Source organism: Hippoglossus stenolepis, chromosome 15, assembly GCF_022539355.2.
Source record: "Hippoglossus stenolepis isolate QCI-W04-F060 chromosome 15, HSTE1.2, whole genome shotgun sequence".
In the NCBI taxonomy this organism is placed as follows: Eukaryota; Metazoa; Chordata; class Actinopteri; order Pleuronectiformes; family Pleuronectidae; genus Hippoglossus; species Hippoglossus stenolepis.
The window spans coordinates 23,593,928-23,803,927 of NC_061497.1; the positions used below are offsets into that span (position 1 = coordinate 23,593,928).

General features: G+C 44.4%; 2 protein-coding genes across 4 annotated transcripts; one reads left to right on the plus strand and one right to left on the minus strand.

Moving 5' to 3' along the window:
- Window positions 1-41,121: 41,121 nt before the first annotated feature.
- On the plus strand, window positions 41,122-158,853 carry sgcd (sarcoglycan, delta (dystrophin-associated glycoprotein)). Of its 3 annotated transcripts, XM_035178681.2 has the most exons (9): window positions 65,878-66,232; window positions 84,727-84,912; window positions 114,360-114,461; window positions 118,892-118,979; window positions 120,739-120,858; window positions 146,679-146,751; window positions 152,932-153,055; window positions 154,743-154,961; window positions 156,078-158,853. In XM_035178681.2, exons 1-8 carry the CDS (start codon window positions 66,230-66,232, stop codon window positions 154,926-154,928), a joined length of 882 nt encoding a protein of 293 aa, XP_035034572.1. In that variant the 5' UTR covers window positions 65,878-66,229; the 3' UTR covers window positions 154,929-154,961; window positions 156,078-158,853. The 3 variants fall into 3 exon arrangements, with proteins under 3 accessions (XP_047199601.1, XP_035034572.1, XP_035034571.1); XM_047343645.1 differs by lacking the exon at window positions 65,878-66,232 and adding an exon at window positions 41,122-41,144 and having other exon boundaries at window positions 154,743-158,853; XM_035178680.2 differs by having other exon boundaries at window positions 154,743-158,853.
- Window positions 158,854-166,529: 7,676 nt separating this feature from the next.
- On the minus strand, window positions 166,530-167,912 carry LOC118122258 (nuclear factor 7, ovary-like). Its single transcript, XM_035178865.2, has one exon. The coding sequence runs from the start codon at window positions 167,910-167,912 to the stop codon at window positions 166,530-166,532; it is 1,383 nt and encodes a 460-aa protein (XP_035034756.2).
- Window positions 167,913-210,000: the final 42,088 nt, after the last annotated feature.

Below are 210,000 nucleotides of genomic sequence, written 5' to 3' on the forward strand. Positions count from 1 at the left end.
TATCTTGATCAACGGCTCATAAACAAACTGCAGTCACGTAGACGGCCCTTTAGTTGCTCTGCACTTTCTCCTCCATGGTGTCGTCACGCAGGATGTGAGAGGAACAACAGCGAGGAGCTGCTCATGATCAGAAAACCTCTGCATTTTTAAATACATGTGATTGATGCAGGAGAAGTCAAGAGGCTTGTGTGAGTCACAGAGTTAAATGGAACAGGAAGTGGCGGCTGCTCGTTCGCAGTGAACAGAGCTGGAGATTTGAAGAGTTTCCTGTCGCGGCAGCTGATGAGTTCATGAAGCAGCAGGAGCTCCGGCTCTGTGCAGTTTTCACACCGTGAGCATCGTGATTCGGTCCTTTCAGGTCATGTGACGCTCCCACAATCTGTTTCTGTCCGATACAACAGCTGCAACGTGATGAAAACGTCTTTCTGAGGATGAAAAGTACTGAAAATCTAAGACGAGATAATAATTAGTTTTTAAACTAAACTGTTTCCTCCTCCTCTGCAGCTTTGAAGTGAAAAATAATCTGACTTTGTGTTTTTTCGCTCTGAAGCAAACATTGGCTGACATGACAGTAGTGGGGGGGGGCGCCGCTCGTTCTCTGCACCGTGTTCATAACTTTACAGAAACATATTATATTTTCCTCCTCCTCTTCATCATCCATCTTTTGTACCTCTGTTTTATTTCAGCATGTTTCTCACTCCTCCTCCTCAGCTACACCTCTTTCTACATCTTCTTCCAGTTTCCATTTCCTCCTCTTCTTATCTACCCCCGCCCCCCCCCTCTCTCTCTCCCCCGCCGGTGTAGCTCTCCCTGCTCGCCCGTGTCCCTTCAGTATGCACGAACCGACTCTCTGAGGGCGACGGCTGAGAGGAGGGAAGTCGACAGTCGCGCTGTGTTCGTTTATTAGAAACTTTCAAAGAGTTTCAATTTCCCAGAGCAGACTGAATTATTCCCTTCACTGTATTCAGCCGCCACACCGAAGGGAATCAAGCCTTTTGCATTCGGATTTTAAAGTAATTTTGGCTGCGATGGGCAGAAAGAACTGAGAAAGACGAGGATATCTTCTTCTCGACAGTATATTCAGTCATTTGCAGATCGACCCCCCATCTGTCCTTTCATTTCTCTGTTTGTTCAAACTGTCTCTTCACTTTCTTCTCTCTCCTTCGCCACATTTCTTAATTTCTCTCAGCGTCTCCTCTGCTAGCTGCTTCTCCATTCCGCACACGCCCCCTCGTACCTCCCGCGCAAGTGAACAAGCCAGCCGGCAAACAAACAAACAGACAAATAAATAGAAGTGGAATTACATAACAAGATATAATTCATCAGAGCACAATCAAAAGGGAGCAAAGTCAAACACAAAGTCAATCTGCGGAAACAAGAAAACTGAGACAGCGAAAGCCGCGGCGAAAGGAAAGAATTTGACAAAGGGGACGTTCCCAGGACACATCTGCATGAATAATGGGTCTAAAATTGAGCGAGCGATGATTGTTAGTCTCTATTAGACGCTCCGTCTCTCGCTCTCATCAGCGCCGAGCGGCACGCTGAATAATCACTCACTTCAAGGACAGGACGGCATCTTTCAGGGAGCTCGCAGCCGCCCTGGCAACGCGGCGAGAGCCTCACCCACCGAGGGCGAGCTCCCCCGAGGGAGCCAGGCGTTACTCTCAGGTTCACTTCTCGCGGTGCACTCTGGGTGATCTGGTCTGCCGCCTCCACCCGGCTCTGCAGCGTCGTGCACACTGTGGTGAGGAGACCGGGGGGGGGGGTCGGTTGTGGTGAAGAATTTAATCTCGTTATCTCGCCCTCTTAACTTTTCCACTTAGTCTCGAACTCGTGACTTTCAGACTCTTGGAGCCGCTGCAGGAACAGACTCCGTGGTGGAGGGTGTTGACGGAGCAGAAGGACGAAGCGTTGGCGTCGCTTGTGTTTCATTAGGCGGCCGTCACACGAGTCATGTGATTGGACAAGAGAGACGTGTTGATGTCAGAGCGTCAGGCGTCTTTCTGTGTTGAAGACGGATTCTCCCTCCATGTTCTGTCCTGTTCTGTGTCCACTAATCTGAGTTCGGCCTTTTTAGATTTTGGTTTTTCATCGTGACTTTATTTAATCATTAATGTTTTCCAGGTGCTGGAACCAAGTTTGGTCACACATGAACGACGACAGGTGACGAGTCAGAAACTACATGTGCAACAAAACCTCAATACAAAGTTTAGAAATCTCATTTCACCGCTGTGACATTTAAGTCACTTTTTAAACCAACATCGTTTGAACTCTCCGCTCACTTTCTCTTTGACAAATAATCCAGTTTTAAAAAACCTAAACTTGAATTTCTTCATTTTAGTTGCTAATATTAAATCAGTATTATACGACACTAAAACGATTAAAAAAAGATTTAAAAAAGTCAGAATTTCTGAGAACATGGAGAATAAATTTGTAATATTATTAAAAGAAAGTCATAATATAACCAGAATAAAAGTTGAAATATTACAAGAATAATTTTTGAACATCAGCAAGACTTTGAAAGTATTTGGCCAGAAATTGTCTATTTCAAAAGAAAGAAAGAAAGAAAGAAAGAATCACATCATTAATTAAATCTCTACATTTGATTTTAACTAAATTATAACTTTCGTCTCAATTACAAAAAAAAAGAAAGTTGCATTATGTTTATCAGTGAATCAGTTTCCTGTCAGCCATCTTGGAAGCTACAACACACATGTTTTGATCCGAACTATATTTACAGGAAACGTTGAGCCTCTCTTTCCTCTGAAGCTTTGATTCCTCGTGACTCTGAGATAACGCCGGTTTGATAAAGAGGCCGAAGCAGGAAACATGTCAGATGTGATGTTATTGACTGAGCGGCTGCCGACCTCATTATCGCACAAATCTGAGCATCCATCACGTCTCGGCTGTAATCGCGTTAATAGATCACGGACGTTTCCACCGGTGGAGCGCAGGTGTAACTAATAACACTAATGGCTGGATTCCACCCGGTTGCTGCAGCTCCGGCTCCCGGTGTCGTGTTCGCTGGCTCTCTGTCAGGGAGCAGAGCCATTATCGATGTCAGCGGCTGCAACACAGTCGTTCTCATTGCACGATTAAAAGGAGCACATCTGGAATCAGCTGGAGACAGAACTTCTCTTTTTTACTTCTTTCTTTGCGAGCATCTCGTGTTTCGGTCGCCGGGTCGTGAATACCCGAAGCAGAGAAGTTTGATGTTTTTCTCCTTTCGACGTGTGCAGATCTTTACGGAATCGTGACAAAAAGAAATAGCTTTTCCGTGGTAAACATGCTGGGATGAGACGGGGGAGTCGCTCGGAGTCGGGGGGGAGACAGAGGCTCCAGTGTGACGGGGGGAGAGGCCCTCTCTGTGCCGAGACTCCGATGAACACAGCGGTTGTTGGGGAAAAGGTCAGGGGAGTCTGTTGGTATTCTGCAGCCGTGGAGCTCTTTTGGCAGGACACTTGACGGCGCAGCGGGCACTCGAGCTTGAAATGATGTTGCTTCTTTGGGCCGGGAGGCGATGGCTCCCATGCCACACAGCATACGCAGGACGCCATAAATCCTACAGTGTAAATAAAGACCTGCTCCGCTCCGCCACGTCTCGCTCCCTCTGTTTCCTCTCCTCCTTTAAACACTTTCTTTCCACTTCCACTCATCGTCCCCCTCGTTTTTTCTGCCTTTTGTTTCTCTGCTCCTGGTTTTTCTCGAGATGTCGGATGTTCGACCTCCCCACGCTGAGATCCAGCTGTGCGGCCACATTACAGAACAACACTGATTTAATTCTATTTTCATCGTAATTCACTTTCCTGTGCCTCTGCTGGATCATCTCTTCTTCATTTTTGTCCTTCGTCTCTGAGGTCTCGTCTTTCTCACTTATTTACATAAAGACCTTTGTCCTCGTTTCCTTCTGACTTTGCTGATTCGAACTAAAAAGCCTTTTGTGGCAGGTTGTTACGAGAAAGAAAAGCGAAGGTAAAGCTCATTTAGTCACAGTTTGACTTTATTAACTGCACAGCAGGCACTGACAGAGGTTTATCCTTTGACAGATGTTCTGGATGCTGCTTGCAGCGCTCGACCACTACCCCCCGTCCTCCACACGCACACACACACACACACACACACACACACACACACACACACACACAAACGTGCAGTCCCTAATTACAGCCTCTGCCGAGCCTCGGGCCCAGCAGGTACCAGCTCGCTGCCATTTTAGAAAAGACTCACTGCAGAAAATACAAACACACGTCTCAACCAAATGAACATTTGCTTTGATGTCTCACACACAGAGGGCGACGCACTTTGACGTGTCAGAGACAGAGACAGAGACAGACGCGTCTCTCCCTGAGAGGTTAGACGCTGAAACGCTGCATCTCTCATTCGTGATCAGTGAACGCTGCGTAACGCTCATATGCTGAGTTTTTCCCGTTTGCCGCCATTCGATCGTCATCATCAGTGACGGAGCTGAAACAGGGAATAAAGTAAAAGTGTAATAAGTCTCATATTTACTGTGAATACATGTTCTGTCCATTGGCTGAAAATAAAGATGGACAAACATGCAGCGATCCTGAGTTGGACCCAACTGTCAAACATGAAACCTTGAACTAACCAGTAAGATGAGAATGACCTCAATTTTACAGAAACCATTATTCATCTTCTTAGAGTTTTTGCAGCCAGCCACCAGGGGGCGATCCAGGTGGTTTGGCTTCACATTTGTGAGCTGTCATGTCGTCCATCTTTATTTACAGACTTGAGCTGTGACTCAATTCAGGGGCCGCCCACTCCGTAGTTTACATATTTTCATATAATACACTGTTTTTTTATCATCATGAGCTGTTTGGTTGAGATGAAGCCTCAAAATCAGTCCATCACTGAAGTGCAATGCATTGTGGGATAGGTCGGCCTGTGAGTGGTCCACATGTTGAAGGATGAATGTGTCTTCTGCATCTGAAGGAGACTTTGAAATGAGTCTATTTGCTGTGACTCCATCTTTCTCCAGAGTCACCTCCTGAATAAGCAGAACAGAAACCGGAGAACATTTTATGAATCGTGATTTGGGAGGAAAAGTCGATGGGAACAGAAAATGATGAGTTAGGAGGGCGAGTCCTTGTGTTTCCTTCTCCCAGTCAGCTGCTCCAGCTCGGACCATATGTTGGAGATAAGTTATGCTCAGTTCTCTGGACTGTGTCTCTGCCCTTGGCGTCTTTGCGGTGCAGTGGGGGAGTGGCCTGGCAGAGCGATCGCTCTTTTTCCAAAGGGAGGGTCATTTGCATTTTAGTCAAAGATTATTCATCAAGGCTTTTGTTCCAAGTTCCTGTCCCTTTAATATCATTTCCATATCTTAACATTTAAGTAACCTTGGGACTGGCAGAGGAGGAACCTGGTGTCGTGCAGATCCACGAGAAGGTTCATTACCTGGAGTTCGTCTCAAAACGACTCAGACGCCAGTTTGTCTTTTGGCACTCGAGGAAATATTGTGTATTTATTTATCGAAGGACTTTCTCAAATGAACATCAGCTGTTTGAAGAAGACTTGAAACTAGAGACTGAGACAGAAACTCCTGAATGTTTACTGACGTTATAAAGTGAGAAGTAGAGTCACTGTCTATAGACGTCTATAGAAACTACCAGTGGAGTCGCCCCCTGCTGGTCACTACACAGAAGACAGGTTTCAGACACTTCCACTTTCCACTTTCCGGACCCGGAGACTCCATTTCTTCTAACAGTCTATGGGAACAACATGTTCAAGAAGTGTAATGACTTCACCTCTTAGCTGCATGAAGCACATTTCATCATATTATCATGTGGTCAGAATAATCTTTAGTTTCCGCTGCAGCTCCGAGTGAAGCTCATTCATAATAATATCCAGAGTGAAGCCAGCACGCACAGAATAATATTTGTTTCTGTCTCAGGCTTCACAGTTGCAGCCTAATTTATTATTTGCCGACTGGAAAACGCACCAACAAGAGCAGTGATAAATTACAGAAATAAATTACACTGAACAGACGGGAAAGAAAAAAAATGAAACATTTATTAGAATCCTCCCCTGTTGAGACTCGTATGATGTGAAGTAAAATCCTTGTTGTTCACAAAGCACAGAAACACACTCACATCAGCTCTGTGTTGTTTTTAAAGTCGTTTGCTTGTGTTTAAAAAATCTCATTAGGTTGAGCGCAGCTGAGATCCTGTTGAAGAGGTTATTATGCTCCTGTGTGGTGAAGGAAGAAGAAGATCTTTGAGGAATGACTCTATTTAGTATGTTAGGAACAAACCACATCTTTTGATTTCAAAATTCTTTTGAAGACCTTTGGCTACGCACACACTCGACCAATCAGGAGTCAGTCTGAGCTGTCAGTCATCACGTTCAGCTTGAACAAACATCAGTGAGATAAGAACGACCTGAAATGAAAGAAACATCTTTGACAAACATTTATTTAACGTCTACTTTGATTTTTTTTGTTTGGTCGATGTCGTAACGTTAATGGTCGACTTTCTACTTTTCACGTTTGTCCGATAACACAAGTTGTCAAATCGCTTGTTGAGCGTCGGTGACGTCAGACGAGGAATCGTTATATTTCACTCTCCTGCAGCCGAGTTGTGTGATTTCTCCTCTTCAGATTATTTCAGATCTGAACAGAGATTAAAGGTTTGAATTCAACCAGATTACGAAACAAGAAGAGTCTGCGTTTTGAGATTATCCAGCTGTGGATGAATCATGTGTTTTAGTCTCTGTAACTCCGACGTCTCTGTTAAAACACTTCAGCATCCTGACATCTTTATCCTTTAAAGCACCTGGAAGAAAAACCCAGACATTAAAACTCAGCGACAGGAAGAATTCCCTTCTTCTATAATTTGTCTGTTTCTGTGGATGAAGTTCAGAAGAAGCTGTTGACAGTTTTCAGGCTGTGTAAGAGAGAAGCCGTGTGCAGGCTCAGATACCAGCCAGCGTGAGAGGGCTGAGCGCAAAAACCTTTCAATATACAAACACTTTTAATAAGTTTGGGTGAACTCAGCAGTTTCAAGTCAGCTCATGTTCTGCTGTTAAATCAACACGGTTCTGCTCAGTTCAGCTTTTTAAATCTTTACGAGACCAAACTTTCCTCCACAGACGTTTGTTTTCTCACATTTCGGCTCCTTCATCCGTCAAAGATCCAACTTAACGTTAATAATCTGGACGCAAACCTGCGATAAACATGGAAACAAGTCGTGTTCTTATCTCACAGACTCACACCTAACATGTGTTTTTGTTTTCCTACAGTTCACGTTTACTTTGTGCTGCAGCTTCAGCACTTTGGTTTCCTCCTGACACACGATTCAGTCGACCTGCGACGTTCTCTTGTCTCCTCCTCCGAGGAAAACGTCTCTGATGTCGAGCGACAGTTCGTCAGAGCGACGCAGGAGGATGATCCGCTGAATATCTGCTTCTATAAAGCAGGAGGGAAAGCAGGGAGTCGTGTCTTTGGCGTGAGCGGGATGTGACTTGACGTGCGTTGATTGAGACGTAATATTTCCCTGGTTCTGAGGTGAGGAGCCAGGAGTCTCTGGTTGCAGAGGCAATTACCAACACTGAGAGAACGACGAGATCGGCAGAACGTGAAAAGAGGAGAAACGGATGTGACAAGACTGAATAAATCTCAGCTCTTAGGAGACGGTTTAACTTTGTGATGAGTTTCTGATGATTCGATGGCTCCGGTTTGACGCCTCCGCTTCCAGGCGCAGGTTTCCAGGTGTGGTGAAGCAAAGTGTTTATTTAATAATTCAAAGAGCGAGAGGAGGTGAAGTTCTGCTGCTTCAATCAGACGGAAGTCACACGGCTCAGAGACAGATCCCGGTTTTATTCTGGTGTTTCCTGTTCTTCTGCAGCCGCACTCGGGCTGGAAGCTGCCTTTTAGTTCCATGTTATCATCAGGCTCCAATGAATCCCCTTCTTCACTGGTGCTGTTGTTCCAGGGCAGGGACCAGGAACCAATGGTTCCACTACAGGGTCCAGGGTCTAAATTAAGTTCCAGGGAAATTTCTTAAGCCCCAGAAGTTCCTGCTTTGTGGGCAGAACAGTGAGAAACTTCCAGAGCCTCGTGATAGTTCATAAATCAGTTTTCTTACTTACTAACAACAGCATGATATGAATCTCTCTCATCTTTAATTTCTTTAGTATTTCTGTTGGTTGTTCATGTTTAATCTGAGAACATGACGAGGCTGAGGTGAAGGGAAACGTCGGCGTATTAGTGAGCTAGTGAATAAAAGATCTTATATCTATACCATGAGTTAAGAAGCTGATAATGTCCTTAAGATGAAAGTATTTGGACACTAACAGGAGTCGAGCAAGTTCCGTCTCGTCACTGTTTCCAAGATTCACCTTTTTGTTTCTTTATAAAACATCTGGATTCATCACTGAGGATCTATGTTGTGCGTTTGCTCTCTGACCCGAGTGCAGCTGCAGCCACTTTACAACAACCTGCCCTGGTGCATTAATCCTGCCTCAGACGCTGCTCAGCAAAACTTCCAACAGCAAATAAAAGTCCTCTTTTCTAATTGAGTTCCCGTGTTATTGCATAGTAACTCAAAATAATGGGAAACTTCTTTAATTTTTAGGGATGCACAATAAAACGTTCTCTCCCAATACCGATCCCAGTTCATAACTTCAGGGTTTCCAGGGATTTCTGCGGCGCCACTAACTTTATTTTTTAATCTGTGTTTGATTTGTGTTCTCGGTTTGCCGCTGCAGAAACCTAATTTCCCCCGAGAATCATTAACCACGGTAACCAAGTCGCTCGTGTGACACCGGAGAATTATACAGAGTCAGATCAGTACTTTAGCAATAAACTCTGTATAATTAAATTAGGATGAATGCAAGATGAATGCATGTTGGACGATTAAGAAATGAGACTGGAGATAAAGTAGCTTGTTAGCGGGCTAACGTCGGTGGAAGCAAAGAAGAGAAGTTTACATTCTACTGATGGGAGACAGAAATTCATGAGAAAACTAAACTTGTTTCTGATTGTGATAATCATGAAAAGTATGGATAGTGTGATTGACAGCTGGTAGCGTCCAATGGGTGCAGGTGGCAGGTGTGAGTGGGTGTGTCCTCCAGACACAATACAGGTAGTTGAGTGAACTCCCTTTAAATCTGGATTCAGTTATTCTGCTTTTTACGACGATGATCAAAATATAAGTTTAACTTGTGCAGAATCTGCTAATAGGCTCATGAAAGGTAAATGTCACGTTGTCAAAGCTGAAGTAAATTAGATTTAACTTCTCTGATGAGAAGCTGCAGCCTTGTGGCAGTGGTGGTTTCACACGGTGCGGTGATCAGAACGTCTTCAGGAAATAAGTGAATCCAACACTTTTCTCCTCAGGTGAGTTTGAACGGACTGAAGAGCAAAGAGGAAACTGAATCTGCTGCTTCTCGTTCTTCTGGTTCAACAACATCTCCGTCTGGGTTCAGCGGGACGTGAGGTCACGCTCGCCCTCGGCCCCACGTTCACTTCCTCTAACTCACTAATTACCTTTGCTTTTAAGTAGCATCATTAATTCCGTGGTAACGACGCGGCGCTGACCACAATACCTGACAGTAATTCATAATTAACACGTTGCACTTCCACGGTAACGGGCGAGCGCCGCAGAGTTAATCATGCGGGGCGGTGGGAGCGTGCACGAGCTCGCGGTGGCACCGTTTGAACAAAATGCTGCTCTGTGCTTTTCTGGAACAATCCTCTGTGAAAGGAAGCGGCGGCAGACCCAGTTTCTGCCAAACACGTCACATCAGCAGATATTCAGAGCTTCGTCAAGTCACTCGTTCTGACTCGATTCACGGAAACTCAACTTCTTTCTGTGTCGCTGCAAAAACCACAAGTCACAAAAGGTCACATGCATTCCTCTCTCTTTCTCTGCCTTCTTTTTTTACTCTTAAAAAACTTTTTTATTCTTTCTTGGATGAAGAGAAATTTCTCAACAGCAATATGATATGAAAATATTTACTTTTTAAGAAACGTCTGTTTTGATCCAGTTGTTTTTATGCAGCTTTTTAATTTGCACATGGAAAAAAAGAAACGTAGAAGTCGGACAATCTTGAAAAGAAACAGAAATAATGATACGCTCGGCGGAAAGTGGGAAAGTTGGTCCATCTCAAAAGGACGATGTGAAAACATCCGGTGTTAAATGGTCTCCACCACGTTGGGACAAGGACCAAACTAAAATATGTTTTTATAGATGGTTTCTGTCATTTGAGGTCGTTCTTAAAGTGTTTGTGTTTCTGATAAGTTTGGTTTATTAGTTATTTGAGGATATAGAAACAGACGGAGACGTTGGACCTGATACCACGACGGCAGCGTTTGGTTTCTGAGATATTTAGTTGTCATTTGTGTAAAGTGGGAGGAGCTGAGTCGAGAAGGAGGCGGAGTTCCTGACGCCTCTCTCTCTCTCTCTCCTCTCTCGCCTCTTCTCCCTCCCTCTCCCTCTCTCTCTCGCCCCTCTCTCTCTCTCCCTTCTCTCTCCTCTCTCTCTCTCCCTCTCTCTCTCTCTCCCTCTCTGTCTCTCTCTCTCTCCCTCTCTCTCTCCTCCTCTCTCTCTCTCTCCCTCCCTCCCTCTCTCTCTCTCTCTCTCTCTCTCTCTCTCTCCCTCTCTCTCTCCCTCCCTCTCTCTCTCTCTCTCTCTCTCCCTCCCCTCTCTCTGTCTCTCTCTGTCTCTCCTCCCTCTCTCCCTCCCTCTCTCTCTCCCTCTCTCTCTGTCTCTCTCTCTCTCTCGCTCTCTCTCTCTCTCTCTCTGTCTCTCTCTCTCTTCTCTCTCTGCTCTCTCTCCTCTAGTCTCTCTCTCTCCCTCTCTCTCTCTCTCTCTCTCTCTCTCTCTCTCTCTCTCTCTCTCTCCCTCTCTCTCTCTCTCTCTCTCTCTCTCTCTCCCTCCCTCCCTCTCTGTCTGTCTCTCTCTCTCTCTCTCTCTCCCTCCCTCCCTCCCTCTCTCTCTCTCTCTCTCTGTCTCTCTCTCTCTCTCTCTCTCTCCCTCCCTCCCTCCCTCCCTCTCCCTCCCTCCCTCCTCTCCCTCTCTCTCTCTCTCTCTCTCTCTCTCTCTCTCTCTCTCTCTCTCTCTCTCTCTCTCTCTCTCTCTCTCTCTCTCAGTCAAATGATCACTGGTTGAGTTATGGGCCCTTTTCTGTTTGAACAGTGACTCTTTGAGCGGAGTCCTGACAGAGATGGAGCACAGGAATAATTGTTTCATTGCTGCGTTTGAAGCGGGCCCATCCATCAGGCTGCTCCACAGTCAATGTGCTTAATGTGTAGATGAGGACGCGTCCCGGCGTCGACGGGGGGAAGTGGCTGAGCGAGTGGACGGTTCGCAGCCCCCCCGATGATTCAGGGAATCCGTCTTCATTGTACACAGAGACGTTGACAGGGAGATTCAAAAGGAGATTTTATTTCTGACAGGACGAGTATGAGCTTCACTCGCGTGGAGGCTGGTTCACACTCGTTTCACTGAAATGTTCCTTTCACACTTTGTGAGCAGTGTTTGACAAATTTGTCTCTGAAACAATCACAGACCCAGAATCAGTTGAACTGAAGAAGTCAAGAGAATAAACCTGGAAACATCAGGTGATCTCTCAAACTACAGACAGAGACAGTGTCATAGTCGACCATCAGATCCTCATTGGTCCTGTTTGTAGTTTTATTACAGTGTTTTAACATCTGGATGGTTGACAAAGAACTACAACACAAAGAGACAAAGACACAAACTACACATGGAAACATTTCTCCTTAGAAAACAACGGGCTCAGCAGGAGGGAATATTAATAACATTTAATTATTCTGAAGCTGTTTATATGATCGTTTGTCAAATCGACATCTTGTAAAATGTGATGCAACAGTATCAGGATTGTAAGCTGCCAAAAACTGCAAATAAAGTTGTGGAGAAGTTTCCTGAAGCACAGGATTAAAGCGCTGAAGTGTGCAGTGTGTGTGTGTGTGTGTGTGTGTGTGTGCGTGCGTGTGTGCGTAGGTGTTTGTGTGTGCGTGTGTGTGTGTGCAGGTCCATTAGCATTCAGGACGAGCAGCGCTGCCTTTGTATGACTGCAGGGACTTAATGACCTGAAGCTTTTCATACAGTACAAAGCCGCTGACAACAGATATTGTCAGATTCAATCATATTTCTTTATAAATCAATGCAGATTACTCTGCTGCTTTAACCCCATTAAGCACTTTACATGTTCTCTGCCGTCTTAAAAGCATCAGGAGTGTTTTTCATTAAATACACTGACTTATAGTTTAATTATTTTTCTGTTCAGTTTGCTCCTGTTGAGAAAAACCACTTCAGTGACGTTACGTCGGTGCTTCACTTCAGCTTCATGTTAACAACCAGCAGGTGAAGTACGTCACAAAGAAGCTCCACAGGAGAAAACCTCGTCTGGTCGGACGACACTTTGGTCCGAGGCTCCTTAACACCGGATATCACCGAACCCAGTGATGAGTGAACCAGGAGAACACGGAGAGTCCTTGTAAATCAGAGGCGTCAGATCTCAGGAGTAAGAACTCACCTCAGATACTCAGACCAGGGTCAGCAGCAGAAGATTAGACTTCACAAAGACTCGAGGAGCAGAAACATGGATTCATTCAGTGGAACAGATGATTACACCGGTGTCAACATTCACACTCCACTTGGGTCCAGTGCTGCTACACTGAAAACACTCCGTCCACCTCAGACTGCTGGCCGACCCACTCCTGGCTTTGAACATATCAAACGCGCTCCTCAGCAGAGATGAGCTTCCCATCGCGGCTGATTAACATGCGTCAAATTCTCCATGTTCACCGAACTGAGGTTCTGGTGTCAGAGGACGAGTGCATCAAATGTCAAGAAGCCAAAACCGAAGTGAATGAGTTTGAATCACAGACAGATCCTCTCTTGGTTTTTATAAACATCACAGACGAGCCAGGTCGGGTTTGATGAGTGTGAGCGGCCGACTGCAGCAGATTCACAAAGTTTGTGGTGCTTGAGCTTCTCTGAGTTCAGGGTCGTGACAACATAGATGTTCAGGTCAAGGTCCGGTCTCTTGTTTAATACTTCAGTCTCTCAGTCAGGGTCAGAACATCAGTTCATACTGTGATATGTCCTCGAAGATACTATACAAGTTATAAACTATCGGTTTCAGGCCAAGGCAAAGTGTCACGTTAGTCTTCTGTGGCCTTTGGGGGAAATACTGCAGTACTACTTTTATAATACTGCTTTTACCAAGATTTCTTGTGTCTTTGTGTTTAATTTTCATGTTTCTATGTTTGCAAAACACTTAGTAAACTTGTTTTAGAAAATTAATAAAGTTGAATTATTATTATTTTAACATACAGAGTTCAGTACCACACTCACATTCACCCAAATATAGACACTCAAATCTAGAGAAAAGTTTCAAAGTTCAAAAAGAGAAGTTGTCCATCTGCTGGACGTGGGAACAAACAAACCCAGATCCCAGGAATCAGCAGGCGGATCGCTCTTTGGCAGGAAGCGATCACGAGAGACGAGATGGTTCAGAGACGGAGACGTTCAAACAGAGAGAGGAGATCAGACGGAGCATTAGATCAACATGGTTCAGACTCAGACTTACAGAGACTCAGGCCAGCGCTCATCAGATCCAGTGCCCAGGGGCTGGTGAGGAGACTGGGGCTCAGACGGGGTCGGCTGAAGGACAGATGGAGATTCACAGATATTCAGAAGAGACGCAGTACTTCCAGTGGCAGTTAACAATATTTACAGTAGTACTTCCAGAAAACAGCAGAACCCATTTTGTGTGCTCAAAATAACCAAATTGCATTATTTATCATCACTTTCAAATTCCAATAAATGTTTCTTCAAGTGTCAGTTTGAAGTGTCGGGCTGTGAGACTTGAGAGGAGCCTGAGCAGCGCGTTCGGAAAGAGGCTGACAGCGATTAGGCTGCTCACTATTTGCATAATGACAGAATCCAGTCACTTCTCATCTGCAGCCACAGAAACTGCAGGTTCACTGTGATTTCACAGCTTCCTCATCACAGCCAGGGAAACTTCACTTCATCGCTTTTAACTGTTTTCTATAAAGACGATAAATACCAGGCACAGTGTTTCCCAGGATATACTTAGCTACCTGATTGTAGATAAAACTGACGGCCTGAAAGAGACAGAAAATGTTCCTGGAACCTGTCTTCTGTGTAGTGACCAGCAGGGGGCGACTCCTCTGGTAGTTTCTATAGAAGTCTATAGAAAGTGACTCTACTTCTCACTTTATAACGTCAGTAAACATTCAGGAGTTTCTGTCTCAGTCTCTAGTTTCAAGTCTTCTTCAAACAGCTGATGTTCATTTAGTGAATTATGATCATTTAGAGTCAAACAGACCATAAAGCATGGGGGGGTACCAGTGTGATTGACAGCTAGTACCGTCCAATGGGTGCAGGTGCAGGTGGGCGTGCAGTTAGGCTCCACCCCCTGCTCCTCCATACATGGTTACTTCTGGTTTCAAAAAACCAAGATGGTGACGTCATGGCACGCCGTCACATGCTCAGCTCCATGATGACAGGTCACCGTGAGGTTCATATTTCAAAGTGGTTCATGTTGAATCCACAGAATCTCTGTTGTTGTGTTTCTGATGCTTCCACCTTCACTCTCCGCGTGAACGAGTTAAATTTCGTGATTCACCTGCTCGGCTCATTCTCATTCCGTCTCGCTCTCCGTCTCGTGGTGCGTGGCGTTCGTTGACAAGCCGAGCAGAACGCCAAAGGTCGGCGTCGCTCTCTCTGCCTCCGAGTGGGAGAAGCTCTCCCTCCCTGAACTAGATTACACCATAAATCAGCAGCTTGCGTTATAAGCCAGCCAGTAATCCAGCCAGGAGGGAGGCTGTTTGTGTGGCTGTTCTGAGCGTGGAACAGCGACTGCTTGTCTGTGACCACGGAGATTCTCTTGTGTGTGTGTTTCTATCAGACTTATTATTGAAGTATATTTTATTATAACACTATGAGGTATGAACATCGGTGGGTGAAAAGTAAACTGGGGAGGTCTGGTGCAAACTAGAGGATTTTCAACTCTTTAACAATTTTAAAGACACAGACATAATGAAAGATTGAACCCATTTTTAACTTTATAATCATGAGAACACACAAACTGGAGGATTTGGTCAGAACGCGGGACCACACAGAAACTCCTTTGATCAGACATCACTTAAGAGGAACAGCAAACATGGATGAGGATCAAAGTCGTCATTTAGCTCCGTTTTGCAGCGAAAACTAAGAAAGAGAAAAAACTACGGACGAAGTAATGGCGGAGAAAGAAGCCTTATTGGTCAATTATTGTAAATATCAAATATGTTTGAGATCGGGGAGGCTCGTCACAATTAAGATTATTTTATCATTTTGTACAACTCAGGATTATTTGGGAAGATAATTGGAACGCCCCCTCCCCGATAGTCGCAGGGGTCAAAAATCTATTTCTATATCTATTTCTATATCTATATTCATATTATCCTCAAGTCTGCACCAGTCCTAAGATCTGATGTAGAACTCCACCTCCTTTAGTCTTTTAAAAAGATTAAGATCCACATTTTAACGTGTAAAATCTGCATTTAAACATCTTCATTTAATTTGTGGACATGCTTCGATGCATTATTACAAACTCCCCCTCGGCCTCGACACGTTTCTCACATGCCTTGTGACCAGCACATTTCAGCTGCAGAATTTTGACTACATGTTTTAATGATGCATATTTGTTAATCTTTGATTCTGATCGTGATCATCAACCTCCTCCATCCCCTGTTTCTTTAATGTTTGAAATAATCAGAAATCTAGTTACAGAGCTTGTGGTCTCATGGATTTAGATTTTAATACATTTCATTAAAGCCAGTTTGAATAATAAAGAGAATCTAAGTCGAACTGATCATGTTTTACTCGGCTCTGTACAAAGGAAGACAAACTACAGAAATGGACCCGGAGTTGGGGATGAAAAACAAATCATTCATAACAGAGACTTGTTTTCCCAAGGTGCAGCCATGAGGAAAATTCAGGAAACTGAAGAAACGAGTGAAAATCCAAGCTGAAGTGAGAAGGTTTTCAAAGTTATCAGATATCCTCGTCCTGCTCGTGAAGCTGCACCTCTCATCCACCGGCGCGTCGCACTTTGAAACGACGGATCTGTGGCGTCCGACTGTCGTAATTCTGCGAGCGCTGGAAAGACATCACAGTAAATTAAAGAAATCTGCTGCGCCGCACTTTTCCGTGTGGTCGTAATGTAATTATAATAAAATACTGCTTGATGTGTTCCGATGGCAGAATTTTAATCAAGCAATTAGAGTTTGATTTCTGCAGATGAAATGACCGCGTCTCTAACAAGTTGGATTAATAACAGTCGCACTTATCAACCGTCTCGGCGCAGAGAGTTAAAACAGTCGGAGAGTTTCTGACGCTGCGATGCACCAGGAGAGGAAACGGAGACGAGAACAAACAACAGTGATAAAGGATCGTGATTCATTTATGACACAAAAGAGGTAATATTTAATAGTTAAGGCAAACAGATACCACTGCGGCTTAATGAGGAGCCGGCAGCTCCGGCCTCATAGGAAATGAATATTCATTAATACGATTATCACAGAATATGAAAGGATGGAACAGACATTTCTTGTTGAACTCATTATGTCTGAACAGAGGGACAGAGGAGCGGCCGGGCCACGTGGTCGTGGACGGCGGTTAGAGAGCTGGTGAGGAGGCTGTCAGCGAACAGTCGAGCAGCTCCAGTGGTCGAATGCTTCGGTTTCTGGCGATTGTTGTTGAGATTATTGTGTTTTCAGGATTTTGAGTGATTCCAGCGCAGATCACACTGAGGCTGGACTCAGATCAGATCACAGCTTCATTCGGTTTCGAAATTCAAACTGCGAGATCTAAAGAAATTAGATTTCAGTGATTGTAAGAAGAAATTCAAATTATTACTTGAGCTCGACTGATATGTGATATTAGGGAGAAACACATTTCTGCTTCATCGACCGTGATGTTTGAAACCTGTGAATGATTCCTAAGATGTCGTAATGATTAAGAATTTGAGTTTTGATATTTTACAGTTTAACAACGAACTTCATTTAAATAACTATAAATAAAATACAACCAAATCTAAAGAGGTACGTCACATAAACTATAAAATATAAACATAATGCTCATCGTCACTCGTAGTTTAACATCAGTCTTTTCAATGTGAGTAAATCTGGGATCAGACGACAGGAAGTTCAACGTTCAGACGTCAGCTGGTTTCTACTGTCCACGGAGTTAAAACCTCACCTGAGGAAATCATGACCCGTGTTGTCCACGTCTCTGTCTCCACTTTCCGATGCAACTGATTTGTGTCACACACACGGAAGTGAATGCTCCTCGAGCTTTTCTACAACTGACTGGAAACAAAGGTTTAAACGAGTGAAGACGAGGAAAGTTTCCTCAACCTTTGAGTTGTGCTCGTACAAGTTTCCAGAGGTTCTGAGGCTTCATACGAACTCAGTAGAAACAGATGAAAACAACATAATGAGGTGAAGCTCAATGAGCTGGAAAATCAATCCAGGGATCAAATTACAAAATTAATGTGAGGTAAAGAAAACATAATGTTCAATTAATCTGCAGCTTAACAAAGATCAGAGTGTTCAAGCCGACAAGCTCCACATCGTGACGTGTTGAAACTTCTTCTTCGTGTTCTATGGTCGTTTTGAACTATTGGCCGCACTGCTATCCCCCCCCCACTACTTCCTATGACATAACTCCCTTACGTCTGTATTGTGCCTATCCGTATGTTTTCAGAAGATGTAATATGATAAATGCAGCGAACTAACAGATGGTGCCGTCCATTTCCGTCTCCAAAGTTGAGCACATATGAGCCTCAAGTCTTTTATTTTCTTACTTTGCATTCTTTGGTGTCAGTTCTTTCTCGTCGTCCTCTCGTACACAAAAGAAAAAGCACCTGCAAAGTATAATTACTTGCAGTCCCTCGTCCCCTCCTCGCTGCCGCTCATCACAGCAGAGCGCTAACGTCTAATCACGACCTCCAAACGTTTCATCCCGGTGCCGCTTTAATTGTTTTGCCTTCACCTGCCAACGGGGAAACTTTCTTTGAAAGTTCTCAAAGACTTTGTGGGTAAAAAGTTGAGAAGAGCACAGACGCATCATTTTTACCATCACTTCAATGACCTTTCTGTCTCATCAGGCGGCGTGCGGGAGGACATCGTCAGGAGGTTCACGGGAGACAGGATGACATTCAACAGCAGGCCGGTGGTGGATTTCCTGTGATATTGCTACAGCGTTGGTGAGTGTCTGTCAATCCAGTCACACATTGTGGATATAGAACGAAATAACAAAGAAAGGAAGCTCGGAATCTGTGGTTTTCATCGACTCGCCCTAAGGTTTCAGTTCGGGTGGTGATTAGATATGAAGCAAAGAGCTGCTATAACAATTAGCTCTGCACAAGAACTAACTGTTCATATGTAGATGACACAGCTTGACGTTTCTTTCCCGGTTTGCAGAGAACAAACTTAACTTTGTAGTAAATCACAAATTAAACCTTTGAGCTCCTTTTAAACAGCTTCACGTGTGTTTCCGGCCGAGATGCAGATTCCTGTGGTTTAAACATGGTACCTGGGCTCATTCATCTACGCCCACTTAACCTCTGCAGGGGGACGAGGGGCCGGAGCCCGAGTGCTGCTGTTGGTGTTTATTGAGGGACACTGGCCAACATGGCCGTTAATGTGCCATTACAACGCCGGCTAATGATAATACGAGTGGGTGACTGTTCTCGGGTTAGTTATTTATTGTCTGTGCACAGTATTTATAGCACATGGGTCCGTTATATAAAAGAGATAATGCTCTTCATCGTAGCTGTGTGTTGGTGCAGCTGCAGGAAGAAGCAGAGGTGCATTGTGGGTGTAAAGTGGAGGATTCAAGTTATTTTAGCTTCTGTTTTTTAACTTTGGTTCGAGAAGAATCTCTAGAGGCAGAGATGTGCCCGTTCAGTTTGAAAATGCAAAGTGCAGAAGCAGCAAGTGCCACTTTCCTCTCGGTCTTATTTTAAACTCGAGCACCATCGAGTGAGGTGCTTCACCTGCAGCTGCTCCGCAGGACGAACCCAGACGTTGTGGCTGAGCTGAAGAAGGAACACAAGGAAAAGCTCTGGATTAAACAGGGGAGAGGAGGAGAGGTGGAGGATGAGGAGTTTCTCTCCAGGCCTCTTTCTGCTCCTCCCTCACATCTGCTGCAGAGAATCACCTCGTATCAAACATCTATGAGTAAATGAGCACAGCCAGCGTCACATTAACAGCTGGAATCAAGTTTAAAAGGGGCATTAAAGAAGATTTGATCTCAACCGAATATGTATTTATCATTTACTATTTGCTTCACAGATTTAGTAACTCGGTATGGAGGACGCTCTGGACCTAGACCCCGTGGAGCGAGTGTAGATGAACTGGGAGGTGGGAATTAAGAAACCTGGGAGTTCAGTTCACTGAGTTGTGTCTCAGTTCAGGGGCTGAATCTAAAGTCTGTTCAACCCCCAGCACATATCCTCCAATGGGTGGATCCGCTCAGGCCAGGGCTCTGTTGCTAGGCGACAGTGGCAATAACAATAATAATAACTTGTATTTTATATAGCACCTTTCAACACAACCTTCACAAAGTGCTTCACAACAGGACAAATAAAAACAAAGGCGACAAGTAAATTAATACAATGCAATTTTATAATGATGAGTTTAATAGTCAAACATATTATCTTCAGACATTAACTGCTCATTTATTTATATTATCTCTTTTGCTCGGTAGACTTTCAGCTGTTCGTTATGACCCCAAATCAAAGTGAACTTCCTCTTTTCAACTCGTCGTTCGTCTCTGAGTTCTGAAGAACTTGTCATTTGTGAACTGAAGAATCTTCCTCCCGCTTCTTATTGACTGAAACAATCCACCGGAGTGAGACGGTTTCCAGCAGCCGTCGTATTTCACTGCATCTCGTCAGCCTGTGACTCGCTGTCGCCCTGTTTTAGGGTTGTTGTACTTCACTTTGTCTTTTTCTATTTTGGTTTGGAAAGCGTCGCTGCAGTAAAGTGGGAGGGCGCCAGCGCAGGTCACTCGTATACACACACACACACACACACACAACTGCATATAAATCAAGCCGACACAACCTCATGGGATCACACATATGCCTTTATACACACTCAGACTCACACTGATGGCTTTCTGTGAGATTCACTGCGGCTGTAAAATGATCTGGTGAAAGAGTGGAGGGGGCTTCAGCTCTGGAGGGTTCATTAACCGACGCACAACCACACACACACACACACACACACACACAGGGCATAAAGTGACCCCTGGAAGGAATTCATTCATTTTTATTCCCCCTCTCACCTCACGACTGTTTATTTGTTTTCCGGCCCATTAGCTGAGCAGCTTCTCGGGCCTCTGTCCTTTCCCAGGGTCCGTCTCGTCTCTACACTCTGGAGCGTGCGGCGTCTCTTCATGAGCGGCGTCTCTTCACGGGACGGTCCACTAGACCCGGCTGTAAAAATAAGACGGTGAAAAAAGCGCCTGAAGTCAGTTCTCAGCGTTACTTAGGTCAGAAGTAATGTGAGACGAGCGTCGTCAAATCTTTTACTGTTGATTAATCTTCACTTCAACCTGAGGTTTGAACAAAGGATGGAGAAACGACACCAGAGGGAAAAGCTGCTGGACGATGACTTTACGAACAAACACGGTCGCTAAGAGAAGTCTTATTGTTGTTTTTAGCTGTAAAAGTGACGCTTCCCGGTCGGCTCGCTCTCATTGGCTCTCGTGGATTTGTGCTCAGTTTCCCGTCAGAGTCGACCATGTGTCATTTCTGCCTCAGCTCATGTTCAGCCGTGTGTGTTCAACAAGAGCCAAACACAATAATCACACTAACCATTCATCTTTCTCTCCCTCCTGTCGGCTCATTTCTAATTCCTCCCTGTCACCAATCCACACTCCCACATTCATCCCTCCCTTCTTCGCGCGGAGCGACGTGCAACACGGCGATTTCTATCATTTTAATGATGCTTTATTGTGCTGGAGGCGGGAGGAAGAGAAAAGCGGCGGATTAGGAAGCGAACGGAGAGAAAACGTTCTGTGGAGCTGCTGCGTTAACGTGACAGAGGCTGATAGCAGAGCACAAAGGGTCTAATGTGGATTCACAATGGGTGCGTTAATAAAAAGAAAAACACGAACAAGAAAGAAAAATAAAATAAAATAATGTGTTTAATTAATTATTAGCGACGGTAAACAGAAGTTGAATCATGAATCTTAATGTTCCAGATTCAGGCAAAATGCTAATTAGCATCTGGAGTCACATAAATCTTAAAAAACGCATATGACTAATACAGCTTAAAAAAAAATAGCTGAAATAACAGATCTTCTTATAATAGCTCCCAAAAGAGACGCCAAATTATCTAGATCGCCCCCTGGTGGCAGGCTGTCGTTAATCCATGCTTCCGTTATGTTCGCAGAAGGGACATCGATCAAACTGGAATTTTATTTTTTGAAGTACATATTCTATGATGATGATGTTTGTTCAAGCGTTCATGTTTATTTGATGATATGAAAACGTGCTGAGACATCATGATTGACAGCTGAGTCTGGTGTTGACTGCTTCTCTGGATCGCTACAGCGCAGACTCAAGAACAAGATGGCGGCACCGTCTCCCAGATACTTGAGCTTTGTTTTTGTACGATGGGAGGAAATGGAGACTTTTAATTAGTTCCCGTTATATCGTCTCAAATTGTCTTTTAATGAACATATCTGGCAAGTTGCTAAATTATACTGTAGGTGTCATTGTAGGTGGTAATATTTAAGATCCTTCGCCAAATTTGGAGATCAGGGCTTGAACACTCGTCTTCACCGCCCCCCTGAACTTGTCCCTGGACCAGTTTTCTGCGCCTTGTGTGGAATAAAAACTACGGCATTTTATTCCCGGGAAGAAATGTTTTAGAATTCCACTAAACACACATTCAGCAAAGAAAGTGTGATTTCTGGATGACCGGGACCCGATGGGGCCCAGGTTAGGATTTTGTCTGTGAGTTTCCTCCTGCTGCAGTGACGCAGTCCAGATGGTCTCACTGTGACTAAGGGATGAAGTACAGTTTGTGGGTGGTGCTCCTGATTATACTCTGTGCAGCAGTTTCCTGTCAATGAAGCTGGTTGTCAGCTCCATGTTGAGACTGTTGTGAATCTGTGTTTTTAAGACTCAAAAAAGGGGGAAAGAGTCTCTGCAGTTGTACGACGAGATGTTTGAGATCAATAATAATCTCGTCGACTTTATAGATATTTAAATGATTGTACTTTTCCTCCGGTTGTCGCAGCAGGTGCTCGGTGTGTCGACCTTGTTCCGCTGGGTTTACGGTCTCGTCCTGTATTTTCATGTCAGCATATTCATAGCTTGCAGTGAACCATCTGTGAACCCGCTCTGTGCCAGGACAACTTTCTGCCCCCGGTGACGTGAGCCAAGTTTGACCAACGCTGCGTCCTTTTGCAAATATATGTGCATATATAGAGGAGTTTGGGGGTGGGGTGAAACCAGGCACATTGCAGAGAGGAAGAGAAAATGGATTTTACCTGCATCTCTGCCGCAGGAATGAAAAGTAAAAGCTCATATAGAGTAAAAAGAGCATTTATGATTAGTCGAGCTTCATTGAGGGTTAAAAGAAAAGTCCCTGACCGCGGCCAGCGAACAATGCAGGGATTCAATAGACTGGGATTCAGCAATTTGTTCCCATCAGCGAGAAATAAAAGCAAAGCAGAACTGACAGTCAAGCTGTGACAGCTTTGAGGAAATGTGTTCGAGGCCGAGAGGACTCGTGGGTGAAGTGCGAGTCAAACCTGCTTGCACTCAATTTAACCAGGTTTAATTATTCAAATGGATGAAATCTTTCCGTGTCAGCTCGGACGTTTTCTTTCGCTTTTCGCTACGTGATTCTGTCTGAAAGAGAATCGTGAGGGTTCCTATGACTCGAGACAGAATTCTGCTGCAGGATCTTGTTTTTGAGTGACGACGACTAACGTTGACTTTAAGGTGCTGATAGTGTTGACACGGCTTAAGAAGGTGTGTAATGGCTTCTCTTTAAACGTATGTAACCCACTAGAGGAAAGAAACGTACAATAAATATATGTCTCCTTCAAATATTTACTGTCACTTCTCCTCTGTAAAACCGGAACAAAGCAGATTTGAGAATTGCTCCAGTTTAAACAGATTTTCAACGAGCTGGCGTCAGTTCAGCCTCGCCTCCGTATCTCAGACTCACAAACAGTGTTTATCTGTAAAGCCTCATCGTTCCCTCTCGGATGTTTCCACGGAAACTTAGTGAAAAAGAGGGATGTTGCTGTAAAATATCAGTTTGTTCATGTTCAAGAGAATATTTCTGATGTAGATGTAGATTTAAGGCTAAAATGTTGCCCATAGTTTTGGGTTTTCTTTGATTTTAACTATTCACAAGTCACTTTTCTGTGTTTTTCTTCTTGCGGAATCCAAAAACCAGAAGAATCCATTTTAGTCGAATCAGACTGAGTTCACTGACGGGCTGAATATGACATTTTATGATGCACTAAATCTTTTCTGCAAGAAAATGTAATTAGATTATTGTTGGATTCATGTGTTAGACGAGGAAAGAGGGTTTCTGATCCACAGTGTTCCGGGCAGAGATGAGGATTCAGGCCAGGTAGGAGCGAAGGCCCCTTGTTGCTCTCGGCCCAGTTCAGGGGAAGAAGACAAGAAGAAGAGAAACAAGAAAAGAGGAGGTGTTGAAACTCGGAGGCCAAATGCTGCTGTCGGTTCTTTTCAGGAGGTGGAGATCAGGGCAGAGGAAAGAACGAGGATTAAAAAGAGATGATGGAGGAACAACAGTTTTTCTTGGAGGATGAGAAGCGAAGAACAGCAGAGCAGAAAGAGGACATGCAGGCGGGGGGGGGGGATTCCCAGACCACCGTCATGGCCTTCTGTCCCACAATCCATCAGGGCGTCTGAGGCTGCATGGCCACACGCCACGATGACAAATGTGCTGTCGGCCGAACACAGTCCAGCGTGACAACTTGGCAACTGAGCTGCTCAGATTAACTTTCAGACTTCGACACATGACGTGGAGACTTGTGGACGGATCCCAGAGCATCAGAGGGATCTGATCACAGCGCTGCGACTTCAGCAAACGTGTTTTTGTCATCGCCATTTGTTAGTCTGCAGGATTACGATGGTCGGATTTCAGGACCTAAGGAAGAACCCATGAATTTTTGCAGTGGATCCAAGTTAACGGGCAGATCCAGGAATGTTCTTTTCACTTTATTTAACATACTGAGATATGGCGTTAACCTTCGACCAGCAGGGGGCGACTCCACTGGTAGTTTCTATAGAAGTCTCTAGAAAGTGACTTCATGTCTCAGTCTCTAGTTTCAAGTCTTCTTCAAACAGCTGATGTTCATTTAGTGAATTATGATCATTTAGAGTCAAACAGACCATAAAGCACCGGATGTACTGGGGGGTACCACAGAGTGATTGACAGCTGGTACCATCCAATGGGTGCAGGTGTCAGGTGTAGGTGGGCGTGTCCTCCGTCTCTCAGTCAGGCTCCTCCCCCTGCTTCTCCAAATATGGTTATTTCTGGTTTCAAAATACCAAGATGGCGCTGAGCACAATGTGAAACTGAGGCTTCACGTGAGTCGATGTCGACTCATGAGTGCGAAGAGGCTCGATTCTAAAACGATCTATAAGTAAGAAACAATAAACCCCAAACATGCAAATGGTTTATCTTGAATAAAATACAAATGCAACTAATCCTTGTGGGCTTCTCTCCAGTTGGGGATGGAAAAGCTTTTGAGGAGTGAATGAGGTCACGTTGGCCTCAGTGCACTGATCACAGCCTGGTGTCTTCATACCAGCAGCCTGAGCATCGTTTACACTGGAGTTCCTGCAGATGCACAAAGTCAACACATGCAAACGAGCTAAAATTAAGTTTAAATCTTCTCTGACTTTATCATTATTCGAAGGAGAAGGATCCAAAGATACAAAACAAAAAACCCACTTGAAATCCTCTGACATCTGCATCTTAGTGTAAAATCTGAACAAAGAGAATACGAGTGAACCAGCAGCGTTACTGTGTCATTGACGTCTCTTCATAGAAACGAGGGATCGTTATCGTGATGTGAAAAGAGAACAAAGCTTCGGCCTCGTTCGGTTTCTCTCTTATTATTTCTTTGTCTTTGTCTGTCGCCACGTTTCTCTCCTTTCTTTCTCCTCCGTCTCTTCACTTTTAGCAACGTACATTCAATCACACAGAATGTTTCATTGTCATCAGTGATGAATGGACTTTAAGTTTAACTCTGTATCATCCCCCAGTTTCTGAATCCTCGGAAACAGCACAAAACTCCTGAGCTCCAACTTGAGCTGCAGCTATTCAAGATACTTTCAGACTGAAACTGAAGACAGAAGTTTTCTAGAGCAAATGTCCAAAAGGTTTTAAGCTGGTTTGAGACATAAACTCCGGAAATTATCCAGAAATTTGGGTCCTCATCACCAAAAGCTCTGGAATCTCCTCGTCTTTCCAAGTTGACGTCTTCGTCTTCTACTTGTACGGCTCATCTTCTTCATCCTGAGATGTTTGTGTTCTTCCAGTTTCACATCCATCACATTTTAGAAATAATGACGCAGACAATTGGACAAATGTCCTCAGATCCATCAATGTTCCATCATCATCGTAACGTTCAGACAGATGTGATATCGGTGACATCTGATACTAAACTGATGATAGCTGCAAGTAAATTTATGCACAAAAACAACAACAGAAAACTCATTATTGAACCTGGATGAAAAGTATCAGCATCGTTTTCTTTTGTCTCTATCGTCTTAATTTAGATTTCTGGAGTCCGAGGTTCAGTGATTGAATTCGTCCCTGGATGAAGAATGTGCTGCTCTCGTTTTGTTTTGTGCTCGATCATCTTTCACACTACGGAGCAAAGGTCACTCTTTCATTTCATTTCATGTTAAATATCCTGTTGGTTTTATTATGAAAGGGGTTTGTTTAACCTTCACTTATTTACTCTGATGAATTCATCTCAGGTCTTTTCATTTCATCAAGAATGTTTTTCATTAAAACCATAAAACAGATTAATCACCAAGAACCATGATGATCTCGTTCACATCGTCATCAGTCAACGTAAGTGAAGCAAACAAAGGTTTCACGTTGTTCAAGAGACGACCTGAGTCGAAGCTTCGCTCTCATTAATGTTGGAAATGTGCCTTTTTACATTTATTAGAGATATAGATATCAATATTTATGGTTTTACAGTATTGTTCTCTGCGTCGTCATATCTGGAAAAAGACAGAGGGATGGAACTTTTACTCTGGATCATAAAAATATACTAAATAATAATTGGTAGAGACTGGAAGCATTTTGTTTTCAGAATGGTGCAAATATCTCGCAACAAATTCAAAATATGGTTAATAAAAATGAGAGCGCCACAGCTGATAAACAAAAAATAACCCAATAGGTAAAAGACATTCCCTGCTGTGGTTTTATTTCGTGCATCGCTGTTAGAGATGTGAACCCTGCTTCAGATGATGCTGCGTTTTTTCCTGAGCAGCATTTTGGTTCACGGACAAAATCCGTGTTGATGCTGCCTCTAGGTGCCTCTGGGAAATTATTCATTAGTCTAAAAATTGCACACTGAGTGAATCGGCTTCCACAAACTGCAGAGTCACAGACGGAGACATGACCCAGAATCACAGAGAACACTGTCCAACCGAGGGAGAGACGTCAACTCAGAAGTTTTATGCGACCTGAACTGTTTTAACAATTAGAAAACTTGAATTGATTCAAAAATAAACCTCCCTTCTATAATTATTTCCCGGCGTCACCCCCTGAACACCAGCCCCGCGCGGCCGGGCACCAGATGCCTGCTGGGTACTCGGAAGGGCCTGGCTCGTTATTCTTGTTTTTCATTAGTCATGCAGGTTGTGGTGCGATGCGGGCGCTTGAGGTCACGCCGCTCCCAGGAGAGTCCCTTTCTGCTCCTGTGACCTCGCACAGCACATCAGCATCGTGATGACGACTCTGAACAAACCCCGTGCATCTGTTACAGCCTGTTTAACTCTCAGCTCAGGCGCCGCGAGGCCGCCGCTCTGCATCCAGCACACGTGTCTGCACACTGGGCTCGGGCTCATCGCCGAGGAGGAAACGACACAGTTCAGTGTGAGATCTGCGGTTGGTTTGCATGTTTGTACACAGCGATCGCTCAGGAGTTTGTGACTTTGACGAGCTCGACCTCTTCATCACGACGCGCTCAGCCCCCCCGGCGTCTCGCTGTCATGTGTCCAGAAACACACTCGTGTACAAAAGCTGAAAAAACGCTGAACATTTCCTAATCACTGCGTTTTCCTCGACTCTCTAATCTGACAGCCACAACAAAGCAATACAATAAAATATTAATACACATTAAATATACACTAGCAGTTGCTTTTTATTACTCACAAAGCTGTGCTCTAGTTTGGGACTAATCATTATTAATCTACAGTATCTCTCAATGTAAATACCAGTTGTATAGTGATCCGTCCTATTGGCCCCGTTCACAGGAGTGTTTGAAGGGACTTTGGGGGCCTGAGGCAAAACGGACCTTGGGGCCCGATCGTAAAGAAGTTTCCCACTTACATGTTGTAGTCTTTAAGTATATGGAGGTTGGTGGTACGGGTCCTAAAGTACATCGTTTCTGTGTGTTGAGGCCAAATGATGTTGTTTCAGTCTCATACAGATGTGTCTGTTCTCAGGTCAGATGTTAGTATCAGGTCTGAACGGGGTCTCAGTTCAGTGTTGTCCCCTTTTTGTACGAGGACATAACACGTCCATCATGTGGTTAATCCTCACAGCTCGTACTGGACCTTGTCATTTTACTGCTGGTGTTTATGATTCGTTGGCCACTGGAGGAAAACTGCCTGATGAGACACACGAATGCACTTGAATGCAGCACCAGTTGAGGGGTGAGGGGCAGGTGTGATGGAGCGCTGACTCGTCTGAAGGACCCTCCTTCATCCTTCTCCTGGAGGATCCAGCCCTTGAACCGAGACGCAGCTCGAGTTAAACATACCCAGGATGTGTGCTCTTTTCTGAGGTTGTTTTACTTTGACAAAAACGCTCCTCTCTGCTTTACTCCACTCGATTTTCTGCCTCCTTCCTCTGGATCACCTTCAGCAGTGAGAGAGAAGTAACGAGAGAAGGGAGCTGGCCTGGATTCACTGATCCGTGCATGAAGGTCAAATAGTGAGTAGAACTCACTGGGTTGGGTAATAACAGGCGAAAACAGGCCTTCAGTGGCTGCTGCTGCTGCTGCTGCTGCTGCTGCTGCTGCTGCTGCTGCTGCTGCTGCTGCTGCTGCTGCTGCTCTGCCGCTGCCCGCTGCTGCTGCTGCTGCTGCTGCTGCTGCTCGCTGCTGCTGCTGCTGCTGCTGCCTGCTGCTGCTGCTGCTGCTGCTGCTGCTCCTCGCTGCTGCTGCTGCTGCTGCTGCTGCTGCTGCTGCTGCTGCTGCTGCTGCTGCTGCTGCTGCTGCCTCCTCCTCGTGTCTGTGTGTTTAAAATTTAATATTGTTTGCAGGTACGTATGACTGCTGGGGCTTTTTCAAATTTGACTTAAAATCTGGGGATTACTATTTTTATTGAAGTTTAATCAATGTACGATACTTTGAGTCCTCACTATGCTGGACGGTAGTTTATTCCTGATATGAAAGAAGACAAGCTTTGCCTCTGCCAAGGAGGTTTGGTTTCTCCCCAGAGTTCGGTGTGGATCTGGATAAAACGGCAGATCCTTGGCAGGAACGTGCTCTACTGAGTCGTTTTCGTTGTTGAATGGCGTCATGCCGCCTTGTCGTCATCTCCTCGTGTTGCTTGTCCACAAACACTCACAGAAGGAGTCACGTATCTGGGAATTAACACGACAACCCACTCTTGAGAAGTTGTCCAGAGTCTCCTGGATTCTTACGTAGCTACTTTCAGAGTTCAGGGTTAAACTTTTGTCCCGGTGAGGTTGAGTCAACTTGCTGCGTCACCACTAGAACCTCAAATGTTACAAACCAACTTATAGAACAGATCAACACATCTATCAAACTGTTCACAGTTGTTTGTTCCGTATTGTGCGAGTTGAGTTTGTCTATGTACAACCTTGTGTGTGTGTGAGTGTGTTTATGTTGGCCCATAGATCGACGTGTCTCCTGTCAGAAGGGGCGAGTGTTTAACAAATGACTGCCAGCTCGTGGACACAGGGGCCAGGGACCTCTGCTAGGGAGTCGGCCAACAATAAATCTCAAAAATCAATATGACAGGGCCCGGGGTAATCAGTATCAATGATTTTAAACTGGAATAAGTCCCTCGGGGAGAAGAATGATAAAATCCTCCGAGCTCGCAGTCAGAAAAACATCCCGAGGATGAGGGATGGAGAGGAGGAAGAAAGAGAGGTGGAGGGGGAGAAGAGAAAGAGAATATTGATGCGTCTCTTTTCCCAGAAACCCCTGCAGCTGGGTTGGGTTCTTTGTTGTGCTTTTCGCTATCATTTGTGATCTTCTCTGCTTTCTTCCTCTAAACTTCATCACTCATTCTTCTGCTGTCTCTTCAAGTCTCTCTCACTCCATCCAGTGTTTGCTCTCTTTCACACTTTCACTCGGCTGCTTTGTTACTTTTCGCTCTTTTTCATTTTTCAGTCGGCAGCAAATGACTCTTTGACCACTTTCAACATCGATCATGTTTTTACTCAATGTCTCACTAGATATTTAAGTATAATGGTACCCAGTACTTCCAGTGTAATATGTGAAGTATAATCATATATTGATCATATCGAGGCCTTTTAAATCCAAGAAGATTCAGACAATGTTAGAGACTATTTGGTGAGAAAGAATTTAGTGTTTAGCTGCAAAAGACTCAGATATTTCCCTCAGAAACTGGTTGAAGCTAATGTTGCTATTGTAGCTCTGCAAGCAGCTGTTCCATGTCATCAAATATGTCCACGTTTACCGGAGTTACGAAAAGGATCGTGGTAGTTTCAACCTCGTTGCTCTGGATTTTCTGCCACGTTCACAAGTTGTGATGTACTTTGCCAACATAGGAAACCATGGAAGTTTATTTTGTTGTTTTTAATCACAATTTTATGACATTTCTAATTAAATGATTTCATCTTTTACCTGTTTGCCTCTGTGGCTCTTAGACACCGATGGTAACGTTGATATAAGTGTCCATGTTGCTGTTGCCTAGCAGCGGTGCTCTTACAACTTAACTCTAAATCACGACTTTGCAGATCATAACCACAAGCCATTAACAAATCCATTAGTAATTTATAATAAAAGCTCCTCTGGGTGTAACGATTCTGAAACCAAGACAGAAATACAACAATACAATCTCAAACAAAATGCTTGTAAATCACAAAATAATTATTTTATTGAAAATTAGGGAGAGATTTCATAAATAAAACATATTAAATATAATGATCTGCCTTCGAAACATCATGTGTCCATTTTGGTCCAATTACTAAAGAGTTATTACACCTGCAGTGAAAAGCATAAAAGTTTAATTATCTCATGATGGAAAATAAACCCTGAGATTGTTCGTTTTAAACACATCGGGAGGGTCGTTACCTCGTGGCTTCCGTCAGTGGTCCCAGTAATAAAGCCCACAGACGGACCACTGACCACATCTGAAAACAATTTCCAAAGCACAGATGTGTCGCTGCAGATGTGATCCAAACAGAAATTGTGACACAGAATAATTAAGTGCGAACGGGCTGTTGTTCTCTGTGAGGGCTCTCTCGCTGGGCCGGGCGTTTCTTCTTGGATATGCTTGCATTCCTTTTGTTCTGTATATTCCATTCTTCATGTGAGACTGGCTGTTGGCAGGAATAATTGGTTTGGTTTCGCGTGCACTCGCTGCAGGTCTCTAGAACATTGGCCTGTGCCCTTTGCTGAAGACAGTATTTTAATCACTTTTTCCTCTCTCTTTGGCACCAGTCAGAAATCTGTTGAACGCGATCCTGTCATGTGTGAAACATCTGGGGCGTCTGTGGGTAAATGTCAACAAATAACATTTTGTCAGCATTTTAAACATTTATCTGCCCCGCAGTTTCTCCCCCGCTCTGCTGCAGCTGCCCTGGGTTCCCCCCTGGATGTATTTTAAACCCAGATAACGCTCTAATACCCGAACACTCGCTGCAGCCGGAGCTCCACAAGCATTCATTTCAAATGTGTTTTTTTTTCCAAGAGATAAATGTTGGCATCCAAAATAACTTGCATTCACAGGAATGCAAACCCCTGAACGCAGAGCAGGCAGGCATCATTTTGGCTGCAGTGATAGCAGAAGGGAAAGCGAGCTTGCCAAGCCACGGAGTACCAGCTGCACAGCATGTCTTTTTTCAGGGAATGCAAATGTCCTTTAGTGCGTCTTTGGACCCTACATTGACGTCTTTACCACTCCAGCTGATTTAAAACAAGTAATCAATACGGGTGATCTTCAAGCCTCCTTGCAGCTTCATTTCGGGTTGTGGATTCACATGCAGTTTGTGACCTTTACTGAATGTCACCCTCTTTCCTTGACTTTGTTTGCTATTCTTGAATATTAAGTCTGAAAGCAACATTAAAACCCTCCTTAAAAGTACAATGAATAATGACACGCATAACGTGACTTGTCCTCTTGGCCAGAGTGTTCAGCCAATGAAATGAAATCAATGTTAAAACCCCCTGCAGAAGAATGCGAGGCCGGACGAGACTCTCCCAGGCAACCTCCTCTGTGTTACTGGGCCTCTGAGCCTCGGACTGTGGATGCCTGAGCTACTCGGCCCGGTGATTCAACAGTTGAGGGATCCAGAGACCAGAGTCCTGTCCTGTTCTGCACTGCAGCACATTTATGTTCGCAGCGAGGGCTGTGCTTTTCAGCTTGTAATAAAGCAGTGGCCCCTGGCAAGAATTAATGATTGGCTGCAACAACGGCAATTAGCGGCATCAAACACATCAGCAGTGGGTGACAGCAGCGTGTGCCAACGGGCAATAAAAAAATATAGTTAATTGGCATCAAATATAGTTGTTAGCAGCAGTAAACCATTACAGTAGTTAGCATCTGTAAATTCAGTTAGTCAGACCGGACATTAACGCAGCGGTTGTGGTTAGCTTTAGCAACAGCACTGTAGTAAATGGCAAGTAGTTAGCATCAGTGAAAGTAGCTAGCAGCGTCAGTAGTGAGGTGCAGCAGTAGTGTTTAGCTATAGCTGTAGCCGTTAGCGGGAGAAAGATGACTTCATGGCAACAACAGCAGTTAGCTGGAGCCGCTAGCACCAGCTAAAGCAGTTATCGAACAGCAATAGTGGTATAAATGCTATAGCTAAATTTAGCTATAGCATTAGATGTTAGCAGTAGCAGCGTAGTTAATGGCCACAGTTATACGTAGCAATAGCAGTTGGCACCCGGTAAAGCAATTAGTAGTGATAGCTGTAGATCGTAACAAAAGACGTCAGTATGGCAGAAGAAGTATTTAACTGTAGAAACAGCAGTTAGCAGGAGCAAGAGTACTTTAGCAAAAGCACTTAGCAATAGCATCAAGGCAGCAGTTAGCGATAGCAGTTAGCACCAGCTAAAGCAGTTAGTAGAAGTACTAGGAGTTAGCAGTAATATTTAGCTATAGCGATAGCGGTTAGCACCAGCTAGAGCAGTTGCATGAATCAAAAAGGTTAACAACAGCAACAGTAAATAAAAGTAGCAGTAATAGTTTGCAGCAGCAGCAGCATTAGCATTAGCATTAGCTCCAGCCGTTACCGTACTGAAGTACTTAGCACTACTTGTAGCACTAAGGAGCAGCAGCGTGGGCAGTGATCCGAAGTTGCACGGATTGAAGAGTTGTTTACATCTCGTCTTCTCACCTGCGGACAGGAAGGATGTAGCTCAAGCTCCGGTCGACCTTCTGTCCGTCAGCGCCGCTGAACCTGCGAGCTGCAGAATATTCTCTCAGTTACACGGTGAACAGATGCTGTCAGACAGGAAAATGCCACGATAGATCAGAACAGCACATTTTAAAGGTCACTGTGGGAGGGGGAGCGTTGTCTCATCCACCTACACACTGTAACTTTCCCACAATGCCATGCAGGGATTAGCACAGGCTTGGGACGGATGAATTGTGAGGGAGCTGCAGCTTTTTTTTTTACGTAAATCTCCTCGGTGGAGGAAACTGAGAAGCTTCTCCATTTCCTTCTCGCTCCACTTACGTCTCTTTCCTTCCCACTGCTCATCGTTTGATTTCCCGGCCTCCTCCCGTTGTCTTTCAGCTCCTCATTCTCTTCTCGCCCTCCATCATTTCTCAGATCTTTACATTCCTCTCTCGCTCGGTCTGCTCATCTCTTCCAGGGGATCACCGGCCATCATTCTGCCGGCGGATGCTGACTCATGAGCCGATGAGTGTGTTTGTGGGTGAGAAGCTTGAGGAAGTCTGAGGTTAATCTTTTGTCAAATCTTTGTTTAACCTTTGCTGCCACACACGAGTCTTTTCTATGCTTCTGTTGATACATTCACCTTCGCTGTGGCCACATTATTCAGAGGCTGGATTTGAAGACAGATTGTGTCACTGTGGCACGACCGGGTTGAAAGCTCCTTTAAATGCAGACGACAAATGAGTCCCTCCCTTCTGAGGACTGAAGGATCTAGTTGGTTGATCTCAGTCAAGTCAACCTATCCCAGGATTCATCGTGCACCGGTGACAAAGCCGACAAGTTGGCTCGCAGTTGTGCAGAGGCTCAAAAGTACGATGCAACGTTAAGGACACAAATAGGAAATCCTCCGTAGATCTATAGATTTCGGTTTGGGCTCTGCGGTCTACCTGGACCTGGTCCTCAGAAAGCAGTCCATGAATTAGACCTAGCAGGAAAAGCTAATCTCTGGAGAAGTCTGCAAGTATTTGGCGGCACACTGTCGATATGATATCAGTGTTTTTCTCTGGGAACATTTCCTGCCACAGCAAGGACAACAAATAAATATCCACTCTAACGCGTTGGTGATTCACCAGGTGATCGAGTGCTATTCTAATAATCTAACGGAGAAACTGCCGCATGTCATTAGCGTGTTCGTGTTCAAATACTGATAAATATACATAAATACTGTAGTTTTAGTCTCATTAACTCAAACGAAGATTAGCGATATGCAGCTTTAATTTAGTATGGACAACTGTGTTTCTTTATTGTGGTACTGCAGGTCAGTGTGTGTGGACAGATTCCTTTAACTCCAGCAGTGGAATAGACTCACGACCTTTTGCAGGGTAAATAAGTAAGATGCACCCCCGCCCTCGCACATGCACACAAACACACATGCAACAGAGCAAACAGACAATCAGTAAGATGTTGACATGTCCTCCTTCTTTAACAAGTATTTCCATTTTCAGCTAAAGGTCAAGGGAAAACTGAATTTATGGATTTTCTTTTGCGTGTCCACTGCACAGTAATGCCCTCTATCCACGCTACATTGTGTGTGTGTGTGTGTGTGTGTCTGTGTGTGTGTGGGTGGGTGGGTGTGTGGAATCAATGATGAGGCAGTTAAGAGCCAGGAAGCTGCAGAAGATGGAGAGAGATGGATGAAATTGCTTTTATGTGAATCCTGTATTTCGACGTACTGCAGGTACGAGGCTCACACACATGGCGCGTGGTGATAAACCCGTCGAGCCTCGTCTCTGCGGAGCTGGAGCGCAGAGTTCAGGTATGATACAGCCGCTAATAAGTCATCAGAGCTGTGAGAGCTGAGCCCGGATGGTCCATTATTCCTGTCTTCACACACAGGAGGCTCGCAGATGTCTCAGGATTTACAAGATCACACTTGTGTATCGTATTTTCCCCCCAGTGGCTGAACAGGGGACGTCATCAGGGGGAAGGGTTCGATTCTGTCCAGAGGCAGTAATGAAATTCCTTCAGGTTCCACACTCTGGTGTTTGTAGGTCAGTTTATATACATGGGTTAACTTTAATTGAGCAATCAGATGTTTTACTCACCTAATGAAGAGCTTCATCATGTTCATCAGGGCGACTGTGGCTCAGGTTTAAATATATAAAGATGGACGACATGTCTCCACTTCCTCCCGTTTTTTGCAAAAGTCAAGCTGAATTATCTTGGATACAGGTGATGACATGTTGGTTTATTTAACGTCTACTATGATTTAGTTTGGTCCATGTCCCATCTACTAACATGTAGGAGGCGGGCTGATTACCTATAGTGCAGCCAGTCACCAGGAGCAATGGAGATGATTATGTTTCCCTTTGTATACGGCTGAGTCACATGGGGAGAGTCGTTGTGCATAACTGGCTTATTGTTGTTTTAAAGTCCAGGTTCCTTTATTGAGAAATGAGTTTTGGATGCTGCTAAAGATTAGAACATAAATGGAGGAACCTCTGTCCAGTGACGTTTAAAGTCGACCTGATGGATGTGAAGACAATCTAGTTGGATGAATATAGAGATTTCATAATGTGTAGTGTGTGTGCGTGTGTGTGCGTGTGTGTCCAGTTCATTGCCAGAGGTTGGCCTCTGGACTAATTAAGCAGGTAGGCGGTGCAGATGGTGAAACTGCCGGCACGGGATGAGCTGATGGTCATTAACACACAACTTCTGCCTCCACTTTAATCTTTCTTAGCTAGAGAGAGAGAGAGAGAGAGAGAGAGAGAGAGAGAGAGAGAGAGAGAGAGCTGAAACAGAGAAAGGGAGAGTGACCTAGAAATGGAGGTTTAGATGGAAATCTGAGGGAGGACGAGGAGAAAAGCAGTGAGAAGAATCAGGTCAGACGTGAAAACACAGGAAGTGTCAGAGAACAAGGCGTCACTGCTTATTCATGTTTATCAGATAAGACAACAACAAACAATAAGTTTTCATTTCCCTTCCTCCTCTTTCTTCTCCACACACAGATTTAATTCAAACTCTTAGTGAAACTTAGTCTGGAAATGAAACAAAGTCCTGCAGCGTCGGTTTCCATCAACGTTATCGACCTCATCTCCTCAGAGGAGGGAGAACTTCAAACGACTGAATATGAAAAGAGAAAAGATGATGACCAGCTTTTTGCTCGGTGAATTCTTTGGTCTCTGATATCAGGCGTCCCTTCAGGTGAGCGCATCACCTCTCCGCTTCAGCTCGATTGGTTTCCAGCTCATTTCTCAGCCGCGTTCCCGCAGAATATTTCTAGAGTTTGGAGTTTTTCCCCGAGTCCTTCTGGGGCCCCCCCGCAGCTTCCGAGGAAATTGAAACCTTCATCCTCCCCAAAGAGTCGCAGTTTTGCTTCTTCTTCTTCTTTAGGTTGAACAATCATGTGTCAGTTAGAATCACATCCTCTCGACAGACGCCGTCTCTCACTGGAGACGTTTGCTCTGTTTTGCTTGTTTGCTTTGTTTCTGTTGTGCGGTTGTTCTGTGCTCTTGTCATGCGAGTGTGAGGATTTGCGGATGTTCCTCCCGACTTGTTTTTCCCTGACCCTGATTTGACATGCAGCGAACAACACGCTCGTACTAACAGCTACAAACAAGCACCTCAGCTTTTTCTAAAGGTTACTTTGATCACTACAAACCTGAGTCTGGATGTAGAGACGTAGAAGATCAAAAGACAAACAGCGTGTCTGGCAAAATCTCAAAACTCGCTGAGCCTGAGAGCAAGAAAGTAGCTGCCATGCATCGATATTTAAATTTAAAAGAAGCTTTAGCAAAGAGGGTCTCCTCTTCCTCTCGTACAAACATGGAGCCAAAACATTTCAGATGCAGGTGCAGCCATCTTGTGCTTTTGACGTGACGTATAACATCCACACCGGCGTCGGCCCTCATCACCAAAAGCTCTGGAACCTCCTCGTGTTTCCAAGTTGACGTCTTCGTCTTCTACGTGTCTGCTCCTCTTCTTCATCCTGGGATATTTGTGCTCTTCCAGTTTGAAACATCATTAAAGTTCTCACTTACTCGCTGTGAATCCTCCGGAGAATTATCTCCAGATTTTATAGGAGGTGGCAGCAGAAACTCCAAAAGAATCTCCACAGTTACTAATTCATACATTTACATATTTTAGTCTGGATGATTTCAGGATATCCTCCGGAGAACCTTGTGAAAAAATGTTTTAAGTTAAGATCATTCTTCTTGTTCTCAGAAGAATCGAGGGAGTAAACAAGGAAGATTAAATCAAAACTTCAATATCAAGAAAAAAGAAACGAGTATATTAGAAATCTGATTTTCTTTTCTTTTCTCTGTGTATTTAAAACCTGATGTATATTACTCTTATTATTCCTCTGTGTCTCTCTACTGTTTATTTCAAGTCAAACCACAGCTGCTGTTAACAAGCAGATATTCATTCACTGCAGGAAACAGTCCCAAACAAATGCACTGTTAAAACTACTGATCCCAGTTGTTTTTCAGGTCTTTACTCAGTTTAATTTCTCCTAATCAGACCTCATGAACCTTTAATAAATCTGCATCTGAGCGTAGAAACAAACGTTCCAGTCGCAGAGTAGAGATGTGAGAAGGCACTGAGAGATACAGCAGATGGTTTTTAGTCTTTTAAGAAGTCGTATCCAGATGTTTTTATATGTGTGTCTTCTGTGTGTTTCCTCTGTGTCCTAGACGTGTTTGCAGAGACTTTTATTACAAGGTAAATTTCCCCCTGGGTTGAAACTGACAATCGATAAATAAGCGAATAAATAAAGTGTACGAGGAAACACCACAGGCAGTTTTCTGCAGTTGTATGATAGTAAAATGAGGTGTTTTGTATTCACACACAGGACAGTGAAAAACTGTGTGTTTTCAGAATAATAAATCATCTCAAGGCGGTGACACTTTTAAACTGATAAACAACCATTGGATCACTTGTAAAAGCCGTAAAACTCTCCAATAAACACGTCCGTCGGTAATTATTCTGAGGATCTCTGGCTCGTTCCTGCCTCTTCGCCTCCTCCTGCTGTAACTGGGTTATTTCATCTTCTCTGCATGAAACGGTGGAAACAAAGTCGTGTGCAGGAGGAGGCTGCGGCAGCCGCGGGCGGACGGCGGCCTATAAAACACCACACGTCGCTCTCACAGCAGCCGCTCGGCGCTGCGTGATAATTTGTGATGGCACAAACACAAAACAGCACTAACAGGAAAAAAGCAACTCGGGGGGGGGGAGAGGGCGGCGTCCAAAGACCCTTCCCCGAGACGGAGGATGGAGTTTTTTAATTTCAGCCCTCAGCAGATAGGTGTCACCCTTCATTAACCTGCTCCGACCCGCTCGTTAACTCACAGCCCCGCTCTAATTGGGCGGCGGCCTGTGTAATGGACGCCGTATTCTTGTGTAAAAGAAACGATGAACAATGGTGACATTGATCCTCAGCGTTCGGTCACGAGACACAGGCAGAGAACGAAGGCTGTTTTCTGAAAAGAGCCGAATGAAAGAAGTCGGGGGCGAGACGACGACGAGCTGGAGCCGCGACTGAAAGTGTCAAACGTGGCAGGTCCTGACACTGTTGTGGCAGCAGCTGCTGTTGTTGCTCTAATGACTGAGAGAAAGTTCCTGTTTAACGAGCAGCGACATTACCGCTTCTGGTTCCTGCTTCTTTTTACTCCCGGAGTCCAAGTGAGGAGGAAACCTTCCTCTGAACGAACGGGAAGTCAGTGAGTCACTGTGCAGATACTGTGTGTTTGACACAGAGGTAAAACCCACTTGTGGATTCTCGTCATGACTATTTGAGCGTAGAGCTGCAGTGACTTCTCCAGGGAAGTCGGATCCTTTGCAGGAAGTGTGTGTGTTTCCACCTCAGGGACCAGGTTTTAAATGAACAGTTATTAACAACTATTAACATCAATTAATACAGCAACGGTAGTTATAAATTACTGTATTTTCTCATATTAATACTGTTCAAACTGTTTCAAGTTGCATAGAACATCCAGAAGCATTGAATTACTAAATTATAGTAGACTTAAAAGTGGGAAGTGTTAATAATCATATTAGAACAATAATGTAAAAGGGCTGAACTGGTGGTTTTTGTTCTGTGATGTTGGTTCTAAACCTTTATTAACTGTACGACAGAGAAGTGGACACCACGAGCAGAACAATGTGTTTTACATCATCTCATCATTTTTTCATGAGCACAGTTTAAAGTTTCTGAATCCACACACTCGCCTCCTTTCACACCCACTAAGACTCAAAGTGTTTTTCACGAGTTGCCGTTAAGTAAAAGCTGCTGATTCGCCCACTTTTTTTAAACCTCCATATGCTGCGTGGCTCCTCTCCGCTGAGCCGCTAACTCCTCACACAGTATTTTTATTCCCCGACCTTAAGGCGGATCATTAAAGACTCAATCAAGGTGTGTCACCGTGTCAATAACGGCTCTGCACTCGCTGACACTGGATTTACTGAAGGTAAATGTTTTGGCAGCTTTAGTGTCATCGTACCACAGAACTGCCGCTTGTACTCTATTTGTCACTTCAACACACGATGATGGAAAAAACACAAACCCACCCAGTGGTTGTGATTCAGGCCCAAATGAACATGAAGCTTCACGTGCGTGTTTGTCACGTCACGTTTATTCATACGACACGTAAAAAACTACCTGAGTTAAGTCAAAGAGCTTCACAGGCATTGATATAAAAGGATTAGACAGAAGAAGACACAGAGGACGAGGAGAAGCACGATTAATAAGATGGGACTCTAATTTATATTTAAATCCTCAATAGTGGGACAAGAACTGATGTGGAGCAGGAGACTGTTCTAGAGTTTGGAGGCAGAGACAGAGACAAGCTTTTAGATTTAGTGAGGAGTCGATGTGAGGATGACTGAAGGGACTGGGGCAGAACGTGGAACCAGGAGAACGTGGAACCAGGAGAACGTGGAACCAGGAGAACATGGAACCAGGAGATTGCAGTGGATGTGAACACACCCAGTAGTTGAGATCAGAGCTGGAACCCAGATCCAGGAGATTCTGTTTAAGGCCTTAAGACCAAATTTTTAATGAGTTTTTTCTTGACCCATTTCTCATCCTTCCTCCAAGTTTCATGGAAATACCTTCAGAAGTTTGTACGTAATCCTGCAAACAAACAAACACATGGACGGGGGATGTAATTAATGTGGATTAAATAAGACAACTTGTCAGAAAGACTCATTATATCTGCTCCGTGAATCTGCATCAGCTCTACAGGTTAATTCTCAGCTGTAACATTATACGTCTGCATGAGTTTCGACAGGACATCGATCCCATCGATCGTCTTCTGGCACCTGTCGAGGCTCCGGTGCCTCGTCTGCCAGCTCCCACCGGGCGTCATTACACTCTGCTTTATGGCAGCGGATGTTTTTATGTTTACATCTAGTTCGAGCACTGAGGACAGAAAAAAATGAAGTAAATGTGATTCTGGTTTTTAATTTGGGGCAAAACAAAGTTGAGTGAAGTTGTGTGAAGTCAGGAAAGTGCTGCGCTCGGCGCTCGGTGCTTCGTTTCTTGTCTAATGACATAAGAAGCTGTGGACGCCGGATATTAGAGCTGGAGCTGTTTTCACAGAATTAAGATCGAAGCTTCGTCCGAGTTATTAAGTCACTTATTCTCTTTTCTCTTATGTTGACAGAACTGAACTCACCAGAGAACCTGACGTTCTGTTACTTCTGCTCCTCACACTTCCTGTTTCCCTCCATCCTGTCGGTTAGAACCAGTGAAACCACAACAGGAGTTTACCTCATAAAGTCTTTATTAGTAAATGAAGCTATGTGATGTCACTTTTTTAATATTTAGCCGCCGGCTGCGAACGCTGCTAAACGTCGTTCGGTGATTTAACATGAAAACAAAGGAAAAGTCCACACAGCAGCAGAAGTTTGGGTCGAAACGAGCGCTCGGAGACTGGAAACCGTCTCCAGAGCTCCGACAAACTTCACGTGTGAGGGATTTTTTTGTGAAGGAATTCTGCTGATCCGGTCCCTCGGTCCTTCGCGGTTCTGCCTTTTCTCTCCGTAATGAAAGCGATGACTGTAGGAGATGTGTGATCCCACATCAGCACTCCCTAATTGGAGAAACCTGGGGAAATAATGATGTGGGCCTGGGAGGAGATGATCAGCTTAGAGACGAGTCGTCCCTCACATGCTGACCCTGTCTTTCCTCCTGCTCCTCTCAGGTGGTCAGAGAAATCCCCCGGACCCTGTCAGAAACTCTGCATCAGCACACTCATACACTGAGGTAAGTGTGTGTCTCTCTGTGTGTGTGTGTGATACTCTTATGTGCATGCATGAAGCTTGATGTGCATGTTCGGTTGTGTTGTGTGTGTGTGTCATTGTACAGCGTCTGAGGGAGTTCACTTCTTTTACTGAACTGTACAGGAACTTTTTCTTCTGTTTGTCAGAGACACACATTTGTATCTGATGTCTCTGTCGTCAGGAAGGAAGAAGTTAGGATTAGTTGGATTTTCACTGGTGAACTAATTTGGTTTTGGTGGTTTGGTAAATGTTTCTGGCAGCAGGACAGAGAGAGAGTGTGTGTGTTTGCATGTGTGTGTTTGTGTGTGTGCAAAAGTGTCTTTAAAGTGTAACTTCACCTTTCAGTTTTTCTGCTCCAGCTATGAGCGATTCACACAGATTCACACCAGGTTAACGTTCCAGGATTGAAACTTTTTTTAATCAGGATTTTCTGAAACAAAAATGAATAAAATAGACGAGGAATTAACTTCCTGAACCGGAGCAATCTTTTATTATTTTTTAAAGATATTGTTTGGGGCGTTTTAAGCCGTTTTTTGATGGGAAAGACCAAGTGAGACAGGAGGAGACAGAGAGGGACACACAGACAGAATGAAACTGGACTGTCCAGCCTCATGGTGGCAGCTCTGCCAGGTGAAGTGTCCGGCGCCCTGAGCGGAGACGTCCTGTAAGTGGACGCTCACTGTTACGCTATCGAGGACGTGACTGGTGGACACACTGAAGGACTTGAGCTCTGATTGGTTGTTTTCTTTAAACCTGGAAGTTGTTCTTCTATCTGAGATACTCAATTTAAAAAAATACTGCGATTATATCTCTCATACAAAAGCAAATCTGGGTCATTTTGACAAACAACTCGATTCAAACTTCCATTTACATTCATATCCAGAATTATTAATGTTTTTCCGCTGCACACACGCGGCGACAGACCTGAAAATACTTTCACGTCTCTTTAGATGTTTATTTTCCCCAAGAGCTGTAAAATGATTCTCCCCCGGGATGACAACACTTCTTCAACTGGTGCATTTCATATTCAGCCGACATGTGTGGATGCATGTTGAAGTTTGTGTCAAAGTTTTCACATGCAAACGCTCTTTATTTAATTTAAGCTTTATTCTCACAGGAAGTTGACTCTGTGTTTTTTCAGCAAGAAGCTTCTTCGTATTTCATCAGTTTCCAGACTTTTCTTAAAAGCAGTGAATATGTATTTTTTAACACTGAGGGATGAGCAGTCACCTCCTGAGAACCTGTCGCTGACAGTTAAGCTCATGTGACTGTCTGGCATCAGCACGATAATGATCCTGAAGCAAGAGAAAGTCAAAAGAGAACAAAGAACATCGGTGGCGTTTGTGTGAAGAAGGTGTGGGAGCGAGGGAGAGAAAGGGAAACAGCTGGGAGGAAGCCAGACCTTTTTACAGACGAGACTCTGACTGACAGGTTGCACGTCGGCCTGAGGTCACTGATTACCAGACAAACACACGATCCGGCACCGACCACACCGCAGAACACGAGCTGCCGAGAATCTGCTGCACGGGCTGCAGGTTGATGCATGAAACTGAGGGGTTTTATCCCCCAGGTGCCTGAAGTAAACAGGTTTCTGTGACATTTCTTCTGCCTGGAAACGTCTGAGAATGTGAAGCACGAAGAGGCAAACACACGGCAGCTTCTCTCAGAATCTCTAACAACTCAAAAGAGCAAAAATAACATGAAACAAACTCAGAAACTCGTTTTGCAGTGAAATCACAGATTAATTTACATATTAGTTTTACTCAGGCAGTGACACACGTGACAGAATGTGTTAATTTTCATTTGGATAATTTATTATTTTCCCTGTTTTAAAAACACAAAAGCTAAACATAAACCTGCAGGGAGGCAAATTACAAAGTGAAACCAAAACTGACCAGATCAAATGAAAATAACAGAACAAACACATGAAGCTCGGTTCAGACTTTCAGCTGACAACACATCCTTTCCTCCAAAAAACCATATCTGCAAATATTTCAAAGTCCACACCATCATTTTATTATACAGGCTAAATCGCTCTGACTTGACAAATCTCCGGATTTGAGATGTGGTTGTTTTTCACACTTACCGTCAGGGAGGTTGTGTATGAACCTTTCGATTTCATTCACATATTGAGGAGGAACATTTGTCTCCACGAGTACAGAAGCTGGGACCTGATCCAGAACCTGCTTGAAACTGATGTTCATGATTTCTTTTTAAAAATCCTATCTGACAGAAACTGGTCCGACCCAGATAGACTCACGAAGGGCGAGAAACACACGGAGAGAAAAACAGGCGGATGAATGGATGAGTAGAAGAAGCCAAAAAAGTGCCCGATTAAAAAAAGTAAACGACAAAATAAAGACCCAGTTTTTTAATGTCGGACAACAGTGGCATTTTGTTTTCCTCCCCAGGGAGAAACACGTGGATAAAAGCAGGTCAGGGAGAAGTAACAGGAAGGAGCAGCGAGGAGAGAGGTACCACAGTTTATCTTCATGAAATCCCAGTTTAGTTTCTGATAGTGTGATGGTCAGGAAAGATTGAAGAGTGGTTTTCCAGCCTGATGGATTGTGGAGAAAAGGAGCAGCGAGCGGCGACAGGACGGGAGCTGGATGAGAGGATGCAGAGATGCAGAAGAGTGAAGTGGGGAGATAAGTGAAGAAGTGGGCCGAGTGAAGGAGGGAGGAGAAGAAACCGAGATTAAAATGTGTAGGGGAGGAGAAGCAGAGGTGGGAGGAGGAGGAGGAGGAGGAGGAGGAGAGGGGCAGATGACGACCTGGCACGTCTCCGGAGGATCCCGGCGGCGATCCAGCTGCTTCTGAAGGCCACTTTGGAAAAAGCCAGTTAACGGTGCCAGCAATACAGGAAGAGAGGGAGAGAGACAGGCTGAGGACGAGAGGGGGAACAGGAGCGAGGGAAGAATGGAAGAGTAAAAGAGAGAGGAGAATGAAATATGAAGGAAGAGAGACAGGACACGGGGGACGCAGGGAGGAAGGACAAAGACACACATATGTGAGTCACAGACAATGATAAACCATTTAAATCTAAAAGTGAAATAATTCAGTTGTTTCATTTGTAAACGATTGTTACCTGAATTTTAATTAAGTGAAAATAAAAACAAGCATCTAGAAGAAAAACGTGATTCACCACTGGAGGAGTTTTAATCTGAGCTGAGTTCTTCCAGCTGACGTGTTCTCAGGAGGATTAAACAGATGATATTTATTGTGGTGAGACGAAGTTGTGAATGTTCCAGAGTCTGACGCTCTGATAGAAAGATTTAAAAGTTCTCAGATCAACACTTTTCAATTTTCATATTTTCCAGAGCAGCAGAGACACAGGACGTGATATTTCTCAGGATGACACTTGATTCAGACTTTTCAGAATCGTGCTGTAGATGCAGCAGGAAGGAATAAGATGTTGGAGAAGAGATCGTCTGAGACTGACGATGCTTTGAGAATAAAGGACACTTGTCTTCGTCGTTCTCGTCCCTCCTCTTCTCCTCCTCCTCTTCTTCTTCTCCTCCTCTTCTTCTCCTCCTCTTCTTCTGCTCCTCTTCTGCCGTCGCTGAGAAACACAAATGCTGTTAAAAATAACGAACAAACCTCACCAGCTGATCTCCGGCCTGAGTGAGCAGCCACAGAAACATCCTGTTGGCGTTTTAAAACGTTCCCTGTCACTTCCCACAGAATAATGGTGGCAGGAGGTATCCTCCCATGAGGCCTTATGATAATAGGCCCATATGTGCCGCGCCGCCGCGATGCCAATTAATTTCTACACAAAACTTGTGAGGCCGCGCTGCGGAGTACGGTGACCTCCAGACACGGGTGCAATGACAAGGCGTGTTTTTACAGAGCGCCGAGCAGCGGCGAGGGACGACCGGGGGGTGCAGGGTGGTTAGTTAGCAGATTGACCTTTCCCATAAGGCACCAGCTCATCGCCTTGTTCCTTTTGTGACTAGATTAGAGAATTTAAATGCAGTGGGAGGTCAGCGGGGGATTTACTGTCGACCGGAGTCTGTCACCATCTCTAACTCTTCCCCGCGGCCGTGTCGCAGCCTGAAATACACAAAGGGATTGAGGAGAAGGTGTGGGAGACGAGAGGGGAGACACAGGAGATTAAAAGGGGGAGGGTGGCGAAGGACGGAGAGAAACAAAGAGAGACAGAAAGGGAGGCGAAGCAAATTAGAGAGGGAGAAGACGGGAAGCAAATCAGCGAGACAACGTGAGGGAAAGGAAGAGATGGAGGAAGAGACAGGCAGTGAGGAAGACGAGGAGAAATAATCTGATGAAAACAGAAAGAGAAAGATAAGGAGGGACGACAGGTGCGATGGGAAAGAGACGAGAGAGGAACAAATGGAGTCAGGATGAATCCAGACAAACGGAGGAAAGAGGAGAAGAGGGCGAGTTCTGATGAATGAAAGCGAAGGAGCGAGGGAGGAAGTGAAGACAGAATCAGTGAGGAGAGGCCGGCAGGGCCGCGGTGAGTCGACAGAAGAGCAAAGTAATGAACCTGCCTGGAGCCTAAAAGAGAAATGGATGTAAAATTGATCGCACTGCATGAAGGATTTCAGCGTCTTTTAATCTCCACACTTCCTGTTCGGTGGCTGTTGATAATCCTGAAGCGTCATCGGACAGGACGCTGCTGTCACCAAGCGCCGGGGCGGCGGCGGCGGCGCTGTGGTCTGTGTCGGCGCCGTCACGTGACACCGACGTGGTCACGGAGGTTTGAGGATCGAGGTCATAATTAAAAACATTTGCCTCGTTTATAGGAACTGAAAGTTATTGGCACAGCCGAGAAAGTGACCAGTGATGTCATAGTGATGTCATCGGGGTTACCTCGGCGTACAAACCGCACGTTGCATTATGGGAAGTCGTATCTCGTGTTTTTGGAGCTTGACTCGTGCAGTGAAAGTATTCACTTACGTAACCACAACAAGTGTGGACGAAGGTCAAAGGTCAACTTCACTATGACCTCACACGACAGCTTCTTGGTGTAATTTATTAACGTGATATCTCCGGAACTCCTCGAGGGAACTTCTCCAAACGTGGTCCAGATGTTCACTTGGACTAACAGTGATTAGACTTTGGTCATAGGTCACTGTAACCCCCTTGTGTCGGTGCTGAGCCGAACAACAGTCACGTGACGAGGAGCTGAGGAGGTGAAGCACGAGCCGAGCTTCATATTCAATTGATGCTGCGCTGCTGCCGTCCCTGCTGGTCCCTGACAGAGGTCGAGGAGGATTATGAATTATTCACATGTGCTTCTAAACTCGGCAAAAAGAAACAAAATACTGTACAACTTTAAATTCACACAGACACACACACACACACACACACACAAACACACTAAACGCTAAAGTGCAGATGCTAAAATTAACTAACCACCTTTGGCAGGATCTTGAGTCTCTTCATCTTTTTCTGTCTTACCCTTTTCTTCCCTCCTCCTCCTCCTCCTCCTCCTCATCCTCCTCCTCCTCTTCTTCAGCTGATTCCTTCCCTGCACACACAGAAACACACTTTGCGGAACATCGGGGGTCCCACCACACTAACTCAGACATTCAAACATACGTGAATGCAGAGCGAGTGTCACAGGTCAAAGTTCAGCAAAGTTGAGGATTCACGCTGCAGATTTGCTTCGCTCTCGATTTCTCCAGAATCATTTTGTAGTTTGATGTTCGATAGGACCTGTGTTTGTGATAACGAGATTTGATTGGCTAGCACGGGTAAGAAAGTATTTAAAAAGTTGAGCTTTTCTCAACTTAGCTTCATTAATATTGTATTATCACAATCAATTTTTGTCTAATTGTGGCAAAACTACACAAGGTTGTTTTCCAGGTGCTTTTTAGCCTGTGGATCTTTTGGTGTAAAGTTTCTTTATTGGGCTTCCTCTTTTATTTTGGTGATGTCATTTCACTTCCTGCTTCCTGGTCACCTGATTAAGACTCACCTGTACCTGACCAGCTCTGTCCCTGCACTTCCCCCTCAGAAACCCCACATATATCACAGTTTTCCGACTGTCTTTGTCGTGTTTTCTCCTCGTGTACGAAGTTACTTTGTGTTTTTAGTATTTATGATTCGGACGAATATTTGAGTTTTTAACGTTGGATTATTCTCTGGACTCTGATCTGCTGCCTGCTCTTGGATTAGTTTGACCTGACTTCCCTTCTCCTCTTATTGACATTTAACTGAATCATCTCTGATCTTTGATTTAAGTTTTAATTTCTACATTCGGGTCTTTTCTCCGTGTTTTCTCCTCACACAGTTGGTGGAGACCAAACCAGAGCAAAACGAGCTAAGTTATGGTGAATATTTGATCGATAAAGATGAGATGTGCTCAACTTTAAAAGGTGATGATGCGTCAGGTTTGCTTTTTGCGCTGCTCTCCTTCCCACAGCGACTCAGAAACTGGTGAATGTTTCTTAAAGTTCGATTTGGAGAATTTACAAACTGAACCAGAGGCGATCGAGCTTTTTAAATTACTGCCCCTTGTTTCTGGAACAACTCTCCACTCACTGTCTGATAAACAAAATCTACTGCGGCTTAAAACTCAATGGTCATCACTATGCTTCTTCTCTATTATTATTATTATAATTCGTTTTATATTTCCCACATAACTTATAAACACAACTTAACAATATAAACCTAAATCGAGCTTTTTGTTTATCATTTCTGCATTATTTATTCTGAATTTTGATTTACATTTTACGTGAGCGCAGTTTATTCTCGCTTCATGTGAGATAATATTTGATGAATGCATCGTATGTTGTTATTTCCTTTATCTAAATGTCACCTGCCTTCATGGAGCCTTTACTTTCTGTTCAGCCTTATGTATTTATAACTGAGAACTCCTCCCCCTCCTCGTAGTTGCACATCTGTTTGTGTATTTGTGTATTCGGTGCTGTTGAATATATACGTCTTAACGTTCCTCAATAATGTATCTGCTGTTTGGGTGTTTACATCTGTTTCTGCAAGTAGTTAAAAAGCTCTGTGTAAATAACATGTATTATCACGATTGTGTTTCTGAGGCTCGTCACAGTTTGTCAGTGAAGAACTTTGACTTTATAAATCCAGGTCCTTTTTAAAAATCAGAGTAATCAAGGGAGTTTTCATCAGCGTTGGATTTAGTCCAGCGGCAAATCCTGATGTATTCATCTGATTGCCCAACTCTATCACACACACACACACACACACACACACACACACACACACACACACACACACACACACACACACACACACAGAGGATTTGTGTTCACCGCTCTGTACTAACACCTTCCTCCAGACTTGCCTTAGGCGGTGCAGCAGAAGCTGAATTATTTAACAAATCAAGGTCCCAGGCTATGTATTTATATGATATCGGTAATGAGGCCGCTGGAGATTGTGCAGTGAGTTACTGAGAGGAGTGTGTGTCTGTGTGTGTGTGTGTGTGTCTGACCCTGAGTACACATGATGCTTCACTGAGTGCACAATAGTCTCCTTCTATTCTTCCCACAGGAGCTGCTGTTTCATCACTACCTCCATTGTCTGTATTATCTCTGGATGCTAAGTGTGTGTGTCTGTGTGTGTGTGTGTTGGTCTGAGGGGACAGAGTTGTGTAATATGGGGCTGAGAGCAGCCAGTGATGTTCAGGAGTTCCAGAGCGCTGCCTGTGCTTTGTGTGTTCTTGTGCGACTTGTGTAGATTCATGTTGTAGAAGAACAAAGCCTAAATATCCCCAGTCCGAGTTCCACTGTTCGTACCGATGACGTCATTGGTGTCATCGCCCTGTGAAGGTCTCGCCGTTATAATGGAGACGGTCAGAAACCAGATTCTCCTTCAATACGACACCTGGACTCTGCAGCATCTGAAACCAGGAGAATGTCGTGATGTTGGGATCTTCGGTGGCAGATGTCACTCAAGGTTTAATGGTAACGTTTGTCTTCAGGATCAATTTGTGGCTTCGGGCAGCGACTGTGCAAATTGTACACAAAAGACAAACCTCTGAAAAGATTGAATCCTACAACTGAAGGAATCAATCCAGCGGGCGATCAATCCACAGTGTCAGTTAGTTCTGTGTCTGTCGTCTTTTACGCTGTGGACACAGATGTTTGTTTGTGTCTTCGGCTGAAACGTCTTCCTGCTGCAGCACATTTAAAAAAGTTGTTTTCTCAAAAATCGCCTGAGGAGAAAGAAGTCAATTGTAATTGCAAAGCAAAAATATGATAATGGTAGAAAATGGCTGTAGGTGTAATTTTCTCAGGTGGTGAAGTTGAAACAGTCGTTACCTGTGTTTTCTGTCTGTGAAGCTCGTCTCTCCGTCTGTGATCTATTAAAACTCAGAACGACTCCTCAACGTTACGCTTGGAGACACATTAAAGACATTTCCTTTTTCCAATTTACTGTCACAACTCCACTTTCTTTATTCATACTTTTTTTTAATAGTTTTGTTCACTTAAATCAGTTTATTATTGACATTATAGTTACGTTGTTGTGTTGATTTTCAATCACAACCAGCTACTTTAAATCTCGTGTGTGTTTTTATGATTCATCACTTTATGCAGAATGTGTTGCTTTGTAAGTTCTATAAGATCTTTGTACATGTTTGTATTTATTCCTTAATTGAATCACATCCACGATTCCTCCTCTGTTTGTTTCTTCCTGAAAGTCCGTGATCTACACTTTAGTAATTAACCTCCCGGCTCCTCTTCACCACCTCGACACGTCTTTGTTTCACTTCACAGCTTCTCCCTTAATGAGCGGCTGCTCTGATTGGCAGCTGTACTGGTGGAGAGCGCCGGCTCGTTGTCATGGTGGACTTTTCTTAATTAGAGCAGATTCTTCACCCAGCCTCCGTAATGACTCCAGGCGGGGTTGCTAGGAGATTTGTGACACGACTCCAAAGCTTTTATTAGGATGAATGGAGAGGCGTGACTGTGTCGCACAAACACACACAGCTGTTCCTGTGAGGACACTGCATTGACTTCCTTTCTCTGTGGAACTAAACATATCTCTAACTCTGACTTGACCTGAACCAGGAGATCAGAAATGATGTTTTTACTCATTAGAACCAGACTTCGGTCCCCATGAGGTTCCCTGGTCCTGACAAGGTCAGTGTTTATGATGGATAACATCCTAAAGACAGAAACACACACACACACTCACCCTTAAATATTCAGACATATTAGAACATTATAAATAATCCATGATGAGCAGCATAAGGACAAAAGCATGTGGACACCACTGTTGTATATTGGGGCTTCGTTCCATCGAAGATAAATCGTAATAAGACAGAATCGGAAGCCTTCATTGATGCAGTGGTCCGAAAACTTTGTGACAGTGGTTTGAAGAAGAACTGTCAGGGTGAGAGCATCAGTATGTAAAGAGCCAGGTGCAGGACATGACTTTACAAATGTTCCAATGTGGGGAATTTCTTGTTGCCTCAGTTTTATAAAACTTTAAATTAAATATCTTTGTGTTGGATCAAACATTTTGTGTTGGACCTTGAGAACCTGAGGCATCATTGAGCCTGTGAGGTTGTTTGTGTACTGGACTGTTGGTTTGTTGGTTTGTCAACAGGATAACACAAGAACTACTAAACAGGCTTCCACCTAAACCGTCTCCTTTTAGCTCACGTTTATTCTCCACTGCTTGATGCACTACTTCTTTTAACCATCTTATCCATGTGACTACATGCAACCTATTGTCAAACCAATACTATGAGCTAAGAGAAGATAAAAAGCATCTGAGAACAACATCTATGTGTTTATGAGCAAGATTACACAAAAACTCCTGAAGGTATTTCTATTAAACTCGATGGAAAGATCGGTCAAAGGCCCAGAAAGAACTTGGATTCTGAACAATGATTTGATCATGTTTTTTAATCTTTCACCGATTTCCCAGAGAGTAAGTTATGGATCTTAATGAAGAAGAATCCAGCACAGAGGCTTATAATCGCTTCTATACAGATAAACCTGAGTCTACTCCACATGTTTATCTTTAGACTCCTCATTTAGCTGCTGTATATTTACCTGAAGTGAGCACATGAACCTCTTTATGCTGTCGTACTTGAGGAGTTCCCTGTTTGATAGAGTTCACACTGCTCACTGAGTGTGAAAGTATTGTGTTCGCACTCGACACTCGGAGGTGCAGACCTCGTCGTTCCCTCGTTTCTCTCTCTCTCCCTGTGATAGATGCTCGCTCGCTCACACTCGCACACGTTGACTCTCGCGGCTCCGATGGTCGCCTGCCAGCCGCTGACACGTCGTCGCTCAGTCGGCATCTGCCAAACGGTGCCGCGTGGAAGTGTCTGACATTCAGCGGCAACAACCCCCGACAACACTGATCAAACAGCAGATATAAAGCTTACACACGGAGCGAGCGGCTTATCAGCAGCCAGCAGCACAGGTCTGAACTCTCTCCATGTTGCGTTCATCTCAATAGACGGGAAACTCAATGGCACTTGAGTTCACTCCAACCCGAGTCGCTCCTGTTTGATTCCATTTGACTCCGTGCACGTCTAGCCCAATGCAATGCATTCAGTGCATCTCTCAGCTCCGTGAGGAACGAGTCCTGAAGTTATGTTTCTGTGATTGTGGAGCAGCAGAGAAACGAGCTGAGCTCAAGAGGAGACGAGTTTGAGTCTGTGCAGGAAACTGATCCGAGCAGATGAAGCGTCTAAAGTCCGTCTGACATGAAAAGGAAGCAACCGTTAAAAATGGTTTTACATTTGCATATGAATGAACGTTCATTGTGTCACTTTATGTAAAATGTAAAAGTGATTCAACCTAATGGCTTAAAGAGAGTTTTAAATCGTTTAAAGTCGAGTTGCCTTCATTCAGTCACAGGTGAAGCTGTGATGTTTAAAGTCGGAGTCCTCGTTAGACGTGAAAAAATATTTTCTACGTGTGCGTTGCCTCTTTCTTCGGCTCTGGAGATTGCGAACATGCAGTAAATGGACGATTCTGCAGCTCGTATTCATTCAGGGGCAATGAGGCTTGATGAAGTGAACCAGTCATGGGTCTCCAGTGACATGAAGGACTCTAGATCCAAACTCAGGATGTGGGTTTCACCTCATTTTCATCTTGTTCACATCAACAACACAAAGACCGTTGATAACAATGGACGAAGACTCCAGATCCAGAAAGTGAAGCCAAAGTAGAAAGTGAACTGAAATCTGAGACAAACACAAGATGGCGACACTCGATATTTTAGCTTCACATTTGCACGACAAGAGGAAGTAGAGACATCTTTATTTTAAATGCACATAACGGCAGCTTTCAAACATTGATGAATAATCATGAGACACATGTTCTGGATTAAAAACATCAGACGACATGACAGAGTATCAGTAACGCTCCATGTTGAAGTGCTCACTCGTATATATTATGGATCTGGACCAGGAACTAATCACTCGTCCGTTGGCCCGTGTCCCGGCCTTCCTCCAGATTTAATTAACATCTGCTAACAGGTTTTTGGAATATCCTGCTGACAAATGAACGCCACCGAAAACATCAAGTCTTTGGCCGAAGCGTTAAGCACTCTGCTTTATGGAGGCTGTAAAAGCGGAGGGAAGAATTATCTGAGCGACGTCAGCTGCTGCGATCTAAGGTAGAACATGGCTGCCGGGCGCCATGTTTGTAGGAGATATGACGTCTGTAGTTCAGCTCGTGAGGAGGTGACGCTGTATTCTGTTGTTCTCTGTGAGTGTAGAAGACGACGTGTTGTTTTAAACTGCAGATCTATAACGATTCCTCTCCGCGCTTCAGTATCGGCTGAGAAATTAGCGTCCGGGGGTCGTGTGAGGACTCGCCGGCGATGGATGGAGTCCTCGCTCAGCTGTCTTTGTGCAGGAAATGGATGAGAAGCAGCGGCCTCCTCTCTAAGCCGCTCAATAAGCCGTTGCAGAACAAGGATTTCCATTTGCATTCGGAAGCAAAAAAAAGAAGGAGAAGATCCTCAGATTGTGGATTAGTCGACTGAATTCGCTGCTGAACGAAAGAATTAGGAGTTTGGGCAGAATTAATGGGCAAATGGGGAAAAGGGTCTATTTGTCCCACTTTGAGGGTGTGTGTGTGGGGGACACTGGCTGTGGGGTCATCTCGGGTCATTTCTTTTTGGATTGTTGGAAATGGAAAATGATTTTCAGACGTCCACATGACACATACCAGTCTTATATCTATAGAACTATTTCTATCCTGTGGAGCCGAGGAGAAAAAAGGTTTATTTTAATATAAATATATTGTTGCTTTTTCTAACTTTGTCGTCTGAAACGTTTGTGAATCACCAGCAAACTCCATATGTATATGGAAATGAGAGAACACCCTTAAATGAATAAATATGAATCAGCCCTTTCTTATCCAACACATCAAACTTCACCTCTTAAAGAGCAGGATGCTGAAGTGACTCTGGTGAAGACTCTACATTATCATCCTGGAGGTTTTTTGACAACCACATGTTTCACCTTTTCAGATGTTACCGCGCAACTGAAAAGTATATTTCTGGTCTGAACTGTAAAGAATCTGCCTGCACCAGATTTATTTCAGCTGAATAAAGTGAACTTTGCTTTGACAGCCTGATCCTCACTTGATGCTCAATGAGAGCTGAGGTGTTATTTTGAAGGAGACGTGTTTATAAAGGATTTTTGTGAATTTAAAAATTCTGCGAAGTTAAAAAAAGCTGAAAGTCTGAGGTAAATTCAGATCCTCTCCTGAAACCTCTCGTCTCCAAATGTGAGGAATTACAAACTGTGCCGTTTAACAGCCTTTAACTGCCGGTGCTCGTCTGCCGGTGCTCATCTGCTTCTGTTGTGGAACACTGTGTTTTTGTAAGAGGTGGAAAATCTAGCCAAGGGCAAAGCGCTCAGAACGACTCGACTCAGTAGAGAAACAGCAGATTTTTCTCTGTTTATACAGAAAGTTATTGTCCTTGTTGTCGTGTCTGATTCAGTGTCTCCTTGCAATCGCTGCGCAAAAACACAGAAACGTTACTTTTGCTCTCGCAGCTTTCTGCTCCTTCGTCCTCGGAGCTCGTTTCCACGGTGAAGACTCTGCTGCACGTTTCCCGTTGAGCTGTGACAAAAGGTTGCTCTGATTTCGTGCCTTTTTCCTCTCCTGTCCTTCCACCTCCTTTATTTCATGATCCAGACAAACTGTGACAATTGCCAGTGTCACTCTGCCTCATGTGAAGGTTCCTCTGACTCGTGGTTCGGCGACTGCTTCGTCCGCCGGGAGCTTTCACACTGACGACTTCCTTCTTCTTGAAAGTGCTCTCTGTCTCGCTTGCCCTTGATGGAACATAATTGATATGCGGCGGCTGCAGATCCATAAAAGCTTCTTCTCCTGCTTTTGCACTTAAGTAAAACTTGGATTGCTAATGGATTATAAACTTTATTTACCCAGTCGTGAAATAGAAAAGACACATAAGCTAATGCTTTAAATTATAAATGTTGTGTTTTCAGGCTTTTAGTGTTTAACATTGTTTGGTATTTTTCTTCTGTCTAAAGGTTTCTTTTATATAATTTAAAGAGCTGTATGAATAAGATAATTATAATTATTATATTTACACTGGCTCATGCACTAATGTGTCTCATGTATGAGTTGCTCCATGTGTAGATTTTAAACTTGATATCAAACGACGACGACTCAAAGCAGTTGTTCCTGAGAAGCTGCAGCGCTGACGTGAGAACCAGGAGAAACATGTGATGTCTCACTGGACAGATGACGACATGTTTCACACTAACTACTTTACACATAAAGTGATAACTGATTTTTAATATTGACCACGTGCACAATCAGAAATCCACCCACAGAGGATCTTCACCAGCTCAGCAGGTTTTCTGAACTTCCTGTCGAAGCTGTCGATGGTTAAACACGACAGCGATGAATAAAACAGATCCTGGATTATTCAGAATTGACTTTCCACTGATTTGCTGAACACATTTCTCAGGTGACGTTCTGGACCAGTTCAGGTTTTAGACATGTTCTGCTGTGAAACACGTTGTTGCCTAGACGATGGATCATCGTGGCGTTCAGGGGGTTTGGTGCCAACACCTGCTTCTGTGATTCACGACTTTGAATTCCGTTGATTTGAACGAACCGTCCGGATCAACGGACAAATCCCCTCTGATGATCGAGCAGCGAGACGAGGGACTGAGCGGCGCTCGTGCGATGTCCCGGTCTGAGGGAGTGGACGCCGTTTGTCCTTCTTATTGACGTCTTCAGGCCAAGTTGTCAGCTTGTTTCCTGAAGTGCAGAGCTGTGACGTTTCGAGCCAAAACAGACGCCATTTGCTGACGGATCAATACGACGTTTCAGAGACAAAACCTCTCAGGGACAAAGCAGCCGGAGACGTGAGGGTGAAACCGAGCAGTTTGCTTAAAGGCGACTGTTCTGCCGAGAGTTTTTGTTGTGTTGCAGAATATTTCACTTTAAACGGGTCGTTTGCGTCGCCCGCTCTGTCTGTTGGGGAGACTTTTATTTCATGATCATTATCTCATCCTCGTGCTGTTCCCTCAGAGGACCAGGAATGCAATCCGTCATCCAGCGGTGACAGTCACACCCCACAAAGACAGCCTCTTCGTTTCTGACTCAATGAACCCGCGGTGCCGCTGCCAAGCGACGCTAAACGCTGAATCATTTTTCATGCCTTTCTCCCCGTCCCATTCTCCTCCAGCCGAGTGTTAGCTCATCAGAGCAGGGGCTGTCTGCCGCCTGCCAGAGCCATCATCTACATCACCGCGCTCCAGCGGAAACACAATCGCTGGGTTCTATGGAAAAACCAAACGCCAGAGAATAACAGGAGCAATATGTTTCTCTCCTGTCTCTGTTCCAGCAGCGTGGACGGGACGGCCACGGGAGAGAGAATGAAACAAAACCACACGGACTGACGGAGAGAGAGGAGCAGCTGCTCCTCCTGCTCCGGAGTTTAACATCGACTGTAGAACAAAAACAGAGTTTAATGAAATCATTAGTTTGAGGAATTTGTCTTGTTATGAGAAAAATGTTCACATCTGAAAAGACGACATAATTCAACAAAAACCTTGAAGTCGACCTGCTCCTCTGATTCCTGACTTTCTACCTTAAACACATTCAAAAAATGTATAAACAGAATATTTCTAACATGCAGTGCTGTGTGGGAGATGCACAGTTTGAGTTTATTTATAACATGTTCACTGTCTGATTCATATTTACGTTTAGTGAACAATGCAGAAGATATATGAGCATTTATCTGAATTTTAAATCCAAAACTTTCTTTCCTCAGCTTCAGTTTCAGGAGACATTCAGAAAAACAGTTGGTGGAAGTTAACACGTTTAGATACAGATAGAGTTCCTGACACTCGATGGTCCCTCGGCTGACGCTGTGGTTCTGTCCCACCTCAGTGTCTCAGTAACCATTAGACCTGCTGTCTGTCAGGCTGGTAGCCGGAGCTCAGTAAGAGGAGTAAACATGCCATCGTCCTTGTTAGCATCACTGTCACCTGTAGCTCGGATCTTAATTATCTGGGAACCAGCGCCGCACTGTACCGAGCACACACACACTCACAGCTAATCAGCCTCCTCCACCAGATTCCTACCTCTCGGCCACTGTGCCGTCAAATTACCTCCAACCTCCTCTGCAGCTTCATCTGCGAGGAGCAGCAGCAGCTTCCATTACAAGCTCAGCAGATGGTTGGAGCCGGGCGGAGGCGCAGCGATCGTTAACCTGCTGGGCTCGTTGCTATGTGCACCTCGTCTCTTCTCATTCAGATCTCCGCTCCCACACGTCAAAACTTCCCCACGCGCTCCGACTCTGGAGAACTCAACCTGCCTGTTAGAGTCCATGGGAACAGCCATGCACTGAACAGGTCTGTCCTTCAGGTTGAGAATAATGTGGCTGAACTATGGAAGTTCACCAGTGACATTTCCCCTGTTAACAGATTTGTTTGGTAGTTTCACTCTTGTTGATGGTGAAGAACAGAGGAAGTCGCTCCTTGTTAAGATCTATGAGACAAATTGTGATTCGTGAATATGAGCTTTACTAAAAATTAGATTGATTGATTGACCAGACATCTCGTCCTCTGAAGAAATCCACATCTGGTCTGAAATTAGTTTGAAAGATGTTTTTTAGACACAAACTCTAATAAATTGTGTCTGGACATTTTTCCAGGAGTTTGTTAGACATCTGAAGACGCAGCAGGAGATTGATGAATCTCCTCGTCTGTCCAAGCTGACGTCTTCCTCGTCTACGTGTACGGCTCCTCTTCTTCATCCTCCACGTCCGTCACGTGTTAGAAACCTGACGTGTTCAGTGATGTGATGATGTGGATCTAGTCCATGGCAAAGCAAACGGTTTAAACCACCTTGATTTAAAAAAAAGGGGTGAAATTCATCCATTTGTTCCAGACATTGGCGCCGTGAGGAAACTTCCTGATGACGGTTTCTTTATTTCTCGGAGGTGTTTCCTCTCCAGCCTCATCCGGCAGCAGTGAAATGTCTCTGAGCTCATCACAGATCTGCAGCTAATGAGAATTTAATGGCATCCGGTCCCATATTTAAGCTAAATGCACATTTGTTGCAGCTGAGTTGAGCCTAAACTCTTTTGGTTTCCGAGTGTTTTCAGAGATCCTCCCCACGATGGGGGTTCATTTCGAAGCTGGACTCGGCGTCGCTCCTTGTCCTTGTGGGTGAGCGTAGCGCCGGCTGCTCTCTGGACCTTAATAAACCTTATTATGATGACTTACTCACTATTTCAGCTCAAACTGCACATCCAGACAAAAGGCCATTGGTCCTCGTTAAAAATGCATGTGCAGAGACTTTACTGACGCAATTCACTAAGATGGGACTGAGCCGGTGTTTAGTTGCACACAGCGAAGGTTTTGTGAGAACGGATGAGAATAGTTTTTATTGAGCTGCGATAAAGATAAAAGCTATTCCCTCCAATTTAAAATATATTTATAAATCACAGTGATGGAGGAAGCTGAAGGTGAATGACTCAGAGGGAGGGAATAAAACAAGGAAGGACATAACGAGGGAAGGAAATAAAAAGTAAACAAGGAAGGATATAAGGGCATAATGAAGGAAGGAAATAAATGTAAATGAGGAAGAAACTGCACAGGGAAATAAGGAAGAAAGGAAGGAAATGAAGAATTAAGGAAGGAGGGTAATGAGGGATGAAGAAAGAAAATGAGGAGTGAAGTTAGGAATGAAACAAGGGATGAACTATAGATGGAAATAAGGAAGGAAGTAAACAACTACATAAAGAGGGTAGGAAGCAAATTTGGCAGGATGGGGACGTGGAAGGAAATGCAGAAGGAAGTTATATAACAAGGAAGAGAAGAAACATGGAAATAATTGGAAGCAAGGAAGGAAGCAATTAAGGAAATGTGTCACGAAGGAAGGACAGAAGGAAGGAGGAAAGGGAGCAAGGAAAAAAGGAAGGAAGAAGATGAGGAAATATGACAGGAAGAAAATAAGGAGGAGGGAAATTATGAAAGTAGGAAGAAAGGAAATAAAGAAATATGGCAGGGAGGAAAAAGGGACGCAGGAAATAAGAAAGGAAATGTAGATGGAAGGGATGGAAATAAGTAAAAAGATGAAGAAATGACGCTAACAAGGATGGAAGGAGGAAATAGTAAGGAAGGGAGGAAATAAAGAAATAAGGAAGGAAGCATGGAGGTGTAGGAACATGCTCAGCTGGAGGTGAGTGACAGTTTGATTGGTGGATAGTGATTTCAGATGGCTGTGATTTGACTGAGCTCACTTCCTCAGATACAGAGCGACGTGCCTCCTGGCGAAGAGGAAGAAGGAAACACAGCAGAGCAACCAAGAAACCTGAGGGAGGAAAACTGTATTTTTGATATATCCACTGTTAATAATACAGGAAGATTAATAAATAGATATGATATAAAAGTTTCTAAAGGAGGGAAACTGGTGAGAAAGTCTCGGTACTGGTTTGTTTTCCTTCAGGAGAATCGTGGACGCTTGTTTTGTGTTGATTTTCTAAATGACTCATTAACAGAGAAACGATCTGGAGGAGAAAACACAGAGTGACCGACTCCTTCAGGTGTTTAACAGCTGAGTCAGCAGAACGCTGGAGAGTCACTGGAGTGAGAAGGTAGAAAACTGATCAATTCACTCTGCATCGGTGGCAGACGCGGAATTTGTCACTAGGTGCTTTTTAAAAAACAATTAAAATCAGTAACGTGCGTCGGAGGAGTCTTTATAACGTCGTCATATTTAAAACAAAGGCAACTTGTATGATTCTAGTTTTAATTTGAATGTCAAAAAACTGTTACATGGTGATTTAGTTACGTGGTGATTTAGTTGCTTGGTGATTTAGTTACTTGGTGATTTAGTTACTTGGTGATTTAGTTACTTGGTGATTTAGTTACTTGGTGATTTAGTTACGTGGTGATTTAGTTGCTTGGTGATTTAGTTACTTGGTGATTTAGTTACGTGGTGATTTAGTATTCTTGGTGATTTAGTTGCTTGGTGATTTAGTTACTTGGTGATTTAGTTACGTGGTGATTTAGTTACTTGGTGATTTAGTTACGTGGTGATTTAGTTACTTGGTGATTTAGTTGCTTGGTGATTTTACTGTGATTTAGTTACGTGGTGATTTAGTTACTTGGTGATTTAGTTACTTGGTGATTTAGTTACGTGGTGATTTAGTTACTTGGTGATTTAGTTGCTTGGTGATTTAGTTACGTGGTGATTTAGTTGCTTGGTGATTTAGTTACTTGGTGATTTAGTTACTTGGTGATTTAGTTACGTGGTGATTTGATGATTTAGTTACTTTATTAGTTACTGGTGATTTAGTTCTTGATTTAGTTGCTTGGTGATTTAGTTACGTGGTGATTTAGTTGTGATTTATTGTGTCTATTAGTTACTTGGTGATTTAGTTACATGGTGATTTAGTTGCTTGGTGATTTAGTTAGTGGTGATTTAGTTACAGGTGATTGGCTTGGTGATTTAGTTTTGGTGATTTAGTTGCTTGGTGATTTAGTTGCTTGGTGATTCAGTTACTTGATTTAGTTGGTGATCTTGATTTAGTTACGTGGTGATTTAGTTACGTGGTGATTTAGTTACTTGGTGATTTAGTTACATGGTGATTAGTCTTGTGATTTAGTTGCTTGGTGATTTAGTTACTTGGTGATTTAGTTGCTTGGACGTGGTGATTTAGTTACGTGGTGATTTATTTCGTGGTGATTTAGTTACGTGGTGATTTAGTTATGATTTGGTGATTTAGTTACTTGGTGATTTAGTTACGTGGTGATTTAGTTAGTGGTGATTTAAGGAAATACGTGGTGATTTAGTTACTTGGTGATTTAAAGAGTGATTTAGTTACTTGGTGATTTAGTTACTTGGTGATTTAGTTACTCGTGGTGATTTAGTTTGATTTAGTTACTGGTGATTTAGTTACGTATGTGGTGATTTAGTTACGTGGTGATTTAGTTACTTGGTGATTTAGTTACGTGGTGATTTAGTTGCTTGGTGATTTAGTTGCTTGGTGATTTAGTTACGTGGTGATTTAGTTACGTGGTGATTTAGTTACTGGTGATTTAGTTGCGTGGTGATTTAGTTGCTTGGTGATTTAGTTACTTGGTGATTTAGTTGCTTGGTGATTTAGTTATGTGTGATTTAGTTACTTGGTGATTTAGTTGCTTGGTGATTTAGTTGCTTGGTGATTTAGTTACTTGGTGATTTAGTTGCTTGGTGATTTAGTTGCTTGGTGATTTAGTTGCTTGGTGATTTAGTTGATGGGATTTGAACCGTGTTTGCTTCAGGTGAAAGTGGCCGTCACGGTACATTAACAGGTTCCACCCGTTCTAACGAGGTAAAGCATGTTCATTTTGACGAACCTTTATTTCGTGATACATATTCAACCACGTCTTCCTGCGCCCGGCTCTGAATCGCCAACGCAGGGCCGTAATTGGCTGTTTTCCTCCCCAGAGTGAAGCATGCTGGGAGTGATGCAGACACATGGATGAGAGGCCAAACAACAATAACATTCATTATGTATCAGACTGGGACGCACCTGAAGGGACGGACAGACAGACGGAGCAGGAAACTGACAGACGCTTGAATGATGGACAAACAGAGAGTGGAGTGTAATGTCCAACGTCCAATCAGACACACACAGACACACACACACACACAGACACACACACACACAGTGAGAGACATGGATTTACACGCTGACAGAAAGAACAGACAGATTGGTTATTTGTTATTCAAGCGTTTCTCCGCAGCAGAAATGATCTAATTTGATGAATTAAACATGAAAAAGGTGGAAGCGGATAAATGATCTCACAACAAGAGTCAGAGTATGAAGTATTCAGATACTTTACTGAAGTAGAAGTACTGATACCAGGCAGTGAAACAACCCCAGAGCTGGAATGAAGTAGTGCTGTCGTCTATATTCCAAACTGTTTGTCTTTTGGATGACAGGGGCCTGGTGTTCGTTGTTGTACGGATGGTTTTTTTAAAATAAGTACAAATATTTTATAGTGTAAATATTCAAATTTGAACTAAGTATATTCAAAAACTAGTTTAAAAATAAAAGTAAAATCCTCATTTTGCAGTAAAACGATCTCAGTCCGTGTTTTACTACTTTACAGGATGTTTTTGGATTCGTGTTGCTGCTGCATTAACGTATATGATGCATTTTACTGCTGTAGACATTTTCAGCTTGAGCGAGTTTTAACTACTTTCTATAGACGACTGTAGTAAGTTGGGGAAGTTTTATCTACAGCATCATGTCTCCATAAAATCATCTGTAGCTTCACACTCGCACAACCACAGATCTACAACTTAAAAAAAAAAAAACAGGCCTGGTTTTGTGACGATGCATTTTCCAGATCATCAGAACGAGCTTTTAAAAACTTTATCTTGCATAAGAAGTTTATATTATTATCTTGACTCGTAAAAAGATTGAGATTTTCACTGGACATGGTTGTACGTGAAAATTACAATATTTCCCTCTGAGATGTAGAAATATAAAGTTCAATCAAATGAAGAATACCAGAATTTGTAATTGTAATACTTCAGTACTTATTATTATTATGTTATTACACATCCTGCAGCTGTCGACCTGAGTTTGAGGGAAATAGTTTGAGATCTGATAGAAAACTTGACCAGGACGTTCCTGTAAACTAACACATATTATGGGCTGAACCACAAATGTCAACCTGCTGATGGCGCCAGAGAGATTATCACCAAAATCATTATGGAATCAACATGAATGTGTTTCGGTTATTTCACGACACTCCGTCCAATTCTCGATTCCATGTCCCATACACTAACATTGGGGAGGTGGGGTTTACGACCCATACTGCAGCCAGCCACCAGGGGGTGATCAAGATGATTTGGCTCCATTTGTACGGAGCTGTCATGTCGTCCTTCTTTATTTAAAGTCGACAAACTGGAACAAAGCAGAAGATTAAACTTCACAAAGATGTCGACGACACAAAAATCTGATTTTTGTGTATAATTCGAGTAAAATATAAAAACTTAAAGAAAACCATCGTGCTCCTATACGACATCGGATCAGATCAGCGAACAGTCCGATGCAGAACTGGGAGGTCGGACTTGTACATGATCTCTAAATACTGAATATTAACCTTTTGACTCCTCAGGGCTTTGGACTCTGCACCTTTCTACTCCACAGTCCTGAGAGTTGTGCACTGATACTGAAGTAAAGCAATTTATTCTTCCTTATCTATCCAGAATACACTAAGTTACCAGTGTCTCGTGTAATAAATCCTGCCTGTCCAGTTATTATCTGTTGAGGTGTTTTAGCGCGGAGTCTGTTCAGCTTCTTGTTGTTGTTGTGCTGCTGCAGCCTCCGAAGAGACCTAGCTAACATTTCTAATCTCAAGTTGTTCTTCATATGCATCGTGCATTCAGGAAGTATCCAGACCCTCCAGTTTGTTATATTACAGCCTTTGCTCCACTTTGAAATGTAACTCCGGCGTCTACGTTGATGAAATAACATTTTAACTACTGTAGTTTTTATTTTTGATTGATTTAAACAGGATCGTGCAAACATCTCCTGCAGGACGTCAGTTTTCAGAGAGTTAATTCTAGTACAAAGCGAAAATGTTTTATAATTATTATCCAAACCCTTTATTCTGACTCTTGAAAACAAGCTCAGGCACGTCTCATTTCTCTTGATCCTTTCTGAGATGTTCCTACACCTTGTTTGGAGTCGACCAACGTTCTCCAGCTGCAGCCAAAGCTCATTGGATTGGACATTTGTAAAAGCTAACATCTGTACGAGGTCTCAGAAAACTCCTGAGCAGATCTATGAAAGTTGGTGAAACGTGGGTGAAACGTGGGTAAACAAGCAATCCATTGAATTTTGGTGTGGATGCAGACAAAGGGGGGGATCAAGGAACTTTTCATCACTTACTTTAACATTGTGTTTTGACATTTCTCTCAATTTACCTCAAAAGTAATTGATCTTAATGAAGAAGTCCGGGCTCTTATGTCCGTGAGTGTGTGTTTGATGCAGCTTGATTGGATTTAAGGGGCCGTTGGGCCTTTGGCCTGCGAGCTCTGCTGTGCTTTAGTCCTCGAGGAGTTTGGAATAACCAGGACTGGAACTGGTTGAGCAGCCAAACTGATCCAATGAGGGAGAAGAGCCTGGGAAGAGTCTCCGGACTGAAGCTTCTTCTCCGTGAAGGAAGCACGTAACAGAACTGAACTGTTTCCATCCCAAACGCGATTCTAAGATGTGGTCGTCCTGCTGGAAATCATTTATCTTAGCATAAGGCTGCAACATGAGAAAATATGGGAAAAAAAGTGAAGGGTCTGAATAATTTCTGAGCGCACGTCGACTGCTTGTTGTGTTTATTTATTTACATTTTCGCTCTGTTTGCTTTCGAGCGACGCGTCTCGGATGGAGGAGAATCAGTCAATCAGCTGAAGCATGTGAGCGTGAGCGAGCTGTGGGTGAACGTGTGAGAGACGGGGAGCAATTTAGAGAATGCAAATTCCTCTCCTCCACGGCGAGGGAGGAAAGAAGCCTCTGAAAGCTCCTCACACAAAGCTCCACTTTCTTCCTCGTCCTCCGTCTCTTCACTGCCACACTGATCCCATTCTCTCTGCCTGCTTGTTTGTGGTGAGGCTGATGTTTGTAGGTTAGGGGGGGGGGGTGCTCCGTGCTTTGATGCTACATCCAGCAGTTTCCCAGCGCCGTGCGTTTGATGAGAAGAAAGCGACGTGCAGGGTACTTTCTTTATTTTTATACTTAAAGAGGTTAAAAATCCTTTTATATGCTCAGAAACAGGTTAAGCTGCAGATGTCTCCGCACTTCAAATTAAAACATTCATTTGATTCTGAGTCTTTGTTTTTTCAATCCCACATGAGACACAGGGAAAACGCAGCTGCTCCTTCACCAGCAACGCTAGAGCAAAACATAAAAAGAGACTAATATGGCTCCTTAATGGACGAGGCAGGTCCTGAATCTTAAGTAAACCGGCGGGACGAAGGCCGCAGACACCAGGGTAAAGGCTCTGTTGTTCCTCGGGCTGCGGCTGGAGCTCCACTGGATGATGTGTTAATCAATAAATAAAAGGGGAAATCCCTAATAGGCTGGTGGTGAAGACAAGAGGAGGCTACGGCTCCTAATGGATGTGGTGGAGGAAGATGCGCAGGGGGCGGCCAGACAGAGGAGTTCATAACTGACAGATCTTTAAACAAGCGTCTGAGGGAGGAGACGGTGGAGAGACGGACGGAGGTGGAGCGAGTCACAGCCGAGTGGAGGCAGAGAGGGAACAGGCCTGTTTGGGTTGAATGTCGGTGAGAGGAGGTGAAGTGCTTCAGACGGTTTTGGTGGAAAAGACATAAATACAAACGTCAGAAAGAGAAGAAAGGTCATTTATGAACTTAAAGGAGCTTTATGTGATGAAATTATTATTGTTTGCCATCACATTAGTTATGTAGCGATAACAAAAACGTACATATCGCCCCTTACAAGAAAAATAGTAAGGTTTTCTCATAAATCAACACTGACTTATATTTATGGTATTTGACATGACGTTATCGTTGGCTCATCTTTATAATCATGTTATAAGAGAAAGTACTTTACTAGTACTTTTATTTTTTTATCCTTGTCCAATCAGCTAACATGGAGGAGGCCGGGTTTATGACTCATGCTCTACTGCAGCCGGCCACCAGGGGGCGATCAAGATGTGTTGGCTTCATGTCATCCATCTTATAAACAGTCTGTGTTTGAGAGTTAAAGTGTTTTTCGATCTGACTTGTGAGAAAGAAAGTAATTCAAATTAAACTTATTGACGCACTCAACAAGTTCTCAATTTAATAAAATACAGCAGCTTGTTTGTGAGTTCCTTCAAAAGAAACTCATAAAAACAAACCTGCCAAACCCTCCTGAAGTTTAATTAAATCATAATAATATAATACTAATAATACTTTTTCTGTTTGTTTTTTTTATCATTTGACTCAAGAAAACAAGAAAACACAAACATACAATATTAAAAAATCCCTCCCTTTGAGAAACTGTTGAATAAAACTCAGACACGTAACAGACCCAGTCGACTGAACATATGGAAAAAGTTAATATATCCAAACACGCCCCCACATGCTAATAAAACTCCAGAGTCCGGCCCCGACTCAAACATCTGGAATTTTAAAAAAAGGAAAAAGGAGGTGTCGTCATGGCAACACTACACTCTCAGGCAAGTCCCGCCTCTTTAGACTTCAAACCAGAGGCCCACATGTGTCTGTGGTTCTAAATGTGGCAGGAAGGCAGGGCTGCGAGTCAGAGGGCCGGGGCAGCAGCAGAGAGAGAGAGCAGGACGGGAGGGAAGACAGCAGCCGGGTCACAGGAGTCCACCAGGCGTCCAGGAAACAGCCAGCGACTCAGGGCCTCCACCAAAAGAGGCGGGAGCACTTTGTTATTGGAAAAGCTGACGAGGGAGCGAGGCAGCAGGGAGGGGAGAGGCAGAGAGTGACTTTGAGCTGGTCAGTGAAGGCCTCACGCAGCTTCTCAGAAACAACCCAGTCCCTGTTCCATCCGCCTGACACCACTTCACTCTGTGCAGCTCACCGGGAGGCAGCGGGAGAAGGAAGGAGGAAACAAGAAAGCAAACATGGTGAGTTTGGATTCGCTGCCTGGTTTGGGCTCATTAACGCTGCTGGTGGGCTGAGCTGCGTTAGTGGACCACATTAAAGCTTCCGCTCTTTTAGTTTCTTTTGGAATAAGATTTAGTTTTTTCTGTTGGTTCCCTCTGAGGAAGGCGAGCAGAGAAAAACCATTAAAGCCACTTTACACGTACGCAGCCCCGGAGACTGAAGCAGTTAAATTCATTTATTTCCTTGGAACTGAGAAAGTTGAAGCTCAGGAACTTTTCTTTTTTCATTTTACCTCCAGTAATGAAATTGTTGTGAAATTGCAGGAACAGTGAATTACTGAGCGTCTCCCGCTGCCTCACACACATTGTGTGGTTTGTGTACACAGAAGAAGAAGAAGAAGAAGGTTGGGTCGACCGCCCCTCTTACCCCAGATCAGTCCCGGCAACACATTTGGTTTCAATTACTTTGTCCCTGAGGGAGACAAGCTGCTATAAATAAGTAACAAGAAGCCGAGTGTGGACAGACGAGCTTCCAGTGTAGAGGAGGAGTGTGATACTGCCCCCGGTGGGAGGGGTCAGCGGCTGCACACTACGTGTGATGTGGGCGGGGGGTCTCGTTCTGCTTCTGTTTCTGAGGAGCTGAATAAGTCATTTCTGATTGAACAGCTACATGGACGCGTCTCCAGTGAAGGTTTGTTAGGTCCAATCAGAGCTGGATATTGTTTGAATGTCTTTAGATGTAGTGACGGTTTAGTACGATACACTTTCTGTACGAATAACTTATATAAAACGTGATAAATGGTGAATTACGTGTATTTTATAGTTCTTCACAGTGACATCAACCCGTTCTCTATGTTTTCATACAGAGTTTCTGTGTTCCATGGGATTTGGTTCAGATATTCACGTTCCCCTCAGTGTGACTTCTGATAACATTGGAGATTATTGCTCGTTCGGGCAAATTTTAGATTTGACTAAATATATTCAAATAGAAACCAGTCCTGCACATATTCATAGAGTTTTTCTTTGCAGTGAATTTTCAATCACACCATTCATGCTCTGTCGGCACGGCCATTGGCCAACAACACTTCAGAAAGCAGCCTGGAGACCCGGGGATCAAACCCCCAACTTCCTAGTTAGCGGACAACCCTCTTCGCTTCCTGAGCCGCAGCCGCCCCAACTTTTTATCATGCAACGGAAAATGCAAGAATCTTATTTCTGACGTGTCAGTAACTTTGGTCGCCTTCAGGCTCTCTCACACTTTGCAGCATATTCGCGAGTTGATTCTTCAAACTCATGAAGCAGTGAACATGGTGACATGAAGCGTCATAGGGTCAGAGAACATGGAGGCCGGACTGGTCGAGCTGCCAGTTTGATGTTTCCTCCTCCTCCTCCCGTCACCAGCGACATGACGGAGAGAAATGCCAGCGCCAGTTTTATGATGTTTTGACTCGATGGAAAGCAGCAAACAAACTATCAGACTTTACACATAAATCCTGAGCTTTGATTTTCCATCTCAGACGATTTACTCAAACGACGTGAGTTGGAATTCAGCATCGTTTCTCTGTTGGTGTGTCGGAGGTCTGGTGACGTGGAGAAGCAGCGCAGGAGGATGGGAGCTGTTTTCTTGCAGTTAGGATTCATTCAGTGTTCGTGGGTCAGGAGGCTTCAAGCAGATTAATTATAACAATTAAATATTATGATAACACAAAGCTGCAAATCTCATATTTAAACCTTTAGTTTTTATAACAAATATGGTGTTGAGGCAGTGAGTTCATGTTTCTCCATAAAAACACTCAGCTTTGTTTTTCCCTTCTCTAATTAGTAACAGGAGGAGACGGAGGAAATCCACAGATGCTTTTGTTTCCTGTGAGCGTCCAGCAGATATTTTTAGCCTCTCACATGTTTACACATTCACTACATTTGTCTGAAGTTGTCTCGGCCGTCAGGAAAGCTCCTCGGTCCATTTCCCTCCACTGTGACTGACGTGCAGCGCAGACCACCTGCTGCCGGACACACGGCAGCTGTCGCTCCACACGGTTATTTTAGGAGCTGAGATATTCCCCCGACCCCCCGACTCACTGTCTCTTCTGTGAGCCCGAGTGTCTGTTACCTCAGCACAGTCGAACCTGCGAATACAACTGCAACACATTCACAGGCACTGACTTCAAATACACAGGAAAAGAAAATATACAGGAGTGAACGTGAATCCTACGTCTCAATGTTCCTGTTTCCACTGAGAACTGTTCCCGTCGAGGGTCAGGGTGCTGAGCTGCGTTTAGACGAGATGTGGACGATTCCATCAGCGTGTTAACTCGGACCTGCAGGAGCATCGAACAGCTGATATCATGATCGGGGTTTTAAAGAAGACAGATGAATATTTATTTTGCTGAAGTTTTAAAAAATGCTTTTAAAACTTGTTTCAGTCCAAAACCTGCAGGCGTCTGTTTTCATGTTGGTTTTATTAAACACTGGTTCAGTTCAGACATGTTGACTCTGTGACTCTCTCACTCTCTCACTCTGACTCTCTGACTCTCTGACTCTGAGACTCTCTCACTCTGTGACTCTGTGACTCTCTCACTCGAGACTCTGACTCTGCGACTCTCTGACTCTGAGACTCTCTCACTCTGAGACTCTCTGACTCTGCGACTCTCTGACTCTGCGACTCTCTGACTCTCTCACACTGCGACTCTCTGACTCTGAGACTCTCTCACTCTGAGACTCTCTGACTCTGCGACTCTCTGACTCTGCGACTCTCTCACTCTCTCACTCTGCGACTCTCTGACTCTCTGACTCTGAGACTCTCTCACTCTGTGACTCTGAGACTCTCTCACTCTCTGACTCTGAGACTCTCTCACTCTCTGACTCTGAGACTCTCTCACTCTCTGACTCTGAGACTCTCTCACTCTCTGACTTTCTCACTCTGCGACTCTGACGCAGCCACAGCAGAGACGAGCAGAGTCTGTTTCTCATCAGATCAACTCAAACCACCAGTTGTTTTTTGTGCTGCTGAACAGATGGCAGACAGAGCAGCAGCGGGATGTGGTTAAAGCAGAAGAGCGTTTTCCTCCAGATGATGATTATTATTTTAAAACTGTTTTAAATGTTTCATGACGAACAACGTGGTAGTTTTTAGGAGAGCAAGGGTGTTACCTAAAGGGGGGAGTGGAAGATGATAGAAGACAAGACAAAGTTGTTAAAGAGAAGACGTGTAGGAGGGTTATGTACCGGGACTACTTCCTGGTGAGGACTGGCTACTTCCTGTATCTGCACTGGTTGCCTGTTAACTTCCTGTGGAATGGTTAATTGTTGTTTTTTCAGGTTGTGGTTTGTTGGGTCTAAAACTACTGATGTAAATTGTTATTAGTGAGTTTTTAATAGTTTGTGTATCGGTGGGATCTCGATGCTTTGGCTCCACCTCCGTGATCTGAGCCGACTGAGACTCTGAATCAGCTCTTTGGCACAAGACGGCAGAGTTTTGACTTTATTTATTTCTTTATTTCTGGAACGTAGGAAGAAGTGAAGAGGAAACACATTTTATTTTTCATTATTCCACAAACTGTTGCAGCTCACATTCCCCCCCGACCTCTGTGATCCCTCCCCTTCAGCACTTTCTCCTTCATCCTAGTTTCCTCACATCTTCCTCTACCCCTTCGGAAAAGTTTGTGTTGTTCTATTCTTCATTTGAGACGGGCACTTTAAATCCTGAGTCATAATGACATTCAATGAAACAGCTGTGATCTTTGCAGGGGATTTATTTTACAGATCAAATCTTCCTCCATGCCGTGTTTCTATTATTCATTTTATCTCCGCCCTCCCGCAGACAGACGGGGGGGCAAAGCTTCGGGAGGGGGGGGAGCCGAGAGGGCGAAGGAGAGGCAGAGGAGTCTGAGACGAGGAGGTGAAAAGAGGGAGGAAAGTGATGCAGGAGAGGAAAAGGGGGGGATTTGCTGAGCGAGTGATAATTTGGGGATTAGACGTCGGAGCGGGAATCGGGCGAAGCCGAGCCGAGCTCTTCTCACTTCCGCTCGGCAAAGTCATTTCCATGTTTGTGGCCATTTTGCTGGAGGGTAAACGCCGCCTGAGTGCTGGGAACCACGGGGATTTGTTAAAGACACCGTAAGGTGGAGAGATGCTGAAATTGTATCCACGGCGACGCACCGACGTGTGTGTTTGCTCAATTCTGTCTGCATCTGTTTTCCTTTCCAAGTAATGAGCTGCATCTGAAAAGCGGAGCGGACACCCGCGGGTCCATCCATCACCGTCCGCTCAGTATTTGTTTTCTGTTGACGAGCGATCCAGACATCACGCAGGTCAATTAAGGGGGAAAGTTCTTCTCGCTGTCATTTCACATCATTACAGCTCCTCTGCCTCAGACCTCCACTAAACTGAGACAAATATAATTAGAGCCGGGGGTCAATCACTGCTTCTGCTGAGATGTGCTCTCACGCCTCAGAATGAATCCAATAAGAACTGAATCTATAAAGAAAGTTGGGATCTGCACTTTGATTTCTTTTCCACCTTTTTCTTCAGGTGTTGATTGTTGATTTGTCGGTTCGTGTTCTATTACCTCGCTGATTGTGCGACGCCGGATTCTATGATTGCAACAACAAATGGGAAATGTTCAAATCATGTTTCTGTATTTAAGAAAACAGAAGAGTTCACTTCCCTCTCAGTTCTGAGGCGTCAAGTTAAAACTCTCAGTAATCAAACCAAGAATTGTTAATGACACAAATCTATTTCCAGATGAATGTGTTTCATGGACAGAGTGAGTGGTCGCTCTGCTGGGTTCGATCTGCTGATGGTGTCGCTCTTTGTGCAGTTTGATTTATTTATCAATGAGTTTATTCTGATTATTACTGTAGCTGTTAAAGTTTTACTCAGATTATATCAGCTCCAATTTTATGGATTGAAGGAAGTCGTGACGGTTGTTTCTGTGATTTGCTGAATTAAGATTCACTTTACTTTAAATGATTTTAAACATGACTACGGTGGCTCTGAGGGGAAAAACAAAAAATAGTTTCAGAGAATTGATTGACATTCTCTAGAAATCAGTGTTTTCAGATTTGTTATTGAGAAACATTTGCTGTATCTAAAACAATTAAAAGCATCTACATGTGATTATTAATGGACGAGTTTACAGCAATATCATCTCACAATGTACAAAGAGAAGTTAAATATTAAATGTTAGGATAAATCTGAACCTTTTTTATCTGAAGGGCAGGACCTCCTTGTTCCTCCTCCTTCCTCTGGAACACACAGATTTCTCTTCGTCCTCCATCACTTCCTCTCCTGTGTGTCTCTCTCCTCTCCACTCTCTCACTCTTTCCTTCCTGATATCTGCAGTCTCTCTGTCTCTTCCACTTCTGTCCCTCATTTCTCAGTTTCTTCCTTTTGTGTATTTACCCTGTTATTCTTTTCTTTTTTTTTAAACTCCATCCCGTCCCTGAGAGACTCCGGCATGACCGATTGGCACTTACCATAAAAATTGTTGTTCTAAATAGTCCCAGACTCCCAAACAACCCAGCGGCGTGCATACAAATGAATGTGGAATGTGCTTGAGAGAAGACGGACAGTTGCAGCTGAGCACCTATAACGGCGCGGTGGATGAGCGTGTTGAGCAGTAAATACCACAGATGTTTACAGGAAACCGTCTTTCAAGTGCAGACGGAAGTCAAAGCCGCCATCAGTCAGTCGGCTCGTGACCCGGCGGTCGGGGAGATTATTGCAAACCGGGTTTTATCCCAAATGAAATTACACTTTACATGAAAAATACTAAAACGCAGACAAGAGAATCGGGCCGTTACGAGGCTGAGTTATTCTGAGCTCCACAGAAACGTGCAGTTACACAACATGTCATCCCAGTGTGACCTTGCTCAGACGATGTGCTGCTGACCGTGTGCTGCTGGCACGACTCTGGGATCCAGAGCAACGGGAGAAACCTTCATCATTAGGACGACATTCTCTCTCAACGCCTTGAATATTATTACAAATCACTGAACCCACATTAACGTGTTTAAACTCTGGCTAATGTGGAGTTTTATTATTAATACACAGTGTTTTTATACTACGCTGTTGGCTTGGCAACGTGGATTTCTATGAATAAGCAACTCCTCAATACGATAATAACGTTTGACACATTTAAATTTACAAACAGATTAAATTTGAGGATTATCACAGAGACCAAGGGTTCGAACACGACAGGAAGTTGAACATTTCACGTCGGTTAAATCTTCTCTCGCTCCAGAATCCTCCGTGCAGGTGCTTTTTTTTTTTTTTAATCAAAGCACATTTCAACTCCAGATCTTCAAAGTTATCGGACAAATCCTCACACTTGGTTTCCAATCCCACGTCGAGAAGCGTCCAAACCTTTGACCCGGCGTCGTCTAATGGTTCAAACTAAGAAGACGCTCACCCTGGGTGGTCAAATCTAGGACTCCAGTATCTCACCTTCCTCTAAAGACGTCTCAGGATCCTGAAGGACACTCGTCACAAAGCACTCAAACTGTGTACAAATGATAAGATATGAAAGGATTATCTTTCTTTCTTCCATTGTTCTTTTCCAGCTTTACTTTTGGTTCCTCTCTTTTGACGAGTGTCATGTTCCGTCAGGTTCTGAGTTCCTCCTCTCGGCTGCTGCAGCGCCACAGGTTCAGCCGGTTTCTTTATCTGTTGCCACTTGTGCCACAAACCGAAGGGCCCTTGTCTCTGTGAAGCACTTTGGGTAAAAGTGCTCTTGAAAAATAAATGAAATGAGCTTCCGTGCAGCCGGCGCAGGGAAGGTGGATGCTGGTCGATAGTTGGTGAGTTTCAGCTCAGACTCATTCTTCTGTTTATGAATCGAGGACCATGAGGTCTGTAATTATTAAAGTCTTTTCATATCGTGACTGGTGACGGCAGGAGGCTGGAGGAGGAGCTTCCACATTCCAGCAGTGGAGCTCAGTGTCAACGCAAAAACCTGAAATCAATGAATTATTTACAGTTCACGACTTCACATGAGCTGTTCCCAGATGTTCTGTGTGTGAGAACAAATGTGTGAGTCAGTGTCTCTGGACGTTTTCTGGATCTTCTCCTGCAGCCTCCTAGTAAAACGTCTGTAAAATGTCAGAGTTGTTGTGAATGAGTCGGACCCGAATTGTCTGAATTGTGGATATGATAAGGTATTCTCAGATAATGAGCGGTTACCAAGGAGAGCACAGGGCAGCTGCGTCCGTCATCAACAGGTCGAGCTGTTAGCCGCCTCGGCTGTCGATGGTTTTACTGGTATCTACAATTTCTTCACCAGTAGTGAACAAATAAGTTAATGAAGAGTATTTAATTGTGATTATCTGGATACAGGGACCTGCAGAGTTTGGTTTCAGGCTGTGGCCAGAAGAAGTGACTGTGAAATGATCCTCTGCTGGCGCCCAGCACCAGTTTCAGTGGATGAGTTGTTTTCTGAAAGTTCAGATCAGTAGTTGTTCAGATCAGTAGTTGTTCAGATCAGTAGTTGTTCAGGTCAGTAGTTGTTCAGATCAGTAGTTGTTCAGGTCAGTAGTTGTTCAGGTCAGTAGTTGTTCAGGTCAGTAGTTGTTCAGGTCAGTAGTTGTTCAGGTCAGTAGTTGTATGAAGATGCACGTGAACGTCTCAGTGAAATACAGATGATTGACTCATTGATGAAACAAGAAGAGAAAAACTTTGTTCAAGTTTTAAACGTCTTTAAGATCATGGTTACATTTACCCGACATATGGCGACACATCCACAAACCAACCAGGATCCTTATGCTAAAACGACCTTCCCTTTTGCTGTTGCAGTTAATTAAATTAAACACATTAAATATTTAGAAATATGCGCCATGTGAGCACAAGATGCACTTAAGTAATTAAGGTCGTAAAACAAGATGTTTTTGTACAGGAGAGATGCAGAGCTACAGTAAATAATGCAGAACACGTCTTAGTAAAATTTAGTGACGTAAATCAAATTAGTGGATGTTAATCAAATCACCAAGAAACATGAGGTAAACTTTTAAAACACGGGGGGGGGGGCTGTTACCTTTTTCATGAGGTTGGTAAAGAACAGTCAGAAGAGGAAACTGACCCGTGATGTTCTGCAGATGCTTGTTATGAACCTTACTTTCCAATAAGTTAATAACAATAAATTATATCAAGGAAGAAACAATATCTACATCTGATGACTTTCAATGCACTTCACGTCACTTTTCATATTTACTTAGGTCTTACAAACTTTCCTTATTAGGTTTAAATAAATGTCTGTGTTTGAGTTGCAGCAGCTTCCAGTCTTCACTTGTTACTTGATGAATTCAGTCTCTTTGTTCTGAGCACATAAGCTGTGTTCCTGGACTCCGGCGTGAAGCAGCCCTGTGTCATGTAAACGCTCCCGTGTCCCACTTCAACACGACTGAAGCTACATCCCGGGAAGGAGCTGCTGGCTCACAGAAAGAAGAAGTGGCTGCTCCGCTGCCTCGCTGCCCGTCACTTCAGTGTTTCCTTGGTATTACACAGGGATTGACGGTGATCCAGAAAATATCAGAACCCTGCTACTGGCTTAGCTGCGCGTCCGTTGGCTGGATCTCTGCCTATTGGACGAGTCCGCGGGGGATTTTTCAGAGGAAGCTTGTGGATTTTCAGGGGCTCAACAAGATGGCACACAACTTCTCCTTCCAAAAGCAGAGTAAATAAATATTAATCTCACAGCCTAAGGCAGCGTTCTGGAGACGGATCCTTGGAAGCACGACTGTGGTGCTTGCTGTGGGCTTCTCTACTTCTTCTGAGCTCCGCAGGGGGTTCTACCAACCGAAAACAAACTGTCAGCCTCTAAATCCCGGGTTCTGTTTATCCATAAAGCCACATTGAAGAATAAAGAGTATTTGCAAATTAGGTTTTCTGTCAATAATGCAGGAAAAAGAAGAAAGAAGCAAAAAAAGGCAGTTCTAGAAATCATCATTTCAAAGTGTTCAGGCTGCACTTCTTCAAAACACTTTGACCTCAGCTGTGTAAACTCTAAACTCGCTGTTGTGGAAAAGTCGTGGTTTGGTTTGGGCCCAAAACTATTTGGTGCGTCCTTGAGTTTGGAGAATTGGAGACATTTGTTTTTATTGTTGTGTTGAGTAACTTAAGAAGAAGAAACCGCGACTTGTGGGTTCGAATTAAGTTATTGCAGCAAAAAGATCAGAATCATTGCAAAGAAGCTTCATATACATATACATAAACATATGGAGTCAGGCTGCACATTCAACTTCTCACACACGGTCAAACCAGCAACGCTAACGAGGGCGAACAGCCGAGCATCAGTTAGCATCAGATAGCATCAGTTAGCATCAGTTAGCATCAGTTAGCATCAGTTAGCATCAGATGAGTTGGAACATTTGTGTAACGTGTATTGAAAACAGTTTCTTTCCATCGCTGGAAACAGGAAGTAAAAGAAAGAAGAAAAAAGTGATACTAAACTTTCTAAGCTGCTGATGCTAACATGTACTTTAATATCAGGGCTTGTTAATGTTCCTGTTTTAAATTTAGTTCAATTCACTGAGTTATGTATTTTTTTTAGCTTTTGCCTCTAAGAAATCTGTATTTTGTATTTATCTATAAACTTAATTGCATGTGAACATTAATTATCTGTGAAAAAGTTCTCAACAGAAACGCTCTGCAAATAAAGTTCTGGTTGTTATTATTCAGCACCATTAGTTCCCCCGGGCTCCGTCCACCGCCGAGCGTATGAGTGTTTATGGTTCATGACACAATTATGATTAAGCTGTTAGCCTCTCGTAGCGGAGGAGGAGGGGGATAAAGAGAGACGGAGAGAGGAGAGAATAGAAAACGGAGAGAGGGAGAAAGAGAGAGAGAGAGCAAGGGAAGGAGACAGGCAATTTAGCATCAGTGTCTCTCTCCCGGGACGGAGGCGAGCGGCGCGGCGCTGACCTGTCACCGTGTCGGGTCTGATCTAAGAGGACGCTCGACATCTCTCACACAAACATTCACTCTTCTTCTGTTTCCTCCTCCCACACAAGTCTCCTTCCCTCTCGCCAGCTTCCATTACAGCAGCACTTGAGGTTTAACTTTTCTTTTTAATTTCCTCTCGAGCGATGACAGATAACTGTGTCACTTAATGAGGCCGATGGGTGGACTGATTGATTTAAGTGTGCTTTCTCACACGGTGCCCCGGCCGAGTGTTTTCTACCAGACACTAAACGGAAAGAGTCGAGTGACGGAACGTGATGAACGGCTCCAGAGATTCACAGAGAAAAACCCATTTACATAAGAGGAATGAGCTGTGACGCTGGATTCGGGGGTTCTCGTGCTTTTACTCTGTATTTTACAGAAACTAAAGTCTATTAAAAAGCCATTAAGCACTTCACTAACTCAACGTAAGTAACTTCCGGAGTGACGGCCCGGGATGGTTCAGCGGTTTGGACCACGGTCCTCTGGGATAAAGCACGGGACTCGTACTCGTCTGTCAAATATCGTGGACGTCCCGCTATCGCTGTTTTCCGGTTAGGAATTAATTTGCCGTTCTGACCACAGCGGTGAACAAGGCCACATAGTGATTTAATTACACAGGCCAGAGATATAGTGTTTACTTTAATTAAATACTTCCGCCTGGACGGTTGTGTTCACCTCCGTCTGTTAGTTTGTCGGCAGGATGACGCAAAAACTAGATTCTACAGTTCACCGTCACATCACCTGACTGACACGAAGTATTGGTGGATAATCTGTTGTAGGTAATTGGGAAGAGTTTATAGAGTTTATAGAAAAAGCTAATTGGTAATTAACCATCGGACAATTCGAAGGAGGAGACGCCCCCTAGAGGTCGTCGTCAACAAGTCCATCCTTGAAACTTGATGGAACATGGGCCTGAAATGAACTTGACATTGATTCGTGAAGTGTTTTGACATTTTCTCTGATTTCTCAGGGAATAATTCAAGGATCATAATGAAGAAAATCTGGCATATTTAGAAATCTGATGTCTATGAGTGTGTGTACTTTGATTAATAATTGAAGTGACAGTTGGGCCTTCGGGCCGTATGAGAAGGTTTGCCTTGAGTAGCCTTTAGCTGCTGCTGTGGAATGTTAATCGCAGTAAATTCTTTAGCTGTGGAGAAGAAGTTGAAGACTGGAAAAATGCAACTTCCAGCAGAATATTGCCCAATGGCACAAAGGAAGAGTCGTCACCCGAACTTCAGAAACATCAGAAACCTGCTGGAACTTTTACATCCAAAGAGAAACTGTGTGAATTTACATTTCTGTAAATGTGACAGAACATATTTAGGAAACGTGGAAGCCTCTTTACGCTGGGAAAGAGTGATTGCTTCCATATCTTCCTGCGTCCGTGTCCAGATTCTGCCGTCGCTTCCTGTTTCCACCCCCTCATTCCTCAGCTCCCTTCATACGACACCCCCCACCATCCTTGTCCTTAATGCTTAAACCCTCCTCATCTCTCCTGCCTCTCCGAGTAAGCTCCGGAGGGTTTTGTCCTCTGCCTGGTTGAAGTCCGACGCATCTTAATCACCGCAGGGTGCCGATCCAGGCTCGCAGCTCGGCGCTGTCACTCCCCCGTCGTCTCTCCGGCTGAGAGTGATGTGTTCAGGTGTGTTTCTCTCTGCGCCGCTGCGATGACGTCCTCTCCGGTCCCGCTCTCCCTTTAAATCCAGTCATGATTGAACCTTTTTAACTCGATAATAAAGTCGTGCAAACAGAGGAGCCAGTTCGCTCCGGTGACATTAAAGATTAAGTAAATTATGCTCGCTAAGCATCGCCTCAGGGTTTACAGGCTTAGCACGGAAAGGTAGATGTGTGATGAGGATCCAGACGCTGGTGCCACCTTGTTCTGATAATATTTATTTAATGTTTATACAGTTTTAATTTGAGTTGGGGGAGGTAGTGATTAAGTATTTATCTTGTGCGCCTGTATGTGTATTCATACATTTCTTAACACGGAGCCCGGGAAGAGAAGCTGTTGCATCATAACCGCTGATGGGAATCTGAAATATTAAAGGCGTGTGGCAATAAAACAGTAACCGAGAAAGGAACTACAAGACCTGAGTGTATATATGCATTAATAAAAATAAATGAGAAAGTAGAATGTCACTCAGTAGAGCTCATGTCTGCGCTGAGGCCCAGTTGTCCCCTTAAATTCAATCAGGCTGCACCACATCACAAACACTCGTAGAAATCACTTCTCTCAATGTGTCTTCTCATCTCGATCCAAGAACTCTTCTCTGAGAAATTGGCCTCAGAAAGTTTGAGATTGTGAAAATACACTCAAACGTAATTAGTTTATTCCACCAAGTTCAGTGTAAATACGTTGAGTAGCTCTCGTGTAATAAAACCAGGTCCTTGTACGTCTCAGAGCTCTCGTGTGTGATTGGATCTCGAACGCAGCCTCAGTGCGTTCACACCTGAACTCGGAGCTGAACAGAAACTAAACAAGAAATCAATCCAGACATGAGAGAAACAAACAAAGTGACACTTGAGTTGCACTAACCCAGAATTCTTCTTTATGATAAAACATCTGAGATATCAGAAGCTCCCACTGTCTCCGGTTCCCCCTTCGACTAAACTGTGAAGTGACAAAGCTGCTTTCCATCGCTGCCCTGACCTGATGCCGCTCGTCTCTGTGGATCTAGAGCTGGGATCACGTCTGTCACACAGGCTCCGACAGATCATGATCCGACCCTCATCATGAGCTCCACAATATGCTGCTGACGAGCACGTTGAACTATTTACATAAACGGAGAGAAAACCACAGAAATTCCTCCTTTTCTTTCCTCCTTTTCAGTTTAAATCTCTGAAAAGCAGCGCCGTCGGATCCGGAGCAGATTCATTAGCGTGTTTGCTGTGATTCTTTGACCTTTCCAGTGTCTGTGAGTGTGAACTGCGCACGTCTCGTCTGTAATGGGCCAGAAAGCAGCTGCCGAGTGTGTGTGGCCCCGGTGTTAATGAGGAGAAGAGCCACCGCGGCTCGGAATAACACTCGAATAACTCTTTATTTACAGAGAACGATAAACACACCAGTGTTTATCTCAGTGACTCCGGTGCAGGAACAATAAAGTTTCATTTAATCTGTGTCCATCAAACAGGAGATTCACGGTTCCACAGTATAATAAGAGTAAACTCTCGGATATGGATCAGACACTAATGGGCAGAGGTGAGACGTTACCTCCAGTGTTTAGTATCATTTTAATGAGCTTTTACAGCTTGTTATATTTTCAAAGTAATCTATGTGCCTCTGAGAGGAGTTATTTTGTAAACTAAACTATACTTTTTTAGGAAAATGCTAATTAAGCGTACAACAAGAGTTTTTAACTTCTTCTTAGTTCGGTTTATTGGCAGGTGGCAACCGACGTCGAGGTTCATTACCATCATCTACTGTGTCTCCTAGTACCCTGTGTGATAAGTGCGATACACTTCCTCTTCCTCCTCTTCCTCTACTCGGGGGTGCACCAGCATTATTATTAATTGTGAGGTTGCATGTTGTAGTCATGGTTCTGGGGCCGGATCAGCAAAGCAGGAAAGAAGAGAAAGGACTGAAGAACAGAGAAAAGCTCAAAGGGCAACTGATAAACGATAAAGCACAAGTTAACCTATCGAGTGAATCACGTGATTTGAAAGGATTCAAAACCGAAAGCACCAAAATCAACAAAAACGAGAAGTTCCTTGCTTTAACTAAAGATTAAAAGGTCGACGTAGTTACAGAAGCTTCAAAACAAAACGTGAGTTGAATATTTCCATGTGCATCTTTGAGGAGATGTTGCCGACTCATGGTGTTGAGACAAAAGTGTTGGGTTTCGTGAGGAGACTGTGTTTTCATCAGCGTTTCGTCAGATTCCTGCGGCCGGCGCTGCATCGCTGATCCTCTCTGTTGTTCCTGCTGCTCAGAGTTATGAAGAGGACACAATAAAAGCGGGCTTCAGCCGCACAGTGAGAACCGGGAGAACTGCTGCGAGGGCTCTCCAGACGAGGGAGCGGGACACTTAACAGCGACAGAAGAGCGCTGGGGAGCAATTCAGGACAGTGGCCACTGGATTTCTTCAGTGCTGCTTAATGGCCGTGGTGGGAGCTCGGTGCATTAGAGAGAAAACCAATACACACGAAGACGGGACAGGGAAGCACAAACAGGGGCCCGTGAATGGAGGATGTTCACATTACAACCATTTAGAGAAGCGCTAATGGCCGAACGCATGCAGCAGCTAATGGAGATTATGTTCAATCAGCCCCAACCAGAAGAAGTCAGGGAGATGTTCGCTCACATTTCTCCACATGCCTGTTTACCCACAAACTGCACCGGCCATTAAAGGGCCCCTGGCTGTCGGCCATCTTGTGTACTCATACATTTGGAAGTCGTAGGACTCGCGGTAATGGCGTATCCATTGGCAGTAGCCGCCGGGCCCTGGTACCGATCCACATGTTGTCTATAAACGTGCTAATGGGGAGCTGCCTGGCTATTTGGCAGCGGGAATAACCAATAACATTTTGTAAAAGCTCATTTCTCTCTCTAATCAGAGACAGACTTTGTTTTTGGACCGGCTGCTTTTCTTCGGGCTCTCGGTGAATAGTTGGCTGAACAAAAGCAGCAGTGGAGGGAAAAAGACTCAAAGGCCAATGATTTGATTTGCCTCCAATTTGCCACTTTTCCTCATCCCTTCTTCTCAATTTAGCTTTCTACACACACAGACACACAGACACACACAGACACACACACACACACACACACACACACCACACACACACCTCTTATGAGAGTGGCCATTATTTAGCCGGTAATCGAGCACCGTCTCTCCGTCAGTCGCTTGTGTGCACGAGCGGTGGCTGAGGAAGAGGAGTTTCACTACTACACAACATTTATCTGATTTGTGAGGCACTTTGCGAAGGGGGGGGGGGTGGATCCATAATGTAAAACACTATGTGTAGGACAAAAACACACAAATCGAACAATGACTACACTTATAATAGGTTTCATTTTTACATTCCTCTCCCCTTGTTTACAGGGGACAATCGAAAAGGTGACGACTCAAACAGAAATATTTTCTCACAGTGTATTTTTTACACTGACAGATCATAAATAAAGATTTTCCATAAAGTGACAATAGCAGATAATTTCAATGTAATTAAATAAGTATGATTGTATTTAGAGTTTAAACCTCGAGTCACGTTGTTCTGTGCTTTTCTCCCCAAACCTCCATCTCACGACTTTAATGTTGCGTGACTTCTTCACATTTTCTCGCCACCACCGGCTTAGCGAATTTTCCCGACAGGATCTGTTTCATTTTGAAGTTGCAGTTTCATATTGGTTTCGGGGGTCAGTTATCTGAGGCTGTCACAGCACGCGAAAGAAGAAGGAAAAACAAATCTACAGAGAGGAAATGGAAAACCTGCCTGTCAGAGTCTGGATCTTTTTTTTTATAATCAAGCTTCTTGGTGTAAACAAATGTCAGAGCAGCTCTGTCAGCTGAACCGGATCCTGTGATTGGACGAGGCTGGGGTTGGAACGCGGCGTGTCGGCCGTGACTCACGACCACATTCAGGACGCTCTGCTCGGGCCGGTGGTTGTGAGACGGCGAGCGTGATGCCGGATCAGGAGCGTTACTCATCCTCGCTGCAGCTCCGGATGAGGACTTGAGCAGAGAACTGATCCAACAGCTGTTTGAAGTGTTTGTATCTGAGAGAACTGAGCTGGTTCTGCTGTGAGCGTCCGTCCCACACACCACTGATTATAAAAACAACCGTAAATAACAAGGGCGACGTGACGGCTCCACAAAGTGAAGCCACAGTGGGGGACTGTAAACCCCGCCTCCTCCATCAGAGTAGATGTTAAATCTGTCAAAGATGGTTTCTGTCATTTCACTGATGTTTGTTCAGTTTGGTTTTAATTTGTTATTTGATGATATAAAAACAGGCTGAGACATCATGATTGACAGCTGAGACTGACTCCTGATTGGTCGAGAACATATGATGACAGGACCTGTGACTCTCAGCTGTCAATCACGATGTCTCAGCCCGATTTAATATCGTCAAATAACTAATTAAAACCAAACGTAATAGATTAATGTCTTTAAAAACCTCCTAAAATGAAACACACCTTAACTCAGATGTTTTTAGTTTGGATGTGGAGGAGGCGGGGCTTATGAGCTCGACGCCAGCAAGCCACCAGGGGGCGATCAAGATGATTCTATCATGTCGTCCATCTCTATACACGATCAAGACACAACTGATAAAGAGATAATCTCTCGCAACATGTGATCCGAATGGAAAATGGATGGTTTTCTTAATGTGCAGTGTGTTGCGCTCTCAGGGCCGCCGTACACCTGTCAGCTGATTGGTCGATTGGCTGATTGAGCCAGCACTCGTCACGGTGACATCACAGGTTTACAGGTTGTAGGTGACAGCAGCGATGTTCAGCCTCTCTCTTTGAGTTCTGGCTGTTTCACTGTATATTCAGTCCGTCGGTGCTGATCTGAGATCCATGATGCCGCTGCAGAGCCTCCGTACAGAGAGGGAGGATCAGACACGTGACACATGTGAGCTTTGGAACAAATAACACGCCATAAACATTCCTCACACATCCTCCACCACAACACGGTTGCACCCCCGACTAGCCACTCAGCTGCGGCACAATGAAACACAGCTTAGTTAGCAATCACATTGATTGATTGCCCCATAAGTGGTCTATAACTCTATTACACCCCCTCTGCCCCATTGATCTGCTGATAGTGCCGATTAATGATGATTCTAATTGTCTGGCCGTGAAGACGAGGAGGCTTTGTTCGCTTCCCGCCATAATAACGGCCTAATAACTCTGTGGAAAAAATACAATTTACTGTCCCGTGCACGTCGGACCACCAGAGCCAATCGCTGTTGACAAGCGCGCGCACGCACACACACAGACACACACAGATTACACATTAACTGAAACAAATGGTGCGACAGAGGGTGAGGAGCTGCAGGGGAGACTCAGTCAGCAGAAACATGGAGACGTCCTCGTCTGTGTGTGGATTTTCATTTGTGTTTGACGGGAGATGAAGAGGAAACATCTCCGTGAGGTTTCGGGCTGATGGGGGAGAGGGAAGTCGGAGCAGTGAGCGTAAACAAAGCCGCCGTCGACCGGGGCTGTGATTGTTTTTCTCCTGAGACACTTTTAAACGATGTTTTCCTAAAAGTCTGAGACAGATCGAGAAATGAACGGCGTCTTTCCCAGAGTTTGTGTTGGAAGTTTAAAGTTGTTAAGGCATTTTCTTGTGTTTCCAGTATTCTGGCTGTGACGAGCTCCTCTAAACTCTTAATCGTGTCTGAATTCATCCTGAGATATTTGTTTTCTTCCAGTTTCACGACTTGGCGGCTTCTAAGAAAAGTATCCCTTACATATTCTCTCCTTTATTTGTTATTAATTAATCAATAAATGTAAAAGTTTCCCGTCATCTGTCGTTTGAATCTGTGCGAACACCTCAAACATGAGATGCTAAAACTTTCCGTCGTGTTCATTCTGTTTTCCTAGACTCTGTGATTTCCTCCGCTCTCAGCCTCTCCGCCCTTCTTTGATTGTTTCCCGTCTCTAACCCCCTGTTCGTTCATGCAGCGACAGCGAGATAAGGAGATGTGTATGCTGCAGGTCGTCATTTTAAATGGAAACCTGCTATACAAGGGCACAGTAGCATTAAAGGTGCAAAGACCCAAAGCTGCGATAAGCAGGGCGACAACTGTGGAAAGTCCTGAAGCCCTGAAAACCTAATCGTCTAATTTAAATAAGAATGTGTTTGTCACAAAGAAACAGGATTTTGTTTCTTTGTGACAAAGCTCAACAACAACAAATGATGCATATTTACACACACACACACACACACACGCAGCAGGACTGAAACCAGGTCACAGCACATTGCTCATCTGCTCAGGATTGATTTATTTTGCATCTCCGTCAAAACGCGTCATGTTAAAACCATCTAGATGTAAATCTGCGTCGCCAGAACTTCCTGACGAAGCAAAACCGAGCATGTTGGTGAACGTGGTCGATCCTCATGAGTGTGGAAAGCTGCTGAGTCTGATAACGTGGAGTCCGGACGTGTGACAGGGTGAAGCCAGGTGAAGGAGGTCGGCTGCTTCTCCTGCTTGTGATTCAAGTCCGTCTTCTGGAGCTCAACCCCCCGCCCTCCAACTTCACCTCCGACCACCGACTGTTTAAAACACGCTTCAACTCATTGTTAGAAACGCACCTCTTCTCTTTAGCCCTCTTTTCAAGTTGAGAACTATTTTTACCCAAGCAGATTATTTATCATGTGAATCTGCTCCTCTGCTTTAAATAACTGTTTGGAAAAATAAAGAAATCTAATAGAAGTAAAGCAGCGTTGGCTTCATGCCCTGCAGCTGAAGCAGCCGTCTGAAGGGGACAAATGCCCGGTCGCACAGTCAGAACTGTACAATCACAAAACGTAGTCGGTGCAAACGTGTCCGAAAGATCGAGCCAGTGACCTCCAGACGTTTCCCTGGAGCCACAATCATAACGCTGCTCTTCTTCTCTCTGTGTCCCCCAGATGACCCAGGAACAGTGCACTCATAGGAACAATGTCCAGAGTTCAGAGAAACCACAAGTGTACAAAGTGGGAATATACGGCTGGAGGAAACGCTGCCTTTACTTCTTCGTCCTGCTGCTGATGATCCTGATCCTCATCAACTTGGCGCTGACTATCTGGATCCTCAAGGTCATGAACTTCACCATAGTAAGTCTGCTGCTTCCACTGATGGAGTCATGGTGTCAAAGTGTCATCGTGTGTTGTTGTGTTGCAGGAATACGTGTGTGTGGCTGATGTTTTTCCTCTGGTTCACACTGACGTCATGTTTGTTTCCTGCTGATGTTTGGATCCATTTGTGGAAGTTTGGTTCTTAATCTATGCTGGATTTTCATACTTTCTTTATAATGTGTTCCAGTTTTACTCCAGTGGGTCCGAAACTTTTCAGTGTTTGTTGTGTTTGTGCTTTAAATTAACCTGCTGTTGCTAAAGACTTCAAGCTTAACGATTTACAGCCTGATTTGCAAACCGGGCCTCTGTTCGGTGCTCGATCAGAAGTCACTGTGTCTCCAAACACAAGATTAGATAAATAGATAGATAGATAGATAGATAGATAGATAGATAGATAGATAGATAGATAGATAGATAGATAGATAGATAGATAGATAGATAGATAGATAGATAGATAGACAGATAGACAGATGGATAGAGAGATAGATGTACTTCATTGATCAGGAAATGATTGTGTTACAGCAGCGTTGAGGCATTGCACAAAGAGCGAAGTAGCAATCGGAGAAAGCAATAATCCTTGAGGGAAACACAAAGTGCATCGTGCTCGGTTCCTTTTCTATTTGGCCCGGACGGGTTCAGACAGTAAAATGCTACCTGAGCCGCTCTCTGTTCTTTACAACGTCCACTGAAGCGTTTCACCTCCTCCAGCCCGATGTGTCACAGAGGAGCAGGAGGAGCAGGAGGAGCAGGAGGAGCAGGAGGAGCAGTCAGATTCACTGTGTCTCTCCTCGTGTCGGCTTCGTGATCAAACGTGGACCAGACACACGTTTCTTCTGCTCACAGATCGAATGAACGAAACTAAAAACAAGATGTAGCCTGAGCTGCAGTTATAAGATGAATTTGACAAGTCGTGTTGTGTTATAATCTCCTCAGGGTCAAAGAATCTGAAAATCTGGACAATGATGACGTGTCTTTAATTCCTTATTTTAAATTGTTTATCTTTTGCAACAATAAGAGCAGAAATATGCTTTTTCTAATTGTTCTTAAATGTTGTTTGATGACGGGAAATCCTCACGAGTTTGTAGAGAAGTAACATGTTGAGAAGGTTCCTTATGATCAATGCATTTAGTTTTATTAAAGAGCATTTGCACCGTGTATCTTCTGGAGGTTCGTGGTGATGCAGTCGTTCATCATCGTGTTTCACATCTCGTCTTTCATGCATCTGGCCCCAGGGTGTGTGAGACTTTACGAACTGGTGGATTCAGTCGGTTTAATCAGACAATTAATGAGCAATAAACCAACAAAACAGACATTTACCTTCATAAAGTTAACATGAACATGTCAATGATCAGTTCTGCCTCCAACATGAATCTTTGCTCTCACTCGTCCTTCTGCACCGGTCTGCCTCACGTCTGCCGCTGCTCAGTAATCCACTGTGTCTGTGATGAGTCAGATGCAACACACACACACGCACATAAAAACAGGAGCACGTGGCGCCTGCTGTGAATAATACATGAGGTCTGCTTCACAGCGAGGCTTTAATATGAGATCTACATAAATCAGAGAGCGGTTTCTCAGATGCTGAGCCGTATGTTCTGACAGAGCGCAGCGCTCGCAGCGTTCTAATGTTTCTAATGTGTCTGCCTGCAGACTGTGGGAGAGGAAGAGGGTTCGGTGGATGTGTTTGAAAAGGAAGGAAGAGAAATCAGAGCCGACGAGGAGAGGACGCACCTCCGTCCTCCTCCGGCTCCGCCCACGACTTTTCCTCCTCCTGTCAGTTTGTCAAACATGTTGGTTCATGAGCTGAAAGTCATTCTCCGTCAAAACATTAATTACAAACACTTCTCACATCTATTTCACAGAACAGATGTGTAGGACGAGCAGATCAGAACTTATTATGTGATGTTTTGGTCCTAGACCTTCATCAAGAAAACAGTTTGTGGGTTTTAATTCGCAAGAACGAGGGACATTTTCCTTGTAGGGGTCTGACTCCACCTCCGAATGCACGATTGTTGGATTGTTGGATTTTTCTGTCTTGATCTGAACATCAGCCACATGTTGATCTCGAGTTTTACCATCTTAACGTTTATCGTACGCAAATCTACAAGTGGCAAAGATTAATAAGCGCTTTAAGCTCTTTACCATCTTTAGTCTGAGTTCTGTGGTGCCACCTCCACTGGAATCATCCAGTACCCAGCCGGTTGCCCATGACTACACATGGCTGGACAGCAAGTATACTAATAGTTTGTGTATGTGGTCGATGACCCCCCTCATCTACAACTACACGTCCAGATAACGCTGCAGTTTGCACTACAGGTCCAAAGTTAATAGAATTCCCATTAAATTAAGACAACGTGTTGAAATGCTTCTGCTTAGGATCAAGCTTGATTCAGAACCACCACCCACTGGAGGGATCCTCCCACTGTGGCGTTCGCGCTGCATCGTCCATGAGTCTGAGCCCGAGGAGTCGAACCGTCTCCGAGCGGCAGCAGCTTCGTCTGAAACGTCTTCAGAGAGTTTCCTGCGGCGGTGAAGTGAACAGTCTGTGGATTTAACGTGTGAGAGATCTGCAGCGTCAGTCAGCTGAGTGTGTGAGACTGTTAATGTCAGGAGTGTGTGTGTGTGTGTGTGTGTGTGTGTGTGTGTGTGTGTGTGTGTGTGTGCAGCTCATACACATGCCCACCCCCCCGTCATGTTAAATAGACTTGTCCCTGCAGAGTTGGCAGTGGGGTGGTTTCCTCAGATTGATGCAGATTAAAGCGGCTGCACCTCGTGTACATGTCGCTCCACAGTCGCCGCGGTAATGAGTAAAACGGGAGAGTGATGCATTAACCACCGCCCCCCCCCACACACTCCCTCCGTGACCGTGTCCTTCCACTCCAGTGAACCAGGCCTATTTGCCAGTTTGAAAAGAGGCTCCCTGCCGGGAGGAAGGAGCTGAGAGAGAGAGTTGAATATTGTTAACGTGTGAATGTCGGCGTTCCTCCTGATTAGCTGAACTTCTGCTGCCCTGAACCTGAACCTGCAGCTGAACAGGAGAAGGAGTCAGACTCATGTGTTCCCTTAAAAACTTAATTACATTTATTGATTCAGTCAGTGGGGGTCACTGCGTCCACACATAGAACAGGTGTAGTTCTGTTTGAATCAATAAGGAGGCGTCAACGCTCCCCAATAAACACGGCCCCAGGCATATCTTTACACGTCAGATCTATCTTTGTGTGTTTTTAACTTGTCTTAACTTGTGTTTTCGCTTTGGGAGTTTTTCAAAAACGTGGGCGACTGACAGCTCAGCACCCGAACACATCGTGTGTGTGCAGCTGCTGACAGGAGAGGTTTCATGAGAGTGAAACGACCAAGTGGCTTTATTTTGGACGAGTTCATTTCCCTTCCTCAGATAAATATCAGCCCACTTCCCTGAGCTTTTCTACAGGAATCATTCAGGACTTTCTCCACAGTCAACTGGACGATAACACACACGACTCGTTCCTGCTGTGGATGAAGTGGAGTCAACATCTGCTTCACAACAGGACTGATCTATCGTACCTCAAGTCAAATATCAAATATCAAGTCAAATTTAAATACAACTTCTTTCACACACGGACGTCAGATCAGTCTCTTGCCCAAGGACACTTGTGCAGATTACTGGAGCCCAGCATCAAACTACCAACCTTCTGCAGAGGGTGGATGGACGTTCAGGAGACGGGAGGAGAAATGATGTGAAGATACAAATGGAGAAAGACTCACTTCACTTTCAGTTAAATTAAAACACTCCAACTGCCTCCAAGCAATTCAAACTTTAAAAGTCTACATTTGAGTAGAAGATCAGATTCATCTCCAGAGGATATTTAAACATGTAGGAGACTTTAATCTGGACATTAATCACAGAGGATTCACAGTGAAGGGACTGAGCATCATTATGTGAAGTGATGGGAGTTAACTTTGTTACTGCAGAGCACTTGAACAGGACACACAACAACAGCAGGGACAGTGCGTCCTCTCCCTGCTGCCGGGAGGAGATTAATGACGGGGAGACAAACACAGCAAACACCTTCCATTTCCTCCACCTGCGGTCCCACCGGAGCTTCTGCTGAAAGCGAGGTGAACTGTCGTGACTGCGTGAAACGGATCCCTGCTCCTGGGAGACGGAGCCTGGACCACGGGGTCGAGGCTGGGAGACGAGTGAGAGGATCCCCGGAGGGAAGCAGCTAAACGGGGCCTGAAGGGCCAGCAGCTCTGCCTCTCGGGGGCCCGGGGGGGGGGTTTGACCTTCCCCTCTTCAGCCAAACACTCCAGCCCGCACCAGTTCGCCAACAGCATCCAGACGAGTGTGTTCTGGTTGGTTGACGACAGATTCCAGCGTTGAAATTTGGCGAGGTCACGCCGAGGTCTGATTCTTAAACACTGAAGATCTGAGGCTGTATTTTGGAGCCTGGGAAGTTACATCACAGAATTTAATATTCAAAACTCCTTTTCCTTGCTTCCCTCTGCAGAAATCTATCCATCCATGTAGTTTTCATTTTATTTGGTTGTGAGATTTCCTCAGCTTCTCTTTCCAACCCCTCATAGAAACTACACTGAAAACGAACCAGGACTAAATATAGAGATGTTAAATATATCCGCAGCAATGAGTCACGTCCGAAGAACTAAAACCAGGATCAAATAGACGTCACTGGGGATTTTGGGCCATAATTCCCAGCTCTGAGCCAGTTGAGGAATCTGTTCTGTTGCGTCATCGGACATTTCATGAAAGCTGAAAGAAAAGAGAGACGAGTCACTCAAGTCTCATTTAACGTTAGATACAGAAATGGATGGAGCCTTCTGCCTTTATCAGGACTCAGGGTTCGGCGTCTCTCAGAAAACTAAACCGTGAGGCCGAGACGCACGAGTCCACGGGCGTATCGGACGTACTCGCGAACTCAAAATAGCGAATTTGAGAACGGAGCCGGACAAAAAGTTAACATCCCCGAAGTCTTGAAGGGCAAATCTTACACGAGTCCGAACGTGAAGCATCTCGGATCCTTTATGTGACGAGACGCGGTTTGATATAAGAGCTGAGGTCTGTTCTATAAACAGTGAGTTAGGTTCCTCCTGTAATCTGAGCGAGCAGCACCACCCGTATTTATAGCTCACACGCAACGCCGCCAGCGTGTGGTCCTCGCTCGCCGGTCGGGCTGAGCTAAATGTGGCCTGTCATATAAAGAGCTGTGGAGCTTGTTGTTGTGCTGCTTTATGGGATGGAGTGATTTGGGCCGTTGCGGAGCGGTGGCAGCCGGAGAGTCTTCACTCAGCCTTAAAATGGTGTCATTTTCTATTAACCTCAGGGTGAGACGCTTTAAAGAGTCCGGGAAGCAAATTGTTAGCATTGTTTCTCTTTCTCTTTCTCGCCTCCTGCAGCCTCTGTCCCACAAATTGTGATTCTATATAATAATAATAAAATATACAATCACTGAAGTGCAGCAGCAGATGTTCAGAGGCAACATATTTTTTGAATGACTGAAGCGTTAAATTTATTAGCAGCTGCCGGGAACCGGGAGGTGGTCGGTGTGTGGGGGGGGGTGAGACGGACGGAGCACAGAACCGTCCCCTCAGAGACCAGCGCTCACGTCCACGGGTTCAGCTCTACAAGGATCCTGTGTGTGGAGGAACTGTTTTAACGTTTCCCGGCCGTCTCATCAGAATATTAAAGAGGTTTATTAATGCTGTCGTCACGAGTCATGAATATGAGATGGAGCTGGAGAGTAAATATAGAAACACTCAACATGTCTCAAACACTTCAGGTGGAAATTAACTCAGTTCAGTGACTTTATTGTCCAGTGTGCAACGAAATGAAGGGTCCCAGTGTTACAGACAAGTAGACATGTTATAGTTTAATACGTAAATAGGGTATTAAAGCTGATGAGTATATGTCAAACTGCATATTGCAAATGAATCAGTTAAAGGCATCACTTTGCTTATTTCACCCGTGTGGGGTCTTTCCTTTAAAGGATTTATATTCTGTTCATCTTCAGGTTCAGAGATTTAATAAGTTTTATTCCTTTGAAAGTGTTTTCACGCTCTAATGTTCAGAAAACATCACGTTCCTGTCCGTCGCTGCAGCTCCTCTCTTCAGCCTCTGTCTCAAACACTTGGTTTGAGCTCCTGTCTCTTTAAGACAGTGGCTCTGTGATGTCACGTTACCTCATGATGACATCACGATGATGCGGAGCGATGACGAGGTGTTTGAGGAGCTGTGGTGTTCCTGTTTGTGGAGATGAACTTTTACCTTCACAATAAAACACTGAAAAACACCACATGTCTCTCTGAGTGATGGAAACTGGGCTTTGAACCCGAAGCTGGAAACGGTTCATGAGAATAAGTTGTTTGTGCTGAAAGTCGTCAGGTTGTTTCAGGTGTTTTTTCCAGATTATGAAACATGAATTTCAAGAGGCAGCAGTTTCCCAAAAAGTAGAAGTTCTGATTTTAAAACTACTTCAGTCTGATGAGTTTTCTTATTTATTTATTTTGTTTAGGTAAACCGGGGGTTCAGTTTGAGTCTCAGTGCATTTGAAGAAGAACATCCTCCGCTCTGCTGTAGATTGTTGGTGATAGTGACGAGAGGAAAAAGCAGTAATTTCCCCTCTGATTGCCGCTTGTCGTCCTTCGAGCGGAGTTGATAAGCTGCTGAAAAACATCCTTGGTTTCCACTGGTGGAAAGGGGGGGGGTTAAGAGGAGTGATGAAGGAGACACGATGAAGGAGGCGAAGGAAGCAGCTGATGATGATGATGATGATGATGATGATGATGATGATGATGATGATGATGACTGGTTCTGCTCACTAGAAATACAGCTTCAGTCTTATTGTCATGACGTAATTGGTCGACAGAGAATTCACTACTTGTGTTTGCTGCCCTTCCTTGTTAACTTAGTCACCAGCACGCAATGCATCCTGGGATACGTTGGCCTCAGATGTGCAGGTTGCATCCTTTGTTGCTTCGGAACGAAAGGACGCACATGAACGGGAACAGCCTGTGATGCAGTCGGTCTTCAGATGCAGCCTCCGCACGACGTGGCTCCTGAATTCAGACGCACACTGAGAGTTTGTAGAATCTGCTGCAGGGGCCGGTTCCATCAAGTGTCCAGTTCATCAACTCCTCATCTTCCTCACGTTAGTTTGAGGGACGATCACAAGCAGGAGGACGACATGATGGACGGAGCAGAACCAGCAGAGAGACGAGTCGTGAATGATTGAAAAGGAAAAGGACTTGAGAACCTGACTGTGGATGAACAGGGACATGGAGTCCAAACTGAAATCAACAGGAAATGTGGAAATTAATGAGTAAACATTTGCTTTTTTAATTAGTTACGGTCGAGGTTTGTTTTTTACTCCTCCAAATATGTGTGTTTTAACACTATCAATATTATTTTGTTCCATTAATTAACATCAACCACTTCTTAAACTGGCTTCTTGGTTTTATCTGATTGTAAATTAAATGTGGACTAATGAATTCACCCTGATGAAGCCGTGTAAACCTGCAGCAGCACATGTTCACTGCTTTCAGTTTAATATCCAAACAATTAAATAAAAAAGTAGAGCTTAGTTAATTAGGCTTTAATGAGGTCAGCAGAACACTGAGACATCCATCACAGGGAGACATGTGGACGGACTCGTGGTGAGTGATGTGTTCGTGCTCTTCGAGGTAGGAAGAGAAAACGCAGCACATTTATTTTTCAGCATCTTGGGCGTCCGTAAAATAATCGTGATTCCGAGACGGGGTCATCGTCATGTTTGAGATCAGCAACTCGTTTCTTCACCTTTTGATTTAATTAGCTCTGTTTCAATTACCTGAAACGCAAATATCACAAAAGGTCATTAATTTGACTTTTCTGCATAAATCCTCACAGTTGCCTCACGTGCACGTGTAACGAGAGTTAAAGGAACAGAAATCCTTTGCCAACGTATTCAAATTTGTTTGCATCAATGAAGTTTCCTCTCTGATGCAACAACTTGTCTTTCACTCTCTAGTCCGTGAAGAATCTGTCGCGGGTGAGAACGACGTTTGACGTTTGAGCAGGTGCACCCCCGCTGCCGCCATAGATTGAACAAGATAATACATCCGTCAACCAAGTTTTGTTCAAATGTGTTCAGCAGTTTTTGTGTAATCCTGCCAACGATCAGAGGAACTAAATGAAAACATAACTTCCTTGGTGGAGATAAACAGAGCGGCTCTCAGTAGAGTGCAGCTCGCAAATGTTAAAGAAAAGGATTAATAATTATTGGATCCTCCCCAAAATAAAATGAGGTCTTTCTTGACCCAGGTTCCGTCCCTCCGCCGAGTTTTGTGGAAATATGTTCTGTAGTTTTTGCGTAATCCTGCTGACAAACAAACAAACAAACAAACAAACAAACAAACAAACTGGTAGAAAACACAACTTCTTTGGCCGAGGTGAGAAAGAGAAAGACGGATCCTCAGCTAAGGTCAAAGCTCGGACAGTTTTTCTCATTCAGGTCCATCTTCGTCCCCCATGAATTAGTCCGAAGCGTCCAAACAACACAATCTCGCCACCAGCCGACAGAATGCAGGATTGGCTGCTGGCGACATTAAACCCTCGCTGTTGATGAGATGGGAGTTACTGGCTCTCATTGGGGACAATTAAAGCTCGGTACCTCCAACAGCCTTTACTGAAAGGTCAACAGAGAGAGGGATGGAAGAAAGAGCCGGGGGACGGAGGGAGAGAGAAACCATCAGCAGTCTGTTTCCACAGCTCACATTGCAATTCATTTCAGCAGAATGAAAGGAATAATGAGCGCGGGACAATCGGCGCTCGGTGCATTCCGGAGCTGTGGAATGGAGTTACAGCCGAAGACACTAATTACATTTGAGGCAGAGTCTGTTAACTTCACGAATCCAGCGCTCAGGGGACGACTTATAAAGCTCAACTTCAACACTTTATGGTCCCTAATGGGAGAATTAGTTTGCTGCGAGGCGTCCAACAAGACGCATAATTACAAAACATGATGAGATTCGAACGCGGGGACATACGGAGTCACACTCCATGATCTCGCTGTCAGGGGCGTTTTCCAATGTAGCTGTGAAAATATTAGATTTTTGTCCCGCTGTTAAATGCCCAACAAATTAACAATCAGGGGAGGGGGGTTAATGAAACAAACAAAACGGAGAGTTGTACTTTTTACTGGTGTATATCACAGTAATTGGGCTGATGGGCCACTGCAGCAGAACAAACTTCCACGAGTTCAGCTAAAGGATTAAATGTGAAGTTGCAGCAAGAAACAAGTTTTCAAACTCTCACCACAGTCGAGTTGTAAATCACATTTCACACATTCAATCAAGGGAAGGCTCAGTGGACAATCTGGTACCTGGAGGAACCGGGTGAGAATATAAACTGATGAGTAAAGTATTACAAACAGGTTGGCTGGTGGGGGGGGGGGATTCTGTGTTTTTACAGTTTTCAAAAGTCGAGTCCGTGAAGTCTTGTGGTGCTCGTGACCTCCGACCTTGCAATTCTCTGAAAGCCCAAAGTGAAGTTCTCAGAACTTGTCTCCACACTTCGACTTCACCGCTGCAGCTCATCAAGTTCCTCATTGATCAAACTCTCGAGTGTCATCAGCAGAAATCAGCGTCGTCTTGTGTCCTGATGACGTCGCTCGACAATCAAGCGCACTCGTCTGCTCCGGTTCTGGCTTCACCTCCGACAGATGATTAACACACATTCACACTGACGACCGGAGACTCGTCAGCGAAATCACCGGCTGAACGTGATTGGTCGAGGTGCTTGCGGATCTCCGTCCCTCCGTGCAACACGATAACTCCTCCCTGCCTAACACGGCGTAAAGAGATTAAACATTACACCTTCTGCAACAGCGCATATAAATGTGAACTTTCCTGGAAGTATAATTACCGACCTGCCATAAAAGAAATCATGTCCGGACAGATTAGATTGAAACGCAGCGGGAACAAGCCACCGAGGTTTCAAACCGTCGTATAATCTGTCCAGCAGCAGCACATTATGATCAGCATAATGTTCTGAGACCAGTAATATGTTAAACAATCAGCCCACTGTTTAAATTAGAATAGGAGAGTGTGGGTAATGTTAACATGCAGCCTGCGTGGTGTGAGGATTCGGGATGTGTGCTGGGAGGGAATCGTTAATGTGAGGCCTCACGCAGCGGAAATACAAAATAAGTCAAAGTAATTCACGGCCACCAAGTCGCAGGAAGTAACGTCCCCTGATGTGCACGAGGCTCCGTGCAGAACATTTGTGAACAAAGTGAAACAGACGGAGGAGAAATCTAGAAGGTTCGAGTCTGAACTGCGTCACAGTGACTCACACGTCAGCGTCTGTTCTCGCTGCTTCGACCATCGACTGAATAAAGACACGTTTCCACTGCTGTTGTACGAAAAGGAAACTAAATGATCTCCGATACGCAGCCGTCTCGCTTTTCACGTCAGTCGGAGTCAGAGTCTGTGATGAAGGAGTGGAGCCACGGTGTCAAGGTCCCACCCATACACGCCCCCAACCAATCACAAGGATACAACAGTGTGAGTGACAGCTAGTACTGTCCAATGGGTGCAGCTGGCAGGTGTAGGTGGGCGACTCTCAGTCAGGCTCCACCCCCCATGCCTCCAAATATGGTTACTACTGGTTTCCAAAAACAAGATGGTGCTGAACACAATGTCCAACTCAAGGCTCACAGACCAAAGGGCTCGTCAGACTTTTACATTCCAAGGATTTGTGATATTTTCATGATCGTTTCTCCTTGTGAACCAAATCCTTTTGTTTTTTAACAGCTCTACAGACATGATGAATAATCGGACAACAGCACTTAGGTCCCTGAGAAGCTGTGTGTTGTTGTTTGTCTCTAAATGTCCAGGATTAAGCCCCGATGTCCACTGGCTCCAGTCCCCTGTCCTCCTCATAGGATAATGTAAATAACCTTTATCTATCGTGATCAGGAGCGTAACATCTTCATCTTCGCTGACGTCTCCTGAAAACTTTGTTCTCCACTTTCCATGGCTCGTCAGTGTTTATGACAGAGTGCGAGTTCGAGTTGTGTCCAAGTGGGTTACATCTTCCTCCAGGTCCGAGTCCGGCAGCTGACTGCAGACATTCTTCAAGAGAAGCTGGGTTCAGCCCGAGTTCAACATCTGAGAAGGCATCAAACCTCGTTGGGCGTTTTAAAGCTTTTCAAACACAGAAATGATTCATCCGTCGCACTGATGGGCTCTAAAACTTTATTGGGCCTGATATCGACAGAGTTGTGATGAAAAAAGATTCTTCCATCGTCAAGACCCCGAAAGAAAAGAACAAGTTCTGCTTCAAAGGTTAACAGACAAATACTGTGTTGTACTTTGGTGTTTACGAGTTTGTTTGAGTGTCGTAACACTCACAAAGACACACACACACACACACACACACACACACACACACACACACACACACACACACACACACACACACACACTGGGCTAATGAGGCATCAGGCAGCTGATGTGAGAGATGAAATTATTGTGACCTGAAAATCATTAGTGCGACTCTGACAGACTGAAACACATAATTACTGCTGCTGCCGTGACCTTGACCAAGGTCGTCCAGCGCCGCTCCTGACCAGATGACACGTGAACACGACGACACGTGAACGACCACATGTGGGATCACGTCAGTCTCCATTAGTCAACCTGTGTCAACAGCTTCCTGCAGCAGCTTGAAACCACAACTGGCTGAGGGTTTACAAACCTGCAGCCTGGTCTTCATTTACAATCTTCTGAGCTTCCTCAATACAAGAGAACAGTGGGAACGGTTTCTTACTGCTAGAATTTAAAAAGGTCACAAAAAAAAGCTGCAACATTTAGTGTAAAAAGTTCGTTAAAAAGTTTGTGTGTTGCTGAACTGCGATTCCATCTCGTTGCTGTTTGTGGTAGAAGTTGAGAAAAGCTCTTGTGCTCACAGACGCTGTTTGAACGTGTGTTTGTGAATTTACTGTAAAGTTCTGTGAGTCGTCGTCAAGACAGAAAAGCTCTGGATTCAGAGCTTTTATCATTTTGAACTGAAGTCATGGACACGGACTCCAAGGACACGACTGTCTGACGCCGTCTCCTCTCGGACGCCGTCTCCTCTCGGAGGCCGTCTCCTCTCTGGCGCCGTCTCCTCTCTGACGCCGTCTCCTCTGGACGCCGCTCTCTCTGGCCGTCTCCTCTCACGCCGCTCTCTCGGACGCCGTCTCTCTCTGAGCGCTCTCTGACTCTCCTCCCTGACGCCGTCTCCTCCCGACGCTCCTTCTCTCTGCGCCGTCTCCTCTCTGACGCCGTCTCCTCCTGACGCCGTCTCCTCCACGCCGTCTCCTCCCTGACGCCGCTCTCCCCGCCGTCTCTCCCGGACGCCGTCTCCTCCCGACGCCGTCTCTCCCGACGCCGTCTCCTCTCGACGCCGTCTCTCTCACGCCGTCTCCTCTCTGACGCCGTCTCCTCTCTGACGCCGTCTCCTCTCTGACGCCGTCTCCTCTCTGACGCTCTCTCTCGGGCCCGTCTCTCTCTGACGCCGTCTCCTCTCTGACCCGTCTCCTCCCTGACGCCGTCTCCTCTCGGACGCCGTTCCTCTCCTGCGCCGCTCTCCTGCGCCGTCTCCTCTGCGCCGTCTCTCCTGACGCCGCTCTCCCTGACGCCGTCTCCTCTCGGACGCCGTCTCCTCTCTGACGCCGTCTCCTCTCGGACGCCGTCTCCTCTCTGACGCCGTCTCCTCCTGACGCCGTCTCCTCTCGGACGCCGTCTCCTCTCTGACGCCGTCTCCTCTCGGACGCCGTCTCCTCTCGGACGCCGTCTCCCCTCCGTTATTCCACTTCAAAAGGTTCCTCTGTTTCACTGGGTTGCAGCTGTTTGGCGTTTTGCTTCCCAGGCGATGATGTGAGTTACATCAGCTTGTGAGGTTGTGTTTCAAAGAATAAGCTTTGTGCGAATCATTTTTTAGTTTGTTGATGTGAAAAAGGTTCAGTTGTGTTCGTCAACAGAAGTTAGGGAGAATTTTAGGATTCAAGCCGCTCGAGCTGCGAGGGAACAGACGAGCTCTCTGATCTCTGGAAACCTCACTGATTCTCTTTCTGCAGAACGGAAATCCATCTTCTTATTGATTAATGTTTTTGACATGAAGATGAATGGAAGTGGAGAAGGAGAAGAAGAAGAGGAGAAAATGGGAGAATTAGAAGTAGAGGGCAAAAGGAAGGAAGGGAAAGGGCGAAGAGTGAAGGAGAGAGGGAGCTTAGAAAAGAGAAGAAGTGGGAAAGCAAGAGATTAAGAGTCATTAAGTGAGTCTGAGGAGATTTAAAGATGAATAAAGAGCAGAGGAAAGAAGAAGGTCAGGTTCTTTGAAGCCGTGTTGTGTTCCCAGATGACTCCAGCGCTCTTTGCTCTTAATGGGAGGTTTGTTCTTCATCTGTTTCACTTAGTTTTAGTTGTTGCATGATTTTTAAAACAGAACAACAAGAGTGTGCAGGGAACTTAAAACACAGAAAACAGTTATTGATAAAATAACAATGTAGAACAGAATCAGAAAGAAAGACTCTAAGTCCCAGTTCTGACATTCTGTCAAATACAGACTTTTGTTTTGAGACACTTTAATCAATAGTTTGTAAGATTGAAGCTTAAATGTTTTAATGTTCACAGGAATGAAAACTTCTTTACTTCATAACTTAACGATATTTTACCCTAAATAACGGCTTTAACTGTCTGGAAACCTGCTGCTCTAAAAGTTGTGGTGGTGGTAGAAGCATTGGAGGAACTGTTCCGTCCTCAGTGAGGAACTGTTCTGTCCTCAGTGAGGAACTGTTCCGTCCTCAGCGAGGAACTGTTCCGTCCTCAGCGAGGAACTGTTCCGTCCTCAGCGAGGAACTGTTCCGTCCTCAGCGAGGAACTGTTCCGTCCTCAGCGAGGAACTGTTCTGTCCTCAGTGGAACTCCTGAACGAGGAATCTTCTCTCTTGATGTCCTCGTGTCTCGATCTTGTTTCACCATCTTTCTGTGGAGATCAATACCCAGTTGGACGGACGGCTGTGAAGTCCGGACCAGCAGGGGACGACTGCGCCGGTTTTGTGCTCCACTCAACAGGGGGCGCCGTCAGAGGAACTGGAGTCTGAGTCAATGACAAAATGTCTGAGTGGTCGGGTTCAGTTGGGAAATATATAGTTTAGAGGAAATCAGTGTCTTTCAGGGCGTCCTGCTGTGAGTGTGTCTGTCCTCTGCAGGGTCCTCTGCAGTTTGGTTTTACACAAAGTGGTTCTGAATGAGAGACGTTTGACAGTTATGTAGTGATGGATTCTTTCACTTCCTGTGCCCCCCCCTTCCCTTCCCCTTACATGTTTACATCCACAACTGAATAGAAGGATGATACCTTTATCCTGGATGGATGGTATGTTGGATGGGTAGGGGGTAGGTAGGTGAAGGATGGATGGATGGAGGATATACAGTATTTATTATCCTGGAGGTCTGTGTTTGCATTTCTAGGTATTATCAGAAAAACTATGCATGTATGGATGAAACATTTAGACTGGATGGATGGATGGATGGATGGGTGGGTGGGTGGATGGAGGATATATTTATTAGACTGGAGGTCTGTTGTCGGTTGCATTTCTTGGTATTCTCAGAAACATGATGGATGGATGAACAGATGGTTGATACCTTTATCCTGGATGGATGGATGGAGGATGGATGGGTGGGTGTAAAGGTGAAGGATGGATGGAGGATATATGTATACTGGAGATCTGAAGGATGGATGAGCTGTGTGCGTCCCTGGATATGTGTGTGTTGATTACATTGTGAGTGCATGTTTGCTCGTGCTCCCTGTATGAATGTGTGTGTGTGTGTGTGTGTGTGTGTGTGTGTGTGTGTGTGTGTGTGTGTGTGTGTGTGTGTGTGTGAGAGAGAGAGAGAAGACAGAGTGTGTGTCTGTGTGTGTTTTCTCCCTCGGCCATGCACCGTTGTGTTTATTCATCACTTCCCTTCACTCGGTAAAGCCCCATAAGGTAGAGATCAAAAAGCAGAGGTGGCAGATAAATCCGACAACTTCCAGCCACACTGACGCACTTTTCCCAGATAACACTGGGGGAGCGTGCACACAATTCACCGCTTAACCCGGCGCACACAACTGAGGGGGAAGTAGCTGCCAGAATGTTTTTCATGCATAACCTACACATTTCAGACTCGTGGAAAATGAAAAATATTAAAATGAGGCGAGGGAGGAAAGTGGACTTAACTCGTTGTCACTTCAAAAGAAAAATAGAAGAAATCTGGCCCATGTGTGTATTTTCCATTCAGGAGTAAATGTGTTGCTGCAGAGCCACATGGTAAAGCAGTCCATAGGGATGAGGGGGATAAATACATGAATCCATAAGCAGCTGGACACACTGAATATTTCTCCACTTTCCCTCCGTCTGCTGCGACTTGTGAAGAAAGCAGCGTTTCCTCTGCACAAAGACGTCGGGATGAAGCATCAACAAATCGTTTCTATCTGCATTTTAACCTTCACTCATCCACAAAAGCACCGAACACGAAAAGCACTGAACGGATTTTCATAAAACTTGGTAGAAGATCACGACACAGACCAAAGAAAAGGACAGTGTGAGAGGAAAGACGTTTTTTTTTACCTTTTTACCAATCGCCCAGAAAAATGGATCTTATTGAAAGAAATCTGGCATATTTTGAGGACCAATATCCATGAGTGTGCACAAAATGGTGTGAAAAATCCACATCTATCAGATTTAAATGTGGTTTCTTGTGGAGTCGGCTTTTTTCCACCTCCTATGTGAGGCTGAGAAAATGTGACGTGTCTTTAACTGTGAGGTTTGAACCCGTGGGCGCTGACGGGCCTCAGTGGATCTATGAGCTCGTCTCAGTTACTGTCAGGTCACTGATGCTAAATTAGTTCTGACTCGGAAGTTGTGATGTTTTAAATTCAACTAAATTAGTTTCACATGTTTTTATGCTTCCTTGTATCGTCTTATTGTGATTACATTTAGATTGTATGACTTTAAACCCTTTTATGTTTTATGAATGATGTTCATTTAGTGAATTATGATCATTTAGAGCCAAACAGACCATAAAGCACTGGATGTACTGGGGGGTGGATACCACAGTGTGATTGACAGCTGGTACCGTCCAATGGGAGCAGGTGGGCGTGCAGTGTCAGTCAGGCTCCACCCCCTGCTCCTCCAAATATGGTTACTTCTGGTTTAAAAAACAAGATGGCGCTGAACACAATGTGAAACTGAGGCTTCATCTCACAAACCAACAGGTGACGTCACGGTGGGTTGATACCCGAATGTAAAAAACTAAAACGTCACTCAGCTCGTCCCGTCTCTGACTTTCTGGACGTCCCCGTCCCGCCCAGGACTCGTGTCCTGAGGCCCGCCGGGCATCTGTGCTCGTGCCTTGAAGACGAGGCCGCTCAATCTGAGCGACCCTGAGATCCGGTGAAAGTTTGTGCGCAGTAAATTTCGACCCGGTGAAGAGGAGGGCGGCGTTTTTTTATCGCAGACCACTTGGAAGTCGTCTGAAGCTCTGAGCGCTGCACAAAGACCTCATTTAAAAAGTCTCCTCTAAAGAAGAAAGGAGGCGAGGAGGCGTAGATCAAAGACAGAGCTGTGTTTTGTTCCTCCGCTCAGGGAGGTGTCGAGGTGAAGTTCGGTGTCGATACCTGCACAGTTTTGTCAAAGAGATTAAGGAGAAGGACTTAAACTTTACTGAATTAGATGCTTTGAACTCGAGGGCCACTTTCTGTCTTTGCTCCAGACCTTTCAGTCACTTCTCATGGTCTTCAGGTGCTTCTCTGGACGGACTCAGATACACTTTGTCTCCACACCTGAATCCAGGGACATGTTCCCAGTGAACTGAAGCTGCTGTGATAAAGCTGAACCTCATTTACTGATAATATTCTTACCTTTTATATTTAGTGCAGCATCTTCTAATATAAACAATGAAATATGGAACAATTCCTCGTTAAAATTGGAAAAACAACTCGACCTGTGTTGTATGTTTCGTTGTTTTCTGTATTAACGTTAATCCAAAATGTTGTTAGACAATAATCAACTCAGAGAAATCCACATTTTATTCAAGGGAACAAGACATTTTGTTTTGATCGTCTTTTATTTGCGTCTCCTCCTCGACACGATTATTCTTTACGATTTGCTGCGTAACGTGAATAAAACTCCACGTTTCCTCATCCGTGAACATGACGCTGTCGATTTTCATCTGCAATGTTTGTGACGACGACAACTCCCACGATCCCACGCTGCGTCGTGATGTCATCAAACTAAGTCATTTGAGTGACAGCCCCCTGGTGGCCAACTTTACTTTTCATTTGTGGTTTTTCTTTTGTCCCAGAACCCGATGTGAGCACGTTCCTAACCTCACGCTCCAGTGACTGTGAAGCTGCTCCAACACCCATAAAAAACAATTAGCTCATCTAATGAGTCCTCAGTAATGACTTTATAATCAGGACATGATTGCACCAATCTGACCACTGTCACAGTGTGTGTGTGTGTGTGTGTGTGTGTGTGTGTGTGTGTGTGTGTGTGTGTGTGCCTCGCTTCGTTATTTAATTTCTTCTTCGTTGGTTTTAGAACCCAGCTCAGGCCAACAACGTGTTTTGTTGAGCTAAATAATAAAATGTTAAAACACAAAGTGACCTTCAGAGTAAAACCCACCCGGAGAGCAACAAAGTGACGACTGAACAAACACTTCACAGAAACCTGCACGCAGCTCGTGTCGTGGTTTCCTGTGCACAAGCTGATCTTTCTTTTTTATTTTGTCCTGAAAAGCCTCAAAGAGTTTTTCTACAAGAACAACGTGACGAACACAAGATTTAGTAAATATGTTTACGTTACATTTCATTTAGCTGAACTACAATTTGATTCAAAAAGCCAAACTAAAATCGATATATTCAGAATTCGCTCCGTATCGTTCACACAACCTCAGGAGATCAGATCCTGTTGTCGCTCTGTCACTTGTCGTCTCCTGCAGACATTTACAGACCAACAACATTTAAACCCTCACACACGACCTGACACTCCTGTGTGTCTCTTCTCCAGCGCACTGAGGCTGCAGGCTGCTGTTTTCACATGTCAATCACTGCCGGCGTGAAGACCTTGATGCCGCGCTGCCGCCGGCCTCCGAGGGCGGCGGCGTCTGTCCCCGATGAAGATGGAATTTAATAGGAAATCTATCGACCTGTGACACTGACATTAAGCAGCCGCAGGCTCGGGAGGAGGAGATGGATCCTCTGAACAGACTCACAACACTGAGACCTGCTCCTGTTCCTGTTCCTCATCTTTTAATGAGAGGAAATCAAACGCTCAAACTGACTCTTCATCTGCTGAACGAGGCGGCACGGAGATGCAGTTTAGGGGTTCTTACACTTGTCAACAGGACAAAGTCGATTTCTTTGTTTATAATTTAAAGGTTTATGTTCGTATGCTTTGTGAGAAGATGATTCTCGGCTGGTTAATGGGAGGAAATGGGAGGAAATCTCAGATCATTAAGTTGCTTTTGCTGCCAAATGAAGCTGCAGTTCTGTACGTTCACTGCACAAGAGTCTCACATTCATCATTAGGTTCATGTTGTGTTTGTGTTTGTGTTGTTAACGCAAACCGTCATTTCACAGTTTCCTTCACTGTTTGATTTAAAGAACTGTGAGAACACGAGGAAACAAGATGAACTTCCTCCTGATCCAGTCTGATCCAGTCTGATCCAGTCTGATCGAGGTCAACAGGACAAATGAGAATAAACAAAACCTCGAGAGACTTTTACAAAGTCCTGAAATAAAACTCTGAACACAGATTTATGATGATAAATTGTTTCCCAAAATACTAAATCCATCTATTTAAAAACAATTAAAACGTAATAAAATAGCTTCGAGCGATGAACAGATGTCTTTGTAGAACAAAAGTACGTCTGTGTATTTTAATTAGTGGAGTTTTTCAAACCTTCCACACTTTAATGTGACATCAGTCTTTACCCACAAAGTGTTGTAGAACAGCTCTGGGTTCTTAAAGTGAAATCTTTTTAAATGATCCTCATCAGTTTGGACCTGAACTTTCTCACTAATCGAGGCTTCGAGACATTTTCTCCTGAATCTCCTCCCTCTCGTCTTTTCTCTTCTTCTCTCTTGACTCTTTCAGTCGACGTCTCTTTCGTCTCATTTGCTTTTCAGCGTCTCATCTTCGCTCTTATCGTCTCTCTGTGCGTACATCTGTTTGCTCTCCTCGACTCCATCGACACCTCCTCCTCCTCCTCCTCCTCCTTCTCTCCTTTGTTTCATCTTTCATCCTCACGTTCTCCCTCCTCCGAACCACCTTCTCCCTCCACATCTGCTCTCCCATCCCCTTGATGGATGATGCGGCGCTGCGTCGAGGGCCTCAATCAGAGGAGCGGGGGGGTTCGCTGTGAAGAGCAATCTCAGAGCCAATTCCGCTGATAGCCATCACAGGGTTCTGCTCCATGACGCTGCAGCTTTCACCTGTGGAACGGGAGCGGGCTCACAGCCGCTGCTCTGGGACGACGGGGGAAAAGTTTTTTCTTCTTGTTGTTGTTGCTGTTATCAAACAGATCAATTGAAAAATGTATTAGTTTGGAGTTCGGCCAGTTCTTTGGGCGTCTGGCAGCCGCTCAGGAACGACAGAGGCTGATTGTAGGAGCGCTCAGTGTTGCATGATGGGAGAGGGAATAGATTGCGGGACTCGATGGTGCTTCACGTTACTCTCCGAGTGCTCTTTGCTAAACGCAGGTGGTCAGAGCTGTTTCCTGAAGTCATTTGCATTCGAAACGCTGATAAACGACAGAGCGAGAGCGGCGCCGCTCCCCGGCCGCTGCGTGTTTACCTGTGGAAAACACGCCGCTTGCTTTTACCTCCGAGCCGCTCGTCATTATTTGCTGACATGTGCTGGAAGGAGCTGGAATGTGTAAGCTGCCTGGAGGCTGAGATTTACACAGGCTGTAATTTAATGTGGTAATCCGCAGTTCTGTGTTATTTACAATTCATATTCCCTGATTATAGCGTGGTCATGGCATCTGACTCTGCCAAATTGAATCCCCCAACAAAGACGGTGACTGGATGTTTGCACAGAGACGACGGTGATGACACGTTGAGCATCTTGTGGTGGAGACTCACTTCTACAGAAAACACAGAGTGAAACCAGTCTTTTCCGTGACTGGTCCTGGTTCCCAGTCCAGAGCTGTGATTATCTGGAGTCCTTTAGATGCAGCGGAGGACTGCAGCTCTTGATTGGCCTGAATAGTTTCACACTCAGTGTCCCACAATCAGTCCTGGGTCAGTTGAGCCTCTGTGGGAGGAATTTTAAAGTCTAATGAGAGAGTCCTGGTTCGAAACAGGTGGAGTCTCCAACTTTAAGAACTCACTTCCTCAAGTATTTGCACAAGAACAGTTTGGTTATTGTTTGAGAAAGATTATGATGAGATGGTTTTGACGAGTGTTTCACGATGTGGTCAGTTTTTCTGAAGACAAACGATAAAGGAGACATATTCTGTTATGACTGTGAAATGTTTTCATGCTCTAACGTTCAGAAAACACTTCAGACTCCTCTTTGCTTCCTTTACCACTTTAGACTTTCTCCCTTTCCAGAACTTTAACGAGCACAAAACAACGGACAGAACAAACTAGAAGAAAGAAACATCGTGTGTCTCCTCGTACGAGACTTTAAATCTTTAAACAGCGTAAACTCAGAGCTTTCAAAACAAAGCTGAATATCGTTCATAAAACAGCAGTTTGGTTTTATAGACGGTGAAAGTCGTCAGTCAAAGAGTCGTCTCATGTCCTTTTTTTTCCACATTATGAAGTTTGACTTTCAGGAGGCAGCTTTTTAAACAGAGGTTTGACTTTGCAGAACTTTATTATTCACTAAAAAACTTTATAACACACTAGAGGAAAGAAACTGTGAAGAAACATCCCGTGTTTGTGCATCAAACTCTGAGCGTCGTTATAATACAGATTAAAACTCACATTAACGACGGTTCTCGGTCTGTGTGTCGACTCTGTTGGTTCTGCAGCGCGGACGTGATGAAAACACACTATCAACCATCAACCTGGTGCATTTTCACCAGTTTTACACCATATTTAGAAATTAAACGTCACAACTCGGCTCATAAAATGAAACTTACACCTGATCATCACTGACGCTGTTTGTTGTTGTGTTGAGATGATCTCGATTGTTGCTGTTTTGTGATGTTCAGGGTTTGCTTGTTTGTTTCACAGGACGTGGTTTGTAGGGATTTATCTAAACTACCTTTTTTGCGGGGGCAGTGTTTGGTTTATTGAGTTGAGCACATCGTGTGTGAGATGCAGGTTCGGACTCTGAAGGATTCAAACCACGACGCTGGGTCGTTCAGATGTTCGTAGGCCACTGAGCTTTATGTCAACTCCTGCGTGTCTGTAGGTTGTGAAAGTGTCAAGCTGCAGCTTTATGGAGTTCGGTGGAGTTTTATGTCCGTTGCAGAGCATTATGGGATGTTTGGTTCCTTGTGGTCGTGTCACTGCTGCAGCTCGGTGCTCCGTCACTTTGTCTTCATCAGGAAACATGCAGGACACTTTGTTTATTGTTCGTTGGTCTTTTCTTGAGAAACAAATGAGACAAATATGAAAATCAGAAAACAAACAAACATGGATTTAACATTAAAGCCGGATTTATCAATTAGCCAATTAAAATCTGAGAACATCTGCAAAGACGTTTAATGTTCTGCGAAGGGAAAACTATTATTTTACAGAATAAAAACAATATGAACTTGTTTGTCCACGAGTTCTCTTTCTATTTAAAGTTATTAACCATGAAGTTTGTGTTGCGAGTGTGAAACTTCAGTGACGTGCGTTGACACCTGATCCCAGGATCACTTGCTCCGTGTGGGAGGACACAAGCACAGATTCCACCTTTTCACCCGAGCAGACGATGATGAGATGTCTCATATGCAACCGTCTGACTCTGATATTTTCCACCGAGCATCAAGACGTCTATATTTGCTTTAGCCTCGGGTGGCGGCTTGATGCATATCGATGCAGACGCTCGATAAAGGGCCGAGAGCTCCACGTTATTGACAGCGGCGACTCGCGGCTCTGTGAAGACGAAGACTTCAGAGGAGAAGAAGGAGGCGGACCAGGAGGGGGGTGGGGGTAGATAAAGAAATGGATATGGATAAGATGACTGGTACGAAGGAGGTGATTCAAAGATCCACGTCAGTACTGATATGTGCCACTGCTCCTCACACACACACACACACACACACACACACACACACACACACACATACTCACACTCACACACACTACACACTGACACACACATACTGACACACACAAACACACAAACTGCCAGGTAAACAGAGCAGCCAGTCGCACACACATATACTCACACACACAAACACACACACACACACAAACACACACAAACACACACACACAAACACACAAACACACACACACACACACACACACACACACACACACACACACAAACACACACACACAAACACACAAACACACACACACACACACACACACACACACACACACACCTCTGCTGTAGCACAGCTGAGCCAAATAAATCTGCAGAATAACAGAGGGAACCAAAGGCACAAATGTTATTTACAAGACAGACGTTTTCTCCTTAGCCCACACACACACACACACACACACACACACACACACACACACACACACACACAAACTGCCAGGTAAACAGAGCAGCCAGTCGCACACACACACACACACACACAAACACACACTCACGAAGTCCAAAGTACACACAAACACAATAAATTCTCAATAACTATCAAGCTAACACAGCAGTGACAGTGGAGGCAACGCTGGCGTCGAGTGTAGATCAATTTAGGCCTTGTTGGAGTGAACACTAAGGGGGGAGAGAGAGAGAGAGAGAGAGAGAGAGAGAAAAAGAAATGGATTAAAGAGTGAGGGGGGGGGGGTGAGGAGGAATGTATGTGTGATGAATTACGTCCAAATCTCTCAGAGCTTCAGAGGAGAAAACAGGATTCAGGACCGAGCTGAACTTTCATTTATTCTGAAGTGAGCCGGACAATATTTCCAACACAGGAAGTTAAACAAGGGATTTATGAGGCGTTCAAGTGCTTTAAGGCCGAAGTTATAATTCCACCAGAGGGCACTTCACAGAGCTCAGGCCTTTTCTACAGAACTGCAGAGGTTTTTCTGAACTGATATTTTCCACCCAGAGAAAATATCTCTGTCCACACAAACAAAGGCTCAAACCAGCATGCCGGCCCAGTAGGGGGCGATAAAGTCCACATTAATGCTCCGTTAAATACCAGAGAGGAAGACCGACGTCCGTGAACATCAGTAATGTGGAAGAGTGACGCTAAATATAGCTGCTAACTTGTTGTGATTAGACCAATCAGTGCTAGCCACGCGTAGAGAAACGGGTTTATAGTAAGTAACTAGCTGCTGCTGCTGTTGTTGTTGTTGTTGTTGTTGTTGTTGTTGTTTCTGTCACATGATCATTAAACAAAGAGTGATCACGTGTGAAGTGAACTGTGACGTCGTCGTTTCCCAAACGCTCAGTTTAACATTTTCCGAAACATTTATTCCACCTGCACTTTGATTCTTCTTATTAAAGTTTGGTCCATGTCCCATCTGCTAACATGGAGGAGCTGTACTGCAGCCAGCCACCAGGGGGGCGGTCATGATGCTTTGGCTTCACTTTCAGGGAGGCATCATGTCGTCCATCTTTATTTACCGGCCGTGTCTCTCTCCGTGGTGCTGAAACAAAACCACGTCTTCGTTTTCCTTTAACGGGGGAAAAAAATAAAAAATATGTAAACGAGAGAAAATGAAGGTAGAGCGGGAAAAGCAAAAGATAATGAGATAAGAGGAATCTAAGAGGTTGATCAGCGAGGGAGGACGAAAACAAGCGAGAGGTCTTTAAAGACATGGAAAACAGAGGGAGGGAGGAGGAAGAGGAGAAGAGAGGCCGGGGCGGAGGTGAAGAGAAACACACCTGAGTGTTCAGAGGCCTCCGTCCTGCAGAGTCGTCCTGAATTATTCATGGACGCTCGCCTCGCTTCGCTGTGCCGCTGCAGCTCGACGCTCATTGCAGAGAATGAAAAGAAGAGAATTTGGACTAGAAAAGAATCTGCACACACACACACACACACAGACACACACAGACACACACACACACACACACACACACACACACGTGTTCCGTGCTCTTTCAGTTTCTGCAGTGAGATTGTTATTTTATTGACGGCTGCAGCTGAATGACGTTGAAGAGATTATTATATATTCTCTCTCTCTCTCTCTCTCCTTCCAACTCTTCCCTTCATCTTTCATCTGGTGTAAACATGAGGAATCTCAACACAATGAGGGAGCGCTCGTTTCCGTCACCTCTGCGCCGCTGCTCCTGTCGCTGCGGCATGTGGCAGCCGGACGGTGACAAACCGGTGCTGACTCATTCAGACTCGACTCCCTCACTCACTCAGCTCCGAGACGCCGGTTCACTGTGGAGCTGCAGTGAATGGACGGAATTTATAGAGAAATCAGCTGCGTTTATAAAGTGCTTTGTTTTGGTCGTATCGATCGTGAGTCTGCACACACACACACACACACACACACACACACACACACACACACACACACACACACACACACACACACACACACACACACACACACACACACACACACACACCAACAGCGTTTATGAAAACACAACTGGGGGAAGTTTGTATCTAAATAGAATCTGAACACAGACGTCTCAATAGAATATGAGGCTGTGTCTCTAAACCAGTTCAAATCAGTTTCTCACTGGTTTTAACTCAATTTGAAGCTGTTTTTTTAATTTAATATATGTTGATCCAATTGATGTATTATTCAAAAACAGTTTAAACCAATTTATTTTGATTAAAAAAAAGCTTTTTTAATGGAAGTAAACATTTAGTTTCAGGCAGTCTATGTTTTGTTAAACCAGTTTCAAACTGGATCATGTAAATTGAGACTCTTTGATCATCAGTGTTTTGCAAATAAGTAATTTTCAAATGACTTTTTTTCCGCTGGGGAACAATTGAAGATTCATATTATTAATATATAATGTGTATATATCATGTGCTGCATTTTCATTTTCCCCCAAATCCCCTCTCCCTGCTTCTTGCACCTTATTAACCGTGCTGCTCTGGGATCAGCTCTGTGTTCAGTATTTATTCAGCTTCTCAACCTGAGGATGTTTCTGTAACGTTCACTTTCATTTCACACTCGTTTATTAATTAATTTCCTTCGTCTCCGAAGCTTTTCTCAGGTTTTTCTTCGCAGCTATTATCTCTGTTGTCACTTGCGTCGGCTCCCGAGTTAGAAAACTTAAATCTGACTCTTAATGGATTCACATTATTCCATTATAACACTTTCTCCTCCGTCTGTACATTTTTTTTTTTTTTTATGGGATGGAACCAAATTAGGTCTGAATTTCAAGAGCAGACATGAGCTGAATATCTGAGACTTTGCTCCTTTGTAAGTGACTTATCTCCTCGGGGAGAAGAAGTGAAGCAGAGGGGATATGGACTGAGGCGCACAACATAACTTTTCAGCCATTACGCATCCTCAGCAATAATCCAGACGGAGATATGAAGCAGCCGGCGGGAGGATCCGCTCGGTGTGTACAGTACATCCCAGAGAAGATGGACTGCGTGTATCAGCCGGCTCCTCGGAGAGAAATCAATCTGTCTGCGACGACCTGAGAGTGGAGCAGAAATACGAGTCTGGTTTCTTACAGTCGCGTTTCGTCATCAGAAAGTCGGGAAATTGACTCAGAATAAGGTCTGAAGTCGCTGACGGGCCCGACTTCCACCTGAGGATGATTCACAGGCGCAGCACGTCGGCGACTCAACCCCCCCCCCCGCTGCCTCAACACTCCTAGAATTTTAATATGTTCTACACAGTGGGGGGAAGGATTACATGGAGGAGGCTTGAAACCCGTCCTCGGGCACTTTGGGATTTCGAGGGGTCTTGATCTCCATTTGCTCGTCGGAGCCCGAGGGATCAAACGACGGCGGGAAAACAAAAACGTCTTTGCAGGAGGAGATCATATAGACAGATAAACGTCCTGATTCCCCCCCCGCTCTCTGTCTCTGACTCTTATCTGTGGAAACATCCAGCGGGTGATCTCCTGTAATGTAGAGAACGACTGAGCTCGTCGTGGTGGAGTCTCCTCTGGTCGGTTTATCCTCTCACACAGACACAGGATCATCTGTAACTCTGCTGCAGCTCCTCTGACGCAGCGGCCGCTTGTTTTTACAAGATAAAAAAACCCAATAAAATAACGTGCACGCGAAATACAAGAGAAGCATCTTTACTGCTGATGGAGAATTTCCGTCACAAATCCCCCGTTAAAGCCTCTGAGCTCATTTATTTACCTCTTTACAGAATATTCTGTTCCTGCTGTCGGCTCAAAATAACTTCATTTAGCAAACACAGCGTTTGTGTTTAAAACGAGTTGAAGATGAGTTCGGCTTCCGCAGAGAAAAGTCATCCTTGGGGTTCAATGGTTGAAAACCAGATTCCTGATGAAGGTGAAATGAAAATGTTTCCACCTCAAAGACTCTGGGTGAATCCAGGTTGTGTTTGGGTTTTCTTCTTCCCTGCAGCGATGGACAGTGAGAGGAAAGTGGAGCGTATTTATGTCTCCTCTCTGGCGACACCTAGTGGCTGGAGGCTTCAGTTTTCTGGTTGTTCCTCCGTCTGTCTCGTGTGTTGTTGTGAACACGATATCTCCAGAACGCCACGAGGGATTTTCTTCATATGTGGTAGAAACATTCACTAGAAGTCAAAGACGAACTGATTAGATTGTGGGGCCTGAGGGTCAAAGGTTTCAGTCACTGTTACTTCAAAAAACCTATTTGGCTTCGTAAAGGCATTTTCTGAAGGACACCTCAAGGTCAAGGGTCAAACTGCTCCGGTGATTCTAGTCTGAACATTTTTATGAATTATTTTATAGTCTCATATTCTTTTGTCATTATAATCATCAGTTGTTGTATTTGGTGTTTTTCAGAGTAAATGTTTCTGTTCTGTTTATTATGAGAAGCTCTGTTCACTTCACGATTCACAGCTCAAAACGTTACGTCTCATTTTAATAAATGAAACCTGACACATTACAGCATGTACACGTCTTCAGTGATGACACAGATTAAACCGATCAACCCGAGTGTGAGCAGAATCCGTCTCGTTTACACTCAACAGTTTAGGCACAAAACTCACAGAGATATGAGTCACATGTTTATGGAACAATAAAATATCTCCGTGCTGCAGTTTGACGACTGAGATTTACTGAACACAGTTTTTATATCATCTACAACATGTTCTCTTGTATTTCAGGATAGAAAACTGTTTCTATTTATATATATATATATATATATATATATATATATATATACTACCGTTCAAAAGTTTGGGGTCACTTAGAAATTTCCTTATTTTTCAAAGAAAAGCACTGTTTTTTCAATGAAGATAACATTAAATTAATCAGAAATACACTCTATACATTGTTAATGTGGTAAATGACTATTCTAGGTGGAAACGTCCGGTTTTAATGAAATATCTACATAGGTGTATAGAGGCCCATTTCCAGCAACTATCACTCCAGTGTTCTAATGGTACATTGTGTTTGCTAATCGCCTGAGAAGACTAATGGATGATTAGAAAACCCTTGAAAACCCTTGTGCAATGATGTTAGCACAGCTGAAAACTGTTTTGCTGGTGAGAGAAGCTATAAAACTGGCCTTCCTTTGAGCTAGTTGAGTATCTGGAGCATCACATTTGTGGGTTCGATTATACTCTCAAAATGGCCAGAAAAGAGAACTTTCATGTGAAACTCGCCAGTCTATTCTTGTTCTTAGAAATGAAGGCTATTCCATGCAGAAATTGCGAAGAAACTGAAAATTTCCTACAGGGGTGTGTACTACTCCCTTCAGAGAACAGCACAAACGGGCTCTAACCAGAGTAGAAAGAGAAGTGGAGGCCCGGTGCACAACTCAGCAAGAAGACAAGTATATTAGAGTCTCTAGTTTGAGAAATAGACGCCTCACAGGTCCTCAACTGGCAGCTTCTTTAAATGGTACCCGCAAAACGCCAGTGTCAACGTCTACAGTGAAGAGGCGACTCCGGGATGCTGGCCTTCTAGGCAGAGTGGCAAAGAAAAGCCATATCTGAGACTGGCCAATAAAAAGAAAAGATTGATATGGGCAAAAGAACACAGACATTGGACAGAGGAAGATTGGAAAAAGTGTTATGGACAGACGAATCAAAGTTTGAGGTGTTTGGATCACACAGAAGAACATTTGTGAGACGCAGAACAGGTGAAAAGATGCTGGAAGAGTGCCTGACGCCATCTGTCAAGCATGGTGGAGGTAATGTGATGGTCTGGGGCTGCTTTGGTGCTGGTAAAGGGGAGATTTGTACAAGGTAAAAGGGATTTTAAATAAGGAAGGCTATCACTCCATTTTGCAACGCCATGCCATACCCTGTGGACAGCGCTTGATTGGAAATTTCCTCCTACAACAGGACAATGACCCAAAGCACACCTCCAACTTATGCAAGAACTATTTAGGGAAGAAGCAGGCAGCTGGTATGCTGGCTGTAACGGAGTGGCCTGCGCAGTCACCAGATCTCAACCCCATTGAGCTGTTGTGGGAGCAGCTTGACCGTATGATACACAAGAAGTGCCCATCAAGCCAATCCAACGTGGGAGGGGCTTCAGGAAGCGGGGTGACATTTCTACAGATTACCTCAACAAATTAACAGCTAGAATGCCAAAGGTCTGCAATGCTGCTGAATTGCTGCAAATGGAGCATTCCTTGGCGAAAGCAAAGTTTGAAGAATTAAATTAATATTTCAAATAAAAATCATTATTTCTAACCTTGTCAATGTCTTGACTATATTTTCTATTCATTTTGCAACTCATGTGATAAATAAAAGTGTGAGTTTTCATGGAAAACACAAAATTGTCTGGGTGACCCCAAACTTTTGAACGGTAGTGTATATATATATATATATGATGTGTGTGACATGTTTGCCAATGAATCAGTTTGTAAAACTGAAGCTGGAGTCATGAACCTCAGTCACTGCATTAAACAGCAGATTAAGAGATTAGAGCATCTGATTAACTGTGGAGACGGTTTAGTGTGTGTGTGTGTGTGTGTGTGTGTGTGTGTGTGTGTGTGTGTGTGTGTGATTGTAAAGTTAATATTTCCTCACATAGACAAACACCAGGTGTGTTGTCAAACTGCAGGTGTGTGAGATAAAAGACGATCATGTTACGTAACGATGCAGAAAAACTGTAAAATCCTTCAAGTTGTTGCCTTTGTGTTGACGTGTGTATGAAACTAACTGTGTGTGTTTTGTGTGTTTGTGTTTGTTCCTCGCAGGACGGAATGGGGAACCTCCGAATCACAGACAAGGGCCTGAAACTGGAGGGAGACTCCGAGTTCCTCCAACCTCTCTATGCCAAAGAAATCCAGTCCAAACCAGTGAGTCGCACAACGACAGACACACAAACTAACACACAACCACATCAACACCTGTTGTGTTTGTACACTGACACACAATAGAAACAGACATATGTAGGATGTGTAGTTGTTTTTACTATGAGTAGAGTTTACATAGATAAAAACTGAAATGTTGAATTTCCACTGAGCTGGTTTTGCTTCGTGAGGATTTGAAACATGTCAAAACTAAATATGTGAATAAGAAATGAAAATATCAAACAAACCAGAACATCAGCAGTGATTTTAAATCCCAGTGAAACAAAGTGAAATAAGAAAATCCATGTTTGACGAGGAGGAGGAAATGAAAAGTATCTTATTTTGTGAATTTTTCCAAATTTGGCTCAAATCTTTATTGAGACTCACAGATTTTCTGATTGGATTTAGGTGGTTAAAGGTCACAGGTCAAGGTCACAGGGACCTTATGTTTGTTGACTGTAAAGTAAACCTGGAGGGGGGGCGGACTGTGGTTACATCACGTCTCTGATCTGACCTGAGAATGTGTCGGGTCCCTCAGGAGCTTTGATTCAGCCAATGAGGGTCAAACAACCAGTCCCACTTTCACACCTACGGTCAAACACGCATCTGACCCCCGCCTGCATGTTGCTAGAGTGTCTGTAGAAACCTGTGAACATGCTTAACATAGAAAGACCCTGGTCGTCAGGTTCAAACCGGGAACCTCCGGTCGTGTGAGGTCACAGGAATAACCACCGCACCATCGGGACAAATCCTAACGTGACACAGAACGACCACAGGCGCCGTGTCTGTCATCCCGCGTCACGTGACGTCCTGACGACGATCGTCACGTCTTGTAACTTGATGTCATGTCCTGTCGTGACAAAGCAGGAGAACCCATCACCAGGGTAAACGCTGTATATCCTCATGGCTGCACCTGTTCCTGAGCAGATGGTCTCAGCGGGAAGCGAAGGCGTACAACAGCCCGCAGCCTCGTGCTCTCATTAACATGCACTCTCCAGTGAGCTGCTCGCAGCCACAGCTCCAGCCTCACTTTTCCTGCCTCAGACCTTCTGGGGGTTTACTGATCCGAACGTAATGTCTGTCTGAGGTCCCCAGGTACGTCCTGCTCACGAATTAACATTCAGAGCAGCTTCCTGTCGTCCGTCCAGCGACTACAGGAGGAGGAGCCGAGCCCGGAGAACGGAGAGATGGCGCCGATAAAGCAACAGCAACTCTCTCCCCGTCTCCTGTAGCGTCGCAGTAACAACAGCTGCTCGCAGGTAGTGGACGCAGAGTGGGATAATGCGAGGGAGCGGCGAGCTTTATCTCTTCTGTCTGGGACCTTACGTGAGCCGAGAGGGAGGATGAGGAGCGAGGAGCGAAGAGAAGGAGCAGGAGAGCAGGAGGGGAGGAGACATGGGGGAAGAGGAAGCAGTAATTGAGACAGAGACAGGAAGACAGATGGAGGAGGACTGAATTAGAATGAGAGAGATGGGATGTTTTGACAGGCGGAGGCCGAGTTCAACGCCGACTCAAACGAGCGCGAGCGTGTCCACGCGGTGAAAGATATTCCTATTCCAGTAAAACACATCCCTGGTTTCAATGAAATATTATTTTAAGGACGTCAAAATGCAACAAACATCAACTCAAAGCTCTTTAAAGAGGAATAATGAGAATTAAGTTTGTATAAAAACGCACAGAGCTCAACTTTCAGTTAAAATCCACCCAACTGGGATCCAACTAAAACGTCCTTATAACAGTGAAGCTCTTCTCAACAAGTTCAAGAGGAGCTGCTGGAACACAGACGACAGAGGAACTGACCAGAAGAGCTGAGGCTCCGCTCGGCTGGAGGAGAAACACAAACCTGTGTGAGAACGTTTCTTTGTAGAAGAAGCTCTGATCACATCAAAATGTTGTCGCATCGATTCGTCGGTGTGATGATGTAAGATGGCGACGCCCGTGTCCGAGAGGTTTGAGCTTCATTGTTGTTCAGAAGCAGGAAGAGGAGTTAACGTCTTTATTTACAGTCTGAAATCTATTGGAGGAATCCTGCAGGAATCATAGCGTCCTTGAAGAAGGAAATTAAAAGTATAAAGTATAAAGTCTCCCGAGGAGGTTTCTGAGCCTCCAGCTCGATGAGACTCGTGATGTGTTTCTTCAAGGTTGGAGCTTTAAATCTGAGCTTTAAATCCGTCACCTCAGAGCGCAGCGGCTCGTCGCTCGCTCCTCCTGCCGCTGCCCCGTGGGCCTGTTTGTGTCGAGTACATGTTTAGTTTGTTGTCGTGTTTCTGATCTGCTCGGCCTCGCTCTTCCATTCGTTACTGATGCGGTCGACCATATCACTCCCAGCAGGACGCCTCTCGCACAGAGGGAGCGAGGGAGCGAGGAGTTTGAGACCTGGAGGAAGACGAGTGGATCGGAGCTGGTTATAGAAACATGACCTGGAGGCAGAGCCGAGCTCCAGAGGCTCAGGAATCTGCCTGAATTAAAGCTCAGTAAGTTGAGCCAGAGGAGCGATTTGCAGCCGCTCGCTCAGAAACTGGTTCTATCAAAGTAAATCTGCAGCAGGTCCAGACTCCATCTGTTTATCAGCTACAGGGTCAGAGGCTCAGTGTGAAATTAAAGTCTAATTAACTGGATCAGCACCTTCAAGGTTGGTTCTCTGCTGGGAACGCTGGGTCGCTCTCTCTGGGTTCAGGGGACATGTTGCTCCAAGTCGAGTTCAAGTGTCTCAGGGTCTTGAAGACGAGTGAGGAGACGATGGAGTCGGAGATGAAGAGACGGATCAGTGCAGCAGTAACATGTGGTCGTTGACTGACTCTCACCACTGGTCACGAGCTCTGGGGACGGACCCAAAGAACATAGGGAGTCTGGGCTGAGTCTTAAAGATGGAGCAGGAGATCGGAGTGGAGCTGCTGCTCGTTTGTGTTCAAGGATCCAGTTGAGGTGGTTCAGGCGTCTTATCAGGATCCTCCTGGACTCCTTCCACTGGGGGTTTTCAGGCACGTCCAACCAGGCGGAGACACCGGGGTCGATCCAGAACTCGCTGGAGGGATGATAAATCCCAACCTGGCCTGGGAAACACCCGGGATCTGTCAGGAGGAGCTGGGAAGCTCGATAGGAAGAGGAACGTCCAGAACACCGTGCTGAGTCTGCAGCGATATGACCCAACCTCGGGTCAGAGGAGGAAGATAGATGGAAGAACAAGTAACTGGTGGAAATATGTCTTTGTGTTTTACTTTACTGTTTATTTCAAACTGCTATAAAATACAATTTATCAGTATTATTATTATTCATTCCCTGGGAAATCAATGAAAACACACACACAGACACACACACACAGACACACACACACACACTCACACACCTTGAGGTTCTCCGGACTCCACAGTCGATTCATCGTCTCTTCTTTGTGTCGAGTCTCAAACTTCTTGTTCGTCGCGCATTCAGCTCACAGCTCGTTGTTATTGTAATCACTTCCTGCTTGTGTATCGCACATTCCCTGAGTTTACTGTGGGAACTTCAGTAAGTTTGTCGAGAGCCATAATGTTATCAGTAATATACACACGAGGCTGGTCCCACCCCCAGCCGCCACAGCGCCACAATGGTCCGGCCGTTATCTCTAATTAAGAAGTTGACTGAGGCATGAAGATTAGTCGGGCACAGAAAGAGCAGAGTGTCCGACGTGATCGGCATTCACATCGGTGCAGGGCACTCTGGGAAATGGAAGTGAGCGAACAGAGCGGTAAGTGTGTGTGTGTGTGTGTGTGTGTGTGTGTGTGTGTGTGTGTGTGTGTGTGTGTGTGTGTGTGTGTGTGTGTGTGTGTGTGTGTGTGTGTGTGTCCATGCCGGTCTCCATGACGTCCATTTGGTCTTTACTAACAATTTGACAAATTAATTAACAAAATAATCTATTATCTAGTTTTGTGGAATCTGAACATGGTTAAAAATCTTCATATTAAAACCAAATTTTTTATCAGAGGGAATCTTTTGATGTCTCTTTTTAAATTTCTGAATAATCAGAAAATCAAAGGCATCTAAAAAACGTGATTCTCTCCATGTTTGTGTGAATTACATCTTTTATAAATCCGACCGTGAACGATGCCTGAATTAAACCTTCAGTAAAAACCTTTGGATGTAAACAGGATTGAAACTGGAAGGTTTGGTGGATGTAGGTTAAAGGATTAGAAAAACCTCATTTTCACAGAACGACCTCTGATCAGGATTTAAATCTGCAGATGAAAACGGACAAATTGATGTGAATTAAAAACTTAAAACTACATATATTTGAGATGTTTCATTTCCACGAACCTGAGAGAAAAGCTCTGGAAGGAAACGTTCATTAAAACGTTCCTTTGCCAGGGACGTTGCTGGTTCCTCTCTTGTTCTCCTTCTTGCTCTTGAAACATGAGAACGTAACAGTTAACGTAACAAGACGGCGCTCCGTGTGTCCACAGGGCCGCCCGCTGTTCCTGCAGTCGTCCAGAAACGTGTCGGTCAACATCCTGGGCAGCAACAACCAGCTCCTCACGCAGCTCGTCACAGGTGAGGAACACAAACTGCTTTCATCTGCTGGTTCGTGTTTCCTTTTGATATGATTCATGTTTTCATTTCTCTGAACCAACAACGCTGACGACATCCACTGCAACACAACATGTAGAAATGTTTCTGTTCAATTATTCACGGGGATTTTCTGTTTTTTTGTTTCACAAACCAACGTCTCCGAGTTTTCCTCAGACTTGCTCCTCATTTTCCTGCCTTTTGAAAAGCTTCTTTACTTAAAGAATAAAGAAGCTTCAGATTGTTTGAGTTTTTATTTGAGGTTTGATTCAGGACGTTTTCTCTCTGAGAGTCTGAAGCTTCACGTGCTGGTTCCATTTGATCTGTTAGTTTAGTTTCACATTGTGATTCAGGGACTAAAGAATCTGGTCTGACACACGTACGTCCTGTCGTCATCGGGGTTCAAACATTATATCGTCGGAGGTGAAGACTGCAGCTGCTTTCTTCTTCTTCTTCTTCTTCTTCTTCTTCTTCTTTCTTCTTCTTCTTCTTCTTCTTCTTCTTCTTCTTCTTCTTCTCTTTTCTTCTTCTTCTTCTTCTTCTTCTTCTTCTTCCTCTTCCTCTTCCTCTTCCTCTTCCTCTTCTTCTTCACTCCTCCCGTCCGATAGTGATGACAGTCTGAATGAAAATCTCTTTCCATAAACGCAGGAAGTGTCTCTCACGTTAACCACCGACACGGAGGAGGACGTCTGCTCTGTCGTTCCTCAGCGTTAGCGTTCGGAGGTTCTTCTCGTCCCAGGCGCGGAGTGACAGAATCAATTGTGCGTGTGTCGATCAGTCAGGCCTCTCGGGCGCTGGGTGTTTTCCAGCCGCCGTGTGAGACAAAGCAATTTGAGCTGAAGGGACCTGTCTTCGTTTTGAATCACTTGTTTGTCACAGTCGTGGCGGCTCCGGTGTTTTCCTGCAGACGCTCAGAGAAACCGTGAAAACCTCAGGTCACATCTGGATGACAGACAGCTGCAGGTCCTCAACGCGTTTCTCTCAACATCTCTTTAACTTGACTCACATCCGCTGACTGACAACTTTTCACATGAATTCAGACTTATCATTCAGAGTTTTAAGATGTCAAATCAAAGTAGGAACATAAATCTCTCTGTGCAGATGTTTCTGTCAGGACAGATGTCAGGACAGACGTAGCACTGTTATACTGAGGTGACAGACTCTGTGACACTTTGTCACATGACGAACAAGTTGTGGTTTGATATTTCAAACATTTAAATCTCTTTTATCATTATTATTTACGACTTTTATTATTCTTACTATTTCTCTTTTATCTTAGCTTTTATTTAACTTTATCAAAACACAATATTTTTTTGTGAATTAAGGTCAAATATCAGCAAGTAAGGCATTCTTTTTAATTATGATTACACAAGTTACATTAAAATGAATTAGATTTCTGTCACAGAAACAAATGATGATGTTGCTGGACGTGGAAACATGAAACTTAATATTCTGATAAAATGTCAACCAGCTAATACCTGAATCTGTTTTATAATAACATGTGTACTGTTGTTATTTCATGTAACTCTCACTTTGTGTTATTATCACTTCACTTGGTTTGTTGAATAGTCTCCAGAAAGAATCTACATGTGATGGTTGAGGTAAAGTCTGAGTCTTAATTTGAAAATCAGGTCCTGGACACATTTTCCAATCTAAGGAGTTAATTCAGTGAGAAATCGTCTCCGGCCTCCGCTCGCCCCTCTTTGATGTCTCCTCTCTCTCTTCTCCTGTGTGTTCGCTGCAGGAGCCCACGGATTTAAAGCGCAGGGCAAGATGTTTGAAGTCAAATCCACCTCTGGGAAACTCCTCTTCTCCGCCGACGAGCAGGAGGTGGTGGTGGGCGCCGAGCGGCTCAGAGTGATGGGTGAGTGACCGCCCTGAGTCCTGACTGAGGACATCTTGTTCTCTGAACCCTCAGATGTGTGTGACTCCAGCTGTCGTTTGTTTTTGTCAAGCTGACGTACGGTCAATGCAAAGCAGCAGAGTGCGATGCTGATATTAGCAGATCTGTGCTGGTGGAGCTCGTGTGTGATGGGAGGAGAATGACAGGTTGGAGGAGAGCTGGTATTTGCCCACAGGCCTCGGCAGGGAGAAGGTGACGTGTCGTCCTTAGAGCGATGAGGTTTGTGCCGGGAGATGAGAAGTGACGGAGCAGTTCTGGCTGCAGCCGCCGCTCGGCCACGGCCACGGATCGTTCCCTGTGAGAGCCGAGGGCGTGACACCAAAACATGAACGCAAAGCATACACAAAGCAGCCGCGTGAAATTAAAAACCATCTTGTGCCTGCGGACATGATCACGACTCAGGGCAAGGTCTGATGGGAAATGGAGTTTGCGCACAGGAACGGAAGTCGTCCAATCATGGCGTCCCAGCCCCTTTTTAAATCATCAAACTCAAAGCGCCTCGATATGTCAAAGCAGTGTTTTTTATTAATCATCTCAACTGTGGAAGCCGCCATATTCTAAATTACCCTGCCACGTAATATCATGTTAAAATAAGAGATCTCTAACTTGGGGGTTTGCTTCGCCCATAAAGTTTGTACCGTCCACACAAACAAGCCTCATAGATTCAGCTGCTCTTTCACGTGAGAATTCGTCGTTTACTCTTCAGTGAGTAACTACAGACGTAACTAGTTCATGAACATTTAAACCTTGTGCTTCTTTCTCAGTGATAAAAATCCTAAAATAATACTAAAATTCAATAATCTGAAAAAATTATTACGGGCACTGTGAATTAAATGGGTTGAGATTGTTAAAATCCTATCAGTGTTTATTTGAAGCTACTTCTCACTTCACCTTACTTGTCTTTGTAAAGACTATGACACCTCCTGTCTGGAGTCTGAGAGATAAGATTTTTAGGGTTATTTTATATCATTATGATATAATGAGTCTGATTTTCCTTCATATCTGTCGTACGTGCCCTAGATCTTACGTTTCCTTCACGATGCTCTGAAAACTCCTTCATCTAACGTGTTGAAAGCTGCATCGTGTGGCTGGAGTCCAGCAGAACGACGCCGTGCACGGTTCCAAACACTCTCCTCCATGTTAATTAGGTTTGGAGAAAAGTGCTGACCGTGCACACGAGGACAGATTTAATCATCACTTGTTTATGTATTTTCTCCACAGCAGGATAATTAGCAGGGAGCTAACAACACTGAGCGTAATGAAGACGTTAAATATCACAGAATCTGCTCCGGAGCAAAATAACACGCTCGGATTCTCTGGCCCTTATTTTTCTGCTCGCTCCTTTTCTTTCATTTCCTCTCTCCCTCTCTTTCCTCCCTCCCTCCCTCCTCAGGCGTCTTCTCTCTGTTCTCGTGTCCCTCACCATTATCTTTCCATCTGCCATCATTCACATCACTCATCCACCCCCCCCCCCTCGTTCATCAGTCCATCCATTCAATCTGGTTATTACATAAACAGAGGTTTGAAGTGTCCCCCTCTTGACTGAGCCCAGTGTTTCCACATCACAGCTCCCATGGGTGCTCTCTCTCTCTCTCTCTCTCTCTCTCTCTCTCTCTCTCTCTCCCTCCTCGCGATGCCTCTGCGAGAGCAAATTAGTCTTCATCCTGGTCGACATTCATTTACGTCCTCTCCGGCTTCACTGAGTCTGAGTTCATGGCTGTCGCCCTCCTCAGCCGAGTGGGGGAGACACAGAGGGGGGGGAGGGAGGTGAGGGAGTCAGGTGGAGAGGACGGGGGTGTCGACAGTTGTTTAACAGAGACGAGCAGTTTCAGTCGCAGTGTTTGTTTCAAAGTCAAATCTCTCGGTGTTTATTTATCTGTCGCCGCCCGTTTAGGTCAAAGGCTGTAAATAAAGATGGACGAGTAACAACTAGTGAAACCCAAACATCTCCTTTTTTATTTCATCACGATTCATGAATTATTCTCTGAGAAATCAGTGAAAATGTCAATAAACGATGTCGTATCAGTTTTCATCTGCAGCTTCTGGAAGGTTCAAGGTAAAAAACCTACAATAATGTATAAAAACATGGAATCACACAGATAAAGAATAAATCAACGACTTAACTGTGAAACGAAAACATGGATTTATGAATTACTAGTAAAGACACAGACGTATCAAGCAAAACTGCATAAATGCTCAAATAAAACATAGTTACACATACAAATTAAGTTTGTAGTGAAACTGTGACAAAATTTCTCTTCATTAAAATCAACTAACTATTTTTTGCATAAGCCAAAAAACCAAAGAGGTGAAAACACGACGTGTCTTTGTTTGGAGTCTTTAGGATTCGTGCTTAGAAACGTTGAACGTGTCCTAAGTGAAGCCACGGTTGTGTACTTGTGTTAACAGGCCTTGTGTCTGCTGTTGTGCTGTTGTGTAGTCGATTGTGCATCACGTGTGTTTCTGAGCAGCTGAATCATTGTTCTGATTTCTGCTGATTTGGCAGCTGAGCCACTTTTTTTTTTCCTGCTGTCTTTGTTTCCTGTGCATCTGTGTTGGTTGTGTGACTTGTTTGACTTTGCTGCCGTTGTGTCTGCCAGCAGGTTGTGTGTGTGTGTGTGTCTGTGTGTGTGTGTGTGTGTGTGTGGCGGGCGGCTGCCACGTCCTCCATCAGGTGTTTGTGAGGATTCAGTTCTGTTTCTTTGAACAAGCTGCACTAAAGCCTCTTGGAGGACGGCCCATCTGATTTTCTTAATGTCCTCTCACAGTTTGGTTTCTGGCTCCAGACTTCGTGGCAATCTGCCTCGTGACGGTGGCAGATTGAAGCCGGGGCTATTTCCTGAGGGTGGCACGAGCACAGGGGTCAGAGGTCATCCTCCGGGAGCATTAACGTGTCCATTAAATCCTCACTTTTATGGCTGGAGGATACATCAGAACCAAAGAGTGAAGGTGTTGACAGGAACAGCTGCACGTCACTGAGAGAGAGGGAGGGAGGGAGGGAGGGAGGGAGAGAGAGAGAGAGAGAGAGAGAGACAGAGAGAGAGAGAGAGAGAGAGAGAGAGAGAGACAGAGAGAGAGAGAGAGAGAGAGAGAGAGACAGAGAGAGAGATGACAGCGTTTATCTCTGCAGCCGAGTGATGAGGCCTCTCAGGCTCATCAACCATCTCAGCAGCACCGACGAACCACAAGACGTCTCTCACTCTCACTCTCTGTGTGTGTGACCCTGAGTGTGTCCACGTGTCCTGAGTGTGTCCACGTGTGATTGTGTTATCTCATCTCTGTAGAACATCTGCACTGTGGTGTTAGAATCTCACATTTCACTCCAGGTACATGAACAGTTTTCTCTGCTTCTCACCGAATCAGCGATGTTAACTGGACTCTGCTCCCGAGCACCAAGGTGACTCGTCTCCGCTCGCTGCCTCTGAAAGTTTAAATACCTCCGGCCTCGTCGGCGCTCTGCTATAAGCCGTCTACTGTATTTATCAGGGCGGGCGGGCGGCCGCTCTGCACTTTCCTCCCGAGCTCTGAGGGGGAAACAGCATGAACACATCGCATGGCTGAGCAGCGCTTATTCTGGTTTGATTCCAGGCTGGTGTGTGAGCGGCTCACAGGAGAACATGTTGAGGGGAGGTCAGCTGACCCGGTGACTTGCAGAGCAGCTCCAGCGACGGCCCCGCTGCCGCTCGGCTTCTCGCTCAGCTCACGTCCAGTAGAGAGGATGTCTGGACGAGGTTCCTCATGGATGATTACATGTTAATGAATTCACTCCAGGATTCTGATGAGTTGCCTCAAAAAGTATTTGCAACAATTATTAGACAATAACCAATAAGTTATTTGTGTTGGATTAATGCTGCTGCTGCTTATAAAGCACTCCAGGTTTTTATCATATGATTATAATCAATGTTGTAAAAATTACTCCTCCTGTATTATTCACAATGGTTTTCTTTTCATTAATGTTTTTAATATTCTGACTTGAAAATGGGACTTACCTGAATGACTGATTATCATTTTAATATGATGAGTTCAAGTCCAGCGACAAAAGCTCATTTCAGATTATAATTAGTTTTAAATGAAAGTATTTAAAAGTTTGCTCTAAACTCTTTAAACTACACGTGTTGTGTTTATGTGTCAAGGATCAGGTGTGACAGGCAGATACATGATTCAAAAATCTTTACCGACTAAAATGTGGTGTGTGTGCTCGTGAGAGATGAACGTACAGTTTGCAAATGATCAAAATATAACATTTGACTGTTGTACAAATATGTTAACTGGTTTATAAGTGACGACATTTGCAACTCGTAAACTTTCTGAGTTGTTTCTACGCGAATAAAATGTCCACGAGCATCAGAAGCAAACTGGATGTGACAATTCTCTGACTGTCTGTTGTGTTGCTTTGCTGCTGGCGAACGTTTCTGCAGCCGAACCACAACAGAGAGTATTCCATCTAGGATTCGACTCCGCCCATCGTCATATCCCCCCCCGTTTGTGTTCCCATTTGCCGTCTGTCTGCCGGGAGCCGGCCGGCGCGTCCGACTGGACGGTAAATAGCTGTAGGAGCCATAATCAAGCCAATGAAAGCAGTATCATGGATTTCCAATGACCTCAGTTGGGCCAATTAAAGTTATATGCAGGGAGTAATTATGTATTTTATTGGTGGGGGAGGAACGATGGCTTTGGTAATGACATGTGGCGGCTTTATGATCCTCCGCTGGGCCGTCATACGTCAAAGAGACGAGGGAAGAGACTCGGCTCGTCCTCAGGTCTAATCTGCACTTTAACAGCTGTTGTTTCACTCGTGTGTGTTGGACATCACGTGCACAGATAAACACGTGCACGTAGCACATAGTTATTACTTGAATCTTTTGTGTTGCTGTGGCAGAGGCGTCCTTGTGTCAGAGCGATAAACTGAGTCGATGCTTTCCAAACAGAGCGGCTCACTTACAGGTCAGGGCTCGGTTTATTTCAAACAGCTGAAACGACCTGGTTAGAGTTACAGGAGGTGGACAAGCGTGTCCGGTTCCTGGCCTCGTCTCCAGGAGGCGCTGTTGTGCTGTTCACGGTTATTATTCACACAATTACAAGTGATTGCTCGTCTGTAAATTGCAGGAAGCAGTAGTTGCATTTTACTGTAAAGAAAGATCCACGAGACATCTCTACTTTCTGCTGATGTTGAAAATCTGGGCTGAAATATTTCTACACGTGAGCTTTGTTTTTTTAGTTAGGTACATGTCTACTAACATGGAGGAGGGGGGTTTGTGGCATACATACAGCAGCCTGCCACAAGGGGGCAATCGTAAAATTCGGCGTCATGTCGTCTTTATTTATAGTTTGTGATTACGAGACGTTGATTTATGAGACTTAATAACTTCTGTGTCTGAAGCTCTTGACAAACGACCGTCACCACGATGAAGAAACCACGTTCAGCTGCAGAAACAAAGGTTCTAACTTTCTCGTTGCCAGAAGAGCAAATGCAAATATTGACCATGAAAACCTCGTTGAAACCTTCGACGTGAACATTATTGTAGGTTTCTTAAAAAATGCATCAGCCAGTGCAGATGAGTTGTAGATTAATTTCACTGGAAGACGCAGCTTTCTCAGCTGGCAGCAGCCTTTTCCCAGACCTTCAGACGCCTGACGAGCTGAAACACTGAGTAATGATCTCAAACCCTTAGGTGCAGAGCTAATTAGCCTGAGATGAGAACTGAACTGGTCAGAGTTGAAGGTAAATGAGCTCATGAATCCTAAACGCAGACTAAAACCCTTTGAGCTCATGTTATCCTTCTGCGTTCAGAAACCAGATAACTCCTAAAATCATTTGTCTTTATTTTCATGTCACCTATAAAAACTGAGCCGATAACAAAACCTACAGTTTTTTTTTCTGTCCTTAATTTAATTCTGATCATCCTCCTTCCGTTTCCCTCACTTACGTCCCGTTGACTCTGTTGCGTCTCGTTCACAGTTTGAATCCGGCCGCTGATGATTGTGCAGAGGTGACAGTAGGGGGAGGTAGTGAGCAGCGAGGGGGAGAAGAGAGACGTGTAATTGTTCTTCCTCCTTTTCTTCCTCGTCTTTATCAGCAGCGGCTCTCGCGGAGTTATTACCTCTCCACATTACGCCGCTCCGTCTCTTTCATGTTCCGAGGAGGCAAATCAAAGATGGCTGCAAGATCACAGGAAAAGCATCGCAGGAGGAAAAACATTTTCATTTTTCTTTCTTGTTCACGTTTGAATCTTCTCACACTGGAAACACCGACTGAGATCAGAGCCCAGCAGCTCTCTGCTGGAAATCACTATCAACGCACATTTACAATTTACAACCTGGAAACACACTCAGCTGCAGGATGTTACACACGTAGAGATAAAAGTCATTCGGAAGAGTTTGATCTGATAGATTATTTCCTTCTAAAGATACAACGTGTAACAGTTCTTCATTAAAAACAACCAGACCTGAGTTATACACTCTGTTGACTTGTGTATTTATCTTAAATGTTTCCAACAACAAATCGACAATTTGATTCAAGATATCAGGACGTTACATTTTGTCGCCTTTTTAAATTGCATCACATCTTCACCGGTGGCTTCGTCCGTCGCTGCTTTAACGTCAACAAACGTACAACAAACGTAATAAATCAATTTCCTCGATTTTCAATTCAGACGCTGCACCGTAACAACCCCAGGAAAATTATGTCTTCTGCTACAAAAACAGTAGAGGGCAGTAAAAACCCTTCTTTGAAAATGCTGCTACTGTGTTTTTGTTCACCTCATTCTCTGTTAGGTTTGCAGTTTTTCTAACAAAGGATGAACGTCATGATTAAAAAAAAAAATCTGTAGCTGTTAATAAAACAGCAAATGTCTTCGGTAACCAGGAGAAAATAAAGATGGACGAAGCATCTTCACCTCCTCCTGTTCGAAAATGAAACTAAAATATCCTGAATACAGATGCAAATATCAGGCACTGAGGACCTATCCTGCAGCCAGCCACCAGGGGGCGATATAGGCAATGCATTTTTTGTTTTAGTCAGTCCCGATGTTTCTTTCAGTGTGTAAATTTAGATGCTATCTCTTCACTGTCGCTCCAGACAAAACTTTTATCACTTTACATCTTCATTAAAGTATTAACATCGTTTCGTGGCACAAACCAAGTCATTGTCTTTTCCAGCGTCTGTTTTCGAACTGATTCTGATCTGAATGAAAACTCAGCTCCTCCATCGTCCAGGACTCGCTGCCAGACTCCAGCAGCAGCTGAACTCACATGCAACTGGGGCAACATCTGCATCTCTGCTCCTTCAGGGACCCGGCTGAGGATGATCCCCTGAATGTGGGATCAGGGGCAGAGTCAGAGCTTCAGATGGCAGATGGACGGAACTGTGCCAAACTCATAAGTCTTTAAAAGCCTCTTTGTATAATGTAACACTCCAAACTGAAAAAAAAAAAAAAAAGCCCCACATTAAATATTAACTAACGACTCGAGAGAGAAAGTACGAGAAGCTGCTGAGGCCGAACCAGATACTTCACTCGCTAATAAATCTGCAGGACAAAGCATTAACACATGCAAACATAAATATACTGTTTATATAAACTCATACGTTTACTCATTAGGGAACGTCATTCAACTTACAGCTGAGGCGTAACACTGCATGTGTACAACCATGAGAGCGTGTGTATGTGGTTCAATGAGTGAGAATGTATATATGTATTTATGTGTGTCAGGCTATGTACTGTATGTGTGTGGTTGAGTGATGGACTTTAAATAAGATGAGATGAGAAGTCCTTTATTTGTCCCACAATGAGGAAACAGATGAAGCGTCTTCACTTCCTCACGTTCTCCAAAAGTTAAGCCCAAATACCTCGGACACAGGTGCCGCCATCTTGCACTTTTAACCTCTACTTGGAGTGTGTGCAGTAGTGACCGTGGTTTAAAAGTCCCGCCCATACGTGTGCTCGAATCTGAAAGATACTTGAAACGGAAACTCGGAAGGTGGAGGATCTTCGCAGTGGCACCGGCAGCCTGGTGCCTCTAGGTGGCAGCATGTGGCACCACGTCCACTGAGGAGTTTACGAGATGAAAACGAACTGTGGCAGCTTCTTCCTGACGAGCAAAGTGAGAACAAAAAAACATTTAATCCTTTTCTCTTCCATTTTCTTCCTTTGCCCTGAAGCCTGAAGTTCTGCGGGGAAATTAATAAGCTGAGGGGTTGAAACTGTGAACTTTGAGGGCAAATCGTTTTTAGAGCTCAGCTTATTAACGTTCACCTGCTCCGAGCGTCATTGATGGAGTCCAGCACCTGAATTTGTGCGATCATTGGGGTCAGGGCCCGGCAAAGCTAAATCTAACAGCGGGAAAAGAAGAAGACATCATAGAGGCCGTCGTCCTTCAGGAGACGGAGAGCGAAGCTTCAGCAAGTTAATTGGAAAGTTTTTAAAAAACATCACCTAACAAGCAAAACTCCGCGGCGCCCTACAGTTGAGTTCTGGGATTATTAAACCTGCACCTCTGACCTCGGCTTCCTGCTCCTCAGGCTCCTTGTCATTATTCAAACAGCTCCGACCTTCAGCCACTGCGAGTAAAGCAGCTTCCGCCGGACTCTTGACCACCGGGTCACGACCCATAAGGGGCTCGGAGATCAGCCGCCCTCCGCACGTCGGCTCCAGGAGGCCCGACCCGCTCCACCCTCGCTGTTTTGTAATGAGAGTGTGTTTTGATGTTTTCTTCCCGGCTGCTGAGACGGAGCTGGTTTCATTCTGCCTCGGTCTTGGCCCTGTGGACCCTCGGTAGCCTGAAGCTACTGCCTGTAGCTTGCATCAGCCTTTGGGCTCCAGGGTCGGCTCGCATGCTATGGAGCCTCTGTAGAAACGTTTGCCCTTGGGAGAGTTCCCTCCCTCAGAACTGCCTGTGAGGACTTTTAATGCCTTTTCCTTTTTTCATGTACTGGATCATTTTTCATTGAAGACAGACGGGGGGGAAGGGACGAAAGAGAGAGAGAGCGAGCGAGCGAGAGCGGTAACAGGCTGCAAAGATCGCAGGACAATTTTGAGCCCAGCGAGTAAAACCAAGCCGATTGATCCCATTGAGAAAAGTGTCTTTCTGCCCTGAATTGAGGAAAATCTTGGTCCTCAGTTTTGTGTCTGTGGGGATTGAAGGAGGCTTGTTCTCTAAATGGAGCTCAAGCACCGACACAGGTCGAGGAGGTCGTGACGTTGTGAGTGAGTGTGTATGTAAGATGTGTTAATCATGTGCGTCAGGTCGAATGTTAACGGGTTCAGGTCTTAATTTGACTTGGAGATAACAGCAGGAAACGGGCCTGAGCCTCCCAGGACGATTCCTCCCAGCTGTTTGTTTCTAAATTTGTACGTTTGAGTATTAATATATTATTAAAGTATTAAATATTCATCCTCACAAACACTGAGGAAGGTTCCACTCTGCTCCGACTCTATTTTTCACTTTTATTATTTACTAAACTGAAGCAATCCCTCAGTGACATGGAAATCCTGCACCTCTGGTTCCTTGTGTCCATTAACGAGCAGCAGAATCGAACCCCCGGTGTGAAAACAAACATTACTATAAATCTAACCTGTAGTAATTGGCAGCGCTTGAGGTTTGTTTGCTGATTCACGCTGAGCCGTTAGAAATAGATTTCTAGGAATCGCTCTCCGATATTTGCTTTGAGGAAGTTTGAGTGGCAGCTCTGAGGCGGCGGCGAGCAGGAGACATATTTCAGAACTTCAGACCCACTCATCTGTCAAGACCCATAAAAGTTTACTTGTTTTTAATTGCGGTAACAACTTTTAGCACAGTGGCAGTAATGACAGCATCATTGTGTGGCTTCTATGACGACCTCACATTATCGGTTAATGTTGGGGGGATTGTGCAGCATCGCTCGACCGTCTGAGGCCAGTTTGAGTTTTACTGCAACACAAACAGAAAACCTGGACTAATGGTTCAGCTCTTGAGAAAATGTCAGTCCTCCGGGGGAAACTACCTGCGTGATCTTCATCTTTATGTTTCGTCAAACCTGTTGGGGTCGTAAATCCTCCCCGACAGCCTCCGACTCCCCGGTCTTTTACCTCCAGCTCCGAGTGGACACCGTTAAGCCGTAATAAGACCATAAAAGACTCTGCAGAGTTACTGCGAGAGCGGGGGGGGAATTTATTCAGGGAGGCAGTCTGCATTTCATGGTTTTATCTGGAGTGAATAGGAAATGTGCTGGTGTACGAGTGGCCAGTGGATTCCTGTCAGCTGACCACGTTAAGGAGATGATGAAGAGTCCATTAAACCCTCTGTGTGTGTGTGTGTGTGTGTGTGTGTGTGTGTGTGTGTGTGTGTGTGTGTGTGTGTGTGTGTGTACATTGGATTTTAAACAGAGATAAACTGAGTAAACACTTTTAAATCACAGTTTTGAGGATTCACCGTCATGTCGGTGTTTGCTTTGTTTAATTTGTTTCATCGTCAGGTGAATTCTCATTGGTCCTCGTGCACGTGCACGTGCGCGTCCATCCATCTCCACCAGGGAACGCACTGACCCCGTGTGGTCGTCCTCGTGCAGCACACGTTACGTGGCTGCGCTCATTGTTCGTGTCGACCGCAGGAATCAGGTATTAAATGATTCAAACCAAACTTCTGGAAATGTTCCTGAACACGACAGATTATATTACGGTTCTTTTTAAAATGGCTCCTGCACGTACGTACTGCAGAGCTGCAGTCCGTGCACCTCACACCTGACCGACCTCAGGGTTCGAGGACATCTACCACAGTCGTGACATAACTCCAGGCCTCGGCGGTCATGAAGCCAGATTAGATTTGAGGCGTGGCGGAGGGAAGGCTCGCTCTCTCTCGTCCCGTGCGCTCCGGGCGCCTGCAGCCGGCGCCGCGTCCTGACAAACGAGGTGCGTTCCAGAGCGGTGGCGAAGCCGTTTGCAAAGATCCCAGCAGCCGTGGTTTGATTTCCAAAGGCAGATGTGTATCAGGGACAGGCAGCGTCCTACAGGCAGCAGAGCTCTCTGTCTTCATCCTCCTCGACACCTAATGGACCATCTGTGTGAGAGGAGACTGCAGTTAGAGCTAATGCAGTCATAACATCCAGCAGGAAGCAGAACCAACAGCATGATGGCGTCCTGTCATCACTGATGGAAGAATCTACTCTGAGGTGACTTCACTGTCGTCTGAGATCTGTTCGTGTGAAGCAGAGGAAGGTGACGACATCAGCGTCTTATATAATGAGTCGTTCCTCTGGAAGCACCTGAATGAACGAGAACAGTCACGTGAAGAATCCAGATTCATCTAGAGGAGAGAGGAGGCTTCACAACTACAGAACCTGGACCAACCTCTTCAGGGTGAATTAACATTTTAATACAAATAGCAGTAACGAGGATTTCTGTTCTTTAAACACTAATATTCAGTTTTATTCTGTGATTCACATGAACAATATGTTGTTTGATTCACACGGTTCCGCCCTGTTGCTTTTTGTTTCGTAGTTATCGGCTCCGCCGGTGGAGTCGAGGCCTGAAGCCGAGTCTGGTTCCATCACTCTTTTATTCCACCTCTGCCAAACCTTTAAAAGCTGTCATTTCTTTTGACTCGTTCAGATCGAATCAAGCGACGGAGAAGGGTTAGGGTTAGGGTTAGAGATCCTCGCTTTGTCCTTCACGTCCGTTTGTTTCACAGCTTTGACTCGGAGCAGCTGCAGAGGAGCTGATGAACACGTGACACAGCCAACGCCAACACGGCGAACACGGCGAACACGGCGAACACGAGACACATGTTCGTGTTCTAATTGTCAGGACGGATCTTTTTATTTTCGTGTACACACTCTGTTGTCGTTTGCCCTCATTTGTGCTCGTGTCTGCCATATGGCTCATTAGCATTATAACAGGCACTGATGGAACGGGGCGCACTGAGGACGTCACCAAAAGTTAATGAAGGAAAATTCACTGTGGATCCAGGCCAAGTTTTCAGATACGCACACAAATGAAAATGTACATTTCTTGTAGACAAAGTTTCTCCATCGTGTTTTGTGAATGTTCTGCTCGTGCTCAGAGTTTCTCCTCTGTGTTTTACGGGCTAATATAATATTTACATGGATCATATGTAATATAAATAATCCAGTTTGTTAAGTATTATTTCATAAGTTCACCCGACGTCTGCGGGGATTGGCTGCGACTCCCTCTGCCCCTCGAGGATTGGATGGATATTTCAGAATTAATCACCAACTGCTGTTTGTTTTAATATAATATGATAATGTATATCTTACTGTAATGACAGCTCCCAAAAGTGAAGCCACGTGTATGTCTCGTGGCCCCCTGGTGGCTGGCTGCACTGTATAAATGCCAACTCCTCCATGTTAGCAGATGGGACACGGACGAAACTAAAAAACCTATAAGTGGATGTAAAATACATTTTTGTCAGAGGTAGTTTCTATCTCACTGGTTAATTTGGTTCAGGCTCTTCTGGTGAAAGGATCCTGAGCGTCAGGAGGGTTTTAAATTAAAAAAATCTCATCTTCCTCATGCAGTAACGAGACATTTTTGTCTTATATTCTTTTTCTTTTCTTTGAGAAGAAGTTTAATTGTCTGTTAGCGCTGCAGGCTCCTCGTCCATCTCCTCCCATCAGCCCACCCCCCCATGCTAAATGTGTTCAGTGGCTCGTTGTGCTTTGTTCTACCCAGATCCTCCTCCAGCTCTCTTTGACCTGCTGTAATGAGATGGAGGACGGCTAAATATATTTCATGATAATGTGCAATCTAACCCCGAACACCCCCCACCACCGCATGGCTGACACCTCCCCCAGGCCCCGTCCAGTCCCAGACGGACCCTCGTACGTTTCACCTTCATCCTCCTGCTTTCTCTTCTGGGTTTAACCACCAGGGTGATTGAAAGTAAATCAGAGAAAAAGAAGTGAGGAGGAGGGAGAGAGGCAGATGGAGAGAGGAGGGAGGAAGAGGAGGGATGAAGGAGGTGAGGAGAAAAGGTCTGGGAGGATTTTGTCTGCAGGAGCAGATAGAAGAGCAGGTCTGTGAAACTGAAGTGAAGGTCGTACGTCTGGATTCTGACCTGAAGTTATTTACTTTCACTCTCGTTGCCGCCTCAGACACAAATGTTTGTCATTTAGTTGGTAAATGGATGAAGATGCTCCGCAGGCAGTCGGGGGGCAGCAGGCATTAGACCTCCTCCTCCTCCTCCTCCTCCTCCTCCTCCTCCAGCCTCTTCAGCAGCCTCTCTCAGGAGGTGACCTGAGGCCTAATGGGACTCTTTGTATTTAATGAAGAGCTGCAACCAACAGAGAGGAAATAGGTTTTTTACCTTAAATGCTCTTTTTCTGTTGAAGAAACCACACAAATAAGTTACATTTCTAAATAACTCGAGTCATTTTCACACATGAACTCTGTTAAATAGTGTTCTCCTGTGAAGAAGCAGCAGGAGCTGCTCCAGATTCCTCATCAACACGTCCGCCCGCTCACTGGGAAGCTTCCATGTTGCTAATAAAGCTGCAGGAAATGTTTCCTCCCACTCTTTCATCTTTTGAGATGATTAAACTCTGGAATATGGTTGAACTGACAGGTTGTGAATGTGCAAACACACAAAGTCACTGTTTGTATCGTCGTCCAGAAAAATCCCCACGTGAGCTGTGAAGTTTAATGTGAACGCTGCTTTTTAGGTTTACGTCCTCGTCAAAGTAAAACAGCCTCAGAGTTTGTGTCGACGGTGCTGAAACGAGGAGGGATTTACAGTAACAGTGTGTGTGTGTGTGTGTGTGTGTGTGTGTGTGTGTGTGTGTGTGTGTGTGAGTGTTTGTGTGTGTGTGAGTGTGTGTGAAGGGTTGACAGCCCTTGTGAAGAGTGTGTTTAAGGTGGCGGTAGTTGTGGTCTTAATGGCCCGGTGCATTTTCCCAGAGGAGAGTTTTTGGAGCAGATGGTTGGTTTGGTTATCGACCTGAAAGAAAAATACATCAGAGGCTCCGCGGTGGTTTAAACTGCAGCCGTCGCCTCCTGCAGGAGCTCGACAGCCTCGACAGCCTCGACGTCTGACTGACGGAGTCTGTGCAGAAGCTGCAGCTGCCTGGAGACGTCACTATGTGAATACTAACGATTGTTTTGTGTGGCAGTAATTGTGACCCTGTGTTTCAGTAGCAGAGGTTTAACGTTGTCGTATCTCCTGTGAGTCTTCAGCAGAGACGTCTCACACAGGAGCATGAATGGAAAACATGAAATCCAAAGCCACACAATGCAAACACAACCTAAAAATTAAAACTAAAACTCAAAACTAATCATAAAAAACTTGAGATCAACTTCGAGTTTTGTTGATTTTAATTTATTGACGTGAATCTGTTTTGATTAATGTCAAAGTAAAACAGTTAACGATTCGTCATCATCTGCGTTTCCAGAATTTAGGGAATTTTGCTCCAATTGTCATTAAAAACACAAGATGGCGACGCCCATATTCGTAATATTTCATCTTTATTTTTGCACAACGTGAGGATATAGAGATGCATCTTTATTTACAAGGTTCATGCATCAGAATTTAATACAGGTTTAATGGTGAGCACAAATATTGATATTATTTGTAGTATTTTCTACAGATGAAAGCAGGTTAGCATAGTTTATTTGTCATATTTTTATAAGTGTTCGGATCCGTTCCTGCTTCAGGCTGCGTCCTCATTGTTTTCTGATCAAACATCGCTTCACTTCTCTCATTTTTCATGAATTCCGTAGACGGCGTCCTGCGAGCGAGCGGTCGTTCCATCAATCACCTGGAAATAGAAACCCGGTGATATGCAAACATTATCGTCAGCACCTTTCCCCTCCTTCATTTTTTAATAATACAGTTTTATAAACTTCCACGGCCATTTGTGCCCCGAGAGCCAGCGAGCAATAAATCACCGGATCACTGGAGCTGCAGTATTTCACTCTGTGTATTAGTATGTGGCTGCGGTGCTTCACCTCTGCAGGAGCTCACACTACATACGTTCAGTAAACCCTGGGAAAGGTGGGATTTGTGTGACGGCTCAGCAGCAGCACCCCCTCGGCTCAGTAATATGTCTGCAGGTCCCATAATACTCTATTTTTCCCATAATGCCCGTAACTCGCTGCCACCAAACGACTCAGGTCTGGAGAAGCAGAATAACGTCTCGGCAGCAGATGGGCTGAACGCTCGGTTTGTAGAGTTTATAAAGACGTTTAATCTTTCCTCTTCAATTTCTCTTCTTTTATTTACTCTCCTCACTCGGGGCGTTATTCTTTACCCACCATGTTTCTCTCTCCGCCCCCACTTTCTCTCTTTCTTTTACTCTCTCAATCTGTTCTTTATCAGCGGCGCTCGCCCACTGACACGAAATACAGCTAAGTGAGTCTTCACGAGGCCGAACAGCTGATTCATCCTCCTGCACGCTTCACAAGATCAGAAAGAGACATGGGTGACAAAAGAATCAGAGAGAGGGACGAGAGCGAGGGAAGATGGGAAGAAAGGAAGGAAGAGGAAGGAAGAGGAAAGGGGACAGAGGAGGATGCAAAAGAAAGAAAGTAAATGGATGTGGATGAGCAATGAAGGTCTGAAGGAAAGGAAAGGAAGGAAACAAGGCATTAAAAAGAAAGAGGAATATAAGAGAAGGGAGAAGGTGATAAGGGGAAGGAAACTAGTAAGGAGGGAGGAGAGAAGTAAATGTGCAAAGTGATGAGGGAGGAGATAATATGAGAGAAGGAATGATTGAGGAAAGGAGAGGTAGAGGATGAACACAAGGCGAACAGGAAACAAGGGATGGAGGATGAGGAAAGAGAAGAAAGATGGGATGGATGAGGAAACAGAGGAAGGAGTGAGAAAGAAGAAGAGATGGAAAACTGACTAAAGATGAGAAGAGGAAAAAAGAGGCGTGAAACCAAGTAAGACAGGAAGGAAAAGGATGAATAAAGAAAATGAGAGAAAGATGACAAGAAGAGGTGAGGAACTGAGAAACGAGAGGATGAAAATATGTGAGGTTAAACAGAGAGAGAGGACGGGAAAGGAAATGATGCAGTGGAAAGAAAGAATAGAGGGAAGAAGGAAAGGAGAAGGTGCGACGCCATGAATGGGACACGAGGAGAGAGGTGAGGAAAATACCCGACAGACAGGAGGTGGTGGAGAGAAAGGATAGATAGAATAACAAGCTGATGGAGGAGAGAGAGAGGAGGAGAGGAAGTGTTAAAGGCAAGGTGAAAAGAGGGGAAGCATGGAAAGGGGAAAGTCGTACAAAAGAAGGATGGAGAGAAAGTAAAATTTGAGGAATAAGAGAGAGAAAAGAAGGGATGGGTGAAGAAAAAGAGGAGGAGAGAACGATTATCGTTGAAGGTCACATTCTGGAAACAGATGAAATCTTTACAGAGAAGAACGAGGAATCATATTTTGGCTGGAGGAAGTCGGAATAAAACCCGGGATGAGTTTTTATCGATCTCTGGTTTGCACTCGTTTATGAGTCAAACAGAGAGAGGGAGGGACGGAGGTGTGGAGAGCAGAGCGGTGAAAGGCGAGCGCGGAGGCAGAGCGGGCGTCTAAATGCAGGTGGTCTTTATCGATCGCAGTCTGCCGGCTCCTCATCGACTGAGGACTGATTACAGCAGAGTTAAGAAGCACATGGAAGTCCCTCCCCCCCCCTCTGTGACCATTACCGCCTTTAAAAATGACTTCATGAATACGCTGCTCCGTCTCGTTCCTGAGAGGCCGTCGAATCGAGCACAAATGCACGTACAGATGTGTTAGTCGTCACATCTGTCTAACACACATTAGCCTGTCGACAGAGCTGAAGGTAAAACATCCCGGACTCGAACGTGGGGTGGAGCTGAGGTATCAAGGTCCCACCCACACACGCTCTCGACCAATCGTGAGTCAGTGTCAGCTGTCAATCTTTTTCACATCATCTAATTAAAACCAAACAGATCAGAAAACACTTGATCAAACATCCGTGAGATAACAACGACCTGAAACCACAGAAACCGTCTCTGACAAACATTTATTTAGGAGCTCAGTTCTCACGTAGGAGAAGCAGATGCTCGGTGGTTGATTCCTCAGAATCTAACATCTGGCGAGAATCTGCCTGAAACCACCTCCAGAGGTTTTGAATCATCTGATCACAATCTGTTTCTCAGGCTACTTAGAGCCGTTTTGATTGGATCAGCTCAGGACGCATAAGGAGGTGAGATGTAGGAGGTTAATCAGGATGTTCCAGATGTTCCTCCCCCCAGAGAAGCTCTCCAGCTCCTCCTGGGTGATCCCAAGGCCTTTCCAGGCCTCAGGGGAAATATAATCCCTCCTTCAGATTCTAAATCCATCTCTGGGGTCTAGTCCCAGTTGTGCATTTCTGGAAATCGTCCAGTGGAACCCGTCCAGGAAGCATCACGATGAATCAGACGACTGAACAAGCAGAAGTAACTTGATTACACCTCAAGGATATTTCATCTAAACGTACAAACTGACGTGTAGAATTTAACGTTGTCACTTTTCAAACGTTTTAACGAATACGACATCAGTGTTTCCGTTAATTATCCGGACTGTAGAGATCACGATGTCACACCAAATTTATTTTACGGCGTTTGCTTAGCTGTGTGCAGCGCCACTTGCTCGCTGGTGCTATCGGTCGTAACATTTTTACCGTCCGCTGTCACTCAGAATCGAGTGAGAGCGACAGCCGTGTGCGTCATGATGTGAACGAGACGTTATTTGTTGGAATGTTTTTCATATTTTTGTAACCAAAGCACGATACTGGTTTACTCAGGAGGCAAACTACGGCAAATGGTCTGATGTGCTTCTGTGTATTTTCAATCCAAACATGTCGTTACACTTTGAATTTAACTCCCCCTCCGCTACATCAGAATGAATGTTTGAATTTTAAATTTAAAGTGCCAGCTCTAGTAGAAATGTGCTGAGAATTCACAACACATTTTTTAAATTGATTTTCAGTATTTTTTTTTAATGCTTCTTCTGGCTTTTACTTCACTTCTTTTTTTTAAATTGATTTCGGAAACGCGAGTGCAGCTTCAGACGTATAAACATAAAATAAAAATACATAAAAATAACAGTGGCTCAACGTTCAACTGTGACTGTTTTAATTATTCAAATGTCCGCGAGTTGATTTTCACTCTGAAGCGACGGGAATGAAAACGAGCGGCTGCCTCGAGGGGAGAAAATCAATCTAAAGTTCAGTTTGCTTCGCAGGATAGTCGGCGCTGATGCAAAGTATATACCAGTCATAGTTAATGGGCTATAACATTAAAGTATAATACTTCATTATGAGATGAGGTGGAAATTACACCTCCGAGACCTGAACGCACCTTTCATCAACCTTTCCCTGCTCTGCTTCACTGTCGTTTGTTTTTCTGTGCGCGGAGGAAACGTCTTCTAGAGGTTTTCTGTGAGTTTTAATCAACCTGATGAAGTCACTGATGTAAAGATAGATTCAGATTAAACATGTACAGAGACTCGTTTTCTTTATATCAAACCTTTATTGTGTGGAGTCCCTGCTTTGGTCTATTTTTAAAAAATCTCAGTGTTTATTAAATTGTTTGTAGCAGCAGGAGCTCGACTTCCACACTCGGCCGTAAATAGACGCTGACGCACGATTGTGTTAAACTCTGTGAAAGTGAAAGTCAACAGACTTTATTTATTTCCTGTTTCCTGTGACGTGTGATTATTTATCTTCTGGATCGTGTGATTTAAGTTTGGTCGACAACACGTTGAACTCACTAGATCGACAACAGCTCACTAATGTGAAGCCAAATCATCTGGCTCGCCCTCTGGTGGCTGGCTGCGGTATAGGTCTTGAACTTCTCCATGTTAGCAGATGGGATATGGACCTAACTTAAAATAAATCTTTTCCCATGAAGGTTTCTATAATTTTTGGTAGTTTTCACTCTATTATGTTTCTGATAAGTTTGTTTTTTATTCGATGATTTAAAAACGAGCGCAGACGTCATGATTGACAGCTGAGACGACTCCTGGTGGATATTTAAGCTTCATATTTCTACAACTAGAGGAAGTGGAGACAAATTGTCCTTCTATGTATTGTTGAGAGTAGACGATGTCACAAAGACAACATTGATGAATATCAGATAATTAGAAGTTGAAAAACAATATATTTTGTCCACTTACTTTTGGCCAGGTCATATACAGTAATTAAAACATATTCTAATAAAATCCATCTTCATCTATTTGTTTCACACGATTCTCCGTCTGCAAAGTGTGTTGTCGTGTCTCCGTTTGTTCAGTGAGAGACACTCATTAAAATATGTGTTTGCTGCGAGCGTTCACACACCATCACATCAACATGTTGGTTTCAGGACGCACAAAGAGCAAATGAGTGAACTGAGGCAGGTTCAACACACACTGACACACACACACACACACACACACACACACACACACAGACACACACTCACACCCTGCCTGGCTAATCAGCTTGGCCCAACACTCTTCAAGTGGACGTCCCCTGCAGGCCTATTTGCAGAGGAATATCAAACGTCCTGCTCACTATCATTCTTTCCAATTAGAGGCTCAGGACTTCATTACTGCCCCCCCGCAGGCTGCCAGCTCGTAACGCAGACAGACAGACAGACAGACAGACAGACAGGCAGGCACACAGACAGACAGATGGACAGAGACAACATCTCTGTAAAATGCATTCAGCGGCGTCCGTCTGTCTCTCTCTGACTTCCTGTCCCTCATCGCTGTGTCATCTCGACTGCATCAGCTCGTCTCCTCTCTTTGTTTCTCCTGTGAGAGCAGTCGGTGATTTCCCTTTTCTGTGTCATGTGATCAGTATTCCTGCCGCCGGGGATTCACCGTGATGACGAGCGGAAACATGCAGAGGAAGAGTAAAGACACAGAAACTAAAAGAAACCTGTTGTTTTCAGATCTTCACTGAAAGACAAACGTAAAATGTCCCAAAGTATCCCAGACACGGGCGCCGCCATCTTTCTGTTTTCACCTCATCATCAAATAACTTATTGAAACCAAACTGATTTGGTTTGAGTGATAATATCAAGGAGGCCACAAATACATGTGATCATATTAGAAACAGAAACAGAAACAGCAACATATGATTTATACATACCCCATAATAACACAAATGTAAGATAAGATAATTCTTTATTATTCCCACAATGGGGAAATTTGCAATATTCTAAGAAGCAAGAGTCAAAAGTACGGATCAGTTAGTAATAATAAGTGAGGAAATAGAAAAATTATAGAAAAATATGAATGGAATAAAAACTAAAATGTCTATTTTACTTAATTACTGCTTACTTGTTGTCCCCATAAGGAAGAAGAGTGAGCATGGACACACACACACACACAGTCATCATCATCATCATCATCATCATCATCATCATCTCCATCACTCTTATTCAGAACTATGAGGTAATCAGTCAGCACGAGGGACAGAGATGATTAAAGTGACTCCAGTAGAGATCATCATCATCATCACCATCATCATCATCATCACCATCATCATCATCATCATCATCACCATCATCATCCCCACACCTCCTCTTCATCACTCGTCCTCAGAGACACACGAAGCTCCTTCACTCTCCGTCCTGTCGTTGTTTAGTCCTCACGTGTCAGGGAGCGTTTCATTATTCAGAAGGTCACACGCTGACGCAGACTTTTATTGTATCTGTTGACTGAATTAAAGATGCTTCTCATAACAGCGACAACTGAACAACTGTGGAAGAAGCACGTGAATATGGAAAACTTTCACTTTTAAAACCACCTGCGTGTGACTTTGTATTCACAGTCTCCTCTACTGCTCTGCAGGTCCTCACAACAAGGGGGAAACATTTACTGTGAAATGTGACTTCTCGGAGCAGGACTAATGCAATCTGAAGGAAAATCTGTGCAACTGATCGAATACATTTAAAGAATGAGCCGTTTTTCAGATGTAAACTCACAAAATAGTGTCTGGAGATTTTCTTGCAGCCTCCTTTTACTATGAGGCTGCAGGAGAAGATCCAGAAAGTGTCCGGAGACACTGACTCAGACGTTTGTGTTCTCGAGTCTTCAGCGCAGCATCACGTGCGAACCTGTGACGACCTGACAGACGTTCATCCCACATCAAGCTTTCTGCTATTAGAATAAAACAACCTCTCACATCTCTAATCCAACTCCTCGACCCGAGTGCTCGCTCCGACGCGTCCTGACAAACTTCCCCGTTATGATTCGGACAGTTGATCCGAGTCAGACGTCGCTCTGTAATCACCCACACCACCGGCGGTGCCCTCACAGAGACGTGTGTCCCCCTTGTTTTCCTGTTGTCCCACCCGGGACGACAGCCTGTCAGTCGTCTCAGGCCGTGGACGCACGCTGCAGCTGACACCGTGGACGGCTGCTGTGTATCACCGGGGCCACAGCGGCGGTTGTTAAAATGTCTCTCGCCGATCACTGTCACTCCGGCTGCCGAGTCTCTGCTGCTCCGTCAGCATATTTAGGCAGGAGGTAAAAAATAGAAGGAAGTGATGCGACCCCGGGCGAGTGATTTAAATTCACCTGCACTGTGGGGAGACTGTTGGTGGCTTGTCACGTTGTTCGGGCTGTAATCTGCCGCCTGCTACTGTGTGTGACGAGTGGAGTCTGTCACCGGGATGCGTCTCTTTATTTGTTCTGACCTGCTCCCTCACATTTCCCTTCTACCTCCTCTCCTCCATCTCTCTTTCCTCTGTTTCCCTCTTTCTTCCTCTCTCCCTTTGATCTGCCTCCTCTTGCTCGACTCGCTCTAATCCGACGCGTGCACACACTGTCTGACGGACTACACTCACTGTTGAGGTGGAGAATCGCTCGCTGTTATAAAAGCCGCTGCTTTCCTTCAAGCATTCGGGGGAGAGAGGCCAAAGGGTCTCAGCAGGGAGTGCTGGCTGTTTATTAGAGCGGGCCGCTGGCTGCACCTCCAGTCGGACTGAAATACGGAAAGAGGAGAATATTATACAGTCTGCAGCCGAGAAAATGAGAGCGATCAAATTATGGAATGAGGGGAGAGGGATAATAGGGGGCAGAGAGAGAAACATATGAAATGGGTGAGCGTTTAACTCGCTGGTCCCGCGGGGCCTTGGGAGGCAGCGCTCTCTGTCTTCAGGATATTGCAGAGTCACCTGCAGGAGGTTCAGTTGTGATGACTGGGCCCAAAAGTGCAAAGTTTTTGCTGTGTTGGAAAAGAAGCTGAGTCCCTGCAAGAACTCAGTGTTCCCGTCTCACCACATAGTGTGGATCCATTCAGTGGAGCTGAGGATGGGGGGGGGCAAGGTGGTGGCACATCGGTCCCACACTTTGGTCCTGATCGAATCGTCAGGACAACGAGAAGACATGAATATCGACTTTAATGATCCTTTAAATATTAAATATCAACCACGACAAATAAGAACTTTAATTCAAATGAATGAAACTTGTTTAACGTGTCAACATGTGAGTCGATGAGGAAGATAAATGTTGACACACTAATCGACATGTGATGGTAAATGTTTTATGCTGCACACACGTTAACATGCTCACAAGCTCAATGTTACATATTAAACATTCAACATTCACATGCTATCAAGTTATCTGCTACAGAATAAATGAACGTTAGAATAAGAACAAGCTCCATATTACATAGTTAACATGCTAACAATGTTACATACTTAATAATGTTGAACAGGCTACTGAGCTAAATGTAGTTTGCCTGCTCCTACATGTTATTCACTAGACGTAGCTCACAAGCTAAATGTTACGTAGCCGACTAAACATTGTTCATTCACATGCTAACGAGTTCATTAATCATATTTGGTTGCAGTTGGAAGTCAGGCCTTGGAATCTGTGTCTGTGTCTTCAAAGTGCTCAGAGAGTTGAAATGTCGTTACTCACCCGTTGCAGTGGAGGTGGGGACGGACTGAAGGGAAGTGGGGGACACACAGTGATGGTAAATTACAAGTCACGACCGGAGACTGCAGAACACGATGAACACCACAGAATCATTTTAATCTAACACCAGTGTGAGAGGAATATCCTCCGACGGGATGCGAGCGGGTCAGCGCTCATGATTTCACACGCCAGCCTCCAGCTGCACAGATCCCAGCTCCTGGTCGGGTCCTCGCTGACGTCTGTGGATTATATTAGAGCTGAATATGGAGACGCACGTGTCAGTGGTGGGTAATTGCCTCCAGCAGGACTTTGTCTATTAGCGTTATCGTCACTTCACACAGTGTACAGGCTGCATTATGCAGTTTACAGTAAATTAGTTACAGTGAGCGGTGGAACTGCACATGCTGATCCAGCTCATATGTGACGGGGGGGGGGGAAACGTGACATAAATATTCATGGGTGATCCTAGAACGTGTGAATACATTTCAACACAGTTTACTGTAGAACATCTCTGTGTACTTTACTGAACAGGGACTGAAGAGCTGATCTAACAAGAACATATCTCCTCTCTGCTTTAAACGTGCAGAGCCTTGATGTGTGTGATCACAGTGTTGGGTCTGCTGGAGACGTCTCTGCTCTCTGAGGGAACCAAGCAGCAGCAGGGACTTTAAGCTCCTGTCACAGGTCCCATCTCAGTCCTGCTTGTTTTGGCCCATCCCACCAGAGCTTCCTCCAACTTCCACCCAAACAGCTCTTCTGTTCTCAAGCACCGATCCTCCCCGACCGGTCACACACCGCCTCCTCTTCCCCTCTTCCTCTTCTCTTCCCTCTTCCTCTTCCCCTCTTCCTCTTTCCCTCGTCCTCTTCCCCCTCTTCCTCTTCCCTTCTCCCCTCTTCCTCTTCCTCTTCCCTCGTCCTCTTCCTCTTCCCCTTCCTCTTCCCTCTTCCTCTTCCCTCGTCCTCTTCCCCTCTTCCTCTTCCCCTCGCCCTCTTCCCCTCGCCTCTCTTCCTCTTCCCTCTTCCTCTTCCCCTCGTCCCCTCTTCCTCTTCCCCTCTTCCTCTTCCTCTTCCTCTTCCTCTTCCCCTCGTCCTCTTCCCCTCGTCCTCTTCCCTCGTCCTCTTCCCCTCTTCCTCTTCCCTCGTCCTCTTCCCCTCTTCCTCTTCCCCTCGTCCTCTTCCCCTCTTCCTCTTCCCCTCTTCCTCTTCCCCTCGTCCTCTTCCCCTCTTCCTCTTCCCCTCTTCCTCTTCCCCTCGTCCTCTTCCCCTCTTCCTCTTCCCCTCTTTCTCCTTCCCTCGTCCTCTGCTCACAGGATTCACTCGTTCACTGATCTTTGTTAAAGTTCTGCTCGGTTCCGTTCCTCCTGTGACCTGTTCTCTCCCAGCTGCCTCTTCATGCACCTGCCTCACTCGTCCTAACACTGTCCTCGTCATATCCTAAAGTCCCTGAACTCATCCAGTCCCTGTTTGTCCCTGAACTTTTAACACAAACATACTTAGAGCTACAACATAAAGAGGGAATAAGTATCACAAGTGTCCGGCTGTGAGACAGAGATAGTTTATAAAGTCTGCTTTGGGTAAATGTTTGAATTATTGATGTTTTAAAGCTCGAAGCTATAAATCTGACCCACGTTACAGTTCGGTGGTGACTTGATTAAGAAAACATAAAATAAATGAGACTGTTGTTCCTCATGAAGAATGAAAATAAGACTCAACGTTTAACTCACAGGATGTAGATGAAGAAGGCAAGGAGACACGGGGAGGCAGCAGCGCCCCCTGGAGTCCCAGAAGACAGTTCTCTGGGGTTTGTTTGGTGATTTAAAGGATGAACCACAAAGTAAAAGTTCAACGACTTCGATCACAGAACCAGGAGAAGAGAAGCGTCTCCACCTGTAGTCGTCAGTAAGAGACGAGTTATTTATCCCACATGGACGAGCCCGAGTTCCACTGTGGTGGAGCTGTGCTCTGCTCCGGAGGAACCACGGCGTTGTAAACATCTCCAGACGTCAGAGAGTCGAGCATTAAACTCGGTTTAATTTAACAAACGCTCGAATGTGTCTCCCCTCGTCCAGACTCTGTCCAGCTGCTCCAGCGTGATTTAAATAACGAGAGCTGCTCTGCACGTTTCACATCGTGTTTCCTTCATCGTGACACTTACTGTTTAGTCTTACTTTGATATTTAAGATGAGTTATCCAGATTTCATCATTTTGACGTCGGGATCCTGTTGATCTTGGTTTTGTGGACGAGATTTGACTTTAACTGATTCTGAGTTGACGTGGAAACAGTGGCTGAAGTTGGTAGGAGACGTTTATCAGAACTTATCACGGCAGGAGTTTGCTTGAGGATCAGTTTCAGTGGTTGTTGTTTTGTCTGAATACTTGAAACGTATTAAAACAGGATGGATGTTTGATGAAGGTGCTGCTCTGGTCGGTGGAGGGATTCTACCTTGCCGAAATAATTTATGGATTTTGATGAAAAAGTCTGACGTGTTTTGGTGATTGATATATTATTTATTTAGATTATTTCATGATGTCATAATCAGTTTTTCCAGAGTCAGATGATTTCTGTTGAATCAAGATGTTGACATTTTAACTATAAAAGATGTTCTCCTTGTTCTTATAATTTAGTTCATGTCTTTGTAAAGTGTCGTCGTTGCTCCGAGCTGCAGGTTTGAAATGATTCAAATAACATGTTGTCCTCATTATATTCCATCTGTGTGTTCTTGCTTATTAAACGTGTTTATCGATGAGGCCGAGGAGCCGCTGTGCTCGCTGAGTGGAGCCGTATAGATCAGCTGAGACTCAGAGATTATGTTCATTGATCAGACGCACACACACACACACACACACACACACACACACACACACACACACACACACACACACACACACACACACACACACGCCTCCCGTCTGACTGTGTGTTTCTGTGATTTCAGGGGCTGAAGGAGCCGTGTTCAGCAAATCAGTGGAGACGCCGCACGTCAGAGCCGAGCCGTCCAAAGAGCTGCGGTGAGTTTTGTTCTGTTAACACGTGAACATGTGAAGTAAATACACACGTGAACATGGACTGACACATTAAACATGTTTAATGTGATGCAGTTAAACAGTTTAACCAACAAATCACTTCTCACACAACATGAACACACACTCTCAGCTGTTGTGTTTGATCTGTGTAGAACTTACACAACTGTCAACAACTTGAAAGTTTATTTTTCAAGTTAAACTGACTAAAATCTTTGGTTTCAGCTTCTAGAATCAAAAGTTTTTCTCTCTTTTTTTTATAAAATTGAATATTAATAATAATAACTTTAGTTTTTATACACAAGATGTTAAGCCAGTAAATCAGGAACATAATTAGAGGATCAATCATCACAATCTTCCATAGATTGGGTTGCAGCCTTCGACCTGTTTGTCTACTGAACTGATTCAAATCAGTTTTCAAAAACACGTAATTGACAGAATTAAAACTATTGCAAAAAAAGATTCATATAAGAAACATGACGTCTTCAGTATGTTATTATTTTCTAAGGTTCCTTCTGGTGTCGTGAATTAAATAAATATTCAGTTTATTTTTCTGCTTTTTACAGATTTTATTTAACAACAAAAAGTATAAAAATCAAATTTTCACACAAACAGTTGAGTCTAATCACAGAAACATTGACATTATTGGACCAATATTTGAATTTATGATGCGTGGCCGACTGCTGAATCACTGACGCTTCACTAATGTGTTCGTCAAATGTATTTATTGGCTCTTTTTTCTCGATATAATTTGGCCCAAAGGAAAAGTTTGTACTGTTTCCAATTTTAAATATTTAGACCCGATGAGATTTATTATTTTCTGCACAGAGACAGAAGGTCGTCTGTCCGTCATATTTAATCAGTCACACTTCTGGAAAACAACAATATCGTGGATGAGACACGTATTTTAACTTTTTACGTCATTATGAATCTTCGTGTTTTTCATCCTCTTGACTTTGTCCGACTCAACTAGATGAAGAACGTTAAAGATCTCAGCACCTGAAAGAGGCACAATGTAAATCTATGAAGTGCTGGAAAGAGCAATGCCTCGTGGGTAATTAACTCGTCGGTCCAGTGACGTCTGAGATTATTGGCTCCATCTTTTGCCAATAGATGCATTACCCCTCCTCATCTTCACCCCCCCCCCCCTCTTCATCAGTCTCTCTCTCTCCGTCTGCAAATCACCATGAAAATCAGCAGAACATCAGAGCAGCTCGTCCTGTGTCGTGAGGAAATGAACGAGGGAGGAGGAAGCGTGAGATGAGAGAGGAAGCACAGAGAGCAAAGATTTGGCTGAACAGACATCAAACGGAGGGAAGATGTGATGAAGAGGAGGAGGAGGAGGAGGAGGAGGTTGTGTTTGTAGACGGACTTTGGGCGTTTTGAGGTGACAACAGAAGCTGCTGAGTTAAAACACGTCTTTCTTCAGTTCTACATCATTTCATCTTCACCCATTTTCAAATGAGCCAGAAACACATGGAGGAGGAAGACGAGGGGGAAATGCATGAAATGAATCCGACACATGTTCCTGTTGGTGTGAACGAGTCGGACCCGACAACCTGCTGCTGCTTCACAAACACTAACAACACAACATGTCTGAAGTGTGGATGTGTTGTTCTGAGATCCGAACTCACAACTCTGCTCTGATTAGTTCTCTCCTCAGGACTCAGTGGGCGGCAACGGGGTGTGTTTGATTGACAGCTCCCTCGCTCTGCGGTGTATTAACTTCTGTCTAACCTGAGATAAATCCCAGCTCGGGTCCGCCCACCTTCCTCCTGAGCAGACGTCTAATCAACCAGAACAACTGGAAACATCTGCGTGTGAGGGAGTGAGGTACCTGAATACCACAGCTGCTAACCACCTTTATATAGAGCGACTGATTCAACCTGAGCTTTAACGCCCTGACTTTCTCTCACTTGGTTTTTAATCCTCTTGGCACCGAGCCTGAATCAGGTTTGATCAAATTAAGCAGAAACCTCAATCCTGACCCACAGTGTGATCACCGGAGAACCGGGTCCGGCATCGAGCACAAGGACGAATCGACCTTTATGATTAGAAAACAAGCTCAATTACCTCAAGATGAATAATTAACCTCTGCAACAGAAACAAGCTGAGATGCTTATGATTAATGGCAGGAGTGTGTAGCTGCACGCACACACACACACACACACACACACACACACACACACACACACACACACACACACACACACACACACACACACACCTGAGAGATAACCGGAATAAATATGTGAAAGATAAAGGAGTTGAAATGAGGAGTGAAGAGTTCCTCACTTCCTGCAGGAGCTGAAAGTTTTCACATCATAAAAAGTTTGACACAGTAGATTCTCGGCCGCTCTCTGCTCGAGTCTCTCTTTGTGTTTTTTTAAGCGCTCTGCAATCTGAGCATTGAGATTGAATCTGTCCGACTCGAACAGCAGGAGACGGAGCTCAGAATCATCCAACACCAGCAAAGTGTCCACAACATGTTCTCACAACTGAGAAGAAAGAAGCTGCGACTCCACTGAGATCCTGTTCTGTTCTTTCTCTACGTGTTCGTATTCAGTCATTTCTAGAACAGATGTGTTGCTGTTTTTACTTTTAATACTATGAGTAGTAGTAATAGTACTACTTCATGTTAAGTAACCAGGTAACATCGGTCCAGGGACTTTATATAATCTAAATAACGTTTATCTCTTCTTATAGATAATTATTTTATTCATTTGCAATAAGAAAAAAACAGAAATCAACTGAACAGAAGTGAGACGTGGTGGTGTCCCATCCTTATTGCTGTTGCCTAGCAACAGAGCTGCAGCTGGACACGGCGACCAAGTTTTAAAGGTTTTTTAACGTATGTACCTTGAACTGTTGCGTTGAGTCGAAGCGTGACGCGCGAGTATCGGACGACTCGTCGTGTGCCGGTGAATTTACCTCCCTGCAATGAATCATGGGAACATTGACTTCAACTCTTTCTTCTTCTTCTCGTCTTCATCTCTGCTCTTGATTCATCTCCTCTCCCACCTGATCCTCTTTTCCTCTCCATCGTCACCTTCCCCTCATCTCTTCCTCCTCTTCTGACCTGATATGACTTTTTCTCCTGAACTGACTCTATCTCCTTCATCTCACACCATCCTCTTCATCTCCTTCATCTCTCTTCTTCATCTCCTTCATCTCACACCATCCTCTTCATCTCCTTCATCTCTCTTCTTCATCTCCTTCATCTCACACCATCCTCTTCATCTCTCCTCTTCATCTCCTTCATCTCCTTCATCTCTCCTCTTCATCTCCTTCGTCTCACACCATCCTCTTCATCTCTCCTCTTCATCTCCTTCATCTCCTTCAACTCTCTTCTTCATCTCCTTCATCTCAAACCATCCTCTTCATCTCCTTCATCTCTCCTCTTCATCTCCTTCATCTCCTTCGTCTCAAACCATCCTCTTCATCTCCTTCATCTCTCTTCTTCATCTCCTTCATCTCCTTCATCTCATTCGTCTCACCATCCTCTTCCTCTTCGCCTCTTCTTTTACTCTCCTCACATGTTGTTTCCTTTCAGTTCTAGTTTTGTTTCCTTCACATTAATCTCAGATTTTAGTCTTCTCTAGTTGAAGTTTCTTTATCTTTTAAATCCAAACATTTACCTGCAAAGATCCACATGAGAAGAAACCATAACTGCAGTAGGAAAGAAAACGAGTCCAGAAAACCAACAGTGTCCTAAAAAATGATTGTACATCATAATACATCAGAACAGAGGAGATCAGGACTCAGGAGGCCCATCTCCTTCCCTGCAGCTCCGAGCATCATCAGAAATAAAAAGCATAAATAACAGGTGGAAAATTATCTTAATAGCACAGCATCTGTGCTCGGGTTGTGTTCATCCTCCTCTCCTCTCTGTCGTCTCTAATGTCACAGCCGCTCCTTTCTTCTCCCCCCGCTCGGCCCTCGTCCTCCACACCTCCAGCTCACACTGATCCCTGTAATTGAGAGGATGGCGTGTTCCCCAGCACAGCGCTCAGGTCGTCCGCCACAGAGCCGCGCAAAGCAATCAGCTTCACCCGCGCCGGCCGAGATTGCCATTTAACCTATGATTTGCTGCGTGGCACGACGGGAGCCCATTTCAGCTCTCCATAGTTTATGTATTTATAACGGCAAACTGTTCTGCACTGTGTTCACACCGTTTGAGAAAGAAAGTGGCAAATAGTTTAAAGAAGGCGCCGTCGCCCAAGGTCGAAGGAGTCGCACGCAGACGGGAGAGTAGAGAGAGCTGCTCGCAGGTTTCAGGGTGAGCGAGCTCGCAAATTCTGTCGTGTCAAAAAACTCCAGTGTTTACTGAAGGCGGCCGACGCGAAGAGGACGCATGGAAAGTTATTAACCTGTGACTCCAGCTGCAGATATGAAGCTCTGCCGAGAAAAGGAGAGCGGATAAGAGGATGTAAAGAAGAGAGGGAACGAGAAGGAGACCACGAGACGTTATTGATTGCTGAGGGGAAATGAGGTCGTGGCTGCAGTAAAAATAATGTGTGACGACCAAAATAGACGCAGGGATATGATATTAAAACAGGTAGACAGAAGGTTAAAGTACGTGAATATATTTCAACATTAATAGTAAGAAAACTTTAATACGGACATGCTTTGCTTTTTAGATTCTAGTACGTGTACTGGTTTCACTGTTCTTCGTTAAATCTCCATTTTACTGTCAAAGAAAAGTAAAAAGAACACGAGACAAAGCTGCAGCAGAGAGGAAAAATTTAAATGATTTAACCATGTGGGAGAAATATTTCATCGCCCGACTCCCTGAGGAGCAAACCTGAGAACGAGGGAGGATGAAAGAGGAGGGAGGCCGAGGGAAGGAGTGATGCAACAGTTTGACTCCTCATCCACAACCTCTTCACAATATCAGAGGGACGTCTCACTCTTTGTCTGGAGCCTTGAACAAAAGCCATCAAATTATAAAACCAAGTTTTTATTTGTTTCCTGTTATTTCCTCGATTGTCATTTGACAAATTGTCTCCGCTCATGTGTCTGTCGTGACTCGGTTCATCATGGCCGTCAACTAGGACATTGAGATAATGTCGCCAAGTGTTTTAAAGAAAGACTAAAATGTGACTGAAATCATATTTCATTTCTTCTTGTATATTTGCACTGAAGTCTGAGTCCGTTTTTTTTTCAACTTCTCCGTCTAGTTAATTAACAGTGGATATAAATTACTTATGCAAATAGTTGTTCATCATTAAATATTGAGTGTTTTACAGGCTGATACAGTTTGTAATAATTTATCACTGAGCACTTTAATGTCTCATTATAACAAAGAGAATATGGTGATTGTTTTCATTTGTGAAGTAAAACTTTGATATTGAAGAATCAAATCATGAGCATCATAACAGATCAGTTTCTTCTGCAGTTTCCGTCTCTTTGTTACAAGCAAATCAAATATCAAACGTTCATAAACGGTTTCTGATAAAATGAAGTATTATCAGACAGTGACGATGTTTCCTGTCTGGACCTTGAACATCTTCACCTGCCTCTGAATCAAAGTTCTCAGTCCTCCAGACAAAAGCAACATGTGTGACGTCGGAGAGAATATCATGTATTTTACACACAGCTGCCGCAGTGACAGGGAGACAGGACGTCTACAGAGACCTCCTCCTCCTCAAGTCTGGATCCACTGAAGCGTTCTGACACCTGCTTCCTGTTCAGATCGGCCGGTGGAGGTGAAGACGTGAAGAGGAGTGGGCTGGTTTTTAATCCTCGTACAGATATACAGATATGAAGTGTTCCCAAGTCTGATCGGCTCCATCCACGCCCCCGGTCATGGTGGTGGGCCCTGGCATGTGGGTGTGGTCTTGTTGGTCTTGTGGTCGTGTTGATATTAGAGGTATTTCCTCTGGTCCTCAGTTTAAAAACCAGCGTCTCCTACAGAGCGAACGCAGATCGAGTCCATTCCCATTGCAGACATTGTTATTGGGTGTAGGGTTTGGATCTAAGTACCGTGGAGGTTCTCTGTGAAATGAAATCAACTTTTCTTTTGAGGATCATCATGTCGAAAACCTGCTGGTGTGTGTCCACAGTCAAAACCTCTTATTTTATCTAATTAATGAACAGTTTATTCTCTCCCTCATCCAAACATCCAGTGAAAGCAGTGATCGCTGACTGCTCTGTCTGTGTTCCCAGGCTGGAGTCTCCCACTCGCTCCCTGATCATGGAGGCTCCGAAAGGAATCCAGATCCTGGCCGAGGCCGGGGACATCCAGGCCATCTGCAGGAACGAGCTACGCCTGGAGTCCAAAGATGGAGAGGTGCGTCCTCAACCGACGTCTGCTTAATTCAGCTTTCTGACCCAAATTATCTTCATCAACCACATTGTCTTATTATTCAGACACAGTTTTTTTGAAGTCTCAATCCCTTTCTGAGTTCACCGGTGACACCCGGTGGCCGGAGGTATTCTGTTTTCGTGTTGTCGTCCGTACGCACATGAATGGGGACCTCACGAAACATGTCCGTTGCCTCTTGAACACGATGTCTCAAGTCTGTCTTTAGAGAATTTCTTCAAACTTCACTCGGTCAAAGTTCACACTGACTTCACATGAGTCTGGAAGTAAAAGTACGCACAGACTGAAACTGCTTGGTGGAGGCGGCGATTCGACTTTATTCTTAATTTGACTCTCGCTCTCGTCTCTAAAGCTCATCACCAATCGGCCGCTCCCGATATTTATTTCTTTATTTCTGAAGGATGTTTTTAGAAAACGTGTAATTAAAAGCATCACGTTGTTTTTACATCCAAAACCTTCATTAAGTTGTTTATTTGAGTGGTGGAGCAGAATGAGCTAAAACATCCTGTTTGGTTCAAATAAAAAAAGACGGCTCTTCAGAATTAACTCTCTTCATTAAAATGCACTCGTGTTATTTCAGACATGCTTCCTGCACAAGTAGAAAAACCTCCCACTCTGTTTACTGGCGGAGAAATTAACTTTTCTTGTCCCGCGGCCATAACGGCTGATGGAGCTCCATCTCAAATTCACCATGTCTGCCGTCCAAACGTATTTTTAGCAAACAACAATCCAAACAATAGCTCGTTCCGTCAGCCAAACACAGAGCAGCAGATCTGCTACCGGCTGGTGGCGGTTCCCCCACACACTGGCCGTCCACCAGAATCTGTCAGAGACGCAGGACGACACAGAACAGACGAGGATTGTTTTTCTCCTTCTGTCCTCCTTTCACTCGCTAATTCCTCTTCAAGCCTTTTACATGTTTGCCTCAACAACTCCTCCCCTCCGTCGTTTCCTTTCTTCATCCCCCTCCCTCCTCTGTCCTCTTTCTGTCTCCAACTTTGCTTATTTACTCTCTTTTTTCCCCCTGGTTTGCTCATCCACTCCTCATCCTCTTTCCGTCTTTCATCCTCTTCCTCCCCGCTCCTGAATTCCTCCGACCATCCCCCGATTCGTTACGCACATCAGTCCTCACATTCACCACGCTCGGCTGCGCTGATAAAAGGATTTCCCTCCTTAGGTTGCACCAGTCGTGTCAGATCTGTTAAAATCAACGCAGCAGGATTAGCAAGAAGAAAGTGTTTAAAAGTTTCTCAGAAAAAATAAAAAGTGTTTCGTACATTCAGACAGGCTGCAGATATGAGGCGGACGAGGAGAAGGAGGCAGGAAGGTGCCCTTGGCTTCACTGGAGTCCAGTGGAAGCAGCTGATGTGAAGCTGTCAGTTTCCACTGGTGTGGGTCGTTAAGCTCATGAAGGTCAATTCATACAATTACAGTCACAGTCTCAGGCTCCATTGCTGTCGTCCATTTGTCAAACCACTGCTGTGGCTGACTTATGGCATAGATCTGGCAAACGGGAGTGGACCGCCCATGTGCCATCGCTCCCTGCGATACGCTCATCAGTGTGGACGACCCTTCACAAGCACAGCAAATACTTGCGTTATCATTTCAGTCCTGACTGATCCTGCTCTTGTCTCACCCGTTTTCTCCCCCTCAGATTTCTCTGGACGCTCGCAGGATCCGCCTGATGCGGTTGCCGGAGGGGAAGGCCTCCACCAGCTCCTCGTCCTCCGGGACAAGGCAGACTGTCTACGAGGTCTGCGTCTGTCCCAACGGGAGGCTATTCCTCTCCCAGGCCGGCACCGGGTCCACCTGCCAGATCAGCAACAGCGTCTGCCTCTAGGACTGAAACCCAGAGATATGAGTAAACACAGAGGTATCCTGAAGGACAGACAGACGAACACGCATCGCCTGCCTCTCGGACTGATTCAAACAAACACAGACACACACAGAGACTCCCAGAGCTGATGGATGAACAATCACAGATACTGTACCTCCACAGATACATTCATGCTACAATCACAACAACTCAGACTGATGTTTAGGCTCAACTGAACCGTTTTAAAGAAACACAACCGAACATTTTGAACTTTGTGCCAATATTTCAATGCTAAAAATATTTTATATGAGAGAAACAGGCTTTGAAACGGCGTTCAGAGCATCATGGGACATTAAACCTCTGCTCCAAGTCTCATCAGCGTCTCAGCTCTTTGTACACACACTAGATCAGAACAACACGACTTTTAAACTGAATCAAAGGGAGACATTACAGGTTTTAACAACTTTTTAATACAAAAATACAGTGATCAAGTGATCAAGGACGATATCGGTCCGACCCAAACAGACAACATGACACACACAAAGCTGACACACACAAAGCTGACACACACACACACACAACAGATATGTCCACACACACACTCACTCTTTGCTCCTGGTGGAAACCGAGAGGAGAACCTACTGGAAGACACTGATCTGTTCCTTTCTCTCCCTCAAAAACTCTTCAGTACCAGAATCATTAGGGTGATCACCCCCTCCTCCTTTCTCCTCCTCCTCCTCACCTCCTCTTCTTCTTTTCCTTCTTTTCTAATGTGGGACAGAAGGACAATTTATTATTTATTATTAATGCCGAAAACTGAGGATGCCATGGTCACGTCATATCACATGTCCCTTGATTATTCAAATTAGCATCAGGGGAATTATTTGATTTCATAATCATGTTGTAGTGACGCAGCCTCTGAAGGATGAATTGACACACAGCACTGGTCAGTCCCCCGCCCTCTGCTATCCCATAATGCCTCGAGAGGCCATTTAATTGCAAATTTTAAAAGTGAACGTGTTCGGTGGGCCTTTGCCTTTGTGCTTCTTGAGATATGACATGAACATGGCGCCACTGGCTTCAGACAAACTTCAGCGAATAAGATGGATTTAATTTCATGTGATGACCGTTGATGTTTTGTTTTTCCGTCCGTGCGTCCTCCTGACCACACAGCATCAACCTCCTGCCGTCCTGACAACGAAGAAGACACCCTCCGGGAATTCACTCGGACGAACTGGACGAATGTCATAAATGTCCAACGTGCGCTGCTCCGACCGGGGCGATGGTCACCCTACTAATTTCTTGCACTGGGACATTTTTTTCAAAAAACACACACTAATGCGAGCCGCTCTGTTGAAAGAGGGGAACTGTGCCTGTGCCTTATGTCGATGCACTTGTGGCAAGAAGAAGCACATCACACAGACTTTCTTTGGCATCAGCGAGAAACATGATCTCTGATTTCAGCCTCATCCCCGTTTCAAACCGTCTCCTTCTGTGCGAATGCAAAGACCTTCAGCCACGTCTGACCGTAGCTTCCATCCCCCGCTGTCAGCGGCTGATTCTGGAAAACGATGTGAAACTTTCCTTTGTTGAATTAACCACCGCGAGTTCGCCCCGTTTGATGCACTGCTTCTTTTTCCTTTTCATGAACAAATATCCTGTGTGGCCACATGTGTGTGTTGCTGTTAACTTGTGATCCTGTGGAGTTAAACAGGCACTGATGGGTCTGATCGCCACTGCTGAATAAAAATCACTTGGCCCAAAAACATGTCCTTTAGTTTCACGCGATTGTGGCAACGAAACTTTTCTTTGGTTCTGTTTGAACAACTCAAACCACTTGGTCAAGGGTCTTGTTAGAATATTTGAAAAGTGATGTAGCCGTAAAGTATTTCAGCCGTAGATATACATAATTTTTAAATGTTAGAAATAAGAGATTTTAGTTATTATTATTATTATTATTATTATTATTATTATTATTGCAGCGAAATACGGTTTTCTACGTGAAGGTTTAGTGAACTAGTGGCGTCCTGGTCAGAGAATGAAGAAACACTTCCTCTGTGTTTATTGGTGGTTTCCTTTTGATAGAACTCATGAGCTCGTGGTTACGATGTGGGAGGTTCCGCTTATGAGTCGACGCTAACATGGACGCTAATATTAACATTACTGTCACAGAGGCTAACAGTTTAGAAGCAAGCAGTCGGATCACGCAATGCAGTGACCGCTGAGGCATAAAGACGGAACCCAATCCAACGAACAGCCATAAATACCACTAGAGGGGGGGTGCTCTGATTGACTCGTCCCATGAGCAAAGTAAATACAACCCATTTGAATGTTGCAGTGAGTATAAAGTCACATGACCTTACCAAATACTTAATTTGACAGTTAATACTTTGCTGGCTTCTTTACATCTACTTAATTTAGGCTTAGATCGATGTTTCGAAGGTTTGCATTGATATTTCCAACTTCCCATTGTGTCATGTAACGTTATCAACCAGGAAATGGTTGAGTGCTAACGTGGTATTTTGACTTTTACTGTCCATGTCTCGTCAGACGCCGATTGGTCAGATTTAGGCTCATAAAATCAAAGCACCCTGAACGTGACATCGGAGGAAAATGCATCATAATTAGCATCATAATGGAGCAAAATTAAGTTTTGTCAAGTTTTATCTCTGACAAATATGTAACACCGTGGAAAAACTAGATGTTGTTGACCAAGTGGCTCGTGATGCTGACCCCAGTCAAAGTATCATTCAGCCATTTTGTATCTTCTGCTGAAGTGTCACATCCTTTTCAAGAGTCAGGTGCACCAAGCTTCTTCCTGTCGCTGCTTCTCAGTCACTGGATATTCAAGGACTCTCAGAAGTATTTCACAACTAAATCAACCGATCTGATGCTATTTTTTGTTTTTGAATATATGTACACAGGAGAAATAAATCTTTTTATACGGTTGTATATGTAAATATTGTACACAAAACCGTGCGCCAGACATTACGCGCCGACAAAAGAGAAACACTGCTCTTTTACAGAAATGAAATCCTTTTCTATGATGTACATCAGTATGTGTTTTTGTACAAAAAGGTTATAAAAAATACTGTTTAAGGATATCCATTGATCTAGCATGTACAGCGATGTATACAATGTTCCTCTGGGGAGAAGATGCTGGGTTTGTTTTTCTGCCTCCTCCTTCCTGTACTCGTCCCTCCTGCTGAGCTCAGACGCTTCGTACAAACACAAACCCGCTTCCTTTCTGTTCTGCTGTCGCCGTTGTGTCGGGCCCGAGGTCTTTGCATTCTCTCCACGTGTGCTGTGTCTACATTGTGCTACTATGAGTGAACTCTTTGGTTTTTTGTTCTTCTGCTCCACAGAATGATTCTCAGAAGCGAACGCAGCAAGGAAAACTCCAAAGAAAGTCTCGTAGGAGATGATGCACAGGGTTGAAACGGGAAAACGCTGCAATTATCAACTAAGGAAAATACAGACGGAGAATACTACAAAACAAAATTATGAATCATCAGTTTAATGATCAGAAGAACATCAATTGGACTAAAATGTTTCCATAACTTTGACATAAGAATAACAAATATTACCATTGATTTTACATGTAAGTAACACTTATTTGAAATAAAGATAATTGCAAATTATTAATACTAATCTGCCAATCTGCTAATCTGCTCAATCAGAATTTCTTTAAATGCGTAATCTGCATATTTCTGACATAGCGACACTTCTGATCATGTGGCTTCTCGTCACATTGACCAGATCCCGTTCTGTGAACATTTCTTCCAACCCTGTGCGTTCGCCCTGAGTGTCTTTGTTCTTCCTTTGTTCCGGTCACACACTGAGGTTTCCCATCCATCCTGGTTACTCACGTTTCTCTCCATTCTTCGGTCTGAAACTGCCGCTCATGGAGCAGTTTTCAAAGATGCCAAAATAAAAAGGCGTTGTTCAAGTTGACTGCAGTGGTTATTGGATCCTGCCTGACGAGACAAACAGCCAGAGATTCTGCAAGGTGACGGAACGGGGGCGGAGCCAGGGTGTGGCGTCCGGGCCAGGTCCAGCTGCAGTACACGACTTTGGGCTTCTTCTTTCTTTAAGTCGCTTGGCAGGTTGTGGTTTTGGGGCTTATTTTAAAAACTCTAGTTGCTTGTTGTGAATATGAAACAAGCAAGTTGATTTTCTGACATTTACACAGATACAGTAAAACACAGGAACACACACAGTAACACACAAGAAACACAGAGGAACACAAAACAGTAACACATACAGTAACACAAAGAACACAGAGAGGAACACAAAACAGTAACACACAGGAAGACGCACAGTAAAACAGTGTTGTCAGTGATGATCTTCTCAGTTTAAAGTCTCGACAAAGCAGATTTGCTAAATAGCGAATACCCATTAAAGGTCATCCTGACGTCAGTGTATTGGAGTTAACGACTGATTCAGCCATTTCTTACGGGACTAGTCACTTTAAATGTCTCGTCTCAGACTGAGCAGTATTTCCCTGCTTCTTTGTTATGTTTTATTTGTTCCCATCAGGCCTTGTGTGTGGTCTGATCCTCCATCTGTGGCCCGTCAGACTTCTGAGGTGTTAAACCCACAATTTGTTTAATCCTATAGACGAATTGTGTCTGTGACAATGACTCTTGTGCTTCTAATTGGCTGAAAGTAATTTGCTGAGCCCACCGTGATATTGGTGACTAGTTTTTTTAATGTTCGCCAGATTGTTTTCATGACTCATGCAGCTTCATAAGAAATCTCTGCGGTGTCTCTTCCGAACCAGCAGTTGGCTAAATTATCTTTCGTCTTTCTTTAGTATTTTCTGGAGCTTGCTGCATCCGGCGGCGGCGGCGTGTGGGAGACCTAATTTCATTCTGTCGTTAGCAAACCAAACGGCTGGTTGGAGACAGAAGTGCCAGTTTGTGCCTCATTGATCACACAATCAGCACCCTGACTTTTCAGAGCACTGAGGAAATCAAGCCACCGTCGCTTTGCTTGGTTTTTCTTCATGATTTGGTGCAGGAGCGTAAAAAGGTTTCTGATCTGTGCCAAACCTGCAGGTTTCAGACAAACACACAGAGACAAAGTCAAACCTGGAGATTACATTCCCGGCTCTGACAGCAGACGTACAGCTCTGAGTTGTGATCGGGGGGGGAACAAATCCCATTATTTAATGTGCTTTTAAAAACACCCATTAACTGAGCTGTTACAACATCGAGCAATGAAAGGGAAGTGAAACATCCATCATCGGTTTCCTGCAAGGTCAAACTATCTGTAATCCCTGAACAATATAAATGGCTCTCTTCACTTTTATTCAGAAAAATAATTTATAGTCCAGAGTTTTCTGATAAAGATTTTTTTCCCCAAAACATTACTCACAACTCGTTAAGTCTGTCCCATTGTTTTTGTTTACTTACTCCAGACTCCAGACCTTTTGGAGCTTCTCCTGCCAGCTCCCCTAAAAACTCCAGAGGTAGCCGGTGTGAGAACACAGCAGGAGATCCTCCTCACACGAGCGAGTGGCCGTGTTTAGGACGTTTCTAACAATGACGGACGCAAAGATGCAATAAACAAAAACAACACAAATATCTCAGAATGGAAGAAGTGGAGCCAAACACAGACACTGACGAAGATGTCAATCATGCCTAAATGTGCTATAACAGTTGATATCTGGAAATCATCTTCTGAGACTGACTTGACAACGGTTGAGTCCCTCCCCCGATCACTACAGTGCAGACTCCAAATGATATCACTGGGAACTGTACGGCGGCAATTTCATCAAGGTTTGTACAACGGCAGGAAGTGGTGACACGTCGCCGATTTTGTATTTAGGATCTACGGCTTCAACACGTCGACAGGGAGTCACAGAACAGAGCACAAGGCAGAAGAAGCAATGACGAAGTAAGTCCAGGACTTTATATTTATGATTTTTATTCGTGATTTTTATTTAATACTCATTGCTGTTGTTTAGTCTTCTGCGTTACTGACACCTGCCTGACTGGAGGGGAACAGCATGTCAGATGCTTCCAGTGTTCCACCGCTCAGAAGGAACATTTCACTCCTGGTGCTTTTGAAACGTGGCTTTCAAGGAGGACGTGTTTGTCTCACGGAGACACACGATGAAATAAATTCACGATGACGCATTGAGTCTCACGCTGCCTGACGTGTGTTTGATGATTTCACTCGCGCACAAACAAATCCCATTTTATTTCATCTCTCCTGGTGATCCCACTCTGGCCTCCACAGACCGAGCTCCACCTTCCCTGCTGTTCACTACAATTACAAAAGGACACATAACATCATTTCCTCCCAGCAGCCAATACTGGGAGGAAATGAATTCAGCGGCAGATTACTGTGCGTTTGAAAGAAGAACACAAAATCACTTGCGCTATTTTTAATTCCTCATTAAATCATTGCAACTTGTTTTTCTACCAACAGAGAGTCTGAGGCAGCTTTTTGGTAAAAACCCTTTATTTGATGAATGCAGAAAGGGAACAAATCATATCACCTTACATATTCCAAAAGTAAAAAAACATAAAGACAGAGAGAGAGTGTGCGACAGAGACAAAAATGCCAAAATGTCCTCACTTTACAAAAAAAAGAAGAAGAAGAAGAAGGGATGGGTCCTCTGTGGTGGAGGATCCTGTGTCCAATGAGTGTTGTGCGTCTGTGGAAGTGACAGAGTTGACGACATCATTTGCCTCCGTCGCTATCGGCTGTAAGCTGGGGTGAATCACTGGCATCCGGACCGAGGCAGCTGTCTGCGTTGCTCCTCCTCTTACTCTCCCTCGTAGAACTCCTGAAAGCGTTGACTAACGTCGTGATTGACTGTGAAGAGCTTTGTGGAAATTCATTCACGATCGCATTCATCACACCTACAGACATATTAATCAGCCTTTCCCTCAAATCTTGATCGTCCACTCTTTCGCTTAATTCCCTAATGTCCTCATTTTCTCCAGGCTCTGATGTTGAACTATTCCTCGAAGTTAGAGTGGGGGTCTTCTCAGAGGCATCATAGCAGAAGGCAGAAGAGGGAGCTGGGGGAGAGGCGGTTCCCAGTTTTGCCTCCTCTTCCTCCTCTTGAGCCTCATCGAGTTCCATCTGCTCAAGGAAGTCTGAAGTAGTTTCAGTGTTGTCTGCCTCAAACTTGTCTGCAACCTGAGAAGAGTTTGCAGAGGAAACTGCCTCCTGTATCTCCTCTGATGCTCTAGAGGGGCTGGAAGAGGCCTCTGTCTCAGGGATACTGATGTTGTCCCTGTCTGAGTCATCTCCCTCCTCCTTGGATATGAGGGGAGAGGTGGTTCCCAGTTTTGCTTCCTCTTCCTCCTCTTGAGCCTCATCGAGTCTTATCTGCTCATTGACATCTGAAACAGTTTCACTGTTGTCTGCCTCAAACTTTTCTGCAACTTCAAATACCTCCTCTGATGCTCTAGAGGGGCTGGAAGAGGCCTCTGTCTCAGGGATACTGATGATTTCCATGTCTGAGTCATCTCCTCCTCCTTGGATATTGGAGGAGAGGTGGTTCCCAGTTTTGCCTCCTCGTCCTTCCTTTCAGTCCATTCAAGTTGCATCTGCTCATTGACATCTGAAACAGTTTCACTGTTGTCTGCCTCAAACCTTTCTGCAACTTCAAATACCTCCTCTGATTCTCTAGAGGGGCTGGAAGAGGCCTCTGTCTCAAGGATACTGATGATTTCCCTGTCTGAGTCATCTCCCTCCTCCTTGGATATTGGAGGAGAGGTGGTTCCCAGTTTTGCCTCCTCTTCCTCCTCTTGAGCCTCATCAAGTTTCATCTGCTCAAGGAAGTCTGAAGTAGTTTCACTGTTGTCTGCCTCAAACCTTTCTGCAACCTCAGATATCTCCTCTGATGCTCTAGAGGGGCTGGAAGAGGCCTCTGTCTCAGGGATACTGATGATTTCCATGTCTGAGTCATCTCCCTCCTTTGATATGAGGGGAGAGGTGGTTCCCATTGTTGCCTCCTCTTCTTTCTCTTGAGCCTCATCGAGTTTCATCTGCTCAAGGAAGTCTGAAGTAGTTTCAGTGTTGTCTGCCTCAAACTTGTCTGCAACCTCTTCTGAGGTTGCAGAGGAAACTGCCTCCTGTATCTCCTCTGATGCTCTAGAGGGGCTGGAAGAGGCCTCTGTCTCAGGGATACTGATGATTTCCATGTCTGAGTCATCTCCCTCCTCCTTGGATATTGGAGGAGAGGTGCTGTCCAGTTTTGCCTCCTCGTCCTTCTTTTCAGTCCATTCAAGTTGCATCTGCTCATGGAGATCTGAAGCAGTTTCAATGCTGTCTGCCTCAGAAGAGGTTGCAGAGGAAACTGCCTCCTGTATCTCCTCTGATGCTCTAGAGGGGCTGGAAGAGGCCTCTGTCTCAGGGATACTGATGATTTCCATGTCTGAGTCATCTCCCTCCTCCTTGGATATTGGAGGAGAGGTGGTTCCCATTGTTGCCTCCTCTTCCTCCTCTTGAGCCTCATCAAGTCTTATCTGCTCATTGAAATCTGAAAAAGTTTCACTGTTGTCTGCCTCAAACCTTTCTGCAACCTCAAATATCTCCTCTGATGCTCTAGAGGGGCTGGAAGAGGCCTCTGTCTCAGGGATACTGATGGTTTCCCTGTCTGAGTCATCTCCCTCATCCATTGATATTGGAGGAGAGGTGCTACGCAGTTTTGCCTCCTTGTCCTTTTTAGCCCGATCAAGTTTCATCTGCTCCTGGTTATTTGAAGTAGTTTTACTGTTGTCTACCTCAAACATTTTTAATATGGCGGATGAGGTTGCAAAGGAAACTAGGTCCTTTATCTCCTCTGATACTCTACAGGTGTGGGAAGAGGCCTTTGTCTCAGGGATACTGATGATTTCCATGTCTGAGTCATCTCCCTCATCCATTGATATTGGAGGAGAGGTGGTTCCCAGTGTTGCCTCCTCTTCCTCCTCTTGAGCCTCATCGAGTCTTATCTGCTCATTGACATCTGAAGTAGTTTCAGTGTTGTCTGCCTCAAACTTGTCTGCAACCTGAGAAGAGTTTGCAGAGGAAACTGCCTCCTGTATCTCCTCTGATGCTCTAGAGGGGCTGGAAGAGGCCTCTGTCTCAGGGATACTGATGATTTCCATGTCTGAGTCATCTCCCTCATCCATTGATATTGGAGGAGAGGTGGTTCCCAGTTTTGCCTCCTCTTCCTCCTCTTGAGCCTCATCAAGTTCCATCTGCTCAAGGAAGTCTGAAGCAGTTTCACTGTTGTCTGCCTCAAACATTTCTGCAACCTCAGATGAGTTTGCAGAGGAAACCGCCCCCCCTATCTCCTCTGATCCTGATGAGAGGCCAGAGTAGGCCTCTGTCTCAAGGATAATGATGTTTTCACGCCCTTGTGTCATAAACTTTCTCATGATTTCATGGGCTCGTCCTGTGAGGAAGGATTGCATGGTCAAAATAGCACCTGCCAGGGTCTTGGCTTCACTGACCCCTGACAGCTGTATGCTGGGAGGAGCAAAGGCACTGAACGATCCTGCAGCAAGTGACTGTTGCTTGGCCACAGAGTTGACCACATCAATTACCTCAGTCACTATAGCCTCTGTGAATTCACATGAAATCCTCCCAGGGATATCTTCACCAATCACATCACAGAAAGCCTGAATGAGGCAGATTTCCACGTTATTTTTCATCTCACCCTTAGAAGAAGAGAGTCTCTCTGGGTCGAAGGTGCTGGAAGTGTCGGGTAACTTCGTGAATGACTCTAAATAGGTTTTAAGCGAATATTTATTCATGAGGAAATCCACCACCCCCACAATCAGTCTTTCCTTCTCATTCTGATTGAGTCCACCTAATTCCTGCATTTCCTCCGCTTCTAAGGGTCTGCGGGCCTGAGAGATACTGATGTCTTCCATGCCTGGGGCATCTCCATCAGAGGATCTCCATAGTTTTGCCTCCTTCTCCTTAGTCTGATTCTTCTCATTCTTCTCATACCTGTTGGATAACTGACTCGTTGACTGTAAGGTGGTTCTGACGACTGATTCTGAGATAACACTCATCATATCCACACCCATAAAAATCAGCAACTCCTTTACAGCTCCATTGTACTCTCCTTCACTTAGTTCTCTCCATTGCCTGAAACAGAAACAGACACAGAGGTTTAAACAGGGACAATAATTACATTCCAAATAATTATTGTAATAATTTAAAATATGAATAATGCAAAACGAAATGCAAATATATTTTCAGAGTTTCAATGGGGGGAAAAAATCACTCACTCCTCTGTTAAATTGTTGAAGAATGTTCTTATCATAGGAGCTAAGGCAGAGGAACTCAGGTCCCATGTCTGGACTGTGGCAGATTGACTTTGTTGTGTGGCATCTTCGTCCACTTGGAATCTCCCACAAGGCTCGGCAGACATTCGCTTCTTTGCAAAAAAAACCTCCAGGTATTCATCCACCTTCTGTAGTGTGACAGGACCCAGTGTGGAGCCATCATACTGATCCATAGACATGGCATGTTCCTCTGCAGTCCAGCTGGAGATCGACCTTTCGAGGTCATTAATGTCCTTCTGTGCCTGTTCCATGGTGCTGGAGACAAGTGAGTACATGTCTTCTCTGGTCATATCCATGTTATCTCTAGTCATATACCTTCCTTCTACGCTGAGAAATTATTATCTGTAGTTCAGCTTATCTTCAGTAGTTATCCTCAATGATACACTGAGTGAAGTCTTCTTTGCTCGGTTTATTGGCAGATGGCAGCTCTGTATATGCTGTTCCGGCAAAGGAGAAGATAGGACAGGATCATAGGGCAGGATAATAGGACAGAGTCTCTTTTAAATCATTAAAGATACATTAATGGACACCATCACTTATCATAGGAGCTATAGCAGTGTCCTCTAAAGTGTCCTTAAAAGACATAAACTATATATTTTTTTACATTCTATCACGTTGCTATGACAACAGCTTCGGGGGAAGCTTTACAAAAAATAAAATAGATTCTAAAATAGAATTATTAATGAACTAAACCTCTGTTGTTTTGTTGTCGAGGAATGAATGAAAACACTTTTACAGACACAATCATTTTGGCTTCATATTTACATCTCAACTTAAAAAAGGTCAGAACTCTGTTTCTGTTTCATAGTTTTTATTATTTTGATCACAATATTAAAATCACATCACTAGGCTGCTGTTGAATAAACACTTTTACAGACAGAATCATTTTGGCTTCATCACATCAAACAGACAAATGTTCATATATGTTGGATTATTTCATATGTGAACAGACTTTATGTGATTAAACATGAATCATGTCTCATGTGTGAGTTTTAATAAAGTTTGTTGAATGTGAACAATGATCAGCTGTTATTGATAAATGTGTTTTTATGTGGATCTTCATCAGTTTGCTCGACTTCATGGATCCACACAAAATCTAAATGATAGAAAACATTTTCCATGAAAGTAAAAAACAAACCAAAGATAAAGATCAGAAAATAATGAAATCTTTTTACACACGTGGAAAAGTCGACAGGAGAAATAAAAACGAGTGAGAAGTAAAAGGAGAAATAAACAAAGCTTTAGAATAACGAGTTTAACTTTTAAATTCAGCAGATTTCTCTTGAAGAAATAAACATGATGAATAAAATCTTTCTCTCTAACTGCTCTGATCCAGCGTCACAGAGACATTCACAGGTAACAGCTTCAAGTGATCTCTAGTGCTAAAGTATGGAAACATCTTCTGAGTGAAAGTGTGTGTGAAGGTGTGAATGTGTTTGTTAGTATCAGGATCAGAGAACGACAGTTCTCCTCTGTTCCAGTCCAGTTTCACTCTGATCCTCTGGATCTTCTGCACAGAGAGAACAGATAATGCTGATGGTGACCCTGCTCTGTATTTACCTTCATAGAACCATATTCCCCAGTATCCAGACAGTTTGTCTCCCTTCCTCTGGACAGGCTCTGCTCTTACACCCAGTGTCCAGCTTGTACTGTCTCCAACCAGGACGTCCCAGCTGTGAGTCCCTGAGTTAAAACCCTCAGATCCCAGGACTGAGAGGTAATAATCAAACCTCTCTGGATTGTCAGGAAGCTTCTGTCTCTCTCCTCGTCTCAAACTGGTCAGATCTTCAGACAGGACGAGCCATGGATCAGCAGAGTTTGGGTCCAGAACCACAGGACTGTAGGAGACCACGTCCTTCATCTTGTTCCAGATGTTGAAGCTCAGGTTGCCCAGATGTTTGGCCTCGTCTATCAGAGCTCCTGAGGCCAGCTGTGGATCATCCAGCAGGGGGCGCTGCTGGACTCGTTCCACTGCAGCCTTGTAGTTGAGCAGGAACGAGACGTCTTCAGCTCTCAGCTCGTCCTCTGTGGTTCTGATTGTGTCTGAAAGAGCCGTTATGTCTCTGCTCAGAGCCTCAATCTTCTCCTTCATCATCCGACTCTTCTGCTCCTCTTCCTCCCTCAGTGCAGCCATCCTGGCCTCCTCTTCCTCCTCCAGAAACTGATGAAGCTTTTTAAACTGCTCCTTGATCTGCGTCTCTGTGAGTCCGGCCTGGACCTTAATGTGTTCTGCTGTTTGTTCAAACTTTACTTTAACACGTTCAAAACACTGTAACTTCTTCTTCAAGGGCTCCAGAGTTTCCTGAAGCTGCTTCTTGTGTTGTGGTGCAGCTTCATCGATGGGTCTGATTCTGTGGTCGGTGTGTTTTTCTGAATCTCTGCAGACGAGACACACTGGCTGCTGATGGTCCAGACAGAAGAGTCTGAGTTTCTCTGAGTGCAGACTGCAGAGAGCATGTGAAGAGCTCTGATCTCTCTCCTGTAAGAAGGTCTCACACAGGTTCTTTAACGCCAGGTTACAAGGTGGTTCCAACATTGAAGATCTTCTCTTACAAACTGGACACTCTTTTACTTCTTTGTCTTTCCACCAGCTCTTCACACAGTCTTTACAGAAGCTGTGGCTACATGACAGAATGACAGGATCTCTGAAGACCTCTTGGCAGACGGGACAGCAGAGATCCTCTTCTAATCTGGAAGCCATTGAGTCTCCAGGTGAAGCTGAAAACAGACAGTCAGTCAGTCACAGCTCCACGAACTTCACTGAGGTTCACTTCCTCTCTGAGTCGAGGTGTTAGTTAAACTCACGGTCAGTGTGTGGAGCGTCGGCAGGTTGTAGTTTGACTCTTCTCTCCTGTAGCTGGACTCACTCAGGACGTTTGGTCTGGTTTGGTTCAGTTTGGTTTGGAAGGTGAATGTGATCGTCTGGTTTTCCGCCTGCGTCTCTTCAGGGAGGAACAGATGCTTCCTGGTTTCTCTGGTGTCAGGACACGATTGTAAAAAGTAATTCAAGCCTTGGATTTGATAACTGGTCAAAAGTTTGGCAGCAACAAGCTCACACAGACAAGAGACTTGGTGTAAAATAGCTGCTTGAATATGTTTGTGATCTGATCAGTGTTCAAAGTTCAGAGGAAGTTCTGCTCGAGTGGAAGTGAAAGTTAAATATTAACAGGAAGTGCAGGGGGGGGGAGTCTGTGACGTAACTGCAGAGCTGAAGTCACATTAAAGAGACAGAAGCAAAGTGCAAACAAATAGACACAAGTTCATACAATTAAAAGATGGTTTTATAAATTCAAATCAGCTCAAGTTTGCTCATTAATTTGTGTGTGAGTGCAGTAAAAAAGTATGACATCATCAAATGATTTTACATTTTGTTGTGATTATTATACCTTAAGTGTGACACCATCATATGGTGTGACTTTGGGCATTCAATAAATGTGGCGCCACGCCACGGTCACACCGTGTGACGAAAAATCGACCTTTGAGTTAGTTTGTATCTCCGTCTTGTTGTGATGACGCTCATCTCAATTTGAAGTTGATCAGATAAAAGCCCTGGGACAAGTACATCAAAGTAAAAATGTGAAAAATGTGAAAAATGGGAAAAATGTGAAAAATGGCCACTAAATGCAAAATGGCGGGCTTCCTGTTGCGTTTTTTCAAAATGCTCCTTGAGACTTTTTTGTTTGTCTGGTCATGATACACTTGTGTATCGATTTTTGTGAAGATCGGTCAATGTGAACTCAGGGGCTGCGTTCCAGGGGGCGCTGTTGAGCCATTTTGCCACGCCCATTTCAAATTACTCCAGGATACGTACATTTTCACCACTTTCTAATTTTCTGCGAAGTTTGGCCTCAAAAAGCCAATTCATTTGCCTGAAAAAAAATAAAAATAATCCTATTTTTTACAATTTCAATAGGGCCTCCCACTGTTCGGTGCTCGGGCCCTAATAAGAGTTGTATCATGAAATGTCATCCACAAGTCACTCATATCAAAGCAAAGTTGTCCATTGTAACACTACATACAAGATGTTTTCTTATACATTTGATGTTGTACACTTGTTTCAGTACATTATTTAATTTGTGGAAGCACTGAAGAAGAATTGTGTATGTTGTACATCACTGTACAATGCATTTACTTTTAATTAGCTTAATTGGATGAGGTGTAAAGCCTCTCTCCGACCCAATGTCCCGGCATAAGGCATACATGACCCATGAGTCCTATTTCCTTAAAATACTGCATCTTCTTCGTTCTTGATGGTGCCAGTATAACTTTATCTGCTGCTAAAGAAATGCAGGAAGAAAATCTGTTTTACATGTATCTGCATTCTTTAATCCAGGTGTAACTATTACATTTTGCTGCAGGTGATGACTGAATCACCAAGCAGGTAAACTCGATACTGAATTCAGAAAACAGGTCATCGTCATCATGGTCACAAATTTTATTTGTATAGCCCATATTCAACACAATCACAAATTGTTTCATAGATCTTAACAAGGTGCAACATCCTTTGTCCTTAAGCCTCGACAAAACTACACAAAAATATACATATAATATTATACATAAGATGAGATGTCTGATAGAGATGAAGGGTTATTGTCAGTAATGGTAGAATATGTGAGTAGACATATTGTCTGTGAAGCAGTCTTGTTGTGATCATAGTCCACAATAGTTGCCACCATTATACACAAAAAATAAATGAATATATATACAGCTGATAATAATAATATTTAAAAAATATATAATAAACAAGCTAATAGTCACTGAATGCAGCTTTAACATTTCCCACGCTCTCGGCCACAAAGACAGAGCCCAATGAACCTCCTCCAAAACTTCTTCTTCTTCTTAGGCAACTCATCGGTGCTTTCACAGCTAACCGGTGGCGTGCTCGAATCCTCCTCCAGACACCTCTGGGATATCTGTTGTCCTGCGGTCTGGCTGCACTGCTCCTCTAATAATTCTTTAAGCTGCTGGATTTTTGAGCGCAAGGCAACATTTGACTTGGTCTCTGACCTCAGCTGTGCTTGAACTTCTATGAAGCTTTTCTGAAGGGATGTCCGCTCTATCTGAAGACTCAGCAGAGGCTTCTGCATCTCGGAGACCTGGATCATGAGCCTAACAATTTCAGCCGTGTACTCTGCCACCTTCTCCTTGAGCACCTGGTTGGTTTCTTCCAGATACTTGCACTCATATGACTCTGGAGAGGCTATTTGACAGTTATTTGAACTGAAAAAGGAATCAGACGAATATGCCTCCTCAAACTCGACGTCATCCTGTCTTCTCATTTCATTCATTTTCTCCAGTTCCTCAATGAGTTCCTCAGTGAGTTCCTCAGTGAGCTCCTCAGTGAGCTCCTCAGTGAGCTCCTCAGTGAGCTCCTCAGTGAGCTCCTCAGTACATGACCCATCCCTGCTCATCTGTGTGGGTTTTCCTGCCTTTTGTGTTATCCTCTCAAGCTCTGCAATGAGCTCCGGAATTGGATTTTCCTGATTCAACTGTGTGATTTCTTCTGCAATCGCCGTTGCCTGCGATGCCACAACATGTGGTTCTCTGAACGGGCAGTCAGCCACTGTTTTCATTCTCTCCAGTTCTTCAAAGAGCATCTGGTTTTCATATTCCAGAAAACTATTAATTTCTTTGATTTCTTCTGCTTCCTTCAATGCCTCCCTGCACTGCTCCTCAGACAGTTTGAGCCTTTCTTCCATACATGTCAGTTCTTTACTGTACTTCCCTTTTGCATGCTTGTCTGAGACTTCTTCCATCTCCAGGCGGTTCTCCGGGCATTCGATCGGCTTCAGCAAATGTTCCTCTTGGCTTGTATCCGGCAGACAGACTTGGATGCAGGCATCTGAGGTGTGTCTTAGCTTGGACGAATTCTGCTTAAAAATGCAGTCATCGTACATTATTAACATTTGTTTAATCTTCTCCAGCTCTTTTTTTAATTTCTCTTCATTCTCCTTCTCCCTCAGTTTGTCTATGGTTTGCAGATGACTTCTCAGCTGCTGGTTCTCATACTGGTCATACTGGTTCTTGTTGGCCATGATTATCTTTTTTCTTCAGTGGACTGCACTGTTAAGTTATGAACTTCAGGTGATTGCTTTGAATATGTTTAACTGGAAACAGTTAAGCAAAATACCACTCTCTAACAATCATTTGATTCAAAGAAGATGAATGTCGATGATTTTACAGGTGCTTTGATGTCAGATTGTATTCAGGTCTTTGATGTAATTGAGTCTTTGATGTATTTATCTGCCTGTGTACTACAGGCGGAGCAGGGAAGAGGACACAGAGGAAGTGCTCAACTAATTTTATTGCATTTGTCACATAGGGCAATAAGAGATACAGTAGATGGCGATAGTGCCCCTCGACGTTGGTTGCCACCTGCAAATAAACCAAACTAGAAATAAGACAGCCAGTGGACGGACATTATGAGACATTCACTATTCAATAAATATCTGATTTGAGTCAATAAGTATCTGATTTGATTTTTGCACATGGTGGCCTGGAGACCGCCTGGAGGGGATTTCTTGACATTTGGCCCAATTCACTCATTGATGACCTGATTAGAATTTGAAGTTGTTGTATCTCGGACTTACATTGTCCAATCTACTCCAAACTTTACATGTATGACAAGAGTCCCGGCCTGACAACATCGACACAGAAATCTTGCTCTACAATTACAGTGCCCCCTGGCGGCAACAGGAAATTTCAAATTTGTTTACATGTCTTACACTTGAATGTACTACTCCTAGTCTATTGACCACAACCATGTCACACTTTGCGAGAAGGGCCTCAACACGCTGATGATGAATTTGTGTGAAATCTGTGAGTTTTCATGTAACAGCGTGTCTTTGGTCCGTGATGTCAAATTCTAAGCATTTGCCGTGAAAGAGGAAGTTGTTGGAACTCCTCTGTGCATTGTCCAATCTGCCCCAAGTTTCTCACGTGTGATCAGAGTCCCGGCCTGAACACATCTGATTATCTATATGTAGTCACTGTCATAGCGCTACTTACCGGTAACAGGAACTACGCAGCTGCCATTGGCTGCATCCTTCATCGGCCACATGGACCCAGCAGCTGAACCGAAATGGGACAGTCTTGTCTTCTTATCACCAGCTTGTCCATTGACCCTTACAGCCATCGTAAACTTAGGGGAAGCAGAGTGTGTTTTATTGAGTTAAAACTTACTCATTGGCCAAAACTGCCGTTTCCTGTGGCATTTTAAGTTTTCTTTCATTTAACAATATTATCTGGCACACAGTTCTTACGTTGAACCTTAAGAGTTTTAACATCCGATGGAGACCACCAGCGATTAAACTATCAAATTCCTTATTTGGTCTTGAAATGCAGCCTTCGAAAGATGTGGATCTGTGAATTGAAACACAGCTCTGGGATAAAGATAGGAAAAGATAACATACTACATCCTCACATGTTTCTCAGGACCCACAACCTTTCGAAGTTTTCCAGATAACATCACTGTCCCAACTCTCGAGGCCGAGCAGGATGTAAAGATTTCTGTAGGAGACTTCTGGAAGTTGTTTTGCTCCACCTTGAGCCTCTATGGTTTTACTTCAGTGAGACGATGTGATTTCATCTCGGTGTAATAATCTTTTACAGCCCGTCCCGTCGCACTCGCTGTCATCAGCTCGTGACAACCGTAAATCTCATCAACAAGCGAGGGAACAAACACAAACAACCACAGGGAAAAACATCTGTATTTCCCCTGACACTTTTTACTCTTTCTATGTATTGCTTTACTGCTTTTTCTACCAAATCTATGTTCTACTAATCCATCACCTGGATTTGATTCCTTTGCGTCTTCTGTTGCATTTTTGTCTTTGTTAAATACATTTTTTTAAAGACTCTATCGCCCCCTGGTGCAGATGCATGTTCGCACCAGGTGTATATTTAATCAGGTTAAAATCAGATCTGGATACAAAACTAATTAACAAAGTTGTCATGTTGTCTTGATTCACACCTTAGACTGACTTGCGATTGGTCGATATCCAGAATATTTTAGCTCCATTTTTGTCCAATAGAAGCAAGTGGAAATGCATCGGCCAACATTATTTACATTCGATGGTCGGAACTCGTGCGAAACCACGTTTACATTTTCATACTATTACTATTTCAGCTGCTTTGTGACCATTTGTTCATCTCATTGTTGGATTTCTCGTTACTCAGGAGACTTTACCCCCAAAATATTAAAAGAACGTACGTTACGTCTCTTATCTCCAGCCAGAGCCGTAGAGACAGTAACAGTTTTATTTACCAAGACGTAAGAGAAGAGACGGACAGAGCAGGGAAGAGGATTAACAGACGAGCGTTGGGAAGATAAGAGGGGGAGGTGAAGAGAGAAGTGGTGAGACGTGCCCTAATTAGCTGAATCACATCATGTAGCCGGATAAATAATCAGCTCTGAAACGACCCAATTGAGAAATCGCTTGGTCCTAAATCAGCGAGGAACAGCCAGCGGCCAAGGATGCGAGAGGAAGAGCAATTTCCTGTTTCCTGCAGCGGCGTTTCCATCGGTTACTAAGCTGCATTGATCCGCTCCCTCTGTGTACTGTAAGAGTTTGAAACATGTTGGGTGAATAAAGTGCGAGGAGACGGCGGTTTAAATCTCGCTGCAGAGAGATTGATGGTTCTCTTCCCCCAACTTGTCTTTCTGTGCTCGAGTCACTTTATCAAACGTGTTTAAAGGTTTCAGACTCGCAGCTGAATCTTCTCCGTCTGAAATCACAAGGATATTGACTTCGTTTGATTCACAGCACAGAAAACACACAGACAAGCAGAGCGTGTAAATCACACGCAGTTTGTTCATTGGACGTCTCGGGAAACGCATCTTTAGTAGGCTCGTTTCTGCTTCGTTCACATGGAAGACGACTGATACTCGGGTTTTCAGAGCGTCAGTGATTTGGAGACAGCACTTCATTCACAATATTCCGGCAGCTGTTTTCAGATCTGCTTTGTGGAAACATATAAAACTCTTTTAATTGTGAAATATCTACAGAAAAGTTTATTACAATGAACTTCCTCAAATTATTGATTTTGTTATTTACAAAAAAACAAAGCAAAAAACATGTCTTGATTATATGTGATGTTGTATCAGAGATGTATCAGAGATTTTTTAATATAATGAGAAATTCCACTCATAACCTCCGGGTTGTGTAGCGGGTTGTGTAGCGGCTTGTGTAGCGGCTTGTGTAGCGGCTTGTGTAGCAGCTTGTCTCCCGTGTGGAACGATACTTCTTGTGCGGTCCAGATCTGGGCTACAAGCCATCAAGCTTTTACTTTGAAATAAAAGAAAAGAAGTGCTCAGATCAAATGTAGGTTTAGTGAGTGAGTGATACTAGTTTGTGTTGTTTTCCTGCCCTTTCTTGGGTGTGTTCACGATGACACTGATCTCCTGTGGAAGTGACTCGGCTCTGCTCCTCCCTCCGGTTTCACATCCGTCTTAAACGGCCTCGCTGCAGAGAAGCGTCTGTTTCCAGATCAGCGTTTACACTCTGCAGATCTGAGTCCGACAGAACCGAGGGCTTCAAGTTCAGCAGCTATTTATTCAAGCTAATGATGTTTAAACTGCAGCGTTAAGGGAACCCACGGACCACAGGGGATGGTTTTAGTTATTATTCATCAGTTCAGTCCTGTTCTGAGCATGTGTGCGCTCCATTCATCACCACTGTAAAAACACAACCTTGTATCTGCTCAGCTGCTCCTCCGACCACCCACTGCTCGATGTGAGCAGCTCATGAAATATCCAGCTCTCTCTCTGGACTGTTTGAACTTCTCTTTTTAACGTGTCTGCGTGTGGGTTGTTTTTGTATTCGCGAGGTTGCAATTAGCACAAACTGTTTGTCAAACGAGTGGCCGTCAGCTCCGCGGGCGTCCACAGGGAGAGGGAGCTGAACAAAGCACGTCAGCCATTAAACGTCTCAACTCCGATTGTGCAGCGGTGACGCCCGTTTCATCATGTGAGGTTTAGCTGTAGGATCCTGGTGTTGCTTGCTAATGGTTTATTAAAAATCATTGTGGCACGGCAACAAATCACAGGCTGTATATTCAGGATTCCATCACATGGCTGCAGGGGTTTGATGAAAAGATTTAGTGTATATATGTGTTTGAAATGAACTAAGAATGAGAATAGTCCTAATTCTAGACTACACGTCAGAGGAGGAATATCAGTTTGTCGCCTGCGTTAAAATGAGGAAAGTGCAGCATCTTGTAGAGTTTTACTTTTGTATGAGTAACCCTAACCCTCAGAGGTCGGTTCCTATTTGTTCCAACTCATTTCAGAGAAAGAGGAACAATAACCCTGATACTTCTGCTGCTCTGACAGCAAGTTCCTCAACAGTCCAGCCTGACACAGCCGATCCTCTCACTGGTATTTTCTCCAGCTTCCTCCCACAGTCCGATGACCTGCAGACTGATGCAGGTTGCTGCAGGAAGTGACCTGTAGGTGTGAACGTCAGGGTGTGATGTAAAACTGGTTGATTCCCTCCTCTCGCTCTTTCTCAACCAGGATTTGCTCCAGTGAACGAGCAGCGTTCCCGTTGAAGTGTCTCCATAAACCATCATCTCCGTCTCTCCTCAGGATTTCAGGGATGTTGTTAGTGTCGTCTCTTTGTGTGGAGCCATATGCTGTTATTGACGAGTGTGTGCACGAGGGTCACATTGAGCGTGAGAGTGTGTCGCTGTGCGCGCTCCACAAACGGCTCTCGTCTCCTTAATGTATGTCTGATGTACATCTGCCGGGTTGTAATGGCGGCGACGGTGAGCGGCGGTGGATGTCAAATGCAGGAAAGCCCATTAGCTTTGCATTAAAACTGCTGATGGCCCGCGTGTGCGGACGCAGCTCATTTCCGTTGCAGCAGAGTATAATGTGTGCGAGGAGCGAGTGAGAAGGTCATCAGCAAACAGAGCAACAACAACAGCGCTCATTACTATTCATTGAAACTGCTATGTAAATAGAAGGAAATAAACGGGCGCGTGTGACGACGCTGCCGAGAGCTAATGAAGAAGCTGCGAGTGACGGAGCCGAGGAAACAAACAATGGTGCTGCCGCGCTTATGGGTTTTCCATATTCCTGCAGGTGCTGACGTTGACCTATGGCATCAATCTGCCTCCATCAAATCATCTGGTAAAAACTGTGTGGAGCATAAACAGCAACAATTACACGTCTATGGTCCGTGTTCATGCTCAGACTAACTGAGGGATATGTTTGTTATGACCTCTCAATTTCACGTGGCGTCGTTTCCGGGGACGTTTTTTCTTTCTTCAACCGCAACAGTTCACATCAACATAAATTATACTTAAAAATCATTTCCGTGAATACAACCTGCAATGTTCTGACATCATTGTCCTTCAACCCTCTGAAAACTGACGGGAAACTGAACATATACGTCAAATTAAATAATCAAGATGCTCAAGAAATACATCTTGAAGCAGCCGTCACACAATTAAAGCTTCTGAATAACATTGTCGTCCCTTTGTCCATATTTGTTGTCACCCAGGTATTTTGTTTTTTCTTCTCGTTATTAAAGCTACAGTTGGTGATTCTGGAAAATCAAGAGGAGGCAACAGATACACCCCACCCCCTCCCATCGGCCCTCTCGTCAAAGCTACACCCCCGACAATAAGATACAAAAGTGTTTCAGAGACAAACGATCAACCCTTACCTAACGAGAGTTATACCTCAGTTTACCTAAAGCTGGATTATAAACTGTAAATACATTTAGCTCCAAAACACATAAACCTCCACATCTGGAGACAATAAGCTCCCAGCAACCTGCTGCTATTCAAAGAGACAACCTGCCGAGCGTCAGCATTTTAATGATCCCGCCTCCGAACACACAGATTCTGAGGCTCAGTGAATCCGTCCTAATGATGCGTGTTTGTCTGAGCAGCAGTGTCCGGCCAGAACCCATTCATAATCCACTGACTGACCAAGAACCGTTCTCTTTACGCCAGAAAACAACGTCTGAGGCAGCATTTCTATTTCTGGACTTTGTGAGGCTGAGTGTGTGAAGAGTTTCTAACTGGAAGTTAGTGGCTCATTAACTGAACTCTGGTTAACAACGCACAAACGTCCTGTCAGACAGGAAGTAGGAAGTGGCCGGTTCTGTTGACTTCCTGGTCCACTTTCACCTCCTTCCAGACCAGTGACCATCAAACACCAGTTTGTCTCCAATCAGGGGCGGGGCCAGGGGGACTAGGTGAACTGAAATCTGATTGGCCCCTGAAGTACCTGTCAGTGATATTTAAAAAAGATTTACTTATTAACAATACTAACAATAAACACGACGATTTGCAAAGAGGTTTTATTTTCTAACCTTTTTGCTGGAAGCTACAGAACTAACACTAAACAAGGGATGACTTAAATGTGCACTTTACTGAATCAGGAATTGTGCACAGATGTTGGACCTATTGGCCCCTTGGTGTAAATTGTGGCCCCTAAATTTAGAAAAGTCCTAGAACCGCCACTGGCTCCAATCTGAGACTTTTGTCCGGTTTCAAAATTTGTTGGCGAGTGGAAGAATTGTGTAGCGTGACCGAGGCATTAGTCTGTAGGCGTGAGCACGAGGTCAACCTGCTCCTGCCAATCTTTAGTCGCACGTCTCAGAAATCAAATTCTACAGTGTATGTCCAAATGAACCGTCCCCTGGTTTCCTCAGGTCCCCCAGTTTGGTTTGGCAGCACTCTGGCAGCACTGTGCAGCATCTTTGACTCTTTTATTTGAAGCGTAATTGAAGTCGTTAAACTAAATTGCGTCTGACTGCTTTGGTAGATCTGAACCTGTGCCGTCCCCCCACAGTGTTTCTGTCCTTGCTTGGTCAGATGACATTTTCTTGCATAGTTTGTCTTCTCTCACACGAGCGGCGTTGTCTTTATCCGACAGTAAACTCAGCTCGGCCGTTCAGGCGGTGAAGAGTGTCTGTGAACCCGAGGGACTGCGCTGACAGACGAGTCTTCCCTTTCACACTCTGAAAAGTTACCAGGTCTGGATTTTTGTCCACTCTTGAATAATTTAAGCCTCCCTCGTCTGTGTTGTGTGTGCAGGAGCTGTCTTTGCGCTGCCACTGCCTGTCTGACCTTGTGGCTTGGAAACTTTCAGATGCTCAGCACGCCTGGAGGCAACAGGAGCGCAGGTGCACACCGCGCTGATGAGCTCTCTGAAAATATCACCGTGGACCAGGCCGGGGAAACGTTGTCCTTTTTTCTACAGCTGGTTTGTTTACATCCATCCATTATCTATAACACTTATTCTTTCTGGGTTGCGGGGGGGAGATGATCCTGGATGACATTGGGCGAGAGGCAGGGTAACGGCAGCGTATTAAGTCCAAGTTCACATTCACGCCAATATAGAGTCGTCAATTAACCTAACGTGCACGTGTTCGGACTGAGGACATTTTCTCTCCTGAGAGTCTGAAGCTTCATGTTTGTTCCATAGTTTCATCTGATCTGTTAGTTTTAGTTTCACATGTTAATTTAGGGACTAAAGTATTTAGTCTGAGATACGTACGTCCTGTGGTCATCTCCTACGTGGGCGGAGTCTACCTGTACTTGATTCTGATTGGTTTGACGTGGGCGTGTTGTCAGTTGGGGGGTAGTAGTCTTCTGTTTGAATGGAGAAAATGATGAAGTGCTTCATTTGGTTGCCATGGTAACATCATCTGCTTCCACTTCTTCTTCTACTTATTTAATTCTGTCTCTACTTCCTGTGATTGGTCCAAAGTCCAAACTCTCCAACAAAGTGTTTTCACTGCAAACCAACAGAACCTGGTTCAGTTTGATCCAGACCCAGAACACCTCTTCTGCTCTGAGGAACCTTTCACACCTGATGTTCTGAACCAAACCAGGTGTGAAACTGAACTAATGAGAAATAAGGGTTTACGTTACAGGTTCGGTCTTTTGTGCCGTCTCCTCAAAGAAGCAGAGTTTCTTCACCTTTGAACGTCAGACACTGAAATGAGATTTTTTGGTGGGATGTCACTTTACGTCTGCTCGTCTCCTCCAGACCTGACGGCCTCCACACTGAGGAGCTATTTGCTTTATTTTTTATTTTTACGAGCAGAGCGTAGGATTAATTTTTGCCAGTGGAGGCGAATAGTCGTCTGGGGAGTTTACCTGTCAGGACCCCGCAGCGAGCCGGCCTCTGTGAGGCGATGGATGTTACACAGCAGCAGGAGACGTCAGCTCGGGGGAATGTGGGTAATGAGGGGGAAGGGGGAGGAAGGGGAGGACAGAGCAGACTGCTCCAGTGACTGCGATGCCCACACATGAGTCACAGGGAGATAAAAATGGGTCAGTGGATAGAAACCTGAGTTACACAATGTGCTGTAATGAGCAGCCGGCAAATAACAGTGAGGTTAAGTTATACTCTTTAAATCTGCTTTAACGCAGCCCTCACATGTAGAGCATCAACAACGCGTGCGTGTAAAGATCGACGACACGAGCTCTTAACCAATCAGGAGTCAGTCTCAGCTGTCAATCATGACGTCTCAAACCAAACTGATCAGAAACACTTGAACAAACCTCAGTGTGATGAGAACGACCTGAAATGACAGAAAACATCTTTGACGAACACTTATTCTTCTGTGGTCTCATCTGCTAACATGGAGGAGGAGGAGTTTATGATCAATACTTCAGCCAGCCACCAGGGGTTGATGAAGACTATTTGGATTCACTTTTAGGGCGCTGTCATGTCGTCCATCTTTATTAACAGTCGATAGTTAAAGCACATGAATATCCCGTTTCAATAGATTCCTCTTCAATCCTCCACACTCGACCTTTACGAGGATTTCCAAACTGAAATATTCACTAATGTCTTGCAACAAAAGTTTACGTCTGTTTCTGTAAAAGTTGTGTTTCTGGTGTTTTCCTGCAGAAACAGTGGCTGTGCCGTCGTCTCAGCGGTGATCAGAACTGTTCTGTCACGTGTTTCATCAACGTGCAGAGCAGCAGCTTCCGGATTAAAATGTGTCACTGCAACAATTTTCTGTTTTGATGAGCGCCGTGCATCGTGGGAGTCATCACCACTGCTGGGGGGGGGGGAGGTTCGGTTATAAAAAACATTTAAACGAAACAACAGAAAACATCAGAGAAATAACAGCCAGCGTGTCGTCGTGAATTACAAACAGAAACTGAGACACTGAAGATTTGCCTCATTTCTCAGAGCTGAAAAACTGTAATTGTTTGTGAAACTTTTACACTTGGACTCACTCTGCCGTTTTACTAGGAGGCTGCAGGAGAAGATTCATATTCAGGTCTTCTGGAACATTTCAGGAAAATGTTTCTGTCTGGGATTTACACTCATGCAAAGATCCTTCCTGTGTCATTCTTCTTCAAACGCCTCTACCTGTGTCTGTGGTCCCGGACAGAATAATCTCAGGATCATTTTGCTAATGAGGGTTGTTTTTAGGCCCAGACACTTCCCAGCTCCCAGCGGCGCTCCGGCAGGTCGCCCTTCTGCCGGGCCGGAGGCTCCGACGCCGACGGGAGCAAACGGGCTACAGAGGAAACGGGCTGAGCAGATAACAGAGGGTCCCATACCCCAAGTGCACGTTTGGAAATGTGTGTCCACCTTTGTCAGATGTATTCTTAGCAGTTAAAGGGACGAGGGTTTATTCGTGCTGAAGTCCGTTTGACGTGGATCCCACTTTCTTCAGGTATTAAGGTCAACATCCCCCACCCCCACCTCCCTCTACAATGCCCATCGTCATGGCGAGACCACAGGAAGAGACATGATGGATTTCATAATAAAGTAGTGTGGAGAGTGAAGGAGGGTTGTGTGTGTGCGTGCGAGAATAATAGAGAAAAAGACAAAATGAGACAAAATAAAATAATGTGAATGATTCAGATGATTCGGGGAAAAACAAGTTTAAATGTTTTTTAATTATTTTAAACTGAAACAGGAAAACTAAACGAAAGATGAATCAACAAAATCCATCTCAATTCTAAATTTGAAGAATCTATTTGGTTTCAAGATTGAATAAATCAGTTAAACGAAAATTTGAAATCCTCTTCCCTCATTGGCTAATTGACTATGTAGCTACATACATGTATGTGGGGGGTGACTAATGTTTATGCAGCATCACATTTTCTCTCATAACACTTATTTAAACTAAATGAATATAATGTTGATGACCCGAGTTCCCCTCAGTGACTTTCAGCCGTCAGGTCAGGTTTAAAATCCATCCTGACAAAGTTAAGACAAAGACAAAGTTTCACGTCCTCCCTGTTCAGCACTTTGACTTCCTGCTGATGTGATTTCAGACGACAGGACGTGTTTAGTCTCGATCTGAGAGCATTAGTGTGTCCGCGCCTCCTCAGGACCGCAGTGTCAGGTGGAGACATATACTGTATAATTTTACACTATTTGAACCCCAGATGCTGAGGTTCAAATAGTACTGGACTAGTGCATCTGAACTTCAGGGGACAACAAAGAACCAACACAACAGAATAAACCAGTGGCTCAGAACACTAATAGACCCCAGTATAACCACTAAACAGTTAAACATGGACCTTTCACTTTCCAATCAGTAGCAGCAGTGACACACAATGATAACTCAGCAAAAGGAAACTAGTGCTAAGCACACAAAATAGGATAGTTTCTCTTTGGTTAACAACCCGGACAGTGCTAGTACAGAGAAGTAAAACTTTTATTTTCCAGGATAAACGATGCAGAAAAGATTTTTTATTTACATGTACATCAAATAAATGTTCATTTGTTTGTATTTGGGTTTTCTTTCTCTTTATAACACTCCGACGGCCCCGCCCACAAAAACACCGAATTACAAACAGTCAAAACAACCACAGACACACAAAACAACAGAAAGACACAAAACAACAATGGGACACACAATAACAACAGAAAGACACAAATCCACTCCGAGACACAAAACACAAAGACACAAAACGCCAAATTACAAACAGTCAAAACAACAAAAAGAGACAAAGCCCACTTACACAGAATTACTTCGGACTAAATGTGTGTCACGTTTGTCGTGTTTGTGTTTTCAGTTTACCTCTGTTGTGTTGCTGCGGCCTGACGGGAGGATGAACTGTATTTGGTATCGATCCAGAAAACACTTCCTGTCCGTCCCCCGTGTGCAGGCGAGTCAGGACTGTCAATCAAGCGAGACGAGGTGAGTGTAGTTTGACAGGTTGACTCAGTTCTGTTCCACACGTCAGAAAAAGATTATAACGCTTGTTTATATTTATCTTTTTTATACATCGATGTTTTTATTGATTTTCTATAGATTTTCCTTCCTGTTCAGTATGGACGAGGGGAACCACCCCCACCCTCCACTAGGGGGAGCTGCAAAGGTGAATTATGTATCATTAATATTTTTCTTGAATTCTTATGATTGTTATTATAGTTTTTTTTTATTGTCTCATCTCATCCCTCATCCCTAAACATGGACGACACGACAGCTCCTTTAAAGTGAAGAGACTGAGACTGACTCATGATTGACAGCTGAGACTGACTCATGATTGACAGCTGAGACTGACTCATGATTGACAGCTGAGACTGACTCATGATTGACAGCTGAGGCTGACTCATGATTGACAGAAATACAAACAAAACATTCAAAAAGTCTTTAAACAAACTGATCTGAGAATCCCAGCGAAGCTTTGAGCTCAGACAGGAGGTGTGTGCAGCTTTAAGGCGGTGAGGTCAGAGGACAGATGTGTGGACAGATGTTAATGAAACCAGTTTGTACCAACATCTGTTTAATCTGAACTCATTAGGGAGACGTGTTTCTCTGAGGAACCCCCAGTGCCACCTCCCAGCAGCTTTCCAGCTCATCCATGAGTCAACACGTCTCAATCCTCACATTTTGGTTTAAAGTCCTCGCTGCAGTTTTTAATTGATACTTTTATTCCTCTGCTCCTCGTCCGTCTGTTTGTAACGAGCACGACGGATTCATCAGCCGATTCCCACAGACTTATCAAGATTCAGCGTTTACGTTTGCTTGGATTTAAACTTTTATTTTCCAGGATAAACGATGCAGAAAAGATTTGTATTTACATTTACATCAAATAAATGTTAATTGTCTTGATTTAAGTTCAATATATTTGGGTTTTCTTTTTATTTATATTTATTTACAACAAATGTTACGCCTCAGTTACATTTTTATGACATTAGGGTTTGATAAGGACATCTTAGGAATCATGGACAAACTTTTTTATTGAATATATATATATATATGGGGGGTGATGCAGGCTGTCATGAACTTTATTTGTTTAATGCATCAGAAACTGTTGAATTCATGATGCAAGACACATTTCATTCAACAGATTTTAACGGTGTTTAATGACATTATTGATTATTGATCAGCAGCAGATGAGCGGCTTATTCTGCAGGAGCGGTTTCAAACTTTCTTTACTAGTCAGGGGAGTGTTACGGTTCTTTGGGGTCCCAGACTTTGAGCCTCTTTGGGGGACGTCCACAGTGTCGTTGGAGTCTCTTGTGCATCTGATCATAGAATTGAACAGAATCAGCTGTTCTCAGGGGCCCGTCTCTCAGCTCGGGGGCCCCAGGTAAATACCTGCCCAGCCCACCCTGTTGCAACACCCCTGCATGACGTTATTTTCCTTTATCACATATCTAAGTTTCTATTTTTTACCCATGCTGCCTCTTTGAAATGTGATTATTTTGGTTGCAGCAGAAAATCCTGATCGGATTGATAAGATCTCGAGGCTTTGATCACGTCTGAGCATTGACAGTTGGGTGTGGGTGTGTGTTTTTGTGTGTGTGTGTGTGTGTGTGTGTGTGTGTGTGTGTGTTTGTGTGTGTGTGTGTGTGTGTGTGTGTGTTGTGTGTGTGTGTGTGTTTTCTAACGTGTTAAGAAGTGTGTGGAACTTTCTGTCGAGCAGCGCACACACCGGCACCATCAGTGTGTCTTTGATCACCACAGGCTGTTTGAGCTTTTCATAGTTTTGTCGACATTTTCCACGTTTACAACGGATCCGAAAGATTCGTACAGCTGCTGAAAAGTCGAGCGGCGGGTTCCCAGATATCTGATGGACACGGGCGATGATTGGTTGTTACACACGGCCGCAGGTAGCTTTGATCTGTGGTTCTGAGGTCATGTGATGAAAGAGATTCAGATCAAACGTTGAGACGAGCCGCGGTACAGTCGTCTCTATCTGAGGTCGATATCTGAAGGGCCGGCGGGCTCGACTTACAGCTGTTGCAGGTGTTTTCTTTACAGGATCACGATTTGAAGGTCACACCATGTGATCGCCGTGTCTCTCCAGGTCGAGCTGCATCAAACTGTATTAAGTGTATTAATGCGAAGCTCGGCAGCAAATGTGTGGCTGATAGAAAACAATGGCTGAAGGTGTTTTGCATTATGCAGCGTCAGGCCTCGGTTCGCCTGCAGGAGCACATCAGAGCGAGCGGCTCTATCGCACCACATCCAAAGATTAAGGTCAAATTCACAGCGTGGTGTCATTATTTTTCATTCCCACTCTGTTTCCCCCAAAGCCTCCGGTTTAATACACTTTATTTTTAAAGCTCTCTGTTGTTATTTTCTTCCTGTTTTTTATTCTGCAGTCGGTGCTGATCACGTCAAATCTTTTAATATCGCGCGTCTGACGCCAGCTTTTCTTCGGGCTGTTTACGTTATCTCATGAAGCCTGACGCAGGAGTTTATTGTAGAAGCTCTGATATCTTAAAGAAAATGAATTGAAGAAAACTGAAATGGAGGCGTTCAGCTTGAATTCTCATCAGTTGTAATTGTTTTCCCAGTGGGAAACAAACACAGAAACATAACTGTCACAAAACTGTGCTGGAATTTAACAAACAATCATGGTCCCCAGAGGATGGATCCAAACGACAAGGTCAAACAAAGAAGAAGAAGAAGAAGAAGAAGAAGAAGAAGAAGAAGAAGAAGAAGAAGAAGAAGAAGAAGAAGAAGACTTCATTTATATTGGATTTTTCACAACAGTAAATAGAAAACAAACACAAGCTGATCAGACTAAACTATATATTTTAATAAAACACCACCTTAAGCAGTAAAATAAAACATAAAAAATAAATATAACATTAAAACAATCCAAGGTCAGACTCGTTAACGACAAGGGGGCGGAGCCTGTAGAGCAGCAGGAAGCAGGAAATGACATATACTGTATGTTGTAATGTAAATTTACTTAATAACTTCTTAGTTCATGCTTAGAGCAGACATTTCAATCTATGGTACAGCTCAACATGAACGTTATGGTGCCCCCTGTCCAGCATGTGAGCCCATTGATCCTGATATCACCTGATCATGTGACCTTCTGCTCTCCTCTGGTTTAACTGTGTTTGTCCTTTGTGTGAAGAACTGACTGACACAACAACAGACATGATACTATTTCCTCTCCAACACATTTAGGATGCAGCCTCTCAGTCACACCTTTACAGACGATAAGTTACAGACACAGAACAATACATCCCCCCCCTCTGTTCCTGGGTCAGGAGGTAACCCACACAGAGACACTTCAATATGAGCACAGACACACCTGACTTCAGTTCACGTCTGAAAACCACTTTAATGATGCAGGGAACAGATTCAACTGTTGAATATCAACATTTTCCACAGACGTGAATACAAATTCTGAAGACAAGAACTAAATTTACAATATTTACTTCATCATCCAACTAAAACATGAACTTCTCTGGCCTCTGCGGTTTCTGAAAATGTTTGTTAAAATGCATGAACTGAACTCTGAGCTCTCAGAGAAGTTCAGATGTACGAGGTGGTGAATAAGACACGACGAGGGTTTTCACATCTCTTCTCTAAAGGGACTGTGTCTCTTTGCTTTGACAGATCATCATCGAATCAGTCGAGTCCTGCAGCTGCCCAACCTGTGGATCCGTCACCGGGCGAGGAGCTGAACTCCTCCAGGTGAGTCCGACGTTTGGATCAGTCAGATTCTAGAAAAGGCTTCGTCACGAGCTGCGCTGTGTTTCTGTTGGTCGGCCGCCTGGTGTTTCACCCCCGCTCCACATTCACACTGGTGGGGGCCGAGCCACCAGGGGGCGATCCAGCCGCTCAGGCTTCACTTTCTGGAGCCGTCACGTCGTCCATCTTTATTCACAGTGTGTGACTGTGAGTGAGTTCCCTGACTAAATGACTCCGGGGACCACACTTGTACATTTTGGTTTCCGTTGCTGTCGTTTAGAAGACGTAAGAAGTAAAAACTCAAAGCGACAGTTTCAATTAACAGGAAGTTTGCTGATGAAAAGCAAACTGGTGTAAATGATCTCTCAGGTGAGCAGAGACGTTAAAACAGATAAACGTCTGATAACAGCTGCTCCGTCATCATCAGAGTCAAAGTGAGTGAAATGACGCAGAGAGGACGACAGGAAGGTGGAGGGGTTCAACACTTTAAAAAAACTTATTACGTTATAAATCTTCTACAAATAAGTTTTAATCCTTGAATTTCAAACATCAAGAGTCAAATATAAACAACTTTTCTCAGACTCCGCAGAAAGTCCAGACTCAAGTTTTCCAGAGTTCACACACATTTTCTCTTTCTTACTCTTCCTCACACACACGTGCAGACTTCCTGAGGAGGGAGGTGTTGGGAGCGTCCTGCCTCCTCTTCCTCCTCCTCCTCCTCCTCCTCCCTCCTCAGTGTGAGCCGTCACAGAGACTCTCTGCCCACGTGGGCTGGAAGCTCTGCAGAGAGGCAGGTTTGAGGAGATGTGTTGAACGTGTGGATTATGGCGCTGAGAGCTCCACTGCGGAGATCGTTCAGCGAGCACGTGAAAGACTCCACCAACAAGGCGTGGGACGTGTTCTGGAGGAGTGTGAGGGAGCGGCGGCTGTGGGGTGAGTCGGGACGATCAGAATATTCACTTTGCTACAGCAGCATCTTTGGAGGAGGAAACTTCTGCAGCTCAGTTTGATTTAAAAAAGTTGTTATTCGGGAAGAGAGATTGCTGTTTTTAATATTTTTATCGGTGTACATGTCATGATATTGTGAATCTTTCTGGAAGTGGTGTTGAGAAACTGGTTATAGGTTAAATTAGTTCAGTTTGTACTGTTGTCCTGTGTTGATGATACTTCAGGATTATTCCTCTTGTCATTAGTGAGTCGTCCTCAAACTCTTCCACAATATTCTGTCACTTTTTATAGTTTGTGTGCAGAACTTTTTATAAACAGTCTGTGGTGCAGAGTGAAGTTAGAAAACTGTGTGTTCATCCTGCCTGGTGTGTGGTTTATAAATAAGTTTGAATGATTTAATGGACTGAAGTTATTTTTTCATACCTCACATGTCGACTGTTTCAGATTCTGTTAAACAACCGACACAAGTTCAGGACTTTTTTAATTAAAAGCTCTGTAAGTAAGTTCGATATGAAGCATTACAGCAATAACGAAAATTGAGCTTTTAATTTGGAGAAAACTTGCTAAAGTGATTCTGTGAATGTGTCTTAGTCCAATATGGTGAAATTGTAAAATTATCCTAGTGATCTGGACGCACGGTTTGACGCAGTTGCCGGCTGCTGCTGTGGTTTACCCGAGGACCTAGAAGAAGACAGACTGCCCCGCCCCCACCGACCGCTCCAAATCCAGTAACTCAGCACAGCACTTTCTCTGGAAATGTATAAAACACATGTGAAGTATGAAGCTGAATCGATGAAAGGTTCAACACACACACAGACAGACCTTTGTGGAACGAGTGGGTGGATAACCAGGTGTGATGCTGGCGGCTGGCTGCAGTGTAGGTCATAAACACTGCCTCCTCCATGTTGTCAAATTGGACAAGAACCAAACAAACGTACGACCTGTTCTGTACATTCAGCATGTCTGAAAACCAGTAGCATGTGAGCTGTTAGCTGGGACGGACTGGTTTCCAGTGCTGAAGGTGACTTGCACGTTGACTAAACGGTTTTAGATTTCCAGAGAATCCTTCTCGTTCCCCACACTGTGAACTCTTCCTCCATCTGAGAGGTCAGAAGGTCCCAGAGCTTCACAGTGCTGAACCTCCTCAGCAGGCGTCTGGCAGGGTCTCATCTCCATTAACACCAAGAATGTTTTTACAGATTCGCCCGGGAGCTCAGAGCTGTGGTGGGAAAACGGACAGAAGCTGGTGTATTCTCCTGAAGTGGTAGATTTGTGGCGTGTGTGTGTGAGCGTGTGACCTGAAGGTTAATCCACTGACCTGGTGGAGAAGATGTGAAGGTGACTCTCACCTCCACCTCCTGGGGCCGAATGCACATCTCAGGTGTAAATGTTGAGGGACGGTGTGAAGTGACGTCACTGAAACATCTAGAAACATCTAGAAACAGCAGCATGGGGATGTTTGTTTACATCCCGTCTCAGATTTACTCTGGAGGCAGAACGTGATCGTCATCTTCTTCCTTCCTGTCGCTGCTCTTCTACCTCTCACATTGTCCTCCACATTTCCGTCATCACTCGCCGTCTCACCACCACAGAACCTCCCCTCTTCGCCCTGTCCTCATTAGCACGTCCTAATATTTACGCCATGGCTAAAAAGTTGTCATAACTCACAGCCCAAATATGGTGGTCGGTTCAGGCCTCGCAGGCGGCGCTCGTCCAAACACACGCTCGTCCAGACGCACTCTGTAAACTGGGCCCTACGTCGCTCCTCACCTCTGGACGCACTCGTCATCGATACCAAACGATGACGTCCGGCACAAATTCAAACGTCAGAGGAAAATTGGGTTTGAGCCAAAGGTGGAGACGACACATGAACATGTGTAAATATCCACAGAGGATCTGTCCGGTGTGTTGAGTGCAGATGATGCTGAACAACTTAAAAAGACATTTTGATGAACTCTTCTATCAGAAGAATTCATAGCAAACTATTTGTTATGTTGGTTTGTTTCATTAATTAGTTCTTCATGTATTTAATTTATTTCTACTTTGAGTTTTTGACTTTTATAGTTTTTGTTGAATATGAAATAAGGTCGTCTGAAGTTTAATAACTCACATGTTGTGAAACTAACAGAAAACTTTAACCCAGAACTTTTGTAGATTTCAGGACAGAAACAGGAAATATTTTCACTTCTACTTTTCTGGCTTTTCACATTTTTATAAGGTTGTTAAGCTTTTTAATTTTGATTGTATGTGTTTACCAACACTGGAAGGAGAGATTCATTTTAATATTTGATGTGAATCAACAGTAAAACCAGCAGACGTAAACTGGAGAGCTGAAAACGTAAAGAGCTTCATTTCCTGTCAGAGTGTTTTTGAGACTCAGCAGCGACTTGTGTTCATCCTCATAAACAAACGAGTTATTTTAGTTAATCAGCTTTAAACATAACGAGATTAAGATGATTAGAAGTGGAAATGAGAACGAGGCTCGGAGCCAAATGTGTCGGAGAGAATCGACGTGAAGCCGGTGTTTATTCTGCAGCGCCCAAAGTAAACAGCCAACACACACACACACACACACACACACACACACACACACACACACACACACACACACACACACACACACACACACACACACACAGAGTTACAGACACACAGTTACAGACACAGTTACACACATGTACACACACAGAAGCAGAACACATGGAGCTTCAGACGACTGACCAGATGTTTCAGTCAGTGTTTCCTGTCCCTTCACCACAGACTCTTTTTTTACTTTTTAACTCTGCCGAACTTTTACATTCACAAACAAACACGAGAGGAAAGAAAGTACAACATGTGTCTCTTTCAGGATTTGACTGAGACTCGTACTTACTGGGACTTTTAACAAGAAATTCACGTATGTGCAAACAAATCCAAAGTGTTGGCCTCATTAAAACATGTAACGTGGAGATTGAACCACCTCCTGCTGTTTGCCTCTCGTCACAGGTGCCTGGATTTCATCAGAGCTATGACCTCATCCTCTCTTCCTCTACACAAGCTCCCATCCCTCTCTTTTCTCCGCTCTCCTCTCTTCACCTCCTCCTCTTCCTCCCACTCTTCTCACTCCGGCTGTTTTCATACGACTCAGGGGAGTGAAGCTTGTGTTTGTGTGTGAGCCAGTTGGACTTTTCTGATTAACGAATATTTGACTACGGAGCCTTTTCCTGCTGCACACGTTGTTTCAGAAGCCTTGAATATCTTCAGCGCCCACCTAAAGGAACTGTTTGATTACTGAAGATCTGTGAGTGGGAGAAGATAAAGAATAAGGAGGAAGTTCGTCTTCCTGTCCAGAACGAGAACGACTCAAAGTTTGTTGTTCGAGAGCCCGTTAGCACGGACCACATTTTCACGAGTGAGTGAATCCTGATGGTTTTGGGGCCAATCACAGAGACGGGAGGAGAAGGAAGCTTTAGAACTATAAACAGTTCAGCTTCAGTTTCTGGTCTTCACAATCTGAGACGATGCAACAGGCCAAAGGTTTCACCGATCACTGAATTGTTTATCCGTCCATTTCCATGACTTATCCAGGTCTTCAGACGTCTGCTGACTTTTTAATATCCGGTGTGACAGGTCCCTCAGACCATCGGACCGAGAGGAGGTCTGGATCAAACTGAACCTGGTTCTGTTTCGGTGTGAAAACGTCTTCACTTTTCTCTCAGAGTAATATTCAGCCACATTTTAACCGGGGAACCAAACGTCTCGAGGTGTTGTTTTAATTATTCCCTTCCTTTCGGGGACGTCCCTGTAGAAACTGAACCTCGGCATCGTTTGTGTGGATGTTCTCATGTTTGCAGAACTTTCTGTTCACGTCTGATGTGAAAGAGACGAAGTGAAAAGCAGCTTCCTGCTCAGTGTTCGACAAACGGCTGTTTCCTCTGTGAGAACTCCCCTGGATGATCGTTTGTGTTTCTGCAGCTGAATAACTTTCCTGTACATTTACCCAGGAACGAGGAGAAGTGGCTGTTTACTTCTTTCTTGCTTCTTTTCCGTCTGTGAGGACGACGCATGATAACAACAGTTTGGGACAATGTGAGACAGCAGCGTTGTGTCGTCTCGCTCAGCGTCGAATAATCCTAGATTTAATTGATAAGTTTAAAGTGATTCCTCTAAAACTTTTCTTTGAAGGGAGATAATTGGCCGTTAATAACGTGTCTCCCATCTCCTCTTTCATCATAATTATTTAATCAAATTTTATTTGTTTAGCCCATATTCTCAAATTCCAATTTGTCTCATAGATCTTAACCCTCAACAAGAGTAAAACCACCAATAAACCCTTTAACAGGGAAAACGTAGAAACCTCAGAGAGAGACACACAACTGAACACTGGATATTACCCATGATCCTCTGCTTCCTGACCCTGAAGAGCTGCTGCTGTAACAAATCCACCAAACTCTGTTTAGAATCCATCATGTTTTAAAAGTTTCCTGCTGAATATTGGAGATAAACTCTGGTTTTTAATAAGTTCAGAGTGTTTTTAACTGATCTCAGTTCAGCTTCACTCTTCAGCTGCAGCTGGTTGTGACAGTTGAAGCTGACTCTCAGTCAGTTCTTCTCCCAGGAGATGGAACCCACTCAGCAGAGTCACAGAGAACAGACGCTCAGGGAGAGAAGGAGGAAACTTTCTCCTTGTTCACTCTCACTTTCATCCAGCTGCTGGTTTGAGATGAAGAAGTTGCTCGGTGTTAATTTAAAGGCGACGCCTGCTTCCCTCCTGTTTCCTGTTCAAACCCTCAGACTGACAGTGACATTGTCGAAGTGACCGTGAAGAATTTCATCTGAAAAAGTCCAAACTGAGGATTTTCACCTTCGTCTCTTTCCAGAATTGATTGTGACCAAAATCTCATCAAGTGCTCCTCATCGCAGATACTCTCATCTTTCTTATCCGAGCGCAGCAGACTGAGAATCATCGTCTCTCGTCCCAGCAGTCCACTCACAGAAAGTGTCCAACCCGCTATCTGCTCGCTCTTTAATGGATCAGGTGGAGAAAAGGTTTTTCCGGGAAGAGGAAAAGTTCAGAAGTTAATGGAGAAGAAGTCGAAGTTTCAAACGACTGAAGCTCCTTTTGTTGCCGTAGTAAATGAAGCTTTAACAGAGGTTGATATTGAAACATGTCCTTCATGACAGTTTGTGACTCCTACACCTTGAGATCAGACTTTCTCCACCAAGGAGGTTACGTTTTAACCCCTGTGCGCTGCTTCCTTTGTTTACCAGAGGATTTCCAACTGTTGACCTTTAAAAACACAGAAGACCACAGACATGCTGACAGAGTTCATTTTGAATCTTATGATCGTCAGGACGCCGTCAGTAGATGATTTGGCCAGAACGTCAGACCACAGTCAGGCCACCTTCTGAACTGGAGTGTGGAACACACATGATCGAACTTGACTTCAGGAGGAAAACCAACACGGAGGAGGACGACGAGGTTCTGCAGCGAAACACAAAAGAAAAATCTAGGGATGAAATAATGGCTGAGAAGGCAGAACTGGTTTATTCATTTTGCATTGAGGTGGAGGGGAGTTTGAAATGTGTTGTTGGTTTTAGTCGCAGCTGTACAAGTACGCAACGTCCTGTTGGTGACGCTCGCTCTCATTGGCTGATGTGGGTTTCTGTCGGAGCCAATTTGAAGATCGGGGAGGTTCCGATTGAAGCATCAAGATTATTTCGTAAACCCCTCACACCCCTGAATTTGTCAGAAGCAAAAACTACTGAATGGATTTCCATGAAACCTGATGGAACGATGAGACAAGAAATACATTGAGGTCTGGATCTGCCCCTCCAACATCCTGAGATAAAACCTGGATCTGGTGAATTTGAATGTGTTTTCCTGAGAGGACTGTTTGCATCACGGCTCCGTGGGTGGTGATGTCAGGGAGGAAAACACAGAGCTCACTCTCTGAAGCACAAACACCAGAGACTGATGGTGGAGATCAGCTGTGGAGCCCAGTTGTCACCTCGCAGTGTATTTATTAACCACACAGCAACAAGTATCGTCCAAACAAACCCGGTCTCGCTCCATCTCCCTGTCTCTTCTACATTATTGATGCTGAACATTATACATTTTTGATGCCCTTCCTGTTCGCACACATGTAAGTCGACGTCTGATCAAATAATCCAGAGTAATACCTGCGCTGCAGTCGCACCGTGACAGACTAGCGGCATGTAAACATGTAAATCCTGCAGCGAACGGGGAGAGATGTGAATCAGTGAACCACCGCTGAGATAAACACCCGCACTTCACTGCACATTTACAACACATGAATACATGCATGAACCCCGGCCTCACACTGGCTTGTTGTCCCTCCCGGTACCGACGTGGGAAGGGAACTTTTTGAAACGTTGGACGACCGACAGTCTTCCCACTGCAGGAATCGATTCCTGACTCACATAATGAGCAGAAGCAAATCCCAGAATGACCCAGAACCCTTCGAGCCTGCACCAGAGACGTACCGAGAGAAATGTCATTTGCATTTTTATGTTTTAAGCACGACGCTGATGCTGTTACCCAAAGACACTGGTGCTGAATGTAGCGGCAAAACGAGGTTAGGCTCGGCTCCTGAAATGCATTACTGACGGCCCGGTGAACAATCAAATCCCAAAATACCCATAATTTCAGTGTAGTGCAGCTCGGTGAGTAATGAGATGTTTTCATTTGCAGTTTATCCACGTTTCTGTTGTTGTTCTGCAGCAGCCAATCAGAGCGGCAGCCAGCAGACATGAAAAATGTATAAGACACAGAACGCAGAGCTGTTAACGACATGAGAATCACAGACTCTGCTGAAGGAGGAGTCGCATCGTGTCGGACGACGACTGACAACGACTCAAACGAGGCCGAATCAAGACGGGACTGTGAAAACTGAACTGATCAATATTTAGAAATCATCCGATGACTCCAGGGAGAAACTGACGTGATGAAGAGCGTCAGAGCCGCTCAGCTCGTTGGTTTTCCACTCTCACCATCAACCTCGTTTCCAGTCGTATCGAAGCTGCGACAGAAACGAAACCTTTTAAATGAGATTCAGATTGTCGGTTTTGGGTTCAGGTGTAGTTAGTTTTCTTGGACCGGTTCAGACAGAACCTGCACAGCAGCAGACGGCAGAAAGACAAAGCTGCTGGTGCGTATATATGAATATGAGTAAAATATTTCAGATATATTGGCAGAGATACAAGTATACAAGTGTTTTCTTTCTATTTATCATACAGTTTATGGTTAAACTATAAAATATCGCACCTCAGGTTGTTTGTCATAAGGTTTAGATAAATAAATCATTTTGTCTGTTTGTTGTTTGTCATCCACTGAGCAGATTCCATAGCTGCTTTAAATATACAACTATTTGCATCTGATTGGACGGAAACACTTATTCTAGTTCCCTGTTATCTTCCGTTCCATGTTCCCCTATAAACCTGTAAACCTGTAAGTCTCTAAAGTCAACCAGGGTTTGACTCCACACTCTCCTGTAGTTGTTCTCATAGTCTGCACAGTAACTATTGAAGCTCCAGCCCCTGGAGTCACATCCTCCCTGTGACTGATGGAGGCTCGTACCTGAATCTCCGTCAGTCCCATCATCACACCGCAGAATCCTGTCGGCTTTTATGGCCTCGCTCGCAAACCGCTAACTGATGAGCAGCTGCTAAATGGCTCCGAGAAGCAGTAAGTGAGCGGCTATATTCACTCTGCGTCTGTGTGTGTGTGTGTGTGTGTGTGTGTACGTGTGTGTGCGTGTGTGTGTGTGTGTGTGTGTGTAGTGTGAGAGTGACTAAGACAGGAACTGTTGTTGTGGAATTTCTCGAGTACAGACGCTCACGTCAAAGAGCCTGAAGCCTTCTGGCCCTAAAAGGACTCGTCCCATCGGGCGAAGACAAACGTCCGCGGTCGTGTTTGTGTCTGGATGAAAATGTCCTCCTGAACCTGGCACCTTCAAAACAAAAGCTTTACCCGGCGTCGTTCCTCAGCTGGAGGTCGACTGGTGTGAGTTTTCTACAGAGACTCCCTAACAAGGGCCTTAATCGGTTATTTCTCAAGAAACTACACTTTGGGATCTTGTGGGAGAAAAGTAACATGAGGCAATTGTTTAAAAGAAAACATCTAAATATTCTGATTCGTCACTATTCACTTCGAACAGTGGTTTTCAAACTAGGGGTCGTGACCCCTGAGAGAGTCACATGACTCCAAACTAGGGGTCGTGAGGTGATTCTCAGAAATAAAGAATTTATTAAACTATGAGAAACAGTATATTTTAGTCACAATTCCCCCCCGAGGTGAGTCTTAGTGGTGTCTGGCTGCAGTCTAGCTCATAAACCCCGCCTCCTCCATGTTAGCAAATGGGACACAGAACAAACAAAAAAATCTAAGTAGACGTTCAATACATTTTTCTAATAGATTTGGTTTTAATGACTTATTTGATGATGACAACGAGCTGAGACTGACTCATGATTGGTCGAGCTTGATTGACTGAGGGGGTGGGACCTGGACTCTGACTTCAGTGAGCGCCCTCTGCTGGATGACGAGACAAACTACTTCTGACAGTCTAATGTGCTTCTTTACTGTGTAATATAGAATTCTGTCTCACATGAGGAAACGGGTTAGTTGCTGCTACTGAGATTAATCAGCTCACAGTGCTCGTCGAGCGAGAGGTCGTGGGATCGACGCCCGTATCCTCTCCACAAACCATTTTACATTTTGACTCTTGAATCATGAATCACTTCAACTCGTGCACGTTGCTCAGATCGATATTGTTTTTATGCTTCCACCAGCTCCGCAGATACGGGGGGGGGGTCTCCAGCGTCTGGGAATCAGGGTTGAAGAGTTTGCTCTAAATATGATGAAAATGGTCGTCGACCTGAAAGCTGTAAAATGTGTCCAGAAAGTGGCTTTAAAATGGTTTTCAGTTATGAGAAGTTATTTTGCTAAATCATGCAGAAAGCAGCGGTATGGTCCTTTAAAAAGACATTATGCAGATTGCTTTATAAATCTTAGTAACAGCTCTGTCCCACAGTGGCCTGATTAAACCTTTCTTCTCTGTATATGTTCCCTCCTTAATGTTCAAGAAGACAGATGATCGTTTCCTCCATTACATCGCAGTTCATTCTCAATCCCAAACCTGCTGCTCGGTAACTCCGGATCGCCCAAATCATCCGTCTCCGATAACGAGTTTACTCTGATGCCGGCAGACGATTGGTCAGAGCTGCTGTGAGGGGTTGTGAGGTCGTCATTTACCTGGAGGACGCCGTCGTCTACCTGTCTGAGCCCCGCGGCGTCGGAGCGATTCCTCCACGCGGCAACAGGCCCGAGAGCGAAGCTTCAGATGAGTCACATTCTCCCTTCGAGCCTCTCTCCTGTAGGGCTGAGCAGAAATATCAATACAGGCGACTATCGCAATCATTTGTGCTGTGATAGTGTATCGACTGCTCTGCTGCTGTCGATCGTTTAAATGTGAGGAAAGAGGTGAATGTGCACCGGTGGAAACTGAAGAGGAGTCACTGTGACTCAGTCCAACAGTGACTGTGCTTTGTTACTGACAAAACACAAACACACAGAGCTCACGTTCACTTTCACTTAGCTTCCTAGTAAGTAATGAAGGGGGGGGGGGACTCTGCTCCACACGTGGAAACCATAGCAAGATGTTAACTACGAACTTTTTCCAACTCCTACGAGCTGTGGCCCGTTGCCCCGCTAGCATTTTGTAAACATCCCAGCTCAGGCCAACATATAGAAGAAGTCGGGGGGCGAAGTATTTCTACCTTTTGGGCAAAGGGAATAAAACAACTTCTCCATTCTCTCCAATCGTGATACATTGTGATATGTTGTGAATTGAAATGTATCTTCACCCTCTAAAGTTACATCTATGGAACATAATCCTCAGCAGAACGTCGTCTCTGCTCTCGTGTTAGTCTGTTAATCCTCGTGTTGTCGCTCAAACGACATCACTTCCTGTCACTGGTGACGGATGACAGGGAAGAAGTTGTTGTTTGTGTTTGTTGTGTTTGTGTTTGTGTTTGTGTTTGTGTTTGTGTTTGTGTTTGTGTTGAGAGTGGAGCAGGATCAAAGCCACGGAGAAAAAAGACGGTGTTTAACGACTGTATCTGCAAACCGGAGAATCTGGCACCCACATTAATCCCGGTGTGGTTGCTCTGTTTCCGAGTCCCGCGACACTGGAGGCTGCGGATTACTCGTCTCCTGCTGCGCTGCTGGCTGCCGCCGCTCGTCAGGGTGTCTGCGGACCCCTCCGCCGATTCATCCCTCCGCCGATTCATCTTAATGCAGCATGAATGTGGTCGCTGCTGATAAAGCAGGAGAGGCAGTGCCGGCGCCGCTCCTCTCGGCAGGGGAGGAGGAAAGAGTGGGCGCACTGGGGGGTTGGATGCAGATGTGGTGCTGCAGAGTCATTAGAGCGCTCGTTTTTATCACCCACATCGCCCTCTGTTCTTTCATCCGTCCATCACTCATCACTCCAGGATCTCACAGCTCTCGTGTCCAGAACATTACTTCGGACGGGACGACAACGTTCCCTCCTACGTCATTTCTCTTTTTGAAGTGGGCACCCTGGGGGGCCCCTGGAGGACCCCCAGCCATCCCACCTGCACCCCTGGGAGGTTCCATAGATCTGTAGTTTTGTTAAGTTGACGGCAGAGTGTGTGAAAACCAACACAACACAACACAACACAACACAACACAACACAACACAACACAACACAACACAACACAACACAACACAACACACAACACGTCATGACGGCTTTATTAAAAACACAACAAGGTGTGTGTGTGTGTGTGTGTGTGTGTGTGAGTGTGTGTGTGGTTGCGTGTGCGGTAATGATCTGATGTTGTTTTATGGGTTTGTGTGTGTGTGTGTGTGTGTGTGTGTGTGTGTGTGTGTGTGTGTGTGTGTGTGTGTGTGTGTGTGTGTGTGTGTGTGTGTTATTGTTGTGGTTTGTTACAACAGGCCTGCAGGGGATTGAGATGTGGGGAGAGAAGAAGAGAGAGAATCCAGCCAAGAGGCTTCATATCTGCCAGGGGAGGGGATGGACACACACAACGCACTGCAGCCAAACACACACACACAGACACACACACACACACACACACACACACACACACACACACACACACACACACACACATAGTGTTGCAGTGCTTTGTTGCAGACTCACCTCTAATGAACCATCTGAGCCACAAGGAAAAAGGAAAAATGAAGATGTGTCACTCTGGTGTTATTTAAAATCTGAAGAACACACACACACACACACACACACACACACACACACAGATTATTCTCATATCATGGACTTTAAGAGGAGATGGATGGGGGGGGGTTCAACCTGCTACTCTTACCGCCGCTCACACCGGACCCCTCCGTCAGGCGACATTCAATTTGCAGTTAGCCCGTTTTCCATTTGCAGTTAGTTGAGTAGATGTGAGGCTCCGGGGACGTGAGGAGCGAAGTGAAGTCGAGCGGTCGTCGTGCCGGAGCCTCATTACTTAGACTTTTCCCTGGTGGAGCCAGAACCTGCTGGTGAGAAGTTCGGTGGAAAGTTTCTCATGATTTCAGGAGGGGTTTTTTTTCCTCCTGCAGGTTTTGAGTTGTTGTGACGCGGCTCTCGCATTTTGAGATCCAGTGCGAGTCCCTGTTGTCGTCAATAAATCATTTATCAGGATTCCGCTGATTGATCAACGAGGAGGAAAAGCTGCTACGAGAACTGTAATTTATCAGAAAATCATTATAGTCAGACATATCCTGCTAAACAACAACGAAACCATGATCTAAAGCACATTCTAATAAACCAGGCCCAACAGGCCCCTTGTAAACACACATTTATATCTGATAGATCCAGAATTTCATCCAGATGGACACTCACAGACATCAGTCCCCTAAATATGTCCGATTTTTTTTGATCTAGATCCATGAATTATTCTCTGATACGTCAGTGAAATGTTTAAAAACGTCCACATCTCATAATGTTGAAGAACAATTCCTGGATCCGCCCCCTGATTCAAGAACGAACCAAAAGTTATTTCTTGGTAAATAAACCAATGCAGATGAAAACGTAACCTGATAATTATTAATTTGATCCTTTAATTGGATTCATAGTCTTTAATATTCTTGATGAATGAAAGATCCGTTTTATTTGTTGTGGATTCTAAAGATTAGTCGACATAAAGGTAACTTCAGGGATGAAGAGAAAATGTGTAGTTCTCATATTTTGGGTTTGTATTTTTGTTGTTGTGTTGTGTGTGTGTCTGTTTGTCTGTGTGTGTGTGTGTGTGTGTGTGTGTGTCTGTGTGTGTGTGAGATAATACAACATGCAGTGTATTTGTCATTATAAATAACTTGTGTGAGTTCAGCGTCTTGGATCCTGTTCAGTGACTCATCTTTTCACTCGGGGGGAAAATTGCTTTATAGTTTTGTTCCAAAATTGAGACGTTGACAATAATAATAAGTGCGACGCTGCTTCTGACAAATTGATCGCTGGCGTGAACAATCTCGTCTCGTCACAGAGCAACTGTCTCTGCACTCAGAGGTTTGTGTGAACGTCACCGTTCAGAGGATCCCACAAGCGATGGGGAATTTCAAAATAAAACGACTCTGAATGTAGCTGTTAGAGCCAAAGTCCTGATCGTCGTCATCATCATCATCATCATCATCATCATCATCATCATCATCATCATCATCAGTGAATAATGGAACAGAGTTGGCCTCTGCTCGGCAGTAATCAGTTTTTTTTAAATAAATCCACATCTGATTTGACGCAGTTTCTCAACTCGTCCTCAGTTAATACGACAGAAAATACAACACGAGTAAATGTAAAAAACATTAAAATATTCATCAAACAAATATTTTTTAAGTACGAAACTTCGATAACAGAAGTTCAACAACCCAGAGGTACGAGTCTGGACATGTCCACATTTGTGACGAAGCCTCTTCAGACGACCTCGACCCGACAGGAAGAACGTTTCACGCTCGACGATGTGATTTGACCTGGTAATAAAAATAATAATAAACCTTTCATGGTTGAGCAGTTTTACAGCAGAGATTAATTTAATTTAACACAAGATGGAAATAAAATACAATTGATAACAATAAAAAATAAGATACAAATTAAACCCACCGAATAATTAAGAATATTCTAAAATAAAATAATTGTCACGTTGAAATAAATAAAATTTAAAATAAAGTTTCTGCTTTTAAAGGACAAAGAGCGAGTTAAAGGTTTAAAGTGAAGAGTTTGAAGTTTCCTTTTAAAACACGTAGTGAGGGATCGTGTCTCAGCACTTTCACAAAACGAATGATTGTTCACTAACGAAACCTGAGCCAATAATACAACTTAATGATTAAAGACACTTAGCGTGACCATTTCAAAGTGAGCACTATTCCTAATATTAGTTATCTTCGTTGTCATCTCTGACGCCATTCAGCCAATCATGGTGTCAGCCAATAGGAACCCTGCAGTAAAGGGACCATGTTGTTTTAACCTGTTCCATCATCACCTGCAGACACTCCCACTTTTTCTCTCAGGTTTTTACCTTGTTGCTCCTTTGGAATCTGATTTTTATCCGAAAACCAGACACTGGTTCTTGAAATAAGTTTTAGGATCCGACGCTTGTTGTTTAAAACCATAGAATCAGTCTCGCTCCTTCCTCCGTCCACACCTAAAAAACAGAAACCCGTTGTCCGGTGAGACGTCGTCTTCCTCACAGAGACGAACTGACTCCAGCTGTTCTCACTGGTTTGTCTCTGTGCCGCCGGCGACTCCATCCGAACAGTGTGGTTGCATCAGTTTGAATGTTTAGTCTGAAGTCTGACTCACAAACACAACAAAATCACCAAATATATCCATAAACAATATCACTTGTTTTCTCAATTTCTTTCAATGTTGAATTAAAACACTTGATGTTTTGATTTCAGTATTTCCACAGAGTCCTTGTCCACCCACGTTTGGTCTGGAGCTGTGTTGTGTGTCCACATACTTGTGGCCATGTGTAATGATATCGTTCCCTGAAGGATGAGCGTCGTCCTTCACCTTCAGGAGTTTGTCTCTAACATAACGAGCCTCGTGATGGAGGACAAACAGCCACTTCGAGCCGTGTCCTCGGTTATCAGGCCTGGGTTGTTTCTTGATATTGTTTTCCGGTGTCGGTCACGGCGAGTTAACGTCAGGACAGAAAACACAAGGAGCTGCTCGTCCAGCGCAGTGTGAGACGCCGCCTGCAGGTGGTCACATCTACTGTTTATGAAGACAAATATCCACAACATGTGCTGGGGCCCCATGTCGCGACGTGGCCCCAGACTCATGACCTCCCTGGTTTCTGGTTTCTGACATCGCGGGTTTCTCCTGCTCTGGACCTGCTGAATAAAACAAACCTGTATTCTGACACTGAGCAAGTATTTTCCTCTAAGTGAGGCCGACAGGGATCTCCGAGGTGAGTCCTGCTTCTCATTACATCGTGATGTGGCGTCTCAGATCCTCCGTGGTCGCCGCAGGGCGGACGGGAGGAGCAGGGGGCGGCCGGGGCCACGCAGGAGACGGAAAAACAAACTGTCGGTGTCGGGCGCGGTGCTCGGAGGGAGTCGCTGTCTCAGGATCAGATTTAAAGTCCTGCTGCTTTGTGAAGTAAATCTTATGTACGAGTCGGTTCTTCAACCTCCGAGGCTCCGCTTGTTTCTGTTGCTGGAAACTTGCTGCTGGAGGAGTTTTCTCACTTTTCAGTGAACTTTTGTTAAACTGTTATTTAGAAATAACACAAATCATTTCACATATAACCAGTCGCACCAATTCTTAAAGACGGACGACACGTCTCCACCTCCTCCAACCGAATGAAGAATGTACAGAATAAATAATGAAATAATATTGAGCAGAAGTTCTACACTACCCACAATCCCCTGGTGTAGAAGGGATGTCTGTGATTGGCAGAGCTCGGATCATATTGTTACTACACTACACACTATATGAAAACATTCATATGCAAACATACAAGATACAAACTGAATAATATTGCAGCACTTTATCAGCAACAAGGTTAAAAAGCTGGAAGAAGAAGCTGGAAGTGAGTGAAAGGAGATAATTCAATTCGATAATGCAAAGGTTTATGGGATGTGTGGTTCCTTCGCTGTAAAACGACCCTGTGCCCGGTGTTGTTTCTCTCCGACAGAGTGAGTAAAAGAACCAAGTGCATTAATAAAAGCACCAGGAGACACAGTTAATCTGAGTCCGTGGACTGAGCTGATGCTGCAGAGTTAAGGTTCCTCGCTGCCTCGGGCTTTCTGCCGTTGATGGGGAACAAAAAGTTCAGGGGTCGCTGATTATTTCCAGAATCATCCGGTGCAGGCGAATCTTATAAATGTCACAGAGGCCTGGAAACTCTTGACCATTTATGATCTCCTCCCTGTCAGCGGCTGTGATGTGAGGACGAGGGAACGAGCTCTGTGACGTCCCTTCGTTTCGCTGTTGTCGCTGACAGATCAGTCGCTGGTTCTGCTTTCTGCACATTATGGTTCACACCCACATTTTAGATTCATTCATTACTGAAAGCGTCATTTTTGTTTTTCGGATGTAACTGCTCTGTGAAATTTGAATTTGAGTGAGAACTAAGATAATTAGTGTATCATTTACAGGAGAGTTACGTCACCTTCTGGCTTGTGAGCTGCGATTTGAGTCTCAGAGTCTCGAGTTTGGCATTTTCTCCAGCACCATCTGGGTTTTTCCTACACCTGCCCCCATTGGACGGTACTAGCTGTCAATCACTCTGTGGTATCCACCCCCCCAACACATCTGGTGCTTTATGGTCTGTTTGACTCTAAATGATCATAATTTACCAAATGAACATCAGCTGTTTGAAGAAGACTTGAAACTCGAGGTTTCTGACAGTTTACATCCATTTTCATTTACACTCTGTGGACTGACAACATTCAGCGGATGTGTCAAAACCAAAATGATGAAGTGAAAGAGCGACTGATGAAGATTCTCTCTGAGCAACGACCCTTCACTTCTGATTGATAATCTTTAGATGGAAGTCATTGGGAAACGGAGCCGTACAGTTCTGTAGATATTATTATTTAATGCTACGGAGTCATCTGGGTGTTGTGTGAGAACAGAGTTTTGAATAAATTACATCGGAGGAGAAAGTTCTTGGACTGACGGCTGTTTCATCCCCAGAACCCAGAGCAGCTACTTCAGGGAACCCTTCGGAGGAAAGTTAAAATATGATTTAATTCTGTTTAGTCCTGGAGTAATACAACAACAACACATTTCTCGGGGTCCCAGGATGAAATAGTTGAAAAGTTGAAGGATAAAGCAATAATTTTTATTGTTTCTCCGCAGCGCAGAAGTTTGCCGAGTCGGAGCCGGAGCGCGCCGCAGGAGTTTGTGTGTCAGTGAGACGGAATTAGCAGCTCTGTAGTTCTGACAGCGAACGCCTCCCAGCCATGAATGAATCAGTCGTTGTCCCCGTTGCAGGAGGAGGATGTTCGGCTGCTGTTCAGCCGCTCGCACCGAGCCGCTGACTCAACATGGAGATTTATGATGAAGGCATGAAAAAAAAACAACAGCCTTGAAAAAAAAAAGGGTCCGTTACCCGAAAAAAAAAACACAGAGGCTGAACATCGAGGAACGGTTAATGAATTATTAATGAGCTGTTACATTTCCTAATAGTCTGAATCTTTTTCTTCATAAATCTTTAATCAACATAGCCACTGAATATTTACTTTGACGCTGATGATATTATCTTGTTTCCCAATGGGAAATTCCACGAGAGGCTCTTCAGTACATTTCAGTCGTCCATGATGCTCCGCGGACGTCTCGCATCCGTCTCCGACTTCCACCGGAGACAGAAGAAACTGTGTTTTTCACAGGCCGAGGAAATAAAATCAAACAAGCTAAAGACTCTTCAGACGAAACAATACTGGATTTCCTGACGAGGCCGAAGGATCACGACAGTTATCAGAGGAGTTTTCAGTATTTTATGATCTAAGCTAAAGTCAGAGCGATCGGGACCAAGGTTTATCTAACGTTAGCAACACAAGCTAACTTAGCTGAGGTAGCTAAGTTAAGCTTCCAGATGTGCAGCTGTTTTATCATCACTGATTCCACCAACAGGATTTAATTTGTTGATGATTTTTAAAACCTAAATGTTTTGTGTTTCCTGATCCTCTTCGTGTTTTAATATTCATATTTCTTATCAATTGTTTTGCGGTTGTTAAGCTTGTTTGGATGTTTTGCTGAGGACGAGTGGTTTGAACGGTGATCGGCCTTCAAATGAAATATTCTGGGATATTTTTACTCACTCGTTTCATCTTTTATCCATAAAATGTTTGTTTCCACTGGAAGACTTTTAGTTTGCTGCTGGATTCTGGCTGAAGGTTACAGGAGATGAGTCATTGGTTCTTTCGCTTCCTGACACCTGAGCTCGTTGGCAGCCGCTCGGCCTGGAACAGTTTCAGAGTCCGAAAATAAACTTCACATTATTTCAGATGTGAGTGGACAGTTTGTCGCCTGCAGTTGTTTTTGTGTCTGAGGGGAAAGTGAGGAGACAGATGTTGATCCACAGCGAGCAGAGTAAAGTTTGACTTGTGTACGACGCCACCTCTGGCCTTAGCTAAAACAAGCGCTGTTTATATGTAGTGATCGAGTAACTATATATGATATAAATAATATAAACGTTGGGCTCATTATCTGATCAGAAACACTTGAACAAACATCAGTGAGATAAGAACGACCTGAAATGACAGAAACCATCTTTGACAAACATTTATTTAACGTCTACTTTGATTGTTTAAATTTGGTCCGTGTCCCATCTGCTAACATGAAGGAGGTTTATGACCTATACTGCAGCCAGCCACCAGGGGGCGATCAGGATACTTTGGCTTCCCTTTTGGGAGCGGACTTTATAGTCGGTCTTTGAGTTGGACCGATCAGTGAAGGTCGTTGTTTTGCCGCGAAAAATGGAAAATGATAAGAATAAAAACCGAAGAGTCGTGGACTGTGGACGTATTTTTGGTTCTAAAGCTAAAGCTGTTTGTCGTCTTTGTAAAAAGCAAATGTCTCAGTCTTCATGTACATTTTGTCCACGTCCCATCCACTCTCCTGGAGGAGGTTTGTGATGTATACTGCAGCCGGCCACTAGGGGGCAACAGAGACGATTTGGTTTAATTTTTTTCAGCAGTGTGTGAGTCTCTCGGTTCTGACGTCTCATTTCTCTGGTCCCCTGCGTCTCTCCTGCAGTTCACCTGTTCGATTCCTCTCAGCTGTAAACCTGTGAGTCAGTCTGTTGCTCCGCCGTCCAGGTTTCCTTCTCCCTCTCGAGCATGAGCCGGGAAACACTGCGAGGTGCCAACCTCTCTGCACCAGTGCCTCCGAGGCATATTCCTGCACATTCATCATACTTGTCGGATAAAGTGACTCTGATTTAGTCGCCACCTCCTCCACTCTCCTCTTTCTTCCTCAGAGCTTTTCTCATGGAAATGGCTCATTCTCCTCCGCCTGCACCGCGAAAGAGACACATTTATCTCTGGGCGGCCGAGCTTCTGCTCCCCTTATTGCGACTTGTCAGCTGTTTTCTCTCCGTGCACGCCAACCGCATCTGACCTGCTTATCCAGCACAATCCGCAGCCGCCGCGGCCCCGGAGCAAACTGTTCCCCAGCCCGACTGAAATCCATCATGACACCTGGGCTCCTTATCACGTGGAGCGGTGGGATGGAAAAGACACTCGGGTGGTCCCTCGCTCAGGGTCGCTGGGGAGGGAGGAGACGAGGGGGGGGGAGGAAGAGATAAGAGAGAAGAGAGGGGGAGTAAACAGTGAAGGAGGGAGGAAGAGGAGGATTAGGAGCTTTGAAGGGTCGGATAAGGCGACAGTGTGTGGAGACGTAATGTAAGATGGAGCCGGGGGAAGAGGAAGGAAAGTCTGCTCCCGTCAGCAGGAAGCAACCAGGTCTCACTTCCTGGTGTCACAAGGCCTTTACTGTGTGTGTGTGTGTGTGTGTGTGTGTGTGTGTGTGTGTGTGTGTGTGTGTGTGTGTGTGTGTGTGTGTGTGTGTGTGTGTGTGTGTGTTTAAAGCCTCTGATTGTTTGTGTGTAAGAAGAGAAGAAGAGGCCTCAGGTGTAAAAACGAAATGAGCTTCAGTTCATTCTGTTTTCAACACCTGCTCCCAGCTTCCTGTCAGACACCTTGTTAACACACACACACACACACACACACACACACACACACAGTGATTCGCTCCGTCTCAAACATTCACTTAATGTTGACAATGTGGTCGTTTATCTCATCTTCCAAAATTCTCATCACTCTCCAAATATGTCCTCACTTTTATAAATCGTCCCCACTTTCCTAGAATGTGCGGAAATTCCTAAAAATAATTCAGCAATTATGTCCCTAATTTTCAAATGTGTCATTATTTACCAAATATGTCTTCACTCTCCTCAAATGTTATGTCTTCCCAGGTGGCACTACACACACACACACACACACACACACACACACACACACACACACACACACACACACACACACACACACACGACACACACACACACACACACACACACACACACACACACACACACGTACACACACATACACACACACTAAACAAACACACACAAACAAACTCACAATCTGTTGACAGACATCCTCTAATGACACACGTTTGGACACACAAACGCACAAAAAGGCGCCACAAAGACTTAACACTGCACGCTTCACTGCACTTCTCTTACACACTGACACACACAACACACACTTTCGGTGATTTTCTGATACACACACACACACTCTCTGTCAATCGAGATCCCTGCAGCTCTGATCAGATTTCAGAGTCAGTCGAGTGTGATGTTTCAGAAGACCTCACATGTGTGTGTGTGTGTGTGTGTGTGTGTGTGTGTGTGTGTGTGTGTGTGTGTGTGTGTGTGTGTGTGTGTGTGTGTGTGTGTGTAGTGTGACCCGGGATGGGAAACATTAGCTGTTAAACAGAGCGTCAGGGTCAAAGCTCTTCGTCGCTCTCGGACTTTCACCAACTGCTCATCTCAAGTCCTTTTAAAACGACGTCAGATTAGAAAACAGCTGACGGGTGAAAACGTTTCCGTGGAGTGAGTCCATGTGAGGAGACAGCAGGACAATGTCCTGAAGCTTCCCAGTGAGCGAGTGGACGTGTTGGCGAGGTTTCTAACACGTGACGGACGTGAAACTGGAAGAACACAAAGATCTCAGGATGAAGAAGAGGAGCCGTACACGGAGAAGGCGAGCGTCAACTGGGAAACACGAGGAGGTTCCAGATCTTTTGGTGATGAGGGCCGACGCGGTGTGGATGAGCTGTAAACAACAACACTGATCTTTCCACAGCAGAGTTTATACGTCATGTCCGGCCTCCTGCTGCTCTACAGGCTCCGCCCCTGCTGCTCTACAGGCTCCGCCCCTCGCCTGGATGTTCCCACATGTTCCTGTTTGAACGAGTCGGGACCCGACAACCTGCTGCTGCTGCTTCACAAACACTAACTACAGGAAATGTTTATTTGACAACATCATAAAACATCACTTCTCTACTTTGACGGACACTTTCATCTGATTCTCTGTCTCCTTCCTGTCATGTTGTCCCCGTCTCTTCTGTCGGAACAGATCTCTTCTGTCCGTCTCTGAAAACGCTGCACAGGGACGACAGGACACGTGTCAATCATCTCCTCGTCTCCTCTAGAGAAAAAGCTCTCACTTCTTTCTCTTGTCTTTGTTGGAAAGTGTCTGCTGTCAAACGTCCTGATTGTTCGGCCCGAGACGAAAAGCTCTCGTTTCGAGTTTCAGCTGAATTGACACACGACTTCATTCATTTTAATTTATGTCAGTGTCTAAAAACATTCACTCGCTGAATGTTAAAAAAACCAAGATACTTTCTGACAGTTTAGAAAAGTTTCTCTCACTCGACTGTTTGTGACTGAAATAGATGAAAAATCAATCCTGCTATAGGAAGCAGGGGATTATTGTTTTGAATAAAACTTATATATATATATGTATATATAGACATGCAGCTTTGACATTGAACTTTAGTTGGAAAATAACTATTTAAATTTTTGGGGAAATATAATAATAACAAACTTTATATATAACTTTTTACTTTTCAAACACCCGTTCATGAAGCACTTCACACTCACGAAAACAGAAAAACACACAAACACGAATACACAACATGGGTCGGTGTCATGTTGTGGTGTAGGTTTCCTGCCACCAGGGGTCGTGTTAGAGTCAAACAGAGAGAGGACGAGGGAGGAAAGAGGAAGACAAGCTCAGAGGAAATATTACAAACACATATAGTTTAATATGAACTGAAAATAAAATACAGCTCGGACTCAAAAAGTCTCGCTAATCTTCAGATGATTAATCTGAAACAGTTTGTGAAGTAAAAGCTTCATGTTTGTAAGTTTTATTTCTTATATTTACACACAAACCTGCTGCTGCTGTAAATACAACAATCTGCTCGTATCTACTCCTCATAATCATATAGAATTAAATCTGTATTCAGATTAATGTCATCATTATTTAACTGTGATGTATTTAATTATATTTTTTACAAGACGATTAAAATTCACAATGTGTTAAACCGGCCGAACAAGTTTATAAATAATTCTAAAATTACACAGTTTGACTTACGACAACGTCAAACAACTGAATTAAAACAAAATGCCATAAATTAGCTTTTATGCGAAAACGCTTAAATAAAAAATAAATTTTAAGCTCTTAATAAAGACGGTCGGACGAAATTCACTGAAAAAGTCAAATTCCAGACAGAAAGAATATGGTGGGAGGAGTTTCACATCACATGAGATCACGGAGGGGAAATGTGGAAAATGTACAAACCAGTCATTCATGCGTTTATGAATAAATTAGAAGTTGAGCATAAATGAGCCTCAGTGATTCACGATGAGGCATCAAAAAGGTTTAAGGTCACGTGAATAACGTTTAAAGGAAGAATCACTGACTGTCAGTAGAAACCTTCGGTGCAGGCCCTTGGACCGTCGTGTCTGTGGCTCCTCGGCTCGGAGCAGGATCCTGCAGCCGAGTCTGTTTCATCAGCACACGGAAATATTCAGTTAGTTGGTTTATTGATGGAAACACAGGGAGTCGCTTTCAGGGGATCAAAGGTTCATTCAGACAGATTAACTGTGGAGACCTGAACCAGCGTTCGGTCGCTGGGAGGCTCCGTGAATGTAAATCACAGGCAGAGTTTACCACGGCGACGCTTTCCCTTGATCTCACACGCTTTGATCTGACTGGCGCAGTACGGCTCAATCGACCGAGAGCTGCCGGCTGATTGGTTCTTTTCTTCCTATGAGAAGTAAGAAAACCACGTGATGTGTTAGCAGTTTATTAATTGATGGGCTTTATTTGAGGATTCTCTTCTGTGTCGTAGTTGTTGCAACAGAAAGATGCTTCTGGTTTCAAGGCTTCATCCACACCACTACCTTTTATTTTGAAAACGCACCAACAGATGCACCTGAAAGGTCCCGTTTTAGTTTGAAAAGGCCACGGCTGCATTTTCTTCTGGACGGTCAGAAACAGAGAAGTTTGGAAACGATGACGGTGTTTTCAAATGAAGCCTTAAGCCCACACTCACTGATATAAATAGTGTAACGTTAATATAATGTCAGTATAAGGAAATGGTTTTGAATAAAGATGGACGACATGTCTCCACTTCCCCCATTGTGCCAAAATGAAGCCAAAACATCTGATACGGGCGCCGCCATCTTGACGAGATTAACCAGGATGAAAGAAAACAGAATAAAGACTTAAATGAAACAACCATTAGCTAATAACACGTTAGTTACGCCCCAAAACTCTGCAGGCGGCCTGAAAGTCTAAATCTATTTCATTCTATATCTATAAACCATCACATGTTTTTACCTTCGTGATCTTCTAAGACGGTTAATTAGGATATTTA

What these genes read in the sequence shown, in the direction of transcription:
- LOC118122258 (XM_035178865.2), bottom strand. Translation starts at nt 167,912, where the DNA reads ATGGCTTCCAGATTAGAAGAGGATCTCTGCTGTCCCGTCTGCCAAGAG.
- sgcd (XM_035178680.2), top strand. An exon ending in AGGTCATGAACTTCACCATA is followed by an intron (nt 84,913 to 114,359) that starts GTAAGTCTGCTG and finishes TGTTCCTCGCAG; the next exon opens with GACGGAATGGGGAACCTCCG. An exon ending in AAGAAATCCAGTCCAAACCA is followed by an intron (nt 114,462 to 118,891) that starts GTGAGTCGCACA and finishes GTGTGTCCACAG; the next exon opens with GGCCGCCCGCTGTTCCTGCA.